The sequence below is a fragment of the Fonsecaea monophora genome (assembly GCF_001642475.1).
Source record: "Fonsecaea monophora strain CBS 269.37 chromosome Unknown Scaff26, whole genome shotgun sequence".
Classification (NCBI taxonomy): domain Eukaryota; kingdom Fungi; phylum Ascomycota; class Eurotiomycetes; order Chaetothyriales; family Herpotrichiellaceae; genus Fonsecaea; species Fonsecaea monophora.
In genome coordinates, this window is record NW_019173957.1 from 1 (window position 1) to 267,154 (window position 267,154).

The 267,154-nt window shown below is 52.7% G+C and overlaps 97 protein-coding genes across 97 annotated transcripts in view; 60 read left to right on the forward strand and 37 right to left on the reverse strand.

Annotated features, from left to right (window-relative positions):
• Positions 1–2,175: 2,175 nt before the first annotated feature.
• On the forward strand, positions 2,176–2,742 carry AYO21_04513 (hypothetical protein; the record flags this gene model as incomplete). The annotated part of the gene is made up of 1 exon (XM_022654485.1): positions 2,176–2,742. One exon carries the CDS (start codon positions 2,176–2,178, stop codon positions 2,740–2,742), a length of 567 nt encoding a protein of 188 aa, XP_022513085.1.
• A 3,196-nt stretch (positions 2,743–5,938) lies between these two features.
• Positions 5,939–8,015, reverse strand: AYO21_04514 (hypothetical protein; the record flags this gene model as incomplete). Its single annotated transcript, XM_022654486.1, has 4 exons — positions 5,939–6,133; positions 6,185–7,725; positions 7,788–7,943; positions 7,994–8,015. The coding sequence occupies 4 exons, from the start codon at positions 8,013–8,015 to the stop codon at positions 5,939–5,941; spliced, it is 1,914 nt and encodes a 637-aa protein (XP_022513086.1).
• A 671-nt stretch (positions 8,016–8,686) lies between these two features.
• On the forward strand, positions 8,687–10,666 carry AYO21_04515 (hypothetical protein; the record flags this gene model as incomplete). The annotated part of the gene is made up of 2 exons (XM_022654487.1): positions 8,687–10,546; positions 10,598–10,666. 2 exons carry the CDS (start codon positions 8,687–8,689, stop codon positions 10,664–10,666), a joined length of 1,929 nt encoding a protein of 642 aa, XP_022513087.1.
• Positions 10,667–11,818: 1,152 nt separating this feature from the next.
• On the forward strand, positions 11,819–12,395 carry AYO21_04516 (hypothetical protein; the record flags this gene model as incomplete). The annotated part of the gene is made up of 3 exons (XM_022654488.1): positions 11,819–12,192; positions 12,252–12,319; positions 12,379–12,395. The coding sequence occupies 3 exons, from the start codon at positions 11,819–11,821 to the stop codon at positions 12,393–12,395; spliced, it is 459 nt and encodes a 152-aa protein (XP_022513088.1).
• A 605-nt stretch (positions 12,396–13,000) lies between these two features.
• On the forward strand, positions 13,001–16,207 carry AYO21_04517 (glycine dehydrogenase; the record flags this gene model as incomplete). The annotated part of the gene is made up of 1 exon (XM_022654489.1): positions 13,001–16,207. The coding sequence occupies one exon, from the start codon at positions 13,001–13,003 to the stop codon at positions 16,205–16,207; it is 3,207 nt and encodes a 1,068-aa protein (XP_022513089.1).
• A 1,950-nt stretch (positions 16,208–18,157) lies between these two features.
• Positions 18,158–19,795, reverse strand: AYO21_04518 (hypothetical protein; the record flags this gene model as incomplete). The annotated part of the gene is made up of 1 exon (XM_022654490.1): positions 18,158–19,795. One exon carries the CDS (start codon positions 19,793–19,795, stop codon positions 18,158–18,160), a length of 1,638 nt encoding a protein of 545 aa, XP_022513090.1.
• A 1,250-nt stretch (positions 19,796–21,045) lies between these two features.
• AYO21_04519 (hypothetical protein) lies at positions 21,046–22,572 on the reverse strand (the record flags this gene model as incomplete). Its single annotated transcript, XM_022654491.1, has 1 exon — positions 21,046–22,572. One exon carries the CDS (start codon positions 22,570–22,572, stop codon positions 21,046–21,048), a length of 1,527 nt encoding a protein of 508 aa, XP_022513091.1.
• Positions 22,573–23,517: 945 nt separating this feature from the next.
• On the forward strand, positions 23,518–25,803 carry AYO21_04520 (hypothetical protein; the record flags this gene model as incomplete). Its single annotated transcript, XM_022654492.1, has 1 exon — positions 23,518–25,803. One exon carries the CDS (start codon positions 23,518–23,520, stop codon positions 25,801–25,803), a length of 2,286 nt encoding a protein of 761 aa, XP_022513092.1.
• A 911-nt stretch (positions 25,804–26,714) lies between these two features.
• Positions 26,715–28,523, forward strand: AYO21_04521 (hypothetical protein; the record flags this gene model as incomplete). Its single annotated transcript, XM_022654493.1, has 1 exon — positions 26,715–28,523. One exon carries the CDS (start codon positions 26,715–26,717, stop codon positions 28,521–28,523), a length of 1,809 nt encoding a protein of 602 aa, XP_022513093.1.
• A 163-nt stretch (positions 28,524–28,686) lies between these two features.
• On the reverse strand, positions 28,687–30,259 carry AYO21_04522 (hypothetical protein; the record flags this gene model as incomplete). The annotated part of the gene is made up of 3 exons (XM_022654494.1): positions 28,687–29,345; positions 29,470–29,855; positions 29,931–30,259. 3 exons carry the CDS (start codon positions 30,257–30,259, stop codon positions 28,687–28,689), a joined length of 1,374 nt encoding a protein of 457 aa, XP_022513094.1.
• A 649-nt stretch (positions 30,260–30,908) lies between these two features.
• AYO21_04523 (hypothetical protein) lies at positions 30,909–32,652 on the forward strand (the record flags this gene model as incomplete). The annotated part of the gene is made up of 2 exons (XM_022654495.1): positions 30,909–30,960; positions 31,076–32,652. 2 exons carry the CDS (start codon positions 30,909–30,911, stop codon positions 32,650–32,652), a joined length of 1,629 nt encoding a protein of 542 aa, XP_022513095.1.
• Positions 32,653–32,747: 95 nt separating this feature from the next.
• Positions 32,748–33,812, reverse strand: AYO21_04524 (hypothetical protein; the record flags this gene model as incomplete). The annotated part of the gene is made up of 3 exons (XM_022654496.1): positions 32,748–32,973; positions 33,032–33,259; positions 33,313–33,812. The coding sequence occupies 3 exons, from the start codon at positions 33,810–33,812 to the stop codon at positions 32,748–32,750; spliced, it is 954 nt and encodes a 317-aa protein (XP_022513096.1).
• A 1,615-nt stretch (positions 33,813–35,427) lies between these two features.
• Positions 35,428–37,833, forward strand: AYO21_04525 (hypothetical protein; the record flags this gene model as incomplete). Its single annotated transcript, XM_022654497.1, has 10 exons — positions 35,428–35,575; positions 35,630–35,732; positions 35,815–36,049; positions 36,112–36,179; positions 36,279–36,498; positions 36,559–36,594; positions 36,653–36,752; positions 36,811–37,077; positions 37,194–37,288; positions 37,480–37,833. 10 exons carry the CDS (start codon positions 35,428–35,430, stop codon positions 37,831–37,833), a joined length of 1,626 nt encoding a protein of 541 aa, XP_022513097.1.
• Positions 37,834–38,274: 441 nt separating this feature from the next.
• On the reverse strand, positions 38,275–38,769 carry AYO21_04526 (hypothetical protein; the record flags this gene model as incomplete). Its single annotated transcript, XM_022654498.1, has 1 exon — positions 38,275–38,769. The coding sequence occupies one exon, from the start codon at positions 38,767–38,769 to the stop codon at positions 38,275–38,277; it is 495 nt and encodes a 164-aa protein (XP_022513098.1).
• An 860-nt stretch (positions 38,770–39,629) lies between these two features.
• AYO21_04527 (hypothetical protein) lies at positions 39,630–41,720 on the forward strand (the record flags this gene model as incomplete). The annotated part of the gene is made up of 1 exon (XM_022654499.1): positions 39,630–41,720. One exon carries the CDS (start codon positions 39,630–39,632, stop codon positions 41,718–41,720), a length of 2,091 nt encoding a protein of 696 aa, XP_022513099.1.
• A 1,942-nt stretch (positions 41,721–43,662) lies between these two features.
• AYO21_04528 (hypothetical protein) lies at positions 43,663–45,443 on the forward strand (the record flags this gene model as incomplete). Its single annotated transcript, XM_022654500.1, has 5 exons — positions 43,663–43,868; positions 43,927–44,000; positions 44,056–44,262; positions 44,318–44,474; positions 44,540–45,443. The coding sequence occupies 5 exons, from the start codon at positions 43,663–43,665 to the stop codon at positions 45,441–45,443; spliced, it is 1,548 nt and encodes a 515-aa protein (XP_022513100.1).
• A 1,738-nt stretch (positions 45,444–47,181) lies between these two features.
• AYO21_04529 (hypothetical protein) lies at positions 47,182–51,300 on the reverse strand (the record flags this gene model as incomplete). Its single annotated transcript, XM_022654501.1, has 1 exon — positions 47,182–51,300. The coding sequence occupies one exon, from the start codon at positions 51,298–51,300 to the stop codon at positions 47,182–47,184; it is 4,119 nt and encodes a 1,372-aa protein (XP_022513101.1).
• A 4,649-nt stretch (positions 51,301–55,949) lies between these two features.
• Positions 55,950–57,927, forward strand: AYO21_04530 (hypothetical protein; the record flags this gene model as incomplete). Its single annotated transcript, XM_022654502.1, has 2 exons — positions 55,950–56,226; positions 56,279–57,927. The coding sequence occupies 2 exons, from the start codon at positions 55,950–55,952 to the stop codon at positions 57,925–57,927; spliced, it is 1,926 nt and encodes a 641-aa protein (XP_022513102.1).
• An 824-nt stretch (positions 57,928–58,751) lies between these two features.
• AYO21_04531 (hypothetical protein) lies at positions 58,752–59,706 on the reverse strand (the record flags this gene model as incomplete). The annotated part of the gene is made up of 2 exons (XM_022654503.1): positions 58,752–59,197; positions 59,325–59,706. The coding sequence occupies 2 exons, from the start codon at positions 59,704–59,706 to the stop codon at positions 58,752–58,754; spliced, it is 828 nt and encodes a 275-aa protein (XP_022513103.1).
• Positions 59,707–60,219: 513 nt separating this feature from the next.
• On the forward strand, positions 60,220–61,803 carry AYO21_04532 (hypothetical protein; the record flags this gene model as incomplete). The annotated part of the gene is made up of 1 exon (XM_022654504.1): positions 60,220–61,803. One exon carries the CDS (start codon positions 60,220–60,222, stop codon positions 61,801–61,803), a length of 1,584 nt encoding a protein of 527 aa, XP_022513104.1.
• A 1,446-nt stretch (positions 61,804–63,249) lies between these two features.
• On the forward strand, positions 63,250–65,031 carry AYO21_04533 (hypothetical protein; the record flags this gene model as incomplete). The annotated part of the gene is made up of 3 exons (XM_022654505.1): positions 63,250–63,325; positions 63,378–63,683; positions 63,737–65,031. 3 exons carry the CDS (start codon positions 63,250–63,252, stop codon positions 65,029–65,031), a joined length of 1,677 nt encoding a protein of 558 aa, XP_022513105.1.
• Positions 65,032–66,106: 1,075 nt separating this feature from the next.
• Positions 66,107–68,027, reverse strand: AYO21_04534 (hypothetical protein; the record flags this gene model as incomplete). Its single annotated transcript, XM_022654506.1, has 5 exons — positions 66,107–66,308; positions 66,385–66,764; positions 66,822–66,968; positions 67,027–67,841; positions 67,907–68,027. 5 exons carry the CDS (start codon positions 68,025–68,027, stop codon positions 66,107–66,109), a joined length of 1,665 nt encoding a protein of 554 aa, XP_022513106.1.
• Positions 68,028–69,685: 1,658 nt separating this feature from the next.
• AYO21_04535 (hypothetical protein) lies at positions 69,686–72,703 on the forward strand (the record flags this gene model as incomplete). Its single annotated transcript, XM_022654507.1, has 4 exons — positions 69,686–70,119; positions 70,170–70,410; positions 70,937–70,994; positions 71,046–72,703. 4 exons carry the CDS (start codon positions 69,686–69,688, stop codon positions 72,701–72,703), a joined length of 2,391 nt encoding a protein of 796 aa, XP_022513107.1.
• A 576-nt stretch (positions 72,704–73,279) lies between these two features.
• On the reverse strand, positions 73,280–75,382 carry AYO21_04536 (hypothetical protein; the record flags this gene model as incomplete). Its single annotated transcript, XM_022654508.1, has 1 exon — positions 73,280–75,382. One exon carries the CDS (start codon positions 75,380–75,382, stop codon positions 73,280–73,282), a length of 2,103 nt encoding a protein of 700 aa, XP_022513108.1.
• Positions 75,383–75,888: 506 nt separating this feature from the next.
• On the reverse strand, positions 75,889–77,788 carry AYO21_04537 (hypothetical protein; the record flags this gene model as incomplete). Its single annotated transcript, XM_022654509.1, has 5 exons — positions 75,889–76,617; positions 76,672–77,074; positions 77,138–77,502; positions 77,557–77,631; positions 77,690–77,788. 5 exons carry the CDS (start codon positions 77,786–77,788, stop codon positions 75,889–75,891), a joined length of 1,671 nt encoding a protein of 556 aa, XP_022513109.1.
• A 3,210-nt stretch (positions 77,789–80,998) lies between these two features.
• Positions 80,999–83,587, forward strand: AYO21_04538 (hypothetical protein; the record flags this gene model as incomplete). The annotated part of the gene is made up of 2 exons (XM_022654510.1): positions 80,999–81,410; positions 81,468–83,587. The coding sequence occupies 2 exons, from the start codon at positions 80,999–81,001 to the stop codon at positions 83,585–83,587; spliced, it is 2,532 nt and encodes an 843-aa protein (XP_022513110.1).
• Positions 83,588–85,276: 1,689 nt separating this feature from the next.
• On the forward strand, positions 85,277–87,246 carry AYO21_04539 (hypothetical protein; the record flags this gene model as incomplete). The annotated part of the gene is made up of 5 exons (XM_022654511.1): positions 85,277–85,652; positions 85,711–85,835; positions 85,889–85,985; positions 86,038–86,160; positions 86,210–87,246. The coding sequence occupies 5 exons, from the start codon at positions 85,277–85,279 to the stop codon at positions 87,244–87,246; spliced, it is 1,758 nt and encodes a 585-aa protein (XP_022513111.1).
• A 3,307-nt stretch (positions 87,247–90,553) lies between these two features.
• On the forward strand, positions 90,554–95,427 carry AYO21_04540 (hypothetical protein; the record flags this gene model as incomplete). The annotated part of the gene is made up of 2 exons (XM_022654512.1): positions 90,554–94,840; positions 94,894–95,427. The coding sequence occupies 2 exons, from the start codon at positions 90,554–90,556 to the stop codon at positions 95,425–95,427; spliced, it is 4,821 nt and encodes a 1,606-aa protein (XP_022513112.1).
• Positions 95,428–95,931: 504 nt separating this feature from the next.
• Positions 95,932–96,873, reverse strand: AYO21_04541 (hypothetical protein; the record flags this gene model as incomplete). Its single annotated transcript, XM_022654513.1, has 1 exon — positions 95,932–96,873. The coding sequence occupies one exon, from the start codon at positions 96,871–96,873 to the stop codon at positions 95,932–95,934; it is 942 nt and encodes a 313-aa protein (XP_022513113.1).
• Positions 96,874–97,675: 802 nt separating this feature from the next.
• On the forward strand, positions 97,676–99,114 carry AYO21_04542 (hypothetical protein; the record flags this gene model as incomplete). The annotated part of the gene is made up of 5 exons (XM_022654514.1): positions 97,676–97,787; positions 97,871–97,941; positions 98,082–98,162; positions 98,269–98,516; positions 98,625–99,114. 5 exons carry the CDS (start codon positions 97,676–97,678, stop codon positions 99,112–99,114), a joined length of 1,002 nt encoding a protein of 333 aa, XP_022513114.1.
• Positions 99,115–99,785: 671 nt separating this feature from the next.
• On the forward strand, positions 99,786–100,085 carry AYO21_04543 (hypothetical protein; the record flags this gene model as incomplete). The annotated part of the gene is made up of 1 exon (XM_022654515.1): positions 99,786–100,085. One exon carries the CDS (start codon positions 99,786–99,788, stop codon positions 100,083–100,085), a length of 300 nt encoding a protein of 99 aa, XP_022513115.1.
• Positions 100,086–100,239: 154 nt separating this feature from the next.
• Positions 100,240–101,025, forward strand: AYO21_04544 (hypothetical protein; the record flags this gene model as incomplete). The annotated part of the gene is made up of 1 exon (XM_022654516.1): positions 100,240–101,025. The coding sequence occupies one exon, from the start codon at positions 100,240–100,242 to the stop codon at positions 101,023–101,025; it is 786 nt and encodes a 261-aa protein (XP_022513116.1).
• A 186-nt stretch (positions 101,026–101,211) lies between these two features.
• On the reverse strand, positions 101,212–103,329 carry AYO21_04545 (hypothetical protein; the record flags this gene model as incomplete). Its single annotated transcript, XM_022654517.1, has 1 exon — positions 101,212–103,329. The coding sequence occupies one exon, from the start codon at positions 103,327–103,329 to the stop codon at positions 101,212–101,214; it is 2,118 nt and encodes a 705-aa protein (XP_022513117.1).
• Positions 103,330–103,625: 296 nt separating this feature from the next.
• AYO21_04546 (hypothetical protein) lies at positions 103,626–104,804 on the reverse strand (the record flags this gene model as incomplete). The annotated part of the gene is made up of 3 exons (XM_022654518.1): positions 103,626–103,766; positions 103,882–104,733; positions 104,787–104,804. 3 exons carry the CDS (start codon positions 104,802–104,804, stop codon positions 103,626–103,628), a joined length of 1,011 nt encoding a protein of 336 aa, XP_022513118.1.
• A 390-nt stretch (positions 104,805–105,194) lies between these two features.
• AYO21_04547 (hypothetical protein) lies at positions 105,195–106,427 on the forward strand (the record flags this gene model as incomplete). Its single annotated transcript, XM_022654519.1, has 1 exon — positions 105,195–106,427. The coding sequence occupies one exon, from the start codon at positions 105,195–105,197 to the stop codon at positions 106,425–106,427; it is 1,233 nt and encodes a 410-aa protein (XP_022513119.1).
• An 824-nt stretch (positions 106,428–107,251) lies between these two features.
• On the reverse strand, positions 107,252–109,038 carry AYO21_04548 (hypothetical protein; the record flags this gene model as incomplete). Its single annotated transcript, XM_022654520.1, has 5 exons — positions 107,252–108,323; positions 108,373–108,525; positions 108,577–108,684; positions 108,735–108,899; positions 108,950–109,038. The coding sequence occupies 5 exons, from the start codon at positions 109,036–109,038 to the stop codon at positions 107,252–107,254; spliced, it is 1,587 nt and encodes a 528-aa protein (XP_022513120.1).
• A 1,141-nt stretch (positions 109,039–110,179) lies between these two features.
• Positions 110,180–111,164, forward strand: AYO21_04549 (hypothetical protein; the record flags this gene model as incomplete). The annotated part of the gene is made up of 3 exons (XM_022654521.1): positions 110,180–110,564; positions 110,615–111,075; positions 111,123–111,164. The coding sequence occupies 3 exons, from the start codon at positions 110,180–110,182 to the stop codon at positions 111,162–111,164; spliced, it is 888 nt and encodes a 295-aa protein (XP_022513121.1).
• Positions 111,165–111,976: 812 nt separating this feature from the next.
• On the forward strand, positions 111,977–113,662 carry AYO21_04550 (hypothetical protein; the record flags this gene model as incomplete). The annotated part of the gene is made up of 2 exons (XM_022654522.1): positions 111,977–112,025; positions 112,128–113,662. 2 exons carry the CDS (start codon positions 111,977–111,979, stop codon positions 113,660–113,662), a joined length of 1,584 nt encoding a protein of 527 aa, XP_022513122.1.
• A 359-nt stretch (positions 113,663–114,021) lies between these two features.
• Positions 114,022–119,257, forward strand: AYO21_04551 (hypothetical protein; the record flags this gene model as incomplete). The annotated part of the gene is made up of 2 exons (XM_022654523.1): positions 114,022–114,732; positions 116,000–119,257. The coding sequence occupies 2 exons, from the start codon at positions 114,022–114,024 to the stop codon at positions 119,255–119,257; spliced, it is 3,969 nt and encodes a 1,322-aa protein (XP_022513123.1).
• A 975-nt stretch (positions 119,258–120,232) lies between these two features.
• AYO21_04552 (hypothetical protein) lies at positions 120,233–120,779 on the reverse strand (the record flags this gene model as incomplete). The annotated part of the gene is made up of 2 exons (XM_022654524.1): positions 120,233–120,696; positions 120,758–120,779. 2 exons carry the CDS (start codon positions 120,777–120,779, stop codon positions 120,233–120,235), a joined length of 486 nt encoding a protein of 161 aa, XP_022513124.1.
• Positions 120,780–122,132: 1,353 nt separating this feature from the next.
• AYO21_04553 (hypothetical protein) lies at positions 122,133–123,120 on the reverse strand (the record flags this gene model as incomplete). Its single annotated transcript, XM_022654525.1, has 3 exons — positions 122,133–122,507; positions 122,596–122,955; positions 123,064–123,120. The coding sequence occupies 3 exons, from the start codon at positions 123,118–123,120 to the stop codon at positions 122,133–122,135; spliced, it is 792 nt and encodes a 263-aa protein (XP_022513125.1).
• Positions 123,121–123,773: 653 nt separating this feature from the next.
• On the forward strand, positions 123,774–124,836 carry AYO21_04554 (hypothetical protein; the record flags this gene model as incomplete). The annotated part of the gene is made up of 5 exons (XM_022654526.1): positions 123,774–123,953; positions 124,002–124,079; positions 124,141–124,183; positions 124,235–124,670; positions 124,725–124,836. 5 exons carry the CDS (start codon positions 123,774–123,776, stop codon positions 124,834–124,836), a joined length of 849 nt encoding a protein of 282 aa, XP_022513126.1.
• A 1,529-nt stretch (positions 124,837–126,365) lies between these two features.
• On the forward strand, positions 126,366–127,913 carry AYO21_04555 (hypothetical protein; the record flags this gene model as incomplete). Its single annotated transcript, XM_022654527.1, has 2 exons — positions 126,366–127,273; positions 127,436–127,913. The coding sequence occupies 2 exons, from the start codon at positions 126,366–126,368 to the stop codon at positions 127,911–127,913; spliced, it is 1,386 nt and encodes a 461-aa protein (XP_022513127.1).
• Positions 127,914–128,955: 1,042 nt separating this feature from the next.
• Positions 128,956–129,795, reverse strand: AYO21_04556 (hypothetical protein; the record flags this gene model as incomplete). Its single annotated transcript, XM_022654528.1, has 1 exon — positions 128,956–129,795. One exon carries the CDS (start codon positions 129,793–129,795, stop codon positions 128,956–128,958), a length of 840 nt encoding a protein of 279 aa, XP_022513128.1.
• A 1,194-nt stretch (positions 129,796–130,989) lies between these two features.
• On the reverse strand, positions 130,990–134,269 carry AYO21_04557 (plasma membrane ATPase; the record flags this gene model as incomplete). Its single annotated transcript, XM_022654529.1, has 4 exons — positions 130,990–131,286; positions 131,338–131,375; positions 131,431–133,768; positions 133,841–134,269. The coding sequence occupies 4 exons, from the start codon at positions 134,267–134,269 to the stop codon at positions 130,990–130,992; spliced, it is 3,102 nt and encodes a 1,033-aa protein (XP_022513129.1).
• Positions 134,270–135,440: 1,171 nt separating this feature from the next.
• Positions 135,441–137,915, reverse strand: AYO21_04558 (hypothetical protein; the record flags this gene model as incomplete). The annotated part of the gene is made up of 6 exons (XM_022654530.1): positions 135,441–135,709; positions 135,760–135,964; positions 136,034–137,175; positions 137,236–137,332; positions 137,490–137,735; positions 137,796–137,915. The coding sequence occupies 6 exons, from the start codon at positions 137,913–137,915 to the stop codon at positions 135,441–135,443; spliced, it is 2,079 nt and encodes a 692-aa protein (XP_022513130.1).
• Positions 137,916–138,852: 937 nt separating this feature from the next.
• Positions 138,853–140,368, forward strand: AYO21_04559 (citrate synthase, mitochondrial; the record flags this gene model as incomplete). The annotated part of the gene is made up of 3 exons (XM_022654531.1): positions 138,853–138,954; positions 139,014–140,129; positions 140,180–140,368. 3 exons carry the CDS (start codon positions 138,853–138,855, stop codon positions 140,366–140,368), a joined length of 1,407 nt encoding a protein of 468 aa, XP_022513131.1.
• Positions 140,369–141,285: 917 nt separating this feature from the next.
• Positions 141,286–142,360, forward strand: AYO21_04560 (mitochondrial DNA replication protein YHM2; the record flags this gene model as incomplete). The annotated part of the gene is made up of 3 exons (XM_022654532.1): positions 141,286–141,508; positions 141,578–142,250; positions 142,306–142,360. 3 exons carry the CDS (start codon positions 141,286–141,288, stop codon positions 142,358–142,360), a joined length of 951 nt encoding a protein of 316 aa, XP_022513132.1.
• Positions 142,361–143,787: 1,427 nt separating this feature from the next.
• On the reverse strand, positions 143,788–145,544 carry AYO21_04561 (cysteine synthase; the record flags this gene model as incomplete). The annotated part of the gene is made up of 3 exons (XM_022654533.1): positions 143,788–144,087; positions 144,353–145,356; positions 145,412–145,544. 3 exons carry the CDS (start codon positions 145,542–145,544, stop codon positions 143,788–143,790), a joined length of 1,437 nt encoding a protein of 478 aa, XP_022513133.1.
• An 868-nt stretch (positions 145,545–146,412) lies between these two features.
• AYO21_04562 (hypothetical protein) lies at positions 146,413–148,338 on the forward strand (the record flags this gene model as incomplete). The annotated part of the gene is made up of 3 exons (XM_022654534.1): positions 146,413–146,448; positions 146,531–147,129; positions 147,270–148,338. 3 exons carry the CDS (start codon positions 146,413–146,415, stop codon positions 148,336–148,338), a joined length of 1,704 nt encoding a protein of 567 aa, XP_022513134.1.
• Positions 148,339–148,961: 623 nt separating this feature from the next.
• Positions 148,962–150,605, reverse strand: AYO21_04563 (glutamate-tRNA ligase; the record flags this gene model as incomplete). The annotated part of the gene is made up of 1 exon (XM_022654535.1): positions 148,962–150,605. The coding sequence occupies one exon, from the start codon at positions 150,603–150,605 to the stop codon at positions 148,962–148,964; it is 1,644 nt and encodes a 547-aa protein (XP_022513135.1).
• Positions 150,606–150,893: 288 nt separating this feature from the next.
• Positions 150,894–151,898, forward strand: AYO21_04564 (ribosomal protein L1; the record flags this gene model as incomplete). The annotated part of the gene is made up of 2 exons (XM_022654536.1): positions 150,894–151,180; positions 151,235–151,898. 2 exons carry the CDS (start codon positions 150,894–150,896, stop codon positions 151,896–151,898), a joined length of 951 nt encoding a protein of 316 aa, XP_022513136.1.
• A 116-nt stretch (positions 151,899–152,014) lies between these two features.
• Positions 152,015–152,902, reverse strand: AYO21_04565 (hypothetical protein; the record flags this gene model as incomplete). The annotated part of the gene is made up of 2 exons (XM_022654537.1): positions 152,015–152,833; positions 152,885–152,902. The coding sequence occupies 2 exons, from the start codon at positions 152,900–152,902 to the stop codon at positions 152,015–152,017; spliced, it is 837 nt and encodes a 278-aa protein (XP_022513137.1).
• A 394-nt stretch (positions 152,903–153,296) lies between these two features.
• AYO21_04566 (hypothetical protein) lies at positions 153,297–154,700 on the forward strand (the record flags this gene model as incomplete). Its single annotated transcript, XM_022654538.1, has 1 exon — positions 153,297–154,700. One exon carries the CDS (start codon positions 153,297–153,299, stop codon positions 154,698–154,700), a length of 1,404 nt encoding a protein of 467 aa, XP_022513138.1.
• Positions 154,701–155,869: 1,169 nt separating this feature from the next.
• On the reverse strand, positions 155,870–157,620 carry AYO21_04567 (hypothetical protein; the record flags this gene model as incomplete). Its single annotated transcript, XM_022654539.1, has 2 exons — positions 155,870–157,256; positions 157,331–157,620. 2 exons carry the CDS (start codon positions 157,618–157,620, stop codon positions 155,870–155,872), a joined length of 1,677 nt encoding a protein of 558 aa, XP_022513139.1.
• A 705-nt stretch (positions 157,621–158,325) lies between these two features.
• On the reverse strand, positions 158,326–162,534 carry AYO21_04568 (hypothetical protein; the record flags this gene model as incomplete). Its single annotated transcript, XM_022654540.1, has 2 exons — positions 158,326–159,575; positions 159,681–162,534. The coding sequence occupies 2 exons, from the start codon at positions 162,532–162,534 to the stop codon at positions 158,326–158,328; spliced, it is 4,104 nt and encodes a 1,367-aa protein (XP_022513140.1).
• Positions 162,535–163,733: 1,199 nt separating this feature from the next.
• AYO21_04569 (serine/threonine-protein phosphatase 2B catalytic subunit) lies at positions 163,734–165,501 on the reverse strand (the record flags this gene model as incomplete). Its single annotated transcript, XM_022654541.1, has 4 exons — positions 163,734–164,639; positions 164,692–164,949; positions 165,002–165,333; positions 165,384–165,501. 4 exons carry the CDS (start codon positions 165,499–165,501, stop codon positions 163,734–163,736), a joined length of 1,614 nt encoding a protein of 537 aa, XP_022513141.1.
• A 917-nt stretch (positions 165,502–166,418) lies between these two features.
• Positions 166,419–166,994, forward strand: AYO21_04570 (hypothetical protein; the record flags this gene model as incomplete). The annotated part of the gene is made up of 2 exons (XM_022654542.1): positions 166,419–166,434; positions 166,498–166,994. 2 exons carry the CDS (start codon positions 166,419–166,421, stop codon positions 166,992–166,994), a joined length of 513 nt encoding a protein of 170 aa, XP_022513142.1.
• A 178-nt stretch (positions 166,995–167,172) lies between these two features.
• AYO21_04571 (hypothetical protein) lies at positions 167,173–167,670 on the forward strand (the record flags this gene model as incomplete). The annotated part of the gene is made up of 1 exon (XM_022654543.1): positions 167,173–167,670. One exon carries the CDS (start codon positions 167,173–167,175, stop codon positions 167,668–167,670), a length of 498 nt encoding a protein of 165 aa, XP_022513143.1.
• A 1,194-nt stretch (positions 167,671–168,864) lies between these two features.
• AYO21_04572 (potassium/sodium efflux P-type ATPase, fungal-type) lies at positions 168,865–172,424 on the forward strand (the record flags this gene model as incomplete). The annotated part of the gene is made up of 5 exons (XM_022654544.1): positions 168,865–169,358; positions 169,412–169,604; positions 169,719–171,209; positions 171,263–172,030; positions 172,155–172,424. The coding sequence occupies 5 exons, from the start codon at positions 168,865–168,867 to the stop codon at positions 172,422–172,424; spliced, it is 3,216 nt and encodes a 1,071-aa protein (XP_022513144.1).
• A 594-nt stretch (positions 172,425–173,018) lies between these two features.
• On the reverse strand, positions 173,019–175,960 carry AYO21_04573 (hypothetical protein; the record flags this gene model as incomplete). Its single annotated transcript, XM_022654545.1, has 4 exons — positions 173,019–174,431; positions 175,202–175,510; positions 175,550–175,783; positions 175,841–175,960. 4 exons carry the CDS (start codon positions 175,958–175,960, stop codon positions 173,019–173,021), a joined length of 2,076 nt encoding a protein of 691 aa, XP_022513145.1.
• Positions 175,961–176,878: 918 nt separating this feature from the next.
• Positions 176,879–179,125, forward strand: AYO21_04574 (hypothetical protein; the record flags this gene model as incomplete). The annotated part of the gene is made up of 4 exons (XM_022654546.1): positions 176,879–176,958; positions 177,273–177,778; positions 177,833–178,752; positions 178,805–179,125. The coding sequence occupies 4 exons, from the start codon at positions 176,879–176,881 to the stop codon at positions 179,123–179,125; spliced, it is 1,827 nt and encodes a 608-aa protein (XP_022513146.1).
• A 157-nt stretch (positions 179,126–179,282) lies between these two features.
• On the reverse strand, positions 179,283–181,057 carry AYO21_04575 (hypothetical protein; the record flags this gene model as incomplete). Its single annotated transcript, XM_022654547.1, has 2 exons — positions 179,283–180,305; positions 180,401–181,057. 2 exons carry the CDS (start codon positions 181,055–181,057, stop codon positions 179,283–179,285), a joined length of 1,680 nt encoding a protein of 559 aa, XP_022513147.1.
• A 745-nt stretch (positions 181,058–181,802) lies between these two features.
• On the forward strand, positions 181,803–182,991 carry AYO21_04576 (hypothetical protein; the record flags this gene model as incomplete). The annotated part of the gene is made up of 2 exons (XM_022654548.1): positions 181,803–182,612; positions 182,695–182,991. 2 exons carry the CDS (start codon positions 181,803–181,805, stop codon positions 182,989–182,991), a joined length of 1,107 nt encoding a protein of 368 aa, XP_022513148.1.
• Positions 182,992–183,521: 530 nt separating this feature from the next.
• On the reverse strand, positions 183,522–185,481 carry AYO21_04577 (hypothetical protein; the record flags this gene model as incomplete). The annotated part of the gene is made up of 7 exons (XM_022654549.1): positions 183,522–183,888; positions 183,946–184,040; positions 184,096–184,212; positions 184,265–184,446; positions 184,507–184,589; positions 184,643–185,064; positions 185,203–185,481. 7 exons carry the CDS (start codon positions 185,479–185,481, stop codon positions 183,522–183,524), a joined length of 1,545 nt encoding a protein of 514 aa, XP_022513149.1.
• Positions 185,482–187,877: 2,396 nt separating this feature from the next.
• AYO21_04578 (hypothetical protein) lies at positions 187,878–188,875 on the forward strand (the record flags this gene model as incomplete). Its single annotated transcript, XM_022654550.1, has 2 exons — positions 187,878–188,305; positions 188,434–188,875. The coding sequence occupies 2 exons, from the start codon at positions 187,878–187,880 to the stop codon at positions 188,873–188,875; spliced, it is 870 nt and encodes a 289-aa protein (XP_022513150.1).
• A 771-nt stretch (positions 188,876–189,646) lies between these two features.
• On the forward strand, positions 189,647–191,299 carry AYO21_04579 (hypothetical protein; the record flags this gene model as incomplete). Its single annotated transcript, XM_022654551.1, has 3 exons — positions 189,647–189,796; positions 189,854–190,024; positions 190,097–191,299. 3 exons carry the CDS (start codon positions 189,647–189,649, stop codon positions 191,297–191,299), a joined length of 1,524 nt encoding a protein of 507 aa, XP_022513151.1.
• Positions 191,300–192,228: 929 nt separating this feature from the next.
• On the reverse strand, positions 192,229–193,140 carry AYO21_04580 (hypothetical protein; the record flags this gene model as incomplete). Its single annotated transcript, XM_022654552.1, has 1 exon — positions 192,229–193,140. The coding sequence occupies one exon, from the start codon at positions 193,138–193,140 to the stop codon at positions 192,229–192,231; it is 912 nt and encodes a 303-aa protein (XP_022513152.1).
• Positions 193,141–194,405: 1,265 nt separating this feature from the next.
• Positions 194,406–196,028, forward strand: AYO21_04581 (hypothetical protein; the record flags this gene model as incomplete). Its single annotated transcript, XM_022654553.1, has 5 exons — positions 194,406–194,633; positions 194,680–194,902; positions 194,958–195,097; positions 195,148–195,235; positions 195,289–196,028. The coding sequence occupies 5 exons, from the start codon at positions 194,406–194,408 to the stop codon at positions 196,026–196,028; spliced, it is 1,419 nt and encodes a 472-aa protein (XP_022513153.1).
• A 2,068-nt stretch (positions 196,029–198,096) lies between these two features.
• Positions 198,097–198,492, forward strand: AYO21_04582 (hypothetical protein; the record flags this gene model as incomplete). Its single annotated transcript, XM_022654554.1, has 1 exon — positions 198,097–198,492. One exon carries the CDS (start codon positions 198,097–198,099, stop codon positions 198,490–198,492), a length of 396 nt encoding a protein of 131 aa, XP_022513154.1.
• Positions 198,493–199,113: 621 nt separating this feature from the next.
• Positions 199,114–200,256, forward strand: AYO21_04583 (hypothetical protein; the record flags this gene model as incomplete). The annotated part of the gene is made up of 1 exon (XM_022654555.1): positions 199,114–200,256. The coding sequence occupies one exon, from the start codon at positions 199,114–199,116 to the stop codon at positions 200,254–200,256; it is 1,143 nt and encodes a 380-aa protein (XP_022513155.1).
• A 1,001-nt stretch (positions 200,257–201,257) lies between these two features.
• AYO21_04584 (hypothetical protein) lies at positions 201,258–202,423 on the forward strand (the record flags this gene model as incomplete). Its single annotated transcript, XM_022654556.1, has 2 exons — positions 201,258–201,389; positions 201,476–202,423. The coding sequence occupies 2 exons, from the start codon at positions 201,258–201,260 to the stop codon at positions 202,421–202,423; spliced, it is 1,080 nt and encodes a 359-aa protein (XP_022513156.1).
• Positions 202,424–202,600: 177 nt separating this feature from the next.
• Positions 202,601–203,998, reverse strand: AYO21_04585 (hypothetical protein; the record flags this gene model as incomplete). The annotated part of the gene is made up of 1 exon (XM_022654557.1): positions 202,601–203,998. One exon carries the CDS (start codon positions 203,996–203,998, stop codon positions 202,601–202,603), a length of 1,398 nt encoding a protein of 465 aa, XP_022513157.1.
• Positions 203,999–204,721: 723 nt separating this feature from the next.
• On the forward strand, positions 204,722–205,573 carry AYO21_04586 (hypothetical protein; the record flags this gene model as incomplete). Its single annotated transcript, XM_022654558.1, has 1 exon — positions 204,722–205,573. The coding sequence occupies one exon, from the start codon at positions 204,722–204,724 to the stop codon at positions 205,571–205,573; it is 852 nt and encodes a 283-aa protein (XP_022513158.1).
• Positions 205,574–206,176: 603 nt separating this feature from the next.
• On the reverse strand, positions 206,177–207,961 carry AYO21_04587 (hypothetical protein; the record flags this gene model as incomplete). The annotated part of the gene is made up of 1 exon (XM_022654559.1): positions 206,177–207,961. One exon carries the CDS (start codon positions 207,959–207,961, stop codon positions 206,177–206,179), a length of 1,785 nt encoding a protein of 594 aa, XP_022513159.1.
• Positions 207,962–211,117: 3,156 nt separating this feature from the next.
• On the forward strand, positions 211,118–212,378 carry AYO21_04588 (hypothetical protein; the record flags this gene model as incomplete). The annotated part of the gene is made up of 4 exons (XM_022654560.1): positions 211,118–211,233; positions 211,579–211,879; positions 211,915–212,109; positions 212,331–212,378. The coding sequence occupies 4 exons, from the start codon at positions 211,118–211,120 to the stop codon at positions 212,376–212,378; spliced, it is 660 nt and encodes a 219-aa protein (XP_022513160.1).
• A 795-nt stretch (positions 212,379–213,173) lies between these two features.
• On the forward strand, positions 213,174–214,772 carry AYO21_04589 (hypothetical protein; the record flags this gene model as incomplete). The annotated part of the gene is made up of 1 exon (XM_022654561.1): positions 213,174–214,772. The coding sequence occupies one exon, from the start codon at positions 213,174–213,176 to the stop codon at positions 214,770–214,772; it is 1,599 nt and encodes a 532-aa protein (XP_022513161.1).
• Positions 214,773–215,655: 883 nt separating this feature from the next.
• AYO21_04590 (hypothetical protein) lies at positions 215,656–217,461 on the reverse strand (the record flags this gene model as incomplete). Its single annotated transcript, XM_022654562.1, has 3 exons — positions 215,656–216,659; positions 216,706–217,203; positions 217,254–217,461. 3 exons carry the CDS (start codon positions 217,459–217,461, stop codon positions 215,656–215,658), a joined length of 1,710 nt encoding a protein of 569 aa, XP_022513162.1.
• Positions 217,462–217,900: 439 nt separating this feature from the next.
• Positions 217,901–220,156, forward strand: AYO21_04591 (hypothetical protein; the record flags this gene model as incomplete). Its single annotated transcript, XM_022654563.1, has 6 exons — positions 217,901–217,955; positions 218,050–218,134; positions 218,186–218,527; positions 218,585–219,022; positions 219,078–219,343; positions 219,393–220,156. 6 exons carry the CDS (start codon positions 217,901–217,903, stop codon positions 220,154–220,156), a joined length of 1,950 nt encoding a protein of 649 aa, XP_022513163.1.
• A 1,708-nt stretch (positions 220,157–221,864) lies between these two features.
• On the forward strand, positions 221,865–222,605 carry AYO21_04592 (haloacid dehalogenase, type II; the record flags this gene model as incomplete). The annotated part of the gene is made up of 1 exon (XM_022654564.1): positions 221,865–222,605. The coding sequence occupies one exon, from the start codon at positions 221,865–221,867 to the stop codon at positions 222,603–222,605; it is 741 nt and encodes a 246-aa protein (XP_022513164.1).
• Positions 222,606–224,612: 2,007 nt separating this feature from the next.
• AYO21_04593 (hypothetical protein) lies at positions 224,613–226,236 on the forward strand (the record flags this gene model as incomplete). Its single annotated transcript, XM_022654565.1, has 6 exons — positions 224,613–224,663; positions 224,723–224,885; positions 224,946–225,045; positions 225,110–225,655; positions 225,704–226,043; positions 226,102–226,236. 6 exons carry the CDS (start codon positions 224,613–224,615, stop codon positions 226,234–226,236), a joined length of 1,335 nt encoding a protein of 444 aa, XP_022513165.1.
• Positions 226,237–228,738: 2,502 nt separating this feature from the next.
• On the forward strand, positions 228,739–230,548 carry AYO21_04594 (hypothetical protein; the record flags this gene model as incomplete). The annotated part of the gene is made up of 3 exons (XM_022654566.1): positions 228,739–228,935; positions 228,986–229,326; positions 229,431–230,548. The coding sequence occupies 3 exons, from the start codon at positions 228,739–228,741 to the stop codon at positions 230,546–230,548; spliced, it is 1,656 nt and encodes a 551-aa protein (XP_022513166.1).
• Positions 230,549–231,537: 989 nt separating this feature from the next.
• Positions 231,538–232,494, forward strand: AYO21_04595 (hypothetical protein; the record flags this gene model as incomplete). Its single annotated transcript, XM_022654567.1, has 3 exons — positions 231,538–231,717; positions 232,003–232,154; positions 232,314–232,494. 3 exons carry the CDS (start codon positions 231,538–231,540, stop codon positions 232,492–232,494), a joined length of 513 nt encoding a protein of 170 aa, XP_022513167.1.
• A 1,243-nt stretch (positions 232,495–233,737) lies between these two features.
• AYO21_04596 (hypothetical protein) lies at positions 233,738–234,844 on the reverse strand (the record flags this gene model as incomplete). Its single annotated transcript, XM_022654568.1, has 1 exon — positions 233,738–234,844. The coding sequence occupies one exon, from the start codon at positions 234,842–234,844 to the stop codon at positions 233,738–233,740; it is 1,107 nt and encodes a 368-aa protein (XP_022513168.1).
• Positions 234,845–235,345: 501 nt separating this feature from the next.
• On the forward strand, positions 235,346–236,485 carry AYO21_04597 (hypothetical protein; the record flags this gene model as incomplete). The annotated part of the gene is made up of 1 exon (XM_022654569.1): positions 235,346–236,485. The coding sequence occupies one exon, from the start codon at positions 235,346–235,348 to the stop codon at positions 236,483–236,485; it is 1,140 nt and encodes a 379-aa protein (XP_022513169.1).
• Positions 236,486–236,691: 206 nt separating this feature from the next.
• AYO21_04598 (hypothetical protein) lies at positions 236,692–237,762 on the reverse strand (the record flags this gene model as incomplete). The annotated part of the gene is made up of 1 exon (XM_022654570.1): positions 236,692–237,762. The coding sequence occupies one exon, from the start codon at positions 237,760–237,762 to the stop codon at positions 236,692–236,694; it is 1,071 nt and encodes a 356-aa protein (XP_022513170.1).
• A 955-nt stretch (positions 237,763–238,717) lies between these two features.
• AYO21_04599 (hypothetical protein) lies at positions 238,718–240,678 on the forward strand (the record flags this gene model as incomplete). Its single annotated transcript, XM_022654571.1, has 4 exons — positions 238,718–239,190; positions 239,240–239,597; positions 239,651–240,272; positions 240,332–240,678. The coding sequence occupies 4 exons, from the start codon at positions 238,718–238,720 to the stop codon at positions 240,676–240,678; spliced, it is 1,800 nt and encodes a 599-aa protein (XP_022513171.1).
• A 1,704-nt stretch (positions 240,679–242,382) lies between these two features.
• Positions 242,383–245,901, forward strand: AYO21_04600 (hypothetical protein; the record flags this gene model as incomplete). Its single annotated transcript, XM_022654572.1, has 3 exons — positions 242,383–243,361; positions 243,457–244,041; positions 244,091–245,901. The coding sequence occupies 3 exons, from the start codon at positions 242,383–242,385 to the stop codon at positions 245,899–245,901; spliced, it is 3,375 nt and encodes a 1,124-aa protein (XP_022513172.1).
• Positions 245,902–247,633: 1,732 nt separating this feature from the next.
• Positions 247,634–249,064, forward strand: AYO21_04601 (hypothetical protein; the record flags this gene model as incomplete). The annotated part of the gene is made up of 4 exons (XM_022654573.1): positions 247,634–247,775; positions 247,829–247,902; positions 247,961–248,705; positions 248,778–249,064. 4 exons carry the CDS (start codon positions 247,634–247,636, stop codon positions 249,062–249,064), a joined length of 1,248 nt encoding a protein of 415 aa, XP_022513173.1.
• Positions 249,065–250,322: 1,258 nt separating this feature from the next.
• On the reverse strand, positions 250,323–251,445 carry AYO21_04602 (hypothetical protein; the record flags this gene model as incomplete). The annotated part of the gene is made up of 4 exons (XM_022654574.1): positions 250,323–250,526; positions 250,590–250,946; positions 251,021–251,081; positions 251,147–251,445. 4 exons carry the CDS (start codon positions 251,443–251,445, stop codon positions 250,323–250,325), a joined length of 921 nt encoding a protein of 306 aa, XP_022513174.1.
• A 767-nt stretch (positions 251,446–252,212) lies between these two features.
• On the forward strand, positions 252,213–253,356 carry AYO21_04603 (hypothetical protein; the record flags this gene model as incomplete). Its single annotated transcript, XM_022654575.1, has 3 exons — positions 252,213–252,384; positions 252,448–252,617; positions 252,670–253,356. 3 exons carry the CDS (start codon positions 252,213–252,215, stop codon positions 253,354–253,356), a joined length of 1,029 nt encoding a protein of 342 aa, XP_022513175.1.
• A 106-nt stretch (positions 253,357–253,462) lies between these two features.
• AYO21_04604 (hypothetical protein) lies at positions 253,463–254,820 on the reverse strand (the record flags this gene model as incomplete). The annotated part of the gene is made up of 2 exons (XM_022654576.1): positions 253,463–253,926; positions 253,986–254,820. 2 exons carry the CDS (start codon positions 254,818–254,820, stop codon positions 253,463–253,465), a joined length of 1,299 nt encoding a protein of 432 aa, XP_022513176.1.
• A 521-nt stretch (positions 254,821–255,341) lies between these two features.
• On the forward strand, positions 255,342–258,395 carry AYO21_04605 (hypothetical protein; the record flags this gene model as incomplete). Its single annotated transcript, XM_022654577.1, has 2 exons — positions 255,342–255,445; positions 255,494–258,395. The coding sequence occupies 2 exons, from the start codon at positions 255,342–255,344 to the stop codon at positions 258,393–258,395; spliced, it is 3,006 nt and encodes a 1,001-aa protein (XP_022513177.1).
• A 1,096-nt stretch (positions 258,396–259,491) lies between these two features.
• On the forward strand, positions 259,492–261,785 carry AYO21_04606 (hypothetical protein; the record flags this gene model as incomplete). Its single annotated transcript, XM_022654578.1, has 6 exons — positions 259,492–259,761; positions 259,868–260,099; positions 260,196–260,735; positions 260,815–260,912; positions 261,019–261,156; positions 261,375–261,785. 6 exons carry the CDS (start codon positions 259,492–259,494, stop codon positions 261,783–261,785), a joined length of 1,689 nt encoding a protein of 562 aa, XP_022513178.1.
• Positions 261,786–262,827: 1,042 nt separating this feature from the next.
• AYO21_04607 (hypothetical protein) lies at positions 262,828–264,694 on the forward strand (the record flags this gene model as incomplete). Its single annotated transcript, XM_022654579.1, has 2 exons — positions 262,828–263,896; positions 263,955–264,694. The coding sequence occupies 2 exons, from the start codon at positions 262,828–262,830 to the stop codon at positions 264,692–264,694; spliced, it is 1,809 nt and encodes a 602-aa protein (XP_022513179.1).
• A 781-nt stretch (positions 264,695–265,475) lies between these two features.
• AYO21_04608 (hypothetical protein) lies at positions 265,476–266,216 on the forward strand (the record flags this gene model as incomplete). Its single annotated transcript, XM_022654580.1, has 2 exons — positions 265,476–265,549; positions 265,670–266,216. The coding sequence occupies 2 exons, from the start codon at positions 265,476–265,478 to the stop codon at positions 266,214–266,216; spliced, it is 621 nt and encodes a 206-aa protein (XP_022513180.1).
• A 911-nt stretch (positions 266,217–267,127) lies between these two features.
• The window catches only part of AYO21_04609 (hypothetical protein), a gene marked incomplete at both ends in the record, with an annotated part of 981 nt that continues 954 nt past the window's right edge, over positions 267,128–267,154 (forward strand). Inside the window, one exon of the mRNA XM_022654581.1 lies at positions 267,128–267,154. This exon is cut by the window's right edge and continues 954 nt beyond it. Coding sequence (XP_022513181.1) covers positions 267,128–267,154 — 27 coding nt within the window.

Consider the following 267,154-nt stretch of genomic DNA (forward strand, 5'->3'; position numbering starts at 1 on the left):
CCCTACGTTATACTTTGGCCACTTCATCTCTTCCCCCCTTTTTTTTTGGTTGGGTCGAATACCGAATCTGCAGACTAATGGAGCCGGATAAGCCGAGCAAGTGGCACCATGCGGTTGTCGTCCTGGCCGTCCTTTCCATCGGCATGGTCTCTCTCCTGGGCACGGTTTCTTGGAGGAGAAGTGGAGGATGGAGCGGCGACTCGATAATTCCGTCTTGTGGGGACTCGGTGCTGGAGGCACAGAGTCGAGGATGCCACTACGATGTCATGATGGGGGCGTGGCTGCCAGAAGAATGCTTCGACCGCGAGTTCTCCGAGTCCCTGTCGCCACTCGAGGACGGACGCTGGTTCTGGGACCCGAATCTCACCAAGCCCATGAGCAAAGATGAGTTGGCCAGAGGAGAGTACGTCTCTGCCTTCTCGCATCCGGAATTCCACCTGAGACATTGCACCTACATGTTCATGAAACTCGTGCGGGCCTACGAGAAGGGTTGGAAGATGGTCGACGGGGACTCGATGGAACTGAAGCATCGGGAGCATTGTGCCAGGCTATTGAGAGATCCGTACGGCTTTGACACGGGGCACCCGGGGCTTGTGGCGTATAGTCGTGTTGACGTGTCATTTATGAGGTGTGCGAGAGTTGGTCGGTGAATGGTGAGAAGGAACTTGTCGCTAACGCGTCAGTTAAGACGGAGACACTGCATTCAGCTGGGTAGCTTCATTTTCGATTTCTTGCTGAGACTACATGGTGAGGAAGAGGTCTATACAGGGTATGGGTACCCAAACCGACCGGAAAGGGTTCAGAGTTTGACGTATATTGCTGATACTTGACTTTGTACACTGTGTAACGCAGTTCATCTACTTCCTCTTCTCGTCGCTCAACCAAATGTCTCAAACCATTCATGCGCTTTGTCATCCCTTTCCTTCACCCAAGTCCATTCAGTTCCGCCATGCCCTGGACCTTCGGGGCTCACAGAATACCGCGGCCACTTTCGTCAAGGGTCCCTTGACCACTTACATTAGTAGCTGAGCTAGGACTTTCGACAAGACTCTGGTAGCGTAGAGGATCCTCCTAAGTCGCCTTCTGGATTTCAGTTTGCCAACCAAACTTTTCCCCCCATGTCCTATATGAGAGATAGAGGAGGACACTGGTTCGTCAGCGAAGGGGTTACTACTAAGCTTTTGGGTGGAGATTGTTCACTCGTACGAGTACAAGTGCTAGACACGGTTGATATCGAATCTATTCTTGTTCGAGAGTGAACGTGTATCCAACGGTTTCAAAGTCTAGATCGTGACTGCAATACCTTCTTCAGTCCTGTCACTTCCATGGTCGGTTCAAAATGCATAAATAGTATGTCGATGTATCAGAACGGGCCTACCTGGCTCTGTAGAGATATCAATAAGCTATGGTCAAGCAAACTGAGCGTGGAGATTGGCTTGCTTGATTATGCGAATGTGGTTAAATCCTATAAGGGGACAAAGATACTCGATCAGATATTGTGGTGAGGATTTAGGACTAATTATTCGGAACGCGCCTCCAAGGCTCGAGCCAAGGCCGCAACAGTGACAAAATGGGGACCCACGTTCCGAAAGGAGATGGTGCAACTTTGAATGTGGAGTAGAAAATCCCCCTCGGTCCACAGTACGAGTACGAGTATCACGAGGTAAAAAGGACTGATTGACCTTGCCAGAGGTTCTCTATGCCCTAAATCGGATCTGCGACATGTGTGATCCCACACCTACGAGATTAGGAAGGGGGAGGGCGGTGAGTTGAAAGAAGCAAACAACAACTCAGGATCTTAAACAGGTGGTGTACAAGACGATGACAAGCATGACGAGTCGGTGCATGAGTGGGCATTCGGACACTTCCCGAGAAGGAATTGCGGGAATTGGTCACTATGATTACTTTACAGAAATCAAACTGTCGCTCATCTACTGTATACTACTTCGAGATATCACTACGGCGAGCAATACCATCTCTAGCCTAGGGATCTGCAAGCTGCCCGCGAGCCTCACATATGACCTTGGAAGAGAGAAAGATACAACAGTTGAGAGAGGGTGGCTAGGAGGATGCCCTGTCCCTATAAAGGCCGATAGCCTTCGCAACCAAGAACACTCCCAAGCAAAGCAGTCATCATATATTTGAATCAGCAGAACTCGGTGTTGCAAAGTCATCATGCAATTCATCCTTGGCCAATACGTCTTGGTCGCCTTGTTGCCGCACTTTTGGGGCGTGCGAGCAGTTCCCGGCACCGCCAACATTGTCCTGTTTCAACAAGCCAATCTGTGTGGAGGAGGCACATCGGCGACTGTTAACGACCTGGACCCAGGTCTGTGCGCGGACTTTGGCTTCTTTGGCGCCTGTATGGTCGCAATACCTCAGTCCCCGACCTCACCTTTCACAGCTGCCGCCTTTCGGACCGGCAGCTGCCAGAATGAGCTGGAGCAAGCACAAGCATTCGTATGCATATGCCCTACGGGTGATGCCTCGATAAGGGGAGCGAAATGGCTACAAGCGACCAACGTCCCGGGCAAACGAGACCTCGGGTCGTCGAACTGCACCACTGTCAAGCCCGACACCTTCACGCACACCGAGAACGGAGTGCAACATGTCGTTCGCAGCGCTGACAGCCCCGACATTGTGGCAAGCATCTTGCAGGGATTGGAAGACGGATCTCTCACCGACGAGGACCTCAAGAAAACAATCCTCAGCTTCGGTGTCAAGACACAACTCTCCGACTGACCAACTATCACCGGTTGACGCGAGCGCGAGGGTCATGACAGTAAGCCTTCAGACCGAATCAGACACCTCAAAAGGACCGACCATACCGACACATGGCCTGATTTCTGTTACGTCCTGCGCCGCGCAACCAACCATCAGACAGGGTCCAGGGTGGACGAAGGAATCGAGTGTAGAGGACAGTCTTAGATCCAGCACCTCAATTTACCATGTTATTCTCTCGTGAGGCAGAAAATAAAAGAACCATCTTGACAATATCCTCATCCTGTGAAGGCCCCGTGCTAGCTTTCCTCGTCTCGATTGGCGTGACAAGGTTGGAAGATCCGACACTAACGAACATCAGGATGCGCCAAATGGCATTTCGAGAACCGTATGCCTATATGTAATGAGAGTTTGGGGGAAACGGATCCACCCTGTTCGAAAAGGCATGTGAATCCAAGAGGTCGCGGAACCGATCAAATGAGCTGCCCTCCCTCACACTCTGTTCGTCGTTTGCCCAAGTATCTCGGAGCCATGCCTGTTACAAGAGAGCGTAGCTAGTTTTCACCCCCACTACTGTAGCCTGGTAGTTCCCCGTCTTCGGCCTCTCTACTCCTCCAACTGCTGGCTTTGACAGGAGCAAACAGAAAGCAGTTCGCTCCCCGGGTTCTTCGGCTTTCTCTGCTGTGCATGTGGCAGAAGCATTGGAGACGGTTGCCCGACTGGGAGGCGAACGGGCAGGGACTGTCAAAGCCCAAATCTTCCGAGGAGGTTCGCCTGAGGAAGAAAAATTCTGCATACCGGAAGGATGCAGTATGGGAGATACTAGACATCACGTTACGTCGGCGGAAAGCAGAGCGGTAGAAGCTCAGAAGTACATATGTCGCGGACAATGCAGATATGACCTTGCATCCAATCACCCTTCGGTCGGTGGGAATCAACTCCCTCTGAGTCCAAAGGCTGCCATGGCAATCGATGTGCCTGATGTTCTGATGAGCTTTTCAGTCCCGCAATGCCTGACCGCTACCCGATCTATGGAGCAATGGTGTTGAGATCCTCCATGATGTGGCAACTTCAGGGTTTCTAGCCCGTATCTCTGCCTCGGAAATTAGTCTCGGCATTAGCTGGTAGTATCTCATCTGACAATGATCCAGTCTCCCACACCATTCGAGGGATCTGGCATGGAATCAACCACAGTCTAGTGAGACACATGAGACGTGAAGCACGAAAGCATTGGAGGCCAAGTGGCGATGCTTGCTTCTCCTAGCATGTTCTATACTGGAGGGACATGGATAGCTAACTAGTGTGCGCCCCGTGATGGTGCTGAAGGAGCTCTACTGACGAGATCATCAACATCTTATAGGTATCTCCATGGCTGGTGTGGACAAGTGGTTTCAACCACCTTCTAAGCAGGGACAACAGGACCAAGAACAACAAATTTTCGAACCATGTCCCTCCCACCTGGTTCCTTCTGGCGGATTCTGGACTTCAAAGCCCACACGGACTCACTGATCCACCTCCTTGGATAGGCAAGGATTAACCTCACACCAGCAAGAATGCGACCGAGTCTTCGTTGATCCTGAACAACCTTGAGCCCTCGAGCGGAATTCGCGCAGTATTCTACTGGCCCCCTGAAGTTACAAAGGAAGAGAATCATCCCTCCGAGGATCCCGGGCAATGCTCCGTGGGAAATTACAATACAACCCTTGCTGTGTCCGCTAGGATATAACGGCACATGGATTTGCAGGAGGAGTAGGTATGTGTATATGGCATCAGCATGCCGCACTGATGTCGACCCGCTCATACTTCGAATACACCTCGACTATAGATTTCGCGATACTCTTTGGCAGTAACACCGAGAGAGATCTACTTCAACAGCGGGTTTGGCTCCACGCTCGACAAGGACACCTTTGGAAATGCCGGCCTGGAGATCTTGGATAGCTGTAAGTTTTTGTCATTCTGAAGAATTTGGGGACTTTGACATGCCTCCTCTCAACCTGTCCGTGTGCCGAGGAGGTTCAAGGAGTGGCTTGTCGAGACTAACTGTTGTCTTTTTGTACAGGTTGGACACAGAGCTAGCAGAAAAATAATCTAGCGAGTGCCGGGACCCATATCTTGACTATTGGCGATGAAGTAGCAGGTGGTGTGTGCATGCTGAACATCAATGGGAATACGGGTTGTCCTACCTAGGTTCATGTGGCGACCGCTTCCACAGAAGTCACCGAGACTAGCCAGAGAGGGGCTGAGAGCTGGGTCAAGAGGGAAAGCGCCGGACATGAAAAGGAATCAGGAAAGAGAGGCGGTCAAGTAGCAGAAAGAACCACACTTGCCGGCATGTAAACTGTCGTCAGACCCTTGGAATGCCTCGTTGATAGGTACTTGCCAGTACCACCTATCGTTTCCTCCTAAATGAGAACCACGGTCATTACAATCTCAGAGAACAGATTTGTTGTACACCCCTCTCTGCATTTTAAGAATCCAACCCATCAAAGTCGGACGCCCGACCTGGAAGCCCATACCGAATGACAATTTGCTTTTTACTGCCCGGTCTAGGGGATGCATATTGTGGTCGTGGCTGCTGAGGGCATAGACAGAGCGAGATGTGATTGGGATTCTAGGCGTTACAATCTTGTCACTTGTACAGAGTGAAAACGTTGAAGGACATTTCTGATGCTCCGGCCCGGCGCCAAGTCGGAGCGGTGCGAGCCTTTGCGGCGGGCCGCCAAAGCCAAGGTCAAGATGAGATATCTCGCCACGCTCGCCAAGGGCACACGTTCCCCGTACTCTTGTACTTGTAAGCGGGATATCACCGAGTACTCGTATTGTATTGGCAGCTCCTGCAGAAAAGGGCAACACAGCTATTGAAACCCGTCTCTCTATGTGCTCAAGATCAAATCGTGAGGGCCAGCTCTAGCGTTTGAGACTGGAGCCATCAGGGCCGTCCATGCCCAAACGCTCACAGGAAGAAATGAAGCATGTGCAGCAGTTCAGTGATCCAGCAGAATTGCTTTCCCAGCACTTTGAAAGTCCCATCCGATGTCAATCTCCAAACCGAAGCAACGAGATACTGATTGACTCGCCACATTGACAAAGGTGTTGTTATTCCTATCCCTGGAAGGAAAGTCCCTGGCCACGGCTGCCACCAGTCCGCGACATGCAGCTTTCATTCATAGACCGTTTCATTGCTCATTACATGAGAAACAAGAACACGCCGAGGTCTCTATTGAATGCGATCGAACGCGGGGTCCCGAACACTACCACCTGCGTCACCAAGTCCAGCGACTGGTCGGTTGTATGACCATCCTGCAAATTGTTGTTGCATAGTCTGCGACAGCACAGGCCCTTCGACGTAAGAATCTTTGGGCACTTCGGACGTGAATTCCTTGTCAAAGTTGGCGGTGTCTCGTGCATCAACCTGAGACACATGTTAGCGACAGCTTCTAGAGACATCAGTTCTCACACTTACCACATTCGGCTTGAAGCTGGGTTCATATTTTCTCTGCAGGAGTTTCCTCCAGTCAATGCCGGCAAAGAAGTGGTGGGCTTTGATCTCAGCCGCTCCGCCTGCTCCCAACCGACGCTCAGGATTGCGGTCAAGCAGCTTTTGAAGGAGATCCTTCGCCGCTGCGGGAACGATCTCAGGACCAGGGAAGTGCAACGGTTCTTGTAGAATCTTGCGGTACATTTCGTTGGTGTTCTCATCGTAGAAGGGTGGGAGTCCAGTAAGCATCTCGTATAAGAGGACGCCCAAAGTCCACCAATCGACCGTCTTCGTGTACCCGTGTCCAAGGAGAAGTTCTGGGGCCAGATACTCGGGGGTTCCGCAGAACGTGTTGGTTCGGTCTTCATCCTTCATATCCAGCTTGCACAGCCCGAAGTCGCACAAGGCAATATGACCGGTATAATCCAGCAGGATATTTTCTGGCTTCAAATCTCTGTAGATGACCTTGAAACCGTGAAGACACTCCAATGCACACAACAGCTCTGCGGTGTAAAACCTGGAGCGGTTGATATCGAATCGCTGTTCCTTTTGGAGGTGATGGAATAGCTCACCTCCGTTGACAAAGGCCAGGACGAAATAGAGCTTGTCAGGGGACTGGAACGAGAATTTAAGTGGAGTGATGAAGGGGTTGTTGATCTGCGCCAGCACTGATCTTTCTGCAAGAGTATGCGCAACTTCGGACCGAGAGATGATGTGAGCCTTTCGGATGGTCTTGAGAGCGTAGATCCGCCCGGTGTCTTTCTTCATCACTTGCATGACTTTGCCGAAACTGCCTCTTCCTACAACCTTCAAGAGCTCGAAGTCGTCAATCTTGAGGCTGCCTTGTCGGTTCTCGACATAGTTCACGCCAACCTTGATGGAGCCGGTTCCAAATTGAATGTCCAGCCACTCGGTCCCGAGCTGGCCGGCTTGCTTTTCCTGGGATAAAAACGCAGCCTCCGCCTTTTCATTCTCCTTCTTGCTCTTCTTTGGATCCGCCACGAATTGGCGGGCTTCCTCGAACCTCGGGGTGACCCTAGCGCCACCAAGGAATATATCTTCACTTCTACCAACCCCAGGTCTGGCGGCCGGATTACGTAGGTATAGCTGGACGCTGAGCTCGCACACTCGTGACACGTCGAACTTGAAAGAGGTGTTGTCACCTGCCCACAACGGGTTCTCTGGGGTACCAGAGACGGCATCGACAAACACTTGCAGCTTATCGAAGTCGAGAAGAGCATAAGGCAAGTACTTGCTGCTGTATCTTCCGTGAATCGTGGGTGCAGCATTGATTCCAGCGTGAGTTGAGACTGGCCGGTTCGGAGGTGCATATGATCCCGCAACAGACCCAGACGCATATGACGAACTTGGTCTGACTGAACCCGAGGTTCCCGAGCCATAATAATTGTTAAATACTGATTGGTATTGTTGTGGCAAGGAGAATCCTTTGCCCTCATGCAAAGTGACTATCAGGATTCCAGGTTTGGTCGTCTGGACAGGGGGGGAAGTGAGCTGTTCGGAAGCAGCTAGTTGGTGTCAGTAAGGAAGGCAGAGAACAAATAAGTGGGATTCAAAGCGATTTACTGACCGATGCCATTTGCTGAAGTGGTGCTAGTATTGCTCTGGGTTGTTGACAACTCTGGTGAGTCTGTAGCAGGGGAAGCATCTTCTGGCTTGACAGTAGAGGTGGACGTGGATCGACCAAAGCCACTTGTGAGAGGGGCCAGGTGAGTGTCCTTCAATTCTATCTCTTTGTCAATTTTATTCCATCGGAGCGCCGTTACATCAACCTACTCTTTGTCAATCTCCACGACATCTTCGAGCGTTATACCTCCGCTGAGACCTCGATAGCTGATGATGATGGACCGAGAGCCACCGCTCAATGAGGCAGATGAATAGCCTACTATAGAAAGGTGAAGTATCAATATGGTGCTGCAGGCACAGCCTTAGGGTGTGTTGTTGACCGACAATATTTCCAAGGAGCGCAGGTTTCCGTTGTAGACAATCGGTGAAAGGAGGGGTTGCGAGTGTGGCACAACGAGCACCTGAAGGTAACCGAGGCGAAGACGAGGTGAAGTCGTTAAGGAGCGTTGAGAAGTGGTGAGTGTTCTGCAGTCAAGGATGAAGGGAGGCAAAGATGGATGCTGATGAATAACAGAAGATCGCAGGACTGGACTTGTTTTGTTTGGTGAATCCGAGTTGCACAACAGCACACCAGGTCGATACGGCCGGGGCCTGAGTTTCACCTTTCGGGGCGAAGTGTGGGTGGTGATGCGACTACTGAAGCCCTCCACACTACCTGGAAACTAAGGTGTCACAGCGGGTGGGAGACTGGGAATCGAGGGCGGCGCAGGCTGCTGAGTGGGCTTTTAGTCCCTTATTCAGCCAAAGGCGGAACAAGACCCGGGCAGACATCGGCCTGAAACTGAGCCGTCACTGGCCGTGTGAAGGCGAATCCATGGTCACGTGAACTCGACCTAAGCGGAAATGGCTTCTTGGCGCGCTGCGGCTGGTGGTGTTGGTGGCGGATATGAGCCCCCAACTTTGAACGTCAGTCGTACAACAACCAACCTGATATCCCTGCCTGCAAAGCCATCCTCACGGCCATCAACACCTAAAGTACGCTCAAAGCCTGTCCGAAGTACTCGCAAACCCATCCGCCATACCGCTGACTACTTTGAGTCCGATTCCGAGCGCTCTGCGTCACCAACTGCGCCTCGACGACCTCGAGACCCACCGGCTGACTCTGCCTGCGAGGACGCGACAATCCCTACTGAGTACGCGCAATATCTTTCTTCTGATTCCGATCTCGAGGAAGATGCTCGTATTGAGAGAAGCATGGGTGTCATAAGGAAAAATGCAGCCTCGCGCGGCGGCGACGGTGGCACCAAATACCACTGCGATGTTTGCTCTATCGATATCACCTCCACCGTCCGCATATCCTGCGCAAATCCCGCTTGTCGCGAATACGATCTGTGTGTACCCTGTTTTGCTCGCGGAGAGCACTCTAAAAATCACGATCCCCGCACGCATGAATACCATGTCGTGGAACAGAACTCGATCCCCATTTATACAGAGGACTGGGGTGCCGATGAAGAACTGTTACTGCTCGAAGGCTCCGAGAGGTATGGACTCGGTTCGTGGGCCGACGTAGCAGAGCATATTGGAGGGTATCGAGAGAAGGACGAAGTTCGCGACCACTACATCAACACCTATATCAACAGTTCGCGGTTCCCTCTCCCTGAACTGGCCGATCCTGCAGACACCCGACTATTTGAACGTATACCCAAGGATGAATTCCAAGCGCGCAAAAAGCGGCGCATTGAAGAACGTAAGGAAGCGGCGAAGTCAGCTCCCCCTGCCACGCCTAAGCAGAAACCCACTGCCTCGGTACCAGCTTGTCACGAGGTGCAAGGTTTCATGCCTGGTCGTCTAGAATTTGAGACCGAGTTTGCCAATGACGCCGAAGAAGCAGTTCAGCATATGTCCTTCGAGCCTGGTGATGGTCTTGACCCTGTCACAGGACAGATGGATGAGGAGACCACGTTGAAAATGACAGTCTTCGACATCTACAACTCTAGACTAAAAGCGAGAACGGACCGAAAACGAATTATTTTCGAGCACAACTTACTAGAATACAAAAAGAACCAGCTTATTGATAAGAAGAGAACGAAGGAGGAGAAAGATTTGCTTCACAGAGCCAAGCCTTTTGCCCGAATGATGAACCACGAAGATTTCGAGGCATTGAATAGGGACCTCCTTCTTGAGCACAACTTGCGCATTGCCATTTCTCAGTTACAGGAATGGAAGCAGATGGGTATTAGCGACTTGAGAGGTGGCGAGAAATACGAAGCTGATAAACAAGCCCGTGCTCTACGGAATCAACCCCAGGGACAGTTTGACAGGATGCCTCAGATACCTAAGAAGGGCAGCCAAATCCAACAACCCGATCTGCCCACAGAAGCATCCAAGTTGACCACACCCGAATTGCCTCTCCGGTTTCAGCGCAAACAGAAAACGGTACCTCAGTTCGCTGACAGTCAGCCCGCCGTGCAGAACGACTTTGATAAACTCTTTGCGGAGGCCGGCGGTCCAGACAGTTCTGCAGGTCCGAAACCTAAAGTTCGCTATGTGGTGCAGCCTTTGAATGGGACGACCCCATGGAAGTTGGAAGAGGATAAAGCGTATGCTCCTGATCTGCAGCTCTTGAGCGAGGAAGAAATTCAATTGTGCAACACACTCCATATTCGACCGAAGCCATATCTTGCACTCAAAGAAGGCTTATTGAAGGAAGCCATGAAACAAGGCGGGCAGATGAAGAAAAAGGAGGCTCGGGGAGTCTGCAGGGTAAGTAGATCGCTTTCTTATCATGGGCGCTGTTACTGACCGATGGGTTAGATCGATGTCAATAAAGCTAATCGCATATTCGATTTCATGATACACTCTGGGTGGATTGCAAAGGCGTGATGAAGGGAAACATGTCAAACATTGCTCTCCCAACCATTCGGCAGCTCCACGAAACCAACTTGTTCTATCAGTATATATGGACTCGGCCGATCTGGAAGTTGAAGGGAAAAGCAATAGACTCTCCTGGAGAGGATTCTTCTACCACTGGCTTTAGTGCTACAACCAGGTATCCAATTATCCCGAGTACTGCTCCGAGTCGAGTCACGTGATTTCTCATCACAACAATTCTGGCACGTGACTTGTTAGGACCCTGAGCCAAAGACTCAAAACAGAACAAACAGCACAGACGCCACCAGACGCCACCTCGATGCTGACGTCACCACAATCGCGGTCACTCGCACCCAACTGGTCTCCAGGTCTCCAACTGTGCCCAACTGAAACATGCCAATTCTTTGGGAGTGTTGAAGGAGTGTTCAATTCTTGATAATTGCAAAACAGGCATGTTGTCTCGCGAGGCTACAGCCGTCGGAGCTTGGGATTCAGTTGTGGAGGATTGATGCGGGCTGAATCAACCTATCAGACGGTGTAGACTAGTGCTCCCGCTCAAAACCATCGAGATATCTCTCCCGATCTTTACAATTCCCTCTGAACTTTCTTAATGCAAAACCTGTTAATACAACTAGTGGATTGGATGAAGGAGTCGCCTCTTCAGCCACGGGATCACCAGATCGCCATAAGCTTGGACTTGTTCAGCGCGCTAGCCTTCCGCTAAATCTCCCAAGATGTAGGTGCCGTCGTCACTGCACGGTCTGGACGCGCCTGATACGACGAAGCAAGTTATCTGAAGCTATCAGGGTGTGCAGGGTCCAGGTCTGTCTTCCCCAGAATGTGAGACCAACACCTCGATCTATGACCCTGGTGGCTCTAGTTGCCGACGTTTGGCGTCATTTGGATTGCTCAGGGCTAAAAAGGCTGACGATCACTCCCTTTTCCTGAGCCTCGTCCACATTGCTACGTCACACGGGCATTCAAAACCTGATTCTGGGACAACACCATCATCTATAGAATGGCATAGGACACAAGCATTTAAAATGCGAGCCATAGCACATCCTCAAAACAGCAGCCATCGCCTTCAATCGAACCATTTTGGACATTACCTCGTAAAATCCTTAGGCAAATCTACATTACACAACCTCTCACTCACCAATCAAGATGCCTCTCTTTGGAAACAAGACCACACAGCCAACTCCCGCCCAAACAACTGCACCCAGACACTCAAACTCATCGGCCGACGGCAGCCCACGGCGAGGCTTTTTCAACCGCCGTCGTTCCTCCTCCGCCTCGTCCTCTGATTTCGACTCGCATAATCGTCGTGGTGGTTCCAAAGTCTCTCGTGGTTCGACCCGGGGCTCTGGCGGATTGTTCCACCGTAATCACGAAGACCCGTCCATCGTTTCCGCACGTGAGCGAGTCCTTCAGGCCGAGACTGCTGAGAGAGAGGCGGATCGCGCTCTTGTCCAGGCAAAAGCCGCTGTGAGGGAGGCAAGAGACCGTGTCAAGATGCTTGAGCGCGAGGCTGAGGAAGAGTAAGCATCTCCCATCAGTCGAGACAATTCTTCAACAGGAATATTGACATAGTTGACAGGGCTCGTCTGGCGAAAATCAAGCAGCACCAAGCCAAAGACATTTCGAAGAGAGCTAAGCCTCTTGGACGTAAGTTTGACCACGACCGACTGAACATGGAAAATTGGTCACGCTGACATATATTTCAGGTCACGACCGTTATTGAGTAACATTTTTTAAGGATAGAACAAATGCATCGGAATAGCAGCTGTGGTAGAAGGTGTTGGTTGCGGGCAAGCATGTCAGTCGCCGTTATGAAGCGTGTGTAACAATATTTTCCTAGATATCCCTTTGCATGTAACACCACAACGAATTTTAGCGTTCTACTGAGTAAACAAGACTTTGAAACAAACGCTATTAATATCATTTTCGTGATCTCGCCCATATTCGGAACCCTTCAAGCAGAATCATTCCATGCTCAAGGGTTTCTCCCGTTGTTCAGATCTCTATGATTGGCCTTTCATCGAACGCTATCATGTTATCGGGACGTGGCTTAGCAAATCAAGAGCTTTATCCACTTGCATCACCCACAGCCTTGAACCCCTGCAAGCTTTGGGTCCAGGTGCGGTCACTAGTCCGCGTGCTTTTCCTCCGATGCATTATTTTTCCACAGATAGGTGGTATGTTGGGGTCACCGCTGTCTACGTTCAATAACTGCGACTCTCCTGGTTCTTTGGTCTTTCTCTTCTTTTCTCAGTCGTCCTTCTGTTGCTTCGTCGACGGTTTCAATGCAGTTGTCGTAGCCCACTATCTTGCCTGAGGCCCACCACCATGGCCAACCAAACCATTGTCCTACCCCGCGCCACCCGTTCTGTCAACCGACTCCTACGTTCGCAGATCCTACGAGGTGATACTGCTCGGATATGCAAGAGATGTATTTCTACGGTGCAACACCGCAATGAGCAGGATGGACCTGATTCCTTGACCTTTTCCGAACGGGCGCCGTTCTTGGCCCAGAATGAGCTGTTCAGTCGACGCCATATCGGTCCGTCTCCTGAGGACGAGACGGAGATGCTCAAGACACTCGATCCTCCGGTCAAGGATCTCGAAGACTTCATCCAACAGTCTCTGCCTCAGGGGATCCGACAGAAGGGCGCTATTGGGCTCATGGATGCACAAGGGAGACATAACGTCAAAGGACGCAGTGAGAAACAAGTGCAAAGTGAGCTGAATAAACTGGCAAAACTGAACACACTCTCGCGCAATTTCATAGGCGCTGGATACTATGGGACAACTACTCCACCGGTTATCACGAGAAATATCCTGGAAAATCCGGCGTGGTACACTAGTTATACCCCGTATCAGGCGGAGATCAGCCAGGGTCGTTTGGAATCGCTGTTGAATTTCCAAACCCTTGTGACCGATCTCACGGGCCTTGCGATCGCCAACGCATCTGTCCTCGATGAAGGCACTGCTGCTGCTGAAGCTATGACCCTGTCCATGAATGCTCTCTCCACCTCCCGACTGCGGGCACCGGGTAAGACATTTGTTGTCTCAAGCCTTTGCCATCCTCAAACCATCGCAGTTCTGGAGGCGAGGGCAGCAGGATTCGGTATAAAGATCGTGGTGGGTGACATTTTGGAGAACGACTGTCAGCTTGTCAAAAGCCAGGGAAAGAACTTGGTTGGCGTTCTCGCACAATATCCTGACACCACTGGAGGCGTCTTCGACTTTCAGAATCTGGCAGACGTTGTACACTCCGCCGATTCCACCTTCTGTGTCGCGACTGACCTGCTCGCTCTCACTCTCTTGAAAGCACCGGGAGAATTTGGTGCCGATGTCGCCTTTGGAAGTGCACAGCGATTTGGTGTGCCAATGGGTTTTGGCGGTCCGCATGCTGCCTTCTTTGCTTGCAATGAGAAACACAAACGGAAAATTCCTGGTCGACTTGTCGGTGTGTCCAAAGATCGACTCGGCAACCGCGCTCTCCGTCTCGCCCTCCAAACTCGGGAGCAACACATCCGTCGAGAAAAGGCTACCAGCAATATTTGCACTGCTCAAGCACTCCTTGCTAACATGAGCGCGTTCTATGCTATTTATCACGGACCAGAGGGCTTGAAAAACATCGCTCATCGGATCTGGGCCATGGCTAAATTTGTCCAAATGTTGATAGAGAAGCACAGCAAGACCCTCAAAGTCGTCACCAAAGGTGTTGGCGACGATGGCGCGGTGCTCTTTGACACTGTTACCCTAGAAGCGCAGGACAACGATGCATATGAGAAGCTACTGGCTCGAGCTTCCAAACAGGGAGTGAGCCTACGAACAAATGTTCCCGGAAGTACTCCAGGTAAACCACGGCTCGCTTTCTCGATTGACGAAGCGACTGGCAGCAAGAATCTCGTCAAACTGGCCAATGTTCTTGGAATCAAGGACAGTGACGTCGCAGCTGCTTTACAAGACTCGCAAATCCTGTCGAGGGTTAATAAACGGAATGTTGCGCATACACTGCAGAGATCAAGTCCCTTTTTGACCCATCCTGTCTTTAATCAACATCACTCAGAAACTGAACTGCTTCGATATATGCACCATCTCCAGTCAAAAGACCTGTCCCTTGTTCACTCGATGATCCCACTAGGTTCCTGTACTATGAAACTCAACGGCACTACAGAGATGCTACCTGTGTCTAATGTTGGTTGGTCTGCACTTCACCCCTTCGCTACCGGTGCAGATGGCTACAAGGCTCTCATTGAGAGGCTCTCCAACAATCTGGCGACAATCACCGGTATGGATGCCGTCAGTCTACAGCCAAATTCGGGCGCACAGGGTGAGTTTACTGGTCTCCGGGTCATCGAGAAGTATCACGCCACCAGAGGCCAGAGTCAGCGGAAGGTATGCTTGATCCCCGTCTCCGCTCACGGAACGAACCCTGCATCTGCGGCCATGGCTGGAATGAAAGTTGTCCCATTGAAATGCGACACGAAGACCGGCAATCTGGATATCAAGGACCTCAAGGAGAAATGCGAAAAACACAAAGATGACCTGGCTGCAATTATGGTTACATACCCGAGTACTTTTGGTGTTTTCGAACCAGCAATCAAGGAAGTTTGTCAGATTGTGCACGAACACGGCGGTCAAGTTTACATGGACGGTGCCAACCTCAATGCTCAAATCGGCCTGTGCAACCCCGGCGAAATTGGAGCTGATGTGTGCCATCTGAACCTGCACAAGACTTTCTGTATTCCCCACGGAGGTGGTGGACCTGGCGTGGGACCGATCGCGGTCAAGGATCACCTTCAACCATTCTTACCTACTCATCCTCTTGTGGATCCCCACCCTGGTCCAGATCGAGCCAGGACAGCCATCTCTCCAGTAAGCTCTGCGCCCTGGGGCAGTGCTCTCATTCTACCTATCAGTTATGCCTATATCCAACTTATGGGTAGTGAAGGACTGAAGCATGGGACGGAAATGGCACTACTGAATGCAAATTACATCATGTCACGCCTCAGGCCACACTATCCCATTGTCTATACCAACGCCAACGGACGGTGTGCACACGAATTCATTCTGGACGCAAGAGGATTCAAGGCGACGTCGGGTATTGAGGCCATCGACATCGCCAAGCGGCTGCAAGACTACGGTTTCCACGCCCCTACCATGAGCTGGCCAGTGGCAAACACTCTCATGATTGAACCTACGGAGTCGGAATCGAAGGAGGAGCTTGACCGATTCTGCGATGCGTTGATCGAAATCAGACAGGAGATCAAAGCTATCGAAGACGGAGAAATGCCTCGAGAGGGTAACGTCCTCAAGATGTCGCCGCATCCACAACAAGATCTGATGCGAAATGACTGGGATCGGCCGTACAGCCGTGAGCAAGCGGCATACCCTCTGCCGTGGCTGCGGGAGAAGAAATTCTGGCCCACGGTCGCCCGAGTTGACGACGCCTATGGAGATACCAACCTTTTCTGCACTTGTACTCCTGTTGAAGGGTTTGAGCAGGAAGGTCTCACGGGACTCGAAGCACCGGTGCCTACATAATTGAAGCTGCGAATCCATTCAATTTACGGAGTTATGTGGTTGGAGAAAACAATCGGCAATATGGAAAAGCTTTGATCGGAGTTCAACATTCTGGTCTATCGTGGCTCAAACATGAAGGCATTTTCTTGATTATCATAGGTATGTTACAAGGATTCGGCGGAAGCAACGGTTCAACCTGCACCGAATAGTACTCACGACATCTTTCTTGGTGGTTTGTGTTGATTTCCGGAAAGTCTTGGATGTCGAAGGCAATAGCATGGTTTTGCGCAGGGACTGGTGTTTCTATTTACAGTTCTGCTCTATGGCTGAGGTGCTCAAATGCTCTGACAGGTCTCGACATATATATCAAGGGTTGATGTAATGCATGATGGGAAATGAAGTCAACAACAGTATTTGTTGTCGACTTGAAAACAACTGCACTGTTGACTGATGAGGTTGTCTCGTGAGACACTGCAAGGATCAGTACAGCCGGCGATATCATGGCGTATGACAATTCCTTTGCACCTTATCTGTTTCAGTCTTCCTGCCCACCTCCTTGCCTTGTGGTTCTTGTGCTAGCATCTTTGTGCTGTTGTTGTCAGGCGTGTAACTTGTCGACTTTCGACTTCCGAGTCTTTTTCTGACTGACCTGACTTTCCCCCATGCCTTGGACCTACATACTATAGTTCCATCCTCCGTCCTCCCGAGAGGTCACCCACCCCGCCTTGTCCCTTATCTCTGGTCCGTGGTCCCTTCTCCTTCATCTCCCGTGGACATATGTTCGAGGGGGGATTTAGAACCTCTTCGCCCCACCCTTCCACTGCCCGGCATCCTCGACGCCGCGGGCCACCTTGCGCGCGCCGTTCTCGACGCCCGTCAACGCGTTGGCGAGTCCGTCCCCGAGGGGTTTCCCCGCGCTGCCCGTCGCGCCCGTGATGGTGTCGCCGATCCCGCGGCCCGCGGCGCCGGTGATGCCCCCGACGGTGCGGGTGAGGCCGCCGATGGTGTTCTACGTTATCTAGTCAGTCGGGTAGTCAGGATGGAAAAGGTGGAGGGTGGGGAGGGAGTGTAGAAGAACACGGACAAGAGAGGGTCTCAGAAAGGGGAAAGGACAAGAGGAATAGAATAGAATAGAGTGGAGTAGAGTGGAAAACGTACCCCAACGGTAGAAGTGACAAACTTCGCGGCGCCCGTGGCGCCCTCGTCGGACGAGGAGGTGTTGATGGGCATGCTTTCCTTTCTTATTATCTTCTTAGCGTAGCCGTCCGTCCTAGAGGCAGAGTTGACGTCCGGTATGTACGAAGGTATATAAACTGGGTAGATAAGTCAGGTTTGTCGGCCACTAGCTGCGTTGCGTAGACACACCAAGTGAGTTGGCTCGATGGGCGGATTGGGTTGAAGTATTTCATGAACATGGACATGGGACACGCAGACTCGCGATGATGTCATATCATCTTTCCCACCAAACCACCCAACTTGTCTATGGGGGGGAGGGCCACGATCCTCGCTTGACTGGCAAACTGGCAAACTGGGTGCTTGATCTAATCCTGGTCCGGTGAAGCAATACCTAAACCCCTGTTCCATGTCACCTCCAACCCCAAGGCCCAACGTGAGAGAAAGATGTGTGGGTGTCGTCCGTGAGACTGTGGCTGTGCACCGAGTAAGGTCTACACACCTGTGCGCATGTGCGCCGTTCGTTGTATGCGTGTTTGCGAGACAGGATACAAGTATAGAGGGGGTTCAAGCAAGTACCCACAGATTCACATTCCTCGTCAGATCAGCCACGGTTCGAGTACCTCCCTAAGCATAGCCTTTAACGGGTCCATTATCTCTATACCTCTAGACTCCAAATAGACAAGATACAGACACAAAGGCAGTCAGTCCATGGCTCCATAAAGGAACCCTCCTCCACTTCCACATGGTCCTCAAAATCTTCTGGATTGAAGTGTGCGTGTGTCTCTCTCAATCAAATCATACCCTCTGCGCCATATTCAACTTCGAGTCGTCGCCGTGCTTGGCTTCATCCACGTCAACATCCCCGTCCTCGTCCCAGCCCGTCCGCAAAGGTGCCGCCTCCTTTTCAGGATCGACGCTTGTGACGAGGCTGGATTTCCTATGCCAGAATCGACCGAGTGGCTTCCACCGGTTTTTCTGTCCGCCACGCCCCGGGCTAAACCTCCGCCTCCACAGATACCAGCCTAGACACAATACAACAACAATGGCACAAGTCGAGATGACAAAGTGATAAGCAACGTCCGAGGGTGCATTTCCCACCCTTCGGTCAACCACCTCAGTGTAGCCCAAAACGTGGCCTTGTCGATCCACTGCCGCCACGCGGAGATACCGTGGCATATCGGCCTTGACGGGAAACGACGTCTCAAACTTCTCCTTCCTGACATACGTCAAGTCCTGGAACGTGTCGTCCCCAGTCGCGTTCACGCCCGCTTGTATCTCTGTCTCGACCTCGACACGGCCCTGGAGAACCCAGATATCCACCTCCGTCGCACCATTCCAACTCACATACACCCTCTTGTCTCGCGGTCGGAGGTACACGCTCGGCGGCGTTGAGGGCATCCCAACCCAAGACGAACTTCGAAAGGCGCGGTACGACTTCACCCATCCAAACCCCCAGAAAATTGACGGCGCAATGTGGACATCGCACAAGACTTTGCCGTGCACGTCAAATTCCGTAAAGGCGGGTACATAGCCCCAGCCAACAAGCGCTTGGTCCGAGCCAGACAGGAGTTGGACCGACCCCTGGCTTCCCACAAGCCGGTGATCGGGATGCACGTATTCTCGCACAATGCTGGCTGTCATCTTCTCGAGGTCCAGCAAGATCACCAATCCCCGACTGTACTCCGCATTCTTAGAGCGACTGTCATATTTCCCATTGTCGAATAACGTAAGAATGTTGTTCTCATGCATCCTCGCATGGTGCTGGAACGAAAAGTTTGTCGCCCTTCCCATGGAAAGGTCTGTAAATTGGTTCTTCTTCCCGCCCAGGATCCAGAGTATGTCACCATGGGGGTTGATGCATGTGACAGTGTGCATATAGCGTGAGGAGACATAGTAATTCCCCGACTCCTCATCCTTGTCGACACTGTTGATGTGGAAGAAGTCCCACGCCGTATGAGGGCTTTCACCGATATGTGCGATTTCGTGGCCCGAGGAGTCTGGACGCCGTGCTTCGGCCTCGATGGTGTGAAATGTGTCTTCGATGTCATAGTGCTGTGATGCCCGCCACTCAAAAACCACCTCGCCTGTCTCAATGTCTATCTCCTGGAAAATGCTGTCGTAGATCCAGCCCTGCCCAGAGATGCCAAACGTTGAAAGATTGGCGGAGGTAGGCTCATAGACCGTCATCAATGCTGTGCCATCGCGCGTGATTGAAAACTCATGCAAGTCGCCACCCAGACCGGCGGTGGGTTTCACCCTCTTATATACCTGATACGACGAATCCAGCATCAGGTAAAAGCCTGTCCCGAAAGTCCCTGTGTCCGACCCTGTCCAGAACGTCAAGTAGTTTTGTCCGCGATACTGTTGGACTTTAAAATCCATGGCCTGTCCGTACTTGTCCTCCACCCAAACCAATTCCCCATGCGAGTCCATGATCAAGGGCCCCGGTGAGGATATCATGTGCCCACGGGGCGACATGAATGTCGACCCGGAATGGCCGCAGCGTTCGTCCCATTGCACAAAATTCAACCGAGGAGCTGTTTGTGGACACGATTTGTATGATTGCTGCGGGTATCGCCCCAAAAGACCCCAGTCATATAACAGAGATTGGTAAATCCGGTGGTCAGATGACCGTGATTGCGCCTTGTCCAGAAAAGTGCAGAGTAGGACTAACAAGATGTGCTGATGGAGAAATAGAAACTCCCACATCCTGTTTGCTTTGCCAAAGGCAATACTGTCAACGAGCAAACCACGAGTACTCTGCAGAAATGGAGGCAGGATGGAAACGCCGGGGAACCCGTTTTGGATGCGTTCATGGAAACTTGTCTCGCACTGGCGAGAAATTCCAACTATAGAGGTCAATCGACTATGCACTGTACCTTGCACTCCACATATATACAAAACAGGTATGTCGTGGTGTCCCGCCCGCGCGCCAGATGAAAAGCTGCAAATGCGGGATCAATCTCCACCGGATGGTATTCGTTATGAATTCCATCATTCAACAATAGCCCAGCTTTATGAATTGCCGAGAGTTGACAAGATACGTCATGTTCTATAGTTGAGCTCAACTGCTCTGTGGCGACGGTGGACCCTGCTGTCGCTGAACGATGGAGGCGATGCACAATGTGACAGGGCAAAGATAGTGAAAAGACGTCTTCCAAGGACATCCAAGCATTTAGCGCTGGCTCTAGCATAGCAGAGGCGGGACGACGGTGGAGGCAAAGGATAGGCTCTCCTAATGTTGTTTGCAAAGTGTCGCGTGCCTGGGTACTCATTCCGGCTGTCGAGAGGCTGTGGACCTAGATGGAGACGAGGTGGAAGCATTTCCTTGAACGGAGGTCTTGGCTCGCAGCGAAAGGGCCCGTTCTTCGCTTATTAGTTCCGAGCGCATCGTCAAACCCTGGCCGATCAACGTCCCGGAGCATCCGTACCTCCCGAGCTCAAAAGAGAAGGCTCAAAGGACAAGGCACTGTCTTGTGTGTTTCTGAGTCGTTGGGTGAGGATAACAAAGAGAGATCGAGTTCGCGTATCCAGAACTACAAGTTCTCCGGACGAAGGAATAGGGATCCACAACGCCCATAGCGACAGCGGAACATGGTGCTTGCAACGCCCAAGCATTCGAGGCCAAGGCCGACTTGTCGATAACGACAATCTCTGCTCTGGGCCAATGTCACTGTCGTTGCTTAGTACCAGTTATGCCCAGCCTCTCCGCGCTTTTCCTTGTTTGGATTCATCGAAACGATCTTCTGACCGGGTATCTGATCCACTGTGAACTGTGATTCAAAGACTCCCGAGATCGCACGTTTTCCGAGTGCCGCAAATGAGTCGAATTCTACTTCCCCGTTGCAAGCTGCCCATTCCAGGCTTTTGGGAGAAGATCCATCCCCAAGATCGCTCCATCTAGTTACGACAATGGCATGTTTGAATAGTTTCATCGGATCACTTTTGTCCTCTTGCACCCTCAATTCGATGAGATATTCTGTGGGACATTCGGGACACCGTCGCATGGGACGACACTCAGAACACAGGGTGATAAGCGGACTGGGTCGGTGCATATGATATTGCACCTTTGCTGCAGCACCTGCTATGCCACCTCCATCCGGGGGTTTGGGTATGTGGCTCAAAGCACATTTGACAGCAGACATGAGATTGCCATCCCTCCAATGCGCGCATACCGAAAAGTATGGATGAAAATTGTCGCCGTGGGAGTAAAGAAGCCTCCGCAGCCCTGCCGGAGGGAGAGCAGGCGTGGCAAACGCCGAGCTGATCACCCTGACGAGCAGGTGGCCGTTGACTATGGTGTAACGAGTCTGGTGTGACCACTCTCCATCCCGATCCTTGTATCGTCGCGACATTGAGTCGATGTGAATACCGTGTTCCTTTGAGTATTTTTGTGCTCGCAGAAGGAGTTGGACGAATGGGAAGGGCAAGGAGCGACCAACGGTGATTCTTTGCCGCGACACCTTGTTCTCGGTATTGTAGGCGTTGGGACAGTTGAAGATAGGATTTGAGATGTTGGTCGGCCGCAGAACCTCTTGTCCTTTCTGAGTTCGGACGTGGTATATCACACATTGGAAGCACAGTAAGTGTTCCGGTAGCTGTTGATCCAGACATTCAAGAAATTTGGCTTTGGCGTCACGGTTTTCTGGCGCATTCAGGCTTGTCCATGCTTCGGTTCCAATCAAGTCTCGGAATGGCTTACAGGAAAGGGCAAGGCTTGCTCTATCCGCTGGATTCAAGAGCTCTACGACTCTCTTCCAGATGACGTCTGGGAGTTTGGCCAGGAAATCTGTCGCGGGTTGGGGTGGGATTCCAGCAAACAGGAGTTGTACCTTTTCAGCAAGAGATTCTTCTGAGTCACGATGCGCTAAGCTATGCAGCATTTCCGTATGGTCTTTCCGCTCGCCAGTCTGAGCATCTCTTTCCCACTCGTCGGCAACACTGATGGCCGGGAAAGAAGCTTGTCGCCGTGATCGAGACTGATCGAGACTGTTCTTCTTGGACCCCGCCCTGGAACTTCTGGCCGAATCTGCAGGACTTGCGGTCTTTCTAAGACGGGTAGTTGAGCTTGCCGATTTGTGGTCAAACTTGACATCGTTGAACCTCAGGTCGGAGATTGATGCATCCCTTGAGCTCGATCGACTACTAGATCTTGACTTGAAAGGGTTAAAGAAGCCGAGCGAGCCTTTTCTTGGGACTGCTTCGGTCATTTTGAGGGAACAAGGTCTTCAAGCCCTGGTGGCCGAAGTACGCAAAGTGGATGGTGACTTGGACGTGAAGGCTAGCCTATTCAGAAGTACCATGTGGTATATGGCGAGAAGACCTAGGAGAGCGGCAGCGACAAGGCTGGAATGTACGGAGGTCAGTAGAAAGCTGTACCAAGCACATATGGTCCATCAGGGGATGGTTATATGGGCTTCGAGTGTAGCGAAGAAAAAAGAACTGCATTCCCGTTTGCGGAAATCATTGAGGAAAAGAGGAGGGCAGCGGATGCTGACTACTTGTCCAGCAGCTGAGTGATCCAATGAAGAGAGAAGACGGCGAGAGTGAAGACGCAGTCTGTCGTCGACCTCCGCTGGAAGCCGCCGCAGTTTCAATCTTGTCCAGTCAGACACCAGCAAAATGTTACATAATCAGATTGATGTTCCACGTCAATGCGTGAATCTGGGTTGATGAGCAGGTACAAAGGAACCCGTCGAATAAGCGGATCCTGTATGCTTCAGTCAACAGGGCTGATGCAAGAGCTCCAAGCAAAGGGCTGAGGTGGCATGGACAAGGAGTAAGCAATCTGAGCAGATCGTTATGATAGGCAAACGCAAAGTCAGAAATCACATGCGGCGCCTGAGAAGACCGCAGGCAATTTTCCTGGAGTGACCGAATAATTCCATAGAGACGCAGGATATTTAGCTAGTCATACGATCTAGAGGGAGTCATATGGTGACAGCATAGCAAGTGGCGTTAGCAACAGTTGGAAGCGATACAATTTAATTGCCATCCAGCCGGTCAATTTGTAAACATCCATCGACGCTTCTCGAAGTCGAGTCACCGCGCGTCACTTTGTGCCTTGCGTTCTTTGAGCCCAACTTCATCATGGCTTCTTCCCGTGCCCGACTTCCTTCTACGAAGTCATTTTTACATGTCAACAGTTCGAAACTATGTCTTCACAAACAGAGTCCCTGAGATGGTCGGCTCAACTCGTTGTTGCCCCTCCGAATCGCCGTCTGGCGGGCGACAAGATCACCTTGCCACAATCTGCCCTCGAAGCCTTGCTGGCTGCCGCACCTGTCGTATCGATCCCGGATCCTGCCAACAGGAACCTGACCTCCTCCTTTGACCCCTTTAATCCTTATTCTTTCGCCGCTGAGCGCCGTGCTCGTGCAGCCTTCGGAAACCAACAGCAGCAACTCCCCCATCCTCTCACATTCCGCATTGTCAATCCTCGCAACGGTAGAGCGGTGTTTGCTGGTATCCGGGAATTCTCCGCTGCTGAAGGGACTGTTGGACTGAGCAGCGGTCTGCAAGAAGCTCTGGGCATACAAAGCGCAGCGTCGTCTGCCTCCACCACCCGCGAGAGTACTCCGAGCGAGGATGTGATCATGACCAATGGCACAAATACTCCTAGAGGACCGACCGTCACCATACAGGCGAAGCAATTGGAAAAAGGCACTTATGTGAAGCTGAGACCGCTAGAAGCAGGATATGACCCTGAAGATTGGAAATCGCTGCTCGAACGTTACCTACGGGACAACTTCACTACCTTGACTCGTGGCGAACTGCTTGTGGTCCCCGGCGCGCGTCATGAGAAATTCCGTTTCTTGGTGGATAAATTCGAACCAGACGAGGACGGAGTATGCATTGTTGACACAGATCTTGAGGTGGATATTGAACCTCTGAACGAAGAGCAGGCACGCGAGACATTGAATAAGAGGCTCGCAAAGAAAAAGCCAGTGCACGAGTCACAAGAAGGCAATTCCATCGGAGGACTGCTGAGTCTGGATTCCGAGGTAGCGGGGAAAGTGCTGCCTGGACACTACGTCGACTATGAACTGAAAGACTGGGATCGAAAACAAGATCTGGAGGTGACATTGCAGGCTGAGGATGACAATGCCACTCTCAATCTTCTCGTGAGTCCCTTTTCCTCACATCAACGGTCAAAGCCTCGAGAGGACGAATACGTGTTCGGCGATTTGGGCACACGACCGACAAAGCGGCTAAAACTCTCCCACACGAGTGTCGATCTCGAAGACGCAGAGTACTTGAGCATTGCTGTTCACGCTTGGAGGGACCAGAACGACGACCCTGAGGACTCGGAACCCCCAATCTCATACAGTCTCAAAATCAAGGCAGGTACTGGACAATTCGAAACCTTGGAGACTTCTCCTCCAGAGCTCTCTCCAGATGAGGTACTATGCAAAAACTGTCACCAAGTGGTTCCCAAACGGACACTTCCGCTGCACGAAGCATTCTGCTACAGAAATAACGTTCTTTGTCCGAAATGTTCAGGCGTGTTTCTGAAGAACTCGGATGCGTGGAAAAATCACTGGCACTGTCCTCATGACGAGGAACATGGCAACGATTTGGTCTCCCGTCAGAAACACGAATCTATCTCTCACCCACAGACCCCGTTACAATGTCCAAATTGCGAATTTCAAGCTTTTGATCTTCCGATCTTAGCTCATCATCGGACGACGACCTGTCCGGGAAAGGAGATTCTCTGCCAATTTTGCCATCTAGTCGTCCCTCAACAAGGCCCTGAGGATGCCTCGTTCACAGACCCCGAGGTGCTGATGTCGGGGCTTACTCCTCACGAGCTCGCCGACGGTGCACGCACAACCGAATGTCATCTCTGCAATAAGATCGTTCGGTTACGAGACATGAAGATGCACCTACTACTCCATGATCGGGAAAGGTTCTCCAGACCGAAGCCGAGACTTTGCTCTAACCAGATATGTGGTCGGACCATTAAACCCGAGGATGAGTCAAGGGTGCAAAAAGAGCAGCTTGGCCTGTGTAACGAGTGTTTTGGCCCGTTATACGTTACGAACTACGATCCCGAAGGGAAGATGCTGAGGCGAAGAATTGAACGACGACTGTTGCAGCAGCTAATGGGAGGCTGCGGCAAGCCTTGGTGTGGCAATGCGGACTGCAAGACAGGTCACAAGCATCTCAAAGGCGAGGACAGAGTTGTATCTGCCAAGGACGGTTTAGCTATGGTGAAACCTATCATCGACGATATCTCTCGTGGCGTTACGTCGTCCATGGTCTTCTGCGTCGATGAAGCTAGCCAGTCACGGCGGAACCTCGCAGCAATGTTGGCCAGCGAAGGCAACTATGAGTTGGCATGGTGCGTCAAAGCATTGGAAGAGGCGAAGGGAGACCTGGACCGAGCGAGAGACTGGCTTAAACACCGAGCTCCTCATATTGGCGAGGTTCTTTCGTGAAGCCAAGACGCTGACATGACATTTGGCTGCCACCCAGCTGCAGGCACGCCGAGGCATTACTCAGCAATCTAAAAATTCGCCATTTGAGGCACGACCAGAACTCTCTTTACCGTCTGGGAAGGTCATAAATGCATCTTACCGACTGGTCTACATGGAATTCGCCGAATCTTTGGCCAGGAGGGGTCATTGGTCTAGCAACCTCGGGCGCCGGAGCATGTTGCTTATCATTTCGAGTTTGTCAGAACGAGTGCATCGGACTCACCTAAGTTGTTGTTTGAACACAGCCTTCTTTGCTTAACGCATTTAAGTAGCCAAGAAGAGCGAGACTGCAACCCCAGAGGCCAGCTATAGGTGTCTTAGGGCTGGAAGCGTCGCCTTAACACCTCAGCTGCCAGTCGTCACCAAGCCTATCTCAAGATCGGTAGGCGCTATTTGCCATACCCAACGCCATGCAACGCTCTGCAGCCCCCACCAAACAGATACGTCCCGTGTCTTGGCTGTTACATCTAGTCACTTTTCAGGAGATGATACGCTTTCTCATTGCATTCGAGTCCCAAAATATGGGGAAATGGACAAAGTTTTTAGTCAGCTGGACTACCTAGTGGCACCAGTGGTATTAGGGCTGAACGCACTGCTCAGCGACATAGCCGCCTATACTCGACAAGCCTGTCAGTCGAGGCATCTTGTCCAATGTCTATACCTCGTTCTCGAGCGGTGAAGGGTAGAATCTCTGGAAAGAGATTGGTCGCATCTCTCAAGGTTCACGTTCCAGCATCACCCTCGGCAAGCAGGCGCGGTAGGCCGGAGTAGTCTGGGAGACATATAATGGCGATGGGAAGATACATTGGCTCGTGTTGCTGAAGACACGCCACCACAACGAACAAAGTCACTGTATAGCCTCGCCTTCGAAAATGCCTGTTGCAGCCTATCGAGGTACATTTCACTTCGTCAATAAAGACGCCTCTAACCTGAACAAAAGGAATGCAGAAGAAGCCTTTTCAATCAGTTCTCATGTCACAAACAAATACTATCGTTGGGCTAAAAGCAATTTACATGACGGCAGTCTCAGCAATGCCGTTTTTCCAGATGCGAGTCTACGAGACGCGGACAATGACCGCCACGTCGGCTCTTACAGCGAGGAGCCTTCGATACAAATGATATGTTGGCAACTCGGATCAGCCACCAGCACCTCCAGACATGACGCCGCTAATCGTCGCAGCTCCCCTGAACCTACCGACCACATGTGCTCAGAGAGTGACAGCGATGACGAGTATTTCAGACCAGAACTCTGGCCCGAGAGATTGGCCCGAGAGGAGACACCAACGCTGCCACGGCAAGCTGACTGGGATGCCCCTGACTGGGCAGCATGCCCTCATTTCCAGAAGGAGGCACTAGAAATCTATCGTAACTTCTTCCTCTCCTTCAGCGGCATGGGTCCGCCTGGCAATTTCTCGCGCCAGTCCATGCAGCTTGGTTGGCGGAAGAGGGCAAACAAGCTCGTCACCGATAAGAAATGTCTGCACGGCTGGTACGCCAGCGTGCTGACGCTCAAGGCCCATTTTATGCAACCCGAATGTTACCAATTTCTCTTTCCGATGGCTCTGAAGCATCAGAACAGGAGCCTGATGTTGCTTCGAGAACACATAGGCCAAGATACACAACCCTCGGAGAGCCTGATCATGTGTATTTGGTGTGTCGCGAACACAGCATTCTACTCCGGCAACCTGGAAGCAAACGCCGCCCACGCGTCGGCTATGTGGGAGATTGTCGACAGCCTGGGTGGAGTCGACAAGCTCAGTCCTGATACTCAGGCCCAGGTCATTTTGGCAGACAACGGTCATTCCAGGTTCACGCTTACGAGGCCACACCTCGATCGCACACGCTTCGATCCTGGATCCTTTCGAGCACAATCTGAATTTGCGGAATACGGCTCCTTGCTGTCCGAGGCTGAATTTCAGCGTTGGGATGAAACATTCCTGCTGCCCAACGACGAAATATCTGCTAACCTGGAAAGCTATGTTCATATGCACCGAGAATTCATCGCTGCACAGGGTCTGATAAGCAGGAGCCTCTTTGAAGGAAAGGGTGAGCAGGCAATCAACACCATGCTCAGCTGGATTTATCGTCGCCGTGCCGCGTTGAGCTCATGGACGATGAGCCTATACTGCGACATAGTCGAGACCATCACGCCACGCACGCGTATCTCCCGCGCCGTACGTCGACAGTTGCAGGCATGCATTTGTCTGGCCGTGTCCTATGCCATGTCCTTTGTCTATGGCTTCACGCTTCCGCTGCGGAAATGGTTGCTCTACATTCCCATGCAACATCTGCGGCCGCAGCTTGAAATATTACTGGGCTACATGGCAAAGCGAGGGACACTACCAGCGACAAGAGCAAACTCATCCTCTATGTCGTCTTTTTCGTCGGCTCCTCTCGCCATTTCTCACCACGAATCCCTACTCTTCCTTTTCTTTGTAGGCGCCTGCGCAGAACAGGTCTCGGACGAGGCGGGCAAGAGGCCGGAGCTACTCATCGACAGGAAATGGCACTCTACTCGATTCTGCGAGATGTCTCGGGTCTTGGGCTTAAGGACGTGGAAGGAAGCGCAGAGGATCCTCAAGAGGTTCGTCTATGGAGATGGACGTGTGATGGATCGGTTTGTGGAAGGGCTGTTTGAGCAGAGAGCTGAGCTGTGTCGGGGCGGGAGCGTTTTTGGGTAGGCAGTAGTGAGATTCGGTATAGGTCGATGAGATTGACGTGCATCAGTAACACACTTTATCATTCGGCAGTGTGGGATAATGAGCTAGCATGTCATGTTGTAATCATATCTGATTGATTAAGCCCAGTCCTCCCCAATCCCTCTACTCCGGGGCCTAAGAGGGGCTACCATTCCAGGCCTCTCAGCCTCGTCTGATCGCAATCCAGCATTCTCGCGCAGATGTTCTGGGCATCTGGTTCACCGCCACGGCTGTCCGTGTCTGCTGAACCACCATCAGCATAGACCGCCTTCGTCCCCAGACCCTGGGCTGGTGGCCTGGCGGCCCAGATCTCCCCACCGGCCGCCTCCTCCAATTTGATCTGCTCCTTGAGGACGTTGAGGACCATGCTCTGGAAAGCCAGCACGCCTTCTTCGTGGAAAGGGTGTAAGGGACCCGTCTGGAAGATGCCGCGTTCGAGGTTCCTCTGCACCTTTTCGCAGAGGCCAAAGTCCTCGTCAACAACCTTCTTGTAGAAGTTGGTCATCCGCTCGTGCGCTTCGGGCGTCGCATGTGGCGTCTTCAGCTTGTACACGTCGTATTCCTGCCGCGTCGTGGTTGGCGAGGTTGGGAGGCTGCGCATCAGGTGCATGAACCCCGTGCCTGGGTTGGGGCTGAAATGGCCACCCGGCCACACATGAGTGGCCGACCTGCCCGCAAACCGCGTCGTGTCAAAGGCCGAGGTGGCGAGGATGGACGCCTTGGGCTCGCTGAAGTGTGAGATGTAGTGGTGCGGCGTGGCAGGGGAGACGTAGTACGTGTCTAGGGCGGTGGTTCGAGCAACGTCTGGATGTGCCGTAAGGCAATGGTAGCACTTCGAATTTCCTCGTGGATCAGCCTTTTAAGGAACCACACTGGCGGGGCATCACATTTGATTCAGGGGGGCTAGGTGATGAATGGCAACAAGTACCCCGTACCTCGTTGTAATTGTCCTGCATGATCTTCCAGTTGAATTTCCCTTCTTTGGCCCAGGTGAAATCGTACTCGACTGCATCCCAGTCCACGCCCGAGTTCTCGAGGACTCCCTGACGGTCCAGGTCCCCAAACTGCTCTGCCCACGAGATCTCGGGCGTCGGTCGCGCATCCAGGTTGACGTAGACAAAGCCATTTCTGTCGACGTGGGTGTGGATGGGAAAGAGGCGGATGTCCGCAGCGTCGAAGTCAGGCACCGACTCGGGCGTGAAACGCGGGGCTTTGGTTAATTTGCCGTTCAGCGTGTACGTCCATCCGTGGTATTTGCAGGCGAAGATTTTGGCCGTGCCGCTGGTTTCGTGCACGATGGGAAAGGCACGGTGTCTGGATCCTGAGTTTTCTCATCGTCCCGGAAAAGATGGAAGGAGAGGAAGAGAGACTGTCGAGAACAAAACCCACCTGCACATATTATGGAATCCCACTATGTCTCCTTGCTTGTCCTTGACAACGACAAAGTTGAAGCCGGCCATTTCGTACTGCACGTAGTCGCCGACATGGCGGTATCGAGCCTTGTGCGAGACTAGAAACCATCGCTTGGAGAAGATGGCACGCCTCTCGAGCTGGTAGATGGCTGGCAAGTGATAGAACCCGTTGGGCAGTGACGAGCCAACATCGGTCGAGATGGTCTTTTGCGACAATCCTTTGATATGGAGTTGATGGACGACATGCACCGCAGCTCTTGTTTGGTCATGGCTACCATCGCCGTCATCGACCATAGGCGCCGGCATGTTGCGGGAGGCGCCTTATCTCTGATGCACTCGCCCACCTACAGTATAACATGCCCATCATTATAACGACTTGGGAAATTTACGAATAGCCCACGGTCAATGGTAGAAGGTGATGCCTTTGCCCGTCCAGGCAATTGAGCTGCCAGCAGCTTCTCCATCCAGCTGCCTCAACAGGAGTAAGTATCCCCTTATCAATCCTCCAACCCACGGAACAAGGGGAAAGTCACTGCGCCTCAGCCCTTTCAGCCCTGCCAGCCATCCGCGCTCACGGACTTGACGTCGCTATTGACGCCTCACTTTCTCCTGAACAGCAGAGGTGCCTCAGGCCCTCAGGCCCACGTCGAACAGAAGGAAAAAATCCCAAATGGACCACATGCAGCACCAGCCCTCCAATCCAAAAAAAGAAGAAAGCAAGAAAAACAAGAGAAAAACCCAAGCTGCGCCGCGCGCGACTGGCTCAGACAAACTGCGGTCGTTTCCGAGAGTCGCCAAGGGCATCGCAAAACCCGCGTTTGTCCTTCGCGGGGTTTTGACTGCCTCGTTCCATCCCAAAGGCTCAGTGTTCTCTCGCGCGCAGTCTACTGTGTACGTGTGTATTCTTGTTCTGGCGGGTCTCGTTCTCAGCCCTTTGTTTGATGGCACCTTCAAGATGAGTCTACGAATATCGACGCTCGATCCGAACGAGCCCCGAGCACTCAAAGGTCAGTCGACAACAGTATTAGAATGCCGAGGTTCCAAGTCCATGTGTACAAAGTACTTGGTCTGGTGGTGCGATACGATACGTGAGACTAACTCATGGACCATGTCCCTTTACAGATTGTCGAACCTGTAATAGGCGACGGATCCGATGCGACCGATCATTGCCCACGTGTAAGAAATGCGCCCTCAAGGACCTGACCTGTCCTGGGTACGGCCTGAGGATTCAGTTCGGGCAGGGAGTGGCAAGTCGAGGCAAACTGACGGGCAAAACGCTGCCTGTCCTGGAACCAGCTCCTCCTCATCAGCCGCCACCGCCTGCGTCCTACACCAAGGATAGTCCCAAAAGAGCTGCCCCTGGCGAGTTCTTCGATTCACGAGATGATGGCCTCGACTCTTTCTTGCTCGCAGGGAACGAGCCAATCACTGTGCCATCCACTCTCCGCGATGCATTCCTACCCAGCCTCGACGAGACCACTCTCCACAATCCCTTTGCGCTAAATCTCGATCCGTCATCGTATGCGCTGCCTCCGTATCTCCAAGGTAGGCCGGTTAGACAGCTGGTCCTCTACTACGACCATGTGGTGGCTACGGTCATGCCCTGGGTCGATGGACCGGAGAATCCGTGGCGGACGGTGATGATTCCTCTTGCCATGCGTTCGCCTTCGCTGCTTCTGGCCCTCCTAGCACTGTCCTCTAGGCATTATAGTACCAGATCACAATCACCTTGGCCGGGGGACTACGACTTTGGGTCGAGCAAATACCGCGACCAAAGCTTGCGGCTCCTTGCCGAAGACCTGCGCACAGAGCTTGCAGAAGAAGCGAGTGTGGATCGTCACGCTCGAGCCAGCGGCATATTGGCCACCATCCTGGTTCTCTGCAACCTAGAGATGATCCGAAGCGACTCGGAAACATGGAGTGTCCATTGGAAAGCTGCCAGGACAATCACTCAGCGCTGGACGGACACCAACCTTGCAGCCACGGATCTCGATGAGACATGTCGCTTCCTGGTCAAAGAAGCCTTTGTCTACGACGTCTTTGGCTCATCCACCACGTTCGACGCTGACGGCCAGATCCCCGGCACGGTTTTGACCGAAGCGGACGCGCACGTCTTTACGGATTGGCTGCAGCTGGTCCAAGAAGTAACGTGCGCTGAAAGACGGCGTCATCACAATGCGTCGCCCAGCCAGGTTCCGCCAGACCTGGCAAATATGCGCATCCTGCAAGACAGGTTCGATTACGCACGAAATCGAACTCTGGAGTTCAGCAAGAGTCTTGAATTTGGCACACTGGGGTTGTATAGTGACTTTGTAGTACTGGTTGATATTTTTCACTACGCTGGGCTTGCATATAGCGTCCAGGCTCTCCTGGATCCCCAGGACTTTGCTCCCGTCATAGAAACCTGCATCAGCGGAGTCATGACGAAAATCGCCGAAATCCAGAACAAGGAGGCGTACCAGCACGACCTGGTATGGCCGTTATTTGTCGTCGGAACACAAAGCAGGCTGAACAAGAACACACAAGCGTTTGCCGATGCAAAGCTCCTTGAGGTGATGCAGTCGACTGGCTTCTCCAACTGCTACCCAGCGCTCAAGTTTCTCCGGCGCTTTTGGAAGAGCGATCCCCACGTCGTGGTTGACTGGATGCAATTCGCCCGACAGGAAGCAAGCCAGGGTTTGAATTTCCTGGTCATATAAGCCTCGACGCGGAACTTTGATGAGGAGAGAAAGGTCATCAAACATGCTGTTGAGTGGAGTGCCTGCCAATCCTGCAAGAATCAAGTGTCTGTCGATCACATATCGACCGTCTCTTCGTCTTCGACACCAAAGAGAACCCGCATTGGGTCTTGGTACTCCATGAAGCCTAGAGCAGGACGGCTGATTCCATATCCCAACAGTCTTTGTGCCTGAGGAGATAACCGCTTCGCCTTCTCAGGAGGCACCATCAGGAACTGATTCTCCGCCGGGCGGTAATAGGGCTTGCATAAGAAGATACCCACGGTCTCGCGAGACTGATCCCTATTCCGCCCGTTAGCCACGGAATTTGTGACGAGCTGCAGAAGTACTATGGACTTACTTGGTGATATTGGCGCCTCCGGCATGGTAAAGATTACCGACGAAGATGAAAGCATCCCCGGGTTCCAATTCGGCGGGAATTGCCTCGTGGTCATAAGGACAGCGATCAGGACCCCAGAGATGTGAACCAGGGATGGCGATGGTTGCCCCGTTCTCCGCCGTGGTCTTCGTCAACGCCGTCACGCAACCCAGCATCATGGGCATGTCACAGTTGCGAGTGTGATAATCACTGCCTCAAGAGTCAGCTATGGTTTGAGTGATTCGAGAGCAGACGCGGCTCACCCGTCATCGCGGTGCAGGGCTTGCTGCCTTCCACCAGGGTTTACTCGGAACCCGACAGTTGAGGATATAATAGGTTTGGCATATACCGTCTCTTTCTGCTGTCCGTTCCAGTATGTATACGTCGACGAGATCATCCTGTTGGCCACGTCGATATATGTGGGATTCGTTGCCAATTCAACGCAGCCATCGGACCGCGCCAGGAGGCCGGTAGCTCTCTGTGTCGTATGGGGGAAGAAACCCGAAGGATCGACCTTGTCTGTGTCGAAGTAGGGCTTCAGCTCGGTCTTGATTCGTGTAGCCAGTTCCTTTGAGATGAGGTTCTCCACAATAACACCGCCATCACGTTCAATGATTGACACGAGGAGATCTGTCGTCGTGGCCGGATCGTTGGCATCACAGCGTGCAAGTGTCGGTTTAGCCAGCTGCGCATTCGATACTTCAGTGGGCTTCTTGGACACCACAGGCGTCTGAGCCACATCCTCAACAGCGATGGGCGCCATGGTCCCTGTATGGAGAGCCCTTGTAAGAGCGGTAGAGCTGATGAATGGACAGCAATAACCAGGCTTCGATACAGCAGTGACTGTGGACAGACTTCGCAACGTCTTTCCAGCAACAGGGCGCAGAATAGATAGCATCAACCAAACACAAGGGGTTTACTTCGCCCTCAACTTGCGGCGCCCTCTAGGATATTTATACATATACCGAGTATAGTCGCATGTCACGACGTTGGGAAAAGGTTCGACTTCTCCTGTCTCCTGCCCAGGTTGGAACAGCGACAAGGCTAGCCTCTGAGGCCGTGGACTTCCCGGCCAGACTCCACGCTCCACGTCGTCTCTGCAAAGATGGGACTATTCATACAGAGATGCCCCAAAATAGCAGGTGACTTGAGAACGGGAGTCCAACTCTCCTTCCGCTTCCCGAGTCCCGGGCTGGGGAATTTCCGCTGGGTAAGCAGAGGGACACAAGATAGGTTGTCAGGGAATGTAATACCTCAACAGGCTGGTAGATGGAGACCTCTGGGAGGATTTTAACGCCTATCTTGAGGACATTGGTTTGAGTTCTCTTGGGCTGAGGAGATCTACTGTTGTTCTTATCCAATTCGACCACCCTTCCATTCGATCAAATCACACACAGCTTCAGAGAAACTTCGGTAGGGGAGGGACTTCTCCATCGACCAGCCTCATCGGGCAAGGGACGTATAAACCGGGGCCGACCCTTGCCCACAACTCAAGCCTGGTCTTACTCGGTTATGTCCTTTATGTACCTACCACTCCGGTACCTCACGCAGCAAACGCCAGCCAACGACCGCACAGTGGTCGCTGTTCCCTTCCGTACGAAGGATGGGTCACCGTACCGACGAGGGGATCTCCAGGCTCTGCGTTGTCAGTCAAGGTTTAATGGTCAACTCGACTCTCGTGCAGATTGGACTTGAGGGTCCTTCAAGACGAGAGAGACTGTCAGCAATATTTGGGCCTCGTTTGGCTCAGAACCAAATCTCAGGCTATCGAACCCCAGACTGACCAATGCGGCTCGTCCCATATTCTTTACAGATTATGGAGAACCACAATCAAAGTTTCACCAGAAAAGAAGGTCCATGCCAGATCTAGTCCTGCGATAAGGAAGGCAGGTCATAGTGTGGGACACACTCCTTTTACCGAGTGTCTATCATCAGCTATACACACACTGAGAGACGTGTGTTTCGCCTCTTTCCTCAGCCGTGGGCTATCTCGCCAATCCAGCATGCACAGCGCCTGATATGTTCCCCTCGGTCTACGATAGTGTGCATGATAAGCGTGCTACATGCCCAATGGATGCCAGGATCGGGATAACGAATCCTCGAGCCACATGGCTGTCGCAAGGGTAACTGCTATTGTTCATCGACTAAGCTAGCGAAGAGGGGGAGAGAAAACCACCCTGTGTTTGGTGGCTTGCACTTCCTCCGCAAGAGAAGGCTTGTTTAACTTGATATCAACTCCTCTCGGATTTCAGATGGTTTCTATCTGGTCTTTTCCTTCGCCACGGTGAGTCCCGTTCGCAGCACTCGTCTCTGTCTTTGCCTGTGCTCAGAGATTGGTTGGTCTTCGCCCCTCTCACCTCCTCACTCACCCGCTCAACATGAAGGACGAGACGATCGAGTACGTGGCGGAGGATCTGGACGCGACAACCACGCTGGAGGAGGCCAAATCTATCAACAGCGATGATGCCCTGCTCATGTCCATGGGCAAGAAGCCCGAGTTGCGACGGGTTTACAATTTCTGGACGCGTGAGTGTCTTCCGGACGGCAGTGCGTATGTACTTTGCTCACAACCGATCATAGTATGCGCATACCAGATCATGATATCGTGCAGCTGGTCGTGTCTGGTGGTCCTTTACTCGACCATCTTCGACGTTGGAGGCCCGTTTGCTCTGATCTGGGGCACGTAAGTAGCATCGAGTCTTTCTCCGGGACTGTTACGACATTGCGTTTTTGACAATTGATCTTCAGGCTTTTCGTCGCCGTAGGCAGACTCTCCTTATGATGTCCTTGGCTGAATACTGCACCATCTGGCCGACAGCAGGGGGTCAGCAATATTACGTCCAAGCCGTGGCAACCGGCAAGCTTCGTCCCATCTTGTCGTACCTCGTGGGCTGGGCAGTCATTGTGGGCGAAATCAGCACGGGATCGAGCTGTGCGATCAACAGTGCTCAAATCATTGCGTCGTTTGTCGAGGTCACACATCCGGATTTTGCATGGAAGGTTGGTGCCATGCAATACAACGATTCCCGAGCGAGACTGGACACTGACAGACACCCGGGTAGCCCTGGATGACATGGATCATCTATACGGGATTTCTTATCGGTCCCATCGTCATGAACTTGAAGCAGTCGTACGTATATCTTTCTTGCTGAATTTCTATTGCTCTGCTCTTCCCACGTCGACACCCCTGGACGGAATGGTCCCTTTTGCTGATATCAATTACACACAGATGGCTTCCGGGAATGAACATGGTTGGCGCCATCTGGACCATCGCTGGCGGTGTCGCGTGGGCCATTGTCTTTGGCGTCATGGCACCCAAGCACGACGCCAAGTTCATCTTTACAAAGTTCATCAACAACTCGGGCTATACCAGTGCTGGTTGGGTCTTTATCATGTCCTTCTACTCACCCATGTACGGCTTATACGGCACCGATGGGATGATGCACCTTGTATGTGCCCCGTTTTGTGGTGGTGGTGAGGAGTGGTATGCTGATATGGACGACACACAGGTTGAAGAGATGAGAAATGCTTCGAGGGATGCTCCGGTGGGCTCTATCTTTCCTGAAGGATATCTCTGTTACCGCAATGCTAACACTGGCTCAGCGCGTGATGGTCTGGTCAATGATTTTCTGCAGCATCACCAGCTGGCTCGCCGCGCTCTTGATGCTTTGGACGGCTGGCAACTGGGAAGAGTACATGCTCGGTATGCCTGTTCTCTACGTACTGTCGTCGCTCCCACGTCGTCCTGCTCTAACACTTAGTTCTCCATCTAGCATCCCAGCCCTACATGAACTGGTGGATGGACATCTGCAACAGCGTGTACGGCGGCGGTGTCTTCTGCGCGCTGGTCATGATGGGCCTCAACTTCTTCATCATCGTCGGCACCAACAACGCGGGCTCCCGCCTCGCCTGGAGCATGGCTCGCGACAAGGCGTTCCCTTACTCCGACTACTTTGCCCATGTGAGCCAGAGGTTCCACATTCCTCTGAGGGCCATGATTGCCATCTTGGTCGTGGATCTGGTGATTGGTACGTTGGTCTTGTTTTTACCATCTCCGTGTCAATTCCTGCGGCACGTCGGTGGTACTGAGTTTGATGTCTTGGTGGAGGAAGTGATCGATTGCTGACGAGAGAGTTGGATATAGGTCTTATTGTGCTGGGTAGCGATCTGGCTTTTCAGTCGATCATTTCTGGCGGAGGCGTCACTTTGCAGATTGGCTATGTGACGCCTGTTATCGTGGTGCGTGTGATCCCTCTCCCTGGTTTCTTTTTAGTCGTCCTTCTCGTCTGCCGCACTCAACGCACTGTTTTTATGTCTCTACAAGACCTGTCCACCCTTACTGCCAGTCCATACTCTCACCAGCCAGACCGACGGATCTTCGTCTTTTTCTACCTCTCTAACTCTCTTGTCTGACCTGTCAATTGTCACAGGTCCTCGTGCGCGGGCGCAAAATCCTCCCTCCACGCCCACACTTCGACCTCGGCCGATGGGGGTACCCGATCAACATCGTGTCGGTGTGCTGGTCGCTGCTCATCATCGTCATGTACCTGTGCCCGCTGTACGTGCCCGTCACGATCCCGACCATCGACTACATGAACTGGTCTTGCCTGATCGTCGGCGCCACCATCCTTTTTCCCGGCATCTACTGGGTCTGGCGCGCCCGGTTCCGGTACATCCGCGACGGCAACTCCGTGCTCGAGGATAATCTCGTGTGGATCGACGGCGTGGCTGTCGCGGGCGCGGATGCGTTGAGTGGGCGTGGCCGTGGGGCCAAGGAGTCGTGATAATGTATGGGCTAAAGGGGTGGGAGGTATGGAGGTAATGGTCAATAACTGAATGACTGGGAAAAAGAGGGAGACCGTATAGGTTGCGGGTAGAAGATATAGAGAGTCGATAGATACAACATCTCTCTATATACCACCTACAGTAAAAGAACAAAACACGATCCGTGGATTCTATGCTGGAACATATACCCTCGGTACAAGGTATATACACGACTTCTATTGCTGCGTTCTAAATCCTAGGAGGGCGATACCGTGTGTCCTGTGATACCACAAAATAAACCGCTGGTCCTTTCAGATAGACCGTCTATCCATAGCCCTCCTGATCGATGATGAATGAATGGAACAGAAACGCCCGCCCACTCGTATACTCGAAGAACTCCCTTCGGACCGGAACAAAGACGGTATATCGATCCAAAGCCAAGAACCAGCTCGAATGGTTCATCATGACAACAAAACTCCGACGCTCAAAGTCAAGATCGAGAAAAAGGACAGCAAGTCGGTGCCCGTTCCAAATCTGATCGCTCCATTACTGCTGGTCGTGGCTGTAGCCGTGGCGTTTGCTGTGTCGATCGTGGCGCTGGCCGCTGTGTTTACCGCCGAGGGCTTGGGCTGGTCGGACAAGTCGAGGCCCAGGAACAAGGTCTGCGCGCAGAGTTTCGGCAGGCTCTCGGCAAACGCGAGCTGCTGGTCCCCAGGGCAGCCCAGGACGCAGCCGATCAACGGGTCGTCCGAGGGGGAGTAGCTTTCACATTTGCATTCGTCGAGGGCGGACCCCGTCTCGGTGCCGTTGCAGTGGTTGACGGTCGGGTAGGTGCTGACGCAGTTGTCGGCGCACTGGCCGAATTGGGTGCTTGACTGGGCACGGACGAGAGAAGGGAGGAGGAGAGAGGAGGAGAGGAGGAGCAAGGAAAGGAAGTCACTTAAGCTGGAGCACATCCTCGTCTCTCCTCTTCCGAGCCAAGAAAAGGGGGTTATGTCTGAATAGGCTTTTTTGTAATAGAGGAAACCACAGATTTCTTGAGATTGAAGATGGATCCCTGAACAAGAGGAGAATATGAGAGGAAAAGATAATACATATGAAAGGAGCCGCAGAGGGCGGAAAACAGAGACACGTCCGTGTTTCTTGGGTTCTGACCCGGGTTGGGCCTGATCCCAAATTAGGAGCCCACAAGGCTGGGAGGGTGGGCGGTGCGTGCTCAGCTCGCTCGCTAACTTAAGGCTGACTGGCCGGGATCGGTCCTCGGACTGCGACTGAGTGCGTGGCCTATAATACCCTACTTCGTGCGAGTTACACTTGGCAGAGAGCTCGAGTCATGAGAATTGGACCGTCCTGGTATTGTAGTGGCTCGAGTAGACATCAAATACGAGCACCAGTGGGTTGTGTGAGGAGTGTCGGTTTCTGCTTTATCCCCTGCGGTGCATGTGAAAGAGGCTTAAGAGCACGGCGAGACAGCTGGCTGCGAGATATTGTCTGGGTGTGTCTGTAATTGTGTCGGTTACCATTGATAGGGAGGATACCTTTGTTGCGCCTCAGAGGTTCAGGGGACAAGACATCGACGCAGCATACAGAAAAGACTCGAGGTTGATAATTAAGAGGCAGTTGTGCTTCTTTTTTGGTTGGCGGGCGCAGCGGAAACGCGGGTAAAGAAAACGCGACGTCATTGTTGCGACTGGGCGAGAATTGTTCGAGGCAGCTTTCCACTGTACACCCAGATTGACATCTTTGTCTTCGTGTTCTCCTTTCGTCAAGTTCTGTATGGGTCAGTGATTGCGAGGCACTCTGCTTTCCGTCTTTGATGCGCTCCTTTTACCTCTTTGGCCGCTTTTGTGGCCAAAGGGATTTCCTGGTCTTTCGATTCACGAGCCGCGTCCGCATCTTGCACCGTCAACAGCCCTTCAGCAAATGGACCAGAAAATACAGCCTCAAGGACCCTCGACAGCGGCGCACTCCCTCCCTGCTGGCCGCGACAGTCGCTCTTTCTCCGGCAGCCTTTATCCAACTCGGGGAAGAAAATGAAGGTGGCAAGACGCGAGAGATCAAAATGCTGGAGGTGTCCAGGGAGGAGATCAGTAAAAAGGTTCCCGACGACGCCTACGGTCTCCGCCGACTCTACAAGACCGTCATCTATGTCCTCGACCAGTGGATATACGAGCCTCTTGCCACGAGCCTACGCTTCTTTCATCTGCTCGTCATCTTTGTCCCCGTCATTGTCGCCATCCCCGCTGCGTTCTTGGGTCCAAGGAGAAAAGATCACGATAACGAAAGAGTCGGGACAATATGGTGGTATGGGTTTCTGGTGAACGCCATGGAAAGAGCAGGCCCTGCTTTCATCAAACTTGGTCAATGGGCTGCGTCGAGGAGCGACATCTTCCCCGCCGAGATGTGCAGGCAGATGTCCGAGCTGCATTCCAATGCGCCCGCTCATTCTCTCCGTCATACCATCAAGACCATATCTGAGGCATTTGGTGGGAGGTCATTCAATGAAATCTTCGAGGAATTCGACGAGAAGCCTCTCGGTGTCGGCGCCATTGCCCAAGTCTACAAGGCCAGGCTCAAGCCAGACCTCGCAAAGCCAGACGATAGCGACCTCGAGGCCATAGACAAACACAGATTGAGGGATCGAATCAGGAGGAATGTAGACGCCCTTGTCAAGTCAAGCCCACAAAGGGTCCCTTCAGCTTATGTCGCTATCAAGGTCCTGCATCCAAAAGTTGAACGCAATGTTCGGCGAGATCTCAAGATCATGGGTGTCTTTGCCGCAATCATCAATGCTATCCCAACTCTCGAGTGGCTTGATCTTCCGAACGAAGTCCACAACTTCGGCGAGATGATGAGGCTGCAGTTGGATCTCCGGATAGAGGCCGCCAACCTGACCATCCTTCGGAAACACTTCCAGCATCGAACTACGGCATGGTTCCCCTTTCCATATACTGATTTTACCACTCGGACTGTCCTCGTCGAGGAGTTTGCCCAGGGCCTTCCACTTGCGGCTTTTCTAGAATCCGGAGGTGGCGCGTTCCAGAAGGATATTGCAAATGAAGGACTCGATGCTTTCTTACACATGCTTCTGATAGACAATTTTGTTCACGCCGATCTTCATCCCGGCAACATCATGGTCAATTTCTACAAGCCAGTCCATCCTGACATGGGACTGGATGTCAAGTTACCCACCTATATGTCTCGACAAGACGCATCACAGCCCGCGACAGCTTCCGAGATCGACGAGTCCGAGGCAGTTCTGTCGCGGCTACGGCCGTATATCGGCAAAAAGAGGGAATGGCTGGCTGCTCTGGACCAGCTTGACAAGGAGGGGTACATACCACAACTGATCTTCATCGACACAGGCCTCGTGACGGAACTCAACGCGAAGAACAGAGCCAATTTCTTGGATCTTTTCCGTGCCGTGGCTGAATTCGACGGTTACAAGGCTGGGCATCTGATGATTGAGCGTTGCCGCCAGCCTGATGCCGTTATTGACGGTGAAGTGTTTGCCCTCAAGATGCAGCATCTCGTCCTGGCCGTCAAGGGCCAAACTTTTGCCCTGGGCAATATTAAAATTGGTGACGTTCTTTCTTCAGTCCTCGGAATGGTGCGGGCCCATCACGTCAGGATGGAAGGCGATTTTGTGAATGTGGTCATCTCAATTCTGCTTTTGGAGGGTATTGGAAGGGCGCTGGATCCCGACCTCGATCTTTTCCAGAGCGCCCTGCCCATCCTGCGACAACTCGGATCTTCCGACCCTGGAGCCGTGCTCAAGAGCTTCAAGGAGGGCGACTTCTCCTTACTGAAGATCTGGGTGGGCCTCGAAGCACGAAGATTTTTCCAGGCCAGCGCGGAAAGTGTCGAGATGTGTGTCAAGTACGACTTACTCAGCCCCAACGTGTGAGCAGAAAGCCGCAAAGCAAGCTTCGAGCGGCAACGTCTACCTTCGATCCAACATTTTGCCCAGTTCAAAACACCAAAACTCTACTCAAACCACGCTGTATAGCTCCTCTTACCCCCAAATCTCGGCGATACCAACTGGCATCTGGTGCCGACTGGGCACACGGATGCTCTCCTTTCAGGCATTCTAGGCGCAATAAAGACGACTCAGTGCCGGGAGGCGGCAAATCTCGCTCGGCAATTGTGTATCCGAGCTGCAACTCACGAGACGAAGATGACTCTCGCTGTAATCATCATAGTGGACTGATTGCGCCCTTTTCTCTGGCTCGGTCGTTGACTGAACATCCAGAGTCAAGTCAAGAGATTGCTCAGGTAAATGAGCAGTGGAAAGGCGACAAGGCGAGCCAAAGCAACGGCGTCTGCTTGTCCAAAGTCAACCCCCTCGTTGAGCTGAAGGATGTTCTATACATAACCACGAGCCCCCTGGTATATACTGACTCGCAGACCACGCCCCCACGGCTCCCGTCGCTCTGGCATGCACCGAGGTGGGCTGATATCCGGTCTAGACACTGCCGACCGAGGCTCGCCCAGCCATCCATATTTCGAGGCGCTGGATGGGAATTACCTCGTACGGAGCACAGGACGACAAGGGTACTGGCTGTCTAGGATTCGCACTAACAATTAGCCTAATGTATTCTCTGCGCAGGATCCGAATGAAGCAGGGCTGCTCAACAGCATCTATAGGCTTTGGCATGCAGCAAAGGAGAACTCTCGGTCCACGGGATCAGGGTGTTTGTCGACTGGGAATTGTCTCTTTCCATCAGCTGCAGGATTCTTCATTCAGGCATAACCATGGTCTTCACATGCCATGGCTATGCCAAAAGGTCGTTCGAACCGCTGTATCGAGGAGATTACTCACCTCAGCCCAACATTAGCCACCCAGGTGCAATGCGACGCGTCTCGGCATGAGGGTGACGAGTCTCCGGGACTTCATATCGGTAATTGTCCTTGTGGATTCTGTATCTGTATCTATATCTACAATCACGTTTAGGGGAGTCGCTCCAACAAGGTTTGACGCCGTCGCAAGACGCTCCGCCACGGGAATTACAATATGGCCGTTCTAAACGTCTCCCGCGATATTATAGTTTTGGGGGGGGAAATCTCTCCCCCATGGAGTCTTCTCAGCTTTGTGGGGGGGGGAAGAGAGTCAAGGCCACCAGGGCCACAGTCTACCCGGGGACGGACACGGATCGGTTACGGTGCTCAGACCGCGTTACCCAAGCTCAGCAATTACCAGAAAGGACGCTTGGTCCGGGGGATTTTCCTGCCATGTACGAAATGGAATGGCCCCACGGCTATTTCCCCCTCTTTGCTTCCTGGGGCTTTGGAGCTTTGGGGGAGGCGGGTGGCTTTTTTCCTTAGGCGGAGATCAAGCCCATGGCCACCCAACCATACCACAACAGTGACCTTCCAAGAAGATCGTTCCATGCAGAGACCCTGCTTCTGTTGCATCAGATGAATACGAGCCCATCAGAGACCGCTTGGCTCCCATCGGCATGCCACCGGTCCTTCTCCTGTCAAGCTCTGTTGCCCAGCAGTGGTCATATCTTGACAAAAGTCCACAACGTCAGCCCAGGCCTGGGCTACACCCGCCCTGACTTCAAACACCGAGAGCCACCAGTCCTAACAGGTATGTACAAGGATCACCAGTGGTCAAGACGCAGGCCCCTCATGGCATGATCATCCCCACGATTGCCCATCTCTGCGTGGCAACACGACGGGACTTCGCTTCCACGAGCCTGGGGAGGTTGACCGCGTGCCATGATGAAGTCAGTGCCGGTCCCTTAAAGGCATGACGATCCTGCACCCTCGCACCTCTGTTCTCCTCCTTCTTCTTCCAGCACCCCGGTGTATTCTAACTCGTCGCATTGATACCGTCGTCCAACATGGGTGATATCAAGTCAGGAGGTGCTGGTGTGATCCTTGACCACGATGTCCTTGGGGAGAAGGCAGGCCTTGCTCATGAGGAGGCTATGCATTTCGGTGCCCTCACCGACGAGGAGCGTGCCATTGAGAAGAAACTTGTTCGCAAGATTGATCTCCTGATCATGCCCTTGATTGTGCTGGTCTACTTGATGAACTACATTGATCGGTACGTCCACCACACGAACATCGATGTCGAACCAAGGTGGAGCTGACCGGAAGTTCAGGAACAACTATGCCGCCGCTCGGTTGCAAGGTCTGGAGGAGGACTTGGGATTGCACGGCGATCAGTATCAAACTGGTAAAGTGAACTCTTTGTCGACACTATGGAGACTCCCCTAACATTCTTGTGCCAGGTCTTTCCATTCTCTTCGTCAGCTACATCCTGGCTCAAGTGCCTTCCAACCTCCTGCTCAACCACTTTGGTCGTCCTTCTCTATACCTGGGCTTCTTTACAGTTGCCTGGGGTCTCGTGTCTGCATTGACCTGCCTCGTCAAGAGCTATGGCGGAATTATCGCCTGTCGATTCATGCTTGGCCTGGTCGAGGCCCCTTTCTTCCCTGGTACAAGGCCTTCCTCTCACAATGCTCGAGTAGAACGAATGCTAATCTGCTGCAGGTGTGCTCTTCTACCTCTCCAAGTGGTATACCAAGAAGGAGTTGAACCTACGAATGTCAATCTTCTATTCCGGATCCCTCATCAGCGGTGCATTCGGTAACCTTATCGCTGCTGGCATTCTCAGCGGGCTGGCGGGTGAAATGGGCTTGTCGGCATGGTGAGTTCAGCTTTGCGCGCCGTTCTCTCGTGGCTGTCTATTCGTTGTACTGACCACCCTCTTAGGCAATGGCTTTATATCATCGAAGGGTCCATCACATGTTTCATCGGCTTGGTCATTATGCTCGTCCTCCCCGACTTTCCGAGTACCTGGAAACGCCTTGCCCCGGAGATGAAAAATGTGGCCAACCGCCGCCTCGCCATTGAAGCCGCCGAGGCCGACGTTGACGACGAAGGCGGAATGTCGCAGTGGAAAGGCTTCAAACTCGCCATGACAGACTCCAAGACCTACATGCTCGCCATTGCCTACATGTCCATTACTGGAGCTGCTGGGTTCCAGAACTTCTTTCCCACGCTCACCGCCACTCTCGGCTATAATCATATCATCTCGCTGCTTCTCTGCGCGCCGCCCTATGTCTTCATGGTCTTCTACTCCTTCGCGCATTCGGTTGTGTCGGACCGCATGGGCAACCGCTTCTGGTTCTTCATGTATCCGATTCCCATCACCATCGTTGGCTGGATCATCTTCATGACCACCGACTCGTTTGGACCACGCTACTTCAGCTTGTTCCTGATGATCTTCATCTTTGCCATGAACGGCACCTGTTACGCATGGATTGCCTCGGCCATCCCTCGCCCGCCAGCTAAGCGTGCCGCAGCGTACGCCTTCATCAACTCGATCGGCAACTCGGCCTCGATCTGGACACCCTTCACGTACCGTGACCAGGACAAGCCGTACTACCGTCTCGCGCTCGGCATCAACATTGGCCTGCAAGCCGTGGCTGCAATCATGGGTATCAGCATGCGCATCAAGCTGACCCGACAGAACAAGCGTCTGGAGAGAATGGAGAACGAGGACACCCCCTTGACGGAGCGTGATCTGCAGAAACTGAGAAGAACGGCCGAGATCGAGGGCATCGATCTGGCTGCCGCGAGACGGCTGCAGAAGGGCTACCGATACATGATCTGAGAAGATTCCGAAGGACTTTTTGGGGCGGGCGGGTTGGGAATCTCTCTCTTCGTCTTTCCCCTTTCGCCCTCCCTTTTCTTTTCTTTTCCCTCTCCTCCTCAGACTTTCTATACTCGTGTCTCCCCCCACCCTTTTCTAGCCGGGCAAAATCTAGGACTGCATCTGCGTGTTATGGGTGACTAGATTGGGTCGATTGACACAGCCCAGCACAGCACAGCCGAGCCGGAAGGGATGAGCGGTGTGGATGTGAACGACGGAGGAGGAGGGAGGAGGAGGAGGAGAAGCAGAAAGGAAGGATGACAAATGACACCACGGACCCACGCACGTATCGTCGTGTGCATGTATGTATGTACAAGTAAAGCGTAATGGGGAACAAGATTGACATGTCCTACGAAATTCAATCCAAGTCGATCCAAACCAAACCGATCCAAACCAAACCGATCCAAACCAAACCGATCCAAACCAAACCGATCCAAACCAAACCGATCCAAACCAAACCGATCCAAACCAAACCGATCCAAACCAAACCGATCCAAGCCAAGCCAATGAACATATGTGATGGAAATGGGGATAAATGGATAGATAGAAAATGTGATGTCTCTCTACGCGCGTGTATGTATATGTCTCTCTTCTCCCTCTCCGTTCCCTTTTGCATCTCCCTACCTTGTATTCTCCTACCTTGGACTCTCCTACCTTGGACTCTCCTACCTTGGACTCTCCTACCTTGGACTCTCCTACCTGTTTCTTGCCCGTACACACAAAGCCACACTGTGATCGACCAGTAAAAACCCTCCGTTTTGCATTCTTCCATCTTCCATCTTATCATCTCATCATCTCATCATCTCATGTGCCATCACCCGCCTCCTTCCCCTGGTCAAAAGTGGAAGAGGATAGAATGAATGGCCGAATTCGCAAGAAGACCGTGTGTGTTGTGGGCCGCCATCTTTCTCAAGACGCAGGGTGTCTGACCGAGATGTGCAGAAATGTAGCATACACACACATGCAGGCGTACAACAAGTGTCCAGTACACCGCTGCTGCGGCAAAAGTCAAGGCTGCCTCGAGAAGAACTTCTAGCAGAATGTCTTTCAACAAATGTCTCATTTCCTGTTTGAAAGCCCCCCGCCATATATACTTATTTACCTACTCCTCCGCCGCACACAGAGTCGCGAGACTCACCCCAACTATATATGTATATATATGTGTGTATGTGCGCGTGGCTTTTTAGATTCCTTGCCGCATTTCTGCAGACACAGAGAGAAAAATCCTAGGTATCCTGCTGGTGCTTGGAATACCACCCCGTACATCTGGAACCTCAGCGATGGCCGAGAGGATACCAACATGGTTCTAGCACACACGCTTCCCACAAATCGAAATATTCTTTTCCTTGCAGAACAAACCCCAAATCAAGAGGATAGCCGACCCATAGTCATATTCCGTGAAATTCGGAAGGTAGTTGAACAAAGAAAACGTTCCAAGTCGTCGGGTAACACAGAAGAGAGAAAGACAACTAAATCCCCGTTTCAGCCATCGCAAGTTACATTTCGAAATCCCATCAAATAGTTCAATCGTGAAGAATACAGGTGGGTTGTGGCTTTTCGAGTACTGGAATTGCGCGTATGAAGAGCAGGTTCGCACACACATGTTGGTGTTCGACGGTAAAAGAGATGTATGACTGGAAGAAACACAAAGATTGGTGCAGAGTAAGTTATCACGAGGACCTGCGACTCATGTTCGACATCAGAACATGCCGCCATCTTGATGAATGCTTAGAGACGTAGCACTGCGGTTAGGAAACACTGGCATCGCGGGACTCCGAAGCCTCTCGTGGCCGAATTCAGACATCATGGCCTGGTTTCTGGCCCGAGCTGCCATGCTTCCGCCTTCGCTGCTGATCTTGCGAAGGCGATTCCGTGCGCGTGGAGGGGGCTTTTGGTGCACCTGCTGCTGTTGATCGAGATAAGCACGCTGCGCGGCAGACATTGGCGAAGCCCCGCCACGACCTGGAGAATCTGGCATTGGTGGCATCTGGGATGCAGGCATCCGCGGACTGGGGTATCCGTCAGGTCGCTCAGTCATGGTATTACCACGGCGCCGTGGGTTCATAGATGGAATGGGTGGGCTTGCAATTTGACTTGGCCTTGGTCCATTGGGCAAACCAACCAAGGGCACCGAAGACGTGCTGGAAATGAATGTTGGTTCCGAGATCATTCCCTTGGTTACGGATTTCTTGCGGCTTCCTACTGGGGTGGATCGCCCTTCAACCGGGGTGAAGCGTCCTGAAGTGGGTGGTTGCGGTAAAGGCCCTGCCGGAGATGGCAGAGCAGAGGCCACCCCAGAGGCTGGACCATTCGGGAGGCCGGGCGAAATTCCGGGAGGAGATGTAAAAGGACTCATGGGCGAGTGCGGGAAGGGGGGTCGAGGAGATGGTCTTGGGGCTCCCACTGGCATCGGTCCTGGCCCAAGTTGGGGAGTTCCACCCATTGTCGGCGTAGCTGAACGCCCTTCCAAAAAGCCAGCTGGCACGGGGCGAGGGGCGCTTGGTCGTCGATTTGACATGGCTGATGCAGATCTCTCATAGTTCCGTGGATCAACCGGAGGAGGACCTCGCAGCGGCATGCGGGGAGCATGGGGCCCAGGATATCCGTGTGGCCCATCAAATGGACCATGAGGACGTTGTTGCTGCTCTCGGTTGAATGGTAGGTGAGGCGGACCTGTTCTGCCATATTCCCCTGGCGGATAGGGCTGATCGTCTCGATACCGACCAGTCCGACTTCTCGACCTCTCGGCAGCCTCGGACTCGGCTCGGTCACGTCTCACTCTCCCGGTGGGTGTCGCAGAGCGTTGGTATCGTCGCTCGGGATCTTCCATCAAGTTCGGAGGGTAGGGCCCTTGCCCTGGCCCAGGTCCAGGCCGCGAGAATCCAGGAGTCCGTCTGCCACTCGGGGGCTCAAACTCGGCTGGTCTCTGTCTCGGGGTGGGTCGCTGCTCAGTCTCATCATATCCTTGTTCGAAATCAAAGTCACCTCTTGCTCCCATGTTTGGTGATCGTCCCATGGGCTCTGGTTTTTGGCCAACTCCAATCCCGAGCATCTTCATAGCTTTTGGTTGAGGTTCATTGACTCTGGGTCCAAGGGACGTTTTGCTGGTCTTATGTCGAAGAGCATGCAAGGCCTGCGCGGCGGGATTGTGGCGATCCTGACTTCGGGACCGTTTCTCGGCTTCTGCGACGCCTTTCAGACCTTCTTGAATTCTCCTTGCGCGTTCAGCTAGCTCATTCCCAAATTCTTTCTGCGTCTCCGTGCTTTCTCCCCGCTGATGAGAGGCCGCATCGTATGGTCGCCACGGTCTGTTTGCAGGGTGTTGATGTTCCTCCGACCCGGGGGCATCGTCACCTAGGATCTGTTGTGTTTTGCTCGAAGCTTGGTTCCTATGAGATATTGCCTGCCCCAGTATCTGTTGTGCTTTCTGAGACATGGCGGGAATAACATCATTCTGCACCGGCTCGAGTGGACTCCGTACAGTACGATGAGCATTATCAAATTCCCATGGATCACTGTGAGTACTCTCCGGAGGGTTGGTTGTACGAGCGGTGGAGGCAATTGATGGCTCTCTGTCGCGGAGAGACGAGGCATAATTGCCCGGTTGAGTAGACGCTGCAGATGGCCGCCTGAGACGTTCAGGGCTTCGATAATTGCCCGCTGGAACCGAGACAATTGAGGGCTCGCGATCACGAAGGGTGTTGAGTGAAAAGTTGGATCCATACGGATGCTGTCCTGGCGATGGTGGTAATATGGATGATCTGTCACTGTCTTGCCTTAAGTGAGTCCTGATCAAACCACTCAGGCCCAATCCCGTAGTTGGGCCAAAAGTTGGGGAATCCCTGCCCTTCGTGTGGGAGGAACGGTGAAGTGAATCCGATGTATCCGGAGTATCGTGCGTCATGGAGGGTGAAGAAGTATCCGCCGATATGTTCGAATCCGGCCGACCAGGCTGGATAATGGCCGAGATATGTTCGCCAAAGTCAAAAGCTTGTGACTCGTCCCTTAGGGCAGGGTGGACATCCATCGGAGCAAGCCTCGGTGCTGGCTCGTACCGGCCCAGCATAGGGCTGTCAGCATCATCGTCATCACTGCCGTCGAAAGTGTCGAAAAAGGTTCCCCTCGATGCCGCAGGCTGCTCTCTGAGCGACCTAGGAGGTTGTGACAATCCCTGGGGAATGCTTGGCTCAGCCGCTGTAGATTTCTGTGGTTTGAGTGTCGAGTATTCCTCATTCTGGCGCCTGATCAGTGCTTCCACTTGGGCCTGGATCTGTGCTGGATTGATAGAGGAAGCGGTTGATTGTGCTCTTGATCGACTAGTGACCGAAGTGCTGCCGGATTCTCGACCGCGGAAACTTTTCATTGGAGAAGTTGGAATGGTGGGGAGAACGACTCGTCCAGGCACGTTCTGCCGCTCTGTAATCCCGCCATATTCGGGAGCGTCAGAGTTGGGTGGTGATATTCTGCCTCCGTGCATTTGCAACTGTCGCTCTTGGAATTTGGCCTCGTCAAATTGTTGCTGCGGACGGTTGAACAATCCCATGGCAGTGGCCTTGCCACGATCGTTCGGCTGAAGACTTTGTTTGTAGATTGACCCATCATCTTCGTCGTTCGTTGGAGACGCAGTCTGATACCTACGTGGATGGTTAGGGGGGCTTTTGAGGCCAAAGTCGAGCGAAGCCAGTGCCTGTGACTGGACGGCTGGTGGTGGACTCGCATCGCGGAAGGCGCTTGTCGAGAATGGAGAAGCGCTCTGAGCATACTTGTCCGCAAGGTTGCTGACACTGCTTGATTGAAATAGTTGACGACTATTCGACGGGGACGTGGGTAATGGAGGCTGAGCCTGGTTGTCCAATCCTGAAAATCCTTTCCGAGAATCGGCAGAAAAGTTGCGCTTCAGCAGGTTCTCTTCGCTGTCATATTCAGAACCGTGCATGCGGTTGGAGCCAGCGCTCGTGTTGCTTTGCCTAGGATGTGGTGTGTCCGACACGACCGAGGTAGCGGCGGTAGAGGTGCGCCGGTTTGAAGGGCCTGAAGCGGTGGATGATGTTGTGCCCCTACTCTTGCTAAAACCTGTCGAAGGAGTGTTGATGACACTGGTCCGGTCAGACTCTTCAGCTCCTGCACTAGCGGATCTCTCGCGGGATTCCTCGCGCTCCTGCTCCTCCCGAGCCTTGAGGCGCATCTGTTGATATGGGGACAGAATAACATCATTCTGATAAACATGTCTTCCAGCTGTCAATGGTAGATGGGCTTCTGTCAAATCTTTGGACGAGCCTGATCCATTGGCCGTCGGGATCCGGTACATCTTCTGCCGACCGCCAAAAAGATTATTGCCGTCTGCCGGCCTCGACCTCGCGAGCACGGACCCAGCATCGTCACTCGCATATCCAGCTCCTTCAGAGGGTGAGTAGGAACGTTCCTCATCTGCAAATGGTGCCCTGAACGCAGTCTGTATTGATTCGGTCTCGGCAATATCCGTAAGAGGATTGTGAGAGAACAGATTCAGCCGAGATGCTCTCTTGGGGAACAAAACACTGTCGTCGCTCGCCTTGCCAACTTTGGTATTTGGGTCGTCCTGCTCCCGGAGCATACTGAAGCGAGCCGACAACCCAGGCATGAGTAGACTGGTCCGGAAGTCATTTTTATCTGGAAGCACAGTCGTAAGGTCAATCTCGGGCTTCGGCTCCACCACATTCTTTGGTTTGCGCTTCAAACTGCGGGACAATTTTGTCGGCAGCGCTGGGTCCGACGATGCAGCTGGAGGAATGATGTAGGTATCATCCTTGGCTTTTGGCTTCTTCTTGAAGACCGCCATGGCGAATGGCAAGGAAATGGTCAGATGTAAAGAGTGTACCGGGTGAGTTGACTAGTCAATCGATTAGTCAAGGACAACCTGGGCGAGGAGTACCGCTCAGTTCATACAGAATATAAAGGAATGATTTTCCAAAATGGCGGACTATGATCGTTCCATGTAGAAAGATGCTAGGTAAGGACACCAGGTGAGATGAAGGAATATCGAGGGAACACGTGGGAGTATCCCGGTGCTGGCGATTGAGCCCGTCAAGCGCCAGTCAGTAAGACCCGTCGAGGGCGTGGGAGTTTGATCTCAGGAAGAGTGGCCTGCGAAGACGACAGGAAAACGAACGACTCTGAGGGTATCTTGGGTGTCTTTTGGTAACCTCCTCTTGGAGCAATGTCCTCTCCAGGTGTCGCAGGAAGGAGTTGTCGGCCAGGGTAGGTGTATCTGAGACGGTTATGGCACAGGAGCTGTCCAAGACAATGTGCAGTACTGATGCTGGAAACGAGTGTGGTGTCTGATCTTCTTGGATCTGAAAAGAGCGGCAGAGATACGTCGAAGGCAAATGAACGTGTTCAACAGTCCATCAGTGCAGGAAGAAGTCAAGGCGAAGAGCGCGTCGCAATTCAAAAGTCGGAGTCAGCATGGACAAGACTTTTTGACGTCTAGGTCGACCGGGTTAAGGAACCAGGGTAGAGGGGGGAACGAAAGGCGCAGGCTGGGCTGCAGTCAGATAGAGGAGAAGCTTTTTCCCGCAACGAGGCCTGCAGGACAGCGATATCGAACCAGGAGGCTGATACGGGTAGCACTGTGCGTCGTGATCCGATGATTGATACTCCGGACAAGGAAGGGATTGCTGGACCAGCCGAGAAGAATAGCAAGCGTAGCTTCTGAAAAAGAGCGAAAACCCCCCTTGCCAGCAGTCGCAGTAGTTTGAACGCTCAGAAGGCTGAAAGAAGGCCAATCGTGGGAAAAGGATGGTTCCAAGTGTGCGTGCGTGCGTGTGTGATGCGCCTTTCGGTGGTGGAGCACGTCTAGGTCCAGGGTCGAAGCAGGGTCAACGCGTGCAACAGACAAGAAGCAGGGTTGACACGGTGAACAAGATTTGACGGAGATTTCAGAGGGCTGAACAAGACGTCCAAAGTCGAGTACAACGAAAGAGCAAACCCCCCTCAGGGATCTGCATACGAATATGAGACCAGGCTATGGGGTATGCTCGTTGAACCTAATAGTAGGTTCCCAGTCCTGCGGCGTTGGGTCCCACTGCATCGGCCGTTTTAAAGCAAACGGAAGATGGAAAAAAAGTGGGCAACCTGAAGCAGACTAACCAGGCGAGGCGGACAAGGCTAGAGCTAATCAAACAATGCGTGTCGAAACAGAGTTTTGGGGGAAGATACCTAGATCTCGACAGATGCCAAACTCAGACAGGAAAGCAGAGAAAGAGAAAAAATGTCGACATTAATATCAAGCCTCCAGAAGTGAATATCAAGGGAGGCGGGTAGTACGAGGGTAGCAGCGCTCGAGTCACGGAATACAGGAGAAGAACCAGTGATGATCACCCGGACAGGTTACACGGTTGGCAGAGCAATCAAGGACGAGAAGCGACGATCTCACGATTGCCTGGTGAGCATGGGATAGAAGGATGTCGCAGGTGAAATTGTGGCTGGACACCAAACCAGCGGATGCGGAAGCGGCAGAGGAAAAAGAACAGCGGTGGCCCCGGACCAAAAAGAGGCCATGACGAAGATGGGCAGATTCGAAAGGGGAAACGGAGAGAGAGCGTAAGAGCTGGTTTACGGAGTACTTGGCTTGGAGAGCAGCAAGACTTGTCTAGCGTGTCGCAGATTGATGTGATGGTTGCTTGATTGGGGAGACAAGGGGAGACTAAGGTTCCAAGTAGACGCAGTGCCATCACCCGTTGTCCCTCGTGCCATAACGAGTACTTTGTACCTGACCAGAGAGACTTTTGGGCGGTCCATTTCGGGAACATGCACCGCCAAACGGGAGTCTGGGAAGCTCCGGGCGGTTAGCCACATGGGACAAGAGAACAGCAAGCAAGACATCTACCCAATAGGTATGCAATGAGGGGAAGGGAAAGGGGGGCAAGGGGACTTGGGGGGAAGGAGCAGGTAGCAAACACTCTGTAGTTGTAGTCGTAGGTACCGGGTAAGCCCCCTCGAATCCTTCGGTTGCGTCCCGTCTCCTGAAATCCAGCTTGACCTGGTACCTGCGAGTATGAGCATGTACCCTCGTCTCTACAAGTACGAGTTATCTACTCGAATGAGTACATACTTACTCAGTATGTTTGCAAGGCTTCGGGTTCTTTCTTCGGATCACACTCAATCTCAAGGTTTGACTGGCTCATCAAGTTTTTGCTAGGCACCTTGTCTTCACGGCGGCTTTGGTGCCGGTGTAAGAATATCGCAATGGCTATTGGGCCAAACAACCCCGGAGCACCCAGAGGGACCCTTGGTCCCTGGCTAAAAGCCCCCTACTTGCCCTACTAGTGGGCGCCGTTGTTGCCCCCAACTGTAAGCCACATGGGGGGAACGCTCGGGAACAACCTTATGGCTGGCCTCCAGGCCTTGACGAGGCTTGCCCGGCTTGTTCTGAGGCCCAATGAAAACCAGATCCATGGGCCTTGCCCCTGAGTGCGAGATTGTCTATCCCCGCCTGGCTCACCCGCCCTTATGCCGTGCTTTTCCCCGATTCGGACCAATGATGCTGTGGTTCTTGTGATGCGAATTGACTTTGGATAAAACCAGTGGCCCGTTGTCTTCTATTTGTGTGGCATTTTCTGCTCCTCTCAACGCCTCAGCACCACCAATGGAATCGCTTGAAACGGGCAAAAATCCTCCCTTCTGCATCCTGGCAGTTGAAGGGGGGTTTCTCGGTTTTTGTGCTCTTGTATAGCAAACAATAGACCTTGCATTCATGCCCTCTTGCTCCTAAACCACTAGAGGAGCTCCATTCGTTATCAAATCTCGACTTTGACTTTGAAGCCGAGCTCGTCATGAACACGATGAGATGTAAACAATCATTTCCCATGGACGCGTTCTCGCGTCTCTAGCACAGGCCCGTCTCTCCACCGCCATGCTTGGTTGGGGTGTAGTTAGTGCGACTTGGGATTTTTTCGAGAGTCCCGCCTACAGCTTCTGGCCTGACGCCGCCAATCTGCCAGCAAATTACTGCACGACGTCATAAACCACGACGATTTCACGTTCAACGATTATTGACTTGCCGCTTCATCCTGACAAGCCCGAGTACGAGTACCAAGTATTCGCAATGCACCGCGCACGAATTATGGGCCTCAACTTCGGACCCGTACGCCCACTGTAGACCTGGATATCGATATCTCAATCATTCATTAAATCTCAAGGGGCCACTTGACAGCGATGACAGGCATCCCAGCAGCATCCACCACCGTCACATCCGGTTATTGTCCCACTTGTACACAGATCAATTTCGCTGCTTCTGCCACATGGTTCAAGCGATTCCACTCCCTCAGATAGCCGCTCGATTCCATTGACTCTCACCATGTACTCGGTACTTGTCCCAGGTATGTACCTTGTGCCTCATTCAAACCTATGTCTTCTTCTTCAGTCGGAACCGTCACCGTCCTGGTGGAGAAGGGTTGTCTCTGCACCTTGCGACATTGAACTTCGGCTGGTCACTCCGGACTCTTCAATCATTCCATATGAGTAAGCCTGCTCTTCATGAATCACAGCCGTATAAAGGTCCCATAAGCCCATGCAATTTCCCAACAGACGGTCTTCTCCACCTGCTGATGGTATCATCCTGTTGTGATGCCGCCTCTCAATGCAGCAATATCCCTAGATAGTCAACTGTCGATACTTGCTTTGTACATGGGTACCTGGTGCGCACACGAGGGGCTTTGCACCTTCTGTTTTTGTACTGTGTCGCGTGCTCATGATTCCTCAAGATCTTGGATCCTCTGGAACAAAGTGGCTTAGTCAGATATCAGAAGCCAAGTAGCAGTGTGGTGTTCTTGCTCAATGTCGAGGCTGTGGTTATCGATACTTCGTATCCTAATTCCCACCGAGAAAGGTAGTTGTGAGGACTGTGGCAGCCATATGGGATTGATCTCTTGAGAGGACTTCGGAAGAACAATTCCGGTAGAACTGAGCAAACGTCTGAAGTCTTGACCGATCCTCATGCCTTTATAGGAGGAAGCACAAGATAATGAACTCATTGAGACCACTGATGATCGAAGAGACAGACTTTTCGTGCTCAAAGTGGTTAAGCGTGGCCTACTCACCCTCACCAGCTTGTGACGATTTGTATCGTTTGCTGTTTGTTGGTGTTGGTTGTATCGGACCTCCGGCGATATAGATAATCCGATCCGATCGCCTTGGCTAGAAAGTGCGGAGTTGATTGCCTGCACCCCAACAATGGAAAGCAGTCGCCGAAAATCCAAAGGTGACATTTATTGCCCCTCCGAGGCTTTCGTTTTGGAAAGACAGCCGACATCATCACTCTTGTTCACTGTCGCTTTTGCAGCCGTGCAAATTCCTCGTCTCCTCCAGCGTTGATCGCTCTGGCCGATCAATCGTTTCCCTGTGCTCCTACTTCTCCCTGTTCACTCCGTCATATCTCCATGGTCGCAGCTTTGGGATCGTCGAACGGACCGTTGTTTCTCAGTCACGATGGCCTCTAATTCCGCAATCAGCAAATCGGTCAGGAAATCACACCTTCGCATAGTGCAGCCAGCGCTGCCTTTGATTCCTGGATCTAAATCTCAGAAGTCAAAGGCCATCACAGTGGAGCGCGAACCGGAGAAGGGAGACGCGGAACCAGCAGCACTTCAGTCTCTGACCGACAATGAAAAGTTTCCGAGGGACACAGAGTCTGGGACCGACATGGCTTATGCCGATGTATCTCGGGATGGACTCTCTGGAGAGAAAATGATGTCCCCATCCATAGGTCAGTCAACTTACAGAGATTTTATGCTCTCTCCACTGACTTGTCATTGTAGGTTCAGAATCTGTTACCCCTCAGCCTTCTCACTCTGCCGCGACCGAGGAACTCACTCCAGAAGCACATCCTGACAATGAAGACAATCAAGATAACGACAAGAAAGATGTTGCAGCTGCAAATGTGGACGAACAAAATGGAGATGATGTCAGCGCAGTGTCTGTCTCAGTGAATGTTGCGGGTGCTGTACCTAATGAGGAACTCTCTGCAACTGACACTGAAGATGGACATGAAGTCATCGCCCTTGCAAATGGCAAACTGCCTGATTCTCTGGGGCGCCCAGCTGAAGAAAGTGACAATAGCCAATTGGAGCTCGATGGCCCAGGTCCAGTGTACAGTGAAGAAGCTGAGCCCACCGCCGCGTGCATTCATGTGAACGGCACCGGGTCATCAGGACCAGCGGTGGCCGAGAGTGGTGTATTTACGGCGCAGCCAGAAGAGACCAACTCTGGACATCAAAACGCGCCGCCACCTCTGGCATTCAGAGACGGAATCCGTGATCCAGCTGTCAATGGTTACCATGGATCATCCATCACCTCTTATGCCCCGCCTGCGAATGTGCCAAGAACATTCAACGCTCTACCTTCACTTCAGGAGCATCTGCTCCTCCTCAATGCAACAAAAGAAGGAGTCGATATTCTGCTTCAAGTGAACCCAGTCAACGCGCAGCCATTTGTCAGCTACTGTCATTCTGTCCTCCTGTTCCGCAGCTTGCGCTTGAGGAGGCTGGTGACTCGCCAACAGCAGGCCAACAACAATTACCCCAGCAATGTTATCAGCCTCTATCCTGCTCGACCGATTATGGCTCACGCTTTTGAAGCTGCCTTACGCTTCTTCTACTCGGATACAGTTTTGGGAAAGGACTTCTTCGTCCAACCACATCTCGGTGCTGACTTTCAGGCGGTGAGAGTGCACAACCTTGAGTATCTCCTGTCTTACTGGGTTTCTGGTATCGAACTCGGCCTTGAACCAGTCTCCGTATGTGCAGAGAGACTTCTAGCCAACTATCTCGATTGGGACATCTTGGAAATTACCTACCGAGCTGCCGTGGAGCTCGCCAACTCACCAATGCCCTCACATGGAAAGAACATGACTGGATCAGACTATCTCATCGCCAGCAGCGCCATCATCAAGCTCATCTTACAATTTTTGGCCACTCACATCGATATCAAGAACTTCAAACTCGACACTAATTCTACTGCTGGTACCATCATCCCATCTCGCCTGCCTCAGCTGGATGATGGCCGCCCGAAACACAATCCAGCACTTGCTTCCATGGTATTTGGCTCTATGCCTTCATCGGCGGATATGTCACCCTCGTCACCACAATCGGAGATCCTACCACCCGCAACCAACTTTAGAGACACGGTGGCCTCCAACATCCTCTTGAATGTGGACTTTGAGAATCTCAACATCTTCAACAACCTCATCCAAGCTCCGACAATCCGAGATGCTGCCACCACGAAACTCATGGCGGACATCGTCAGTGAACGTGAAGCCCGTCGTCAAAAGATGTACGTGTCCCGCATTTCTAACAGAGAACGCATGGCGAACTCTGCCGCTTGGGAATCCGTGGGATTGAAAGAATCGATCACCGAGGGGAATGTTCTCACCCGCGAACGCGTCGGGTTCTTGATTTCTTCAAAATGAAGACGAGAGACCTTAGGAGACGGGCGCAAAATAATGAAAACTGCATGGACATGGCTATGACAGCGTTACAGCAGGCGGGATTTGTTTCATGTGTGTGTATGTGCGGTGTTCTTTTTACAGCATAGCACGGGGATTTTCAAAAAATGGCGGGCCTTGGATGGGCATAATGGGCTGGTTAGAAAATTATGTCTCGAGATTGAGTTGGAGCTGGGCGTGCCTTGGATGACATGACGGGAAAAGAAAACATGGAAAACAAAGGTAAACTTGTTGGCAAGTGTTAATATGCTCCATATGAGCCATTCGTGCTCCTTGTCGGCCTGCGAGAGTGCTTGCAAAAAGTGCTAGTGAGGACCGTCCACTGTTTGGGATGGACCAGTGAATAGCCACAGGTAAGGGGGCACGTACCGGGCGCCACAGAGCAGACAGGTCCTCCTCGAATACATAATGATTTTTGTAACCTGCTTCGTGTATTGCTCATGATCACTAGGAGGGAGACGCGAGACACTAAATGGACTTGGCTATGATTTTGATTCCCCAGACCTCTCCAATTTTGAGGGAGCAACCATATTCATTGCCAGACCCAGGACTGGGGAGGTCGTCATGTACCTAGGTACAGTGGAGGGGAACGTCGTCTGTGGGGACAGAGACAGAGACGAGACGGAGACAGCGAAAGGCGAGCGATATTTCCTGCCAGAGCCAGAACGGATGGATTGGCGGACAGACCAAAAGGCAAAACAGGACTCGTGCACTTTCGCGTATGGAAGAGAACCAAATGAATGCCTTGTGTGTTTTGTGCCTTTTTTATAAACGTCAAATGTCAGATGTCAAGGGCGAGAGCCGGAGCCTGATCCTGATGGCATGCTGGAGACTATGTCCATTGCATCTTGGTCGGCGTGCATGTCCTCATCATCGTAAGGGGTGTGGGCGTGGGCAGTGGAAGATTGTCCAACATCTCGGCCACCACCTCGTTGTGGTCCCTTGCCATTACTGTTACCGTGTCCACTCCCGCCGACAAGATCGTCGTCCTCTTCACCCGGTTCCCCTCCTCTTGTGCCGACCCCGAGGCCACCGGCGCGAGGAGTCCCTCTGGAATCTCTTTGCCCTCGTGGGCTAGTAGAAGTATAGTGTCGCGAGCCGCCTGTTCCTCGGTCGTGCTGCAGCAGCGGCACAAATGTGTTTCTTTCCCTCACTCGATCGATCCAGGGCTTCACCACGGCCCAGGCCAACAGTCCGGCTGTGGCGAAGACAAATATAACGACGACGGTTTCGTCTTTGAGAGAGTCTCGTTCTTTTGGTAGCGATGCAAAATTAGTTAGTCAGGGCGAGACATGTGTTCCGGTTCAAGTTATGAAAATGAGAGAGGGAGAAGAGAAGGGGTGAAGGCGGGGAAAACACACGGAAACAGGTCGTAAAGACATCTTCTTCCCGCGCGTCCTTGCAGATCGGTAGGTTGTAATCGAGACAAAACGCCCGCGTGCAGTCGGCGCAGGTAAGTTTACGGTGTGGGCGCGAGGGAGCCGCGGGCCCGTCCCCTCCCTCGGAGTCGTCGCTGGAATCTGCAGAGTTTTCCGCTGCCAGTGCGTGGGGAGATCGGATGGCCAGGTTATGCGCGGCGGAAGCGCTCGTCGACGAAGGCGGTGGGTTCAGCGCAATGATCGTGCTGTTGTTGAAGCAGATGCATTTGCAAAACGACGTCGCAGTCGATTTCGCGCCGAGGACTGGCTGGCCTAAGATGAGGCAGAGGCTGATGAGGGAGAGGAGGCAAGTCAAGGGATTCATGATCTAGAAAGCCCAGGAGGACACAGGCATTGTTCGTCGCGGTCACACCTGCGGAAAGGGAACGTCGAGGACGATTGAGGTTGGCAGTTCGAAGCGTTGCATTTGAACTTCGATATGGTTGAGCGTAGGGCTAGTGCGGAGTAAGAGACCGTGGCTGCCGAGCCGCGTCTTTGTTCACGTGTCAGCTCGTACTTTGTCGCCAATATCAGACCGAGGCATCTCGACTGAAACCAACATCAATCGCGTCATTGGCATCAACCTCTCACTCATCATGCGCAGTCGTCGCCATTTGTACCCATCGACAGCCAACTCTGATAAACCCCCCCCCCCCCCCCCCCCCAGGCAGTCCGCTGCATCACGATCTCGGATCAACAACGCAGGGGTGGAACGGGGCTGAAAGGCCAACGTTGAGAACATCGCGAAGCTCTGTTCCCCAGGAGCGGGACGCCTTCTTCGCGTCAGCCTCGGCCAACTCACGGAGGGACCATTGGGGGACTGATAGGAGGGTGCGACATGGCGATCGACCAGCTTCCCATCCGACTGGTGGTGAATGAGCGAGAGTATGAATTGCTACGCAGACTGCTATCGAGAACGTCAGCAAGAACACAGCGTGACCCGAAAGGTTACAAGCACGAAGACGAGTCGAAAACAGTTGCTTTCCACGATGACCATCGAGCGGCAGCTTTCCGATCCGCGTCGCGAGTGTTCATGGTCACCTTTGGCTCTCTCAAACTTCTCAGCGCCATCCTAGGCCGACTTGCAGCTCGCAAGTCCCCGACAGCCACCGGTTCGAGAAAACCCCTCGTGGCATCACAATCGAGGATGGCACTTTCTCTATCATCACTCCTGTTTTTCCACGCCACGCTTTATCGCATCTTCGCCAGGCTCAGACTCCAACTGCTGCATGAAAAGGTGCGAGACATCCGTGAGCGGTATCCACGGATCTACGCAACACTTACGTCCCGCATTGCACCGGCGCTCGGGGCCAGTCTGTCGGGTTTTGCGCTGGGTATCTGTCCTGCGGACCAGCTCCGGATCACGCTTGCAATATATGTGGGCTGTCGAGCTCTCGAACTGGGATACGCCGCCATTGAGCACACGGCGCTGATCAAGAACAAGCCGTCCTGGCTGGGGAGTTGGGTATTATTTGCTCTAGCACAGGGGCAGTTATTTCACGCGTTTGTGTTCGACCGCGACTGCGTTCCCGAAGCATATGGGTCATTCGTCCTTGGATATACCCCCGAATATATTCAGCGTCGGCCGACGAGCATCTCACCAAAGGTTATGTGGCCGACATCCGGCAATATTCTGGATGCCCTGGCACAAATGGCACAATCAAGATGGCCGAATTTTGTGTCGCCAATCCTCCACCCCAATGAAGCGCAGACGCTGCCGGTAGGGATTGATACCGTCATCTCACCCATCACATCACGGGCACACCCAGGCATCCAGCATCTGTCGTGTGCGCTTCTCCACCCTTCGGACCCGTCATGCTTCATGGCCTACATACGGCACATGCTGATTTCGTTCCCACAGCTCGCGAAGTTCTTTACCAAGTACTACGGAGCGCTGGCGCTACTGCGTTTAAGACAGATCATCAAAGCACCACTAGCATCGCTCAACGGGCTGTCCGAAGCCGTGTTGAGGTCCTCAATAGCCGTGTCTGGCTGGATTGGTGCCGCTTGGGGAAGTATATGCCTGTTGCAAGCTATCTTGCCACGCTCATTGCTGCCTAAATTCCGGTTCTTCCTCGGCGGGTTTTTAGGCGGCATGTTCCAAATATTCGACCGAACCACAGCTGGTCATGCGAATTCCTTGTATGCAGCACGCACAAGTGTTGATTCTCTGTGGAAAGTTGGTGTCAAACGTCGATGGTGGAGAGGCATTCGCGGAGGCGACGTGTGTGTATTTGTGGCTGCATTGGCTCTTGTCAATGTCGTATATGATTTGGGGAAGGAGACAGCGGCGGGACAAGATCGGGCGATGATATTGATCAAGGTGTTGCGAGGAGAGGCTGAGCTGGGGCTACAAAGGAGAAAGGAGAAGGCCATCGAGACGGAGGAGCACCAGGAGGGAGGAAGGGGTGAAGTGATATAGAGCGATGACAAGGCTGACAAAGATTGACGAGGCTCTCAGGAACCAATCGTGCTATACTGTATTAGGCAAAGTCTATCCGCCATCACCATTGACCGGCTGTGCTTCGGTGTTTTTTACTGTCTTTAACCCGAAGTTAGTCTCGGCTGTCGGCGTGGGTCTTTGCGACAACCTCTCGTGCCCCTCCATCACAGTCCGGGATGCAGCAAAATACTGCCGGCAGACAAGTCATGGGGATCTCTGATCATCCCCGCTATCCAGTCGAGGGACACTTCCCTAGTTGTACAAGTACGAGTTCTGGGAGTGAGAGGTCTGGGACATTCCACGACGACCCTTCACTCAGATAAACAGTGATCCATCCCAAGTCTGGACTTCCATGTCGGTTTCTGTTAGTCATAAACACAGGCTTAGATGAAACGTGCGCATATCGATAAAACCAGTTCCATCCTGCTGATCTCGATGTAACATACTTTTGCTCACCTGATATACTGTTACTCGTATGTCCAACAATCCCGCCGACTCCGAGTGTTCCATGGTGGGGAACTCTCTTGGATTTTGTACCTGCTTTAGGACGCTGGCGGTGGTGGTGTGTGGTGAATGATGGTAGTTGGAAGGGCCCGACCAAGACTGTGAATGAAATTGAATTGGTTTCCCTACATTAGCATCCGCCTCGAGCCCTGCATTTTGTCTCCGGCTAGCGGCTCAGCAGGCGCACAAAATGATCGATCTCCGGGCAAATCACGATATAGCATTCAGCGCCAGGATGCCGCTATCTCGCCCGATTGTTTTCCGCTCCACCAATTAAATACCCCTAAAGTACTCACCGCCCGCTCTCTTCCGGGCGGTGAGCAAATGGTGGCAATTCATTCGCACAATGGCAGCCACCAAAAATCCACTTCTGACTCGCCGTGCATCACAGTTCAAGTATTCATTTCCCCATCGCATGGTTGCTTGCAGCAGAAAACGCCAGGTCTCGCCACTGCTTGAATGTTGACCACGGATTCGAGCTGCTCTGTTGTGTAAGAGGTGCTCCTCGGTTGTATGACAGTCAGAAACCCGTTGTTGAATCTCGATTGATGTTCCACATGCGTGTTGTGTCTCTTTTTCTCACGGTTTCTTCAACACTCGGAAGGCATCTCCGCCCACGGACTGCAAAGCCAAAATCTGGTGGCTGCCAGTCTGTCACGCCTCCACCTCACCGTCTTTATTGATCTCTTCTCTTCTCTTCAATTTCTTCTTGACTTTCCTGCCCACTCTTCCTGCTCTTCTCTCACTTCTTTGTAGCCCATCATTCTGCCGTTGAAACCATTGTGTCGACTCCTATCGTTCTGTTTCGACGGTAGCATCTGTGTTCACTCGCCATCACACATCCTCCATTGACTGCCTGGTGCTGTGACTCCAACGTTGCAGAGAGGAGGATAGGTCGTAAGACATTGGGCATATTCAAGGATGTTGGGACTTACACGATCAAAGAACCAATCTCCCGCGGAAGATACCTTCCCGACCGGTCAATTCCTCGTTCTAGGTGAGTTTGCAGCCTCATTTGTAGGAACCAACTGGCTGACCACCGTTGCCAGCAATATGTCGTCTCGCAGAGCCCGTCGCCGTTACATCCATCTTCCCATATGCCTGGCTGATGGTCAAGCAATTCGGTATGGCTGACGCATCCTTTTGGGCCGGTGTTCTCATCGCCTCCTTTTCCCTCACCGAAGCTCTCTGCTCGTTGCTATGGGGAGGACTATCGGATCGCATCGGAAGAAGGCCAGTTCTCCTCTTTGGCTGCTTTGGGACAATGATTTCACTTATGATTGTGGGCTTTTCCACCAGCTTCACCATGGCTCTTGCCGGGAGAATCCTCGGCGGTGCGCTCAATGGAAACATCGGTACGCACCTCGCCATCTTATGGATCAAAATCTGGAAGCTGACGGATGAATAGGAGTAATACAAACCATGGTCGGAGAGCTCACGACCAAACCAGAATGGGAGCCCAAGGCATATGCCATCATGCCATTCGTATGGGCCATTGGTACAATTATTGGACCTGCAATCGGCGGCATTTTTGCCAACCCTGCAGCGTCCTATCCAGATGCCTTTTCCAAACAAGGGCTTTTTGGTCAATTTCCTTGGCTTCTCCCGAACCTCATCTGCGCTTCGCTCATGCTTGTTAGCATTCTCAATGGCTACCTGTATTTGAGAGAAACTCATCCCGATCTTGCTGGTGCGCGCGACTCCAGCGTCTACCAGAATATCGCCGAACAAACCCGTATCATCACTGCGGCAGGTGCTACTGCTGATAATGCCGTTGATCTGAGACAAGAATCGTACGGGACTTTCAACGAGATCGACGTCCAGAAGAATGATCAATGGCAGGTCAACGCCGACGGGACCTCGCGCGAGCCCTCTATAAGCGAGAAGACATCCCCCAAATGGCTTACTAAAAAGGTCGTGATGCTGACGCTTGCTCTCTCGATCTACACGTACCATTCGATGTGCTATGATCATCTCCTCCCCATATTCTACCAGGACAAGGCTGTCAGCCAAATATCCATTGCAACTAGTGGTCTGGTGGATATCCCAGGCGGCCTTGGGCTGTCCACAAGAGACGTCGGAGTGATCATGTCTGTCAACGGCGTTATCGCTTTGTTCATTCAAGCGGTCATTTTCCCCTTTACCGCCGAGCGTCTTGGTATTTGGCGCGTGTTTGTTCTTGTCACGATCTTGCACCCCGTGGCGTTTTTCATTGTTCCATACCTAGCACTGCTTCCGTCACACCTGCTCTACCCGGGCATCTATACCTGCCTAACAATCCGCAACTTCCTCTCGATCCTGGATTATCCAGTAATTTTGATCTTACTGAAGCAGGCGAGTCCATCTCCTGCCTACCTGGGACGTATAAATGGTCTGGCCGCTTCGGCCGGGGCGGCCTGCAGGACTGTGGCGCCGCCGATTGCGGGTCTCTTGTATGAATGGGGCTCCAATATTGGGTTTACGGGGCTGGCGTGGTGGTTCGCTGGGTTTGTTGCCATCGTTGGCGTTTTTCAGTTATGGTTTGTTCCGAGAGAGAAGAACAACGGGGCGACGACAGTGGTCAAGTCGATCGTACCTTGTTTGGACAATTCTGCTGGGGAAAGGGTTTCGGATGTGGTTGATGTTACTGTATTGGATGACGAAAATGGCGACCACGACCACGACCACGACCACGACCACGACCACGAATATGCCTATGCCTGATCTTGGGTTCTTACTGTGAACAAGAAGAAAAGGATACCACTGGATTTGAGACAGTCGGCACATTGGCGTTTTGACGGGGGGCTGGCATCTTCTAGAATCGGGTCGGGCCCTGGAGCGGACGGTCACCTCTGGTCAAAATTGACAGGACCAGGGAGTTAATGTATTTACAAGGAAGGGATATGATTCTTTGGTTTTTGTCATGTCAATGGCGCGAAGCGGGAGTGATGGTATGGCGTTCGTTTTACGGGCACGGAATTCTAGCGGGATGGATTTCTACAACCATTCATCCATCTACCCGCCCACTCTTTTCTAGGCGTTATGTATTTGAGCGGGCGAGGTCTTGAGAAACACGACACGAAGGAGTTTCCGGCCCGGCGCTGGAGCAGGAGCAGGAGCAGGAGCAGGAGCACTCCACGTTGATTGACACGGACTTGTCTGCGAGTATTACTACCTCAAGTAGAGCAGTTGTTTGTTTGTTTTTCTAACGAAACGGTGAACGGCGTCGGATAGGGAGGAAGGCATGAAGGGAACGGGAATGGATAAAGAGAATTAGAAACCGACGGTATAAAAAAAACGAAAAGAAAAAAAGAGTTCTACATACAAACAGGAAAAGTCCATTGTGTAGGTAGGTACAAGGTGACTGACTGAGTGAGCGCCTATTACTTTTCACTGACTTAGCAGCTTACTATGGAAGCAGTTGAATATGAATTCGTCAGCCGGAACGGCTCGTTGGCTTCGGGTCATTCTATCCCCTCGCGCGCGCAATACACTAAGCACACCATTTGGACGGTCGTGATGGTATACCTCATATGGAAATCAGATCAGTGCCGTTCAAGTTCAGTTCAAACTCCTTGATTTTCCTCATTATGATTGATTCAACATATACTATGTACCCTGGTATGCACTGCCGTCTCGGTCAACTTTTGCTTGTTGTGAACCTTTCGGATTCCATGAATATGTGTCCCATACATAGAACCCTGGGCCCCATCAACAACCATTACCCGAGCCAGCCGCCACCACATTACTTTTGTCTTGGTCACTTTCACACATTATCGAGGCTATTTAAATTTTCCTTCTATGACGTGGCACCATGGGGCGCACGGCCGTTGTAGTTGACACCTGCCGAGGCCGTGTAGTTGGCAAAGCAGTCGTAGTTGAAGTCGATCTCGTTGAGGCGCTGCTGGAGCACCTTGACCATGTTGTCAAAGGGGCATAGACCGTTGGGGTCGACAGGGCAACCCGGGTGCGAGTCGGAGACGGGAACGACGGCGTCGTTGCTGTTTATCACCCTCAAAGTCAGATGCCCATGTTTTCGCCCAGAACAAAATGGTGGCAAAGGAAAATAATACTTACACGATGAACCGAATCTGTTTGGTGGGGGTCATGGCGGGGCACTCGAGCACTTGGGCAGTAAAGTGAGTGGCAAAGGGGACGATCTTGCTAGCAACAAAGTTGTTCTGCCCCTGGTTGCCGCTACCGCTCAAAGGAGGTCCCTTGAACAGCGCCGTAAGGTTGAAGGCAGTGAGGGTGTCGAGAACAACCACCTCGTGGGTCGCGTCGGCGTAGATAGATTGGTTCAAAGGGAAATCCGTCGGGTTGTTGTCGAATGTCTCGTTGAGAGCAGAGAGCGCGCCGGGATAGGTGTGGGTGAATCGAGCGACAAACTCGGCGAGGTAGCCCTTACCCTGAGCAGCAGCAACCGGAGAGCCGGGGCCGTTGTTGTAGTAGAACATCTGAGTAAAGGTTAGGCAACCACTGCGTCTACATCGGGCAGGGTGGAGCGAGCTTACCAAGTCATAGTAGTATTCGTAATTCTCAAAGTCCTCCAAGGTGAAAAGGGGGCAGAAGGCCGAATAGCCCAAGGCGTCAGTCTCGTACGAGCAGAGCTGAAGCATGGCGATGGCATCGGTGGGTGTCAGGGTCAGATTGCCTGAGACCTACAGCCCCGACCATTAATACCATGTATGCTCGCAAAAGAGTGGGGAGCAACATTACCTGAGAGTTCAGACGGGCTAGAGTGGCATTGAAAGCGTTGTTGGCGAATTTGGTTGCGACGGTACTGCCGATGCTTCCTCGACTGGCAATGTTGGAGTTGTTGCAGATCTCATAGGGGGCTCCCGAGTTGTTGACCCCTGGGGTTTCGACTAGGATTTCAATGTTGACCTGGTCTACATACTCGGGCACTCCAAAGAAACCAGCGGCAAAGTTCTCGGCGGTCTTGACCATGCGGTCCTGAGACTCGGTGCGGAAGACAGGGAGAGCTCCTTGAGCGGTGAAGTTGTTGAGCAATTCACCATACAACTGTCGGTATGACACTCCGAGGAGAAAGTTTTGGCTTCGTCCAAAAGGAGTCAAGAGTTCAGCACCCAGCTTGTAGCTCCAGTCGGCCAGGAAAGCCAGCTCGCCGGAGACCTGGAACCCGGCTCCCTTGGTAGCATTGGCAAGTTTAGAAGCGAATGTCGCAGGGGCAGCACCGCCAGTAGGGTACCGAGCACCATGGCGATACAGGAGGTGGACTTGGTTGATGGAGCAGCCATCCGGGATGAGTGGGCTGGCTTTGGGCAAGCCGTAGTCGGCAGACGACAGTGAATACCAGGGCGACAGGTTACCCCAGAAGCGAGTGATGTCGACTTTGGAGCTCGAGTTGGATCCCTGAGGTTGAGCAGCAACCAGAGGAAAGGCGGCAGCCCCTTGAGTGTTGTACGGGTACAAAGGAGCGGTCTGGGCAGCAGCTGGCTCGAGACCTGTCACTGTTGGGCCGGGGAATTGCACCACTGACTCAGGCGGGAACTGAGAGGGGTCGACCGATGCTAGATAGGCGTCAGTTTCGACCTCCACTTACGACGCAATGATGAAGAGGGCTAGATGGACATACTGGATGCTGGAGGGTAGACGTCAGACGTGGTAGCACCAACACCTGACGAGGCAACGACAGGTTGAGGGGCTGCCTCAATGGCCTTTGCCAGTACCGCCAACACAAGCGGAGTGACCTTCATCTTCTGACTGGTCAAGTAGCCTTGTCACGCTCGAAACAGGCAACTCAAGTCAGCAAGTCCGAGTCTCTTTCTTCTCGTCGGAATCCAGGGAAGAAGATGGCCTTGGAGACACATATTTTCTGCATGTCCAAGTGGCTTCTTTATGTACTGCAAGACAAGCTCTGGCAAGCTCTGGCAAGCCCTGTCAAGCTCGACCTGGAAGGCAACACCAAGACGGCAAGCTTCCATCAAGCTCAGCAGTCAAATATAGCGCCATCCAACTACATTCAAGTATGTGAACATGTGCCTTTCTGCCCCGACATGCAAGTTGCCCAAAGTTCCCGCAAATCGTAACGCTCCAAGCGGTGATGCCGGTGGCTGGATCGATCCCAGTACGCGAGCCAGCACGTGGGTGGGGGGAGCCCATGTTCGCCGCCCTCGGCCATGTACAGACTCGGTATAGCCAGTAGGAGAAGGATTGCGAAGGTAACCTTGAGTCAGGAGCTGCACGGTTATGGCATCAATATTGTACCGAGCATGAGATTAGTCTGTTGTGAGATGTGATGCGTGCAGGGGATCGAGGACCTTGTTTGCGAGAAGATGCGTGATGGATGGGTGGACAAGCTCGATCTGGGAATAGCCGTCTGAGGATCCCGCAGTGCGGTCCAGGTGGTGCCAGGCACACGAAGCGCAGGTTCAGGTACGGAGGATGGGAGGGTCATAAGGTGATCCTCTTTTTTCATGCCCGAACCATTCAGGTTGCTTTGTTGAGGATCGTGGGATGAAGATGAGAGGCTGGTTCGATGCCGAGCAGATTTCGAGATAACAGGAGATCATATTCAATGCGTCCATCGCATGGCGTGGTGAATAACACTGGGCTCGTGCAGGTGGCTTTCCGTGGCGAAACGGCTGAGGCGCGATTAGACAGTTTCTGCCTGACCGCATAATCAGCGCCTAAACAAGCTCAAACGCTACAAAGAGCTTTTGTCAGACACAACAACTTTTACTATTCGTCTCCTCGCCTGCGATATCCAATTTTAGCCTCTTGGACGCGCCCTGCTGCGTGGCCATCTATCCAAGTTTCAAGTTTTTGTTTCCCACTCCAGCTTCAGTAACGCCCAACCAACCATCACGACTTGTCATGCTAGCGAACCGCTCGCTTCAAGGCTGTCGATCTGCTCAACAAGCGATGCGTGGTTCGCTGTCAATCGAGTCTCTCACTGGTATACATTCTGCGACAATGCGTCACCCTGCAGTTTTACCATGGTACCTCGCGCACCTCTGCTACTACCGGTCGACCTGTTTTCCTTGATATCGCATCGCCGAGTAACTTGATACAAGGACGTCTTATTAGACAAGTATCCGTCGCAATGGAGAATCTTGTTCCTAAATGCTGTTTCTCCCTGTTGCTTTTGATTTTGATTCCTTTTCCCTACCATTTGGTTTGTGAAGTTGCCTGTCTACTTAGCCCAGGATCATAGCTCTTTACTCAAGAAAGTCCTTTCGCCCTTGACTACCTGCAATACTCTCTACCTCGTACCCAATCAACCATGTTCGAGTCCAGAAGGAAAGATGGGGAGCATCCTGCTCGACCATCACTCTCGACTATTCAGTCTGAGGAGGAGGAAGGACATCACGATACAGCATCAATGGCGCGAACAGAAACTAACCCACTCAAAATGAGAGGATCGACTTCCCTTGGGCGCAAAAACTCAAGCAAGCCCAGTGTATTGGCCCGCGCCGAAACGCTGTCTTCCAAACCAACCCTGACCCGTGTACCTTCTATCCAGACACGATACATGGAGATGCTGTTACACCTAGATCAAATTCCTCGGCTATACAATATCCTGGCCAGCCTGTTCACCTGGATTTTGCTCGCGGGCTTTCTCGTCGTCCCCGGTACCTTTACAACTTTCAAGAATTCCAAGGCGTTCCAAGATGCCGACAACGATGATGACGCTAACGAGGTTGCTCACGCAATTGTGCACTCGATTGCGCATATTGGTCTGCTGTGGCTATCTGGCGCGTTCTGTGTCGTTGGGACTCTGGGATGCCTCTGGCTGTGGCTTCGTTGGCGCAAGAACTATGTCTGGCTGATAAACCGCATCTTTCTGTGAGATCTTCACTCGCGTTCACAGGGACATACTGACGGGTTGATGATAGACCAGTCACGCTGAACTCCGTCGCCGGCTTGATCACAACTCTCGTCAACGTCTATACTGCCCAGCATGGTGTATGGAGTGTGACGGCGAAAATCACTGCTATCGTGACAGGATCCTGCGTTGGGGTGGCAGGGATTCTTTTCGGGTGCTATAACTTTTGGGTATTGCGCAGGATACAAAAGGCACACGCAAGAGAAACGGGCCTCAATACTCAGCACGAGGATGAGACGCTGGTGGAGAAGGTGAAAAGGAAGGCCCATGAGCCTCCGTTGCAGTCAGGCAGTGTGGTTTGATATTGAAATGTTTCTCTGGGTTCAACGACGTCTTTCCACTTGTACCCTTCCACTAATGCCCTTTGCGACTGCCTCCAAATGTACACAAATTTCATGTTTTTGCACTTGCCATGAATGACAAGGGCTGAACAGTCCCTCTACCCTTTTGTTATTATTCTCACTTCGCATTTGACTGACTTACCATTCCTCATTTCCTCAATTACCTTTTCCCAGCTCATACGCCTTCCTAAGACCTATTACATAGAATATTCTTCTTATTATTGCGCACACCGTACCTATGGCTACTCAACTTTCCTCTTCGACGAGGTCAACATACCGAAGAACTGCACGTCGAGATCGTCGAATCAGACACCGGGCACGCTTTCCTAAGCCGAATCCGCCACAGTTGAAGACATCCCGTCGACGGGGTCCAAAAAGAAGAAAGCTGCGTGAACAGGACTCCTTGGATCTTGACAACTGCTACTATGCTTGTGAGGACCGAGGATACCACCTCGATCCTGATGTTCGTGTCGGCCTTGAAATTAACCATGATGGTATGATTGATATATTCGCGATCCTGACGCTGTGCTGATTCTTATTTCTAGAAACCCCATACTGGTTTTCCGACGACAGCATCACCGATCGAAGCATAGCCGCAGAAGAACCATGCCCATTACTCGACTACTCTGCCGTTGGCGCATTAGCAAGACCTTCACCTACGATATCTTCCGAGACAGGAGGCGGAAAAGTCATCTTCAAGAGAAAGGGAACGCGAAGCCTCTCTGAAGCAGACCTCAATGAAAATCCCTCGCCTCCACTACCTCCCATTCTCATGACCACAAAGGCACGCACAAGCATCCAGCTCCCCAGTTGCCATTTGGAGCCTTCAAGGAATCGATGTCCGCCAGAATACCACTCAGACTACCTCAATGATGTCAGGATTCCAAGTCCATTGCTATACCACAGCTCACAATTCGAATACACTACACCCTCTGACAATCCTTGGTTGACCTGGAACGTCTCGTCCTTCGAGTTCGCCCATGGCCAGCAAAAGCCAGAACCTGACTTTACCAGTTACCGGCCCGTCGTGTGTGGTGCTGCTCTGGACGAGCGGACACATATGCAACGTAATGAAAGCTTGGGGTATGCTGTTTGCACGGCTGCATCCTCCCGGCACAAAGCAGAAGCAAGTCACGTCTCGGACGGCAGCCATGATTCTTCGACTCATGGCGATGTTCTTTCGTCAGGCGATGACCTTGACTCCCAAGAATTGACGCGGACCAACCAAGGATATTCACTCATCGCGGACGTCGAGAGAAATGGTCCCGTTACTCCCATGGGCCTTGACTTTCCATGGTGTCATGATTTTTTCATGCCAAAGGTCTCGTATAGCCAAGAAATAGGTGTGCCACCCGATGCCGCACCATCTGAGGACAATTTAATCTTTCCCACACTGCCAACTCCGATCAACCTTGACCACGCGTTGATTGCTTGTTGCAGCGTCAACAACATTGTTCACCCAAGCGGAAATCAAGCTGCCAGAAGTTGGGAGCGAGCAGGCAGAGGGTTGCCATCATTTCGAGATCCAGTTGACACCACTCCGTCCCCGTCCATTTCGGACGCGGTAGAGGCAGCTGTCCATGGAGCTTGCAGTGCCAGCGAACCGCAGACCACTCGAGGATCCTTAGATAGTAGAGATGGTACGATCACCTCGGACGGGCCCTATCCTGGCGCTGCAATCAAGGTTGTCATTCCACCATGCATGGACCTGGTTCCGGCACGACTGTACCAGCACCAACTCATTGCGTGGCCACTGTCAACTGCAGCTGTTGAGGCGAGAAACAGACGCGACAGTGACGTATCGGCTGTTCTCAGAATGGCAGACTGGTTGGCAGGATTGAATACGCTAGGACCCTATGTGGGTGGCCAGTTGGGTCTACCTCTTCCCAAGCCACCAGGCAATGACGCCGGTCTCAATTCTAGGAGAAATATGTCGACTTCTAACGATACTCTGAGTTCAGTACTTTCTGCCCGGGCTCAGTGCCACGGAGGGTTTGCAGAGGATGAAGCTGATTCGGGCTCACCCGATGAAGGGTACTTCACCTGTAGTGAACGCTATTCGGAGACCGACTTGCTGGAAGACACACCCACCGATGAGGAATGGGTCGATTGGGAATGGGATTTTGAGTCGGATGATGTGGATGAGAGGATTGGACTATTTGCCACTGAATGGGAGGGAGCGAGTAAGGCAGATGCGGTGTAACCTGTCGGTTACGACTGAGCAATGTGATACCTGCGGATTGTGAAGTATTACGGATACGTATAGGCATGAAAGCTAAGGACAAGATGACGAGGTGACGATTAGATTGCATGTTCTGGAGCTGGTGGTGGTCGTAGACCTGTAGTATGTAGTCAGCAATTCTTGAAAGAGCAGACAACACGCCCTCATCGGAATGAAGACTTATGTCAACACCTAGTTGTTATCGGAGGAGATTCGTTCCTTTCGAATTGACATGCCTCGCGATTGTGCAAAGACAGAGGAGTGTACGGACTCGGTCTGTGCTAGGTTTCCAGGAGAGGAATGCAGGATTCTTCTCCCGCTAGGTGGACAGGGTCTGATTGATCTAAGTCGCCATCGCCACACTTGCAAGTAGGATGTACATTCTACATACCTTAGCTATCTACCTCCATACGATAGGCACGTACATAGGTAGTATTAAAGGCGACCCGACCCCACCCTTTTTATCTCCATCCTCGCCCTCGCCCTTCTTCCTACTTGTTCCTCGCCACTTCACGCCGCCCCCCCCCCCCCCCCCCCTTCCCAACGACATGTCTGTTTTTATTCGTTGCTGCGAAACAACAACCCCAGATAGATGGCGGCGTACATGGCCCACTCGGCCAGTATGCCCATGTCGGCTTTCATGCGCGAGGTGCGCTGGGCGCGGGCGTGGACGGCGTGCACGCGCGGCATGCGGCTGGTTTCGAAGGCGCGCAGGGCGGTGGTGAGAGATGGGCCGGTAGTATCAGTATCGGTATCAGTGCCAGGTTTAGGGTTGGGCCTTGTGTCAGTGTGACTGGATGGATTCGGATTAGAATTCGGATTTGGATTTGGAGCTGCTGTCGCTGTCATTGTTGCGGCCAGATAATGCTCCCGCAATGACAGCGCCAGCGCCTCGGCGTCCTCGAGCGCCTGGCTCGCCCCTTGCCCGCTCGACGGCTGCAGCGCGTGCGCGGCGTCGCCGACCAGCACGGCCCGGCCGCGCAGAGACCAGTACGGCAGCTCGGGCGTCGTCCATGTCGGATATGCTGCGTCCAGAGCCTTTCCGGTCAGGAACCCATTGTGATTGTGGTTGTGGTTGTTTTGGATTTGGTGCTTTGCATCCCGATCTTGAATGTGACCCTGATCTTGACCTGGTTGTTGTTGTTGAAGCTGCTGTTCCGTGTCGTGTTGCACAAACGACAAAATCGCCTGGATGGCCGGGTTGTGCCAGGTCCTGTGTCGGTCGAGGAGCGCGGTCAGCGCGAGTTGCTTGTTGAAGTCGGTGGCTTTGCGGGTCGTCCTTGGCTCGATATCCTTGTCGGTGTCTGCGCTCGTGCCCGTGCTTGTGCTCGTATATGTGTCCGGAACATTTCCTGCAGACGATGTTGGGATTCTGGACGAAGGAGTCGAGTAAGGAAATGGGTCTGGGCTGGAACATGTGGACCACCACCCTGCCAGTGGTCCTGGGGCAGGGATTGGCAAGTTGAGATCTATCGCTAGAGGAGGGGTCTCTGTATCTGTCCCTTCGTTTGACAACGAGGTCGGTGATGGCGACAATGATGCGGATGAGGAGGTCAAATAACCGTACCCAAAGAACCCATTCGGCCCAAACACGACGGTCATGCTGCCGGGCTTGTGGCCGGTGGCTTGCAGCACAGATGAGGGCACGAAGCCCCCAACGCCGACGAGACCCTCATAGTGCGGTGAAATGTAGTCGGTATCGGTGTCTTTTTGGTTTGCATGGCCTCCAAAGGTGAAGAACGGGACGCGGATGTAAGAGAGAATCGTTCGCAGCCAACCTGCTCTGGTCTGGCTGTTCGGCTCCCGCTCACGAGCATTCAACGCTCCATCTGTTGCCGTCGTGTGGACACCCTCACCCCTGCCCTCATCCTCGCCCTTGCGAAACATTGCCCGTCGCACAACACTTCTGAGCCCGTCAGCTCCAATGACCAGGTCGGCTTCTTCCTCGGAGCCGTCCTCGAACTTGACGATGTTGCGTGCTTGTTCATGGCCGATGATCACGTCGACGACTTTCTTGCGGATGATCACGTCGGAAGCTACCCTCAAGACGCGGTCGCGGAGGATTTCCCAGCACGATTGCCGTGCGATCATGATTCCGTGGTAGGGACACGAATTTCGACCTGCAGTGCCCGCAGCTCTTGACTGCTTGTGGTCATCGAGAGACGATCGCGCGGCGGTATTTCCTGGCCGTGCAAGCTCGACCACACCGAGTCTGAAGCCTCTTGCCGTGCTGAGTTCCCACTGCTCAATCGGATGCCCTTGTACGGCCATTTCCTCAATCAAGCTGCAGGAGGGCTGATCCTGAATGTTCGCCTGCTGGCCCTCTGTTTCGTCCAGGCGAGCAAGAACGTCTAGCCCGTTACGCGCGATGCCGATTGCGGCCCCGATCGCTTGCGGAGTGAAGATTGGATCTACCCCGTTTGCTGAGAGTGCATTCGTGGTGGACTCGTCGTCCGAGTTGTAGCTTGCGGCAGCATTCGCCAAAGAGACATTGAAGTGGGACTGGTGAATGTCGTGAGCTTCGTAGATCTTGATCTCATATTCTTGTCGTTCTTCTGCTCGGGCAGCAGGACTGGGATTGTAGAGCACCAGGTGTTTGCGCAGAAACAGGTATGTACTCAGGCCTGAGATGCCAGCGCCGATGATGATGATCTTAGCCATGGTGGGAGAAGAGACTCATGCGAGTAGAAAAGCCATAAAGAATGAAGGAAACCTGACAAGTCCATCAATGGCGAGGCAAGGTGATCAAGAGAACAAGGAGCCCATTATATAGACATCTTGATCCTGCTGCGGTATGCGTTGTGGGACAGGGATGTTGGTAGCGGCCGGTGCTCGCGTCACCAGGGAAGTCATAGTTCGTTTGCTATATCTCACCCTATATAGTGCATGGTGCCCAGATGTGGTAATTAAACCTCTAGCAGCCAGCCGTGGGCAGGTATTGCGGAGAAGAGCCCAATGGAAAATGTTGGTGCCTGCGCTTGATGTGAGGCGCACGCTGTGATTGGTGAGTGACTGAGGGACGACCGAAGCAATACGTCGGATTCGGAGAATTTATGACAACTAGAGAGAGAGCAAGGGAATAACCACCTTCTTTGGTCACCCACATTCAAACCTAACCTCAGGCAAGTGCTCGTTGTGATAGACGACACGTAGTCAGCATGTGTCCATCAGCGGTGGCCTTCTGGTGGAGGTATGCCGTCTTCCGGCCCTGTTCCTGGTATCCGTTTTGACAGTTGCTTATCCGCTGGACCATCATCGCTGCTGTCTTTGCGAAGTCCAAGTTTCCCCAAAGCGCTGGAGAATCTTCCCGTCAGGCTACGCTTGGCCTTGCGACGTTCGCGCGCTTCCCGTTCCTGAGCCTCGCGTTGCCGCTCCAGGTACAGCCTCTCCTTCTCCGCGCTCTGAGACTTGTCCCGCTTCGCCTCTTCTTCCATCTTGACTTTCTCTGGATTGAGCAACCTATCCTTCTCATGCACGACGCTCTCGTTGACTGCCTTGATGCGTTTGCGAGTTTTGGTGTAACTCTCCAGACCGACCAAGACTGCATAGCTGCGGGAGATGGATACATGCGACATGTCGACACCTTCATCTCGAAGGCTGTGCACAAAGGCTCGAAAATTCGCCGCCGGTGGCCGATAATGCCCGCTCAAGGGCGACAGCCGTCTCAATTGCCCATGTTTGACTTTGATCAATCCTGCCGCCAGGATACGTGCACCGTGTAAGAATGATGAATGCTGGAACGCCCCTGACTGCTTGTACCCAATGTACAGTCGAAACGAAGTATCGCAGACGAATATCCACTTATGTCCTTTCTTCAGGCTTGTTCTGACCATGTGGTTGAACAACACTGCCGCACTGACATGCTTGACCTTGGACAACCCTCTGGCTCGATGGAACTGGTCTCTGATCAGCAACGGTTAGGAGTCAAAATGATTGAAGGAGACACATACTTCCTCGTTGACGTATCTTTCCCCTTCATCACCCGCCGTATTTTCGTCTTCATCCTCTGATTCATCCGAAGAGCTGCTCTCGGAGTCACTCGTACCTGGCGGTGGCACGTTATACCTCCATTTCGGCGCCGAGTCATCTATGGGGACGATCCCATTGACGCTGTCTTTGAAAAGTTCATCCTTGGTCCAAACAAGTTCACCATTCTTGGCCCAGACAAGCAACCCTTTTTCATTGACCTTGACGAGATAATTCAGACGTTCTTCGCGTGACAGATATCGCACTTGCTCCTTGTCAAGCCGTGCCCGCCTACACTCTGGGAGGTCCACGTTCTTGCCATCGCCTTGGTCGAGCCAGTAAAAGAAGGTTTGATCGGTGTCCTGTGTCTTCCAATATGCATGATATCTGAGAACGCAGTGTGAGCTTGTGGTAAAGTCATCCAACAGTCCGAGTATAAGAGGCACTCACTTTCGCAGATTACTCCCATAACGATGTTTTTGGTCGACCATCTCAAGGAAATATTGCAAATCCATCATCTTGGCAGTCTTCTTCCTCATGGCATTGGCCTCGGCTCGTTTCCTTCTGGCCGCTTCCCTCTCTTCTTGGGTCATATCGGCGAGTGAGCCCACGGTGCTTTGAGTATCTACATCGGAGGAGAAGTCAGAGACGGAGGGGGAACGATCGTCGGCGCCAGCCCTGCGGGCAACCTCTGCGGCTCGACTCCATTTTAACCTCGCAGGAGATGTGGTGCCCTGGGCCGTGTCTGTGTCATGGAGAGAAGAGGACGGCGGTTGCGGGGACGTGTGTGCTTTGAATTGGGCGTCTCGCACCGCCTGTCAAGTTTGTCTCGGTCAGGGCTGCAGCACGACAAACGGGTCGTGACTAACCTCATACCACCGCGTAGAGGCATCCAAGCCAAACCCATTAAGTTGGCGACGCGCACGGTGACCTCTGTAGGTTTTCTGGGGCGCGGGTCAACCATTGGCAGTTCGAGAGGGGAGATGGCGAGAGAGTCCCGACCTGAATTAGGACTGCCGCCTTCTTACTCTCCTCCGCACTGAGATCTGTCTTGGACGGCTCAGAGGGTTCCTCGGAGGCTTTTACTGGCTCGGCCTCCATGGGATAGAATTCGCATGTCAAAGCATTGGGCTGTTCGTGAATTATCACAGTTCGGCACTGTTCGGAGAATCACCGTTTCGCAGACGATGGCAGTACGTCAGCGTAAGGCTGAAACTGGAGGTGGCGAGGCTGTCTATGAACAAGCCAACAACCCCCACACTGGGGTCGATGGCGGACATCTCGCAATCTTCGTCACTCTTTCGTGCAAGGGAAATATCAATCAATTGCTCTACCCTGTGCAGTTACCCTTTTCTTGGTTCATCATTAGAGCCACAGAGCCCTACCGTGCCCAAATCCACGGGTACACTCACAGATGTCGCGCGGCAAGGTGAGAGTAGTAAAACACTGCAGGGTACGAGACATTCAGGCCGCGGCTTCGCGTCTGTGGCAGCTGCTTCAAGCCTGGTCCCTTAGTCTATTTACTAGGTACAGCGGAGAGAGCCACCCTCGGACGGCCCACCCCCGGACTACCCGCATTCGGTCCACCGGAAGACAGCAGAGGGGTGGCGGCAATTGAAGGCCGATAAAGGGGGTGGGGAGCACGTTGGGGTAAAGAAGGCACTGTCCAATGTGCACGTTGGCGTTAGCAGGATAGCTGAGGGCAACGTCCATTGTCCAAATGCCATCCGTGAAAAGAATCCCTGTGTACGCCCACGTGCGTCTTTGGGGTTTTCCAACCCAGCCTGTTTTTAGGAAGCAGGGTTGGAGCGCAGTCCCTAACGTCTCGATCCTGGAATCCAACCGCACTGCGATACGAGTCCCTAAGACGTGACCTTTTTCCCAGCTTGACAAATCCAAAAGCCGACTTCTTGGAGGAGGGTCCATATCGCTGGCCCATTCACTTTTAGGGTACGCGATGGCGAGTAGTGTTTTGTCTTACCTGCTTTGGTTCGCAGAGATCCGGATCCGAGACTTTCGGACCCGAAAGCACCTCGAACACCTAGCTTTAGTCATCTGTTTTACGAGGTAGTCCCTTGCTGTACCATTCACATCATCGACTTCCACACCTCACGCATGCATGCCAGGCAGTATGAGGGCTACTCTCCGGTTTCAGGTTGGAGGTCAAGCACCAGTACATGTCGACGTTTGGTTGAGCGGAAAGGTGGACAACATCCGTTGTGGTAAGGCTTCGCGGGGGTTTTCAACTATCGGGGCACCGGTAGGATCGTCGCTGGAGCATGGTTATGCCGGTCTTAAACGTTACACAGGGGATCGACGAGAAGTGTGATTTGGAAGTAGTAAGGGCAGTCAGGCGGTTGGGCATTAAATACAGATATCGGCTCTTTCAACCATCTGTTATTGAAAGTGTCCCACAAGCAGGTAGGAGAAGGTGGGAAGTTCCTCAACAGTGGCAGGGATAACATCCAGTAGGAGGAAAATTCGTAAGGTCAGGGAAAGACACGGGTTCGTTATTGTTTAGAGTTGGAGATCAGCAATTGTTACTCGCAGAGGGACACAGGGACTACATGGAAGTACAAGTACTTGGTACATGGTCTATGATCCTTGCCGCCACTGCCGCCACTGCCACCCTCAATATGGCAAGAGAGTTCCCACTCGGTTATTGGAGATGAGGTGCAAGTGAAGTGTGCTCGTAGGTGAAGTGAAGGCAGTGAAGCAGTGAAGTGGAGTTGACTCGAATAGAGCGAGTCAAAATACAGGCAACAGGCTGCGGAGGTCGGAGAATGATGACCGACGTAATGCAGTCAGACTCAGGATTCTTTCTTTTTAGGGACGTGAGGGATCAAGGGCATCCACGAGTCAGACACACCTGACTCCTTCAAAGCTGCCCGCTCCTACCTACAAGTACATACCTACTCATACACACCCAGGTAAGAAGGCACCTTGCCCTTTCTTGGCGGAAGGTGCCACTGGTGCCACTGGTGCCACTCGCTCCCCGCCTCTTTCTCTCTCCTCATTGCTCAACTCTCGTCTACAAAACTTGTCTGACTATCTTTTACTCGCATAATCTCCTGCGCTCGCCACCCAGTCAACCAAATCCCACTCACCTGACTTGATTCTTCTTGGTATCTCCGTAATACCCCCATCCCCCATGGGATTCGTTTCCCACCCCGCCAGCTCAGTGGTACAATCGTGTCAGCCCAGCCCCATCTGTCAAACCTTCGAGAGAGCTAACTCCGTCGCAGTCTCGAGAACTGTTCTCGGGACTGATGCTGCACGCTAGTGTATCTCGGAGAGCCGCCCTCCTTCACGTCCTTGCCTTCTCTCTTCTTCTCTCCCTTGACCTCGTGCTCGGCCCCCCAGAGGACAACATAGCCTGTGTCTCCACAAACTCTCCAACCACCACAGAAAAAATTTTCTATCAGACGACCTGACTGGCTCTGGCAGTCCTTCCAAGGCCCTCCCCATGGGCCATTGCCGTCTTCACAGTAGCTCGAATAGCCCAGCATGCATATTCCACCGGCACAAGTCCACCCTAACTCTGTATAACTGTTTGAAACGGTTCCGGCCAGGATAAATCGGCACGGATGAAGATCGGACCTCTCTCATTTAACGGAACATTACCTAGCTTTGCTTTTGTTCACGCTACCTGGAAGCTTCCAACCCAGTTCGTCTGAGCTGGACGCCCTTGCCAGTGGGGAAGTTCCTCCTCTCCTCTCCACGTGTGGCTTAGTGAAAAGGTGTGCTCGACAGTCTGGAACTCCTAGCCCGCGGCATGAACTCCACGGGAATTCTTGTCACCAGTGGCAGTCTCCAGCCGCGGCTCGTCAAAGCCACCTCCAGAACACAAGTGCGAACGCGAAGAGGGCTTGGTACGTGGCCAAGTCTACCACTGACCTCCAGGCCTTCGACCGGGGGTGCTCGAGATCGCTTGCTGGTCCAATCGCTGATCGCCAACCAGCTTCCACCCAGCCGGGGTAGTCCGGGGTAGGGATGAGCAAAAATGGCTTTGAGAGTTCAATTGACTCAGTTTGTTTTGCCCCGTTATTGGAGCCCAGGCTGGTGGACCTAGGGTCATCTTGGTTCCGTTTAGGTTTTCCCCATATCAGTTTCCAGGGACCCTCGTTTGTACCAAGTACCTGGGGTGCCCCTCGCTATTTTTTCTCTCTCTACCATCTGTTCTCTTCCCTTCTCTGTTCTCACTTGCAAAAACCCCTCAAGTGCTCTTGAAAACACCCTCATCCCTTCCCCCATTCCACACGCCTCTGTGCTCACTTGTGAAACCTCACCTCGACCGCCAACAGACTCACCATGGCGACCACCACCCATACCCAACCCAAGAGGAAGTCTTCCACCGCTGGACTGGCAACTGGAGGGAGGACGGTCAAGCGAAGGGCTTCCAAAGCCTGCCACTGTTGTCGTGGGAGAAAAGTGCGTTGTGATGTGGTCGAGAGTGGAATTCCGTGCACGAACTGCCGACTCGACGAGGTTGAGTGTGTGGTCACTGAAGGAAAACGTCGGAGGAAATCCTATGCCGACGGAGAGCTCTTTCACCAATCTCCCTGCAATTCGATAGAGGAGGAGAAGGAAATTCCACAATTTCCCATTTTTGACGACATCGACGAGCTGAACAACTTTGTCCCGACTTTGCCCAAGTCCGAGCCAACCCATCCCCAGCTAGCCCTGGACGATGAGATGGTCCATCACAAACCCCATATGCTTTGTAAGTCTTCTCCTTCCTCTAAGCTTGGTTTCCGACGCTGATGGAGCATCTGTCTAGACCAGACACAGGGTCGCCGCTTGAGCCAGGATGATCGTTTCCGACGAATGTCGACAGTCGGCACCAACCACCTTTCTCCGCCCCTCCTCTCCCCAGCAATGTCCTATTTCCTCCAGCAAACGAACCGGGTGAATATTGTCCTACCCCCCTATTTGCAACCCATATCTCCCCGGATCATGAGCGAAGATTTGGAGTATCTGCAGAAGAAGGGAGCGTTTTTGATCCCCGAGACAGGCTTCCGCAACGAGCTGCTCCGCTGCTACGTCCAATACGTGCATCCCTTCCTCCCCATCGTCGACTTGCAGGACTTTTTGACCGCCATCGAAAGGAACCAGCCCACCAACACCGTGAGCCTCTTGCTCTTCCAGGCCATCATGTTCGCCGCAACCGCATACATTGACATGCGCTATCTCATAGCCCAGGGTTACATGACCCGGAAAGCTGCCAGGAAATCTTTCTTCCAGCGAGTCAAGCTCCTGTACGATTTTGATTACGAAGTCGATCGAGTCACGGTTGTGCAGGCTGTCTTGCTGATGACCTACTGGTACGAGAATCCTGATGACCCAAAGGATGTATGGCACTGGCTGGGTGTGGCCATATCGGTGGCTCGAACCATCGGCCTTAATTGTGATACCTCGAACGCTTCTCTCATGACCTTGCAACAACGCCGCCTCTGGAAGCGCATCTGGTGGTCCTGCTACATGCGGGATCGATTGATCGCCATCGGGATGCGGCGTCCGATGCGCATAGGCACCGGGGATTTTGACGTGCCAATGCTCGAGGTTTCGGATTTTGAGACCGAGCCCTTACCGGCCGATCTCAGTAGAATGCTCGGAGGCTGCCCTGCCGTGAGAGACACTGCGAAGCGCGTTACACTGGCCAAAATGTGTATCGGCCTTGCCGATCTCTGTATCCGCATCACCCAAGTTCTCGCGGTCCAATATTCTACTCTGGGGCACAAGATTGGGGCAACTCAAGAGACTACAATGAGACTGGTTCCGAAGAAGTCAGCAGCAGACCCATGCGATGTAATCCGGTGTGATCGCGCACTCGACCAGTGGCACAAAGACCTTCCGCATGAGCTCCATTACTTTGCTCCTGATTCGCGCGAGCGGACAAGCACTAATGACGGCGAGGTCATTAACCTCCATCGAGCTCTGCTAACTGGAATCTACCTCACCGCCATCAGTGCATTGCATCGGCCACAAATACTCCCTTCGGCTCCAAATGTTGTGGTTGCCCCGGAGCTCCGAGAATTGTCGAGGAGGAAGGTTCGCGAGGCCGCCAACGATATTACCGAGATGTACAAAGAACTCTTTGCGCATGATTTGATACGATACCTCCCCAACACTGGGGTAACATGCCTGCTTCCTGCCATTATCATCCACCTCCTGGATATCAAATCCAGCGACTCCAATACCCGGCAAGCGAGCATTCGGAGATTCCAATTTTGCATGCAGGCCTTACAAAGACTGCGTGAGATGTATGCTTCTGCGGATTTCGCCTTTTCCTTCCTCGATGCAGCAGTGCGTAAGACCAATGCTCAGGTCTATGCTGCTGCTGGGGCCACACCTGGGATGAAGTCGCCCTTCTCGACCAGCTCGACTGGAATGGACCAGAAGAAGTTTCTCCCAGGACCGCTGTTGCTCACGCCGCCTCCTGAGGCTATGCACACGGCGAGCTTGCTACTCATGAACTCGACGCTAGCCCCGGAAGAGCGAAATCTCATTGCTGCGTACACCCCACCAGAGTCGGATATGAGCTTGAACCCCCATCAGACCACCGACGAAGCACTGACCAAATCGGCGGACATGACAATCGAACAGAACCTAGGGTTTAACTGTACCATGGATGAGGATCCGACACACGCTGGTTTTGAGACCCTTGTCGACTTGGAAGGAGGCACCGATCTGTTTTCCACTGTCGAAGATGGCCTGGATTTGAATATGCAGTGGCTTCAGGGATTCGATGCAGATAATCACACTCCTAACTCTGGAGAGTTCGCCTTGGAGACGATTGAAGAGGTAGACGAGCAGCGGAACCAATGCGGTTATGCAGAACAGCCACTGGACGCCACCGATGAGCTTGTACTTGGTTTGGCCATTCAGGGTGAGGCTTGAGATTTTGCGATGCGTAGGGAATGGTATATATAAAACATGACATTTTTGTGTCTTTTTGAATCAGTACAACAGGATGATTTGAGGACAGAACGAGGCTGGATATTGCTTCACCGTTACCAGAGCTTAGGAAGATATTGAGGTGGTATGCAGATCATTGGTTTGTTTAGAAGCGAATCAAGTGACAAAGTCTGCCTGCGGCCAATTTCCCTTTTCATTCTCTTTATTTCTTCGTCGTGCCTCGCAATCTCCTCAACACAAATCGTCTTATTTCGTCTTTCATATCAATCGTCCATCTCATGTCCTCTTGTACTCTCTGCTTGGAGAAGTATTGAATAGCCATCAGGGCCTCCAATACCCCACCTCAAGCTCAGAAGATTTCGCCCCCGCCAGTTGATCGGCGGTGGCCCGTTCAACCTCTACCCTGCAATGTCACATTGAAAAAACATGACCAGTGGCAAACGAGATAAGGGAGCTCGCCTTGACAAAAAAACCCCTTCGAACTCGGCCTCCTCCGCAGTCAGCCGACCCGTTTGACGAGGACACGCTCCAATCACACCAAAACGACGTGAAAGCCTTCTACCTGAATGGGCAGTGTTTGCACGCAACTGGTCTAGGGACCTGGCATCCTGGCCCTCCTCCATTCTCCGTCACTATCCGCGGTGTCCAGCGCCAAGTCACAGAAGCTTCGAAGCTTTCGAAGCTCCGCCACGCAATGCTTGTTCATTGCTGTTTGCACTGTCACACAAGGTGTTTACCGTGCCCGCATCCTCGGGCAAGCGATGGTTAAAAGATGTTTTACAGGGTAACACGCCGTTTCGCAGCTCCGAAGGGTCTTCCAATGATTTCTGGAAGCTCGGTGCACAAGTAGCGAAAGCCCAGAGGGATCGTGTGATTGGAGGTCGGTTCTCTCGAAGCTTTGGCGAGGAATATTGTCTGCATAAACAGTACTGGCTGTTCCCTGTCGTGCCTGGCCACATTGGCCAAGTCACAGGCTGGGGATCTACCACCATCCTGATGCAGAATTCCCCGAGAGGTGCAATCTTATCTCAACCTAGCCCCATTGACTGGCAGAAGCTGTCATTCATGCATTTGCCGTAACATCCACTTGGGCACCTGCCTTATGTGGACCGGATCGCATATGGAAATGGACGCTCTCCCGTGGGATCAAGTCCTTTGACTGGACCGCTGCAGCTCGAGCTTCTCTACCCGGCGTCAGACTCCCTTTGTTCAGGGTCACTATAGCTAGGATCCCTGTCTCAATACTACTTCTTGTCATGCTTAACGTCATCGAATTATGGCCAATGCGTTCCTGGTGACTGAGCTGCAGCAAATCGCCTTCGACGAGATCACACCTCGGTCGATTAACCAGCCATCTCTCACAGTCAGGTTCGAGCTAGTGAAGTCACTAGAATGATTGCTACTCTTTTTGAGCGTGGAGTCCGTGCAGATAGCAGTCAGATCGTGATCAGAGGTAGGTAAAGTGGTAAATCATCTGCTACTTAATGTTGTCGCGCGACCCCATTCCTCTCTCCCTTCCTCACGCAGCTGTCCGTGTCTGCTAGGTGGTGGTTGCTAAGTCACACAACAGCTGCTCGGTTTGAGGCCAAACTAAAGGGCAGCCTTCAACTGATCTTCCTCCCTCACGTTCGTGTTATTCTTCTACCTCTAGCGATCTGAATAGCTATCGTGATGCACGGTGCAAAACTCTTCCTCGTCGGCGCTCTTGCCGCTGGTGTCTCGGCCGTCAAAGGACCTACCGTGCATAACAGAAGGGTTCCTGGGCCAAAGTTACAGGTCTTGCCTCGACAATTACCAGCGGAGCCCACTGGAGTTAAGACAATTGTCACCCCGAATGGCATCAACATCACCTATAAGGAACCTGGCAAAGAAGGCGTCTGTGAGACGACCCCGGGCGTCAATTCATACGCAGGTTTTGTCAACCTTGCTCCCGATGTTCACAGCTTCTTCTGGTTCTTTGAGTCGAGGAACGACCCTGCCAATGATCCAATTACACTATGGCTCAACGGAGGTCCTGGAAGTGACTCTTTGATCGGAATGTTCCAAGGTGAGGGTGTTTTGGAAATCCAATCAGCCCCGGGCCTATAGCTGACCACGTATTATAGAGCTCGGCCCGTGCAATGTCACTGAGAATCTGACCACGCACCTCAATCCCTACGCATGGAACGAGGCCTCGAACATGATCTTTCTCAGCCAGCCATTGGGTGTGGGTTTTTCATACGGCTCCAAGGTGAGGGCTCTGGGGGAATGTCACCACAAGAGATGGCACTGATGGCGATGTAGGGCCCCGGCTCGCTGGATCCTAATTTCGGACAATTCGTTCCTCCGTCAGAGGCAAACGTCACGGGCAGATACCCAATAATCAACGCGACTGAGATTGGTGAGTGGGACATGGCTTGTTACAAACCCATATACTCACGACTGTGGTGTAGATACCACTGATCTTGCCGCGATCGCTGCATGGGAGGTGCTCCAAGGATTTTACGCAGCACTACCGCAGCTTGATTCTAAAGTCCAGTCAACCAAATTCAACCTGTGGACCGAGTCCTATGGAGGTGAGATATAACGACGTCCATCTCAGTTACGAGACTGACCATACTGTAGGACACTATGGTCCTGCCTTTTTCAACTACTTTTATCATCAAAACGAAGCGATCCTTAACGGTACTCAAACCGGCAAATCCTTCGAGTTTGTGAACCTGGGAATCATGAATGGCATCATAGACGAATACATTCAAGCGCCCTATTACCCGATCTTTGCCAACAACAATACTTATGGCATCAAGGCCGTGAACGATACTGTCTATGACTATATGACGTTCGCCTGTTATATGAATGACGGATGCCTGGACCAGATCTCTTTCTGCGCCGAAGCCGACACGAGCACTCTCACAGGCCAAGCTGCCTGCAGCGAGGCCGAGGCCATGTGCCGGGATAGTGTCGAGTCACCTTACTACTACTACGGAGGCCGCGGAGTCTACGATATCCGTCACCCATACGACGACCCTACCCCACCCACCTACTTCATTGACTACCTCAACTTGGCCACGACACAACAAGCTCTAGGTGTCGACACAAACTACACGTCAGATGCCAACGATGAAGTGTACTACGCCTTCCAGCAGACGGGCGATTTCATCTACTTCAACTTCATTGACGATCTGGAAGAGATCCTTAATTCGTCCTCGGTGCGCGTGACGCTTGTGTATGGGGACGCGGACTACATTTGCAATTGGTTTGGCGGAGAAGCAGTGTCTCTAGCCGCCAAATGGCCTCACGCTGCTCAATTCAAGGCGGCGGGATATACGCCGTTCGTGGTGGATGGAGTAGAGTACGGCGAGACGCGCGAGTATGGCAATTTCTCTTTCACTCGCATTTATGAGTCGGGCCATGAGGTACCCTACTACCAGCCGATTGCTGCCTTGGGCTTCTTCACACGCGCGATTAATGGCTTGGACATGGCGACGGGTACGATGCACGTGAACGGAACACAAGGGGGAACTAAGGGCAGCGCACATGCCACTCATACCGAAAGCTTTGTGCCATTGCCAACCAGCTCGTCGAGCTCTGCAGCCTCAGCGGCGTCGTCGGTGCCCAAAGGTCCAGTGATCCCAGGGCGATTTGCGAGACGGGGATATTAATATGAGGAATGACGATGAATGTGTGTGACGGAGCTACGATGGGTCAATGGGAATTCGGTGTCATCGAACCGGATGAGCTTTGTTCGGCTTTTGGCCTGAGGGGATGTGTCCTCACAACCACCTATTCGATGAATAATGAAAAAAACTTCGACATCAAAAGTCTAGACGAACGTAGTCGTACCCTGGAGATTTGATACAACCCAGTACGGCCAACTCTCTATGTGTTATGTACATGACTCGTCATCTCCGCCTTTGTCTTTCGACATAACATCGTATGTTTATGAGGGGAAGGGAAAAGCAGAGTCAATTCCGCCAATGAGATGCGTTCAATCGCGGAGATGGAGGAGATGAGGGAGGGGAGACTGAGGAGATTCTTGAGGAGATTGGGGAAGTTCGCGGACAAACGAGCACCGAGCAGACCGAGGTAAACTAGTTCCGACGGCTGCTGGGTCGTGGTTTGTGGGTAAGGATGAGGTATTTCACACTTACTTACTACTAGGTAGGTACTAAGTACCTAAGTACCTAAGTATTTCGTACTCCATAGATACCTACCTGTGTGGGGAGCAAGAGCGGATAATCCTTTTTCACGAGCCAGCCACGTGTTTCTTGGGAATTACGACTCCGTCCCCGTCCCAAGATCAGACATGTGGTTGTGGCTGTTGCTGTGGGCTCCCTAAATCAAATTTGGGGCGGGAGGTGGAAAAAGTCAAGGGAAATGTAGAATGTGAAATGTACATTGTACGCCATATATATACCCCGTGGTACCTTCCTGGGTATACCACACCCTGTGAGGCACTATATTCTTTGGTACTCGTATGAGGTATGTACTATACAGAGGACGTGTAGAGGAGTCATCGGCAGGTATATAGGCATATCTATATGTACGTAGGTGCCTGGGTTGAGAGATATATCGCTGTAAGAGTAGACGCATACAGAGGCTGGGCTGCAAGTGACAAAAGTCCCCTGCATGTACCTCCCTAACAGTCCCGTGACTCTAGGGTATGGATAGATAGCTCTTGCGTTCCTACCTCCCCCCTAAAAACGTATGTGGCTGTCAATGAGGCTCCAGGATCGGATCGAATCAGATGATAAGTCGATACTGTGACATCGGTGGAAGGGGGGTTGGTTTCAATTGGGACCATTGGTGTGTCAGGAGGTGACGAGGCTTTTCTTTGGATCAGCAACCACCAAAAAGATAGGTCGGTCAGCCACAAAAAGATGCCGACCAGCTGCGAAGGCTGGTTAGGAAGTGAGAGGGAAAGGAAAGGAGAAAGAGAGAAGACAAGGGGGAACGAGGTGGTCCATTGGTGTTGGTGATGTCACTCAATGTCGGTGCCATGTCAAGCACGTCCAATCAAAGGCCACTTGTCACCAATCTCAACGTCTGCCGCCTGCCGCACCCCCGCCTCATCCGCCTCATCTGCGGGGCCAGCCACGCAAAAACTTGGCCATCATCCTTGGAAAAATTGGGTCAGAAAAAGCTGCAACCGCCGATCAACCACGCCAGAAGTTTGTTTGACCTCGCAAATCGGCAAAGCCCAAGAAATGTGGGCACACGCATGGCTGTGGCTGGTGAGCACACAAGTTGTTGCCACGGGCGCCCATCGGTCACATCGGTCGATGACCGAATGCATGTGGTCGACCACGGGTACGCCGTTCCGAACTCATTTTGTCATGGTGACACTGAGAAAGTATTGAGGCGGGCTGGTACAGGCACCCATAGTAGCGTAGGTAGCTACTGCCTGCATTGCTGCAATCTGTTCATTGTACAGTAATTAGAGCGGCCTCGGTCGACCACCGGGAACGGCGACGAACTCCTCAATAGTGAAAGCTGCTATCCGAAACATTCTTTGCAAATACTCGGATGAGTACCGCATCCAAATGGTCTCCCTCACAATAATCCACGTCTCTTGAACCGCACGCACCTCTCTATGACGACACAATGGACAATTTGGACTGAAACTGTGGCTGACCCTGACTTGTTCCATCCATTCAATTGCGTCAGAGCGGTCGATGACCTCTGGATGAGGTAGGAGTGTGGCACAGAAGCATGCAATTTCCATCGAATGGAAGGCAATGGGACAAGGAGATGGACACGGGCTTGCAGGGACATCCAAGCCAGCTTTGAATGGAGATCGAGGCTGGAGGGAGACAATCGCGAATGAGAAAGGAGGCAGAAGTGTGGTTCAAAGGCAGTCTGACAAGGGTCCATCCTAGCACATGCCGGGGTGGGAGCAGTTGGATGGAGAAACTGATGTCAGTTTGCCTGGTGCTGCGATCATTGTCCCAACTCCTCACACATTGGCATTGGGAATCGATAAGAGAGACACGCAGACAGCGATATCTGGTAACTCGTATCAACCTTGTACTGCTTCTTGTTCTCTCTTTCCAAAGGAAATACGCCACAACAGCTCTTTTTCCGTCCGACACGAGGGTAGCTGGCCCCCGTAGTGCGGTCATTGCGAACATGGGATTTGACGAAATGCCCTCGGCCACATGCAGGGATTTTAGAGTTTAGGGCCTCTAGGTGGAGGCTGAGTGGAGAAACGCGACGTCGTCTACCGAGTCCTCGTAAGATTTTCATACGGGGGAGGGTGTGGCGCTTTCATCTGCGGGAAGGCCTCGAGGATGATTGAGAAGTGGACGAAATCGATGTGCAACTCGCATGGCACCGCCGCAGTTGGAACAAGAAACCCGGTTTTTTTCTGAGAAAACTACCCAGGATGACTGGCCAACCCCACCTTCCTGCCTACGAGTATCTACCTAGCTACCTGGCTGGTTCGACAAGGGGGCTTCTCCTGTCAGGCACCGCAGAGCAACCAAGGACAGGGAAACCTAGCTCTGCTGGCTCGCTTTGCTCTCTGCTATAACGAAAATGATGGACCGGTGACGTAGGGGAGTTTTTGCCCGTGTACTTGATCAAAGCTGTTCCTCCTCCCTCGTTCCACGACGACTTTGTTTCTGATCTTCACAGAAACCTTGAATGTGTGTTTTTGATTGTATACCTACTCTAGCTCCGAGCTCTTCTTGTACTATTATCAGCCTATCATCGTAACAATATAATACTTCCTATCCAACTCAACCCAGGAAATAACACAACTGAAAAGCACCAGACGGGCGTGTGTGCGCGGCTGAACCTGACAGCGGCGCAGAAACAAATGCAGCAAATAGTTTGAGACAGCTGATGACAAGTAATCGACTATCATCCTCCTCATACGCCTACTACAGCTTCCCACCCACCCCGAACAGAGATTCTCCGCAGTCTAAACGCTCGACCCCAGAGACAGTCAGAAGCTACAAGAGCACAATGCCTTCTCCGGCGGCAGGCAGAACCTCAAATGTCCCAGAGACACCCACAAAGACCGGCAAGAACCCTGCTTCATCGTCCACTTCCAAGCTGACTGGTGAAGGCACTCCCGGTCGGAAACCACCCAAGCTCGGCACCTCCAAGGCGACGCCGAAGAAACTGTCAGAGTCAGAGTCGCCGAAACCAAAGCCCACAGAAGACATTACCAAGCCCGTAGAAGAAAAGGGCAAGGATGTCGAGGAGGAGAGCCAACAAGGTATCAGCATGAAAGATACGGAAGAGCCTGGCGGCAAGATCAGTCAACCAGGCGACGACACCGGCGCCGAAACCAGTGAGCTCTCCGAAGCTAACCCCGAGCCCATCCCTGAAGACGACGACGACGAGGAAGAAGGGGAAGAAGAAGGTGACACGGTCCGTGGTGGCAGAGATGCTGCTAAAGACGAGGGCACCGAGGGAGACGAAGAGGAAGAGGAAGTGGCAGAAGAGGGCGATGCTGCCGAAGAAGCCGAGGACGAGGCCGAAGGCAAAGGAAACGGTGCACTTAGCGGACTCGGCAAGGCCACCAGTGGTGTCGTTGGTACCGGCAAGAAAGTCGCTGGTCGCGTTGGCGGTGCCAAAGACTCGGCTACTGGCGCAGCAGGCAAGGCTTCCCAGGGTGATGTGCAAGGCGCCGCAGACGACACAGTCGGCGATGCCAAGGACACGGCAGAAGATACTGCCCAAGACGTCCAAGACACGGCGGAAGATACGGCGGAGGGCGCAAAGGAGACAGCTGAAGAAGCAGCTGATGCCGTACCCAAAGACACTGGGGACGTGCCCGATGTCAAAGAGACCGCGAATGGCGTCAAAGGTCACGCAGAGAAGGTGGCTGATGATGTCGAGGAGACTGCGGAAGAAGCGGCCGATGGTGCAACCGAAGGGCTGCCTGTTGACCTGTCCATCCTGAAGGGTCTCAAGGTCACCGAGACCGGAGATATTAAAGATAAGGCTGGCAACGTTGTCGGCAAACTCGACGAAGGTGACCCCGCCGATCTTGAGGGTTACGAGATTGGCGATGACGGCGAAATCCTCGACGAAGATGGTGACGTTGTCGGTCGTGCAAGCGTCATCCCAGAAAAGGCTCAAGAACTTGCTGGCAAGGCGACCGAAGACGCCGATGTTGATGGTGCGGTCAATGGCGTCCACGAAACTGCAGAGGGTACTCAGGACCAGGCCGAAGAGGCTGTTAACGGCGTCAAAGATACAGCAGAGGACGCTGTCGAGACATATCTTCCTGACCTAAACGTCCTCGACGGCTTGGAAGTTCAAGAGAACGGAGACATTCTGGACAAGGATGGTAACGTCTTGGGCAGAATCACTGAAGGTGACCCCGCAGACCTAGTCGGCATGACAGTAAATGCCGACGGCGAAATCCTGGATGAAGATGGCGATGCTGTGGGTCGTGCAGAGACCCTCCCTCAGCCTGTTAAACAAGCTGTCGAAGAAGCTGCCGGAGAACTTCCCGGTGTTGAAGCGCTGGAAGGTTTGGAGGTCCAAGAAGACGGAGCAATTAAGGACCAAGCCGGCAACACTTTGGGCAAGATTACCGAAGGTGATCCGGCTGATTTAGTCGGGAGAACACTCAATGCTGAAGGTGAGGTTTTGGACGAAGACGGCGACGTCATTGGCCGCGCAGAAATCGTACCCGAAGCCGCCGAAGCAGTGCAAGAAAAGGTTGATGGTGTCCAGGAGGGAGCCAAACCAGAGTTTGTCCAAGAGGCATTCGATAAGGTTGAAGGGTTGCAGGACCAACTGAAGCCGAATCTCACAATTGTCGAAGGTCGCAAACTCAACAAGAAGGGTACTATCCTCGATGACGAAGGAGAAGTCCTGGCGAAACTTGTGGAAGGCGACGTTAAGGCTTGCGCCGGTAAACTTCCCAATGAGAATGGTGAAATTCTCGACAAAGACGGCAAAGTTATTGGGCGTGTTGAGGTCGTCCAGGGAGAGGCTGCGGAAGAAGCTATGAAAGAACTCCACCCCGAACTGGTTGAACAACTTGAAGAAGCACAGCAGGCTGCGGAAGAAGCTGAAAAGCAAGCTGAGGAGGCTGGCGATCAGGCTGACGTTGCCGGTAAAGCTGCTGATGCTGCTGAGGGTGCCGCAGACACCGCCGAAGAGGCGGTGGACGAGGCTAAAGACGCAGCTGAAAAGATCATCAAGCCAGATTTCGCACAACTCGAGGGTTTGAAGGTCAACAAGAAAGGTCAAGTAGTCAACGAGGATGGTGATCCCATCGCCCAGTTGGCTGAAGGTTTCGACCTTGATGCTGTCCGTGGCAAGAAAATTAATGAGAATGGAGAAATTCTGGACAAGGATGGCAATGTTATTGGTCGAGTCGAGTTCATTCCCGAAGCTGTCGAAGAAGGTATTGTCGAAACCATTGAAGAAGCTGCTCCCGAAGTCCCCGAGACTTCAATCCTTGAAGGTCTTAAAGTCAACAAGAAAGGTCTAGTATTGAATGAGGACGGTGACGAGATCGCGAAACTCGTCGAAGGTGATCTTGCTGCCGTTGCAGGGAAGAAATTGAACGACAAGGGCGAGGTTTTGGACAAGGACGGTAATGTCATTGGCAAAGTCGAAATGATTCCCCAAGAAGTTGAGGAGGAAGTCGAAGAGGCTGCCGAAGAGATTGACGATGGCTTGCCGCCTCTATCCATCCTGGAGGGTCTCAAAGTTAACAAGTCCGGCAAGATTGTCGACAACAACGGTAACGTTGTCGGCGAACTGGTCGAAGGAGATGCCAAGAAGATTTGGAAGGCTGGTACAACCTGCGACGACCAGGGACAATTCTGGGACAACAAAGGCCATATAATTGGTCGCGCAAAGACGCTCCCTCAAGAGGATAAGGAAGAAGAAGCCGAGTTCGCTGGTCTTGAAGGTCTAACCGTTGTGGCTGACGGATGGGTTGAAGATGAGAACGGCAACAGAGTTGGCCGTATCGTTGAAGGAGACCCAAAGAAACTTGTCGGTCGTGCAGTCGATGAAGACGGTGACATTATTGACAAACGAGGCAATGTTGTTGGCCACGCTGAGAGATACGAAGAACCCGAACCAGAGCCAGAACCAGAGGAGCAGAAGATCGACCTTTCAGAACTGAAGGGTTTGACATGTAACAAACAAGGCAATGTCATCGGACCTGATGGCGTTCCAATTGGTCGTCTGGTCGAAGGCAATCCCAAGGAGCTTGCAGGCCGCAAGATCGATGAAAACGGCCAGATCTGGAACGATCAAGGTCATGTTGTTGGCCGCTGCGAACTCATTCCATTCAACGAGCGTGAAGCTAAGCCTGAAGGTCCGTTTGCTGGCCTCGAGGGTCTCATCGTTGTCAAGGATGGCTTCGTTGAGGATCACGAAGGTAATGTTGTCGGACAGGTGGTAGAGGGAGATTGGAAGAAACTCCTTGGCCGCGGGGTGGATGAAGATGGCGACATTATCGACAAGTACGGCAATGTCAAAGGCCATGTCGAACCATACGAAGTCCCCGAGGAAGAGGTTGTCGAGGAAGATCTATCCAGCCTCGCTGGTAAGACTGTCAACAAACAAGGCAAGGTCGTTGACGAGCATGGAACCATTTTTGGCGAAGTCGCCGAGGGTGAAGTTCAGCGTCTTGTCGGTTGTAAGGTGGATGGCAAAGGACAAATCTGGTCCAACGATGGCAGAGTTATCGGTCGTGCAAGACTCATCGCAGGTGGTGATGATGGTCGTGCCGAAGGGCCATTCTCCAACTTCGACTCTACAACCATTGACAAAGATGGTTTGGTCAAGGACGCCAGCGGAGAGATCATCGGTCGTGTTACCGAAGGTGACATCAAAAAGTTGGTCGGCCGCAAGGTTGATGACGACGGAGATATTGTCGACAAGAATGGTAATGTCATTGGTCATGCTGAACGCTGGGAACCAGAAAAGAAGGAACGAGAGGTTTCACCTATGTCTGGCCTCCGCGTGAATAAGGAGGGTGAAGTCCGCGACCGCAATGGAGATGTTATTGGCCGATTGACAGAGGGCAACTTGCTCGCCTGTATTGGCAAGGAGGTCAATGACAATGGTTATGTCGTGGATCAAGACGGCAACAAGATCGGAGAATGCACCCTGCTTGAAAACATTCCAGATGAAGAAGAAGTCGAGGAGGGTCCAACACCCGAGCAACTCAAAGAGGAAGAGGAGCGTGAGGTTGCAAAGAAGATCTCCAATATCATCAATCAGACGTTGGAGAAGATGGAGCCTATTTGCAAACAGATCACTGAGGTAAGTGCATTCATTGTCTGCTTGCCAATAGCCATACTAATTTATCATCACAGCTTGTTGAAAGAGCTGATCGCACACCCAAAGACGAGCTTGATGAGGAGAAACTCGTGCAAGACGTCAAGCCTCTTATCGAAGAGGGCTCTCGCATCCTAGGTGAATGCAATGGTGCCATCCGCGGACTTGACCCCGACGGTCACATCGCAGCCAACGCCAAAGCGAAGGCAGCCAGTGGTGAGGCTTCGCCAGAAGAATATCGTGTGGCAGAGGGATTGAAGGAACTTACCACTCAAGTGGTCAAGACCATCGACAACGCCAAGAAGAAGATTGCCGATATGCCTCATGCGAAGAAGAAGTTGAATCCACTGTGGGCGCTGTTGACAGAACCTCTGTTCCAGATCATCGCTGCTGTCGGTCTGCTGCTGAGCGGCGTGCTCGGGTTGGTGGGCAAATTGCTCAACGGTCTGGGTCTTGGTGGTTTGGTGAGTGGTCTATTGGGAGGTCTCGGTGTTGACAAGCTGCTGGGTGGATTGGGTTTGGGCAGCTTAGCGGAAGCTATGGGCCTGGGAAGTGGAAAGAAGAAGAAATAGGGGATTAGTTGATATATGTTGTTGTTGTCGCGGAGAGGGCAGCAAGATATGAGTCTTGGGGTGGAATTTGTAACACTACCTTTTCCTGGGTTTTGGGCATGAGGCATCTGACTGGATTTTGTTTGTTATCAATGTGGTGGGATGTACATGATCTTAATGACATTTGCTGTTCTAGCAAAGAATGATAAAAGTGTTGGTAAAAATCATTCAGCATTTATCGTGTCAAACAAATCTGGATGATAAGTTCTTGAGGGTGTGTAGCCGTTGCACCTATATCGCATGCTGATCTATAGCTTGTTGCAATCTATTAATTCATCACGCACTTACCTCGTGGGCATCAATCGGTGGTCAGAGGAAAGATCTTCCATTCGTTGCCATGCATGCTTTCGGCCATATTCTGGGGACGAAAAAGTCATTGAGGCAACGACCATGATGTTGCCAGTGCGGTATTTCATGATCCGTCGGATGGATGGATAACAGAGTCAGTTGTCAGCTGGAAAGCGTTTACGTTCCATCCACTCCTGCCGCGTGCTTGGGCCACCGTATCATCAGGACATGGCGATGGATTCCAATCCCTCCCCACTCGGCCATGTCGCACTCGATGAACGGCCGCGTACCTCTCGTGCCTTTTGTACTTGCCTCGTCGTCGCCCTCACCGCGGTGGTGGTCACCGACCTCTACAAACCCATGTCGAATGTAGAATGGATACCCCGCGGGAGTCGCGGCCAGGACGACAGGGACGTCCAATCTGTCCGCCCAGGGAAAGATCCACGCCAACAATCTGCTCGCGATGCCCTTGCGCAGGTGTGTTGGGGAGAGTGTGCCGATGCCGCGTACCTCGAAGCAGTGCATGCCTCCGAACGTGGCGGAGAGAGCGGCTTCGACGGTCTGGTCCCAGTGTTTGTGGAGGGCGCGGTGGGCGGATGATGGGAGCTTGACGACCTCCGTATCGACATTCGTCGGAGGTTGCGATGAGGAGGAGGTCAAGCTTGGTATTTCGACTCTGCTCTGGGTCTCTGTCGTACTTTTTGAGACAGATGGTTTTATTCTGTGTTCCTGTTCTTGTCCTGGCAATGGGTGATATTGGAACTCGGCAAACGCGACGACGACACCTCCAGCGTCAGACACTACGTCACCCTGTGCCGTTGGCTGCGGCAGGTCCAGGTCCAGATCCAGATCGCGAATGACCAGGTGCTCCATGCGCGGTACATGCCGACCCAACCCGTCGCACTCGAGACCGACGATACGGGGATATTTCAGCTCGCTGAGGAGCTCGACCCTGGTGCACGCCTCGAGCCATTCGCGAGCCTCCTCGGCGGGGACGTCGCCGTATCTCAACTGTCCCAGCGGAGTGGCGGTCAAGGACGAATGTTTGATGCGTGCGATATCCGGGACAACGTTATCTGCATCTTCCAAGGAGAGGTGGATGGGGTCGGTCAGGTGCATGTTTATGCTAGAAAAGGGAATCTTCTGGCGTTTATGGGTGGAGGGAGGTGAGTGGGCGGGCTAACTATGAGCAATACGAGACGCAAATATTATTAGGTGAGATCCCAGCCTAGTGGCCACCAGTGCCACTAACCAGTGTGCCAGCGCAGTTTAGCGAGGGGAGGGAATAGCGCAAGGCTGTAGTTCGGCCTCGTCAACCCCCTCATCCCACCGGGGGCAGAGGGCGATCAGGTGATTTGTTTACAATCACAACTGAATGAATTTCAACAGCATAGAGCATGGCACAAGGCAGGATATAGATACGAGGAAAAAGAGAGTGGTCCCATCCGCCCCCTCCTCTTCAAAAACCGCGGGGAAACGCTGGAGGAGCGACGCGTCGAGACCTCGGTATCCCGCATCGTCTAACTCGGCTCAGAGCTCGTCTGGCCGAGTCGTCCACAAGCAACACAGACATATCCCAGGTTCAACAAAATAGCATTGGACAACCGGTACCGAGTTCCAACTTGTTCTGTGAGGTTAAGGCTTTCCAACTGACACCACAAGCTTACTTATTACTTGGAGGTACTGACCGTTTCGCTTATCCAAGGTCAAGTAAAGTGGGTAGTCCACTGGCTAATTGCTGACACTGTGCCTCGGAAACGTGGTGTCGAAGGACTTAAAGGACATTATTACACGGTTTTTGTGTTTCTTTTTCATCCTTTTCCTGGTTGATCTTGACAATCTACACATCCAACCTGCGAGTTTTAGACGGGACTTTTTGTTTGCGTCTGCGCCCCATATCAGCATCGCATTAACGACCGCCATGTCGATAACAACCCCCCTCACCCAGCTGCTGGGTATCAAGCACCCCATCCTCCTGGCTGGTATGGGTTCGACGTCGGGCGCTCCTCTTGCGGCCGCGGTGACCAATGCCGGTATGTTGTCTTGATAGCAACAGTCTCCCTATCACCATACTTAGTTCTCGTTATTCCGAGATGTATGCTAAATTCCATGAGAGGCGGCCTCGGTGTGATCGGTGGAGTCGGATACACGCCCAAGATGCTCAAGGAGATGATAGAGGAGTTGAAAGTGAGTGGATGATTTGTTCGCAGTTATTTTGGCCGAGGCGGATGGGCACCGCAACCCGAAAAAAAGCTGGGGAAATAAGGGGAAAAAAAGGAATCGGATTGTATTACAGAGGCTGAATTTGTCAACTCTCGCTCGAACAGGCTGCTCTCAAGGACCCTTCAGCCCCCTTTGGCGTCGATCTCTTGCTCCCACAAGTCGGCGGCAATGCGCGAAAGACCAACGTGAGTAATGTCCTCTCCCATTCCTGCTCCCTCCGATCGAAATCTCTCCCCCGCTTCTGGTCCGTCGTTCCACTAATCGCCCTCTTTCTAATGTTACAATCTGCAGTCGGACTACACAAAAGGTGCCCTCGACGAACTCATCGACATCATCATCGCCGGTGGCGCCAAACTCTTCGTCTCGGCCGTGGGAGTCGCCCCCAAACACGTCGTTGACAAGCTGCACAAACACGGCGTGCTTTATATGAACATGGTTGGACACCCGAAGCATGTCCACAAGGCGTGCCAGGCTGGTGCCGACATCATCTGCGCCCAGGGAGGAGAAGCTGGAGGCCACACAGGTGAAACGGCCACGACGTGAGTGAGACTGGTCTACTTCGTACGACGGGGAAATGCTGGTGCATCGTGGACATCTCGTCGTAAGCCGCGTCAATGGAACGAAATCGCTGACACTTGCCTATGAAGTATCTTGATTCCCGCTTGCGCCGATATTGTCAAGAACTATACCTCCCCACTGACAGGCAAGCCCGTCGAACTCGTCGCCGCCGGCGGCATCTTCGACGGTCGCGGCATTGCGGCAGCCTTGTCGCTGGGCGCCTCGGCCGTCTGGGTCGGCACACGATTCGTCACGGCCAAAGAATCCGGCGCCGCCGAGGCCGCCAAGAGAGCCATCCTCGCTGCGGGCTTTGACGACACCATCAAGTCGACAATCTGGACCGGCCGTCCCCTCCGCGCCATTGCCAGCCCTTATGTCCGGAACTGGGAGACGAAGCGACGGGACGAGATCGAGGAGCTGCAAAGTAAAGGCATCCTTGTCCTGAACCACGAGTTGGAAAAGCTGGAGAAGACCGGAGGCCTTACCGAGGAGATTGAGGATCAATCGGTGTGCATGTACGTCTACTCTTACTCCTCCTACCACGGTATCGCGCCGCAAGAGGTGTTTGCTAACATGTGATTTTTTTCTTCTTGAATATAGGCCTGCCGGCCAGGTATCTGGTCTCGTCAACACGCCAAATCAGACTGCAGCAGAGATTGTGGAGGAGATGATGGATGGCGCTATCAAGGTGCTGAACCGTGTTGGGGGGTATTTGAGGCCGAGTGCCAGACTGTGATTGCGTATGGCTGCAAAGGAAGGAAAGACGAAAAGAGGGATGTGTGAGTCTTTTGAACGGAGTGCAGGATAGGTTTCCCTAATTTTCCAATCGCCTTGCCTTGCCGTCATGTACTGCGCTTCTGGATAGTAGGCGACAGCGCATTGCTGTGGTCCGTAGCTCACCAACGCCTTCGTCTTGGGGAGTTGCTCCCCCTCCTTGAACCAATCATAGATGTCTAGACATTCCATACCGCAGCAGGAGGCGACTCACTTGTTCTTTTGCCTCTGTGAGGGCGTCAGGCTTTATTGGGGGTACCGCTCTCCCCCTCAGCCTCTCCGGGTACTCCAAAGCATCGACTACCGCGCTACCAGCCTCGTGCCCCACCCACAGCCTCGCCGTAACCCGTGGTGCGCGAGGGTAAGCCGAAATTTCAAATTCCTACAAAACCACAGGGACATGGTCGATTCTTTCAGAAACAACCATCCAAAAAATCCCTCCCTGATCCAGGAAGCCCGAAAAAGGAAAAGTCTCCATGGCCGGGGAAACCCCGTTCTCGCCGTCTCCGGACAAACCAGTCGTCGCCGTGGCCGGCGGCACGGGCGACCTGGGCACGCGGCTGACCGAGACGTTTCTCTCCGCCGAGCTGCGCGACCGGCTGTCGGGGTTCGTGCTGCTCGCTCGTCGCTACACGGCCAGGATGGAACGATGGAGGGACTCTCTCGGTGCCGAGGTGCGCATTATCGACGACGACGAGGCGAACGGGGTAGCGGGGTGTGATGAGAACGATCTGATCATGGCGTTGGACGGGGTTGATGTCCTTATCAATGCGTGAGTGACCCTATACCTTGTCTCTATGTACAGCATCTGGAAACAATGCATACATGCACACACATACGTGTATACACACCTGCTCTCTATTTCTCCCTTTGAGGTGTATGGCTCATCTGCACGGTTACATTCAACCCACATCCCTATGAAAGGACACTATGGCTGAAATCCCCCCGTCCTTTCCCCCTCATAGCATATCATCATCAGGCGCGCGACTGCGCGACAAGATCGCCCGAGCGCTGCCCCAGACGCGGGTGAAGTTGTACTTCCCGTCCGAGTTCGGGGTGGACCACACACTGCACGACTTCAGCGTGCCGGAGTGGGACGGCAAGAAAGCGCACTACGCGCTGACCCGGCAGGTTTTGGCACCCACGAACATCAAGGTCTGCAGGATCTTCAACGGCCTGTTCCTCCACAGCGGCGTCGGGCCCTGGTACGGCTTCCACACGGCCAAGGACGTTTATCGGGCCGTAGGCTCCCTCGACCAACACGTCAGTTTCACGGACATCGGCGACATCGCCCGCGTCCTGTGTCTCCTCGCCGAGCGCACCATGCGTGGTGTCCCCGTGCCGTCGCAGCTGCGCATCGCAGGCACAAACGCAAGTTTTCGCGACATCGCTCGGCTCATGACCGCCGCAGGTGCGGGTGCGGGTGCCGGTGCGAGCCCGGGCGTTGGTATGGGCGAGAAGAAAGAGATCGAGCTCAAGAGCGTCGAGTTGGAGGCGTTCCGCAACCGCGTCCTGAACCGCCAGTACGAGGACCGCGGGCCCATCGTGTGTCTGCGCTTCATCATGGGCGACGGGCGCGCAGACTACAGAACCACGGAAGAAGGTGGGCTCGGCAACGACAACGACCTCGTCAACCCGGACCAGAGGCATTTTGTGTGGAAGACCATGAGGGATTTGGCTGTCGAGACGAAGGGGCGGCCAAATGTGAACGCTTGATACACCACGACTCCCTTTTTCTTTTGCTTGCTTGTCGCTGGAAAAGAAGGTGAAAAGGATAGAAGGCATCATCGATTCTGTGCAGGGGCGCAGGCTGTCTATCTATGGCTTTGCGTACTTCTACATATACGCCGTCCACCCGCTAATCGACTCACCCGCCCACTACCTATCTACTCAGGTGGCATGCTATCGCATCCGCGCGGCATTCCACATCTCAAACTCTAGCAACATCTCCCTCGTGATGCTCTTGGGCGTCTGCCCGATCGCCTTGCGAACGTCGTCGGACACGATGATGTCGCGGTCCGCGTCAAAGGCGTTTTCCCCGGCTGTCTGGCAAATAGCCACGATCTCAGCGCCCGAAAACCCTTCTGTGGCATTGGCGAATTCTCGGACGTCATCTCCGAGGCTGTCGGGACTGTCATACACGCCTTCGAGGCGCTTGTGGAAGATCTCCTTTCTCGCTTCCACGTCCGGCGGACCAATGTACACCACGTTGTCAAATCTGCCTGGACGCATCAGGGCCGGGTCGATGTTTTGTGGCTTGTTGGTCGCGGCGACGACAAACACGTTGCGCAGCTCCTCGAAGCCGTCCATCTCGTTGAGCAGCGTGGTCAGCACGTTCAGGTCACTGCCACCGCCGCTCCTCCCGCGCGAGGCGATGGCGTCGATCTCGTCAAAAAAGATGATGCTCGGGCTGGCCGCGCGCGCTTTGCGGAAAACCTCGCGCGTGGCCCGCTCGCTCTCGCCCACGTACATGGAAATCAGCTCGGCGCCCTTGACGGCCAGGAAATTCAGCCCGGCTTCCGTCGCCAGCGCCCGCACGAGCAGAGTCTTGGAGCAGCCCGGCGGGCCGTACAGCAGGACCCCCTTCTTGGGCTGTAGGCGCAACTTCTTCATGCGGTCGGCAAACCGCAATGGGCGCTCCACGGCGTTGTGCAGTTGTCGCTTGACTTCGTGCTGGCCGCCGATATCGGACCATCGCACGTTGGGCGTCTCGAGGAAAATTTCCTGCAGGGCAGACGGTCGGACCTGTTGTAGGGCAGTCTCGAGATCTGCGGACTCTATGACCATGGGAGATCCTCCATCGCCTTCTGCTGTCTCGGCAGCCGGTAGGTGCTTCGATGCTAGGTGGATCGCCACCCGAAGAAGAGCCCTCAGATCGACGCCCACGTATCCGTGAGTCCTCTCCGAAATTTCCTGCAAAAGCTCGTCCCCCGGGATACTGTCCTCGCCACGCAGGGCCAGCAGGATCTCTTTCCTCTGAAGCGCTGAGGGGATCGGCAACTCAATCTCGGCCGCAAATCTGCCTTCTGTCCGCAGCCTTTCGTCGACGTCATTCGGATGCCTGGCTTCAGCGACCACTAGGGTAGGGCTTCCCTTGATGCGCTCAAACATCAAGTCCAGTTCACTGGACACAGTAGAAGAGCTGCTAGTGCCGGAACCTTTGATGATATACTCTGGCCTCACGAGGACGAGACAGGGATCTGGTGAAGCGTAGATCTCTGTCCCTGGCGTCCAGGACCGGACCGCAGGCCACGCGCAATCAGCCAAAGCGGTAATCAGGGCAGATTTGCCCGTGCCTTTAGCCCCATATAAGAGAAGGCCCTGCACGGGCTCGTACGCTTGAAAATGATGTTTGGCAACCGGATTGCAGAGATCGCTCACGATGTCCTGCACTTGAGCAATCTGTGATTGTAACCCGCCGAGGTGCTTTGGTTCGAAAACGATAGTCACTGGCTGATCGGATGTCTCTGAGCTGACGACGCGAAATGTCGTGTCCCTTGTCACGCGTGCAAACAGGGAGTCAGGCACACCCACGTCCTTGACGACAAACTCGGCTGCTCCGGCCTTGTCCGACTTGTTGGGCGGCAGACAGTGTAGTCGCTGGGACACGACCATATATTCGCCCGTAGGGGAGATATTCGAGGCGATCTGTTTCGACCAGGCCTTCGAGTCAGTGGTGTCAGCGTCCGGCTGGCCTCCCGGCACCTTCTGGACCGTCACCGAGAGGGAACTCGGCAGAGGAAGTGGCCAGCGCGAGATGGTGACTTTATCGCCCAACTTGAACCCGTAGGCTTCCTGGAGCAATCTCGACGTCTGGACGATCGAGTCCTTCATCCCCGGGCCCAGACCCTGCCACGCAACGGCGAGTTTTCTCTTGCCATTGGTGTTATCCCCGTCCGCTCCTCGGAGTTCACAGATGTCCCCGGACTTGAGCTTCAACGAGAGCATCGACACGGCCGTCAGCCCGATTCTAAAAGGGTCTTTGTCCGCGCCGGCCGGACGCACAATGAAGTTAGACATCTTTCCGAGACCGTACCTATCGACATCGTTGTATTACCAGGTATGATGCGACAAAGAAAAAAATATTCTAGAAAATCCATGATGGAGCATTTTACTCTTTATGCCTTGGCGAGTCGCGTCACGTGAGATGAACAGAGAGGTCCCCAATTGGGTACCATTGAAGTCTACTCGGTACGGTTCAATGGAGTGATCGAAGGCATCTACAGATCGTTTGAGATGTTGTGGAGATGGAAATACAATTCATTGCAAGGACTCAAGGGAGTCTCTCTTGCCTGCACTACGAGTGATCCTCTTGGTTAGGCCAGCATCATCTCCTCCGTCTCGTCCTGTAGTTCCTTCGTAGCTGGTATCAGCCATTTCTTGAGGCTTTGAATCTTCAGGGCTTTCTTCTCGAATGTCCGCGGCTCGTGGAACGCTCTCCCAGCTCTCTCCGTCGTCTACATTCGAAGCAGAGGTCACCTCTTTTACAACTTTCGCCCCTTCACTTTCGGCTCCGTTCCAAGCACCACAGCCACTGCATCTCCAACGACCCAGTTCTTCAAGTGTTCTCACGCCAGGAGGTGCTTGACCATTGACCAAGCGACATCTGGCGCACAGCAGTACCAATCTGTTCTTGGCCGCGGTTTCATCCTCACCCAGAAGAACATCCAGTATGCGGTCGTACCAGTGAGGGGGTTGCTCATACGTGGTGCTAGAAGCAGGCGGCATGCTGGAGAAAGCATTTGGAGCGAAACCGGGAGAGTCTGGCGTAATCTCCATTGGGCTATGTGCCACCACAGGGCCCGCATGTGGTGATGGGCCATGAGTTGGCGACATAGGCGCAGAGCCAGTCTGTACGTTCGGTTGCTGAGGGAATGGCATGGAGCTATGTCTTCCTGGAATATTTGCGGTTGGCGGAGGTGCAATTCCAGTCCTCTGTACAGGACGCTGGTCTGTGGAAGGAGGCGCCTTTCTCTTCGGACCTGATTGCGGCTGTTTCGAGGGAGACTTTGTCGGTGGAGCGCCTCCATATTTCTGCAATAGCTCCTGAGTACTGTCGTACTTTGTAGCTTTTTTCAGGTCTGCAATCTTTTGCTCTCGCTGCTTCTGTAAATGCTCCAAATATGCTTGCTGACGGCTTATCCTCCAACCAAAGAAGGCGGCGATGGATGTGCGGACCACGTATATGAGGATCGGAGAACCGACGAGACCGGCATAGTGATAGATCGACCAGTTCTGTGGTCCAAGGACGAGAACAATGATCAAAGTGTAGAGAAGGTATGTGAGGGTGGTATAAAGAGTCCACAGGGCCTTGATCCGGCGGTCTCGACTGCGACTTGTGTCAAGGGCAAGGTTCGCGGCGGTGATTTGTGAGGATAGTTTGGAGAGGGCTTTCTCGAACGATGCAGGGGAGTTGGCATCTCCCTTGTAATAGCAACTTAGTCCTTGTCAAAGTGTTTGGGTGGGCGCGTGCTCACCTTCCAGAGCCACGACATGCTGGCGCGCCTCATTATCGAAGCTGAGAATCCCAGGTAACAGAAAAGGCTAGTTATGAGGAGCTGCGTGCCATTGAAGGGTCGTGACTTATTGACAACAGCATCATGCGCCGAGTTCGGGGCACACGTATGCGACGACCATGGATAATGAATTGATGTCCGCCTGCGTCACAGCGAGAATAACGGAAAACGTGTTGTCACCTCAGGTCAGCCTGGCGGGCCAGTGCCAGTTGCCCAGTTGCCAGTTGCAGGCTGCGCTTGGGCTTGGAGAGCATTTTCCGTCAATGCGGGGAACGCCACGACTATGATATAATTCCAGCTTCAATGCTCGCCTGCTTGCGCTTTAATCTTCTTGTCCACCTCCACGCTGAGTCCTCAGTAACAGTCACCATGGCATCTCCTTCCTATGCGCGAAAACTCCTCGGAGAGTCTTCACGGAGCCTGTTTTCAGCACGCCGTTCGATATGTTGGAACTGCCAACAACCCGTCAGATCTCTCGCTAACCGGAGACGAAAGATTAGCAGTTACGGCTACACCCAAGCTAAAGCCCTTGTATATTCCAAGTATGGAGAGCCCCAAGATGTCCTATCACTACATGGTCACTCCATTTCACCCGCATCTGGGACGAACGTCGTCCTCCGAATGCTCGTCGCTCCGATCAACCCCGCCGACGTCAATCAGATCCAGGGTGTGTATCCTGCGAAACCAGAGATGACAACAGCTCTCGGTACCTCAGAACCCTCGGCGGTGGGTGGGAATGAAGGTGCGGCGGAGGTCATCAGTGTCGGTTCTGGGGTGAAATCCCTCGAGAAAGGAGATTGGGTTATCATGAAGACTACCAGTATGGGCACCTGGCGGACACACATGGCAGTAGACGAGAGCAAATTGATCAAAATTGACAACAAGGAAGGACTGTCCCCACTCCAGGTCGGGACAGTCTCCGTCAACCCCTGCACAGCATACCGCATGCTCCTTGACTCGGCAAAATGGAGTTTCCGGGGAGACGAGTGGTTCATCCAAAACGGGGCCAACAGCGGCGTAGGAAGAGCCGCCATACAGCTGGGGCGGGAGTGGGGATTCAAGAGCATCAATGTGATCCGGGGTCGGGAGAATAAGGAGGAGGAACAAAAACTTCGCCAAGAGCTGCTTGATATTGGAGCCACCAAAGTCATCACCGAGGAAGAACTACAAGGTCGCGAGATCCGAGACCAGATCAAAGAGTGGACAAATGGAGGACGAGAGCAAATCAAAGTTGGCCTCAACTGCGTGGGTGGGAAGCCCGCCACGGCCCTTGCCAAATTCCTCAGCCCCGGAGCGACCATGGTGACATATGGAGCAATGAGCAAACAACCTCTCATGTTACCTGCATCGCTCCTGATCTTCAAGGAGATCTCCTTCAATGGGTTCTGGGTGAGCAAGTGGAGTGACCGGCACCCTGACCAGAAGAAACAGACGGTGGACGACGTCCTTCGCCTCACCAGAGAAGGGCGATTCAAAGATATACCGGTGCAGGAGTGCAAATGGGGATGGAACACTGAACTTGACCTTTTGAAGCAAGCGGTCCAAGGCACCCTCGGGGGCTTCCGGCCGGGTAAGGGCGTTTTTGTGTTTGAAGAGACGTGAGCGGGTTGATGTGCTCGCTTCTTGTACAGGACATTTCTTCGGGATACTTAGCGGGGCGAACATGCTCTGCCCTCTGCTTAGTGATATGGGGGTTTTCTGCTATGTAATCGTCCTTTGGTTGCACTCTCCAGCGACCTACGTCTCTGACGGTGAAGCTGAAGATGTATAATCCATGTCCATATACTCACCCACCAGGTGCACTGTAAGCTTATACACATCAGGTACATAGTGATTTAGTAACCGGGGCGAGTATTACAAGCGCTATATAGCTATGTAGGTAGTAACGCCAGGATGGGCATTAACAAAGGGGATAGGATTGACAAATTCATGGCGGAAATAAGACCCATCGCCCGTCGCCCATGACACGCACGCACGCACGCGCCTTTCCCTTGTCAAGAGATGATCGTACAAAAAAAAGGCGGAAGTATGAGTAAAGTCACCCCTAATCCTACTAGTAACCTTGTAGGTACCGTCCACATTTCCGCCCAATAAATCGACCTTGTGTGCGCAGGGATTCCGCCTACTAGCACCAGAGCCAGAAAGGGTAGTTCTGCCCGTTTCGGGTCTATTCAACGCTTGGCGAAGCCTTGCGCTGCTTTTGAGACTGCAACAGCTCCCGGTACAGCGAAGACACCCGATGATTCTTCAACAGTTGAGCCTTGCGAATCTGCACGTGTGTCAATCCCAATACTTGTTGTGTAGGTGTCTGTCGCAGCTATTCCTACACCACCATCTATATAACCTCGCGAAAGTGGATATAGCAACAAGTCTATATTGTCCCGATTCCCCCCCTTAATGCAATCCCGGCGACTGCCCTTTCTCCTTCAAGCCCACTTCCCCAGCAAACTCATCAAAATCATACCGGCGAACAGACTGGATCCACCGAGAAGGGTCTTTGCCGTCGTCGTGTGCAGCATCTCGCCACCATCCAGGATCCAATCTCGTGCCAACATATCGACCAGCGCGACCCAGGCCAGAATGCCGGCGCTCAGGGAGTCTAGCGTACCAATCGCCACAATGGTATTCTTCTCGTTCCCGTTGAAATTGTGGATAACTCCCAAGCCAATTGCCATGCCGATGGGTGTGATCAGGGTGTATGCGAACGCCATGAAGAATTTGGTGGGCCAAAAGCGGGTGAAATTCGAGGGTAGCAGAGCGATCCGTGCACCAAGTGCGAGTCCTTCAAAGAATTGGTGAAATACAATCACGACCAACAGTGTTTTGTAGAATGAATCACCCGCCACTACCAGCGTCAGGCCGATGAGAATGCTGTGAAACAGGATACCTGCTTCCATTACCATGACCGACAGCTTCGAGTTGGGATTGGCTGGGTCGAGAGGGTTGCCATGATTATGGCCAAGGTTTGCGAGGTTGTTGGAGTTATATGCTGACGCATGAGGATCAGTCAAGCTTTTCGAGACAGGCGTAGATTCTCCTTCCTTCGCGAATGCTGAAATGGTGGCCGTCTCTTCGGGGCCTGCGCCCCTCTGCTGTTGAGGAGAGGCTCCTCGCGCGAGAACGATGCGGTGGCCGATATACTCGACAAGGAAAGCAAGGATAATTCCAGCCATGACAATCGCAGATGTTGTAGCTTCGTACTCGAGTACACCAAGACATTCATTGTTAAACATCAATGATGCGTGAGTGTAGAGATGGACGAAAGCAGTCGATAGAATAACCCCGGTGCCGAATTGCTTGACAACGGTGAATCCGATAGCATTTACAGTTTTGAAGGGGAGCTTGGTGAGCAATAATGGTGCGTAGACGCCGATTGCACTGGTGACCAAGACAACGAAAAGTGTACCAATTCTGAGCGGGATGTCGTAGTCTCGCTGTGTCAAGCCGCAGTTCAGCTCTTCACTGACGCTTTCGCTCCCACCAACGGGAACACAATGCCTAGACATCATTAAGCACTTGACGCGTTTTATAGACAAGGGTATCTTACTCTACCCCAGCGTGAAAATGGCAATCAAGCTCCTCCTCATCCTCAGAATGCTCCTCATGATCTTCATGTTCCTCGTGTTCATCATGGTCTTCCGAGACAGTAGCTCCTTCGGCGAGGACCAATACTTCTGAGCCATCTGGGGCTAAGCAGTACCTTGTTTCATTAGCTCAGATATCTTTCTCCATGCAAGCGCTCAGTGCTCACTGTTCATCTCCATGAGAATGGCATCCGGTGTATTGTGCGGGCGGTTCTCCAGTTGCGGTTGCGGTCGTTGAGATCATGACTTCTTCTCCAGCACCATCGATGCAGAAGCTGATAGTCTGTCAGCTTCTGTATATCCATTCGCCTCTGTAAAATCTTACATATCAGCACCATGTGCATGACACCCTGTCACAGCGGTAGTTTGACCGGTAGTTGTGGCCGAAGCAGACACCGACGCTGGTAGAGTTGCCGTGGACAATGTCGTAGGAGCGATGGAAGAATAGGTGTACAGAGCAGTCTCTTCACCGTCCGGGCCATAGCAGTACCTGCAACTCCTTGTCAGCGAAGGTAGTGCGAGTATACCAGAATGTCGTACTCGACGGAGGAATGATTGTGGCAACCAGTGTATGTTTGAGCATAAACTGCACTTTTGAATGCCACCACTAATAAAATAGCTGCCAGCATGATGGAGAACCCTTGGAATATAAAATAGACACTATAGTAGTAATGTGACGGCCGATGAAAACGAAACACAATGTCCAATGCTTAAAAACGAGCACTCGAGATACAAAGACTGTCCAAGTCAACAAGATGCGAGGGAAGTATCTTGCCTGGGCACCTTGGTCTTGTACTGAAAGTGGAAGGAGCCATTTATGCTACCCTTCAACGTTGTCTCTGTTATTTCGTCGGCACGATTGACGAGAGCCGTGACGGCTTTGGAAAGGAAGAATTTTCAACGTTGACCCCATCCTTTGACAAACTAAAACTCGACATTCTCGCATATTGCTCTCCCAGTAGGCCCGTAGGACCACTTGGCAAGGCTAATATCGCATTGGGAGGAGGCGGGCCAAAGCTCGGAGTGGAAGGCTCAGTGGAAACATGGCAGATGCCAAGTCGTTGGCGGGAACGGACGACTGTCCAAGACATAAGGTCCTCAATTTTGGGAAGTTTAAATTCATGAGCATAGGCAAGTCCAAATAGTAGGAAGCTGAGTGGTAGGCGTAGTAGATGTAGTTGGCCAAGGCTCTGGGTTTAAGGTACTCATTTTTGTCTGGGCGTTTCCGCAGCGGAGCGGAAATGTCTTGGCACAAGGAAGCATACTGCCCTAGACTCGGACCTGAGCGCTGCAATGGGGAGCTTGTGTCGATGGTAACCACACACGTGCCACTCCACCAAGGCCTTCTCCTCGCCATGGAAGAGCTGTAATCGGTATTATGACCTCAAATGCCATGTCATGATTGGATCGCCGATGCCGCTAGGACCCTTCATACCGTCATCTCATGGTGGTCCTCGCTTGTGATAGCCTCGTGGTACGCTTTGGTACAAACGAATACTCCCACCTTTGCTTCCATCATACCAGCCGATCGAGGAACTGAGCAGAAAATTTTTCGTCGAAGTCATGCGGCCATCGATCATGGGTGGAGGTTGGGTGATAGCCGACAGTCGACGGATCAGGTTACGTACCTTGCATACGTCCCGAACATGAGAGAGTAAAAGCCGGGTATATAATAGAGCTGTAGATCCAGTCACTGAGTTGGGAGACATCGCCATCTGCAAACTCAGAACTCTTCCATCTTCCTGACTGGTCCGCTTCAAGTCCAGAAAAATGTCTCTCGTTTTCAAAGCTCTGTTCGTTTCCGCAATCTCGGGCGTCCTTGCGGCGCCTACGCAGCTGGTAGCACGTCAAGAGGCCCCCTCGTCCAATGTTGAGGCCTGGGATGCCGGTGCTGTCTCGCAGTTCCAGATTCACGAAAGCTGCAATGTCACTCAGGCACATCAGATTGCAGCCGGTTTGAACGAAACCATCTTGCTCGTCGAGCACGCCAAAGAGCATGTCCTCCGGTTCGGCAACACCTCTGACATCTATCGTCGTTATTTCGGGGACCGACCTCCCCATGAAGTCATCGGTGCCTATGAGATTATCGTCAACGGTGACAAGAAACGTGTCCTGTTCCGCTGTGATAACCCCGATGGCAACTGCGATATTCCCAGTGAGTTGACCATGTCGTCTCGAATGTGACATTGACTGAGACATCCTTAGCATATGCTGGCCACTGGCGTGGAGAGAATGCCACCGACGAGACCGTCATCTGCGACCTGAGTTATCAGACACGCCGGTGGTTGAGTCAGATGTGCGCACTTGGATACACTGTCGCTGACTCTCCCACCAACACATTCTGGGCTTCCGATTTGCTGCATCGCCTTTACCATTTGCCCGCCATTGGCTGGGGATATATCGAGCATTTCGCCGACGACTACGAGGAAGTCGTCGAGCTTGCTGCTGGTAACACCACCGAATCCACGCATGACAGCGATACCTTGCAGTACTTTGCACTTGAGGCGTACGCATATGATATTGCCATTCCAGGCGTTGGATGTCTTGGTGGGGAAGAGTCTGGCGCTGCTGAGGCCACCACAACTTCCGCAGCACCAGCGCCAGCAGCAACAAGTAGCTCGCCAACGGTGCCAGAAGCTCCGTCATCAACGGCCTCCGTTCCAGCTGTAAGTTGGACGATACTATCGAGATCGCAGGCACTGACTTGATACAGGAATGCCACACTCATGAGGGAGGTGAATTGCACTGCACTTAGGAGTGCGGGTGAAGTGGAGAGAGAAGATATCTCGAGTGTGAAATAACACATCGAAGACACGCAATGCGCAACAAAACCCATGGGTCAATTCCCAAAGTACATAGCATCGAGATAGAAAAATGATGAAGTAATAGCCAAATGCACCGTGGCCTCGATTATCGAATAACATACCTGCTAACCATCCTTACCAATCTAGTCATGTGGCTTGTAGGAGGAACCAAGTACATGGCCCGCCAAGTAGCTAATTGTAGAGCAATGATTTTTGTACCGAGTAGGGAGGGAAGAACTCTCAATGGCCCCAAAAGCGGCCGCATTGACCGCCAAACTCGGAACTCGGCGGGAAATCTCCCCGCAATAACCTGCCTAATCGGTACCTCAATACCTCCTAGGGACGTTGCCTGGAAGGCAGAATTCCGCGACCACTCAATGGTCTGAACGGCAAAGTTTCCCTATCAAAGTGAACGACGGAATTTCTGACGTGCCTTGGCACCTCTGGTAGCATCAACGAGTGCTACGAGTCTGACATGACTACAAAGTCTATCGACACATAGCGCGGACTTATGATAACGCTGTGCATCGGGTCTTGGGGGTGTTCTGTTATTTTCCAACGCCGTCCGTTTAAGCCACCTGAGTCATCCTTGTATAATTCGTTTCCGGATCTGTCGGTAATGAGGAAATAAGGCAAAAACATATATATGTACAGGATCTTCTCGAGGAAAGCCCCGAGATTGCAGACCAGCCCAGCATCAAGGACATTGAATCTTTCGAGGATACCACCATCAAGAGGGTTTTGTTTCTCCAAGAGTTTAGACATGGACGCTGATCAATTCTGGAAAGCTGCCCACGCAGCTATTGAAGAGAGTATGTTTCCAATCCAGAGGATTTCCCACGAGACTATTCTTCTGCCCTGAACGAAAAGAAAAGAAAAGAAATCCACGACTAACACCGTGCTCCCTCCTCTAGTCATTGCCTACAATCAAGAGCTTCCCAACTACCCTGTGCTGCCGACGATCAAGCCAGGATACCTCGCACCACAGCTGCCATCGTCAGCACCAGAAAAGCCAGAGTCATGGTCCGAAATCCAGTCAGATATTGCGTCGAAAATTGTGCCCGGTGTCACTCACTGGCAATCACCCAACTTCATGGCCTTCTTCCCGGCTGGTGTCACCTACCCGTCCATGCTCGGGGAGATGTACTCTGCCGCATTCACGGCGCCGGCGTTCAATTGGTTGTGCAGCCCTGCGTGCACGGAGCTGGAAACCGTGGTGATGGACTGGTTGGCTCGGGCTCTTCAACTGCCCGAGGAATTTCTCAGCACGGGTGCCAGCGGCGGCGGAGGCACTATTCAAGGCAGTGCTAGTGAGGCGATAGTGACCTGCATGGTCGCTGCGAGGGAGAGGTATTTGCATAACAAGTGTGACGCAGAAGGCCTGAAACCTGGGTCGCCAGAGAGAGAAGACCGCATTGCCTTCTTGAGAGGTCGGCTGGTGGCCTTGTCGAGTGATCAAGCCCATTCTTCGACGCAAAAGGGTGCTTTGATCGCCGGAACGCGGTACAAGTCTATCCCGACTAAGCTTGAGAATGAGTTGTCATTGCAGAGGGAAGAGCTGGAAGCTGTCCTGGAGCAATGCAAGGCTGAAGGTCTCGAACCCTACTACATCACCCTGACGCTGGGCACAACCTCGACATGTGCAGTTGACGACTTTGCGGGTCTCGCGCCAGTCCTGAAAGCCAACCCAGGCATCTGGGTTCACATTGATGCGGCCTACGCTGGAGCGGCCTTGATCCGACCCGAATTCTCCTCCAAGTACTCTCCACAAATGATCATCGCCGACTCGTTCAACATGAACATGCACAAATGGCTCCTAGTCAACTTTGACGCCTCCTGTCTGTTTGTTCAGAACAGGAACCATTTGACGCGTGCATTGTCCATATCTGCCGCCTATTATACGAACAAACACTCGGATAGTGGTCTGGTCACGGACTATCGAGACTGGCAAATCCCACTGGGGAGAAGATTTCGAGCTCTGAAGATCTGGTTTGTTATGCGGAGTTATGGCCTAGAAGGGATGAGGGAGCATATCAGAAAGTCGGTAGAGAGAGGTGAGGTCTTTGCTGACCTTGTCCGAGGGAGGAGTGACCTGTTCGAGCTGGTCGCTGAGCCGAGATTTGGTTTGGTCTGTTTTCGAGTCAAACCCTCTGCCCTGGCAGAGCAGGCGAATACGGCGGAGACGAATGCCGATTTTCTGCCACAGACGGCAGCGAACCAACAAAAAGAACAGGATGCGAATGAGGTGACGAGGCACATTGGAGATCTGATCAACGAGCGTGGCCAGATTTTTATCACCTGCAGCAGCACCGCGGGCAAATCCTTCATGCGCGTCGTCAGTGGCAATCCGCATGGAGAAGAGAAGTATGTGAGGGCGGCGTTTGGGATCATTACGAAGACTACGGAGGAGGTCATTGCCTCGAGGAAGCCGGGGAATGAGATGAATTGACCGAGGCGGGATATACTGTATATACACACTCCATTCTTCAGCGATTCCGCCCTTCTGAGGGTGGTTGGGCTTTGATAGATAATAGACCATGAGCATGCATATCTCGAATGATCATTAAAATACCCAGCATGCTTGTGCAGCACTCCGTGGTTATTGCGGAACGACGCCACTGTGGATGGGAATGAGAGCTGCGTAGTCGATGGTAGGAGTTCTAGAGGCAGTCGGTGATGGCTCGGCGCACGACGCGTCCGGTCAGAACACGCGTAAAGTGGTAAATTCCCCCACCTAAGACTCACGATTCGTATCCTCACCACAATCCGAACACCTTGTCACGATCCTTGGAGACTGCTGTCCCTCAAATGGAGAGCCTCGGAGGCAATGCTGGCTACAGCGATGCCAATAAAGCATTCCTACAGGCATTTCTTGCCCGCAGCGTCCTAACCCTTGAGACGGCCAAACCCATCATTGCAGCATGCTCGTCATTTCAAGAGAAACGCGAAGTCCTGCCTCAAGATGTCACGGTCGAAGACTTGAACGACTACATCGCAGAAGCAAATCGCAGACTATCCCCTCTTGACCTCGAGATCAGAAGTACCTTCCACCAGCAGACCCGCGAAAGAGTGTATGCGCTGGTGAACGCTACGAGCGATCCTCTCACTCAGCTCGCCACGACATACACAGCCGACGAAATTGTCTACGTGAAAAAGCTACTCGATGCAATGTTTGATGGACAGAACAACAGGGGCAAAAGAGAAGCCATGTGTATAAGTGGCATCGATGCGATTCAGGTTGGGCGCACCCCTCTCCGCCGCCAGGCGTCTGAAGAGAATGAAAACGGGGCACAGTCATCTGCTGGCATGCTCGGTGCTAAGGATGCTGAGAATATGCTGCACCGAATGCAGAGCGAAGGGTGGCTAGAAAAGAGCCGGGCTGGGTTTTACAGCTTGAGTCCTCGTGCCTTGATGGAACTCAAGGGCTGGCTGGTGGACACATACAACGACGAAGACGAGGACGGCAATAAGAAAGAGAAGATCAAGTTCTGCCATGCTTGCAAGGAGATCATCACGGTGGTAAGATATGATACCGCGCGTTCTTTTCAATTTCCGCCTATTCACGAGAGCTGACACATTTCTCAACTGCCCAGGGCCAACGGTGTCCTCAACGTGAATGCCCTTGCCGAATACATGATATATGTACCCAGAATTTCTTTCGAATACACCGATCCTCGAGATGTCCATTATGCAGGACCGAGTGGGACGGCGAACATTTTGTGGGAGAAAAGGCCATCACCACCTCGGAAAGCTATCAAACTGGAAAGAGAAGGAGTGGTGCATACAACAGACCCAGACGCAGCAACACTGAGGCTGAGGAAGTAGAAGGATGACAGGCTATACGTCGAAGTGTACTTCGTTTGCAACCTTGCGATTACGGGAAAATCCTTCAGATGCACAGAGTTGGCACTCGATCTCCACAGACATATCTCGGGCACCGTATCCGGGTAATGACCTCTGGCAGCAAATCCTTGACACTCCAAGCAGGTCCAAGCCCGGATCGACTCATCGCAGGCAAATTTGCATGCCGTTACTCCACCAGGCACGCGGCGACGACGTGCCCCAAGCTTGGAAGTGGGTGACACCTAGAGGCCATGACAACGGTGGCGCTCCATTGCAGAGGCCAGGAAAGGCGCCGAGCTCTCCAATGATGCTTCCCCAGGCACAAGATTCCGCCACTTGCCACTTCCCCACACAAAGAAAGCGACCTGCCACGAAACCCAATCTAGCAGGTCTAGGAGCTTTCCAAGTTAGACAATCCTTTACGGCGAGGTCGTAGTACCTCCGCATCCTTTTACGTTCATCCCACAAATGACGTCGTATTGGATCCATTGAACCGCTCGACAATCGTCCTATGATGGAGACAGTCACCGATGATCCTGGTCGATGTGACCACAAGGACGAGCAAATCAAGTATGGTATTGCTTGGTCAAATGTAACTGTCTGCAAGAAGGGCGTTCTGTCGGTCTTCCGCTCATTGCCTGGATTTGATGTAGACTTGGACAAGTCACTTATACAGCAGGAACTTCCCGTACCTACCAGTCAAGCTCCTCTCTCTGTCACATGGTCGGTACGCTTCTCCTTCATTCATGAGGTAAATAGTGGCCAGAGCTCAAAACCTGGATGGTTCCTGTCATCAATCTTCCCTTCGTTGTAGCTTCAATCAGCATCATAGCAAGCCCATTGTCGATTTTCTCTTGGACAAACACAACAAATAACTACCAGACCGCCTAGGGTAGGCGAGAAAACCGTCGAGAGAAAAGTCGGATCAAACTGACTCCATCAGATGGCTGGGTCAAGCCTCACAAGGCTCTTTGGCCTGCTTCTCACTATATGCTTGTCCTCCTTCGCATCTGCTCAATCTGGCAATGCATCAACCATATACAAGACTCGATTTGAGGGTGTTACCTGGGATGCTGCGAACTGGGTGCTCACGACGACCGAGCTTGATCAAGGACATTATCAATCTCGGATGGTTGTTGCAAACGGCTATCATGGGATCAACGTGGCAGCTCTAGGTCCATTCTTCGAAATTGACACTCCCGTTGACGGTGATAATATCAACGGCTGGCCCCTGTTTGGTCGACGACAAACCTTTGCCACAGTTGGGGGTTTCTGGGACTCCCAACCTACAACCAATGGCTCCAACTTCCCCTGGCTGTATCAGTATGGCTGGGATACGGCCATCAGTGGCATCCCCCACTGGAGCGGCATTGTGGCAGATTTGGGAGGCAACCATTACTTGGCTGCTTCGACTGATGATTCGACCATCAGCAATTTCAGATCTAGCCTCGACATGAAGCGTGGTCTGATGAACTGGGCTTTTACATGGTCTCCAAATGGTCATGGGTCGTTCAACGTCTCCTACCAAATGTTCGCACACAAGCTCAATCTCAATCAGGGCTTTGTTATAATGAACATTACTGCAACCAATGCCACCAACATAACAATAGCAAATGTGCTCAACGGGGACTGTGCTGTCCGTACAACCCCTGGACAGAACGGCATTGATTCTGGGCTCATTTTCACCTCTGTCCAGCCGAACGGTATTCATAACGTGACAGCATTTGTATATGCTGGTATGACCAGCACTGGCGCTACAATACGCTCGGTTCAGCAAGCCACATGGCAGCGGCCGTACGTCGGCAACAATGAATCCTCTGTGGCATCTGCGTTGAATGTCACCCTTCAAGCTGGACAGGTTGCCACGTTCACCAAATTTGTCGGAATCGCCTCGACTGATGGGTTTTTGACCCCTCGTCCTGTTGCAAGAAATGCCGCACTTGCCGCAAGAGAGGCTGGGTACGCTGCCTCATTGCAGACTCACGCTGCGGAATGGGCAGAACAGTTCCCTGTCTCGTCCGTCGACGATTTCTCCTTTCCAGAGAACGGCACACTGCCAGACGACGAGTTTATCCTCGAGGCAGCAATTACAGCAGTGACAAATCCCTACCATCTTCTTCAGAACACTATTTCACAAAATTCGATCACCGCGACGGCCAATGCGACTAGTTCGTTCAATAGCCACAGCATCGCAGTAGGTGGTTTGGGCTCAGATTCATATGCTGGGCAGATCTTCTGGGACGCTGAGATATGGATGCAACCTGGACTGGTAGCAGCCTTCCCATCGGCGGCAAAGGGTATCGCGAACTACCGCGTGGAGAGGTACCAGCAGGCGAAGCGAAATATTGGCACCGCATTCGCCTCGTCCAAGAACGACACCAAATTCAGCTCCAACTCAGCAATATTCCCCTGGACCAGTGGACGTTTTGGCAACTGTACAGCTACAGGACCTTGCTGGGACTACGAGTATCATCTGAACGGCGACATTGGCTTAGAATTCATCAATCTGTGGATCTCATCTGGTGACACGGCAATGTTTGAGGAGTCTCTCTGGCCGATCTACGACTCTGTTGCCACAATGTACTCGGAAATCCTTGAGCGCAACGGTTCTCACTGGTCTCTCCTGAATATGACTGACCCTGACGAGTACGCCAACCACGTCGACAATGGAGGTTTCACCATGGCTTTGATCTCTACACATCTCAACTATGCCAATCAATTTCGCTCCATGTTCAATTCCACACCCAACGAAACTTGGACCACGATGGCTCAAAACGTGCTGATAGGTCGTGATCAAGATGCGGATGTCACACTAGAATACACTGGCATGAACGGCACGACGGTGGTAAAACAGGCTGATGTCATTCTCAATACTTATCCGCTGTCCTTCACCGGGCAGAATTACACCTCTGAGGACTCGCTCAATGATCTCGACTATTATGCCGCGCTGCAGTCCGTGGACGGCCCCGCCATGACATATGCGATCTTCTCTATCATCGCAAACCAGATATCTCCTTCTGGGTGTTCTTCTTATACCTATCAGCAATACAGCTCGCATCCCTACCTGAGGGGCCCGTGGTTCCAGCTCTCCGAACAATTGGTCGACAACTGGAACGAGAATGGCGGAACGCACCCTGCATATCCGTTCCTCACAGGCCACGGAGGAGCACTGCAAGTCGTCTTGTTCGGATATCTAGGATTTCGCTTTGTTCCCGATTTCAACCTGCACATTGACCCCAGTCTACCGCCTCAGATCCCGCAGATCAGATACCGCACCTTCCACTGGTATGGCTGGCCGATCTCGGCATTTTCTAATCAGACCCATACCACCTTGACGCGAGACGGGAGCCTCGCCCCTGGTGAGGGCACTGTTCCGAACGCCACCTATGCGACCGCTGCCATTCCCGTCGTGGTTGGCCCTATCGGCTCAGCACCCCTTGCCACCTACTCCCTGGCACCAAATTCCAGCATCACAGTCCCCAACAGACAGATCGGCCTCATCCCCACGACCGAGAACAATGTCGCCCAGTGCCTCCCCGTCTCCTCCCCGGACGACTACCTGCCAGGCCAGTTCCCGCTTGCGGCAGTCGACGGCGCGACGAGTACAAAATGGCAGCCCGTGTTCGCCAACAAGACCAGCTCCATCACAGTGGCCATCCCGGAGGGATTCCAGGTGACAGGAATGGTGTTGAACTGGGGCCAGATCCCACCGTATAATTACTCGGTGTTGTTCCACAACCAGTCCCTTACGAACCCCTCAGCCGCGACCATCAACTCGAGCAACGTCCTCGAAGTCGCGACAAACGAGCGAGTGCGCATCTCCGACCCTTACAACGTGACGGCGCTGAACTCGATCGAGGCCGTGCAGGACAATATCACCACATTTGACATCCCCGCGACCGCTGCCCCCGTGTTCACCGCGCGCTTTGCCACCCTGCGCATCTGGGGCTCGCTGTACAACTCCAGCGTCAGCGCGACCAACATGACCGGCGACGGCGCGACGGTCGCCGAATGGAGCATCCTCGTCGAGGGTCTCCAGAGTCCCAACGCCAGCGCCGCGGGAGGACCAATTCGGAGAGATTTGGGCGGCAATCTCAAGGCCAGAGACGATTTCGGTCGTCTGGACGCAGACTTGTTGAGGAAGCTGGGCCACGTCGCGAGATATATGAATGTGGATGCGCGGAAGAGGCCCGCGAGGTGAAGAAGAGTGCGTGTATCATCCCTGATCGAGAGAAGTGAAACGGAGAGAGACACACTCGCAGTAGAAGGCGGGAGAGATGAAACAACTGTGCTTAATAAGAATGAAACCCCCGATAGGCAGGACAAAAGTCACTTTTGATCAAGTATTGCTTGCTCTCTTATTGTGGAAGTTTACGTGGTTCATTATCTTGCCATTCCACCAATAATGCCCTGTCGGCTAGTTTGTCAGTCCCATCATTGCTCACGTTTACTTCGTTCGTCCACCACGATGTCGTTCCATTTCCCGTAGAATGATTCAATTCCATATTCATCAGGCTCCAATACTCAGAAGTACATTCACGCGTCTGTATCTAGAGGTTCGTGACCAGGATTCCCCGATTGTCCGTCATACGAGAACTCGTGGTCGTGGATCCTGCTCTCATGTCCCCAAGCGGCCCCCTTCGGGTAGATCGCCGAGTCGTCCGGGCGCGGGAGAGGCTAGGACGCTGAGTGACAAAGACGTGCGTGCTCATCATTGATCGAAGAAACGAATAGCTGGTTGCTGCAATTCTGCCCTCAAGTAGGGGGGCTTGACCAGACGTTTTCTCGTTGTGTATCAAGATCTTTTGAGATGCGGGTGTAAAGGTCTGGTGTGATGACCTTTGCGTAGGTTTGCCTGGTACGCAATTTCTGTGTCGGGGTTCACCAGTGTCCAGAATAATTCGATGGTACAGATGTTCATACAAATGATGTAGTGTTTCTTGCTCGAGCGATGCAATGTCGGTATCTGATGAGTTGCGGAGATTGCTTATCCAGGCATGTTGTAGCTTTCTTCAGCCAGGTGTTGTGTCGGAGAAAATTGCTGGTTTCATGAAGGTAATGGCAAAATCAACCGTCCTGTCAGAATGGCCGTCTCTGTGAGCCTTCTGGCGAGATCATCGTACCGTTTCCCGCCTGCCATGTATGGCAATCTTCAGGGCGTTATTCTGTGCCCTTGTCACATGTCGTTCGGTCCGGCGCCACCACCCTCCATCCTGCCCCTAGCCTCTCCCAGTAGCGCTTCCTGCATCTTCCTTAGTTCCTCCTCTCCCATTTTATCGAACCCGCCGAAGTTGCGCATTTTCTCGCCTCTTCCGATTCTCTTCTTCTGCACCTCTTGCCATTCGCCCACAACCCCGCGGCAGCCTTCGATGTAACTTCCAAATCCGAGGTCGGTGAGCGCTTGTTCAACATGTTCGACGCTGATGGTTTTTTTGGACTCGCGCTCAGAGATTTCGTTTGATTCGGAGGAGAGCATGCGTAGGAACTCGAGTGAACAGGAAATGAGGAGGTCGCGGGCCGGGCGCGTGAAAGTCATCTCACCTTCCTTACCGCCGTTGGTATCGTCATGAGGGAGTTGTGGTAGGATTTCAGAGATGATCTTTTGAACGGTAGCCTTGGGAAGAGACAGGTCGTCGTTGTCTGTCAACAGGTCAGTAATTGCGCCAACAGGTTTCTTGGGTCTTTTGGGGTCGCAACATACTGCCAAATTCTTTGTCCGACATGATGACGGAGATTGTATCTACTTTTAGCGTAGGAGGTGTATGCGTCTAGGGTCTTTTGAAGTCTCACGGGCCCAGCCCAGGTGAGGACGAGGGGGAGGGATGAGGGTGTTAAATAGAAGTTGCGACATGATGCGCGACCAGGGCCCGGCCGGCCTTCCGAAACAGGAAACGCGTAAATAATGTCTTGGCACAGAGTCAATTTCTTTTCTCCGAAGTTGCGTTTTGTTTTCACTTTTGATTCTTCTTCATCACAGCGACAAACAACCATCTACATCAATGATGATGCTTATGGTGACGGTTCATCCGCATGTTTGCTATCAATATCGACGAATGAATCTGCCCTCCATGGAGCGACGAGACTTTGAACCTACTACAGCTCGTTGTAGATCGGTGTAGTGACTGATAGACGTGATGTACAGAGGAGGTCCCCCTGATACTGATTCAACATGCTGGTCCATGCCTGGTAAGTGGCTCTTGTCCTCGTCTTCCCTCACACATCTCCAATATGATGAACATTCGTGTCGCCCCTATCTTACCAAATGATGGTGATTACCCGTCCAAACCCAAACAGGACCTTCTGAACATTTCTCATCTCCCTTTAAACTGCTGACTACTGTTGACTGTACGTGGTTACTGACGTATTACAGACTAATAATAGACCTCTTGTCCTTGCCAGCGGGGAAGCTGATGTGGTGTATGTTGGCTCCGTCTCTATCAATTCCCTACCCAATTTTCAATGATGATCAACACTATGTACTATCAAATTCGGAAATACAATTGACGAATACACTGGTTCGATTACCTGAACGAGACTCACCCTACATCACATCATTTGACCTTGTTTGGTTCCGGGGACATTGCCTAACTGTGGACTTAGAAGCTTAAGCGCATTATTGTCACAAGACTGTTACTTCTTCGTGATTGTAAGTCCCACCAGTTATTCCAACCAAGTTCTTCGTGATGAACTCACCACTCTTCCATGCTAAGTATGAAGGTCCGCTGGATTCTAATGCTTAAGCTTGTGTATTCATTTTTCATCTTTCGCCTGATCCTCAAACTTTTCCCTCTATGTCTGCTCTATCTTCTTCTCGATATCTGCTAACAAGGGGAGAGCAGACGCTACGAGTACTACTCCAATTGTTCTATTGAATCTTCGTCAAGTATGAATTTCTGGATCATTTGTACAAATCACTTTCGATCGGGAGCAGCACGGTCGGCTCATGAGGCCCCGACACCTCGTCGATCTCGATCGAATCCGTGCACTACTCAACCTGGTACTCGCCGAGTTGGGGATCATCCCAACTTGAGATATGTCAATGAAGATTTCATATGCAATATTAGGTTCATAGAAACTTACCTTAGAAACAATCCAGATAACTCGGGTCTCGCCTTCACGGCTAATTCCGCAATCACATTTCCTGGTTTCTCCGGCGGCAAGAGTTTCCCGTCCCTTTTCGCGCTCAAGAACTTCTGTTGGTCCTTGTCGTCCATGTTGCGAATGAACTTCTCCCTGATGTCCGTCTGCATGGCCGTGTCAACGACCCCGGGTCGAATTGATATGGTGGTTACATCAGGCTCTTCAGCCTTCAACGTCATGGCCAGGTGGTTGATGGCTGCTTTCGTGGCGCCGTAGACTCCCCACGAGGGATACGCGTTCATGGCGGCGCCCGAGGATGTGAAGACTATGCGGCCCTTTGCGCTGCGGAGGAGCGGGAGTGTTTGTTGGATCTGATGGGATGTTGTGATCAAGAGTTAGACTCGTGAAAACAGTAGTCGATGGTGGGTGAAAGTAGGAAGCCTCTTAGACTGATCTTACCAAGACAACGCAACTCGTCACATTGATCCTGAACGTGCGTTCCCACTCGTCGCTATCCATCTGCCCTATCCGCAAGCACTTCCCCAAGGTACCGTGGTTCAGAATCAGCCCGTCGAGTCGGCCGTCAAACTGCACGTCTCGCAGCATCCCCTGGACGAATTCAGGGCCAGCCATGTCTCCCGCCCTGGTGATGACCCGGTCTGGGTTGTCAGACTGGAACTTGCTGAGCACATCAGCCTTGCGCCCAGACAGGATGAGGAGGTGCTGATCGCGGGAGGACAGGAGGTGCTTGGCGATGGCGAACCCGATCCCGGCCGTCGCTCCGGTCACGAAGATGGTGCGAGAGGAGGGATATTGAGACTATCGAGGGGAGATTGTTGTTAGAAGCACAAGGTTGTCCGAGAAACACGATGTTCAATGTTTGATGAGCGATATATGCTTGAGCAAGAACTTGTAGCAGAGACATACGCGGTGCTTCGATATGAAGTCCGGCGAACTTCCAAAATGATTCTTTTCGGCAGACATTGTTGATATGTGGATCTGCCTCGTGAACTTCCAGGCCCTGAAACTATAACGAGAAGACAAGATGTTGAAACTGGTCAAGCAACTCCGTGAATGTAGCAGCATCAAATCACACTTGGTTTCGTAGAGAGTTGCACGGTTTCACGACAACCAAGTCGAGGCAAAATTTTGAGTCGGACATGTCCATATCAATCCATTTCACGAATGACGTCAATGCCCTTGGGGGCTCTTGTCACTTTATTCAATCTGTTGTTGTCCTTCAATCCTCATCGTCGTTCATGCATACAGAACCAGCATCAACACAGAGAGGCACATGGCTTCCAATCATCCAATCGCCTCCGGAGATCCATTCCAAGGCTGGTTCCCTGCACCAGGTGAAGTCCCATGTCCCTCGATTGCGGGCGGAGTGAAGACTCCGAACTCCGAGAAGCGGGGACAAGCACGACAGATGGTGAGGTTTCTCTGGGGAATGACGGACGCCGCGAATACCATGGGATACTTATACAAGTCGCCTTTCGGCCCGAGGGACCATTTGTCAGCTTGAGTTGATGGATCATTTCTCTATATAACTGTGACAGGATAGTGCTGTATCCGGACTGGCTTCTTGAACAACAGACAGCATACGATACAACCCAGCGGAAAGATCTATCGCCACCATGGCCGCGAAATTCGAAAGGCTTGTCAGGTTCAAGGCCGCGGACGGTCAAATTTATTACGGCGAGGCCGGTTCAGACTGGGATTCCGATCTCAAGGGGAGGGAAGTCCAGATCTTTTCGGGCCTGGATCCCTTTGACAGCAATTTCAAACTCCTGGACAAGAAAGCCGTCATTTCTGAGGTGGGGAATGTGTGCCACGTTCTTGTATTTCTTGCTCACACATTCCAGGTCTTGAGCCCTCTGGAGAAAGTGCCGCTCACTATCGGCATAGGACTGAATTACAGGAAGCATGCTGAAGAAGCGAACGTAAGTGGGCAAGAGAACATTGAGCATTTCCCTGGTGGGCCAATTTGACGCATGAGCTCAGTTTCCAATCCCGACCTTCCCCGTTGTCTTCACCAAATATTCAGGTAAGCACGTTTGGCTCGTTGCGTTCGGGCTCTCTGCTAAATAGACCGCAGATACCTTGGCCGGGCCATTTGAGGACATCCCCATCAATCCGGAGGCAAAGGACCTTGATTACGAAGGCGAACTCTCAATTGTCATCGGCAAGGATGCGAAGAATATCTCTGAGGATGAAGATCCCCTGAGTTATGTCCTGGGCTATACCGTGGGCAACGACGTCTCGTCCCGTTACTGGCAAGCCCCTGCAAGGTCAGGAGGTCAGCACGGCCCAGCCAAATCCTTTGACAAGTTCGGTCCCATCGGTCCTGTCATCGCTTCACCCAACGCCGTCGTGAACCCCGAGGGTCTCAGACTACGCACCTGGGTCAATGGGGAATTGAGACAGGATGGCAACACGGACGATTTGATTTTTGGGATCGGTGCCATCATTCGACATTTGGCCAGAGGCACGACGGTCAGAAAGGGGACGGTCATCATGACAGGCACTCCGAGGTAAGTGCTGAGAGCAATGACACTTGATCTTTTCCATCACTAACAGATTGAAAGTGGTGTGGCCGCCTTCATGCAGCCCGCGGCATGGCTCCGACATGGCGACACTGTATCGATTGAGATTGAGCGCATTGGCAAGATCTCGAACAAGATGGTCTTTGAGAGCTGATCGAGAGGCCCGGGGGCAAAAGCTTGGGTAAAAGAGGTCCCATTTCTCACAGATTCGATATCTGATATCTATTCCACTGCCAAAATCAATATATACTTTTATACTTGTCGATACGCTGCTCCCTTCCCGCGGTCTGGCGCCTACCAACCCCCAACATCGGGACATGTTCTTGTGCGCCTCTCTCCGTTTTCTGATCGGCAGCCTCGCGTCGAATTGGGCTCTTCGGTCATCTCTAAGGAGAGGCCACCTCAGGTCGTGCTTATGAGTTTCTTGGTCCGATCAAAGACCTGTAAGAACGAAAAAGGAGTAACAGCAAGCAGAGCTCTTCAGTTCAGTACCAGATGCAGTACCTCCTCATTCCTCCCTTTTCCCAGTGCTCAGTGAAGCTCTTGTGCATTATAAACCAGACTTTATAGTCACCTGCCACCTCGAGATCAACCGAGGCTGGAAGCACGAATTGAGGCAAGAAGGAAATGCCAGTGGCAAGGGCTACGCAACCACCGAGAAAACTTGCTCGGAGTTAGATCCCATTGTCCAGCTTCTCCCGAGATACCGAATCAGGAAGTTCGGGGTTTGGGGGGAAGATGGCGGTCTTCATCGACCGCTCGTCATTACGAATCATGCTCAACTTGTTCTGGAAAGGCCATGTTACTTTCACCCACAGAAGAAGAGGTTCTAGTTTAGCTATGGATTGGTGGCACCACTTCTCACAGGCCTTCTTGAGCATGTTCCTGGAGAACCACAGACAGGGAAGAATCGGTCTCGACAGCCACTGAGAGTTGCAGATGATCAGCACCAGCCGTTTCAGCCTTGGAGAGCAGCCCGGAAATCTCTCCTCGTCCATTGATGACCCCGCAGACCGAAACTTGTGCCGTCGCACTGGATTGGAGCAAGGTTTTGCCGATCTCCCAGTTTTCTGCAGATAATGGCGAGCGATTCTGTCGCGATTGCATCTATCAAGGGGAAAACCCCGTCCAGAAAATGATTCGTCAGCGACACTGAATATGGCGTGGGAGCTTGTGACCATCTGATCGGAAACCACTGCTCTCGGCATCTGAGAGGGCAGGGAGGGGTATGATGGAAACATGCGCATCCTATCTCATGCCGTCATGCTATCTGTCGCAAGCTTCCTCGGACCTATCATGCTCTCAACCTCAATCGCCTCCAATTGGACATAGCGATTGGGGGTCGTTTGCGCCGGTTCCAACGACAGCGAATGGGATCAAGACTTTGCATCTCAGAAGGATTCCTCCCAGTATTCCCCTACCCCTCTGCCGCTAAGGTCTTGAGGGTGATGTGACCGCGAAAAGAACCTTTGGGACGGACATTCACGGCAAGAATGATACCTCGATCTACTAGAGGTTGTGAGGGTGTTCACGATAACCATAGTCGCAGCGAAGGATGGCACGCGCGGCCACGGTTTTTAGTTCCTCTACTACCAACGAGTCTATGCATTCCTGGTTTCCTCCCTCTTGTCACTCCAGGAAATCTGCTCTCTACTAACTGACTAACGAGTTCAGTATCCCATGATGCTTCGCCATTTGCTTCTAGCTGTCATCTCGGTCGGCGGTCTCGTCGCCGCGCAGGACGGAGACATCGTCGAGACGCTCAATGGCATCGCCGAGCTGTCAGACCTCGTGACGTATCTGTATAGTTTCCCGAACCTCACCCTGTGGCTGCAGGGACTGTCCGACATTACCTTCCTGGCTCCCAGCAACGATGCGTTTGCCGCGTTGGCCGACTCCTCGACCATTCCGAGCATCCCGCTCGACGAGACCGACGCACACGCCCTGATGAGCTACCATGTCCTGGACGGGACGTATTACGGATTCACCTCGGACGAATACAACCTGGTCACGACGGCATTGTCCACGTCCGGATACACAAATGTGACTGGAGGCCAGATCGTCGCTGCGAAAGGCTCACCCTGGTCCGACGCCATCACGTTTACGTCGGGAAAACGGCAGATGTCCGAAACGGACGGGGTCGCGTTCAACTTCACTGGCGGCGTCGTCTACGTGGTCGACGCGTTCCTGAGTCTCCCCCAGCCCTTCAAAGCGACCGTCGACGCGGAGAAGATGCTCGGGGGATCCGTGTTCGCCGAGGCGGCGGTGCTCACGGAGAGCGGCGAGCATCTGAGCGTCAACGACCTGTCCGACGTCACGGTCTTCCTGCCCATGAACTACTCCTTCCAGGAAATCGGCAGCGTGATCGAGAACATGTCCTGGACCGAGCTGGAGCGGCTGGTCTCGTACCACGTCGTCGACCGCGTCCTCGACATCAACCCGCAGTCCCCGCCCGTCGGGCAGTACTCGACGTACGAGGGCTCCGAGGTGTCCATCTTCAGCCAGAACGGCTTTGTGTTTATCAACAACGCCAGGATCGTCGGGTCGGCCGACTGGATTTTTGGCGGTGGCATGATCTACACCATTTACGGGTACGTAGAGAGTATGGGCGAAACAACCCACAGACACCCTTTCACTATCCCCCTGTCCCCCCATATCCGCATGATCCTCCCGGTTTTAATCCCATTTCCCCTTACTCTTGGCTTGGTCCACGTGTGATACTAGAGATACTGACCAAACGATGCCATAATAAGAGTCCTCAACCCGGACAACACAACGGTCGACCCGAGCATCAACGACGCCGAAATCGCCTTTGCCGACGCCACCTTCATCCTGGACCCGACATTCCCTTCTGCGCCGGGTGCCCCGACGAGCTCTACGGGATCCAGCTCTGGGGGCGGTCTCTCGCGCGGAGCCAAAGCTGCAATCGGCGTCTCCGTCGCGGTGGCCGCCATCCTCCTCGTCATCTTGGCCTTGTTCATCCGCGCGCGACGACGCCGCACCGCACGAGACCTCGGCGTGGGACTCGGCGCGAAGCCGTCGCGCAAGAGCTCCCAGTATCCGTATCCGACACAGTACCCATACGCGACGCAGTACCCGCTCAAGGACTTTGAGCTCAAGGAGGTGTCTGTCTCGCACAGCGAACTGGTCGCCAACGCGGCGGCGCCGGCGCGGGTGCCGCTCAAGGATTTGGATCTGACGCCGAATGTCAGCGTGTATTCGTTGCGGTAGCACGCACTGCACTGCACGCACTGCACGACGCTGTGGGACTACGGGACTAAGACGGATGGACTGGATGGGTAGGCTAAAGGTAGGTCCAAGGTAAGAAGTGAATGTTAGCCGGTCAACCAGTCTGCCTGCCAGGTAGCTACGTTGGAGTGTGAGCTTAGAAAGGGCCCGGGAGATGGGGTTTAGGGAATGGGAATGGGGGATGGCAGAGGAAGAGAGAGAGAGAGATAGAGGGCGTTTGTCAGAAAAGACTTTGAATGCCCGCTTTTGTGGCAGTGAATGAGGATGAGGAATGTCATTACGATTGGAATGTCTTCTGCATATCTACGCATCTACGTCTCTACCCAGCATCTATGATCTATCTGCATATATACCTACATAGCTAGCCAGCTGGCCAGCCTGGCCCATCTCTCTCTGCATATACATATCATATCTAAATTATCTACATATCAAGCTCCCTAGCAATCTAGCAATCTAGCGACTCTAGCCAACCAAGCCAGGCATCTATATGTCCAGCAACAAATATGTCTCTGAACAAAGTTCTCGCAATACCGTCACCATGGGAGGGCCTCGCTGAGTCACTATGGCTCGTTTTCAAGGGAAATACAACTTTGCATACAGTATTCACTTCATGGATGGCCATTAAGTTTGGGACGTACCATATCACTCCAGAACCTATGTCCCACCTGTCCAACCAACCACGCCTAACCAGTCAGTCCACATGCATGAGATGTTGCTTCCGCTCTGATATGTAGGTGCTTACAGGACAGGAAAGGAAACGTATATCAGACAGACTTTGGTAAGGTATATATGTACGGCGACGAGGAGGACGAGGAGGAGGAGGAGGACCAGTAGTACACAGTAGCGTCAGTAGTACCTAGTAGTACCTAGTACTCGTCCCTGCGGTCGAAGTAGGATATCCGACACCCAGACACTGTAGCCATCTTACAACCAGATCCAGTACATACCCATCTCCAACTAGCACAGTGTCCCATCTCTCCAGAGCTACAAAGGACCATGGGAGCAATAGGCGCACAGAAGCTAACTATCTCTCGGTATACCCGCCATCGACGAAGAGCGCCGTGCCCGTGACAAACGAGCTCCTCCCCCCGGAGAGGTAGACGACGCCGTCTGCGATCTCGCGCGGCAGGCCCGCGCGCTTCATGGGCACGGCGTGGGCGACCATGTCGGTCATGGTGTTGCGGATGAGCGGATCCGAGGTGTTGTTGGTCATGGGCGTGTCGATGTACCCCGGGCAGATGGCGTTGATGCGCAGCCCCTGCGACGCGTAGTCCTCGGACGCGGAGCGCGTGAGGCCCAGCACGCCGTGCTTCGAGGCCGTGTAGGCCGTCGACAGGGGCACGCCGACCGCGCCGAGGATCGAGCCTAGGTTGACGATGGAGCCGCGCTGGAGGGCCCGGCCGTCGATGCTCGAGGCCAGGGGCTCCTGCTTGAGCATGATCTGCGCCGCGGCCCGGAGCACGAAGAACGTCCCCGTCAGGTTGATGTCGAGCACGCGCTGCCAGTCCTCGGTCGTGGCAAACGCGGCGCCGCCGGCGTGCTTCTTGGCCACCCCCGCCGCGTTGACGACGTAGTCGAGCCGGCCGAACGTGCGCGCCACCGTCGCCACCGTCTGGTTGACTTGGTCCTCGTTGCGCACGTCCACGACGTACACCTCGACCCTGCACGGCGCTTTCGCCTTGGTTCCCCCCTCGCCGCTCTGTTGTTGTTGTGCCTCGATCTCGGCCTTCACCGCGAGCAGCCCGTCGTGGTTCAGATCCAGCAGCGCCACGCCCGCGGCCCCGTCGCGCGCAAACGTCTTTGCGCACTCCCTGCCGATGCCTGATCCTCCCCCCGTGATCAACGCGTACCCGGGCACATCCATTGCTTTGCCTTGCCTTTCCAAGAACACTTGACAGAACAGGAACACGATCAGAGAATAGCACACAAAAAAGAGAACCTTTTTTCGAATATGTATTACGGGCGTCTAACGATGCGGAGACGCCAGAGGGTGCGGCAGGGTGTTACATGCGTGTGATATATGGGAGACATCTCTCCGCAGATCCTATCCGACATACCTCGGGTCTCCGCTGGGATTGCAGAAGGGCGAGGGGGAAGTTTAGGACAATCACTCAGTGTACCTGTATATTCCACCTGACATGCAGTCTAGGAGGTGAATGAACTGAGTACCATTGGTCCCAAGTCGAGATTGGTACTTTGCAATCTTCCTCAGGTGGCTGAAGTACATACATAAGAACTAGTTTGGCCGAGATGAAGAGTCGAGTATGTACGCATGTTGCCTCCACGGTCCACATTTCAAAACAACCAGTGGGACCCAAGAGAGGGATTCCTCTCCAATACATATGGAATACCCAGCCCTCGATCTTGTTGACGACTAGCTAGTCTTGAACTTCGCCTCGTCTTCTATGTTCCCAATCGGAATATGCTTCCCAGATATGCTTGGACTTTACGATAATATTGCTCGTGCTTATGCCGGAGCCAAAAGCTTTGACAATTTCCTCGTCGGACTTGGGAGACTTGACCAGAATCAGGATGCGTAGGGAAGCGGGAACAGTAGCTGGGAGAGCCATGCCCACATAAATTGGCTGAACGCGGAGACTCGAGATAAAACAAGACAGCAAGGAATGCATAGCCACGGCTAAATCTCGAGAGGCACATCAGGACTGGGGACCTTGACGCCGCCCAGTCCTGAGGGCTTGTACAAAGACCGATTCTGTACCTCCATGATAGCAATATTTCTGACCTCGCGGTACAGTCATTATATTATCGGCTGTAACTCTAGGATTCAATACCTCACTCCCTCCGCTTCTTGTCCACCCTCATCCTCAGTCGCCATCCTCACTACGATGCCAATGATGGTGGCCATCCACAATAGTCCAATCACCGTGGAAAATCAGAAAAAAACATCCGTAATACAGCGCCATCGCTCAAGTCCAATACTTCGTGTCGGGTATCGCTGGTCCCTTTGAATCCAGATTATAACAAGTAACAGGGTATCAATTATCATCTCTTCCGTGGCAACAAGTGTCCTCCCATACCCTTAGTCTATCGTGTTGACTCATGTGCTGTGTTGCGGTACCAAGATCCCGCGTTCAGTGCCTTGGTGGGGGAAAATGTCGGGACTGATCATCCCTTCCGGAAAGCTCGATGCGACCTCTTGCTCTAATGTCGAGGCCTGGGGGAAGTCCAGCTTCGGGAGTAGCGGCCGTTTCGCTTCTTTCTGTTTCCCAGGAGCATTCAGGACTCGCTCCACTAATCGAGCTCCCGATCTGACTGAGTCGGTGCAGAAGTTATTCCTGAAGAGGAGATCATGGTTGAGGTCCGGCTGTGGCCAACTCTGCGGCGTTCCTGCTGACTGTGACCGCGCGTAGCCAGCCTGTAGCATACAGGTCGCGCATCATGCAACCTTCTCGTGCTGGGTGGACACTCGGTTCAACGACACAACTGCGAAGCATGCGTTAGTCGATTCACTCCATACTCTCTCAAGGGCCAAACTCACGGAAATCCTCCATGTCTCTCTTCTTGAGCACCTTATTGCTCCTCGTCTTCCGCCCATGCACAATGTCATCAAATGTGACGCTGTCTTGCAAAAGGTAATAGACGCCAGCCATGACGCAAAAGACCCCGAAAGAATACAACCAGATCCTCACCACACCAACAATGCTGGTCTGTTGCCCACCGACAAACCATCCGAAAAGACAGAAGAATGTTGCAAGAATGTCCACAAGTAAGATGGCACCCACGAGCTGCCAGGAAGGGATGCTGGACCAGAAGGGGCCATTAGCGCGGGTGATGAAAATCAGCCAATTTTCAGAGAGGCAGATCTGAAGAAACAAGACAGCGTCCGTGTGCCCAAAGTTCTGAACGATACCACCATCGTGCCCGCCCACAATCATCGTCGTTAGTGCGATCCAAGTCCCGGCAGCGAGCACAATTCCCAATAGAATGGACATGCCCCATAGTTTGGGCAGATTCCACTTGACCGGCGTTTTCGAATATGGCGCATTGTCGTAGGCAATTGCCAGTGTGGCGATGTCGGCAAAGATAGCAATAAAAACCACCAACTTAAGGTTGAGCGACTTGTTCAGAATGGCGATCCACAGGCCCAGGAAGATCTCCAGATGAAGTGACAGAGCAATGCGGTAAACGACGTATGCGTACATGCGGTGGAATATTTGGCGCGACGTCTTCAGGGCGTCGATGATAGCCGAGAGACCAGGCGCGAGGAAAACAATGTCTGCGGCTGATCGAGCTGCATCAGTTGCGCCTTGGACCGCGATACCGGTATCCGCCTTCTTCAACGAGGGCGCGTCGTTGACCCCATCGCCAGTCATTGCCACCAAATAACCTCTTTGCTGTAGGATTTCGACAACGTTGTACTTGTGTTGGGGGAACACTTCGGCAAACCCATCTGCAGCCTCAACAAAGTCGTAGACTTCGGAGCCCGGCATCGTCCCGCCACCAGCAAGTCCAAGGCGCTCTGCGTTGAAGACATTGGTTCCAAGTCCCAACTGTCGAGACATTTCTCGGGCGATACCGACGGCGTCACCAGTCAACATCTTGATGGACAACCCCAACGATTTGGCTTCGTTGATTGTTTTTGCGGTGTCATGTCGAGGCGGATCTGCACAAGGCATAATCCCCAGGATTTCCCACGAGTTGTCACCTCGCTTTCTGGCCACGCCCAGAGAGCGAAAGCCTCTAGCTGCGAACTCTGCAACCTTGTTTTTGTATGCGATATCAATTTCCTCGGGAATGGGATGGTCATCTTCCACTGTGCGGAGCACAAATAGCGGCGAGCCCTTGACGCAAATTATGCGCTCACCCTGAGGTGATTCGACAACGGTGCTGACTTTTTTCGAAACTGGGTCAAATGGATGGAATTGGATGACTTTGTACTTGGATAAGGCCTGCTTAGCTCGAGGGTAGTACCGCAAGGCTTTGAGAAATGCCTTATCGATAGCATCCATGCCCTTTTTCTTCCGGGACGCCGCCAAACACGCGGTGAGCATCATATCCTCGGGATCAACACCATGCACCGTGTATGGCTCGTGAAGGGAGAGTTTGTTCTTGGTCAAAGTCCCCGTCTTGTCCGAACAGAGTATCTCCACGCCAGCAAGCGATTCAATGGCGGATAACTTCTGGACGATAGCCTTCTTCTTGGCCAGGTAGGCAGCGCCAACGGCCATGGTGGTGGTGACCACGGCAGGGAGACCGACAGGAACGCCGATGATGGTGATCGCCAAGGTAAATCTGAGGATGGTGACAATGTCGTTAGATCGATAGAATGACGATATCCAAACCACGAGTAAGGTGAAAACCACGAGCGCAAGCAACACTGTACCGATACCATTGAGGACTTCGGTGAAATGTCCTGAGCCACCTGATGCGGCATTGACCAAAGCAGCCGCTCGGCCGACAAAGGAGTTGTCTCCCGTTGCCGTAACAATCATAAAGGCGGTGCCTCGTTTCACGGCAGAGGAGGCATAGCAGGTATCGCCCAGATGCTTGTCCGCGGCGAGTGACTCGCCCGTGATGGAGGATTGGTCGACTTGAAGGAACGCATCTTCAGTAACGAGCCGGCCGTCAGCGGGTATGATTGTGCCTTCTTCAAGTTGTAGAATATCTCCAGGAACCACCATAGGAGCCTCGATTTCGATCAGGTGGCCTTCTCTCAGGACGACAGCCTTCAGAGCCAAGGTCTTCTTCAACTCTTCGACGATAGAGCCAGCTTGAAACTCTTGGATAAACCCGACGCTGGCATTCAGCAGGAGCAGCGCACAAATGACGCCAAAGTCCACCCAGTCTTCAAGACCAGCGGCGAGGATCGCAGCAGCCTGTGGGACAAGACATCAGTATAAGCATCGCCGAGATGGGTATCGGCGTAATGTTGCAGTGGGTAGCCCTACCTCCATGACAAATTGAATGGGACCAACAAAGTATCCCAGGAACTTCAGCAGCAAATTCTCTTTCTCTTCTTTCATTTGGTTTAGCCCGAATTTCTTTCGCCTGGCTACTACTTCGGGCTCGATCAATCCCACCCGCGTATCGGTCTGGAGCATTTCCTCGGGCACATTTCGCGCACCCGCTGCTGTCTCGATGTCGGCTTCAATATCAGCATCTGGGTCGAGTGATTCCAACTCTTCAATAAGCGCATCCAGATCTTCCTCCTCATCGTCATCGTCCTTTTCCAATCTCGAAGCCTTTCGTGGGGTGAACATGACGTCGGGTTTCTCGTCTGGAACAACATCGTTCACGGTGACATGGAGAGGGTGAGGTTTATCGGGCGAGGAATGGGTCGAGCCCGAGGAACTAACGTCTGAAGAAGTGTCTACCATGTTGAGTAAATAGGAAGAGGTTAACGGTGTGGGCTATATCGACTCCATTGGGGGTGAGATGAATACGGCGTAAGGAGGTGGGCGCCAGAAGAAAGAGTCGCGGAAAGGCAGTCAAGTGAGGGTTCTTGAGGTGAGGAAAGCGTAGCACCGTGGTCGCAGCCCTCAATTTCAGGTTGCACGAGCTTCAAAGGAAGGACACAATGATGACTCTGTACAGGTTGTAAGAATATTGGGGAAAGTGCCATGAGCCCAAAGTCAAAGAAACAAAGTGGTAAGAGAAGAATGAGTGAATCTCAGAGGCGAAAGGATCAGGACTCCGACGTTCACCCCCGCAATCTTGGGCCAATCCCTTCCACAACGGGTGGTGACGCCTATCCCTCTATTCCTCTTATACGCTGATTGAGCGGAACCAAGCCCTATTTGAGCCCCAGAACCAATCGCTCACGCCATCCCAAGTCAGACTTGCCATTATCTAGACTTGGCAATGTTCCTTCCAAGACACAGAAACGTCGGGTGACTGAGGCGGTGTCGGGCGCGGAAGCCTTGTCTGTGGGGGGCTTGGTTGTCTGATGATAAGGACAAGAAAAAGGGGACCCATAGCCTAACAAGACAAGAAAAATCACAGAGAGGGGCGATTGGTGCGATGTCAGATGGATCTCTCTACTTTCTACAGAATATCATCTCAAAAGCCCATCCACGTGTCGAAGCACGTGGGAACGAGAAAACGTTGAGACTGGTAACCAAGTGGTAACCAATCCCACCAGGGTCAATAGGTGTCGGTGAGCAACACCAAGCCTGTCACCTTGTAAAAACGCATCCTTTGATTATCCATACATACGTCGTCGTTCCCGAATCTGCCCTTGTCAAATCTCAATCCTGTGTTCCCAATCGAACTGACAAGGCCTCAATGCTAGCAGACGAGAACGACCTTACGAGAGCCTGCACTTCCAATGCAGGGTAAAAGTTGAATAAAGAAATTTGCTTCCATCACAACCGCCTCCAATTTTGGGGTGTTCTGTGCTGGTGACCAACTCCTGAATATGCTTGATTCATACATATCGATTGGGTATCATGCCTGGCCATCAACACTTGGTACCGGTAACGACAATAACGCCATTTCTGCCTGTGTGCAGTTTCGATCTGCCGGTCAAATCGAGTGGCCGTGTGCCTTTTAGTCCTGCTTGCCTTGCGGCTGGAATGCGGACATCTGGAATCCAGGCGGGAAGCCGGGCATTCCGTTGGACATGTTGCCAAAATTCATAGGGAAAGGCATTGACGGCATAACACCAATGTTATTGGGGTTGCCTGCGCCTTGGCGATCATCCCGGTCCATGCGGCGATCATTGTCTCTGTATCTGTTGTCGTCACGTCCCGGATGCTGGCGAGAAGATTGAGGGCCGCGTCGTCCGCCCTGATCAGTAGCAATACGTCGACTCATGGCTACATTATAGTTAGAATATGTCCACCAGGTGAGCAGGGAGTAGTCATACCTTTGGAGGAAACCCCTGCACCAATTTCAATGTCAGGCTCTTCCACGACCATGCCTTCTTGGATCGGCGCACCGCCAGTGCCCCCGTATTCGGCGGTGAGCAGCCACTTGCGGTCTGCATCCGTGAGGCGTTCAATCGGAATGACACTAATTCCGGTTTGATAGTCACTGCAGTCACGTGGTCCAAATCCCACTCCCCATTTGGTCTGCAGGGCAAACGTCAGTTCGGTTCTTATCTTCCTTTTCAATTCGCTGCCAATACGTAGGTCACTTACGCGGAGTTGCATGTCGCCCACCTTGTACTCTTCCATTCCATCACGGGCACTTTCGGCATCGCGGCGATTAATCATTTTGATGAAAGCATGGCGTTTATCGATATTGACAATGCAGGTCTGAACCACCCCGAATTTACTGAACAGGCCCCTCAAGTGTGCTTCGGACGAGGTGACTCCGCCCACGAAGAGTGTCCGACTGAAGACTTTGATGTGGCCTTTGGGCAGAGTCGGATCCCATTGTACGTTCTTGGGGCCTGGTGGTGGAAGCTTGTAGTCACTGGGCGGTGTGGTGCTTCGGCGTCTTCTACCCATTGGGCTGCGCTGACGGTAATCAGCTCGCCTGCCATCGCGATCATTACGATATCCATCAGCCCCCGGACTATCTCGGCGACGTCTTGGAGACAGATCTCGGCGTCTATCATAGCCAGGAGAGCGTGAGCGACGTCGATATTGACCAGGAGGGGAACGGGTTTGAGCATCACGTGACGACCCAGTTGCTTGAACCTGGCCTGCCCAATTGTTTGCTGGTACAGGAGGCGGAAACGGAAGGCCACTGGCACTCGCAGCGCCACCACCACTACCAGCACCACCGCCTCCTGCGGCCTGCATGTTCAACAATTGTAGAGCGGTCGCCCATTGGTCTGGAGGAACACCTTGACTAGCCAACAGCTGCAAGAGTTGCAGTTGAACTTGTGCTTGAGCCTGAGTATCTTGACCTAGAGGAGCAGGGTTTTGTGGCACCGTGGGAGCAGGAGCTTGTTGCGGAAGAAACGCAGCAAGTGGATTTGCAGGTACATTTGCAGGACTTTGACTTTGCGCACCATTACTCAATCCAGCGAACAGAGCTCCAAGCTGGTTTACAGCCGACCCATTGGCGGCGACGGGAGCAAGACCGGGGTTTACGGTACTGTTCGTCAGAGGGATCCCATTCTGCGCGCCTAACAGATTATTCAAACTAGTTTGGGCGGGTGCCGGAATGGCTGGTGGCGCGGTAGTGTTCTGCTTTGCCATATTCTTGAGCGCTTCCAGGATAGCTGACGTGTCCTGCTGCTGGGGAGGTTTTGCTGCCATATTGTCAGTGATAATCGACTGACCAAGTGGCACGAAACCGGGTGCCGGTGATCCTTCAGGTGTGGTTGAGGCTGCGTTACAGTTAGGTTTGATCCGTTTCGGGTGAGGGAGAGACAGAATTTTGAATATACCTTTAGGCGCATCAAGCTTTTCTTTGAGTGAAGCAAGCAACGGAGTTGGAAACGTGTTCGACCGCTCCCAAATTTCTAAGAGCTTTCTGATTTTGACCTAAACAGAGGTGGTCACACGTGAGTCTCGATCAAAGCAGCCAGGCAAACAACAAATAAGACTTAGGTGGTGGTGTACGGGTAGTCTGGTCGCGTGGAGTGCGTGTCGAACTTCAAAATAGTTTTAAGAGGAATACGACAGATATAGAATGGCATACCTTCTGGTCTTCTGGAGCGGTAGCAATAATGTCGTTCATGAGTACGGGGAGCAATTCAGTCACTCGAGTCACACCAGCGGCAAAGGTTCCATCAGGAGCTCCGCTACCCAGCTGTTGACCTGATTTTCTGGCTTGATCTACCCATTGTCTCGTCACTGAATCTATCACGTAGAGAACCCCCAATTTGTGTGTTCCTGGTGTCTTCTTGAAATGGGTATAGATCTTTTGAATAAGGACTGATTCGGACTAGAAGAAGTCACGTCAGTTACAGGAGGCGCGACGCACAAAGCTGAAAAATCGACATACTTGGATGTTTGCTGTACAGAGTGTGGTGATGGCAGTGATCTTTGAGCCTGAAACTCCTGGTGGCTTGAGGTTGAGCATGGACTGCAGGATCGAGTCCAGCTCCGCTACTGCGGACGACATGATGGAGCGCCGAGCTCTCCTACAGCAGGTGATGACACAAGGTGTTGAAGGAGGAAACTGACCCTGGCAAGGTGGAAGACGGCGAAAGGGGCGATGTTGAGTCGATCAGCGCATACGGAGTCTTCGATCGACAAAGACGTCTTACAGACTCGAGGTACAGGTGAAGTGAAGGATGATGTGCGGTGCAAGAGTGTAGTCTTTTCCCCCCAAATTCTTCCTTTTCCCTGCTAAGTGTAGATTGCGCCCACAAGACTTCTACAGCGAGGTGGCAACTGCGGCCTGGCAGCGGCAGTATTGAGGAACTAGCGGCCGTGTGCAGAGAAGAATACTGGTAGAGAAGCACTTTACGAGCTGATGAGACTATGTGCGTGATGAAGGCGAAGAAAAGGAAGTCAAACGCGATGGATGGTGCGTCGGTTGGTGATGCCTAAGTGATGAGATGGTGATGAGATGAAGTGAAGATTTGAGCACGAGTTGAAAAGGCGTCGCAGATAGAAAAGCGGAGGCTTGAGAAACAGCCAAAGCAGCCAAACTAGCCGGCCGGAATAATATTGTTGCCAGCTTTTCACGTGATCAAAGATTGAAGGCGTACGGGGCATTGGGGCGTCCAATCTTCTTCGGACTGCGAAGTTGGCATCCCTAGTAGGGCTTGCTGAGGCCCGCCCGTGCCGCTGTTGGCTGGCTATTGAACCCCAATTGGCAAACCCTGGCCTTATTGAAGGAGAGGTCATCCGGCACGCCGAAGCCTTGCTCGTTAAGCGGCCCCCAAGTGGGCCATTTTCATCATTCAATAATTCAACAGGGACAGCTTTCTCCTCCCTAACTTTCCTATCTGCACCTGCACCTTTTTTTTTTCCCGCACTCCTTCATAAAGCTCCCTTGACGTAGCATTCTTCTTGACCTTCTTTTGCTTCGACTACCTCGTGTTGTTACTATCATGGCCTCCTCTCTTCGCCTAGGGAGCTCTTTGCTCCGTTCATCAACCAGACCTTTGGTCCAGAAAGCCGCCTTCAATGGCGTGCGCTGCGCAAGCACCCAAGTGAGCTATTCGAACTGACTTTGTTGAGAGCTCCCTGACTAACACCTCTCTCCCTTTAGTCCCTAAAAGAGGTCTTCGCTGCTAAACTCCCTGGCGAGATTGAGAAAGTCAAGAAACTGAGAAAGGACTATGGCTCAAAGGTCATTGGCGAAGTTACACTGGACCAAGTCTACGGTGGTGCTCGAGGCATCAAGTCTCTAGTCTGGGAGGGTTCCGTGCTTGACTCAGAAGAGGGTATCAGATTCCGTGGAAGGACTATCCCCGAATGCCAGGAAGTGCTCCCCAAGGCTCCTGGAGGCGAGGAGCCTCTGCCCGAAGGGCTGTTCTGGCTTCTTCTGACCGGCGAGGTTCCCAGCGAGCAGCAGGTCCGAGAGCTGTCTGCCGACTGGGCAGCTCGATCTGATCTTCCCAAGTTCGTCGAGGAACTCATCGATCGTTGTCCCAGCGACATGCACCCAATGGCTCAGTTTTCGATTGCCGTTGTTGCGCTCGAGCACACCTCGGAGTTCGCCAAAGCCTACGCCAAGGGCATCAATAAGAAGGACTACTGGTCATACACTTTCGAGGACTCGATGAACCTCATTGCCAAGCTGCCCACGATTGCTGCGAAGATCTACCGTAACGCATACAAGGATGGCAAGGTGGCCCCTATCCAGAAAGACAAGGACTATGGCTTCAACTTGGCCAACCAGCTTGGCTACGGCGACAACGCTGACTTCGTTGAGCTTATGCGTCTCTATCTCACCATTCACTCTGACCATGAGGGTGGCAACGTCAGCGCACACACCACTCATTTGGTCGGAAGCGCTTTGAGCTCTCCTATGCTCTCCCTTGCTGCTGGTCTCAACGGTTTGGCCGGTCCTCTCCACGGTCTGGCCAACCAAGAAGTCTTGAACTGGCTCACTAAGATGAAGGAGAGCATTGGCGATGATCTCAGCGACCAAAAGATCACCGACTACCTGTGGGAGACCCTGAACGGTGGTCGTGTCGTTCCTGGCTATGGCCATGCCGTCCTCCGCAAGACGGATCCCCGCTACGTGTCTCAACGCGAGTTCGCTCTTCGCAAGCTCCCCAATGACCCCATGTTCAAGCTGGTCAGCCAGGTCTACAAGATCGCCCCTGGTGTTTTGACAAAGCACGGAAAGACCAAGAACCCATACCCCAACGTTGATGCTGTAAGTTGATCATTGGAGCCAATTTTCGACTGCGCTAACATGTGAACTAGCACTCCGGCGTCCTCTTGCAATACTACGGATTGACCGAAGCCAACTATTACACTGTCCTCTTCGGTGTCTCGCGCGCCCTGGGTGTCCTGCCGCAACTTATCATCGATCGTGCTCTCGGTGCACCCATCGAGCGCCCCAAGTCCTTCAGCACCGAAGCCTATGCCAAACTCGTGGGTGCTTCATTGTGATCTGGACATGAAGAGCGGGGGTTGTACAATGCAAAACATACTTGTACGTCTAAACGGGACAAGGGGATAGGACAAAGCGAGGTCGGGGTCTGGTCTAGGGTGAATCTGTTCCGCCGTTCAATTACGCCATTATTTAATTGACGAGCGTTGTTGGATGCGAATACCATATTTTACTTTGTGCCCATCGCCTGCCAATCCGCCACAAGTATTCTGCGTGCCCAGATGCCGTACACTCTTTCGTAGAGCCCAGTGTTAAGGAGCCATGGGGGCCGCGGTGTCTTTGCGAGACATCGTTGCGTGGACCGTGCGACGTAAAATTTCCTGAAATTTTTATTTTCGGATGGTTGAGAAGCGCGTTGGCGGCGTTGGGTGGCCCTAGGAGGCTAAAGGAGGCCGGCAGACCCACATTTTAGGGAGGCGGCGTCCGAAGTCTAGGGGCGATGCCTGGAAGGATGGAGCTTGGGGGTGAAATGGAGGCTCCGGCCACCTCAGCTAAGAGACATGTGTCCGCTCAACACGCCGAACGCCTAAGCCACTAATCTGCTTTTGGCCCGAATGGGGGTTTGGTCGAGGCGCCTGCGCCGATATTCTACGGGATGGTCAACTCGTCCTTCTTCGCCGAGGGAGCTGAACAAAACCATCTCGGACTTGTGGTGACTGCGATCACTGTCAGACCAATTCCTACTCGTACTCTTGTGTCTTTCTTAAGCTCCGCTGCTTTTTTTGTTGTCTCTTATACTCCGGACAACGAGCATACGTACCGCAATAGCCATTTCGTGTCTGTATCTTTGCATCATTCACACCGAGGCAATCCCCCTGTCGCCCAGCAGTACCTCCCTCCCTCTCATTAACCCTCAAGGCGACGAAGCCGACCTCACCCCTTGGTCAGGGTAGACAATCTCGCACATCCGCCAACAATGTCCGCAGAAGCAGTTCTGGCACCTGCGCCTGCAGCGCCCAAGATTGAAAAGAAGCCCGTCAAGTTCAGCAACCTTCTACTTGGCGCTGGTCTCAATATGTTCGAGGTCACTACACTGGGACAGCCTCTGGAGGTTGTCAAGACCACCATGGCCGCCCACCGAACTGACACGTTCGCTGGAGCTATGTCGCGGATATGGGGACGTGGTGGTGTTTTTGGATGTAAGGCACAAAGCACCCAACTCTACCCTGGAGAAGACCTCGGCTGATTTGATCTCTCGAAATGCATAGTCTACCAAGGTCTCATCCCGTGGGCCTGGATCGAAGCCTCTACCAAGGGTGCTGTCTTGCTCTTCGTCGCCTCCGAGGCTGAATACTACGCAAAGACCTTTGGGGCCAACAACTTCCTCGCCGGGATCACGGGTGGTATGGTCGGTGGCATGGCCCAAGCCTATGCAACCATGGGTTTCTGCACATGTATGAAAACCGTGGAAATCACCCAGCACAAACTGGCCGCACAGGGTGTAAAGCCCCCCTCTACGTTCACGACTTTCGCAAACATCTACAAGAAAGAGGGCATCCGAGGGATCAACAAGGGTGTGAACGCAGTCGCCATTCGTCAAGTCACCAACTGGGGCTCCCGTTTCGGTCTTTCCAGACTCGCCGAGTCAGGTATCCGGAGATTCACGGGTAAGGAGAACGGAGAGAAGTTGAATGCGGGAGAGAAGATTTTGGCCAGTGGTCTTGGTGGTGGTCTGTCTGCCTGGAACCAGCCCATTGAAGTCATCCGAGTCGAGATGCAAAGCAAGTCCAATGATCCTAATCGACCAAAGAACTTGACCGTCGGGAAGACGTTGAACTACATCTACAGCACCAACGGTTTGAAAGGTCTCTACCGTGGTGTCACTCCCCGTATCGGACTGGGTATCTGGCAGACAATCTGCATGGTTGCCCTGGGTGATATGTACGCTGGTCCCCTACTGCTATCATTCTGGACTGATATGCTAACCTCTGGACAGTGCCAAAGAAGCCGTCGAGAAACTCACCGGCGAGGCGGTCACCGCGAAGCACTAGGCGACACGCCACTATTCTGGGTGAGGGATCCAGTTGCAGCAGCTTGAATGGATCCCTCAAGTTGAGCGGGGATGAGGACGGGCACGTAATGTCTTTGGGAGGCATCAACGCCCTTCTCTGGGACCTTCTGCACGCATTCGTTTGCCCTATGCAGATGAATGGTGACTGATTCTAGTTTGGCGTGTGCTGGCGTTTCTCTTCTACCCTGAACGACATAAAAATCTTAGCCGGTTTTGGGTTACCTCTTGCTCTTATTGTTTTGTTTGCTTTTGATTGCCTGGACATGTCACAGCATTAGCTAGTCTGTGAGATGTCAATCAAGGGGATTGAACATAGACGGTGGTTTTATCAAGTGGTCCTCGGGCAACAACGGGAGATGGGGACCTATGGACTATGGATGCGCTCGAGGTTCGCTTATTCTATAACGAGTACCCTCGTACTCGACGTTCCACAGAATGAACAGACCATCTTGCACAGGGGACACGACGAATACAAAAGCGTCTTTTTTTTGGCAGAAATCTCTACCCTTGTACATGTATGTCTTTAGTGCAGAGTGTAGACCGATATCGCCAAACAACAAAAACGACGACGACGAAACCTCGGGCCGGGAACGCATGTAAAATACCTGATAAAGTCATAAGGACTGATTTCTTGGGAATCCACTCCCTTTTCCCGCCCAGACATTTCTTTGTCCGTCGTTAACCGCCAACCTCAAAACCGCCGACCGGTGCTTTTTTGCTTTTGCTTTTGTGTTGGGTTTGTTTTTTTCTTTTTGCGTCCCGATCTTCGGCGAGGGGGTTTGGACTTGGGACTTGGGACTGGTATGGCTAGGTGGTACTTGGTACTTTGGTACCCGGCATGTGGGATTTTGGTTGGGTTGAGTACCTTGTACCTAATACCTAGGTACGAGGTATATTGAGTTTCGTGATGTGCGTTTGCATGTGGATTTCCTTCCTCCTCTTTTCTTTTTTTGGGCCGGATTTGGCTTGGGGGGTTTGTGTTGGGTTCCGTCGGTGCCTACATAGATAGAAGGGAGTTGAGGGAGATGGGAACTGCATACAGTAGGTACTTAAACCTCGTAAAATCGTAAATGTCGTAAATGTGATGGATACTAAGGGAGAACGGAATGATGATAGGAAGAGAGGGAGAGAGATGGTCAAAACTTCGTGGTTATGTTCGTCGGGCTTCATCCATAGTACGACTACAAACCACCAAGGAGCCCGTCATCCCCTCGCTGTCAGAAATATCCGTGGTCGACAGCCTTGTCGTGCTGGTCCCTGGGTGCTTCTCAACGGGAGCTTCGCTGTCACCATGCCGCCATCAACGGCAAGCCTGTCCATCGCAAACGCTGCTCGACTTCTGGCGCCGCACAATCTCACCCAACAAGCATCCTGCCCATCAACCCGGTTTGTCGATCAAAGTTGCTGCTAAGGCGCATACTCAACTCCCCACCACGACTTTTCTTGAGTCTGGAGGTAATTGGCTAACCTGACATTCTCAAACAGCTCCACCTGCAACGGGGGCTGTATCTCCGAGTTTAATGACGCCGGCTGTGGTGAATACTCCGTCGAAGAGTATGTATCAACGACTTCAACCGTCACCATCTCCCGATCGGCATGGATGATATCTGGATGATCGAGTGTACTGGCGTCTTTGCAGAGTGCATCCTTCGGAAGAATCGTCATCGCACCAGTAAAAGTAGGTCGAGCATCGAGAACTTCAAAGACCTGACGGTCAAAGGCTTATCGCGTTCGAACTCGGATCCTTGGGAGTGTCTCTCGAAATCGGAAGGAGTTCAGCAGTGGAAAGGCCACGACCGAATAGTCTGATACCAGGCTTCGTTTGTCGTTGGCTCGATAGACATGGCGACCATTCATAGAATATCATTGTGGTCCGTGACAGTCATTCTCGAGTAGATGATGACGAGGGGCGTTCGCCGCCAAATAGTTCGGACTTGCCTGAATGTTGTGTCCGACTATACTATGGCAATACCACGTATTTCTGCAAATGTTGGGGTATCGCTTCTCTCAGATTCTTGCTTTTGAGCCACTTGTCGCTAAAGAGCCGATCCGCATATCGATATGCCCCGTCGCACAAGACAGTCACAACCGTATGATTGGGTCCCAGCTTTTCCGCGACCTCTTTCGCAGCGACAACGTTAAGCGCGCTGCTGGCTCCAAGATATAGACCTTCTTCATCCAAGCAGCGGTATACCATGGCAATAGTCTTCTCGTCGGAGATATTTAGCGCTCCGTCAAGCTCATTGACTTCCTGCTTCAGGTTGTCCGTCACACGACCTTGGCCAATCCCCTCAGTGATGCTGCTGCCCGTTCTTTCTTTGAGCTGGCCACCAGAAGTGATGTACGAATAGAGGACGGAACCGGGAGGATCTGCCAGAAAGCATTTGACGGAATTATTGCTGACGTCCTTGAGGTATCGAGTCACACCAGCAAGCGTGCCACCAGTTCCAGTCGCACAGGTGAATGCGTCAATCTTGCCGTCGGTCTGGGCCCAAATTTCTGGCCCTGTCGTGACAATGTGTGCCAGACGATTAGCAGTATTGTCGAATTGATTGGTCCATACAGCACCGTGTTCGGGATCTTCCTTGAGCAGCCTCTCTGCATGTCGTTTTGCTTGCCAATTGTAGTTTTCTGGGTTCTCCCATGCGACAGCTGGAACAGGATATACTTCGGCGCCCAGCAGTCTCAGAAGGTCGATCTTGCCTTGTGACTGGGTGTTCGGCATGTAGATGACCAGTTTGTATCCCCTTGCTCGGCAGACGTGTGCCAGACCAATACCAGTGTTGCCGGCAGTCCCTTCGACAACGGTGCCCCCAGGCTTCAGCAGACCTCGCTCTTCTGCATCTTTGACAACATATAAAGCCGCGCGGTCCTTGACACTGCCGCCGGGGTTTTGGAACTCGGCTTTACCAAGGATGTTGCAGCCGGTTTCGGCGGAGAGCTTCTGTAATCTTATCAAAGGAGTGTTGCCGATGGCTAGATTCTGGTGAGTACTGGGATCCATGGCTTGAAAGGGGTCTGTGAGGAATACCTCCGGTGAGAGTGTCGACCACCCCTTGAGCTTTGGAGAGACGGATCCCATAAGCATTGACCGACTCGGCAGTTGCCGCACGAGCGGCTGTGGTAGCGAAGCGTCGCACTGACGTCCTCAGAGCGTTAGACATGGCTACAACAATGCACTGCTGGAGAGCGCGAGAATGGAGGAAAGGGCGACGGGTCTTCCAAGGGGAGCGGATGTGTCTAGATTGAACTGTGAAAATTCCCCAACCAAAGAGCAGCGAGACGGTTGTAAGTGTGAGGAGCTCCAAAGAAGAAGAAAAATCTCCAATTGCATCATCCAAGCATCCGAGGCTGCTGACATAAGGCGGGCGGACATGACAACAAATGGCACATCAACACTTTTTCTCAAAGTCAAACAAGGCTATACACTAGAGACTACAGTGAACTTTTTGATATGGCATATTTGGCTGCTTCAAACTGATGGACTTGGACCTTGTGGGAGCCAATATAATGTCTCTTATCCAATTCTCAACATCAAATGACGCGAGACAGAAAGATCCAGAGGGCCAATATCCCCAGCCATGAGCATAGTCTCCCGTTCTACCCTTCGTCCCCTTCCACTAACCTGAAGCTCCTCTACATGATGCGGGATACAGAAGTGTACCGCACACAAACCCCAACATCTCCGCCGGGAGATCTTTGTTCGACCGGAAAACACCACCACATATCGGACTTATCCGCTAGCTATCGATCGAGTTCATGTCCCTATTGCGATCTATGACCATACCAATGTTCAGAAGCCCAAACTTAACGGCAACCTGCACAGATATAGTCATTGTACTCTCAAGCACTGTTGGCATTGACTACTGAAGGATTACCAGGAGCCCTTTGAGCTTCTTTGTCCTCGCCCGAGACGCCAGAAACCCCGCCTCGTGGAAAATCAGATTGAGAGGAGATTTTGGCCTGGTCTGTAGCAAAGAAGGCCACGGCCAGACCTTACATACCTAACCAGCCTCGCTGAGGTTTAAAACCATGGATCTTGACCTCATCATCCAAAATGCCACCATCGTGAGTTTAATCCTTGTGACCTAGGTCTATTCCCATCCCAGCTCCATGCAAGGCTGAAGACCCCCTTTTTTCAATACCAAAGGTCACAGCCACCGAAATCCTCCAACCGGGTCTCAGCATCGGAATCAAATCCGGCCAGATCGTCGCCATTGCCTTTTCTCTTCCTGCGGATACAAACACTCAGATCATCGACGCAGAGGGCGCGTACGTGACCCCTGGGGGCGTTGACTCCCACGTGCATCTACACCAAGATAATGCCCCAACTGGCGACAAATGGCTCTCAGGATCTCGCTCGGCGCTGTGTGGTGGAAATACGACGATCCTCGCGTTTGCGACTCAACAGCGGACGGACGAGAGTTTGTTTCCCGTGCTGGAAGAGTACCATACTCGTGCAAGAGGCCAGAGTTATGTGGATTACGGGTTCCATTTGATCCTCACTAGGCCAAGTCCCGAAATCTTAGGCCGGGCGGTCAAAGCAAAAGTCGACGGCGAGCCCGATCCCGGGAATGAGGGAGAGTTGAAAAGACTGGTCGACGAAGAAGGCATCACGAGCGTCAAGTTGTACATGACCTATCCAGCGTTCAAATTGGGGGATAAAGACATGCTCGAGGTGATGATGCGGTGCAGAGAAGTGGGAATGACGGTCATGGTGCATGCTGAGAATGCCGATATGATTGATATGTATGTTCTATTCTCTTTTGGTTCTGCCCAGCACAACCTTGCCATCACCTCCATTCCAAAGCTCGTACCTTACCAGGCATGCCTTCCCGGCTCAGGACCGGCAACAGACCCTGAATATGAATCACTGACAGCTGCGATAGGATAACCACCCGTCTACTCCAAAACTCCCATACTCTGCCCAAATACCACGCCCTTGCGCGCCCCCAGATAGCGGAGTCGGAAGCCACTTATCGCGCCATCTCGCTTTCCACCCTCACATCCACGCCAATCCTCATCGTCCACATGTCTAGCCCTGCCGCACTGTCCCATGCACGGAAAGCACAATCAAAGTCAATGCTGCCGATCCACGCCGAGACGTGTCCGCATTATATGTATCTGCTGTCGGATAGGCTAGCGACGACCAAATTCCCCGTCATCGACGAAGCCAACGGTGTTCACAGTCATGACCATGGGGATGTCGAAGACGACGAATGGGCAGGCGCACGACACGTCTGCGCGCCTCCCCTGCGCCACGCCGACTCCGACCTGCAGAGCGTCTGGGACAGCGTGAACAACGGGACCATCACGGTGATATCCTCCGACCATGCTCCCAGCCAATACCACCATCCCGCGGGAAAGCGAAAGCCACTGGTCGAAGCGCAAAAGACGAACTCGACGCCCGCGTTCGCCCAGATCCCTAACGGCCTTCCTGGAATCGAGACCCGTCTCCCCATCCTCTTCTCCGCCGCGACGGACCCGGACCCATCCATCCCACCGACCAGGAGACTGACACTGCCCAAGTTTGTGGAACTCACCTCGACCAACCCAGCCAAGATGTACGGCCTCTCCGGCCGAAAGGGCAGTATCGCCCCAGGCTACGACGCCGACTTGGTCATCTGGTATCCCCCGCACCACTCTACCACCACCACCACAACAACTGCATCCGATGGAAAAATCAAAATCGCAAACGAAATGCTGCACCACAGCATCGACTACACTCCCTTTGAAGGATTTCGCGTGTCCAACTGGCCCAGGTACGTCCTCTTGAGAGGCCAGGTCAAGTGGAACCGCGACGTCGAGGTCGCTCAGGGGCCCGGCGCGGGCGTCTTGGGAAACCCGAGCGACGGGATGTTCTTGAAGAGGGGGAAAGGTGAGGTGCTCGTCGGAAGGAGTGGGATGGGCAGGGAGCCCGAAGGCATGAAAGTCGGGGAGAGGAGTGCGTGGTTGTAGAGTCCTCCCCCAGGTCGACAGAGGTTCGGTCTATATCACCTATCTCCTATTGAGTTCCGCACCCATCCTGCGCAGTCATGCATTGTAGCTTTACACCGAGCAGCCAGGAAGATCGACTAGGTTGTTAGGTTGGTGCGGCGTAAGCAACGCAGAAAGTCCGAGGAGCGTAGTCACACAAGCGAGGGAGAGAGGGAGAGGGAGAGGGAGAGAGAACATCTACAGAGACCACGGAGAACCGGGTGTGAATGAGAAGAGACGTTCCAGATGAGGAGCCGCTAGAAAGTCTATAGAGCTTCCAAAACAGATTCTTTTGTATTTTGTGGTTCGTCCTTCTTATCCTTCGTCACAACATGGCAAGCAAGCACAATCTCCGATGATGGATGAATTGCTCATTGCGCATTGCAAGAGGAGAAGATCGCCAGTCTATCTAGCATGACCAGGCTCGAGAAGACGCCACAGCATCCCAGGAAGCGACCACAGAATCGTTCTCTGCCGCAGGGCTCGAGCTGTTTGGCTAGGTTCATGACAAGACCCTCTCTATCATTGAAATCATCACTCGTGCTCGTTCATCTGGTTTCCACGGGTATCCAGCTTTTTTCTTCCTCTTGCCCTGTTATTCTATTCTATTCCTTCCCTGTTGGTATCTTGAAAAAGACCCCCTTCGACTCCTTGGTTGGAGCCTTGTCACATCTAAAGTAGCCCTTGCGGTCAAATTGAATGACGTCGTTCTCCTTGACATCCCAGACATTGCAGTCAGCCAACGCCGTAGAGGTGAAGACGCTCTTGGGTGTTAGAAAGTCTTCCCAATGAGCTTCCTCCTCCTCTGTCAGCTTGTCCTTGGACAGCAAATGGTCGAAATCTTGTAGTTGGACGGGACAGAGGTCTTGGTCCTTGGAAAGCCACGTGACCTTCTTCTTCGTGGCTTTGAAGTCGCCGTCGAGGTGGAGTTCGAGCTCGAGGGAAGCGACATTCCCCAGTGCGTTGACGCCGTCGGCAATGTCTGCTTTGTCGGTGGTTTTCTCATACTGGATGTCACGAACGTACACGTTTCCCCAGTTCATGAGCGTAATCTCTTCGTCTTTAGCGAATGTCCGGGCATCCTCTTGCTCGATGATGATGCTCGAGCTGTACCATACTTTCTTTTCTCCGAGATCGTACTTGGCGTGTTTGGGCTTGATCTCCGAGTATGGTGTATCTTGTGGGAGACCTTTGACCTTGCAAACAACATGTTTGTCGTCAATTGCGGTATATCGTGCACTCGTCTGATCAATAACTTTCTTGTTCATGGTCCAGATGGTATGCCAGTCCATATTGACCACATTCTTGCTGGGTCCCTGACTGACCATGAAATCCCGCAGACCCTCAACAGTCATGCCGCGACGTCGGATACCCCTTACAGTAGGGAGGCGTGGGTCGTCCCAGCCCGACACGATACCGGCGTCCACAAGCTTTGTCAGCTTTCGCTTCGACATGAGCGTGCGCACAAACTGAATCTTGGAAAAAGTCCAGATATAAGGAGACCGCAGATCGATAGCCTTGAGAATCCACTTGTACTGCGCATCTTGGTCGTTGTATTCAGTCGTCCTCAGAGCGTGAGTAACACCCTCGATAGAATCCACAATTGGGCAAGCAAATTGATAGGTAGGATAGGCTTTATATTTATCGCCCGTTCGGTGGTGGTGGGTCTGATTTTTTGGACACCGGAAAATCACAGGATCTCGGAGAGAGGCATTGTCGTTGGCATGGGATATCTTTGCTCGAATACACCATCGCTTTCCCTCTTCGGAACCCTTTTTCATCTCCTCGTACCTTGCCAGGTTATCCTCGACGCTGTCGTCTCTATGAACACTGGGCTCACGTGCCATTCTTTGTGCGCTCATCACGTCGGCAGGGGTGTCGTCTGCGTAGGCCTTACCAGCAGTAATGATCTTCACACAGTACTCATCGATTTGGTCAAAGTAGTCACTTGTGTAAGAGATCACGTCAGGCTTGATGCCCAAAAGAGCGACGTCCTCGCGGATCGCATCTTGATATTCAACGTTCTCTTTCTCAATGTTTGTATCGTCGAACCTCAGGATCAATTTGCCACCCGGATACTGGATGTGAGCAAAGTAGTCATTGAGTAGAGCAGCTTTCGAGTGCCCTATGTGAAGGTATCCTGAAGGCTCTGGAGGGAATCGAGTGACTACGCCTGCGGCGGCATTGGGTAGTTCCATTTGCTTGATTTTTGGGGCCTTCTTGGCCTTGGGCGCATTTTTGGTCGCCATATTAAGGAGTCGCTTGGTGAGAGTGAAGAATACTTAGCGGACGAGGTAGACAGGGGAGAAGCGACTATCTTATGGCAAAAGTTGAGTCATTTTGACTGCGGTGTCTGGATATTTCTGCACAGGCTTTGAGCGGGGACACGGAGTGAATCAGCCTTGCACAAACCTGACAAATCCGCCAAGCTAGTGTTCCATTCGCCAGCCTTCTTGTCCCAGACGGGAGCTGCAGAGACTTGTTAGACATTAATTCGTCCCAAGTAGCCATTGATTTGGCTTGCTCCTTGTTTAACCATGGACGTTTCTCGAGGCCTCTCGATGGCTACGAAAAGACTGTGTCGTCTTACGACGTCTTCCTTCCTTGCTCCATTCCTGACACGTGCATCGACGCCATGCATAGCAACAGCTGCTCGAGGCTTTTCCTCTGCCCCAGTCCTGTCCGCAGTGGGCGGTTCTCGCCCTTTATCAGACAAAGAAAAGGCTGCAAGGGAGAAGATTAAGAGAAGGAGGAAGAAGCATAGAGCGTACAAGCAATATAACCTCAAAGACATTGAGCAATTCACTCTGTGCGAAGCAATGAGGTAGGCGAAGACTTGCTATCCGACGTGATCAAGGGCATTGTTGACCCGTCACAGATATATCAAAGCATTCGAAATTGGCCGCGAGCCCGACTCGCCAAAATATGACATTCATATCAAACTCCGCACCAAAAAGGATGGCCCCGTGGTTCGCAATGCGATCCGTCTCCCATACCCTGTCAAAACAGACATAAAAATCGCGGTGATTTGTCCTCCCGACTCAACTGCAGCGCAACGAGCGCGAGAAGCCGGCGCCCATATCATTGGGGAAGAGGAAGTGTTTGAACGAATCAAAGCTGGCAAAATCGACTTTGATCGGTGCATCGCCGTGCCCGAGTCCTTACAGAAGATGAACAAAGAGGGGATACCGAGGATATTGGGACCAAGGGGTCTCATGCCCAATGTCAAGATGGGCTCTGTTGTGTCGAATCCGGGGCCTGCTGTGAGGAATATGATGGGTGGCAGCACGTATAGAGAAAGACAAGGCGTGGTAAGGATGGCAGTGGGAAGACTGAGCTTTACACCGGAACAGCTGCGGGACAACGTAAAGGCATACGTCAATGCAGTGAAGAAAGACGCGGCCGCCCTGAGTGACCAGATTGTCAAGGAGATCTACGAGGTGGTTTTGAGCTCCACGAATTCCCCTGGCTTTTCTCTGAATGGGGATTTCTACAGGCCAGCACCGGGAGCTGCTACTCCCCAACAGTTGGCAGTTGTTTGAAAGGGCCGTTCATTCTTCAGTGTCTTGGTACTGGGGGTATACATCAGGCTCGGCGTACAGGTATCAAAGGATGAAAAAGAGTTGCTCTTCTGCATGCAAGCACCCACTCGGGTACATCACTCTTCAACAGCACCGCGTATCTGTAATAATTTTTGTTTCTTCTTGACCTCGGTTTCCTGTTTGATGGTCATTTCCAGGTCGGAGAGTAAGATCTCTTGAATCTTGCGCATTCGACCTTCTTGGGCTAAGAGGAAAGGGTGCTGTGGACTGTGTTTGCTCGCCAGTTGTTTCAAGATGAGATATTCGTCAGTCGTGTGCTTCAATCTGGAAGGGATGCCATCAGCCTCATCCGAGTTGAATGCCTCGTCAATGTCGTTGGTGGCCGTTTCTCCAATCCACTCCTCACCCCACTGCTCGCCGTCACCATCTTTAACATTGGGTGCGGACAGCTTCGTAGTCGGTACCGTGATTTCGAGCCTGTCTTCGAGTAGATCTAAGCGTTCCGCAATCTCGAGCAATGCTTGTCCAATGCTCGCCTCTTGTCTCAGCGCCTTTTTCTGTGTCAGCAACTCCGCCACCTCACTCCTTCTTGCGTCAACCTTTTCTCTGACTGCTTTTATGTCTTTCTCGAACCCCAACAGTCCAAGTCGAATGTCCTCTATCTTCTCTTCGCCGCCATACAGCGTGCTTCCCAGCGCAAGGAAATCCTGATAATTGTCGTTGACTAGATCGACCAGTTCCTTGTTGAGCGTCTGGCTTAGTTCCCGCAGCTCTGTCTGCAGGTCTTCAAGAGTCTGGAATCGATTGGACAGACTCGACAAAAAGGTTGCGGCGTCAAAGTCTGGAGCGAGGAACGCAGAACGCTCCAATGGCTTGGGGAATGGAAGAGAGGCATCGTTGTCATCAGCATCTGAGCCCGAATCAGAGCCGCCAAACTGACGCAGTCGTTAGTTATTGTCCAAGATCAGGCATGCGAGTGAACACACATAAAAGCGATTGCTCATGATGGCTGTCTTCGGACAGTAGGTGGGACGCTCTTCAAAGTCGCATTTGCCATTCTTCAACCTGTTTCCCTCACGTTGTAAGATGTCTCGAGCATAGAGGATCGAGGAGGGGAGGCCTCTCACAAGCGAGGCTTCCGACACGACTGGCGTTCACAGGCCGAGTCCTGTCTTGTCGTGTGTGCTGCGTCCACACAAGGAAGTTCATTGTCAAGCCACATGTGCGTTTGGCGGGATTGTGAAGAGGTCCACCTGCATCGGATATAAGCAAAGTATGCGGAGTTAAGGCTTCGAAGAGGACGACATTCTCGGACATTCTGTTGTCCTCGTATTGTTCTTTTCAACCACAGTTCGATCCCGATGTATTCATTCTGTCCATAATAACAATACCAACAACATGGATCTAGCCTCTCGAGGTGCCGCTGCTGTCGAGGATAAGGACTTTCCCCTTGCTGTGTCGCTTTACACTCGCGCGCTCATCGACCACCCTTACTCCCCGGATTATTTCCACCAGCGGTCGCTCGTATTCACACGTCTCTCGCCACCCCGTTATGACCTCGCTCTGAAAGATGCAGAGTATGCCCTTCTTCTTGCCAAGAAACGTGAAAAGAGGGAGAAGATCCAGGCTGCACAACAGCGACGACTCGTGGCTCTCTACGGCCTCGGACGGTACGCAGATGCCAAAGCAGTTTTACAGATGATGGAGAAATGGAGAACGACCAAATCTGCACAGATGGAGGGGAAGATGTGGCTAAATAGGCTGGATGGGAAATTGAAAGATGCTCCCGAGTCTGAGAGGGTGTCGTCGGTGAAGGAATATCCAGCGACCGACCTACCTAGTGAGACACAAATGAAGGAGTGGCTTAAGACACAACTAAATCCGGATGGATCTTTCAAGTTCGACAAAGACAAAGACGTCGAGGTGACCGCTCCCGACGCCGCTGCCGATACCACTGGTACCACCAAGCCGGACAACGATGAGACAAAACCCACCGCTGCTCCATTCAAGATTCGACACGAATGGTATCAATCTACCCAAACAGTCACTCTGACACTGTACGCGAAAAATGTCCCCAAAGACGCCTGTGAGATAAATATTCAGGAAGACTCTGTGTCTGTCTCCTTCCCCCACCCGTCTAACCCGTCCTCCACTTTTCAATTCACACTCGACCCGCTCTTCGCTCTCATCGATCCATCTCAAAGCCGATACGCTGTTCTATCAACGAAGATCGAGTTGACGCTGAAGAAAGCGCAATCGGGGAAGTGGCATGAGCTGGAAGGCGTTGCGCCGCTAAAACCAATGTCTTCCGAAGCAGATAACGAAACAGGGTCAGTGGGAGGTGAGCGAAAGCCAACGTTAGTGTCAACAAACACTTCCTCGTCGGCCACGGCAGTTACACAACCAACTGTGGTGAAGGACAATCCCCCTTCGTACCCAACCTCCTCCCGCCATGGCCCAAAGAACTGGGATAAACTCGCCGACGAACTCCACGCACGAGCCAAGCAGGAAAGCAAGCCAAAGTCGAAAGAGACGGGCAAATCCAGTCCTGATGACCCTTCGAAAGACAAGCCTGCCAGCACTTCCGACACTCGTGCAGATCAAGATAGTGACTATGATTCGGAGTACGACGGGGGCGATGCGGTGGACGGATTCTTCAAGAAGCTTTATGCCATGTCGGACGACGACACACGTAGAGCGATGGCTAAAAGCTTCTACGAGAGTAACGGAACCTCGTTAAGCACCAACTGGAAGCAAGTCGGGTCAAAGAAAGTCGAGGAAGTCAAGAGTTCCCATGATTGAGAACGTTAAGGGTTTGCGTTGGCTCAATGTATGACTGGAGTTCGCGATGCGGTAGAGGCATGGCGTGAAGGAGAGTTGTGTGTCCATATGCCACGGCTCGTGACGACACATGGAGACTGGACGAAGGTGTTTCTGGCGCATGCAGGAGTTTCTGACATACGGATTTGCCAACCAACGAACGACTGAACGAGACATCCCTCCCTGTACCAACATCAGCAGCAACAAATCAGCAACGAAAAGGGCACGAGAATGAGACTGAGATGGTGAAACGAGGAACGAAGGATGAACCCGACGGATGAACGCAGCCGGTTGTATGTATCAGCAAGAGACAGATACACAGGACAGCGAGTCTACGGGGGTCGGTCGACCATGCTTCGTCTTAACGGAGCTGTCCCATCCATTCATCCATCCATACCTAGGTACCATGTAGGTATTGCACAGTGTAATCAATTGCCCATGGACTCGGAATGCGATTCCGTACATGTAGGGGTACAGTCCAACACAAGTGCGAAATGTATCCAACCATCCATCCACCAACCCATTCAATCATTTCATTCATCTCTCCCGCCTCAAGCATCTGTTATGTGTACGATGATTCTTCCTCTCTCTGTCTCTCCCGCTTCACCCTGACTCCTCGGGGCTGCCTCCTTTGCGCCTCCTTACCTTACAGTACTTTAACCCTTTTTTTTTTCTCTCCCCTTTCAGCCCCTGTCCATATCTCGACGGTCTACCTATCTCGTGGATAGTTGAATGGCTATCATGGAGAGAGTGGAGTGGAGAATTTTCATAGACTGGCAAGGAGAAAAGTGAAAGGGGAAAAAAAAGAGGAGAAATAGAGGCGTGAAATAAGAATGAAGAAAAAAAAAGTGTGCCTAGGATGTAGGTAGATATTAATGGGATGGGATGGGATAAAGATAGGATTAGAGTGGGATGGGTCGGTGACGATAAAGACCGCCAGGGTCTGACAAACATCATATCATTGAGCGTCCGTCTGGTGGTACACTGTCTTCTTTTCTGTCCCGAATGGCAGAAGCCTCTCCTGGCTAGCCCTCACTTTGCCCCTTGCTTTTAGTCCTTCCGCCACCCTCCCTCCCTCACTTGCGCCCTCGCGTCCCCCACACGTCTCTCCCTTTCCAATGATTCAAAGAATAGTACACGTGTTGACATTCCTACCTACACGCGGCGACCACGCCAGGTCTCTGGTGCGAACTCGGTGTGACCCCGTACCCTGTCCCGGCGGCGGCGGCAGTACTGGTGCTGGTACTTCCCCTCGTCACGACAGACACGGTCCGCTCAGTGCCGTAGCTGCTCGCCGAGTAGATGCTCGAGGGAGTCGTGCTGTTCTCGCGCCGCCAGACGCGTTGGTGCTGGTAGTGCTGCAGGGGCAGTTGGTTCTGGGTGGTCGACAACCCGTGGGTGGCGGGTTGTTGGTGGTAATGATGAGGGTGGGGATGGTGATAGTGCCGGTGACGGATGGGGCTCGGTCGGCGGAGGTTCGACCGCGAGGTAGTCGCCGATGTTGAGGCGGACCTTGAACGACTTGCCGTCTTGGTGCCTGCGCTGGACTGCGACCTCGCCCTCGGAGTTGTTGTTGAGTGACCCGGTGCGCGAGCAGGGATGGCAGGTGCTGTTATCGCCAGTGCTGGTCGGTGAATGGGAGGTGCTGGTGGTGGTACAGAGGGCATTGGTGTCGCCGGCTTTCTCGGTGAGATTGCTTCCGTGGTGGTCTTCATTGCACGCTTCATCGATGCACATGGTGTTGTTGACGAAGGGTGGGAAGCTTCACCTTTTGTTTTGGGGGCCATGGCCAATGTAGATGCAGTGTGGACATTTTCGGCCTGGACGCCTCGCAAGTCTGGAGATGACTTTGAATGCAACAGCGATGGTGCCAAACCAGAACCGGTGCTCAAAGCTCGAATAGTAGGATCCGCGCTCAACGGCGCATGCTGCAAGGCTGGAGACCAGGTCGGAGCTGGAGCGACTGGTAGAGGTGGGACCTCGGGTACACCACTATCGCTGGTCGCAGATATCGTCGCAGGATCCCGGCGCAGGTCACCCCTTTCTGGATTGCTATTTGCTCGGCTGCGTGGGCGCATCGGGGATGGATGAGTCGGACGCCTTGTACTGGCCGAGCGAGAAGACTGCGAGGAGCAGAGGGACGAATTGCGATCATGCAAGTCCAAGCTTTGTCCCTCGGAGACCGAGCGCAGGGTGCTCGAATAACGGCTGCCCTGTGACAAGGCATAAGGTTGATACTTGTGCCGGTGGTCGTAGTAGTAGTATTTGTGTGGATAGATGGCCTTTTGAGACGACAGGCTGTTGCGACGCTGTAGCCATTGTTCGTGCTCCAACCTGCTTGGGCGGCGTTCGGGGATGAGGAAGAGATGGTCATTCTTCTCAACCGAGAAAGCAGAACGGCTGCTTGAGATGGAAAGAGCTGGAGCATGTGCCTGGGGAGCATTGCGAGACAGACAAGCACAGTAACAGTTCCAGACACCCGCTTTACGGTGAGATAGGTGTTGCTGATCCAAGAAGGAGAGGCAGGCCATGAATATGCTAGTAGATTACAGGAGTGTCAGCGAATTTGTCCCACAAAGGAGATTCTGAGGATACACTGGGAGCTGACTTACGCCATCAGGACAGACAAAGCCACCAGAGCGCGGTGCAGCCGGCAGGAGAGACCAAATCTCCAGTTGTGCTCTTTCAAATCATTCTGCCATTCCTCCAAGGGCCCTCTTAGACAAGTGGGTGCTCGGAGTGCGACAAGAAGATTGAGACAGCCCAGGATCATCCAGAGAAACACCAGGACTTGGACACACGTAGTACAGAGCGCTTCCAGCCTTGGTGATGCCGTCGAGGGTGATATGGTCTGCAAAACCTTGCTTCTCTGTCGGAACATGAGGTAACATCGGATCGCCATGATGATAATCGTAAGTAAGGACTGGAATCACAGTTAGGAACTTTCCTCAACACAAGGTATGACTTGAATTGAGCTGTCTGCTCACGACTGACAAAAGCAATCGACAGATTTACACCTGAAGATGTGGTAGAGCAGACAGCTCCTTTCGCTCGTAGGAACACCGCCGTGCATAGTATGCTATAGGCGAGAGTCAAGTTGATACAGACGCTGATGATTCTGTATGCTGTCGTGCTCTTGTTGCCCTGGCTGGCCATGATAGTATGCTTCTGATAAGAGAACATGTTGCTTTGCCATCAGCTTGGAGAAGAAGATAGTGGCCATCTTCAAGTCCTTTGGCGCGACGCCCAAGGGAACCCGTGAAAAATTCATAGCTGCCATTTACAAGAATGCTCGCATAGAATGATAGGCAAGGGTGGGATGAATGTGGTCAAACTGGGGAGCAGGTGGCTGGATAAATTCCTGTAGGAGTTGAGGGGGTCGGAACAAAGAAATAGAAAAAGAAAAGGGAGGTTTTGGAGCGCAGGGACCCTTGATGACACCAGGTTTCGGTCGAGGAATTTGTCTGTCCTACCTTTCCCTGCCCTTCCCTTCATGTTTCTAACCCAAACGAGAACCAACAGGGGGTATCATAGAATAGAATGCAATCCAGGGATATCGCCGTTTCGCCAAATGTCCAACACTCGTAGCCATCGTGTCATCTGATCGTCATTCCATTTCCAATCCGACATCGTCATCCATCAAGTTCTCTTCATCAACGGCATTCTCCTCGTCACCTCGATCGTCAAGTGAGCCTTCCAACAAGGCTCTAGCATACTTTGTGTCCACCTTGTAAAAGTCATGAATCTCCGAAACAACGATTCTGATACCACCTGCGTGTCGCAGTGCCTTCAAGTAACAGAACTCTCGTCCGGCGACATACCACACCCATTCTGGGGAAATTCCTCTTGAGCAGACCGTCTTATGGAGGCACGATGCTTTGAGGAGAGCCCAGTCGGATAATGGTTGGTCCTGTTCTGCCTTCCAGCGACGACCAAGCTCATGATCCATTCGTTTCGGTTGGATGGCTCGGAACTTCTCATGCACCGTTTCAATCGCAAGGCGATACTTCTCCCAGTCTCTAGCTTCGTCGGGAGTCGGTTCAATCTGGAGGTTCAGCCTTGCCCATATTGCGTCCACCTCTTTGATTTGTTCAAGAAGACCTTGCTTACCCTCCAACAAGTCAGTAAGCATCTCCAAGTCTACAGCATCTGGCCCTTTGATCTGTCGGCCCGATAATCCTGTCGTAGCATCAGAAGTGTGCTGTCCAACCCGAAACCGAGCTGCTTGTCTCGTCTCTGTCCTATGCTTTTCTATCGGAGATGACCAGTAAAGCCAATGTTGGCTTAGATCCCTATCGTAGTTGAGTACCTTTCCAGCGTCTCTTAGCCTCGCGAACTTTCGTAGCGCCTTTTCTTTCAAGGTCTCGGCAACGTCGAACCTGAGGTAGTCAATTATGTTCAAGAGCTCGTCTCGCTTCCTCGAGCTTCCGGCTTTATAGGCAGGCTCTTGTAAGCTGCTGGAGCCACTCGATTTCATGCGGATTTTGTGCCACTCTTTCTCCGGAAGGTCCCAACCCTGCTTGGTGCTATCGACCAGGAAACCTGCCAGCGCTGCCAGTTTCACGGCACCAGGGTGGGATAGTTTGTTGGTTTCTCGTGTTTGACTGAGGGCATAAACTAACTTTTCATGTTCTGACGAGCACGAGCCTAGCAAGTTGGGCTGCGCGTTGAAAGCAATACATTTGCGGAAATAGGTCTCAAAATTTTCATCGAGTGGGCGTCCTTTTTTGAACATGACTGATAATAGTTCTGAGCGCTGAACCATACCACACTCAATCTCTTTCGGCATTTGTGGCATCTCGGCGTTGCGAAAATGTCGAACAATCTCTGGGTCCCAGATACATGTTACCACATCTCCTACATACCCACATGGAAACACGTCAGCCTTTTCTCACCAAAATGTACATGATGAACTGGGATGTCAAGATTAAGGGAAGATGTAGTCTACCCTACGAGACTTACCATCGTAATCGCCGCCAGATAGCAGTGAGGCGAGAGGGACAGCACCTTTCTGTGAGAACAGAATAACATTCTTGTAGTGACGCAGCTCATGTTTATAGACAGCTGTGCATTTTTGCATGTCGGATGCCAGATGTGCTGGATTTCGAGCAACAAGGAGTTCAAGACCTTCGAGCGTGGTTTCTCTGATCTCGGTGACGGGATGTATAATAGGGTTCGAAGAACCCAGATACACTTCCCCAGGTGCAAGCACGCCTAATGGATCCGGTGCACAGAAGACTGCCGTAGAATGGGGTATCTGAATCCGCATCTTGTCCGTATAATTGGTCATGTAATCGCTGAGTAGACGATAAGCATTGGTGATGAGCTTCTTGCACATTTGCGGATGAAAGCCAGACTCCAATAGGACTTTTATCTGCTCGTTGTTCTTGGACGGGAACGAGCCCAAGTAGCTCCGAGCCGTAACGCGGGATGTATGTGTATGCTCTTGCATCCAGAGACGAAGCTGTTTCGGATTTTTCATAGCGTCTGTGAGAGACGCCGAGAACGATTGAACATCCGACTGCAATTTGTCTCGCAGTATGGAGGGTGGAATCCCCCTGTCTTCGAGGATGGTGATGAGTTGGATATTCAAATGTGCTTGCTTGCATTCGCTGGCATATTTCAACACCTCAAACGTTCGCAAGGTTGGGTCCGAATCTGCATCATCGCGGTCGCGTGGATGTGGTTTGACCTTCAATTGAGACTCGGATACTTCTATCCAGTAGCCTCTGTCGCTGACATCGGCGTGCATGTTTTGGTAATCCACTAACCATAAACCCTTACCACCTGAGATGCGTCCTTGGACAGCAGAAGGTGGCTCGCCTTCGCCGCCGTACGCTGCCCAAATCGCTTTGGCGAGTGGGTAAGACATTAAAGCGCAGCCATCATTCATCACTTTGCTGTCTGAACCGTCAAGAGGCATGTCACCAAGCTCGTCATGTTTGTGTAAAAACTCATGCCGTTTCAGCTCTACCGTAGGAGTCGTCCTCGAGAATCCAATGCTCCATCTGGAGAACAGTTTAAGATCCTTCGAACCAGAGTTCGCATCGAGGGGCATATGCCACTGCATCACTTGTTGTCGCATAATAGTGCGGTGTTGACCGTCAGCCTTGAGGTCCGGCACATTGAGTTTCAAGAGAGGTCGTGGCACAATGTCGAACCCGGTCTCTGCGAAGAGGATGAATCTTGAATGCCGCGATGACGCCTTATTGCGCCGTGCTTTAGACTTCAACTCTTCGACAAAGCATACTCTCCAATAGCGTCCTGCAATGAAATGCGAATTTGACGCCAGAAGATCAATGATCTTGTCATACACTGGTGCAGTCTTCGAGCTGAGTGCTCGAAGTTTGTCCGGAATCCTAAAAGCGGGACCGTCAAGAGCAAGGAATCTGTCAGCACCAAATTTTCGATGGAAGCGGCTTGATTGCACCAGCTGAACGGCATTCAGTCGAAGCTGAAGTAGGCTCTGGGAACCGTCTTCATTCCATTGCAAGGTGCCGGTGAAATGGGCGACGCTGTTCGTTCTTATATCCGTGTAGTTGCTTTCTTGCGTAATCCACCGAGGTAGGTTTGATTTCTGAGGTAGTGGTTGCACAGCCTTTGCACGACAAAGCTCCTTAACTGTAGCCCAGAAATCTTCACCAGACATGGTAGATATCTTGTTGGTTTCTCCAATCTTCTGGTATAGGTCGATTGGTTTCAGGCCAAACAAGGGCGCAAGTCGGTGCAATTCCCAACAATACCAAAACGGGACATGTGGCGGTAGCATTGCTTGTATTTTAAAGGGGCCATTGACTTCGAGACTGGTTGGGTCGAACGGGCTGGCAGCCTTGCTCAATTCACTGAAGGAAGTGGAGAATTGGTCATCATTGAATATCTCATTGTAATCTTGAGTTGGAAATAAGTTTTGTGACTCTTCAGCCTGCGAGCTGACCATGGATGTGTCATTCGATATTTGCCCTCCGTTCCCTTCATCGGCACTCGAGAAAACGGATGACGCGTCAGGAGAAACCGCAGTCTCAAAGCTGATGGGATCAGGAGGTCGGTCTGTGCGGGTTTCTAGACGAGGCTCTGAGATATGTCTGAATTGTCGGAACTCTGAGAGAGTTTGCTGTCGCTTGTTTTGCTGTGGCGAAAAGTGAGCAGACGGAATCTGAAGTTCAGGGATAGGACTGACCCCATTAGGAGAGGCCAATGTGCGCTTTGAAGATATTGAGATAGGGTGTTTCAAGTGTGGCTCATCCAACTCAGTCTCCTGAGCCTCAGATTGCTGCTGGATCTCGCGTGGTGGGGTTGAGAAGTAGTCTTGCCCCCATGGCGGTGCTTCTTTAACTGGGGTTGTCGGAGCGGTCGCAAACCCCGCGGTCGATGTAGTAGCTGGCTCGGTTGAGAACGCATCCGAGAGTTTTGCCAACTCGTAGTCCTCTTTTGCTCCCTTCAATATGGCGTATAGAAGTTCTAGAAGTGCGCATCGCTGGGAATCGCTCAAACGGACCGGGCCAGCCTTGCGAGCAACGAGACTTTTGACCACGGGCAGCACAGGTAAGGTGCCTGGTTCTTGTAAGGGCTTGAAAACCCATTGAGAGTGAATTGTCCGTGCGCGCTCCTTGAACTTGTCCAGAGCTGTTTTCGTGGTAGTTGTCTTGAAACAGAGGAATCTGATTAGCTTCGAGCATTTGCCAGCCAGACGTTCCGACTCATCGGCGGGAGGATCTTCCCCACCACGGAGCTTGGGAAGTCTGAGATCCCATTGTGTATTCAGGCTGTCAATGGTCTGGTCAATGTTGTCGCTCATCTCTTTTGGTGTGGGTGGCATGGCGATTCTGGTCTTGTACAGACCATCAGCGGCTGAGTGGCTCGTGTACGAGCGAGCTGCAAGAACCTGTTCTGGTGTTGTAGCTCCGATTCAGCAGCTAGCTATATAAGCCCCAATTTTAATCCTATGAACACCCGAACTCCGCTGATAGAGCACTGTCAATGAAGCTCGATTGTGTGCAAGGCTGTGCGTATCGAGGAGCGAAGTGAACATCTTGATGCCTGAGGCATAATCAAGCATCGAGTGGGACAGATGGTAAGTTCGAAGGCGGGACGAGGGAAAGAGATTAGTGGTAAAGTGAGTGAAAGGGTGTCGTTAGTGACCCCAATGAGCCAAACAGGTGCTCAGGATTCAGGAGAAGGTGCGGGACGATCCTGGCGATGGTGGGCACCCGTTGACCAGGAGGGAAATCAACTGGCACCCACTGGGCGCATTTCGATCGCTGACCACTGCGTCCACGCGTAAAGTGGTTCAACCTCGTCAGGCTGACAGGGTCTGGCGCACGGTTCAGGCCATCCCGAGTATTCATCAACACCTGCAGGCGCTGGTGGCGCTGTCTTCGTTTCCAGCCCAAGAACCCATTTCTGAGCCTCAATCCGTTCGATTGAATCCCTACAATCATGTCCTCGCATTCGCAGCAGCGCTGATTTTTCACTGTCGCAGTAGCACCATAGTGAGAACTAAGTACGAATCCTACAAAGAAACAAGAGGAAGGGAAAGAAGATATCCGGGAAGAGCATGGGTCTTTTATTTCTGCTTCATGAGTAGGCTACAAGCACTACCCAAGGACGAGTAGAGAGTATTGGCACTTTATCCATACCGACAGCACAAATGATGCCTAATACGGGAAAGCGGAGGCGTCGGTCGTGCTCTGCCAGCCAACCATTGCTTGCGACACGCTTGCGACACCATCTGCTTCCTTTTATTACTTTCCACACGATGCACCGAGCACTCCCTGTAGCCCAACTGCTTCCTGCTCCTCGTAACTGCTCAAGAATATGCCTCGCCACTCGTCGACCTTGAGAGACTGGGCCAGAGTCGTGGACTCGTTCAATCATCATCAAAAGAGCATCGTGTACGATTCTCACTTTAAGTCATATTCAGACTCTCACTCCTTTCGACGATGGCCACGTGGGTTGGACGATCCACTGTATTGTGTGAGCCAAAAAACATTGATAGAATGGCAATGAGTGAATGACTTACAAGCTGATTCTCCTTGCCACGCCCTGCAGGTTAGCGTCGTTCTCTGCTTCAGTGGCCGCTCTCTCCAGTGCAGCTCGCCTATCCTCGGCGCTGCGCTTCTCGATTTCCTCTGGCGACGGTGGGAGGCGTTCGTTTTGGAGATCAACTTTACGAGCGTCCTCAAAGTTGTGGATCGCCTGCTTGATGCCCTCAGCACCCAACATCAAAGTCCCTGCCGGCAGGCGACCTCCGGATTGAGTCTTCAGCTCAGTGACGCGTTCAGATTCTTCACGCAAGACTTGGAAGACCCTGGAAAGTCGCCCAATGGCGAGGATCTTGTTCTTGATGGCTCGCCGCTTGGCTTCTGTGGATTCTGGATCGGCGCCAAATGGAGGTGTCTCGGGTTCCATGCTCGAGCTCTGTGTATCTTCCTCCAATTCTTCCTTAGAGCAGGTGTTAAGGATGGCAATCAGCATGTCTGTGATCTTCTCACCGACGAAAGGTAGAGACCATGTGAAGACATCCATGAAGTTCGGAAGCCAGTAAGGATGAGGGGTGCAGTTAAACTGTCTGATGTTCATAACATTGTTTTCGTATTTGAGCACTGCAGCTTTGTTGTTGTAGACATCAAGGTAGTTTGGCGCGCTGAAGATGGTCATGACACTGGGGAAACCAGTTGTTCGCGTCTTGCGGTACATCCGATAGCCGGCATCCTGAGCCTCGTGCGCACGAATGATGGAGAGGAGGTTGTTTTTCTCAAGGAAGTTGCAAGCGGCCGGATAGGAAAAGAAATAGGAGCAGCCCCTGACGTGGTTGTGCACATAGTATTCCCCGGTCTTCTCTTGACCGAATTCCTCCAGAGGATCGGCCCAGAGGATGTCACACATGAGGCCATGAGTGGGAGGCTCGCGGAATCGGTCAATCTGGGAGTATTAGCTCAAGCATGGGCCAAATCAGAGTCTCATCACGACTTACGCTCTTGATATCCTCCAGGGTGTGCAATTCTGGGCTTAGGCCACCGTGTATACACAGAAACTGCTTGTTCATGACAGCAGCCAGTGGCAAGGCACAGAAGGAGTCCATGCATGCGTCGTAGACCTTTTCCGAGTATTTGTGTTTGCATTCGAGTTTGAAGGTGAAGTAGTCGGTCAAATGCCTGCACTCGTGATTTCCGCGAAGAAGCCACAAGGTATTTGGGTACCAAATCTTGAGAGACCACAAGTAAAGCACGCACTGGATAGACCGTCAGTACACGAGGTTTCTGAGCAGAACGCGGGGGTCGTACCTCAATGCTGAAGTACCCACGGTCGACATAATCCCCCAGAAAGAGATATCTAGTTTCAGCAGGATCCCCGCCTACTTCAAACAGCTTCATGAGGTCAAAGTATTGTCCATGGACATCGCCGCACACAGTGATGGGAGCATCCATTTCCAGCAGATTTGGTTCCGCCTTCAGGAGTTTTGTACCCTCACTTATGATCCACAAGGCTTGCTCTTCAGTCAACCGACCTTCTCGGTAAAAGTGTTGCTTCAGGAAGGACAGGTTCGGCTTTGATCGGTCGCTGGAAGACCAAAACTGTTCGTTCGTGGGGGGTTGCATGGCCGGAGCCTGGACATCTGCCATTGCATCAGAAATGGCCTTCGCGCGAAACCTCTTGACAACCTACCCTTGCATACTCGTTCTTGAGTGCTCACCTGGGAGCCATCTTCCATGATATGCAATGTGAAATCAATCTCTGGCACGGGCTTCTTATCCACCACGGCTCTGTGTAACGGGCCATCCATCGTGATTGTGAGGTGCGCTCCGGGCGCGAACGGTCTTCGAGAGGGATGAAATATACCAGCGCTGAGTCTGCGGAGAGGAAACAAAGATATCGGCGACCTCTTCAACGGAAATGGTCAGCAAAGTTGATAGGGGCAATGTTAGCGCCGGAGGGAATAATTGTTGCTCGTCCTCGTGCTCAGGAGGTGGTTGAACCGGCGTTTTCGAAGTGACCTAAGAGGCAGGTGATCAAGTGACGAGGCGGACTTCTCAGAAGCTGTCGCAGAGAAGATTGGGATGCGGTGAGGAAAGATGTTGCCTGCAAACACGGTGCAAGAGCTGAAAAATAAAAGTGGGCAACAGTTGAAAATCGGGGGCGGCTGAAGCTGTACGAGTCCGATTTGCGACCTGTTTCAGGAGGATTGGGATTTTAGGGTCCAGATCCAGTTCAGGCCAGGGCTGAAATTCCCCAAGAAACTAGAACGCACCCAGTCCAACTGCACCAAGCGGTTGCGCCTGCAAATAGACAGATGCTTGGGTGATGGATTCGTTCAGTTGCGCAGGATTGATATTTGGGTGAACCTCTGAGAACTAAAAGCACATCGCTCTACGGAGGATCTGAATGGTGGACAGCGGGTTCTGTTGATGGAGGGGCAAGGTGGGAGAGATCAGACGCCTTTCATCACCTATGATGATATGGGGTCCGACGTGGTAGCGAGGCATGCGCTTCACCTCCATTCGCCATCGTATTACCTTCACGCCTCTGCGAACTTTAGTTTACTACTTGTCATCACCAAAGTCCCAACTCGCCAGATACCTCGATGGCCTTTAGGTACAAGTGAGACTCATTCTCCAATCACACTCGAGCTGGCCCGCAGTTGGGCTTGGAGGTCATTTTCCCACTGCCTAAATGTAACCACCGATCTCACAACTACCAGACATGTTTGACACGCACAGTAAGTGCCCAGGCATAGGCCTTCCAGAGCAAGCAACTTCGAGACCGCTAACCACTTGAACAGAGCCACATCCACTGCTTGCGCAGGTTCCCTTAACTGTCTCGCCCTTTCTGTCGCTGCCGACTGCTGTGACACTGCCCTACACATTTCGATCTGTACCCACGTCGCTTCCCCCGTCCATCATAGCTGAAAATGGCCCTGGAAAGCCCAAATATATCACATCCTCCTCTGGGCACTCTGCCCATCCAGATGATATCATAAACTCTTGTAATGCCCTCCAAGATCACCTCAAAAAGACCCTCGAAGGTGCAGACAGAGCCATCAAAGAATGGGAGCAAGAGATCAAGGATCGAGATCTGGCAGAGAAACGCAGAGTGGCGCCCGGTTGGTTGGATCGAGAGGAGAAGATACTAGAGCCTACAAAGGCGTCCTCGAAGGCAGGGGTAGATCAGAATCTGCTGGACGGGCAGCCTGGGCATGTCATATCAGCACCCGCAATGTCACCAAGCCGTGAAGGGGAAGAGCTGGATAGAGCTTTTGGAGGTCTCGGTCTCAAATAAAAAAAATTGAGTCATTGTGCCACACCCCGGAGACCTGTGGTTCTTCGCCTAAGTGCAGCTGTTACATGCTCATTTCAAATTGAGGGTTCTGCCAGCAATCGCAATTGTGCTGCTGGCAATCATCCGGCGCTATCCAGAACGCGTCATGATATTCCTCCTCGCTATCAGAAGAGACACCATGTTCAACTCTACTACTTCTGCAGAACAACAACTTCCGCCGGACGCGTTGACGTGGTTTCTCGACGACCCATTCAGGACATGGAACACAACTATACTCTTCATCATCCTATTCTTCGTCCTGTGCGGCTGTACCATCCTCCTCGGTGCTCGATATGCGGAGATATTCAGATTCGGTACAATTTTTGCCGACGAGCTTCCATTGACTCTGGAAGGGAGACAGGCTAGTTGCCCATGGCGTGATGGAGATGGAGGAGATGTAGGATGTTTACCCGGCGGAAACCTCCTATTCCAAGCGACAAACTCGCAAGATGACCACCAGTTTGACCTTAGACGACGTCCAGGAACCGCCAATCTTCAGCCTAATTACGTCGCGATCGGAAAAGTTCGAGAAGGGAAGATCGCGCAGCGACGGGCATCATTGTTGGAAGCCTCTAGTCGAACCAAACATGCACATGGCCACTTGACATTGAAAACCCTGCCCAGTTCCGGGAACTAGGCTATGGTGTTCCAGGCCAATTTATGGAACGGGCCAAGCCGGCATTGCACCCATCCAACCCACTTCGGAGAGGCTACAGCCAGTACGATTCGCATCAATTCGACCATCCTCTCAGCGCGGTGCACGACCTAATTATGAACACTGGAATCGAGGGACTTCGAGATTTGGCGTGGGGTTACCCTGCTGGTTTATGGCAACACCTGGGAGCGGTTTACAGAAGTCTCGGCGGGACAAAAGCAGGGGACATCTTCCACAGTAGGGCTCCTAGATGCCAATAAATGGTTATCTCTATTCATAACTGTTCACACATCCCTTCCTTACGCGCTACTTGGTTCTGATATGCTAATGTCTAATATCATTGATTGCGTGGACACAAGATGACTCAATGCGGGAAACACGGCACAAGTGAGCTCTTCTCTAGAACAGGTTGGTTGGCTTCGTCCAAGGGTGTTGGTTGACAACCTCGACAGTGCTGACATTTTCTCACGACATTTGACGTCAGTCGCGCTTAGTCTGGTGGGATCATCACCTCAGGGAGTCTCTCGCTCGCCGGCGAAATTCGTTAAAGCCCGGCAAGACGGAACAGCAGATATTGCTGGTCCACAAGGTTCCGCCTGGGACGGCATGGCGGAGTGGAAGTTCTTCAGCCAAGACGCTTGGCTCTTAATTCCGCTCCATTCAATCGGTACCGTGGTCCCGCTAGCTCGCTATTTTGCTTGGCAGGCTTTTGCTCCCCTAGAACGCCACTCAAGACATGCCTCCCTCAGCATTTCATCCCTCTTCATTCCTAGCCACCTTTAATGGCCATCTAGGTGGCTTTCTAACAGGCAACATCGCCTTACAGAGATGTCTGACTCTGAAATATCAATCGGACGTCTCATTCTGTTTCAGAACTCCGTTTCTGTCTCTGTTCCCAAACAGCAACCGCAAGTATCAAACACAGACAACTCTTTACAGGGTAAAGCGGTGCCAAGGGTGCAGAGAACTTTAAAAAAGACAAGACAGTTTTTGAGCTTACGATATGCGTACTACATTGCACCTGCGAGACCCACAGCTAGGGTCGAAATGTTGCCCCAGGGTGATACTGCAGTCACCCCATGTCCCCTCACGGCTCTTGGGACTATATCGAGGGCGCATGCTGCTGTTCAGCTGGAAATCTCTACTATCCCGACCTCGAAGAGAAGACAATAAATCATGGACAATCACACTTCTGGCCAGAGTAACAAGCCCCTAACCAAGCCAGCACACGCCCTTGGACGAGATGATCTTGTTCAGCAACTGGACACCTCAGTTGGTATTGGACTGACACCAACAGAGGCGTCTCAGAGATTGCAGACCTATGGCCGCAACGAGTTGGATGACGGTCCAGGCGTACAGCCACTCAAGATCCTCCTGCGCCAAATTGCTAATGCGATGATGCTGGTCTTGATAATGGCCATGGCAGTTTCGTTCGGAATCCAGTCTTGGATCGAGGGAGGCGTTGTCACTGCTGTGATACTTCTCAACATTGTGGTCGGCTTCTTCCAGGAATTTCAGGCTGAGAAGACCATGGACTCGCTACGCTCACTCTCTTCACCCACCGCTACTGTGGTCCGTGATGGGAGCAACTTGACCATTCCCACGGCAGAGCTCGTTATCGGCGACCTCGTCGAGCTTAAAGTCGGCGACACGGTCCCAGCAGACATCCGGTAAGATTTCAGTGGAAACTCCTTAGTCCCTTCAGGGTACTCACAGCGCACAGGCTAATTGAATCCATCAACTTCGAGACCGACGAAGCACTCCTCACTGGTGAATCTCTACCTGTTGCGAAGGATGAGGAAGCTATTTTTGATGAAGAGACGGGCCCTGGGGATCGACTGAATATAGCATTCAGTTCTTCCACAGTCACAAAAGGTCGAGCCCGAGGAATAGTCTTTGCGACTGGCATGTACACGGTGAGTGACTTCGCATCCTGAAAGGGTTCGGGAAAGTGCTTTCACCTCAGGTTGTCACTCTTACCTCTGCTCTTCTTGCCCACTTCAATACGGATCTCTGATATAGGGACGCAGGAGATTGGTTCAATCGCGACGGCACTCCGTCAAAAAGACTCCAAAATTCGCCACGTTAAGCATCGCGAGAACGGCACCGTGAATCCCCTACGCTACGTCGAGTCCTGGACGTTAACCTTTACCGATGCTGTCGGGCGTTTTCTCGGTGTCAATGTGGGAACACCACTGCAGAAGAAACTCTCCCGCCTAGCGATCCTGCTCTTCGGAATTGCGGTCGTCTGCGCCATTATTGTCCTTGCCGCCAATGAATTCTCTGACCGCTCTGAGGTCATCATCTACGCTGTCGCTACCGGTCTTTCCATGATCCCGGCGTCGCTGATTGTTGTCCTTACAATTACAATGGCTGTAGCCACGAAGAGAATGGTTCAACGCAATGTCATCGTTCGAAACCTTAAGTCATTGGAGGCCCTTGGTGCGGTCACCGATATCTGCTCGGATAAGACCGGAACTCTCACCCAGGGCAAAATGGTTGCCAAAAAGTGCTGGATCCCAGCTCGTGGCACCTACACAGTCAGCACCTCAAACGAGCCTTTCAATCCAACGACGGGAGAATTAACCTACTCTGAAGCAGCCCCCGCTGCGCGAAGTGAAGTACAACCTGAAGATGGCCCCATAACCAAACCCAACGAGCTATTGGAGAATAATGACGCGTTAAAGGACTTCTTGCTTGTGGCATCTCTTTGCAACATTGCTCGCGTTCAACTCAACAACGAGGGAGTCTGGGTTGCCATTGGTGATCCGACAGAAATCGCAATTCAGGTGTTTGCCTCTCGCTTTGGGTTCAACAGGCAAAGATTCCTCGACCCAAAGCAAGCTACAGTGAAACAAGTCAGCGAGTATCCATTTGACTCGGATGTGAAAAGAATGTCTACTGTGTTTGAAGACCTCGAGACAAAGGAACAAATGGTTTACACCAAGGGTGCAGTCGAGCGTGTTCTTGATGCTTGTACTGGCATTGACTGGCACGGGACAGGCGTCGTCGACCTGACGGATGAAATGAAGGCAGCAATTCTAGAGAACATGGAAGTCCTGGCCAGTCAAGGTCTGCGGGTCCTCGCCCTTGCAAGCCGTCCTTACAATCCCCGCTCCGGTCGGCGTGCCAGTCGAGAAGGGCCACCCCCCCGCGGGGACATTGAACGGGATCTCACTTTCCGCGGCTTGATTGGTCTCTACGACCCTCCTCGGCCAGAGTCTGCGGATGCCGTCAAGAGCTGCCACCGCGCCGGAGTGAAAGTCCACATGTTGACAGGCGATCATCCAGGCACTGCTCGCGCCATCGCTGCACAAGTTGGCATTCTTCCCACCGACCAATCTCTATTCTCTCATCGCACCTCGCAAACCATGGTTATGACAGCAAAAGAGTTCGACCGTCTCAGCGATGAAGAGCTGGACGAGCTACCAGCTTTACCCTTGGTTGTCGCTCGCTGTGCCCCCAACACAAAGGTACGGATGATCCAAGCCCTTCGTCGACGAGGCGCTTTTATGGCCATGGTGAGTTTTGTTCCCGTCCCTGCTTGTGGAAGAGTGCCGCTAACTTCCAAAAGACTGGTGACGGAGTCAATGACTCCCCTTCGCTGAAAATCGCCGATGTTGGAATTGCCATGGGGCAAGGGGGCTCGGACGTGGCCAAGGATGCTTCCGACATTGTTCTCACGGACGACAACTTTGCATCGATTCTCAACGCTGTGGAAGAGGGCCGCCGGATGTTTGACAATATCCAGAAATTCATCCTTCACCTTTTGGCGGAGAATATTGCACAAGCCTGCACGCTGCTCATTGGCCTAGCATTCAAAGACGACTCGGGTCTCTCTGTGTTTCCCCTAGCACCAGTCCAGATCATGTGGGTCATAATGATCACGTCTGGCATGCCCGACATGGGTCTTGGGTTGGAGATCGCCGCGCCGGATATCCTTCAGAGGCCACCGATTTCGCTGAAAGCGGGCGTCTTCACCTGGGAACTCTGCTTCGACATGCTCGTCTACGGCTTGTGGATGTCTGCGCTTTGTCTATCGTCCTTCGTTTTGGTCATGTACGGATTCGGAAACGGAGATCTCGGCGTCAACTGCAACACGTCCTACTCGGCGCAGTGTGATACAGTCTTCCGGGCCCGCGCCACGACTTTTGTCAGCCTCACCTGGTTCGCCCTCTTCCTCGCGTGGGAAATGGTCGACATGCGCCGAAGCTTCTTCCGCATGCAGCCCGGCAGCAAGAGGTACTTTACGCAGTGGATGTACGACGTGTGGCGCAACCAGTTTCTCTTCTGGGCCATCGTGGCCGGCTTCGTGACCATCTTTCCCACCATCTACATTCCGGTAAGTGAATCCCAATTGTGGAACCATATACCTACCCCCCGAATGGAATGGAATTATATGGAATCACCCCTCCCCCCCCCCCAAGGGACCAGAACGCAACCACTAACGTCCTTTTCCACTACAGGTCATCAACCACAAGGTCTTCAAGCACACCGGCATCTCCTGGGAATGGGGCATCGTCTTTGTCGAGGCCCTCCTCTTCTTCTTGGGGTGCGAGGCCTGGAAATGGGCCAAGCGCGTATACTTCTGCCGACGTGCGGGACTGCATCCGGGCTTGACGTCTGCCGACTTGGAAAAGTTGGTCTTTTCGGACTTTGCTTCCTCTGGAGAGGAGGAAGATGCAGAACGCGGCCTTGTCCGGAAGGGGGTAGCCACCGAGAAGACACAGTTCTAGCAGAAATACAGCACACAGCAGACGAAGCGGGTTTAATATGATGTAATGTTATAATGATATCACGCTCGTGCGGGGCCACAGACCGACGAGAAACAGCTACATAGATAGCTATATAGAATGGGGCAAGCGACTGATTTGAGAGTGGTGCTGGTATTCACCCCGTTGAGCACAGAGAATTGGGATTTTATCTTTGCCGCGCGGCTGCGGCACTCACCAGAATCTTGCCTTGTTACATACGGTGCCGTCCTAGAACGCGCTCTGTGGAGGAGGCGGGCAAGGGACGTCCAAGACTTTACTTGAACGACCAGGCATGATGCAGAGATATGATACAATCAGTGATACATAATAATTGATAATACATAACTGAAGCAACCTACATGGCAACCTCAATAACGCATCGCGCCGACTTTCCGGAACTGGTAGCGGTTATTGCGGCAATCTCGGTACTTATACCGACTGCATGTGGGTACCGTGTCGGGAAATCTGTATACAGATGAATACCAACCAATGATCGAGGTTCACGATATACTCGCTCGAACCAATTCGCTAGAGAGAGATAGGAAATGGCAAAGACCAGCATTTGAAATTATCATGTCAGGGAAGATCCAGGTTGAAAAACTGCTCCCACTCAAGCTCGCCCAGGCCCATCCGGTTGGTACCAAGGGACGCGGGCATCGCAGGATGATGATACCATTGGTCACCGTTGCCTGTGGCGTCGATATCGTTGTCATTCGAGTCTGGGATATTGTGCGATTGACATTCCTGGAGCACACCGTCGAGTCTGGCGATGTCGAGTTCCTTGCGTTTGCGGTGGACGCCGACCAGCACGCGCGCCGCGTCGTAGGCCTCCCGCGTCGCGCTCGTCTTGTAATGTGCGCTCACATCTTCCAGAGCCTTGAGGGGCTGGATGAGTTGGGCGAGAGACAGGCTCGTGTCGATGGCGAGGAGGGCGCAGGCCGCTTGGAAGGTCACGTTGGCGACGTGCCACCAAGGCCGTTCGGTTCTTAGCAGCACGCGAGCGGCGTCGACGGCCTTGGACAAAGCCGACAGCATCCGCTCTAGGGTCTCCGTGTTGGGACTTGACCCTTGCACCCGCAGTCGTCGGTATATGCAAAGCATCACGTTACACTGTACCAGCACCAGCATGGGCTGCGCGGACTTCACGTCGAGGGCCCTCCGCAACAGGTTCTCCAGCTCGGGCACAGTCTGGTATTTGTCGGGGGAGAGAATCTCCGAGACTAAGTAGAGTTCGAGTAGCTCGGGTTTGATGCCGCCAGGGTCGGGCGACGGGAGCTGACACGAGGCACCCCGAAGTTCGACCCTGGATCGGCCACAGTCAAACGAGATCCAGATATTGAACAGCTGGGCGACTAGGTAGATCCTCCGACGGCTCTCTCGGCCTTCTTCTGCGCCGTTGCTCGAGGGTAGCGGCTCGTCACCCTCGTCAAAGTGTAGGCGGGCAGCTTCCAGGACATGCATCATCGTACAGGTCGCCATCCAGGTGATATGGGGCGAGGCGGTCAGCCTCAGGTACATGACCCGAAGTAACCAGGCCACGACATCATCCGTGGATGGGGTAGGGAGTAGAACAGACTGTGCTAGAGCAGCCTGGGCGGATTTCGCAAGCTGCATTTCGAGGCTCAACGGCTGTTTGGAGAACACACAGCCTAGGGCGGCAATTCCGCAGAGGACCGAATCGACACAGTCGTATGATTGCATAGTGGCGTTGTCATACCAGCGCGTGGCTATCAGCCTCCGAACACTGTTCTCGTCCAGAAATCCGTAAACGGCATGGATTTCTTTAAAGTAGACGGTGGCCAAGGCTTCCATCTCGCTCAGGCTGATGGTTTCGACGATCGGTCTCGGAACAACATCAGCGGGTGTCCCTTCATCTCTCAATCCTAGATTCCACGCCGAAAGCTGTAGCCGCTTAAGGCGCGTCGAATCAGCTGTCAGACCAAGATTCCGAGCAAATACCGCGCCCGAATTCGCCTCCAATGAGCGGAGCTGTGTTTGCTCAGTCCGTACGGGCGCATTTCGTTGGTCGTGAATGTGCTGGGGTTGATCGGTTTCGGACGTTGGGGACGAAACGCTGGATCGAACCCCATGATCGAGCGTTCGCCTAGAAACACTGCTTGACCGCGGCCGTCGATCGACGACGCAATTGTACTCGAAGTGTCTGCAGGCTGAACAAGGAATCCCACCCTCGCACTTCCTTTTCCGCTCCCTGCAAGGTCGACAGGCCGTTTTGGCCCGTTTGCGCAAGGACTCACCCAGCATTGTCGACGCTAGGCTCTGCAAGGGGTGATCGAGAGATCGGTGGGGTGGGTATGGGGGACATCTATACATGTTCGATAGTAAGGCAAGCTCACTCAATTTCTGCCTGGGTGAGGAGGGGCATAGAGCCTAGGCACGCTCCACCACTGTTCAAAACCCCCGCCTCCAACCCTTGGAGCAGCTTCTTGCGGTAATTTAGCGACGAGGCCAGCTCTTGTGTGGCGGGGAGAAGGTTATGTTAGGGATGTTGTATGTCGCAAATGGGCCATATTACTGGATGGTGGATGGGTAGTAAGTCGGAGGTGGGAAATGGCTCTGGTGTCTCGATCAAGGGTGACCCACTCATCTTGGCGGCAAGTGCGGATATTGCGGGCCGGAGATTATTCGAAGCCGCTGCCGACTCGCCGATTACCCGTTACTGCCTGGTATATCAAGGACTCTGTACCGATTAGAACCCGCATAAACTGGTTTTACCTAAGCAAAGCGCCCCCATCAACAACGTTGACAGTACCCGTCACAAAATTATTCCTGATTATCGCCAGAAAGGTCTCTGCAACATCTCCAGGCTCCCCTATCCTATCGAGCACAGAGGCCTTCTTTGCGGCTTCGGCGACTGCCTCGCCCGCTGCTGCGACAGCCCGGTCAAACAACTCCGTCCGAATTGCTCCCAGAGAGACGAGGTTTGCGCGAACCGGCTTGAGCTCCAAGGTGAGGCTCCGCGTCAGCGCATCTTTTGCGCCGCCCACACCGGCCCACAACAGCCAGCAGGGTGGGGGTTTATACGTGCCCGCACCGCCGGTCAAGGTGATCTAGGACGTGTACGTCTGTTTGAGGTACTTGACCGCAACCTTGGCAAGGATCAAGTCGCCGATGAAGTGGTACTTGCTCGCTGCGACGAGGTCGTCGGATGTCACTTCGGCGAGAGTAATAGGGTTCGGCATTCCACCAGCGGTGCTGACAACATGGTCGACAAGGTTTATTCCATTATCAGTGGCGAAGTCAAAGACCTTGGTGAGATCTTTCTCTGCTTGCTCGCTGGATAAGTCACATGCGATACCTCGGACGTTGGTGGCTGTATGAGGCTAGGAAGCCTTGAGTCTCTGCACTGCCTCGTCCACACCTCCCTGCGTCCGACTGACAACGACGACTTTGGCGCCGAACTCGAGGCTTGCTACCGCAACTGCGAAACCTACGCCGGATGTTCCGCCAACAATGACAAGCGACTTGCCGCGGAGCTTGTCGATGTAGTTTGGTGACATGGCTTCAAGAGCTTGATACCAGTGAAGAAGGGGAAGAGGTCAGAGAGACGATCGTCAGGAGTGGGAATACATTGATTTGGCGTCACTTTGCATTGGCGGGAGGTTTTGCCATTTATACTATGCTCCTACTGTGTTTGGAAACTTGTCGGGTAGGCGGAACGTCCGAAGCGCGTAGAAACAAACACAAGGAATGCTATCACCAGTACACGCTCTGGATTTCTTCGACATCCTCGACGGTTGGAAGACGTCCGGCGATCTGGCAGGGCTTGAGGTGTCTGCCGGCTGAACCACGCCCCTTGGTGATATGCTTATAGACCCAATGTTTTCATTTGGGTGTCGTCACCATACATAGTATTCTAGTGCACGATGCTTCGTCTTGGTCTCAGACTGTACTAGATATTTTTGACACCAGGTCGACGTCTCATCTACACCATTTGATTCGCCGATCTCCAAGGAGGGAATAGTCGTAGTCGTCGACCCCCTATTCCCCACTTTCCCCAGAGTCCGCAGCAACCGCAGCAGCCGCAGCAGCCGGTAAGGCCGGGGTGGCTTGCGGGACCCCGAGATGCACCTTTATTGAATGCATCTCCAACTCCGAAAGAACTCTTAGTCGATGTTTTTCGCAGCCTCAGCCTCAGCCTCTGTCCTTCAATTTGTTGAATGAGCTGGTCGATATTAAACCACGAGATTCTTGCACCTCTCAAAGGCATGACCCGCCTCTCAGGTACTCTGCAAGTCACCATCACCAGAAGCCACACAGATCGACTCGCATCATGAACTCTTCTCCCCACGGTGGCGGTGAAAGACGGCAGGGGACAACACCCTACAAGCCCATCCAAAGAATCAGTCAAGCTTGCCAGTACTGCAGGTAACCAATGCCTCATATATCTTTGCCGATTATTGCATTCGGGGCTGAAAATGACTCGCTTCCAGACGAAGAAAGGCGAGATGTACAGGCGACCGTCCGCAATGTCAGAACTGTCGGAGAATGCGTCGAGGTACCACACATCGTGATCCCTTTACTAGCGCGTGCTAATGTGGCCCATAGAATGCGTCTATCCAGACACTGCGCGCTCCGAAAAAGCCCGGCCTGATAATGACGATTCACTCAAGCAATTGTCATCTCGCTTAGAGGTAAATCTAATATATTCTATTGTGAGAGAAGATGCTCATGTCTTATTACAGGAGGTTTGCAACCGCCTCAGCAACATCGAGGATTTTCTCCGCGAAACTAAATCTTCTCGGACCCGGTGCGACGTCTTCTTGCACGCTTCACTGCCGTTGTTGTAACTGTATGCTGACGGAGAGACAGAACTAGACCATCGGCCGACACAAGTCCTGCCAACCAGAGTACCTCCGACTCATGCCCTGGACTCCTTAGCATACCAGGATACACCAAAGACTTGGGACAGGATGGGACAGAACATTCAGAAGGAGATAGCTCGACGTATGTCAACAATGATGTGGCCTTGACCGACGAGCTCTCGCTGGCAGGGACGATCCCATCTACCGTCCTGTCAGAAACCGTCGACATCTATTTCGCTTATTGCCACAACCAGCCGTATTCTTTGTTCCACGAGGCCAATTTTCGACAACGGCTCAGCTGTGGGGAGATTCCACCCCATCTTCTGTTCGCCATCATGGCATCGGCGGTGCGCTTCTCGCACAATCCGTTCTTTGGGGATCGACACAGCATGGCAGTATTCTATGCCAACCAGTCCTGGAAATCCATCGTGTCAAGCTGCTTTTCAGCCACTCGAATCGAGGATCTACAAACGCTACAATCTTTGACATTGCTCTCCATTTTCGACTTTTCGGGTTTGTAGCCTTTTGTTAATCTCCAAAATCGACGTCGTTGCTGACTCGTTATAGCAGGGAAAGGCCGACACGCGTTAGCATGGGTCAAAATTGGACTGTCCGTACGTATTGCGCAGTCAATGAGACTCATGATGGAGAACCGCAACGCCCTGTCCCATGCCGATCAAGAAGAACGAAGAAGAGTCTTTTGGTCTCTCTACCTCCTCGACAAGCTTGTCACTTGTGGTCGTGCGCAGCCACCCGCCATTCTGGACGCATCTTGCCAGTTACAGTTGCCATGCAGCGAGGTCGCCTGGAGAGCTGGCTTGGAGCAGAAGACTCTGAATTTGCAACAGCTCTTTAGCCGAACGGGTTCAAACCCGGTCGCTTATGACGCAGGACCCTTCACCAATGTCATCGCAATGGCATACACCCTCAGCCGAGCAGCGCAATACATGCTGCAGCAGTTTAACATGCAGAATCAGGAGCCGCCGTGGGACGCCAACTCGGAGTTTGCCGGCATACAGTCCGATCTTCTATATCTAGAGAGCCGCTTGGAGATGCACAAATCACCAACTGAAGTTATGGCCGGACACACAGTTGATGGAGAAATCGATCAGCAATCTGCTGGACCAGCCATATTTTCGCGTGCTTTGTTTCACCTCTGTTACTGTCTACTTCACCATCCTCTTCTCCTGCGGCGTCGGCTCGAGTCCTGTCACATTCCTGGCCCGTCCAGCTTTCTTTCTCGGGCGTTCGACACCGCATGGGAACATTCGAAACGGCTCACTCTCCTCTTGCAAGAAGCCCGGTACTCTGGTGCCACGACGCGTGCTTCGTTCTTCGGCTACTGCACAGTCGTGGCAGGCACTATCGTGGCTTTGCATCGACATCACTGGTCTGAGTCCAAGAGACTTGAGTCTGCCGAGCTTTTAAAATGTAACATTAATTTTCTGGATGACCTGGGCCAATTCTACAGGAATGCTTGTTCGATTGTGAGTGGCCCTTAAGTCGATCTTGCCCTGACATAGCTGACCCGACCCAAAGGGACAATCTTTGAAACGTTTCACCGCTGATACATCCGCTTTTGCAACCCTGATATCCAACTCAGCACTGCCTGAAGGGCTGACCACGGAGAACTTCGAGTGTCTGTGGGATTTGGTAGACTACAGCACCATGTCCGATACCTCTCCGGTGTTTGAGAGTAGCCCGTCAAACTCCAACATCTGGCACTACAGTGACGCCTGTTGGGACGAACTCTTTGGATCGTTCGACCTGGCGGACTTTACCAATCAGTCAATCCAGTTCGACGTCGGATCCTTGATGGGGGACCTCACAGAGTCTTCCCAACTCCCGTACACTTTTTGATGGAGCAGTTGGCCCCTGAAAAAGGGGACTGTTTAAGCAAGGCAAAGTGACGGGCTTAACTTGTCACTTGTCGCACGGTCCAGTTGAATATATGCAAGTTCGTGATGCCGAAGCGAGATGAACCTCTGGAAGAACAACTGATCGTTCGGCACGGCGCCTACAGTCTTGCTCTTACCGTCTTCTCCAACTCTGTGGCATCTCGTTTGCTCCATTGTTTGACGACGTTCCTCTGGATCTTCCCACTTGGTAGCCTGGGGATGGCGTCCACGATGCTCACGCCACCTTTCAATGCCTTGTGCTTGGCCACCTTCTCCGCCACGAACTTTTGGATCTTCGGTACCAGATTCGCCGTTTTCGAAGCGTGCTGGTGTAGAGTCACGTACGCCCTGGGATATTCCTCTCCGTGTAGCACGACTCCCACCACAGCAGCGTCTGTTATGGCATCGTGCTCCAGCAGCACAGCCTCGAGCTCCGCAGGGGCGACTTGGAAGCCATTGACCTTGATCAACTCTTTGCTGCGATCGACGATCCACCATTTCCCGTCTGCGCACTTTGCGATGTCGCCTGTCTTTAGCCAGCCGTCCTCGGTCAGAGTCTGTGACGTGGCTTCCTCATTCCTCCAGTATCCCGTAGTCATCTGGGGCCCTCTGATCCAGAGCTCACCGCCGACGTCTCCACTTGTCTCCTCCCCTTGCTCGTCCACCAGCATGGCCTGCGTGTTGGGGAGGAGGGAGCCGACACTCCCGGTATCGTCGGGAATTATCCCTGGGACCATCAATCCCGTACACGTGGTCTCGGTCATACCCCAGCTCTGTGCGATGACGGCCCCTTTCAACTGCGTGGCGACGGCGTTCTGCAGCTCGCGGCTCAACGGCGCCGCCGCGCTCATCAGATATCGGACCGAACTGAGGTCGTACCGAGTGACCTCGGGTCTTTTGTGCAGCATGGATATCACCGGCGGGACAACCTGCAGAGTCGTGATCTTGTACGTCTGGATGTGTCGCAAGTAGTCGTTGAAGCGGAAGTGGGTCATCAAGAACACGGGCGTGCGCAGCTTGCAGACGATGACGATCGAGAAGAGCTGGGCGTATGCGTGGTTCAGGGGCAGGAACGCGAGCCAGCGTTCGGGGTAGACGGTGACGGATGATTGATCCGCGTTGTGTGTTTTGGCATATATGACCTGGTTCATTATCATCAGCATGTCATACCCAGCATTGTTTGTTGCTTCGCGCGATTGATACGGGACATGGGGGTTGCCAGAGGCTGAGGACATACCTGACAAGCATTTGCCACCACGTTTGCATGCGAGATGCGCACCCCCTTGGGCGTCCCCGTCGTGCCAGACGAGAAATTCACACAGCTCACCTTCCTCCTGCTCTGCTCGCCCCGCAGCGCATCCCACCGCCACGCCCGACTCTCTTCCTCACTGGCCAGCATGCTCTTCCAATCCCGCACACCGTGCTTGGAGACCTCGCAATCAACATCCGAGAACTGAAACACCCGACTGAGCGACAACCCGGCCGCTTCTGCCGCCTTGACACCACAGTCCAGCAGGGTCGGGTGAACCAGCATGAGCGCCGCGTCACTCATGCGCAGCTGCCGCGACACTTCGTCGACCGTGTACGTCGGGTTGGCGCCGCTGAAGAAGCATCCCGCGCCCGCGGCCGCGAGGTAGACCACCGGCACGTAGATGTGGTTCGGGGACAGGACCATCACGGCGCGCTGGCCGGGGATTTCGAGCCGGGAGAGACCGACCGCGAATCGTCGGATCAAGCGTAGGGTGTCGGCCACGGTGACCCTGATAGAGGGATTTGAGGCGTTGATCCAGAGAGGGAGGGACTGGTCCTCTTCCGCCCGTGTCGGGGGAAAGAGGTACGAGAGGATATTGCATTCTGGGATGTCGATGTTGGGGAAGGGCGATGACACGGGCATGTTGGCGTTGGCGTTGGCGTTGGCGTTGTGACTTTGGTATTGGCGACGACCCTGTCAAACCGCGGCGGTGATAGAGAACAATGACAGTGAAGAAGGTTCAGTTTCTTCCAAAGGAATACCTATCTTTGAGAGGTCCTCCATTGTGGATGTTCCGGGACTATCCAGTTCCTCGTGCTGCCGTAACGGCTCGAATCAATAGGCATTGACGGTTCCTACCTAGGGAAGCATCTCCTCTCCCTCTGCTACAGACGGTCCTTCTCCGACCCGTCCGTAACCTGTCCCAGACATGGATTCTCCACGGCATGCGGTCTTTTCTCCCGCAATAACCGTCCATTATTTTGCAGGGCTTGCGGATCGCGGACCGCTTCCAGAAGGGGAAATAAAATGAAAGTGGATCCCCCCCCCCCCCCCCAAATTCGACGTGGGTGACGGAGCCTTGCGCGACGAAGCTTGGCTGTGAGAGGACTGTTGACCGTGTCTGAGACGAGACGAGACGAGACGTTCACGTTTCCTGAGATCCCAAGGTGTTGAATGATAGCAACTGGTAGCGTTTAACATGCCTGACTATCACTAGTTGCCCTGCTTGACAACTACCCACCTCTGTGTTCAATATTTCTGTTACTGCAAATCCGTGTCCCCTTGGACTACATACCAGAGCCTCGCATATCTCAAAAAATCCTCTGGCTTCCGGGGGGTCCGCTGAGCCTCTTCAGTACCTAACTCGGTGCTAGAAATTCTAAGAAAAATGGCACAAGGAGGCGCGCAGACGCGAAACACGTCCAAGGTCATATCGATTGCGGCCGCCGCAGGGGATCCAGGCTCTGTCTATTACCCACTGCGCCTGGACGAGGTGCCGCGGCCTACACCTGAGGGAAAACAGGTGTTGTTGAAGATGCACGCCGCGGGGATCAACCACCGCGACCACTTCATCCGCCAGAATCTGTACCCGGACGTCGCGTTCGGCGTGCCCCTCTTCGCGGACGGGTGCGGCACGGTCGTCGCGCTGGGACCGGACGCCGAGAAGGGGTGGTTGCACAAGAGGGTCGTCGTCTGTCCGGCGTCCGGCTGGCACGCTGATTCGTGGGGGCCCGAGGATAAATTCAGCATTCTCGGCGGCACGTCGCGCAATCAGAACGGCACGCTGCAGGAGTACATGGTCATTGAGCAGGGTGCCCTCGAGCTGGCGCCGCCGCATCTGAGCAATGTCGAGTGCGCGGCGCTGCCCCTGACGAGTCTGACTGCGTGGAGGGCCGTCATGACGAAATGCGCGCAGCACGTCGGTCCGGGCAGGAAGGTACTGGTCACGGGGATCGGCGGCGGTGTCGCGCTGATGGCTCTAGAGTTTGCGCGCGCAGTGGGCACTGAGGTGTTTGTTAGCAGTGGAAGCCTCGAGAAGATTGAGGCTGCGAAGCAGAGAGGCGCTGTGGGTGGCGTCAGCTACAAACACGCCAGTTGGGAGAAGGAATTGTTGGAATTGACGGGGGGAGTGAGACTGGACGCCGTCATTGACGGTGCTGGAGGCAACATTGTCGACAGCGCGGTCAAGATCCTAAGGGTAAGTTTATTGTTTCTTCCGCAATCACTCCCTACTATCATCGACCGTTGGACAATCACTAAAACAAACCGAATGAATCCAGCCAGGAGGAGTACTCGTCGTCTATGGCATGACTCTGGGACCCAAGATATCTTTCCCCATGTCCGCCGTGCTGAGGAATATGGAGGTCAGAGGCACCACGGTCGGGTCGAGGAGGGAGTTTGAGGAGATGATGCGGATTGTCAGGGAGAAGCACCTCAGGCCGGTCATTTCCAAGGTGGTCAAGGGCCTTGAGTTGGAGCGTGTCGAAGAGTTGTTTGACGATATGAAGACGGGGGCGCACTTTGGCAAATTGGTCGTTTCGTTTGATAACAACGAGGAACCGAGATCCAGACTCTGAGTGACGAGGGGCTTTTTTTAAGAAAAAAAAAAAAAAGGTGTACTAGTTAACAGGAAATGGATCATCAACCACAAGGGGGGAGGCTCTGTATTGTGGGACCTATTAGTCGCGATATCGCCGCCTCGTGGCAGTCGGGACTCGGGACTTGGGCCAGATGTGAATGATGTGAATGTCGGTTGCACATTTGGACAAGAATCCAGAGTCTAAACCAAGAAAAGAAGGAGCAACACACACCATGTTCACTGGATCACTACGATCTCCTGGGTCCGATGTAGAGTAACCCCGGTCGCCATTCGCAAAGCCCCTCCCCCACAATACGGCTGTCTTGCGAACTGTAGCTTAAAGACACGAGACACGGGAGGAATGTTGCTTCGGCTATTGTGTGCCTGGTTTGGCTGCGGTACAGGAGGGAGCTTGCTTTTGACTTGATCGCTGCAACTGCAATCGCGACTACATTCCAGTCTCAAATTGATAGCTCCCGAGTAGCCGTCAACATGGCCTAAGTCCTCTAAAATAGCCATGTCATCATTCTAGAGCGTATACTTGAACCCTGGCTGGCCCATAATCACAATCTCGCCTCGGTCAACTCGCCTGTTTTGGCGTGAAAAATAGACAATGTTCTTCGCGACCAGCAAGAAATATACGATGTTGAAAACGATACTGACCCAGACCCCTGGTCGATAACCCGGCGAGTCTTGGGATCGGAAAACGTTTCCGGCGATGATGCCTGAAATCGCGCCTCCTATTGTCATCATGATCAGACAGAGCGCCTTTTTGACCTGTCCGACGAGGTTGTTGAGAGCGTAGGCCCACTGTTGGGGTACGTTGCCCACAATACCCATGACGCCGATGAAGACGCCCGCATAGCGAGCATTGGTGTTGGTTGACCAGGCGACGCTGTGTTGTAATATTAGAGTGGCCGGTTCGTAAAATCAAGAAGTAGTTTTTACTCACAGCGTGATGCCAATGATGTAAAGAACACAATTGAGACAAAGTAGAGGACCTCGTTGTCGAAGCATGTCCCCCGCGCGGGAACAGATAATCATCCACTATATCGTCCATCAGCAAGGGGTTCACGGAAAACATCCCAAGAGGTGACCGTACCACGCCTCCCACAAGATAAGGTGGGAACGTCATAACTTGTGCCTTTGCGGTCGAGTACCCAAATCCGGCTTTCAAGATGACAGGAAGAAAGTATGCAAAGGCGTATAATGCAGTGCTCTGTACATGGTTAGATAAGGCCAAGGCCACTGAAAAGTGTAGATTTTCCCACATTAAGTATCAGATAAGAGCTGAACTCCCACAATTTCCAGTCTTTGATATATTCGAGGAAGAGTTTAAACGTCAAAGTCTCGTGCACCGCGTCGCCACGGTCGTGTTCAATGCGAGCAAGGACAATGGCAGCCTCTTCAGGAGTCAAAAAGGCGGGGAGTCCGAGAGAATTCTTTTGAGCAGCTGTACAAGGGGGCCGGCTGTTAGTGTCGAGGCGTCTAGTTTGGTGATTGCGAGACTTACACCGTTCTGGAAAGTCCACAATCAAGAAGAAAGAACCGATGGCCACAGCGCAAGTGGCTACACCCTCGATGATAAAGATCCAGCTGTATCACGGTGTGAGCGTGTGTGGAAAAGCTGCACCAAGGAGCCAACGTACCACCATCCCCGAATCCCAGAGGTGCCTTCCATCTTCTCCAGGCCATACGCCAGCAGTCCCGACAGTCCACTGGACATGATGCCAATCACATAGAAGGCGGCAATCCGAACACCAGTCTCGTATCTGGTGTACCAGCATGACAACAGGTATAGCACTCCGGGAATGAGGCCACCCTCCATGATACCAAGGAGAATTCTGCAGAGAGCCAATTCACCCCAAGTCTTCACAAAGCCTTGTCCGATCGTGATTGCGCCCCATGCGAGCGTTATGGAGCCAATCCAAAGGGCGGGACCAAGCTTTCGTGTCAGGTAGGCCGCGGGCAAATCGGCGAGGATGTAACCAACGAAAAATATCATGGTCAAGACGGAATAGCGGTTGCTGACTTGAGTTTGGAGGTCCTCGCTCATTCCAGCAATATTGGCCTAGGTGCGGATTATAAATATCAGCCCCCCCGGTTTCCTCAAGGAATTTTTTTTTTTTTTTGAACGAGACGAAACGAGAAGAGTCCTTTTGTCTTTCGGCGCGTAGAATCCTTTCAGAGGTTGGCAAGAAACACTTACATTGCCGAGATTGCTTCGATCGATAAAAGCCCAGATGTATACCAAGGCAAGAATGGAGACCAGCCTGAAATCAACTTTCCTCATGATTCTCCTCACACGCTTCTTGTCCTCGTCCGCATGACTTTCCAGAACCTCCCGCAATGGAATATCCGGAGCTAATTCGTGGAACGTTTTTGCGTCTTCCACAGCCTTTGCTTCAGCGGCAATAGCCTGCCACTTGTTCTCCGAGTGCTCATGCTGCTCGGTAGATGGTGTCTCGACATCATCCGACTTGGTCATCGTCGGTACTCGTTACCGAATACAAGTCCAGAGGTCAGGGAGGATGAATTGGTCAAACGAGGGAATGGGGCTCTGGAATACAACGTGCAGCAGGATCTCCGAGCGAAAGTTGATACGCAATTGGACTGAAGCTGCAGTTGCGCGGTAAGCGATCTACTATGTGTATTTTATAAAAGGTAGCATATTGCTACGAACCTTGTGGCCCCGCCCGGGGCTCCGAGCGGGGGCGGGGGTGGGGAGGCGTCCGAGAACGAAGATGCCCGCAAAATGGGATCGACCTTGCGGCTCTCGGCGCCAAGGCTGCCATGTTGTGCATCGTGTGTACTCGGTACTTTTGCAACAACCAGGGAGACATCATTCCACTTCATTCCCTGCCGCTCCAGGCAATTAACTACTCGTTTAATTGAGAGCATGTGTCTACTGTACGTGCGTGTTGGACAATGAGCCTCACTGCTACCATTCTCCGGAGGCCAGCGTATAGCCTAATGACTGCTTGTTAACTCCTGGGACGACAATTGCTGCCCGGACTCCAGAACTACGAGGACATGGTTTTGTCTACAGGAGCACAACTTCCGTCAGACTGAAATTTCGTTCAACTATTGAAATGCGGACAACAACGATGCCCAGGAATCAGATGACGGTTCATTGTCTCTATACAGCATAGAGATACACTCTGCCAAGAATGCCAAGGACAGCACTTTTCCGAGGACGGGGGGGAAGGCTAACCCTCGGAGTCCCCCATCAAGCCCATGGTCCTTAAAGCTTCTGGCCGTTGTGTCGTCTCCGACTTTTAATTATGATTAGCGAGGCCGTTTGGTTTTTACCCCGGATTGTGTATACGGAGCAGTTCTCCGTTGATTACTGCAACCCATTGCAGAGCAGAAAACAATCGAGGCTGATAGTTTGTGGGGTTGATTGTCTTTCTTTGTCCTCCTCATTCTTGTTCAGTAACATGGATAGGCACTTCTCAGCGGCTCCGTTTCATTGTTCCTTGTGAAACGGAGTATTGATAGGCCGAGTCGAGACCTCGGGTCGAGCTCAAGAGAATATAGCAGGTCATGTTACCAATGCCGATGAGCGTGGATGGTGAGGTTCGGCTACTAAGCGACTTAAGGCCTCCACTGGCTTCCTGCTGTCCAAGACTCTCTACCAAGGAGACTTAATTTCCTTGCCTGACCAAAGGCCCGAGGTAAGGCTTGGGAACTCGGAGTGAGCGGATCAAGGCGAATGCAGACGGTCGAATTTTTTTTCCTTCTTCAAGCACTGATTTTTTTCTGCCTGCAGCCCCTGTTGTATGGCGTTCAAACTCGGCCAACGGCTCTTTGAAGATGAGATGATACACCTAGGAGGACCTTGGCCACAGGGGTTGGATCACCTCGAAGCATTCCGGTTCTTGAAATATGGCAACACTCTGACTGAAGAGACCCCAACACTTGGTACATGTATGGCCGACGACCACTCGGCCTATTCCAGCGACAGAGTCATGTTTCGTTTCAGAGAGACGATATCAAGGTCCACCGCCGGACATGGTTCGGGAGAAAGCAGTGCAAGACCACACAGAGGACGATCACTGTGATGGGTCCGAGCCAGAAAGATGGTGCGATCACCCCGAGATTGACCCCAATGACTCCGTAGCATGGAACCGGAGGCCGAGAGCAAAAATATTCTTGATAATACAGAGTTCAACCTGCCATAAGAAGTCAATGCTCCCGATCTGTAAGTGGTGTTCAATTTTTGCTTCTCGAGAGTTCCCGTCACTTACTTTACAATGGCACATATCTAGCCACCTATGGTTTGGATACTGGTTGTTTCCTCACCCGTTTTTACGGCTCTACCTGTGTCTGTCTGTTGTCGATTCGCACGTGTCTTGTAACGTTGTCTCCAAACTATCACCAAGCCCAGGCTCAGGCTCAACCCGTGACACAGGCTTGAATGCAGGCCGGACCGCTCTCCGCTCCTTGCTATCCGCCATCCGCCATCCGTCGTCCGCTATCCGCAACAACTGCCCCAATGGTGGAACTCCCCTGCATTGATCTTGGGATGACCCCAACCCCCAAATCTCAGTACCAGATAGCTAGTGGGGTTTCGTTTCAGGTATCTGCATTTGTGACCCCAGCTAAGCGGAGCTAAGCTCTGTAGGTAGTCTTGGTAGTGAAGATCGGAGTGATTCGCTCCTCGCCGCCGAGAACCGAGGCTTAGACGGTCAAGCCTGGGGGGTCAAACTTAGACTCAAGCTCAAGGGTATCGTGTTGGTGGTTGTTTTGGTAATTCGATATTTCACGAGTCCAAGGTTTGTCTTCAACACGAACCCTTACTTGAGGGAAAGCGACCACCTTGGCAAAGACGAGACAGAAGGAAGAAACCAGGGATAAAATCTACAGACAACTTCTTACACTATGACGACCAAGTCGGCATTTACAGGCCAATCAAGGCCTCATCCAACAAGCGACGGCTACATTGTCAGTTTCCCAGCTCAGCATGTCATGTTGGTGACGATCAACCGCCCGGCCCAAATGAACTCAATCACCTACCAGCTTCACTGGGACATGGACTCACTAATAAATTGGTTTGAAGATGAGCCGGAACTGCGCGTGGCGATCGTCACGGGGGCAGGGAAGAAGTCGTTCTGTGCGGGCTCGGATCTTATCGAGATGTTGAAGGTGGACGATGCAGCGGGATCAAAATCTGCGCACGAAGAACACGAAGGCCATAAGCACCCGCTGTCTGGGTTCGCGGGCATCAGTCGGCGCTCTGGTCGGAAACCGATCATTGCGGCGGTCAATGGGTACGCGTTGGGAGGCGGCTGGGAGATTGCTCTCAATTGGTATGTCTTATTTACTCTCGGGGTTACTCGCAGGAACTGCTTGCCTCTGCTCCATTTCTCGAGTATGCAGCTATGGATTGAGGCGGGGCTCTTCTTCCGGCCAAAGCATTGCTAACATAACCCATCAGCGACGTGGTGGTGGCTTCCCCGACAGCCACCTTCGGCCTGCCAGAACCCAAGGTCGGGCAATACGCCTACAGCGGCGGCCTGCCCCGACTTGTACGCAGCGCCGGGCTGCATATAGCCAGCTACATCGCGCTCAGCGGACGGTCGATCACCGCTCAGGCAGCCCTAGGATATGGATTGGTGAATAAGGTCTCCCAGAGTGGCGACTCCCTCATCACCGAAGCCGTGGAGGTGGCAGGGGAGATTGCTGCGCTCTCGCCGGATGCCATTGTCGTGACCAGGGCGGCGTTGAGGGAAGCGTGGAAGACTGCTGATGTCGAGGTGGCGTTCCAGGACATCCACAGGACGCTTTATCCTAAGCTCAAGCAAGGGGAGAATTTCAGGGAAGGGCTCGCGGCTTTCAGAGATAAGAGGGCACCTTCCTGGAAGCCGTCAAAGTTGTAGTCTTATGTTGAGTTGGTTCTATCGATGTGATCTCACTGTACTTTCTTCAAGCCGCTTGTGGAAGATGGACCAGACCATGAATCGAGCAGCGGTCCAATTGTGCTCACTTCAGCCTTTCCCTCAATCCAGCTTAGTCCATCGACTCCAGTGTCATGCCATATCCCATACGCATTACTTGAACCCTGTACCGTCCAACTATGAAGATTCTTTACATCAGTCCTATATCCTGGCGATGGCGATCATCGACTGGTCCCAAGCACCAGAAACCCCAATGCGGACCATCGGTATTGACTGCAACAGTGAATGGAAGAATGAGAACCGTTCTTTTACGGTCCGCCATGCGGTCCGCGGTAAGAAACAACAAGCCCGTTCTCGACTTCAAAATACAGAGCCCCATCTTCGTAAGACTCTGGCCAGACCGTAGCTAGACACCGTATATCCACGCGGTTCGCGGTCCGCATTGCCGCAGCCTTGCCCAATCACAACGGATCCGCTAACCTCTTCAAGGTCATTTCCTCGAGCAGGTTCTCCTCCAAAGACACCCTCCCCTACACTGAAAGTAGTGTCTTGCGGATAAACCGCATTCGTCCGTGGGGGGACGCGGGGATCTTCTCAACGTCTAGTTAAGGCTGGGGCCCCGGAGCAATTACAGTTGCACTATCTCCAGAAACCGACTTGACCAGGAGACAAGCTTGATATATCGCTTCCCCAGAACGAACAACCTGATCTTCTATTCTTCCCCCAAAAAGTCCCCCACTACAGCCCTCCAAGATGCAGGAAGCCCACAAAGTGGTCAGCCTTGACGTGGGCACCACCTCATTCGGCGAGAAAGAACAAGAAGTCCACATCGAGCGATACGACAATGTTGCCGATATGCCAGATCCTGATGAAGGCAAAAGCGACGCCGAGAGGGCTGAGATCGTATGTCCATATTACCTGTCCCCGATATCACGGAATCCTCATGATTGAATCTCGCAGGACCGAGCACTTATCCGCAAAGTCGATTTCTGGCTCATCCCGTGGCTTGGATTGCTCTACTTACTCTCCTTCTTGGATCGATCCAACGTCGGCAATGCTCGCTTGGCGGGTTTGGAAAAAGACCTCAACATGGACGGAGGAGACTACAATACCGCACTCACTGTCTTCTTTGTAAGAACTCTCCCTTGATAGCTCTTCGCTCAGGATGCTGTGGAAAGATGCGCTGATACAGTCCACACCTAGGTCACGTATGCTCTTGCTGAGCCAGCCACCAATGTCCTCTTGCGGCGACTGACACCTCGTGTCTTCTTCACCGGCATCATCGTATCCTGGGGCCTGGTCATGACGTGTATGGGCCTCGTGCACAACTATTCAGGCCTGCTCGCCTGTCGAATCTTCCTTGGGCTGGCCGAGGCGGGCTTGTTTCCTGGCGTCAACTACTATCTCTCTTGCTGGTATAAACGGAGCGAACTTGGCTTGCGTGCCGCGATATTCTTCTCCGCTGCAGCTCTGGCGGGCTCTTTCGGAGGTCTGCTGGCGGCGGCCATCGCCCAAATGGACGGCGTCGGCGGCAAGCCCGGCTGGGCGTGGATATTTATCCTGGAAGGTTTGATTACGATGGTTGTCGGTGGCTTCTGCTGGGTCATGGTGTTCGACTGGCCAGAGACAGCCCGGTTCCTGACGCCGGACGACCAGATCCGGATGCGTCGACGCCTCGCTGCGGATCGACAGGCCAGCAACGAGGAGCAATACGACAAGCGACATTTCTACGCCGCACTCCGAGACTGGAAGACCTGGTCATACGCCGTCATCTACACCGGCTGTGATTGTGCTCTTTATGCCTTTTCCCTCTTCCTCCCGACGATTCTCCGCGGTTTGGGCTACCAGGGAACCCATGCACAGCTGCTCTCGGTCCCTCCTTACGCGGGGGCCGCCATCGCCACAATTACCGTGGGCTACATCGCCGACCGCACCCAGCAGAGGGGTTATTGCAGCATCGTCGCGTCGTCCATCGGCATTGCCGGCTTCGTCATGCTCCTATCCACCGACAATCCACATATTCAATACGCCGGGACCTTCTTAGCGGCCATCGGGATCTACCCGAACATCCCCAACTCACTCTCCTGGGCGAGCAACAACACCGAGGGCGTCTACAAGCGGGGGATCGTCATCGGCATCGCCGTGGGAGTGGGCAACATCAGCGGCGTGGTCAGTTCCAACATCTATCTCACGCAGCAGGCGCCTCGCTTCTGGACCGGCCACGGTGTCGTGCTCGGGTCTCTGGTCGTCTGTCTGTTTGGGGGAACCGTCTTTACCCGCGTCATGCTCAGGATCGAAAATGCCAAGCGTCTGAGTGGCAAGCGAGACCGTATGCACGATGGGTTGTCCGCCGAGCAGATCTGGCTGATGGGAGATAAACGGCCAGACTTTATCTACACGCTTTGAACATGAACTGAAAGCGAGATATGATTCGGTTTAAGGGGTTTTTGGGAGAGAAGGGTGTGGAGGAACTAGGGGAATAACAATTCGAGAACTTGGTTGGTGTCGCTAGCTCTGCAATCGATGCGGTCGTTGTTCAGATCGACAAGTCGTCACAGACACAGGAGATACATGGCCCGAATGGCTGTGTTGGTGGCACGTACGTCGGTCTTGCATCAGATTTCATGGAGGAGAAAAGGTATGGTCTTACAGGGTAAATGGTCAAGCACAACGAAAAGGAAAGAAGCAAAAAGAAATCTCGAGAGATCGATCGGAGTATTTCCCGGTGAAGATCGCTGAGTACATTCAGGGGTGCAAGATAGATGATATCATACCGGCTCGGTCGTCACATCTACTTGACCAGAAAGGGAGGAATGGTGCCAAAAAGGAATACAGTGCGAAAGATATCATTTCCCGAGGCACGCCGTCAATAAATCAACTTGTCTCCCGGCCGCTTTTCTCACGCTTTCTCCTTGTCCTCGATTCATATTCTCCATGACGTAGACTATGCGGTGCATCTACCTCTGCAGCAATTTGGCTGAGGAGGGCTCCAGGTTCAACGTGAGCTATATATTGAATACGAATGTTTTTGACAGAGCGAGGACTACCATTCGCTCAGTCAATGCCTCGTCAACGCCTCAATTGAAAAACGACGCGATACAAGATATGGCTGGATGATGGCGCCGTCTTCTTCTGCCGGTATAATACAGAGGTAAATGATGGGTCCCAATAAAAAGAGAGTGGTGTCAAGGCTGGACTAGTTAGAATGCGCAAGACTAGTGGTATATTGCTGGGGAAAAGAGACTCGGAGATAGCCACTCTCTATAGCCAATTCCGGTTAGATCGAGGTACAGAAGAATGAACTCTGGCGAAACAACTCGATAATGGTGCCTGCATCAGGCATCGTAGTGTGGCGGCTCCCATCTTTTCGAAAAACTCTGAGATATGAGAGGCATCGCGACGTCTGCGTGTCCACCGTGTCCAAAGGCTTGATCGACCGGACGTATCGATTCATACTCCGTGTCCCGCCTCACATTTCTAGTCAGCCACGCACCGCAAAGTAAGCAGGCGACAGCTAAGAACTGGACACCGACGATGAAGATCAGCTTGACGACGAACTTGCCAGTGACTGGGCTGAGGTCCGGGTTCGTATCGAACGTGTAGATGACCGAGTATACCGCCCTAACCCCGACGAACAAGCCGCCGACAAACGTGAAACCCGCCAAAGAAAGGAGGTTCACCGGTCTGACCACCTTCGTTCGACGCACGGCCATCCAGACGTACAGCGCGTATATGACTTCCGCGACGGCGGCAAGGAGCATCAGGACAACCCCCAACTTGCGCAGGGCCGTCCAAGTCCCGGAATCGTGGTTGCTATCCTTGCTGGCTGACTTTTCTGCAGCGTAGACGATTAACCCCATGCCGCCGGCTGACAGGGCGTGGAAGCCTCCTTGGAGGCTCCGTAGTTGGCGGAGGACATTCTGTGCCTCGCGATGTGGCAGGGTTGCTTTGATTTGATAGTGGTGGGCTTCGTAAGCAAAGGCCCCCAAGATCAAGAGGAGGGGAGACAAGCCAGCCGAGTTGATGGCTTGAGTGGTGATGATGGTGTTTTCGTTTGTCGAGTTTCGGTTGGCTATCCCCAGCGCATCGGCGACAATGCGGAGGACGGAGAAGAGGCAAAGATAGATGAAGCCCAGAGAGTGTTTGGCGCCATGGCGTACTCCGAGGAATATGATAAGGGGCATGAGCAAGATATAGACGCCTATCTCGGCGGCGTCGAGAGCGACTGTGTCCGAGACTCGTGCCATGATGTACAGTTGTCAAGGAAGGTTCTGTCGTTAGACTTGATTTATTCAGGAGAAGTGTTTGGTACGGCAGAGTATGTTCCAAGAGAAAAGGAATTGTCAAACTTATAAGTCTTTGTGAATGCCTCGACGAGTGTCCCCAAAGCTGCATTCGGACAACCCGCCCCCAAATACCGACACGCCAATGTCACACCAAGAGACAGAAGGACACAAAGGCTCTGCGCTCAACGATCGACCACCCGGATCGACAAGGTCCTGGAGGAAATGGACAGAGACATATCGGTCAATTCTCCTTTTCGAGCCAAGCAGCGTTGATGAGGACCACGCGGCTCAGAAGGCTCAGAAGGCTCAGAATGCCGTTGGAGGAAGACATGGTGTTGGGCGGCGCTATGCCCTACCTCAGAAGAGACTCAGCGATATCCCAACGATTGCACTCGCTCTTTTGAAACTCGAAAGTTCAATTAAAGGGCTATTGTCTTCGTGAACTAAACCTCGCGAGGTTAACGGTGCTTAGAACGATGATCTCGATGTATTTCGGGCCAAAATGATGCGCAGAGTTGATGGTTGTAGTACTTTCAGCTTCGACCCTTTGATCTCGTCTGGTCATGGCTGTGGAAGCAACATAAAGATGAAGAGGCTGAAGATCTACACTAGGGGGACGGCCTGAAAGATCTGCTGGAGAAATATTGGTGGAGTCTCGCACACTATTCCCGATACGGTTAGTTTTGCGATTTATATTTCAGCTTTGCCAAGTTCAAGAAACGCAGCCTCGTAAAATACAGACTCTGTCCCCTTTTGTTTCAATGACTCGGAAACGCCATGCTCGTATCGCTGGGGGCTATGTCATCGTGTCTACCCTGGAGATGGGTCAGTAGACGGGACCAGTACCAATGATATCCCCATCGTTGCTTGTTCCCCAGATTGAGTCCGCACGTTTTCCCCTTTCCATGCCGTGCGCCGGTAACGTCCTTTACACACCTTCACAGATCTACTCAGCTAACCCAGCAATGCTCGATGTCTAAAATTAAAGGTAATAGTGATTTTCCCAAGGCCACTTCGAAACGACAGGGAATTGGCAGCTGTTGCATCAAGCTACGTCACAAGCCCAACATTGCTCGGTGGTTTTCTTGGGACTTTTGCTCAACGGCAATGAGGATGCAATCTCACGAAATAGTATATAAAGGTCGTCTAGATCACTCATAAATCTGGTATCTGTACATTGATCAGAGACAAAAAGCATCTACGACACTCATTGGAGCTATTTCATCATGTTTGTTTCCTTCGCTCTCCTGGCATTGACAGCGGCACAGACTGCCTTTGGGCAAACCGGCGTCAACTGCACTCATCCAACTGCGTTCTACGATCAGAAGATCGACCATAATTCCACAAAGAGCGGGACCTTTAGACAACAATATCAACTTATCATGGACCACTACAAACCAGGAGGTCCGATCCTGTTCCTCCAAGGAGCCGAGACCGCCAATCTCTCGTGCTTGGTAGGTTTTTGTCGATGTTGCCTGACCTGTGTCTGACTATGCATAGGAAGAGATGGTCTTTGAAGACTGGGCGCCAACCTTGGGTGCTGCCGTGGTGCAACTCGAACACCGTTTCTTCGGCGTCAGCAATCCCAGCACCGTCGTCAACGTTACCCAGCGCTTTGCCACACTCACCTTGGAGAACGTTCTGGGAGACTCTGTCGCTTTTGTCCAATACTTGAAGAAAAGCAACACCAAATTGAGAGATGCCAAGGTCATTGCACATGGCGGTACGTTGGTCATTCGGAACAAATGCAGGAGACGGGGAATTGATTCACGTTGCAGGCTCCTATGGGGGTTGGCTATCTGCCATGCTCCGACTTAACCATCCAGAGACTTTCTATGGCTCAATTGCCTGGGCAGGACCAACGGAGAGCCTTGGGCCGAATTCTTCAAATCCTGCGCGTGGGAATTGGTACACCTTTGTAAGCATACCTGATCTCTAGCATGACAAGACCATTGACGGGAGCTGCAGCTGTCGAACATCTACTCGAGCTATTCGGCCGAAGTTGCTGCTAAGATAAAAGCTGCGCTGGCAACTTATCATGGCTACATCAAGACCGGTCAGTACGGTTAGACACCTCAACCACGGAGAAGATACTGATTACCCTTTCAGGGACAAACTATGAGGACCTCGCCCACGGGCTCAACCTCTGCGAGGTCCCGAAGAACACCAGCGATCTGGACCTGATCTACCAGTCACAGATCCTCAACGCGTACACGGCCAACGCGCAGTTCAGCTATGGGGTCCTACCGGGTCTCCCGGGCCTCATAGCCAACCCTCTCAACAAAGTCCTCAATCTGACGCTCGAGGCTCACGGTGCGCTCGAAGTTATCAATGCCAGTCTCTCGGTCCTTTTCAACGGCGCCTGCGTCGACTGGGCTGGACAAAACGCATTCAGCCTGGCCGGCGCCGAGCAACTCCCCTTCCAATACCTGGAGTGCCGCTACTTCCCCATCGCGGCGGACCTGATCCCCTCCGGCACAATCTTCCCCGTCGGCTCTCTCGGGTATAGCAGCGACCGCGGCAAATTCTGCTCCGAGACCTTCAACATGACCACCCCTACCCACCAGGAACTGTCGACGAAATATCACTTTACAACCAAGGATCTGCTCGCGGCGACACACCTGCTGTTCACCTTCGGCACCATTGATCCTGTCTCCGGCTGGGCCCCGTGGCAGCTGTACGGACGAATGACGGCCGACCGCAACGCGTCGAGTCTGATGGTCGTCCCGGAGGGAGGGCACACAGAGGATTCGTTCAATCCAGCGTTCCTGACCAAGCCGGGAGTTCTGCAGGCGCAGAAGTTCCAGCTTGAGTATATCAAGGAATGGTTGGGAGTCACCACTTACTAGAACGATTCTATCGGTCTTCGTCTTATTCGGACGGTCTTGACAACAGGTAAATGTTACTGTTGGAGGTAGAGATGGGATGGGTTTCCTTTTCGTCGTTGATCAAGTTCTTGTTGAATGTTACCACATAGCCAATTGAGCTGCATTTCTTATATGCTAGTTGAAAAGAACCATGTCTTTACACCTTTGGTGGAAATCAAGTCTCTTGTGGAACAGACGATTCGCGGTGTAGCTGATGACGATGAAGCTACCGTCCTACATTTTCGCCGTTGTGCAATTTTCATGAGACGTGTCGCTTGTTGAGAAGTCACACTTGACCTTCTCGTTGCTACCGCTAGCCGCTTACAAGCCACCAGGATCGCCTTCCTAGTCTGGCATAACGGCCCGTTAAAGCTTGATAGAGCGAAGCTTTCCCTCGTCTGAACGCCACGCGACTTTGCTAGCGCTGGGAATTCATGGATGTTAACCACAAAAAGAAATTGGAAGAGCGCCTCTTCAAAAAGTCCCTCCTCAACGCTTTCCGAATCGGTACTTTCTGGCGCCCACGGGGTGTTAGACCTAACCTGTTCATCAAGCGAAAGCGAATCCTTCAGCCATACCCACCCCTATTTCCCCACCTGTCGAAGCTTTTCTCCATCACTATTTCCTTGCCTCTTCTACTCAACCATGTGAATACTCCTTCTAGTCTTACATTGCTGCTCGACCTGCTCAAGGCTGTTCTTTCATTCTGGTGACGCTTGTCGCCGTCCATTCTTTTATTGATTTCTATCTCAGTTACGGGATGAGGTCAACGTTATGGGCCCTCGCTACCGCAGCTGCTGTCACCGTCTGCCATGGCCAGAAACACGACAAGTGGGACAGCTCAGACGTTGTAGTCACCACTATCGTTACAAACACACATATCGTGTGCCCTTGCAGCTCTGAACATTTGGTTGCATCGTCAGTCTCGTCCCCGGCTCAGTATTCCTGGACCCACAATGGCCACACACGGCATACTTCTCGCGGTGACACGTCGACGGCACAAGATTCAGACATCCCTCATCGGCAAAGCTGGGGCAAGACAGAAGGACAGAGCATTACTGCATCTCCGTGGACTCTCTCCCAGTTGAAGAGTTCCCAGACAAGCACATCTGCACATACCACAACAACACGCACAGAACATGAACCAGGAAGGCCGCCCACGTCTAAAAGCTCTCCGGTTGCAGTCCTCTCGACCACCTCTATTTACCTATCGCACACTTCTTCAGCCACTAGAAGTCACGGAACAACATACTCAAAATCTACTGACACAAGTATATCTATATCTACTAGTTCTTGGAGAGCATTGACGAGCATCCTCGGATCTTCAACGACACTGACAGGCTCCACAAACTCGCCGACGACCACCAGTACTAGAGCATCCACTTCCACCAGTTCGACTTCGTCCCTGGCTACAGCTAGCACCACTACATCAGCCGTGACAACAACGACAGCGACTATTAATACATCTACTACCTCTACCTCTACGACAACTCCTACTACTACGATCACGGAGACCACAGCGGTAGGCCACAATGTGTCAACTGTCCTTTGATGTCTCTATAACTGCAAGCTAAGACTCGTGCTAGATAACGTCCACCACCACAACTACAACAGTATGTATTGTACCTATTCGCTCCTTTTCGAAGTCGAGAAGCTAATTCAACACCACCAGACCACTACCACAACCACAAGCAGTTCTTCCGCATGTCCTACAAGTGCCTGTCCATCCTCGAGAACGGCGGTACGTCCTCAGCGGTTTTCGAGCGCTTGTCCTGCACCGTACAATCTCTGGGTTACTGACCATTCATCCTCACAGGACGTCATAACTGACGGTAGCTTTGAAGACGTCTCCTCCGACTCGATTGGAGTACTGGGAACTACCAGCGGCGACTGGACAGTATCTGGGAACGCATTTTTCGACCAGAACAGCGGAACGGCTTCTGACACGCCTTTCGGGACGAAATTTGTGTATGTATCCCTTCTTCGACACCCTTCCCTTCCCTCTCCACGATAGGACAGATTGTATTCTCGAGATGCGCAACTACTAACCATGCCACTGCGTAGCTACTTCCGCGGCACTTCGACCGTGCCCATCTCCAGCGTCTCTCAGAACCTGACGGACCTCATCCCCAACACCTTCTACACCCTCACCTACGACTACGCCGTTCCCTTCGTGGACAACCCCAACAGCGGCCCCACCTTTTCCACCTGCAGCCTCACCCTCCAGGTCGGCGACAGCGTCAATCGGGATCTTGTCGATGTCTTTGGCAACGCGGCGCAGACGGCCTGGGCGGAGGCGGTACCCCTGGACTTTGTGGCCGACTGTTCGGAGCTGGTGTTTTCGCTGATCTGGGATTGTTCGCAGGTGTTGCCGGGGAACGAAATTGATTTTGTCATTGATAACGTGGCCTTCACAGGCGGTCAGTGTGTGGCGGAGCCGGCTTGATTTGAGTGAGCGAGGTCCCGACGATCTGTGTATACGTGGGGTGTGGATGTCGGGTAGTTAGCTAGCATATGCTCATGGGAGGAGTGAGGGCGAGGAGTCGGTGTGTATTCCCAACCCCAGCAGAACTAGCCTGTAGCGCTTACTGGGAAAGAGTCACTTGTTCAAATGTGGGGATCAGATGCAGGAACAGGCAACTTGGCAGTTCGCATCACAAACAACACTTTGAATCGCTATTCCTCGTTGATTCTTGACCTTACCTGCTTCTTTGCCTCTGTGTCTCTGTGAGTTTGACCAATCGGAGAAGAGTTGATTCGCACACATATTCTGAGGGTTCTGTCGGACAACAGCGACTCCCTTCCCCCCAAGGACGCGATGGAGCTCGGTCGGCACCGAGCGTTCAAAAGTGGGTCAAACCATCAATTAAAGTATTTTCTTGTTTCCGTCGCTCGCTGACTTTAAATGATAATAATAATGATAACTACAACTTGTTCTCGATGCAGTGATCCACTCAGACCTGATAAAGCACAGAATCCATTACTCGAGCGGATACTACATACGAGAGAGTCCATCCTCGCTGCCATACCATTGACGTAGAGAACGAGCAAGCGTGGAGCGACAGCCATGCCTGCGGTGTCGGTAGCAAACGGCGCGGCTCCCGCTGCGGCGTCGTCAATCGATTTGCCGCTGTTCGACATCTCCCAAGAATCACCGGAGCTGGGGCGAGAGATTGTCCAGGCCGCTGCAAAGCACGGATTTCTGTGGATCGCAGGATCGCCACCGCCGACGTCACAGACCAACGACGGCGGTGAATACGACCTCGACGCCGCGACGGTGCAGAACGCCTTCGAGATCAGCAGCCGCTTCTTCAAGGGCGCCAGCGCGGCGGACAAGGCGGCCTGCAAGATCACAAAGAACCGCGGCTTCGTCGACATGCAGGTCGAGAATCTCGATCCGCAGAGCCACGCGCGCGGCGACTTCAAGCAGTGCTTCAACCTGGCGGAGCCGGACCCGGCGAACGGCGCGTGGCGACAACCCCTTCCCTCGCAATTCTCAGAGGTCCGTGCGGAGGCTGCGCTGCGCGATTTCCACGCCCGCTGTCGCGCCATGGCGACCCGGATCCTGCGCCTGATCGCGCTGGGGCTGGGTATCGATGACGACCCGGACTGGTTCGTCCGGTCACACGAAAACTCACCATACACGGTGCGCATGCTCTATTACCCACAGCTGCCGCCCAACAGCGACTACCGCGCTGAAGCCGACATCCGCGCCGGCGCGCACAGCGACTACGGCAGCATCACCCTGCTATTCACGCGGCCGGGCCAACCTGGGCTGGAAATCCTGCGGGACGACGGCACCTGGGCCCGTGTCCCTGTCTCCCCGCCGGGTTACCACGACCGGGACTTCCCCCCCGTGGTCGTCAATATCGGCGACCTGCTCCAGTTCTGGACCAATGGACTCCTCAAGTCGACCGTGCACCGCGTCGTGCTCGTCGAACCCGAGCAAGAAGACGAGCACGTCGCCGCGACATCCTCCGCCCTCGGAACAGACAGGTACTCCATCGCCGTGTTTGTTCAGCCGGCCGACGACACCGTGCTGGTCCCCGTGCCGTCACTGGCGGTCTCGGAGCGCACAGCCGCGTTCCGAGATGCCCAGATCGGTCGTGGGGGCGGCTCGGCGACGGTGGCAACGTTGGGCCAGACGACGGCGGGGGAGCACTTGCTTGGGCGGCTGAGGGCGACGTATGGTGTTGCTGTGACGGGATAGGTATTCAAGGTTTGAGGAGACGGGAGTGGATCGATCGACCGATTGATGAGGAGTGAATTGGTTATTGGTGTTCTCTGGCTGAGATGGCTCTTGTTAGGTTTTGCAATATGTCCTGTGAATATGTCGACATCATTCATGGTCGTGGTATTCTCTAAACTTACACCAGAATATCTGTCAACAAGAGTGGTGACTGCTTCATACCCCTTGTGTCTGTCCTTGTGTCTGGTGGCAGAGATTCATTTCGAAAGCCTTTTATACACCATTGCACACATGGCCTAGGCACGAGGTACAGTGTGAGTTGACTCGCGTGAGAACCATAACCAAATGATGGTGGGTAATTCAAGATGTGATTAAACAGGGCATATCTTGTTCGGATCCTCGTCGCTCCTTCCGTCCCAGAGTATATCGACTTTTCATTAGAGACAGTGGCCACCATTCATTTGTCCACAGTGTCGGCAAGCATCGAGCTCCCTTGCTTCCTCGCCCCGGGCAATAGTGTCTACAATCTAGACCTAACGTGGTCGAAATTTGAAGTAGTTTGTCTCGAGATCTCAGCTAACGCTTTGTCATAATAGGTAGTTCCAGATTGACGAGGCACGAGGTTCTCCAACTCGTCAAAGCTGCCACAACAAGACCAGAAGGAGCGCAACACGTTCAAAAGACCTAATTTGGATTGGAAAGACCAACTTCAGGCACGCCTGTTGAAGCAGTAATATGATTGGCTCACTGGAGACCTACATTACTTCCCATCCTGCTCCTTGCATTTCAACCACGCCAACGTTGAGGTAGCATTGGCTAATGCACCGGATACCTTGGTGATCATGACATCCAATGAGAGTCTTGAGAGTGACTCCTACGGCCAGGCACCACGGGAACATGACTGTGAGGACAGCCATATAAAGGGACGAGCGGTAAGCTCATCATCACTCAGATGTCGGAGCTAAAAGGACAGCATTTTTGTACCCCTTCATCCTTTAGACTGATCTCTAGGTATTTCCGCCATGGTTTGTCTTGCGACATCCTTGCTGCTCAGCAGCGCCTTCACTGCTGTCTCGGCTTACATCCAGTATTCAACTGTCCCAGGCTACTTCCTGCAGGACGATAATTCGACCAACGCTACTACATTTGACTATGTAAGTGGTGAAAGGCAGACCCGATCCGATGGAAGCGGGGGGTTAAGAGAAAAGTTCTTCGTCTTCTGATGATACTTCCTGTCTAGACTGCGACCAACTTCGGCCTCATCAACCAGAGCTATCCCACCGATCCCTCTGATGCCGCTTCCTTGACCCAGTGGCAACGATTTGCCCTGGTCATTGCCAATCTGACCAAATCGGCTCCCGCCAACGTGCAATACAAGCTATTGTTCATGGGCCGCCACGGAGAAGGCTGGCACAATGCCGCCGAGTCCTTCTACGGCACTCCCGCGTGGAACTGCTACTGGTCTCTCCTCGACGGCAATGCGACAGCGACGTGGTCCGACGCTCACTTGACTGACAATGGAGTTTCTCAAGCCCTGGTCGCCAACAGGTTCTGGCGGTCTCGTATCCAGGAGCAGAAGATCCCAACTCCGCAAAAGTACTATGTATCTCCTTTGTACCGATGTCTCTCGACGGCAAATCTGACCTTCTCGGGCCTCCCACTACCACAAAACGAACCCTTCATCCCGACGATCAAAGCTCTGCTCCGGGAGTCCATCTCCGAACACACCTGCGACCGCCGCTCCAACAAGACATATATCCACTCCCAGTTCCCCACGTACAAGTTCGAACCTGGCTTCCCCGAGACCGACCAACTCTGGTCGGGCGTCACCGCCGAGACCAATTCGGCCCAAGACGCACGGTCAAAGACGTTGCTCGACAGCATCTTCTCGACGGACAAGTCGACTTACCTGTCGTTCACTTCCCACTCCGGAGAACTCGGCTCTATTCTGCGAGTTCTCGGACATCGGACCTTTTCTCTCAACACGGGCGCTGTGATCCCAGTGCTGGTCAAGGCCGAGACCATCGCTGGAGTCAGCACGATTTCTACCCAGGCTTGGACGCCCAGTCCACATTGCACGGTGCCACCTCTCACCAGCGTCAGCAGCGGCGCGAACGGAGGCTGTGTCTGTCCAAACAGTGCCGTGCCAGTAACTACGACGTTGCCTCCATTCGCGGTCAGCACTTGACTTGGCAGCCGAAGAAGGTGGGGGATTTGGCGCTAGACAGAGAGAACTGCTCAATTGAATCCAGAGAGTTAATATTGACCGTCGACTAAAAGTTAGACTGGGAATGGAACCTGCGCACAGCACACGGACGCCTGAGACAGAGAACTGAGTGTGGGTATAATCTTGTATAGTCTGTAATTAAGCGACCAGCAGTGATTTTATATCTGCACTCGGCGTCTCCCCTGAAATCAATTCACTCATGACCAACCCGGTCCCCAGACTCAGACTGATTCCCCACGGGCCGTGTCCAGACGCTATCCAGACACCGCCACTTCCAGAGGGCGGAAGACCGAGGTAGTGTTCAGGGATCTTGCCCAGGAGAGGGGTCCCCCTCTGACTGACGGGGCGGAAACACAGGCTTTGCCTGACCGTCTCGAGATCGTCGTCGTTGCCTTCCTCGGCCCCCTTCGCCACACGCCCCGTCAACTGCACGGTTGTCTTGCGCAGCGACCTGATGCTCTCCGGGTCGACGAGGGCTTTGACGTCGCTGGCCAGCTCCGGCAGCGGGAGGGCGCTGTCGTTCAGGCCGCCGACCCAGATCTCCGTGTCGCCGTTGCGGGCAAGCCGCGCGAACGCTTCGGGCGCGAACGACCAGTGCACGCCGGCGGTGCTGTAGATCGAGTAGCAGAGCCAGTTGTCGGTGCCGCCGCCGACCTTGCGCTTCGCGATGTCGACAAACGGCCTCTTATACCGCGGCGACTTGACCACCAGACTGTGTCCCGCGAGCGGCTCGATCGGGATTTGCAGCGTACTTTGGGGGAACAGCGTCTCGAAGACCCTGGGCGTCCACGCGCCCGCCGAGATGAGGACGTCTCGACACTCGAGGTCTCTGGTCTCGGTGTTTCCATCGGGGTTGGTGGACGCTAATACTAGGCCCCTGAGAGCGCCGTCGTCGTCGTCGGTGAGGATCCCCGTCGCGCACGTCGAGAGGTGGACCTGGACGCCGCGCTTCTGGCACTCGTCGAGCAGGAACTCGCACAGCTCGCGCGGCTCGATCTGCGCGCAGCTTTCCGGGCCCGAAATCGTCTCGAGCGTCCCGCTGGGCTGGGGGGTCCATACGGCAGGCGAGCCGTCCGGGTTGAGTGTCTCGTCCTCTCCCCTTCCCCCTCCCCCTGCATCATCGCCACCGCCTTTCTCCTGAGACCCTGCCACCACCGACGTCGATGCCTCCTCGACCCGACTTGTCCCGTCGCGCAACCAATCGCCCCTCCTGCCCTTCCTCGTCGCCGCCGCGCTGTCATCCACGCTCAAATTATACGTGTGGCTCCTCGCGTACCCCCACCTGCGCGGCCCATCATGCGTCTCGGCCAGCTCGCGGTGCAGACGGAACGAGAGCGCGCCCAGCGCCGCCACGGACGGACTGAACCAGTCGGCCGCGAGGAATCCGCCGGCAAAGCCACTCGCCGAGGCGAGCAGCGCGGGCGACGAGTCGACGATGTGGATTGTTCTCGTCGGCGACGAGGCCCGCGCCGCCAGCGAGAGGTAGTACGCGGTTGAGAGGCCGATGATGCCTCCGCCGAGAATTACCGTCGACATTCTTCTGGCTCTGGTCCTGCTCTTCCCAGTCTTATCACCCTAGGGGAGAATATCTCAAGGGAGGGAGAGAGAAAGGAGAAGTTGAGCCGGCGGGATTGACTTGATGTTATCACTCCTTGGCTTCCCTTGCGCCGCCGCTCGCCGTCGCTATGTGAAAGAAATCGACAGCGCTATCTACATGTCCACATGCGCCTTGGTAATCGCAGTTCTCCGCCTTCGACCTTTTGAGGTTGTTCGGGAATTTTCTCCCCCGCCTCTGGAATGGCAACTCCCTACGTAATTATTCAGCCCGAAACAAGTTATGTACATAATACTCGACTTCGTATACGAGAATAGGATCCAGCCTAATAGCAGATCGGATGTCTTTCTTCAGGAACAATCCTGATTTCAACAGACACTTCAAGCCGGCGTGTCTACAGGGGCCTTCGGGCTCTCCAGCGTTGACAGACCCATGTCATTCTGTTTCCTCGGCATCCCTTTCAGCAACTGCACCACAAATCCTTGCAGAGACTTACATTTCGGATCGGGACATCATGGCCATTGGTTACAAAACGCAGGCAATACTGGCTGGCTGGCTGGCTGGACTGGTGGGGGGTTAATCTAATTGGATTTGGTTCTAGTCCACCCCGCAAAGTCTCGGCTAACATTCCTTGATCCTTTACGAAGTCAAATAAATTCATTTGAGCAGTTCATCCGCACACCTACTCCGTCCTCGAGGCTGCGATGCCTCAAATGGCTCCGTCGACGGGCGCAGGTTCACCAGCGTCAAGAGCGAAACCAACGACTGCCGCGGCCGCATCCGATGCCGACATCGCCACCAACAAGGCCCTCCTCTTCCACGCCGAAGCCGCGCGACTGGCGAAATCATGGCTCCGCGGTACCGCCGTCGGTGACGGGCCAGACAAAGATGAAGATGAAGACAAAGCCGAGGAGGATCTCGAACAAGAGTTCTTGCGGAACAAAGACGTCTACTCCGAGACAGGGGGTGTAGGGTATCACCCTCCCACGGAATCTTCTCTGTCAAATGGGATCTCCTCCGACCAAAATACGACAACGGCGTTCTTGAGAAAGCAATTACTCCGCGGCCACCAGCGGGGACGAGCCACGAATGGAAGCGCACAGACACATAATGCCTCGACGGCGCGACCGAACACACAAATACGGGCACCAAGATGGGTAAAGGGCGAGGATGATTCGGACGAGGAAGAATCGCGCTCGGGCGTGGTGGGCAAGAGGAAGCGAAAAACCAATGCTGGGCGCGCAGCAGCAGTGACGGCAGCAGCGGTCGAGAGCGGAGCCTCTGGCTCTACTCCGTCGCAGATCCACCCCTCCTCAGCCTCCGAGACGGGACATTCACTCGAACCTTCTGGCGCTGCTGAATCCGCGCCGAACGAGTCGCATGACCAGTTTGACAGCACTCCTCAAGCGACCTCATCCAGCAATCCCCAGGCAACGCTGCCCAGGGCAGGCAAGAAACGCGGAGCCGGCAGTTACCTGGACGAGCTGCTCGCCTCTCGAGCTGCGAAGAAGAAAAAGAAGAAAAAGAAGGGCGTCACGGAATCCGAGCCAGGGTAATCCGCGACTGGCACAAAATGTATCATGCGACTCAAGAGCTCCTTCGTGATGATGTCTGCTTTGTACAGCCTTGGACACTTTCTTCTCATCTATATCGTTTCGACAACAACTTTCACCCCACACATGTGATCAGGCAGATATTTGGCTTGGTCCCATCGTATTGCACAGGGTCGGCGCTGGAAGGCCTCTAGAGATCTGCCCAAAGTATCCCCGTGAACTGATCGGAATTCCCAGGCAAGTCAGTCCTGGGGTGATAACCGACTCTATATCCACACCATTTTTATCACGCTCCATTCTCGGTGATCTCGATACTATCCAAGCTCCATGTCTCTACCCTGTTGGAATGTGCAGTGCTGATGAAAAAGCCTCCCCGGAAAATATACACCACAAGTGTCTCGCTAGAGCCGGACTACTTGCCAAAGTCACGGTCGAATGTCGATTTCGATCAATTACCATCCAATTTCCCTGTCGGTATGTACAACGTGAGAAGCGTCATGTAAACACATCGTTTTTTCGCCAATTGTGCGGGACCAGTGGTCCGTCCCAAGCTCCGATAAAGATTGACCCCCGTCCAGTAAAAGCAAAGGGCAAGATTTTCTTGTGTCATGTCAGTCGTTTCCGTTTCCGGTCGTCATCTCGGCCGTGACCAGGTCCTTCATCCTCATTTTCTTGCTCCGCTGTCTCAGCGGGGTTTAGCAACGAATGCAAAGTCGCCATACTTCCTCTCCGCGTGGCGGGGGCGGAATGAAGCTCAAAGTTCGGCCGTGGGAATTTGCTGCCTCCCAACGGCCAAGGTACGTTCTCGACTCCGAGACCTGCGGGTGGTGCCTCGGAGTTCGAGTGAAGTGGTGGTGTGGACTGGCTCGGCTGGTTCACCGCAGCGTTCCTCCTAGGACCATTAATCTCATATTGAGCCAATTGATCACGAATTTGTTGGTCGCCGGCAGCCAGAGGTGGCTGCTGCGGTGAAGACGGCTGCCATTGCACGGACGATTGTCCAGAAGCATAGGGGGATCCGTTCCCGCCGTTCCCGTTAGGAGGCGGCCAACCGTGTTCTCGAATATCGGCTGACGTGTGTCTCCTCGCCAAGTTCATCGGTGGAGGCGTCACCACCGAGGCCAAAGGATGTACACTGGCGGGCGGCTGTGGCGGGAGGGCAGGACGACTGAACCCGGGAGAGACATGGGGAATGCTGATGGACCCAAAGCGACGTGGCGAGGAAGAAGAAAACTGAGGTGGTATCGGCGGGACGGGAGGACGTAATCCTACATGCTGGGACTCGATCTGGACGGAGGATCTTCGGCTGTCTGGATAATTGAGTCCCCGAGGTGAGAGAGGTGGTTCTAGGGTGGAACCGCCCGGGTAGAACGACTGTCTGCCGTTTTGCAACGACTCCTGGGGCATTTCCAAAGCGCGTACATATTCAAGCTGTCGCGCAATTTCTTTTTGGATACTGGCGATATCCGTGTATAATCCTGATTCGGGGGAGGACATTGTCTGGACAGCGCCCGTCAGATTATGGAGATATTGATGGCATCGGACCAGTCCCTCGGTCAATGCTTGACACCTCGAGTTCACCAGTGCATAACTTTCTTCGGCCCGCTGTAGTCTTGATTGAACTTCGTAGAAGGCTTGTTCGAGGCTTGCAAGACGCTGGTCTGTGTCAGGCATAACATCAGCAGGCGTGCCTGGTTGAGAGACACCGGGTTTCGCATTTGAGAACGAGTCGCGGTGTATCAAAGTATGTCGGGAAGCGCGCCTTTTGATTTCTCGCAAGCCCATCAAATCGCCCTTTTTAAAGTTGCCGTTCCCGTGCTTGAACTCCCACAGAGCCGACTCGGGAGATCCGGTATGGAAGACATCGCTGACCTTGTGGAATCCGTACATGTTCAATTGTCGAACAAAGGAGGAGATGTTTGTGTGTTTAAAGTATTGGGCCAAAACTTTTGAAAATTCGTTCGAAGGGGACATGACAAAACTCTCATTGGTATTGGACCAGGAGATGAGATGTTGTATGGACTTGTCCTCCAACATACTGTATAGCTTGTGAATAAAAGCTGTCTGCACCACCTTGGGCCCCTGAGAGGCTCCGACAGCCCCTGCGACGGTACTGCTGTTGGTACTAAGAGAGACCTGCTCCCGGGCGCCATTTGAGATATTGTTGCCCTGTCCTTGGTCCACCTCGGGACTTCCACCTGCTCCCGGCCCTGGGGGTCCCATGTTCGGAGGAGCCGGAGAGGTCATGATCGAGTCCTCCTGAATCGACTTCGGCGAGGGGTGATTATTAGTGGCGCTTTGGGGCAGGATGGCCATTGATCGAGGTCTCTGTGAGGGTTCGATAGGAGAGCCGAAAGGATTTCTCAGAGCGGGTTGAAAAAGGGTACTCATGATGCTTCTTTAAGCACCAGTCTGCCGTGGCGTCGAGAGACCGAGTAGAAAAAGGCCGTGCGCGTCGACGTTGACGGAGGTCCTATTTTCAAGTCATGCAAGGCATCAATATCTTGCACCGAGGGTGGAGTGGTCCACACATTGGAGGGAGGTAGAGATGGCAGAAGGAGGTGGGAAGGCGCTGGGTCTCGTAGTGGTCGATTCTCTCCAGGTTGGCAGTCAAGTAGCCGGGCGCAGGTGGGTTTCGGGAGAACAGGGATGTCTCACAAAGAGTTGCCCAGTCGATAAACAGTTGTTGGCGTCACCTGGTTGGGATGTCGGATCGGAAATGTCTAGCTGTCAAAGGGTGGTGTCGAGGGTGAAGGAGGTGGACAACGTGTTGGAGGGGGAAAGTTTTTGAAAGTTGGAGATGGGTGGAAAGATGATCGCGGCTCTCGGGGACTGGACGATGCGGTTTTCTAGAAGGGATGCCCTGAAAAAGGGAGGAGGTTTAAAACCGCTCTTTAGGGGGTATCGCGGACTGCCGGCAGAAGAAAATGCGATCGCGGGGGGCGTGCAAGGGTTTTTTTGAGTTAAACGTCGCTAATGCGCATTTAGCTGTGAGGTGGGTGGACTCGGGTGAGGCGTGTGAGTGGGCGTTTGTGTGATTATATACGTAGAGTTCAGGGGGTCTTTATTGAACAGTTGATTTCCAAATGCTGAAATGGTTTCGCAGAGAGGGAGACAAGTCCCAAGGAGAGTGGAAACGTGGGAAGAAAAGAAGCGAGTTTGGAAATTAGTGAGATATGCTTTGGGGGATAATTGCGAATTCGCTTCTTAAGGGACCGGACGATCACGGCGAGGCGGGAGCGCCGGTTAACTGACAGCGCCCACAGGTTCAAGAGGATTTACCAAGAGATCGGAAATGGGTTGGCGAGCAATGGTGGAGGGTGATGGAGGAGGAGAAAAGGATTGCATGCAGAGCACGGGACAGTATCTGACGAGGGATGAATAATGTGGATTTGATGAGGGTTTCCATTTCCTTGATGGATACGGAGGGGCCGGATTTGTGTCAACTAATGCTTGCAGGTGACAAGGGGGTGAGATGGACGGGGATGTGAGAAGGACAATAACCGTAGCCACAATGGCGGCGACGGTAACGTCGGGGAGGAGGCGATAGGCGACTGAAGGATGGCAATGGGAAGGATGGCGCTTAAAGAGGGCAAAGGAAAAGGAGATGAAGAAGACGAGATGGAACCAGGTAAGTGTATGAAATGCCGCCATCAGATGATGTATATCCCGAGCATGTCTCTACTGTAGGTGTGTACCTCGTATGTAGGTAATGATCCTTGTTCCTCCTCCTCTTCCCCAGCCACATAAACCCAGTTGTCTAACGAATACGAGTTCGACTCGAATGTGGAGGATCGGGAGGACCGAGGCGGCTTGCAGAGGGAGGATCAGTTTGTCGAGCAGAGAAAAAAGAAGGGGGAAGCTCAGTGGGAACAGCTGTGAACCGGCAATTTCGTCAATCATCAATCATCAATCATCGACCAGGGTGACAAGCGCAGGCGCGAAAAATGCAAATGTAAAAAGAGCAAAGAATGAAAGATGAGCAGATGGCAGGGGGTGGTGGAACGTGCAGGGAACCGCAAATGGTGGCAGCTGGTTGGAGGGAAAGAAATGCACGTCTTGATAACTAACAAATTATTAAGGCCCATGTCCATGTCCATGCTCATTCCCGGATGAGAATCGGTATACCGACTTGTAGGTACAAGGGACAAGGAGCCCAGACAATGCCCAGGGTGACCCGGAGTTTACCGGATTAGTTAAAAGCAACGAGGGGGTGGCACCTCTAACGACCCTGGCATGCCTGGCCGTCCTCCAATAGCTAAATCAGCTCCAAGCCTCCAAGCCTCGTCCAGGGTTAGTGATGGCTAGTTAAGCCGCCTGGCTGCCGCTGTTGCAGACCATGATAAAAATGTTCTTAGGGGCAACAACCAGACAGACTTTCTTCACAACTCCTTCTCTCCAGGTCTTGGATATCACCAATCATCTCTGAATCCTTCACAACGGGTAAGAATCTGAAACCATACAAGGCACGGCAGCCTGCTTCTCGGCGGTCATGAATCTAGGACAAAGCAAAAGCCTGCATAAAGCGAGATCCACGAGCTTGGTCCCCTCCAGGTCTGGCATTGTTTGATTGACAGTCGCCGAACTTCTGACAGCGGACGCCGGCATCATTTGGCCCATTCTTTCTCCATTCACCGTCTGGGATTTGCAGTTTGGCCGGGGCCACCCATTGCCTCGCTTTGCCTCTGATCTCCAGCTATCTGCACGTCAACCACGAACTGGTATGAACTGGTGCGCGAATCCACTTCTCTTCCACCTTTGCCATCGTCAATATCACCTCCCACTCACCGTCTGACATGTGCCCGTTCCAACTGGTCTGTGGCTATATTCTCGGCTTGGTCCTATTGCCAATCCAACCATATCTTGTCGAATCTTGTACAACCATGACTCCTGAATCTCTCGCCTACGGTATGCATCAAATGTTTTTGAGAATTGGCTGGCGGTGAGCGAGCACCCTTTGATCCCCGGGTCTCTTCAAATTGCTGCTACCTGCTGTCGAGCCCATCTAGGACTGTTAGTCCAAACACCCTCAGCCCTTTTGATGGTTGTCATTCCCTATAAGTCAATGCTCATTTACACATATCGGTGGGATCTTGTTGTTATTGGAGATTCGGACATGGTTCCCTTAAGAGGATGGTGCTTGATGTACCTCTGGCCCGACCCGTCAGGCCAGAACTCTCACCGCCGTTTCGAGCATCAAGTCACGTAGGGGCTAGGGTGACTACGACGATCTGGCTGGGCTGGTGTATGGTGGCCTCTTCGCTGTTAGCCAGGTCTGAAGATCCCAGATGCCTTGCGAAGATGAGCTGGCCTGACGCAGTCCTAGTATGCTTACAGCAAGGTTCACGTAAGATGGACAGACAACATTGAGCTGTTGGGGCAACTCAATCGTGCTGTTCCACGCTTGGCTGCGGACATTCCTCGATTTCCCGATGATTCAAATGTCCAGCAGCCGTTACAAGACAATTTCAGCGTGTATATGGATTGACTGTTATCCTTAACGAGATGTCTACGCAAACACATGCTGCCCTCCGTCGGATGCTCACCATGTCTCTTATTTCAGCTGCTGATTTTGATCTTCGAACGTTGCAGACTGTTCTCAACTATGAAGAACTGGTGAAGACCTTCGTTGGAAAACGTGCCACCTTTGAGGCTGCATTGCAGTGAGCCGAACAAGAACTATACCTAAGACCATCCTTTCCAATCCACAAATACTATACTAAATTCAAAACATTACTGCGGCTAAGCCGGGGCTCCTTTAGGTAAGTTAACGAAGTGGAAGAGATATCTACTGGAAATATACTTTCCCGAAACAACGTTCTGGTCGGCGGCGTAACTATGCGGCAGCGCAAGGAGGAAATCAAAAACGAGCTCCGTATTATGGAGAAGTTAACCCACGTTCACATAACCACCGCGATGTTCTGGCTGCGAAGCGACAAAGCCCACAGTATCTTCATGAAGCCGGCCTGCGATATGGATCTCCGTTATTGACTGGAACACTGTATAAGTCAGGGTTATCCTCAAGTCGTCTTGATGCAAATGCTGCCGTGGCCTGGCTGCTTGATGCACGCGCGAGCCTTTGCACACCGGTTAAACAACAAACACAAAGACATCAAGCCTTCAAACATCTTGGTCAAGGATAGCCATATCTATTTGGCTGATTCCGGCATCCCAAAAGACGACGTTCCAGACGATCTGGAGGGAAACGCAAGCTTTTCTGTCTGGGGGTATCGGTTTACCGCGCTCCCGAAATTCGGCCAGACCATCCCCAGGCTCGCGGCACCAAATCTGACGTGTTCTCACTGGGGTGTGCGTTCGCGGAGATGCTGACTGTTCGCTGCCAGCGGTCACTGCAAGATTTCCAAGAATCACGAAAGGTCACAACTGAAGACGGCGAGACGATCGCCTTTCGGGCCAATTGGCCCCAGGTCCACGACTGGCTCGGCGACTTGCGTGGTCAAGGTGTGCACCCTGTGGTCGACATCCTGATTTACAACACCGCGAGCATGCTCTGTGACGACCCGGAATGGAGGGATTCGGTAGATCAAGGTATAACGCTTCACCACCATTTGTCTCAAGGACCAAGGGTCTCGAAGCTCACGGTTACGCTTTTGAATGTACAGGATATTGTAACAGATTCTGAACCCATCAGAACATGGTACAGGTTAAAAGAATGGAGAACTCAGCAGAATAGAGGCTTACTGTGTGGTCGATTTACACAACCTTCCCTCAACGCATCAGATCGAAACCCGTGAATCAGACGCTCGTCATCGCTACTCTTGACACCGAAGGCGCACACGATGTCTAAGAACGGGTGGAAGATCTCCAGCGAGCACATAAGCTTCTGAAAAGCTGCATAGGTGAAGCGAAGACGACCCCAAGAGTATTCTTGTGGTATGATGCTGTCAAATGTGAGTACGAGAACGTGTAGCGGACCTAGCAAAGTACAGATAGAAACGTGCGTTGCTGCTTGACTGCATTAGCATCCTGTATATATTCAGAAAGGTCTGAGATATTCTGAATCCGCTTCTTCAAGAGGCGTGAGGGTTTCGTCGGTTGATCTAGACTGACGGAGAGTGCCAGGGCATCGACAACGTTTGGCAAAAACAGTTTTCTCTTTGCGGTCTAGAGATATCCATGATCGTCCCATGAAATATCGCATAGCAAGCTGGAAACCATCATACCGATGCGAAATGGTTGCAAATGAATTCCCGCGAGCTTGTGGTGAGCTTTCGCGGGCATAGAGTGAGTTAAGGTTCTGTACCGAGTACAGACAACTTTTCCAACGGCTGGAGTGCTATGGCCACCTTCTGTAACCTAACAATCCAGCATTCTGGCCCAAAAGGCAGCTGGTGGGTTCTGCCACCAAGCGTAGAGAAGGTGCTTGCTCGCCTGGATATCTGGGAGTTCTCGGAAATGCAGGTCTTAGCGAATATGACTAAGCAGTGCCCCGCGTAAAATTCCCTCTCCGCACGATCGGCGGCATCATCAAAATAATTTTTGAAATCCCAGGTTTATGCCCAACTACTTTTGTCTGCGATCACATTCCAACCTCACCAATACACACCCTTCTCCCGGGCCTTCCGTGACACAGTACTACACAATGTCCAAAGCAGCGACTGCCCGCCGACATGCACCTCTCGAAGACGACATCACTGCCTCTGGGGGCAGACTGCGGACCAAATCAATCACTGGAAAGAGAAAATCGAGATCGGATGAAAACGCACAAGGAGATGGCTATATCGACTCTCGATCCTCACGGAAAATCTTGGCTATAGCTCAAGATCTTGTCGAGGAAGATGCAGCAGAAGGACGGGCAACCAGAGCAAGATTCACATCCCCGACAAATGGAGCATTCGGCTTCGATTCGAGGTTTGCGGTAGACGACCAAGACGAGAATGAAGGTGTGGAAGGAGACTCGCGGCTCGATGATGAAGAGGAATGGATACCAGAGGATGACGATGCGGCGGCCCCCGAGGATGACATGGACCCAGAAGAGATGGCTGTTTACAAAAGGTTTCTTCAAGATGGTGAAGAATTGGCCGACTTTGCCCCGTCAATTGCAAACCTCACCACCAGCGACGCACTTTCGACCGACGGCAGACATAGGGGCCAGCAACAGAGAGTCAGTGGGGGTGCGGAGGAAGAAGACGAAGAAGGCACAGGTCAAACGACAAATCTTGCAGACTTGATCCTGCAACGTATCGCGGAGAAGGAGGCATTCGAAGCATCCCGCTCCGCCGATCAACCACAGCTGCTCGTGGGCGGTGGCCCTATGGAAGATGCCGTGGAAATTCCCATGAAAGTCGTCGAGACATTTACCAAGGTCGGGCAGCTCCTGACCCGCTATAAGTCCGGACCTCTTCCCAAGCCGTTCAAAGTCCTCCCGACGCTGCCTCAGTGGCCAGAGCTCTTGTCCATCACAAGACCTGAGAATTGGACACCACACGCTGTCTACCGCGCGACCAAGATCTTCATCTCTGCCCCAGCGGCCACAGGCCAGCACTTTTGCGAAACTGTCCTGCTGGACCGCGTGAGGGAGGATATCCAAGAGACCAAGAAACTCAATGTCCATCTCTACAACGCCCTCAAAGCCGCCTTTTACCGGCCCTCGGCCTTCTTTAAGGGGTTTTTGTTCCCGCTGGTCCAATCGAGCTGCACGCTCCGCGAGGCGCACATCATCTCGTCGGTGCTGGCCAAGATCAAGATCCCCGTGCTCCATTCCGCCGCGGCCCTCCTGCGGCTCTGCGAGATCTCGGCGGAACAGACGGCAAACGTGAACAGCGAGGCCGCCGGCGCTGCCAACATCTTCATCCGCGTCTTGCTGGCGAAGAAATACGCGCTGCCGTACAAAGTCGTGGACGGCCTCGTGTTCCATTTCCTCCGCTTCCGCGCCTCCAAGGAGCAGGATCCGGACCACGAGGTCCTGGGTTCCAAAGAAGCCAAACTGCCCGTCCTGTGGCACCAGAGCCTCTTGATCTTTGCGCAGACATACCGGAACGAAATCACCGAGGATCAACGAGAAGCGCTCCTGGACCTGCTGTTGGTTCGAGGCCACAAAGATATTGGGCCTGAGGTCAGACGCGAGTTGTTGGCCGGGAGGAACCGATCGTCTGCGGATGGGCAAGGTGGTGGAGAGATGCAGGTCGACGCGCGAGAGAAGAGGGACGACGGCGACGACACTATGGACATGACGGGTTGATTGATGTGATGATCGTGAGCTCCTTCCAAACGCACGATGGATAAGCACAGTGCAGGCTTTTTTTTTTACACGAGATACGATACGAGCCATAGAACGAAAGAATGGATCTCGCCTCACCATCCAGGGGCGAGTTCTCGATCCGTATGCCCCTCTACTCGTTGGGCTGACCATGCCCGTTGAGATCGATGCGCACGATCATGCGATGGATCGCATTGGTCTCTGGAGATCTGGAGACCCATGTATCGTGGTTACAAGCGTTGTACTCGAGCGTGACGGCGTAGATAAATATGATGCATTGGTACTCACTACTCCGAGGAGCTCTATTCATAACATGCATAGCTATGTGTACATGGTATCGTCTCTAAGAGAGCATCGCCTGGGCGTAACACCCTATCTTACATCTACACCAATACTTTGGTTCCTTCCAATCCTGCCAGAATAATGCACATATACTGACGTAGCTACCAAGGGGCATTGAGTAGCCCTGAGTGCGTCGCTTGCCATGGATTGTATCTTCTGGAGCGATGGGTTCGAGTCAGAGCGGGCCCCTCATGTGGCTCGTTAGCTCGTAATAAACTGGGATTGGCCCAGCGAGAATGATCGGGATGTCATGATGACACGCCCAGTCTGCCTCGATATGCCGATTGCCCTGGAAGACACCTTTATGCCGAGGTGCGGGTCCATCACTGGAGGCAGTAGGTTTGACCTTACCATGATAGACGTGAACCCTTGCGGATCTTTCTGGCAACACGCTCAAAGACGGATCGGAATCGGCTCGTGCTGGGCAAGGCTGAGATGTGCTCCATACACTCAAATGAAGATGCATCGGCTTGGTACATGGTTATACCATCATTTGAAGACCATACCAACCACGACACGTGTGCTAGCTCAAGATCTTGGTTTCAACCGTGCGTCTCATGTCTTTTGGATGAAAATTCGACAGAAAGTTCTGTGCAAAGTAGATGACAGAAAAGTCGTCACCATATTGCCCAATGACCTGCATGCCGACAGCCACTTCTGGATCCCAAGGATGATCAGGGTGTGCTGGCGCCGGGACTGATATCGCAGGAAGACCCGCTAGACTTGCTGGCACCGTGAAAATGTCGTTCATGTATCGTTCCACCGGTCTCGAAGACTTCAAGCTTTCGATGTAAGGTGGGGGACTCGGCGCAGTAGGCACAATAATCATGTCCACGCCGTGAGGATTTGCTTCGGTGCCGTTCCGGAGGGGATTTGGCATTCTGAAAACTGCGTCAAAATCCTGTTGCACCAAGCGGCGGATCTTCTGGGCCTGGATGAAATAGTTGTCCATTGCTCCAGCGCTCAAGGAATAAGTTCCCAACAGAATTCGTCTTCGAACCTCGGGCCCGAAATTATCATATCTGTAAGTAGAATAAAGCGGGTTGTCATCTCCACCTCCATCTGCGGGCGCAGTGCGCTTTCGACCATATCGGACACCGTCATATTTCGCGAGGTTGGAAGACGCTTCAGCTGGAGCCAGAATGTAGTAAGCTGAAAGTGCATGCTTTGTAGATGGGAGGGAAATGGGTACAATCTCAAACTTGTACACGTGTTGTAGATGGCTCAATGTTGCCATCCATGCCCAACGGACAAGGGGATGCATCTCCTCGATGTTGTACTCAAGTGGAACTCCTATTCTTCGAGTGTGGTGTTTTTGAGACGCCGTGACGGCAAGGTTTCTTCGTCTGGAAGCCAGAGGCGCCAGACCTTGTGCTTCTAGCAAGCGCTTTGAAAAGGGAACTCTGGTGACGAACAGCTTGGACGTAAGAATAACCCGTCTTCGCTTGTGCTTGGAAGCTCTGACTCGCTCTCGAGATGACTGATCGAGGCACGTGGGATCCGAGACGTCTGGCCTCTGCAGCATATCTGTACCTGTAAGTATGAGGAAGCCAATTTGCAGAGATCAACTAACCGAATGTCAATCGTATGTCAACGACGGATTTGGCGAGAATGCCCACAGTATCCAAGGAGTTTGCATAGGGGATTACCCCTGTGCGGGATATCATCCCGTAGGACGGTTTGAATCCGACAAGGCTCATATAGGCTGCAGGGAGTCTGACGGAACCTCCAGTATCGGTCCCAATTGCAATATGAGCCAGATTCTTGGCCACAGCAAGTGCACTTCCACCAGAGCTTCCACCAACCGACAGATGGTCGGATTTTACCGAGCCGCCATTTACCACGGGGCCGTATGCCGAATGCGTAGAGTGCGAACCCATCCCAAACTCGTCCATATTAGTCTTTGCAACCAGAACCATTCCCGCCTTTTCAAGTAACTTTGTGACGGTAGCATCTTCCGGGCCACAGAACCCTTTGAGAACTCTGGAGGCACATGTTGTAGGTAGAGTTGCGGTGACAATGTTATCTTTGATCGCTACCGTGAAGCCATGGTTCGCAGATTTCAGCCTGTCTACCCGCTCATTAGTTCTCTGCTTGTCCCCCTCGTCGGATCTATCTCACAGTAGTTCCGCCAAGACTTTGTACTCTTGTGCAGACTATCCAGTCGCGACGCTTGCTTGAAGATGGCATCCTGCAGCTGGATTTGATCGTGGAGTGAAATATAAGGATTTCCGTAATGCGTCGAGTTTTGTGTACGTCGCAGGATACCCCGAACTTGTACTTTGAGGGTGATGTCCCTGTAGTCACGGTGGCCCCGACCAATACGCATCAGAGGTAGGTTTGAGGGGGGGAGAGGCCGGTCAACTTGGGTGCGGCCACCTGCAACGAGATGGTCAATTGAAACAAGGATCAAGCAAGACGGCGAGGTTCAAATCGGGAGAATTGTTCAATGAGCCGCAATCACGTGTAATTTCACGTGACTGGAGCTCTTTTACCTTGGTTCGGAGCAATTTATCTCCGACGCTGTCTCTGCCTTCACGATGTTATAGCCGAGACCTTTGATGTACTGCGGTGGCGCGCCATTGAACGAGTTTCCAAGCAATAATGCTTTGGCCCATGTCCCATATTCATGTCTCTGATGGTCTGTGCTATTCACCTATCGCCGAAGCTTAGGCTTTGCTTGGCTTCATTGTAGGTGGAGCAGCAGATGTCCTGACCGTCATCAGCCCTCTTCAGCTACCATCTTACATGAGATTGACCTTCACACCATGAGCAGTGCTTCGCCGAAGGTAACGGGCACAAGAGTCACAGCCTGTACGGAATGTAGGCAGCAAAAGGTTCGCGCACTCGACAACCCTATGTCCCATGTGCCATCTCCGAGTAACCTGCAGTTAGCTTCGATGCGATGCGTCCAAAGACTATTCTCAGCCATGCTCACGGTGCAATCGGTTTAAATTGAATTGTGTCGTCTCCAAGACGTTTAAACGGGTGAAACGGCGCACGTGTGTCTGCCGACCCATGGCTAAATGATTGGTGTTGATTTCCTTGAACAGGAAGACCGAACTGCAAGCCGAGCTCGATCGGCTGAAGAAACAAGTTGGAACTGCCACGTCTGACCTTGGGAATCAGTCTCAATCTGTCGACAATCCAAGCGCTGTCGGAAATGTTCGAGGTCTGCAAGCGGTACCAACGTTGGCGGAAGCCTATACAACTCCGCAGCTAGTGGGCTTCAGCCCTCATTCAGTGGATGCTTCAACCAACATTTCCGCCCCTTCAGCGCCAGATTTAAGTAATGGCGACATCCCACATTCCAACACCCAAACCTCGAGCACCCGGCCACAGATCATTCAAGACGTCAGCGTTGATGCGCAAGACATCGACGAATGCTTTGCATTGTGAGTAATGTGCTCAAATTCGCCATCAGTACGTCCGCCCACTTACTAGACACCTAGGTTTTTCGAGAAGAACTTACCCCATCTCCCAATCTTCGACCAGAAACTCCAGCCTAATGACTGCTACGGAGCTTCTCCATTTCTGTTCTGGACCATCGTCGCGATTGGGTCACGAAGGTATTCGAAGGATCCGACCTTGATCCTTCTTCTTGCTCCCAAGGTTTTGGACTTGGCAAAGACCGCAATTTTCTCGTGTGAGAGAGTACTGCCGACTATCCAAGCTCTTGTACTTCTCTGCACCTGGCAGATGCCGATCGACACTCTGCAGAAAGACATAACCCCACAATTAGCAGGTGCAATGATACAGCTTGCAACAAACGTTGGCCTTCATGTATATGGTTCTGTCCAGGATTTTACGCGGGTGCCGCTCAAATACGATGGTCAACAGAGAAGTTTCAGGACCAGGTTGTGGTCGATGTGTCTGTATACCTGTCAGAGGTGAGAAAAAAAGAAAGAAAGCAGGTTTTCAGGCGAGACTAATGAGGTGTCTAAGAATCAACAACTCACGAGGTCTTCCGCCCCTGGTATTTACAGACACTTATAGTCACGAAGGTTACAAGGAAGATCCATTGGCTTCATTGACTCCCACGGTACGGTTCCAAAGGAAACTGAATCATATGTTAAGCGAGGCTATTGTGCAAATCGATCGGGATGCCCTGTCAAGAAAGCCAGATGAGCGTAACATGACGCTCGGACCGACCATTAATGCTTGTCTGGCAAAGCTGGGTACTTTGAGCGCAGAATGTCCCACTAAACATGGTATATGACATCTTCACTGTATTTCTGACCCCTGGCTAAGATGGTCTAGATCAACTCATGCTACTGATCGCCGAGCTACAGGTGTCAGCCTGCCACTTGATTGCTCCATCATCAGCCATCGGGCAAAGCCACCTCATTAACCTATACAGCACTTCGTGTGCCGTTATTGAGCTCGCTACAGAACTGGATCAGGAGCAAGCAATGGCAGAGTATGGCTCGACGAATGTCAACATGAACTGGAATCTCGCGGCTTTTATAATCCTTCGCATTGGAAAATCATACGTCCGCGAAGCGCTAGACTTGAGGCGTGGACAAAGGTGTTACTTCTCAGCCATCAATCTGAACAAGAAACAAAGTGTTAGGTCGGATGACATATCGGCACGGGCCACGATGATCCTATCACAGTTGTGGACGAGTAAGATGGTGATCAAACAGCCTGATGGCACTCCTGACAGCCTCTGGCTCCGTTGTCGAAACAGGCTCGGAGTGAGCGTGACGTTTGATTGTTTCTGGTTGTGGAGACAGGAGTTTGGAGGACAGCCAAACCCGTGGGAGGGCGTAGAAGGTATGTTGGGCATCGGTTACTGCGCTGTGGTACCTGTGAAACTGACCAACGTGGAAGATGAAAAAACAACAACAGCTGCCAGAACAGTCTTCTGGAGCTCTCCCAATGCGGACTCGGTCAACATGATGATGGGGATCGGGTGGTCTCCCGATACGGTGTTCCAAGATTTTCAATGGCCAATCTTTGACGAGTTCCTGTATGATGGTTGGATGGGAGGAGTCAGCGACGAAACGACCCTGCCGCAATGAGGTATATCCACGGTCGTTGCTTTGACAGGAACGGCGAAGTCCCTGAGAGATGCTTCGCGACGCTGAAGCTACAGTGACATGTGGCCATACCTGAAGAAGGGGTTGTCTCGATACTTTCTTAACGCTTTCTTCGTCAAGCATGTCATATGGCCAGCCAACTTGACGCGCTGTGGGGGACACGATCTCTCTGCGCCCTCAGGACTGTTCTGGGCGCGTCCAGGACAGTCGGCTCCTGTGACCTAGCCACGACACCTAGCGAGTCTCAGAGCTCGGGTGACGGGGTTACCTGACCTTCACCGTGTGTTTTTACGTTCTGGCACGGAGCAACGGTCGGAGCCTTCTCGCCTTCGAGTGTTGACCCAGAATTTTATCTGAGGCCGGATCCGAGAAATCTACAGCCATACGACGACGCCAGACATCATTGCCAAGCACTCGTCGCCGCGTGAGTTTGGTGTATCTTCAAATTGCTCTATATGGGTCACAATAATGTGGAGTGACCTGTCGCGGAGTGATACCAGGGTCTCACCTTATCGTCCACATTGACCTAAAACATTTTCGGCCCGTGTATAGTGATTATATCTCTGTCTTTATGGATTATACGACATGAATTCAGAAGGTCAAGCAAAGAGCTATCCTCAGGAGACTCCAGATTACACCTTTTACAGATGTAAGCAAGAACCTCAGCTCATGAAACGCGACTGATTAGTCTCAAAGAGACATTATAGACACCGACCTACCTACCTGCACGGCATAAGAATGTCCATGCATATACGGAGGCAGAGGCAGCACGGCAGCCCCTTGAATTTCGACGTCTTCTCCCGAAACCTTTGCAAAAGGGGAGGGAGCATGATGTCACTATTCTTAGGCAAAGGGAAAAAGGTGCTAGCCCTGATGGAGTTGGGATTAGGCCCAATATTATCGGATCAGAGGCAAAGAAGTGAGTTCCAGCACTGGAGGAGCTCAGCTTGCGATTGATTGTTGTTGGAGCCATTTTTCTGGACGGACTATAACCAAAGACAGATTCTCCTGAAAAGACACCTGGTGGAAGCGCATTAGAGGATCTGAGCGATGCTCCGCCTCTTTCAATCGAAATCGAACGCCGAGTAAGATTGTCGAGGGCGATAGCATACAAGGGGACTGCGGATGGGCATAGAAGAAGATTTATCAATATACTCGCCGCGACGCAGGGCGTATAAAAGAGCTGGTTGATAACTCAACAGATGATCAGATACCTCGCTGATGTAGTATTGCAAAGCCCAAATGGGTGGTTCTCTTGCTTTAGCCATCATACACACGCAATAAAGTATAGCATATGATCTCACGTATATTACACGGGAAGACGTATTCCTAGCCAGTCCGCCGATAACCGCACAATCAGCATGTCAATGAAAGGCGTTGGCCTGCGTGGCTAGATTCGAGGCTCGAGACTTCAGGGGCAGCGGAGAAATCAGCATTGGCTGTTGGTTGTTGGGTGTTCTCCGCCTCGTCGGGGAAATCGCAGATCATCGCAAGGGCGCGACGGAGCCCGATGATGAAAGGTGCATGACAGCACAACATAATGACAGTCTACGAACCCTCGGACTCTTACCACCTTTTTCCATAACCTCGTTCTCAACCCGCTTTGAACCACCGACCACGCACGCATAGTCCCCCTCGCTACAGAGGGTTCTCTTACTACCGACGCCGCCACTCACCACCAACACCCACAATGGCCAAACTGACCGATTTCCGCCTCCTGTGCTTCGACGTCTACGGGACCCTGATCGACTGGGAAACGGGCATCGTCGAGGGCCTGAAACCGCTGAGCGAGCCTCACAAACTCACGCGCGACCAGACGCTGGCGCTGTACCACGAGCTGGAGAAGGAGCAGCAGCTCAAGACGCCCGAGATGCCGTACGCGCAGCTCGTGGCGGCCGTGTACCCGCAATTCGCGGCGCGAGTCTCTTCGGGAGAAGACACTGCCGCAACGGCGCCATCGGCCCAAGAATGCGAAGCGTTCGGACAGAGCGTGGGCGCGTGGCCCGCCTTTCCGGATACGGTCGACGCGCTCCGCCGCCTGTCGCGGCACTACAAGCTGGTGGTGCTGTCGAACGTGGACCGGGCGAGCTTCGCGGCGACCAACGCGGGGCCGTTGGGCGGCGTGCGCTTCGACAAGATCATCACGGCCCAGGACGTCGGCTCCTATAAGCCCGACCTCCGCAACTTCGAGTACATGCTCGAGGCCGTCAAGGCCGAGTTTGGCGTCGAGAAGCACCAAGTCCTACAAACGGCGCAGAGCCAGTTTCACGACCACCACCCGGCAAGGGAGGTGGGGATCAAGTCAGTCTGGATCGAGAGGCGGGGGACCATGGGGAACCGCGACCGCGAGGTCTATGATTGGAAGTTTGTTACGTTGGGGGACATGGCGGATGCGGTGGAGAGGGAGGTCGAGCTTGCTAGTAAGTCGTAGAGGGGGGATTGAGTACGCAAAGATGGGAAATGGGAAGAGGAAGAAGAGATATTATGTGATGCAATGTATATAGATAGCAAGGAGGCAAGGTACTAGCTAAATAACATTCAAGCTACTCCTGGGGGAGGTTATTGATCTGTCATGTTACATGGAGCAGGAGAGACGGTCGTGGTACCATGCCCCCTTGATACTGACGCGATGCTGTTTGGCTCGAAAGGATAAAGCAAGAACAGCAAATTGAAGCACATGTCGAGAGAGCAGCCGAGCTGATTACCCTCTCCGTAGGACAAATACAGACAGCAAAGACGGCGTGCACCCAAAGACCCTTAGACCTTTCCGCAGGATCTGTTAACTTTGCTCAGAAAAGGATCCATGTGGTCCCTGATGGGAAAACTCCCGGTCGAGTCTTGGAGTTCGGAATCTTCCGAATGGTGACCATCAAACCAACTCGGAATGGGTCCGAATCTTCGTAGCAAGCATGGCCACTCGAGGTCGTTCTGCCGTATGGCCTTTTCAAGAAGTGACGCCTCTTGAGGTGAGAAGGTCATTCCCAAGATATCCTAACTGTATCAGCTCCGGTGTGTAAACACAAAGACGTATAATTCCTCCTTCCAATGCGACCAAGTGATTGCCTACCGGCTGGATCTCGACAAAAGATCAACTATATCTTGATCCTGCCCTGGCTTCGCTTCACTCAGCGCACTGGGTCCGTTGAGCCTTGTCTTGTCCGGGTCTGCCCCGTTTTGGAGAAGTAACTTGATGGCGGGAATGTCCCTCTTCGCACACGCATTCATCAGTGACATTGTTCTAAATATCGAAGCCCAACCAGGATCCGGATCATCTTCGTAAAGACGTTTCTCCACGGAAGCACCTTGGTCGACAAGTACTTTTAGGATGTCAATGTCTTGGTCGTCCCGAAGACAGGCAAAATTCACGGGGTGGCCTTCCTTGGCTAAGGCGCCATGTTCGAAGGGAAGCTGAACGATTTTAAGCGACGCATGCTGAGCGGCGCGCGAGAGAGGCGTATCAGGGAGCACACAGGCCCTGTTGGGATCTGCGCCGTGATCCAGAATCCATCGAACGATGTGCTCGTTGTTAGCTCGAGCAGCCTTTCTAAATCCCACAAAATTAGAAAGGGACAGCCTCGCGCCATCGCCACTCACTCAAGATGGGGTGGTTCTCTTGAGCTCTCTGGCTCATTTATATCCCGGCCACAGCTCAGGAGAGTTTCCAAGATATCTGTAGACCCAGATGAAAGCGCATAAGAGACGGCAGAGTAGGCCAGGAGGGTTGTTATAGGAACTTTGCTCTGCCGCAAAAGTTGTTTAAGTTCCACAGCTTGCCCTCTTGGAGCAGTATAATTAGCAGGGACTAGTGCGCTTCACTGATCATTGGTCATGGATTGCGGTTCAGAGGCCATATCGAAAGCGTCGTTTTGACTCTAGACAAAGCGTTGTCTGTAGGGTGAAAGATTAAGAGGCTGAAGGGGTCTACTCGTATGAGGACTGTGGCTGGGTGCCTAGATGTGTCAGTCTGCCCCGCATGCTGCAGGCTTTTGGCTGGGTCGAGTAAGTAAAGGCATCTGCACGGGTTGACCAGCATCATGACGGTTTATTGGTTCCTTGCGTTTCATCACGCGCAGAACTTCATCCAACGTGCCCTGCGATAGGGAAGTGAAAGAGTAACGTTGTAAGCTCGGTCGATGTTGGAAAACCAGTCGACATTAAACTGCGGTCTTTTATAGCCAGTGGCCTTATAGAAGGATCATATATCGAGGCCAGAAATTCATGGAGGGAGTCGCAGCGCCAAGACCTTGTCGGGTAGACTTGCTCTGTGGCGATCTGCGGCGCTCCTGTGGCGGTGCTCGGCAAGAAATGCTCCCAAGCCACCAATCAGCTCCGAAACCCTGATTGCGAAGCTGCCGAGCATCTGTCAACGCTGTATCTGATCCATTTCTTGCTGCGTCCCCCAATACCCAAGTCACTCTTTCCTAGTCTTGTGGGCAACATGTATAGACTGGGTCGCCGTAACTTGGGCCTAGCCTTGAAGGCCGTCAGAGTAAGTGTTGCAATGCTTCAATTGGCTTTTCCACCTTTTCTTCTAACGCGGCGTGGCAGGATACCCCGGTGCGGAGCTCAATCCAACAACAACAACAGCTGAGACATCTAAGCATCCACGAATACCGAGCTGCCGACCTTCTCAGATCCTATGGCGTCGGAGTTCCCAAAGGAGAAGTTGCTCGAACAGCGGATGAAGCTGAAGCGATTGCAAAGAAGATCGGTATGCGCAGACAATCGGCGTTTGGGAAAGCATGAACATACTCTGACGTAGTTATCATAGAGGGAGATGATATGGTGATCAAGGCCCAAGTCCTCGCTGGAGGTCGAGGCAAAGGCACCTTTGACAATGGCCTCAAAGGTGGCGTGCGGGTGATTTATTCGTATGTTCACCTCTAGCAGTCACCGCTGGGAAAAAGTCTGGAGAGCTGGCTGACAGAGAAGCAGACCTACGGAAGCAAAGATGTTCGCCAGTCAAATGATTGGGCACAAGCTCATCACGAAGCAGACAGGTGCCCGCGGTCGCATCTGCAACTCGGTCTACATTTGTGAACGGAAGTTTGCCCGCCGGGAATTCTACCTCGCTATCCTCATGGACAGGTCCACTCAATCGCCCGTCATTGTTGCGTCGTCCCAAGGTGGCATGGACATTGAAACTGTGGCCAAAGAGACTCCCGATGCCATCATCACAACACCTATCGATATCAACAAGGGCGTGACAGACGAAATCGCACGAAATATTGCGACCGAGCTCGGGTTCAGTGAACAGTGCATTGAAGATGCAAAGAACACAATCCAAAGACTGTACAAGGTGTTTATGGAGAAGGATGCCACCCAGATTGAAATCAACCCGCTCAGCGAGACCAGTGACCATCAAGTGTTGGCCATGGACGCCAAATTGGGCTTTGATGACAACGCCGAGTTCAGACAGAAGGAGGTCTTCAGCTGGAGAGATACTTCGCAAGAGGACCCCGATGAGGTGAAGGCTGCAGAGTACGTCATCCGCCCCCCAACATAACGCATTTGCTTACAGAGTCGCAGGCACGGTCTGAACTTTATCAAATTGGATGGCGACATTGGGTGTCTTGTCAATGGCGCTGGGCTGGCGATGGCGACCATGGACATCATCAAGATCAACGGCGGTTCGCCTGCCAACTTCTTGGATGTCGGCGGTGGTGCCACACCAGAAGCCATCCGATCGGCCTTTGAACTGATTACAAACGACCCGAAGGTGACAGCCATTTTTGTCAACATCTTTGGTGGTATTGTCCGGTGTGATGCTATCGCGTCAGGCTTGATTCATGTTGTACAACAAATGAACTTGAGGTTACCCATTGTTTGTCGTTTGCAGGGTACCAACATGAAGGAAGCGGCTGAATTGGTAAGTTCTCTCGAGGATGTTCCTTATGTGGCACCACAACTAATCCACTGTCTCACAGGTCAACAACTCGGGCCTCAAGATCTTCTCCATCATCGACCTGCAAGGAGCAGCAGAGAAGGTGGTAGACCTCTCCAAGATTGTTAAGATGGCACGGGACATTGACGTGGGCGTGGAGTTTACCCTTGGTATCTGAGCCCCCCAGCAGTTGGCTTCACGGTTGAAATGGTTGATAATCACTCAGGGTCCCCCACATAGGAGGAGGCACATGGTCATAACTCCTTTTGAAGCGCCAAACAACGATCTATCCACAGTGCAACAGTCGACCTTACCTACCTGTACAAGTATTATCATCCGTTTCGCCCAAGCTGGATTTCTATTTGACCATCTGTCCCTTTGTTATGGCCTCCTGGGATACACACACACCCGGTGAGATAGATGGTGCTGTTTCAATATGACATGAGTTGATTTGGGCCATTGGCCTTGTTTCTGCTCACTCTGCCCCCTTCCTGCTCAGTGAATCATTTGGGATCTTCGCTTCCATATGCCACATACCGTAGGGGATTGAAAAGATTCCGAGTTGATGACAATATGCGACCAGTGACCGGTTTATCTATCTGAAGCGATATCGAACCATTTCTCAAATTGATTTGCCCACAAAAGTAGACATACGCTGTGGCGACCTGTGTAGCTCGACTACATTCATTCGACCCACTCTGTAAAAATGATATTTCACAACCGAGATCAAGCCCTCTTATTCTTCGCCCGCCTCTATCGACTACGTCTCCCCACCTCGAAAATCAACTGTTTCCTCGTCTACACCCCCAACCCACGTGCCCTCGCGCCGCTTTTGCTGCGGCTTGCCAGATCACTCAGCTGACTATGTCGTCGGGGCGGTGGCCCAAGGGAAGGTCGTCCCTCTGAATCATCAAGTTTTTGCGAGAGCCCTAACATGAGGCTTTTGGGGGGAGGGGGCACTTTCGGTTATGTTCTCCTCCGCCGGCACTGCCGTATGATTGCCTCGCTAACTCCCGTAGTAAGTCCTCACAACCTTACCTGCATGGGCCATTCATGAGATTTGCTCGTTTCTCAAACTCTGGGACATTGTATCTATCTCGTGATGCGGGGGGTTGTGCTTCATGTGAGCAATGAGATATGTCGCGTGGTGCATTTACTGTATTCTATTGCAAAGCGCGGTCCTGAGTTGCAGAGAGGTTTCGCGCCCTCCCAGTTGATAAGTCAGCAATATGACTGTTGGAGTGGGCGATGGTGCTTGTATGACCAGTTATTCTGACTCAACTAGCCGGTCGTGCTCTCTGGCATCTGCCCAACCCTGGTGTACGTTAATGGTACGCGAGCTTGAAACGTCCGACATTGGTCCAATCTCACGTTTGTTGGAGACTGAGGTATTGTCTGTTGATAAGTGACCGCCCTCTTGGTCACACAACAACCACTTTTGCTATTGCCGCCATTGGCAGATAGATCTTGACCTATAGCTCCGATCTGGTGAAAGCGGCATCTGGATAGCTCTATGAAAACCGGAGCCATGCGTGTGCCGCCGTCCACCAAGGAAATGATCATATGTGGTTCCAGGTCGCAACCCTCAACAGCCAGGAGCTTCAGGACTGGTATTGGCGTGCACTGAGAAATCTATGTCATCATCAGACACTCATCCGTCGTCTTCTCGTAGCGAGACGCGCTCTTGCATAATATGGGAAAGCGAATGAAGCTGTAAAGCCCGTTTAAGCGAACGTAGCAGTTGAAGGACTCCATAGCGAGGAGTTTGAATTTCAATGTCTCGAACCCATATTTCCTGCAAAGCTTCTGGATCAGAGAGGGCAAGCTATCTTCCTTACCTATTTAAAAATCAATAAAGATATAGAATATGGGTTGCTATCTAACCATTAGATAATAGCTGCTAGAGATATAGAATAACTAACTGTATTTCTATAATAAAAATTAACTATAGATAGAGATAGAAATCCCTTAATTTAGTACTAGCAAAAGGTAGCAATACTAGCCAGTCACGTGATACAGCGCTAAGCCTGATCAGGCCACATACCAAGAACTCAATGGAAAAAAACTCGCCCCCCAGGAGGAGGCTCAAAGCCTGTACCCTGGAGGGCCTGTTAAGATGGACACACGGGGATTTGAACCCCGGACCTTTCACATACACGTCGTTTGAAGCCCGTAGAGAGCTCACTGATGCGAAGCGAAAATCATACCCCTAGACCATGTGCCCAGATTGCGACATTTTGAGTTGAGTTGAAACTTCAACACACGAATTCTAGAGCATTTTTTGCGCGTGTGGTATATAATGTTAGAATTTTGAGGCACGATAGAGCCCCACCTCATGATGACCTATCACCCCTATGCAGCCCCCACGATCGCATCCGCGGTCAACTTCCGTCCCGTTCTGTCCGAGATTTGACACTGATCAGGCAGATCGACATTGCGGAATCATGCTGACGGGCCACACCCGCCTCCCCAAAAGACACAAAGATGCTCGCCAACGACGGAAACACGGCAAATGGGTTCAATCCTTTACCCTTTAGCTGAGAACATTACAAAGTACAAGAACAGAGTGGTGTAGCCTCGGAATGCATACATCCATGTCGGATACCATATCAAATACTCCTGAACTTCTCTGGTCAGTGCTGCGGCTTCGGTGCTGCTGCCTCTGTCGTCTTGGTCATGGATGTCGACAGTCGCTACCGATGACGCAGGCTTTCTTCGGAAACTCATGAACTACTTGATACCCGACAACTTGGTGCTTGTCGTCTTCAATGCCAAGTTGCAGGCTCGACCGGATAACCAGGCCGCAGCCGAGACTAACAAGAATACGCCGAAATGTCAATTGCGCCAGGTCGATCTTCACGTCCTTCCTCTGTCGTGGTACCGCCCCAGCGTCATGAATCCATGAAACAACGAGCCCGGCCCCTCAGTCAACGCTACCACAATGACTATGATCGAGACCCAGGTCCAGAGACGAGCTCGCCTTACCTCCAGGATGGCTGGCGGACGCCGGTCGTGGAAGACCTAGAACACCATGCCAATCGACCAAGACACCTCAATAATGTATCGCTACTTCAAAGCACCACGGGGCCACGGGAGGATTCACAAACGACGATACCAGGCGATGAGGCTCGAGAGGCAAACAAGGGCGAGAGGGTTCCTGATGAACAACCAAGGGTCCTCTCCTGGTCACAACGCATGAAACACGTTACGTGGGCGTGGTTCACGCTCACCATGGCCACAGGAGGCATTGCCAATGTTTTGCAGACTGGTGCAGTCTCTCTTTCTCACTCCTACCCCCTCTCTTCCGAGCGTGCAGCTTTGAGGTGCATCATCTGAAAAAGAGTGTCTCTGACTGCAGATCTTGTGCAATAGTGCCGTATCGCTTCCGCGGTCTCTACACTATCGGTGTCGTCGTCTTTCTGTTGAATATTGTCCTGTACATTATCATTTGGGCCATGATTATAACCCGATTCACACTGTACCCGTGGACCTTTCGGGCGAGCTTTACTCATCCTACCGAGTCACTCTTTGCGCCAGCCTTTGCCGTCTCCTTTGGCACCATCTTAAACAACATCGTGCAATATGGATCAGGTTATGTTGGACCCTGGCTCAATCGGACCATCTTGATCCTCTACTGGTTCGATTGTGGCCTGGCCATCTCTTTGAGCATCATCATCTACCTCGTTCTCTGGTCCACCCAGACATTCACCATTGCCCGGATGACGCCCATCTGGATCTTCCCGGCGTATCCTTTGCTGATCATCGGTCCACATGCGGCCAGCATCGCCGACAAGGCACTGAGCTCGAAGGCCGCGATCCGTATCTTGGTTGGCGGCTTCACGATCCAAGGCATCGGTTTCCTTGTCTCCCTCACCATCTATTCGGCCTTTGTATATCGACTCATGACGCAGAAACTGCCCGCCGAACCACTTCGACCGGGTATGTTTGTCTCGGTCGGTCCTTCGGCCTTTACGGCCAGTGGAACCATCAACATGGCCGATAATCTACGTCGTGTCCTCGCTACGTCTCCATCATCCACTTTCATGGACGTGCCAGCGGTGCTTGCATCGCAGATCTTGAGGCTGGTCGCGTCCTGGATGAGTCTCTGGCTTTGGGGTCTGGCGTGGTGGTTCTTCATCGTCAGCTTGCTCTCGAACGTGGATTGTCTGCGCAGCAAGAATCGTATCCCGTTTGCCATGACCTGGTTCAGTTTCATTTTCCCTCAGACGGCCCTCACCATGGCCACCTTTGCCATCGCCGAGGCGTTCGACGTCGGTGCCCTTCGAGTCATTGGCTGCGTCATGACAGTCTTGTTGATTGTGGCGTGGTTCGTTGTCGTCGGTTTTATGGTCCGGGCCATCGTGAACAAACAGATATTATGGCCAGAGAGCGGAGAGGATAAGTCGGAAGGTGGGTTTAAGGCCCGACAAGACGAGGGAGGTCATGGTGCAGACCACGCGGGCAGACGACAGGGGGAGTCGCACTGCTGAAGGGATTGGGGTTGGGGCTGGACATGTCGGTCCCAGAATGCCACGCACGATGGAGGTTGTATCCTAATAGCTAAGAGTCTTTCCAGCGAAGAGTCCACTAGGGCATCAGTTGTTTCCCATGTGTACATACCCTCACAGGTTACCCAAGTAAAGATATTTCATATCTCGATAGAAGTATATAATCACTCCTACTTTGATATATCACAATCTCAACGAAACACACGAGGAGATAATAGCAATAAGACAACATGTTCCTTTTCAAAATCCAACTACAAGTACTGGTACTGGTACTGGCAATGCTTCTGTTCCCAAGAAAGCAACCAATCTTGGCCTCCTCGGTCCCACGGTCCACACCTCGGGATTCGAATTCAGTCGAAACGGCGAATTTTCTTGGTAATTACTTGCCTCCATCTCCGTTTCCATCTCCAATTACCCAGGCAGCTCGTGCGCTCGTGCGCACGAGCGAGCGAGCACGCCATCGCCCGCCACGGTCCGCCATGCCTTTGTGGGCTTCGGTCACGGCTATATTGGGGAACTGGGAATTGCATCAATGGAGACGATGGACGATGGGACGACGGGAAGATTGTGGTTTGTTACCCCTCTCTCGATTACTAGCAGCAGGGCAAGCTACTGTAGTAGCTAAAGCAGCTACCATCTTGAGCGCTTCAGCTGGGTTCCTAGCAATTTTGTCTAGTGTCTGTCAAAACCGTCAGGTTTGAGGCTCTTTGCGTATATCTATCTATCTATCTACTCGTCTTTCTCGTCTTCGTCTTCTACTTCCTCTTCCTCTTCGTTCAAAGTACACACGAACAAGTACACACGAACAAGCACACGGACGCGAACAAGGTTACAGCTTACAGCCCAACAAGCCACCTGCGAGGGATATTCGATTCTACAAGTGGACTTGCTAGCCAGCAGTAACTACCACAGTCACCACCACCATCGTCATAGTTATTGTCATAAGAAAGCGAAGCAGAGAAACAAAAACAATGTCTGCGATCCAAAAGAACGTCGAGGCAGCCTCCGAGGCATACTCGTCCTCGTTCACGCAGGGCCACCTCGCCCTGCCCCCGGCCAAGCGATACCTCGTCTTGACCTGCATGGACGCCCGTATCGACCCGGCGCGCGCGTTTGGGATCGAGCTCGGCGACGCCCATGTTATCCGGAATGTGAGTAGACTTGCCCACCCTTGTCGATCATTGGTTGTGTGTATACGAGGCAAGTACGTGTGTACGTGCATAGGGTTACAGGTGGAGGTGGAGGTAGAGGTACAGGTAGGTGCAGGTGCAGAGATAAGTATAGGTATATTTCGGTAGGTAGATATGAGTCGACTTGACCTGGCAAAAGAGCTGGCAAAGCAAAGGAACTGAGATGAGATGGAGGATTAGATTTGCATTGCGCTGAGCTGCGCCGTGCTACCAAGGAAGAAGACGAGAAGACTGATTGAAAGACAGGCTGGAGCCTCCGCCCCCGACGCCATCCGGAGCATCGTCATCTCAGAGCAGCTCCTGGGCACGCAGGAGATTGTCCTCGTCAAGCACACGGGTTGTGGCATGATGATATTCACCAATGACGATGCCTATGGCTTGGTCGAGAAGAATTTGGGGTATGTATTGACACGAACCCACCCACGTCCACACATAGAGGAGACGGAGAGAGGGGGAGAGAGGATTCTCTACTCCTTTTCCTCTTTCTTTATGTGACATATGATACCCCCATCCCCAGGATGAAAAGGTTCTTTCCCACTCACAAAGATCCTGTGTAGGCCAGACGCCCACGCCGAGCTGAATGCCCGCAAACTCGACTTCCTCACCTTCTCGGACCTGGAGGCCCAGGTGAAAAAGGACGTGCAGTATCTCAAAGACAGCAAGCTGGTGCCGGACAACATCGTCATCAGCGGGTGGATTTATCACGTCGAGACGGGCAAGACTGTTCGGGTTGTTTGAGGTCGTGCCGTCTTCAAAGAAAGATTTGCCGTGAGCGAAGTGAGGGAGGTATGGGAAAAGGACCGGGTTCATTGGTACTGTAGTTTAGTCACTTCAGAGCGACGATGGGGTTCGTGGGTTGGACAAGGTCGGGTTGAGATTGGGATTGCGCATGTATACCATGGCCGCGGGGAACAAATTGCCTGTTTCGGGGGAGAGGGATAGGGGGGATTGAGTTGTTGATGTGAAGATATCACGTTCCTTGCCTCTTGCGAGAATAGTATGTGAGATTGGCACGTTTGGCAGGGGTTGCCGTAAGTGTCCAAGAGTGAACAAGGAGGTGTAATCGTCGATCTAATGACTTGTCATTCGGGGCAGTCTTGACTCTGTTGTGGCGTGCCTTGGGAAAAACTGGCTATGATCCTAGCACAAGGCTCTTTTCCAGGAGTTGAATAGTTTGCCCACAGGTCCCGGATGAGCTACTCTTGCAGGATCCTTGTACTGCAGGTGGCTATGTGGATCCTGTTGAACAACGAACATCTCAAGTGACCTGCATGGACAGGGACCACCTTTGACATCATCGCAATTTTGTTTGTCTCCGTTGTTGGCTATGAACCATCGATATGACCGGTCCTTCAGCATCACACACGTTGGGAGACGTGACACTGCTCAATATTTCTGCCAATGCGCTTTACCGCGCAGAAAGCATTCTGATCCCGCCCGATATCCTCTGATATCCTTTGATCGAGACTTTATCACTCTCTATGTCGAGAGGACTGAGAATAACGGGCCCTTATCGCTGCCAACGGCTGTAATACCAGGGGAGGATGTCACGTTCAATCCACATGGGAATTCATCCGCCTTCCTTCGGGTTCTCTGTTCGAGGACGCGTGCTGCGGGAGGGAAGACGGGACGGAGGTTTTCACGACCGCTTTAATCAGGTGCTATGCTCCTTCCTGTGGGCTCTGTTGGTGCACTTGATCCGGTCCTCTTTCAGTCAAGCAATTGTCATTGCGTGACGCCTACTTTAGGATGTGCCTCATTGCTGGTGACAATGTCTATGATGTTAGGTGCGTGTGCTCGCGGTTTTCACGTTCGTCTGGACATCGGTCAAAGTCGCCAGGCTCGAAATGCCTCAAGCATTGAGCATAAGCCATGGATTTTAGACAAGTCACGCTTGGTCTTGAAGTCAACACGGACGATGTAACGCAGTATGCGATAGCATGGGATGGTAGATAGTGCTTGCACCTCCGGCGAGTAGATGTCATGTTGGTGCCCCTGAAGCACTAGGGTCAACCTTTTGAATCCATTCAAGTGCTCGTTGGACGTATTTGTCTTCCTTGGTCTCGGCTGCCGTTGTCTTCGCATCCGGCTCTGCGATCGGTTGTAGCACAGATTCCACTACCTCAATGGTGAGGGCTCGAGCTTCGCCTGCCTTCTTCAGACATAATTCAGGATTCCCAAGATACATGCCTTCGGCTGATTCGTCAATAAGTTCAGACACATGGCGGATTCGTTTGAGGAGGGTATCCATCTGAGACATTTGATTGGCAGAGTTGGTCTTATCCCTCGGAACTTTCTCGAGTCTCTGCTTGATGACGACGTGGATGCTTTGTGGGATGCGGTTCAAGACTTTGAGTGCTTGTTCCTTGACCCCGGTGGATATGGCCGCTCGATCGTTGTGGCGCTCGTTATCATCAAGGTCGTCAGATTCGTCGTGGTCGCTATGGCCGAGACCAAACGGGTCATGCTCGTCAATGTCATCCTCGGGATCCCATTCTTCCAACTCCTTGACCGCATCTTTCATGAGATCTAGCCACTGGTTTGACTTTCGCACCACATAGCCGGGTACACCCTCAGCAGCCAGGGGAATCAGTTTGTCGCAGTCGTCCCACACCTTGCCGGTAGCCTCCGTAAATCCCGCCTTTTCCCTGTCATCAAGCTCTGCCGTGGGTTTATCGGTTCGACTTCGTGCCTCTAGAAGCCGCAGGAGAATTTGTATATCGCGCAATGCTGCTGCGGCCAGATTGCGGCACTCGGCAGAGAAAGACGGCGTCGTTTTGTCTGGCGTCGTGAGCAGGGCGGCCGTGACCAATGAGGTCAGAATTGATTCGTTCAATGGGAGTAGACATGTCGACACGGCGGAAGGGGTGAATGGGGCCGTGATTGCCAACAGCGATAACTTCGTGACTTGCGCTCTGAGGGTTGTTACCGCAGCATGTAGAAGCACCAGGGGAGAAGGTTCGCTGGGATCGCTTTGAGGCACTTCAAACGAGGAATTTGGAGCCAGAGACGCAACAAATCGCTGGCACAGAACGATTGACGTCTGCAGCGTGGCTGGCAACGACGACACGGATCTCGTAGAAGCCATCCTCCTCGTGATCCAATAAGCCCGACCAGATGGGCATAGAGGAGGAGACTGTAGAGATCACTGTGTGTGCGCAACTCTCACCTTACAAAATTTCGCAGTCTCTGATGCGGAGAAACCAGTCGACCATATTTTGGGGAATTCTGTTGTGGAAATTTTGATGCACGTGATTGCGGGGCCGTCGTGGATTCAGCCTTGTGGTCTGGCCCCAAGCCACGTGCAAGGCTCCTTTCTCGGCAGCCTTGTGCCCCGCTGCCCCTATTTTGAAGCCCATGAACCACGCCAACTAGTGTGCCACAGATGCTCATTTATTCAAATAACAATATATGTCCTTGGAGCCTCATGTAGGCAGGACCATTCGAAAACTTTGCCCACCGTAAGGTAGCAGAGTAGGTCCATAAACACCAGTACAAGTTGCCACCGCACTTCTGGACAGGTCGGCTCTGCTCGAAATCACCACAATACTCGCCCACTCTTCACTCAACGACGTTTACCGGTGGCAACATGTCATCTTCCCCATCACTTACATCCAGGATTCGGGGCTCCTTTCTTGGCCTTGCTGTCTGTGACGCTCTGGGAGCCCCAGCCGAGTTCTGTGTACGCGGTAGCTTCCCCACCATCACAGGCATGCAGGCCAACCCCAACTTCGGTCTGGGTCCTGGCTACTTCACCGACGACACCTCCATGGCTCTCTGCCTGGCTCGCTCTTTTCTCGAGCATGGACCGGTGACAAACAGCGTCGATCAAGCGCGCAAGTATCTGGCGTGGTACCGGGGAGGCTACCAATCCTCGACCGGAAATTGCTTTGACATCGGAAACCTGACACGAGAGGCTCTGGGTGTGTGGAGGCATGCCGTCATCGTCGACGATACATACGGTGAGAGTGCGAAATCGCCGCATCCATCAAGATCCCAAGCAGCGATACAGAGTGCCTTGGCCACCATCGACTCCCGCTTCAACCAAGACCGATACTGTGGTAACGGGAGTTTAATGCGAGTGTTGCCAACCGCGCTGCTCTTCGGCCAAGACGACCCTACAGCTACCAAAGCTGCAGCGGACAGCTCTAGAGTCACACATCCACACCCGCGCTGTGTCCTGTGCTGTGCACTCTATACGTTACTAGTCGCGCGGGCCCTGCAAGAACCAAACCTGACAAAAGACAGTCTCGTGGGCTATATATCAGACTACGTCTCTGCGGTAAGAGGAAAGATGGAGGTCTCGACATCCTCCAAATCCAAATCCGCCAGCGCTCCCTTTGTGGACCGTTTCCAACCGTACGCCACCCTGTCCTCCTTCCACGACAAACCCGCCGCGGAAATTCGCAGCTCGGGCTACGTTGTGGACAGCCTGGAAGCCGCGCTCTGGGCGTTCTTCACGACCTCGAGCTTCCGCGAGGGCGCTGTCAAGGTCGTGAACTTGGGAGACGACGCGGACACTGTGGGTGCCATATACGGTGGGCTGGCGGGCGCTTTCTATGGCGACGAGGAGATACCTGAGGAGTGGCTGCGGGATATGAAAAGGCTCGACTTGGTGGAGGATGTTGTCACAGAGATTGTGACAGTGAGGTTGAAAGGCGACAAGGAACATGTGCGAGGAGACGTGAAGGAGAGGATACAGGCGAGTGTGCACATATTAGGGCTCTAATTAGGAGTTCTGGGTTTAGCGGGAGAGGGCGCGCCATAGCATGCTTATTTACGCAACTCATGATCGTGACACTCTTAGTTCAAGAAGCACGTTGTATTAACGAGTCGCATTTTGGCCTAGTCTCCCCCTTTCCCGGTCCGCTTATTATTCCACTACAGTGACGACATTACGGCAACGGTCGACTAAGCGCAGAGAGACTGCCCTGATCACAACTTGCTAGAGAGATAGTCCTCCTTGAAAACCTTTTCCTCAAGCCACTGCTCAATAACGCGATTGACTTCCGCCGGCATCTGCCAGAGCACCCAATGACCCGCCTCAATCTCACGGTGCGTCAGCTTATCGACTTTCGGGAGCATACGAGAGACCATGCCGTCAGTGATGGCCGGGTCGCGCGTGGCTCGGACATAGAGGACCTCGTGTTCCGGACCGAATCGCAGATTCGACGGACGGGGGATATTGCCATTGTGGAAAAAGTGAGCGTACTCGTCGGCCCAGTTGACTTCGCGGGTGCGGTACCAGTTCATGGGGCCGGTGAGGCCATTGCGATGGAACTCCGCGGCGTAGAAGTCGAGTTCGTCGCTGCTGAGGAGGTCGTTGGGAGGGACCGAGCCGGAGAGGACCATGTCGAGGTCGATGCCGGAGTAGACGTCGAAGCCGGTGGGACGGTCGGCGCGGGCGGTGTTGAGGGTCCCAAAAACAGCGTTCAGAAACATCCGGATCTCGGCGCGAGACTGTACCCTATCTTCAACTACGCCGGACGCCATCTGTCTTTGGTACATCATGTGCGGCATATGGTTGCGGATGATGTTTGCCAGAGGCTCGAAGCGGGGTGACGGCGGGAAATAGGGTGTACTGAAGATGAAGAGTGCCGTGACAAGCTTGGGATAGTACTGGGCCATGCGGCAGGCGACGGCGGAACCCCAGTCATGGCCTCCCAGGATGATCTGCGCCAGGCCAAGCTGTTCGCACAACGCGGCCAGGTCGTCCACCGCGCGCTTGTATCCATAGTCTGATAATGTATGTGGAGGGGAGTCGGTCCGTCCATATCCCACGCAGTCTGGAGCAATGACCGTGAGACCGAGCGACGTCAAGAACGGAATCTGATACCTCCATCCGAATGAAAGGTCCGGGAATCCATGGACGAGGAGGACGGTTCCCCGTCGAGCCACGGATGGAGGAGGTTCAGAGTATAAATAGCCGTAGGTCAGGCCATTGAGAACCGCCGAACGCTGCTGCACCCGGGGATCGTTGAAAGGTTTGATCTTGTCCACCGCCATAGACGTCTTCTGGCATATATAACCTTCTCGGAATCCTCGAAGGGGAGGAGGACGAAGTCGACATTGATTGTCAACGTAGACATCGTTGTTTATCAACGCGCGCGACTGAGGTTGTGAATACCATTTCGGTCTCGCCTCGGGTGTTGACTATTCAAAGCCAACCCCGTATTTCCTATTCCATACTTTTGCCGTTCATGGTTTTGCTTGGATAAAACCCACTCTATTTTCACACGTGGGACTATATTCTGTGGTGATTTGGTGTCTCCTTGCCGAATAAGAGGGGATGGCATCGCTCAAACAGTAATCTGACCAGCATCCCAGCAAAAAGGCATGTGCTCCAATTGACCAAGCAATAGAAGCCCTGGGTTGGTGTGTATCGCATCGACCAGCACCCGCTTACCACGTGTAGCTGTAGCGAGGCGAAATCCGAGTCAGCCTTGACACTTCCCGCGAATAGTTTAGCGAGATTTCCTCTCTGACCAGAGTTGAGAGGAGAAGCTTCTCTTCCCCGCGTCTGAGATTGGCGCTTTGCACTTTTAGGCTCATTCTGCGAAAGTCTGGGAGAACTTGTTCCTCTATCCGTTCTCAGAGTGGTCGAGGAAGCCAAGGCAGACAACACAGGGTGAAAGATTCGAACATTTGCAGACATCATGACCTAGTCGATGTTGGTTTGTCCAACACTCGAGCACCTGAATTTCCTACAACTCCCACGGCGAATGTCCTTGCAAGGCAGAATCGAGCGTCGTATTCGGATTTCTGGAAGAGGAATGGCCGTCGTCGTCATGTAGTTGTCACACGCGTCGAGGATCTATGTTTCCGCTCGAATGCGACGAGCTGGTGGTGGCTATATAAGTGCCAGCGCAGAGAAGTTTCCTGATTCCATGGCAAACAAGAATGTGAGTGTGAATACCGGCCTGATCCGATGCTGCCCTCGCTTGGTACCCACTTCTTCAGCATGAACCATCTAAAGCCTCGCGGCCCTTTGACGGCTTTCTTGTTCTTTCTCGTCTATCTACATCAGACCCTTGCCGACCCTGCTATATATTGCAAGCCCGTTCCGTCCTCGCAAAACTGGCCTGCTCAATCGGCATGGCAAAAGTTGAATGAGACTATATCTGGAAGACTCTTTGTGGACGTACCTCCTGGGGCTGTCTGTCACCCAGGAACTTCACTGTTCAACAATGTCACCTGTGCTTTTGTTCTTTCGCAATGGACAAACTCGAGCTTCCATGCCAACAACCCCATTTCGGCGGACTACAATGATGACGGATGTCTGCCATCGCCTTTGGCGCCTTGTTCTGTCGCTGCTTATCCATCCTACGTTGTCCACGCTACCAAGGCATCTGATGTACAAGCGGCAGTGGAGTTTGCTGCAAACACAGGGGTGAGATTGATTGTCAAAGGAACTGGTCATGATCTCCTGTCCAGGTAAGAGTCATAAACCTCTTTTTTATTGAAACGCAATTGACCGCATCAGGTCGTCTGGAGGCCAGTCTCTGTCGATATGGACACACAATATTGTGGGTGTCTCGGTGAATACTAGTGATCCACGGGCTCTTCCATATGGCGGAGTTGGCTCGGTCAAGATCGCCGCTGGATCGAGGATGGCGGAGGTCTACCGAGAGGTTGCAAAGCATAATCTCACGGTGATTGCAGGTGGTGACATGTCGGTCGGTATTGGTGGATGGGTCCTCGGGGGTGGTCATTCTCCCATCAGCTCTACGTATGGACTTGGAGCAGACCAGATCCTCGAGATGGAAGTGGTTACTCCAGACGGCGAGTTTGTCACCATCAACGAGAAATCGTACCCAGATCTATTCTGGGCCATGCGAGGGGTGAGCTACTATGTCAACCGTCCTACCAAGGAATCGACTGACCGAAGCTATAGGGTGGAGGCTCAACCTTTGGCGTCCTCATCAGCGTCACCATGAAGGTCTATCCCACTCTTCCTGGCAGCCTTGCCATATTTTCCATCAACACCACTTCCAACAGCGACACTTTCTGGTCAATCTCTACATATTTCACCTCGCAGGTTCCCAGCCTGTCGGACAAAGGTGCCAATGGATACCACTACTTTGTCCCATATGCTCCGCCAAACCCTCCGGACCAGGCAGGGGTTATAGTCGGTGGCTACTTCTTCCCGAATAAAACTGCCACCCAGGTCAATACAATCCTGGGTCCCGTCATCACCAAGATCAACACAACAGACTGGGGTGACGGGGTCTTTGTCGCCACCGAAACCATCCCGATCCCAGATTTCACCAAGTTTTGGATGACGAACCAGCCTGAGACTGTAGGACCGTCTGAGCGTCTAGGTTCACGCCTCTTGACCCGCGGTGCTCTTACGGGGAACCAAACAGCGCTGGAAAATGCACTGCGCACTGCATCAAATGGCACCTGGACACTCCTCAACCACCTGGTCGCGGGGAAAGGGGTGCGCGATGCTAAAATACCCGGTGGGAACAACTCGGTGTGTCCCGCGTGGCGAAACAACACCTATATTCATTTCGGTGAGTATATCGTACTGCTGTCTTCACTTATCCACGCGGTAGCGCCGTGCTGACTCCAGCCTCCCTCTTCTGTCAAGTCACCTACCGCCAATGGACACCTTTAAACCAGACTGAAAAGACGGCTGTAACAGACGCGCTCCGCAATAGAGCCATTGAAGCCCTGCGAATCCTCGATCCTTACACGGGAGCGTACGTGAACGAAGCTGATCCAACAGAGCCGAATTGGCAAACCACCTTCTGGGGTTCAAACTACCCGCGGCTGTTGGCTCTCAAGAAGAAGTACGACCCGAAAGGGATATTCTGGTGCAAGCCCTGTGTGGGCAATGAACTGTGGAATGTCACGGGCAGTTCCGCAACGCAGGATGGAATCGGGCAGGATGGCGGGATGATCTGTAGAAGTCAGTGAGGTATGAAAGGGGTCAAACATCTGGAGTTACAACTACGTATGTTTTTGCAAAGTCTCCTCTGAAGCTTCTCAATATGGCGACACCGTGGTGACGCCTCGTTTCCCACTCTGAGGCACCTGGGCTTCCCTAGCTGTTTGAAGTTGAATACAACGACCCTCCGGAAAGTTCTTGCCGACCCTGGAGAGGCGGAGGAAGGACGAATGAGGTATTATGAGGTCACAAGGCGTCCAGAAGAAGATGGTTACCCAGGCCAGGTTGAGGGAATTTACTCATAGAAAAGTCCCACGCAGATCGACAATCTCCGTTTGTTCCGGTCTCTAGGGCGAGCCTCCAGAAGAAGAAGAAAATTGGCACAGTCTGACAGAGAGAAGACGCCCTCTCAGAATTCGGCTAGTAGTCACTAAATAGCCATGAGCCAGCGGCCAATCAAACATGATACCCTTGATCTGATAGTGAGTCCCTCCTCATTACTACTGAAACAGCCCTCCCCTTTGAGGACACATTGCGACTTTGTCTCGGCGGGAGCAAAGGAATCGGTGGACCTGGTCTAGCTAAATATGTAATTGCTCCCCGGAAGCTCTACCCAATCACCACGTACGATTAAAACCACCCAGTTTTCGAGCTTGGTTACAGTTCGGTGACAGTAGTTGTAAAGACATGTTTATGTAATATGAGCCATACAGCTAGTATATTCTTTACCGTTCCGCGAGTCTCCGTTGGCGCTTTCATTCGAAGCAAAAAGGCGATTGAGAGTCAGGCACGTCGATAGACCTTTCTTATTGGGAATAGATTACCGGCGGAGTTATTCCAGTCGCGAATATCTCGTCGCGAACAACACAGCTATGTACAGTAACACCTTGACATGCCTCACCCCTTCGCCCATTCGCCCCTTCACTAGCACTCAAATTCGCTGGAAGGCATGTTCGATCTATGTACGCAACATCTAAGGCTAGGTTTCGGGGCAACTCGTGCTTCCGTCGCTATCAGCTAACCTCTCCAAAATAACAAGCCGAACAAATATGCCACCCTCATTGCGACTCATCTGCAAATATGCGCGCTCGGAAACGTCAAGAGACAATTCCTTACGTTTCTTCTTACAGTACACACTGATTCAATTGCGCCTTCATCTCGCATGTACACAAAATACATTCGGGTTCACAAGTGTCGAGTCTAGCCCCATACAGTATCGCATCCAAGCGCAGATCCTCGCATTCACCAATCGACAGCGAGCACAGACTTGGCACGACCGCATCTTCCTGTATCTGAGGCAGCGAACATTAATAGCAGCAACGATTTTACTCAAAATCGACTTCGACCGTTGCCAACCGCTCTCAGAGGGCTAAATGCCCCGTACTCGAGGGATGCAAGGAGAGCCAACATGAAAAGAGGTGGTTGCGTCGAAGTACAGTACAGTACCATCGATATTCCCACCTGTGTTCAAATCTCCTTCTGCGGTTGCAGCAAGCAATCGAGGTTAGTATGCAACGATCACGTGCCAGCACAATGAGAGTGCCAACACATCGCTCTCTTGTTCAGCCGTATCCAGACCTGGTCGGCGTACCAGCTCTTTCCATGACACCAGGTCCTCTGGATCCTGAGATTCCCGTTATTCCCAACCCCTACCGATGCGAGATCCTGCCTCTCCTGCCATCACCGATTGCCCTTACGATCTCGTCTTGCTTGTCCCCTGAGCCTTCTCGACGATGCCTTCTCTACCGATCGAAGAGTACCAGGTGGGCTGGGTGTGCGCCCTCCCCAAGGAGCTGACGGCCGCGCGGGTGATGCTGGACGAAGAGCATGAACCATACTCGAATCAAGTGCCGCACGACAATAACAATTACGTGCTGGGACGCATTCATGGTCACAACGTGGTGATGGCGTGCCTGCCTGCCGGAGTGTATGGCACCGTCTCCGCGGCGACCGTGGCGACCAACATGTTGAGGACTTTTACTGGCATCCGCTTCGGCCTAATGGTTGGCATCGGGGGAGGAATCCCAGGCTCCCACAAAGGCGGGGACATTAGGCTCGGTGACGTGGTGGTCAGTCAGCCTGATGGGACGCACGGGGGCGTGGTGCAGTACGACCTCCGGACGAATCTGGGAGATGGAGTATTCGAGCAGAAGGGCATGCTCCGGCCACCTCCAACTCTCCTGTTGACCGCGCTGGCCAACCTCCAATCAAAACACCAAATGTATGGTTCACAGATCCCCGAAATTCTTTCCGCAATGGTCCAGCGATTTCCACGATTGGCCAAGGGAGGGTACGTGCATCCTGGTGTGGAGAACGATACACTGTTTTGCAGCAACATCGAAGGCCACCAAGACGGGGGTCATTGCACCGAATGTCAGAACGGCATTGTCGACCGACAGCCTCGTGAAGACCACAGTCCCGAGGTTCATTACGGGGTCATTGCTTCAGGAAACGAATTGATGAAGAATGTGGTCGAACGGGCTCGGCTGGGCCGCGAATTCGGCGCCAAGTGTGTGGAAATGGAGGCCGCTGGATTGATGCCTGATTTTCCCTGTGTTGTGGTGCGAGGGATCTGTGACTATGCCGATTCCCATACGAATGACGTGTGGCAGGAATATGCGGCGGCTACCGCTGCCGGGTTTGCCAAAGAACTGTTAGCCATTGTCAAGCCAGCAGAAGTGATGTCGGTCAAACAGGCCGCAGAGGTTATGAGTAAGTCTTGCAAATCATCTCCCCGAGGTAGTTAGAGCTAAATATATCGTGGATTGACTTCTATGTATAGGATAGAAGTGCTGATGTCTCGGTAGAATATAATCTCGGTCTCAATCTCTACGATGCTCCGGACATGAATGAGGATTTCTTTATTGGTCGACAGAGCGAGATTCACCGGATGGAGTCGATCTTGCAGCCTCAGTCCGACACAGTCGACTCCCGCAGAAAGGTGCTTGTTCTCGGCGGCATGGGTGGAATTGGCAAGACTCAGCTGGCGATTTCCTATGCCAAACGACATCGGAGCGACTATTCGTCCGTCTTCTGGCTGAATGCCACCTCTGAGGTCAGCCTTCAGACGAGCTTACGGAATGTGGCCCATCGAGTGCTACCTCCGGAGACAGTCGGTAAGCTTGACGGCGAGCAGATTCGTGTGTCCATCTCGAATTGGCTCTCGGAACACGACAACACTCGGTGGCTACTTATCTTCGACAATTACGACGATCCGGACGAGTACTCGCTTCATACATATTTCTCATATGTCGCGCAAGGCTCGGTCATCGTCACCACGCGACAGCCGGGTCGAGTGAACGGAGTCGAGGTGCGGGTGCAATCGATGAGCAAGGAAGACGACAGCCTTCGAATTCTAGCTACTCGGTCCGGACGCGACAACGCAGAATCAGGTAAGGGAGGTTAATTCACTACTCGCTGTTTATTGCTAACCGTTTGAAGACCAAGATGCCCGACTCCTGGCCCAGCGACTCGAGGGGCATCCCTTAGCTCTGGCAACAGCGGGAGCCTTTTTGAGTCAGTCTTCGATCAGCTTTGGCCAGTATCTTCGACAGTATCACGCGCGATGGAAAGTGATTGATTCGATGGAGGCATTGCCCGAGTATCCTTCGCGCACACTCTACATGACATGGACTCTATCATTCACGCGGATTGAGCAACAATGCCCACGTGCAGCACACCTCTTGCGATTTCTAGCGTATTTGGATCACCAGGATGTCTGGTTCCAACTCTTCACAAGAGTGCAAGGTGACAACCGACCGGCGTGGTTTACGGAATTAGCGGGCGACGAGTGTGTGTTTGAGGATACGATGCATATTCTCACACGATACTGTCTCGTGGAAGCGCATTATCAGACTGGGTCATACAGTCTTCACGTGTGTGTCCATGACTGGACGTTAGAGGGGTTGAACCAACCGATCGACGCGAGGCAATACTGGTTAGCGTTTGACTGTGTGGCTAGCCACGTCGATAAGGACGAAAACTGGGATCATCTGTCGACGATTCGATATCGGCCGATCACGAGGCATGCCGAGCGGTTGGTGCACGGTCGCTTTCGGACAGCAGCAAACCGGAACGACTCAGTACGGATCAGATTAGATGCGATGGTGTTACTGGCGCAGCTTCTTAGATATCAAGTACGGTTTAATGCCGCCGAGCAGATGTACATTCAAGCGCTACAAGGCTACGAGGAGGCACTTGGACCAGACCACATATCGACACTCGATACGGTCAATGACCTAGGCGGCCTCTACAACGTCCAAGGCAAGCTAGTCGAGGCGGAGAAGATGTTCGTTCGAGCGCTACAAGGCTTTGAGAAGGTACTTGGACCGGACTACATATTAACACTCGATACGGTCAATAACCTAGGCCTCTTCTACAACGCCCACGGTAAGCTAGTCGAGGCGGAGAAGATGTTCGTTCGAGCGCTACAAGGCTTTAAGAAGGCACTTGGACCGGACCACATATTAACACTCAATACGGTCAATAACCTAGGCCGCCTCTACATCGCCCAAGGCAAGCTAGTCGAGGCGGAGAAGATGTTCGTTCGAGCGCTACAAGGCTTTAAGAAGGCACTTGGACCGGACTACATATCGACACTCGATACGGTCAATAACCTAGGCCTCCTCTACATCGCCCAAGACAAGCTAGTCGAGGCGGAGAAGATGTTCGTTCGAGCGCTACAAGGCTGCGAGGAGATACTTGGACCAGACCACATATCGACACTCCATACGGTCAATAACCTAGGCCTCCTCTATACCGCCCAAGACAAGCTAGTCGAGGCGGAGAAGATGTTCGTTCGAGCGCTACAAGGCTGCGAGGAGGTACTTGGACCAGACCATCTATCGACACTCTATGCAGTCGGAAGCCTAGGCCTCCTCTACAACGCTCAAGGCAAGCTAGTCGAGGCGGAGAAGATGTTCGTTCGAGCGCTACAAGGTTACGAGGAGGCATTCGGGGTCGAGCGTGTCTCGTCATATCTGCCGGCGTTAAGTACTATATTCTCATTTGGTAACCTCTACGCGCAAACAGATCGAACAGATACAGCGAAAGAAATGTACACTCGAGCACTGTCGGGTTATGCAGCCGTCCAAGGACCTTCCTCGAAACGGTGTATTGAGATTCAAGATCGGCTTCAGGCTTTGCAGCTCACGCCGAGTGAGAGTGACACCCAACATACGCCTACCGAGTCTGGAAATACGGAACAAAATCTCGTCTACAGAAACTTTTCCACAGATCAAGAAGATGACTGATGAATGGGACTTCCGATGTCGGATCCTCTCTTGTCATCCTTCCTCGCAGCAGCCCTGGCCATCGAACGGGTCGCCTCCATATAATTGAATGAAAGGTTCAACCGGAGTCTCTTATCCTTCCGGAAGGATTGACGCCAATTACGCAGTTATTTTCCACAATCCCTCAATCAATGTTGGTTTGATCGAATCTTTTGGTTGGATCTCGCTGCAAACGTTCCGTGACTCAGACGACCGCAGTCGTATCCTCGGACCGTACACCTCGACTTCTAGGGAGCTTTTTCTGTAAGAGCTCCTCGAGCTGGGCTTTCAAGACAAGTCGCCATTAACAGCCAGGGGCTAATAGCACTTCGGGCTCGGTATCCTTTGAGATCGCTTTGCCGTTGAGCGTCACTTTCCACTCGGTCGAGTAGCGCAGGCAATCTGGAAAATCGCTACCATATGTCTGGGTTCCACTCCCGCTCTTGCAAAAATCTCGAGGTCAATGGGGTTGGGTTATGGCACTGGCTTACTGCCGATCGGATGTTATTCGCTGTCACACAGGGTGTGATGTGGTCAGGAAGAGGAGTTGCACGCGGTTCCGACACTCGTTACGCTTTCTGAAAACTGGGTAGAATTCTGCGGGCGCCCATTCCTGGAACTTGAACAAGTTATCTAAATTGACCGCTTCATCCATAGCGTCGGGTCGTGGCTTTAAAAGTGATGGGAGTGATACGTTTCGATTTGACAAAGTTGTGGTGGCGGAGGACCCAAGGCTGGTCTCGCGTCAGGAAACGTATGATTTTGAGCAATGAGAGCGATCGCTAAGTCAGGTCTGCGCATCAGGAGAAAACAGCGATTCAGATATGTTGACGAGGCTGTCGAAAATAGCCAGAGAGACCATTGCGATGTTCCAGCTCAATGCGGCGGGGGCCTGTCGCACTTTGCGGGTGTGCTCAAGGAGAAGAAGGTGCTGCTTCTCGCAAGAGCTACGCACGCCGATGAGAGGAGGGAGGTTGCATTTCCTACTGTACAGTATCATGGTCAAAATTTAGGGAATCGTCAGAACGATCAGAACTTTTATCGCTCCAACAGAAAACTCTCCCTTGACCTGGTCGCAGATCTGCGGCTGATATAAGCTGTGGTGGGAATGGCGGCCTAGGCGAATACGAGTTGTTGCGCCTTCGAACTCGCAGCAGTAGTAGCTTCGAACTGAATCTTAAACTGGGGAGGGAGCGAAAGGTCGTTGGGATGGGACAGCATTGGAGCGCCGGCAATTCACTTGGCTACATACTCCACACTCCGATGGCTTTTTCCAATACATTCAATGTATTACCGAATAATCTTTCGGTGTGCGCGTGGTATTGGAAATACCATAGAGAGATCCACACCTTCGTGTGGTGCAAATTAGCAAGAAGGCTACCACGGATCAATTTTAGCTCTTTTACCCAAAGCATTACTCTTGCACATTCTGGGAGAGGATCCCCCGCCGCCAGGTCTCGTGCCGCTCTGCTGGATTTAGTGCTTGTCTGTGATTGCTCCAAGCAATGTGGCTTGTCGAATCATGTCTTGGGTAACCTACACCTAAATAACTCCCTGTTACTCATTGCTATATTACCAGTCGATCCTCCGAGGCTGCATGGGAGTTGGACGATCAAGCGGAAGGGCACGTGTCTGTGCTTGCCATTTGAACTCTTTACATTATCCATGCAGATCATCTGAGAGCATACATTGTTGTCTGTCGGCCCATTGAACAATGGAGTTGACTTTTACCAACGGCCTTGCCCTTTCTCCAAGCAAAGACCCCTACTTTTTGGGCGACGCTGGTATTGATGGCTACATCTCCATAGCAGCCTCAAAAGGCATTGACTTCGACAGACTCAAGGTCACCTTGGAGGGTCAGTTAGCTGTTTGCTTTTCCTCCGCAGTGCTTTGAACCCTGTGCTGATAGAACCAGGTGTTCTGTTAAACACCATCCGGAGCGCGGATTGGTATGTGGATACCCTCGTCCACGGAATCCAAAGGGTATGAGGCATTCACACTTGGAACCTGTCTAAGAGCTCTATGTTGACTCCGCCTGCAGCTCCTGCAGCTCGACGACATCAAGACAACGAGGGATTTCGTCGGCCTCGAAGACCAAGCAAAGAGCACACCCAAGTGCTTCTTTCACTTCGACATACCGAAGACTCTACAGTCCGAACTCCTGGGACAGAATCGCGGGTTCCTACGAGACCTCCCCCCATCCCTACCTAGTTTCGAGAGCGTGAAGAAACACCCTGTTCTCCAGCCACGGTATCAGGGAGAAAGCAATGTCGGCTACAATCTCCGTGTGCAGGCTCTTGTCCGAGACAAAGTGGTCGCCAGCATCACCCGCACCGTCAACATCATCCCGACCCTGGACGTCCCTCCGCCATTTTGTGTCGCAGATTTCCCCGGCGAGTACGTCCTAACAGAGTCGAGATGCCAGAGGATATGGCGTCCCGGCGGATCTCGCACGAGAGAGCTGCGGATCGAAGCCAGCCAGCCTTTGCCGGTGATTTTGTGCAAACCTACAGACGACACGGTCTTTTCTACCACGTTAAGCCTGATGCAAATCAACAATTTAACCAGGAACTGCCGAGAACTGCCACGAGCTCCAGTCATCGGCCAGTGCGTGGCATCCCTGGTGTTCTCGACCTATATCTCCAGCGACCCGCGCGAAAGTGCTCCGACGCTGGAAGACGTCTCGTCTTCCCGTGGCACGCTATGTCGCAACGAGGGAGTCTACGCCAAAGTCGAAGTTCCCGTACAGTTCTCAGGCTGGAAGGAAATCCCCCACACTTTACCACGTAAGTATTTGTGGTGGCAGCACCGTTGCGATTTGGCTCTGCCCTGACCCTGACCCTGACTAATTTCTACAGAAGATGACGGCACGCCAGACACAAACACAGACACGGCACAGCGGTCGATCGCGGAAGCCCAAGCCCATTTGACACTTAACTTTGGCCAGCTAAAGTACCCGGTCCCCAGTTTCGAATCCTCGCTGGTGTCACGCCGGTATAAACTCGACCTCTGCGTCCGAGTCACGGCATCAAATCGCCGCCGCACGTTCCGCCTCATTCTGCCCGCTCAGATTTCTTACTCGGCGGACAAAGCTCAGAGTCCCAGGACGAATCTCGAGTGTGACTGTCCTCCATATTTCGCATAGGTTGTTGTTACGTAACAGTGATACTTTCCGACTGGGATAGGGAGGGAGGTGGGAATGTGGTGCTTGGGATTGTGACTTCTCTCTCTCACACACACGCATTGCATTGCATGGGATTCAGCCCTTCTGGGTCTATGTGATCGAGCTCGGCGTTTGCTCCATTTTGCTGCCTTGGGCTAAGAGAGAGGTGATTTGCGGGGTCAACTCTTCGATTATGGTTTCTCCGTGCCTTCGACTCTGGTACGCGCTGGCGGGGAACCAGTGGAGATATGTACCGCGGAGATGGTCCAGATTCTGGGAAGTAAGTAGGTAATCAGGGCAAGCGAATCGAGCGTATATTTGTATGCATGTCTGCACGCATGCATGCATGCATGGATGTAAGCCCGTCTTCCCATTAACTCCCTCCAACAACACCCCCGTCCCATCCCATCCATCTGCCTCTGCCCCTGCGCGAATATTTAATATGACGTCCATCCACTTGTAGGAGCAGGAAAAATGTGGAGAACAAACTATTTCGTAAAACAAAGACCGGGAAAAATATGGGTCCAATCGACAGACTTGGCTAGCCACCCGATGTGTCACCGTTTCGTGGAAAGGCACAAAGTGTAGCTATACCTCCGCGGGGACCCCTCTCTCACTACCGTATCTGCGAAGGAATCTGGGTTCGTAGTGGGGAGAGGTATGGAGAGGTCCTCGGAGATCCGGAGATGCTGGGACAGACAGGAGCAACAGCAAGAGTACCGGCGGCAATAGTAGTGTTTGTCTTGGTGAATATGTAGGTAACTAGGTAGGGAGTCTCCGCGGATGGCCATTTACAGTAACACTCGCAGGAACGGGCTGGACCGCTGTCGATCTAATTCATGAGCTTGACGCGGACTTAATACCTCTCAGTCTCGTACGAACTAACATATCAACGATGTCAACTACAACTACAATGTCAAAAATGAACCTTGAAAATGATTGAAAGGCTTCAATTTGCTGATCGGGGGTATCACTACAAGCAAAGTCATGATTCATGAGCCATTTCACCACTGGCCGCCTTCCAACAGCCCGGACCAAGAGCCATTAATAAAAGTCTCGTTGACTATCTGCCTCGTGGCTCATTTGTTGTGCAGTCGTGCCACCGATCACCAGCCCCCAGGGAAGTTGCAGACATCAGAGCGCCGTGAGACCGAGGTACTGTGAAAGTCGTATGAAAGCCCAGCTTGATTCGTCGCTCCTACCAGGCTGTTCTGACCTCGTATTTTGATGCATCCTTCCATCATGGTTCTTCTAGTTCAATCCGTGGTGGTCTCGAACTTTTCTGATTTCTTGAGACACGCACAAAGCTCAGCGGCAGTGATGGGGATAGTGTGGTTGACGAAAGGTCGGAACGCTTGATAACGGCTGGAGCCGCGAAGTCGCTCAGGGAGAACCTCAACTCGGCGTCTAGATTGGGAACACCTTCCTCATTCCGAAACATCACCTAGACATCGAGTCAGTAAAGACAGTTGCCAAGTCGAGAGAGGCTAAGTTGACTCAGACTCACCTCACTGGCAGTGCAGACTGCATGAATCGATTGCGTCCCATCTTGAGTAGTCGACAGCGGCTTCCAGACAGAAAATCTCGCCTTCTTACTCTTGTTTCCCTTCTCGTCAGAAAATTCCGTCTTGATGCCAACCATGAGGCGAATCTGTCCACCAGAGTGACACAGGTATTCGTTTGCGAGTTGTTCCAACGCATTCCCCTTTTCAGATCCTGCAACTTCGATAATTACACCCGGATATCTAGCGGAGGGATGTCCAAGTGCAATGTCTGGATCATGTCGGTTGGAGAAAATATCACTGATAGATTTTAACCGCGACGTAACCGCAATAGCAGATCTCTTGGGCAAATCTTCCAGCAGCTGTATCGGGCCAGTGACCGTGCAGGGAGCGGCGGTGAGCGTGGAGACTGGAACCGCAACTCCGTCCGGAGTACCTCATGAGGTTTGGAATTCCATCGCAGGACAAACTGTTGGCTCGATTCAAAATAGTCGCATCTGTAATATATCAGCAGGCCCACACCAAAATGTATTCTAACTTGAGTAACGACTGGATGATATACCTCACTTCGTCTGTCCAATGATCGGCTTGTAAATGTATGTCGAGTGATCTGAAATAAATGTGTCCCAAGTGAAATACCAGCCAGGGTGGGAGGGGAGAGGCGACTTGACCGTGTTTCCGAGCGTCGATCTCTAGACTGACGAGTCTCGACGCCGCGAATTCTGGATCGAGGCCATCTGGCGTGGTTTTGGGCATTTTAGAGAGGTGAATCATGGCGGCCGCGAGTTGTCGATGAGCCTCATCGAAGTTGCGACGATAGCCGTCATTCGTATCAGCAGGCTCTGAGTGTTGAGACTCCATTTTGAACAAATCAGGCGAAGTAATGCCATGTCCTGGGTTATGTTCTTGACATCAACACTTTATAAGGAGTAACTTTTTTTTATACATAGTCAATGCCGGGTGGAGGTAAATAGAGGTACGGTCGATCAATGTGACATGTGGGACGCGTAAAGTATTTCTACGGTCGGTCATGGCTGCCGCAGTTGCATCATTTCTTCACTCGGATTCACATTCACCTTTCATTCCATGCCAAGTGTCGGCGACTTCACTCACAAGCATCTTATTCATGCACTCTAGGCTCTCAATCGCCCAGCCGGTCAGCCCTGCAGCCGGATGGAGAAAAACGGTTTCCCCTCCGGAGTTTGACTGCTTCTAATGGCTCGGCTCGGCTCTGTATGGCAGGATCCGTCCGTCATATCGAACTGCATTGCACGATGATGATACTCACTTGGACTGCTCGTACGACTGAGGGCGGTTCTTTGTTCATGATGGCTCAGTTCCAAATTGATCACAAAGGCATGCAGCCTAATCCCTGCCTTCGCTTCACCTCATTGCTCTAGCCGCTGCCTTTTTCACGGACGCTAGTAACCGTATCGTCCAATCATTGGGACCTACGATGCCTCGGCCCTGCAAGTTAGAGATTGAGGCTTGGACTGGGGCAGCTGGAAGCGACAAGGTGGTGGGAAAATGAGGCTGAGTGAAAGACTTTCTCATGAGAGAAAAATCCTTACGAAACTGCGTCTCTGCTAGTTTTATGGTCTCCGGTACCAAACAAAGCTTGTCCCGTCATGAGACACAGATTCGCCGATGAATTTGGGGCAGAGATAGGCGACGCTATCCAGCGCGAGGCCGAGGAGACATCCATGATCCTCCTGGTAGGCGCCACAGGCGCAGGCAAAAGTCACTTCATCAATTCGATCGTGCCTGGGGCATGTGCTACTTCAGCGAGATTGGGTTCATGTAAAAAGAGACTCCCAGTGATGGGTCTTAGGAAGACATAGCCTTGCTGACACCTCGCCACAGGCACACAGCAGCCCGCCGCAATCTATACGAGCTTTGATGGAAAGCCTCTTATACTGATCGACACGCCAGGTTTCAATGACACCAGAAGCCGGCATGGGCGCTCCGACGCAATCATCCTCAGCGAGATTGCCCGGTTGATTGCGCTCCAGTCGGCGATGGGAGTGCAGATGGTGATGCGATCCATCTTGATATGATTTGTAATATCGCTGATGGAACGAACAGAGAGGGATACTTTATCTGCACGACATTCTCTCCGCCAGAATGACGGGCGAAGCTGTCCGGCAACTCGAGCTGCTTCAACAGATTTGCGGCGAGAACTGCTGGGACCACGTCACATTCGTTACAACTAAGTGGCCCGATGAAGCGAGTCAAGGGGTTTTGGAACTTGGGACCAAGGAAAGTGACCTTCGCCGGATATTCTGGCGCCCAATGCTCCGTAAGAAAGCGAAAATGTTCCGATTCGAGAACAGCCGCGCGTCTGCCGAAACTATACTTCGCTCTTTGATGTCCCAGGCTCCGGTCAAGTTTGCCTTGCAGGAGGAGATGGACAGTGGGAAGACGCTGGCGGAGACGACTGCAGGCAAGTTTATCATTTGCGCAAGGGAGCAGGACGAGAAGCGGATTCAAGCGCTCAAGGAAGGGCATCAATCTAGTGCCGCAGCATCCGGTCCTTCAGCAACGGTGGCAGACACAGACGACGACGTGGAGGAGCTGTACGAGCATATCGAGACCCGGAGAAAGACCGAGAATGTGCTGGAAGAGGATGTGAATGAGGAGCTCGAAAAAGACTTGAAGACTAAAATGAAGGACTTTTTGAAAGGCGGCAAAAAGCCCACGGTGACGACAATCCTTAGTCTCCTCATCGGCTTGAGCTCCTTTGCATTCAACTTGATAACAGCCTTGGCATAAGCGTAGGCATGTCATCTGCTGAGATTGAGGACAAGAGTTAGGATGAATGAATGGATGCGAGATGTCAAGGTAAATTTCCTAGTTTAGCAGCCTTTATATATTTGAGTCAATTTTTCAAAGTCTTTCCAGCTCCATTACTGTCATTCGCAGTAATCCCTTCGATCCTAAACATGCTGTGCGGTACGAGAACGTTCTCCTCTGCGCCTGCTGTCGAGCCTCCAGCCGAGACTGTCACCAACTCTGGGGATGTGAGCACTTCACAAACTAGTGTTCCATCCTCAATTGCTCGACATGACGTGCTCTTGAGCTTGACTGGCCACCGGACTTGGACAGAGCTTTGGCACTTGCGCATCAACCTCGATATCTCGACGGCCTTGACGACAATTTCAACTTCCAGCCTCGTAAACAGCTGTGACTCCAGAGCGCTTGTGTCACCTTTCACCATGGATATGACATGCCTCCATAGTGACCTGGCGAAATGTCTTGATCTTTTACTGGTTTCGAAGCTGTGCGGAGCAATAGCAGTGGTGGTCAAGCACTTCCAGCGGCGCACCTCGTCAGGGGGGATTCCTATTCACGGGTTATTTACAGTCCTGACAGTAGAAGACTTCGGCAGAAGTCCAGCTTACCTTGTGCAACCAGGTCTCTCAAGACTACACGAAGCCATTCGGCATCCTGTTGGCTGGCCCAAAGATCGTTGGGGTCTTTCCCTCCTGAATCGTCAGGAATTGGGAACACTCTGAGCATGATCTCGTGGTGTATCCTGCTCATCAGCACTGCAGCAAGCCCTTTCCGCGACAATGGGACGCTGAAAGCCCGAGAGAGGGCAAGCAGCTCGGCTAGGTTTTCTCCTTGGTTGTTACCAACTTGCATCTTTACCGCTTGGTAAGCTGCATCGTCGCACCAGGCAGAGACATGGTGGCAGAGGTCTGTGAATGCACTCTTCAACTTCGCCTGAGTCACCCAGAGGCCAGGGAGTTGTGCGTTGAAGCGCTCCGACAGAAGCTCACTGTATTTGGCCGCGAAGAAGTCACGCTCCGAAGCCAAGGCAGCACAACGTTCCTCGAGCGCAACATTTTCTTTGACCATCCCATCGTAGAGGTATCGGAATTGTTCATCTTCTTCCTGGTACTGCTGCACGCTCGCCTCCAAAGATTTGACTCGATTTTGCAACCACTCGACGTCGTGCTGATGTGAAAGAGCCCCTTTCGAACGATCGTCTGGACACGGTGCGCGAGTTGCGCTGACCTCGTGTGATGGTTGAGTCCGTGCTGGTCGCCCAGGGCTTGCGACAAAACCCGTCAACTCTCGAACATGTTCTTCCAGTTGTGATCTCTCATGCGTGTCATTGTCAAGAGGGAATTCTTCGGTGAAGGCGGACGAGGTTTCGGCAGTGGCGCTATGGGCCTGGTGTTTGTCCCCGGAAATCAAAATGAGCTTAGTCCGGTGTGGGATCCGCGACATGATCGATCCTTGAGAACGGGACATATCTCTACCTCTGTCATGTTCTTGCTACAGGAGCTGCTTTTCGTCGTCTTTTGCAGGAATGTCCAAATGAGAGACAAATCTCAAGATGAAGCCAGAGAGGCCAAGGGGAGCTGTGCCCTGCGCCTCGTGTTACCGCAGCCTAAGTCGCCGGGAGCCTAGATCTCTCGCATGGCGGCTCGAGGTGATAGCCTCACCACTACTGCAAGTTTGACCAGCCCGATGATGCAGCCACACCAGGCAGTGCAAAGTCCCCAAGGACTTTGTGTGCATGGCTGCCGCTTGGGTCCTATCGTCTATCGGCGAAGGCTTGGGATGGTTCTTTGCAATTATTTCCAAGCCCATGGAAAGCCAAACTTCCTCAACTTGTTCGTCTTCCTTCTGATGCAGCGATGATGATCTGGTAGCGCAATTGCGTTGGTTGCGTTGCCCGCGAGGTCCCTGGATAGCTGCTATACCTCAGCCTGATCACAACTTCAAAGGGCGCAGCGAGGGTCAAGATGGACCCAGGGCTCACGTCTCTCATGAGTCGCGGTTTCAGCCCAGAAAATCGAGCAAATCCGGCGCAGGTGAAACTCATCATTGGCATTGACTATGGCACCAGGTTGGTACAAACACACAATTGAAGGAAGAGCACCTCTGACAGTGGCAGTTTCTCTGGCGCCGCCTATACTCTTTTCCTCCAACGACCAATCGACCCGCGCATTGACACCATTTCTGACTGGCCGAGTGCTCACCACCACCACCGCTACACGCAGAAGGTCCCCTCGGACATCGCATACGGCCCAAATGGTCAAGTTCACTGTGGTTTTGAATGCCCTGAAGATGCTACGAGGTTACGATGGGTGAAGCTTCTCCTCGAGACAGACCCTGATTCACGCAAGTCATATCTCCTCGACTCCGAGGAGGTACAGGCGACCCGTCGAGCCATCCAAGAGCTGGGAAAATCCCCTACAACGGTGGTTGGCGATTATCTGAAGTGGTTGTGGGCGAGAATTGTCGATTGCATCTGCGACGAGCAGAACGATCCTGACCTGGTCAAGAACAGCGATGTCACAATTGTGATGACTGTCCCTGCCATATGGTCTGATGCTGCCAAAGAGAATACCCTGCATGCTGCCGAACTTGCTGGTCTAGCAGATAACGGCCGTGAAATTAAGTTCATCACAGAACCGGAAGCGGCTGCTATTTCCGAGCTTCAACAGCGCCTGAGCACGGGCCAGGTGAGGGCAGGAGACTGCGTGATAGTTTGCGACGCCGGAGGTGGCACAGTCGATGTTGTGAGCTACCAGGTCGCCAGAGTGCATCCGATGGAGTTGAACCAGGTCGCCGTTGCAGACGGAGGTCTCTGCGGTTCCGTGTACATCGACCAAGCCTTCACGAACCAGGTCAAAGGAGTGTTGCGAGACGACTGGGACCGATTGCCTGCAGCTGCGAAGAGTGAGATCATCGACCGTTTTACTTTCATCATCAAGCCGTCCTATGAGGGGGGAACCTCAACCGGTCCCAAGGCGGTGCATCTAGGTGGTGTTGCCCACCTCAAGCTTGAGCATGCCAAAGAAGGCACTGTTCTTATCGAGCCAGAACTTGTCCGCATCTCGTTTGAAAGCGTCCTCCCTGAGATCCTGAGCCTCATCGATGAGCAGGACATGGCCTTGGAGGAGAAAGGGTTGAAAGAACATCTCAAAGGGATCCTGCTTGTTGGTGGGCTCGGAAGCAGTCGTTTTGTCCAGTCGCGCATCGAGCAGAGCTATCCTCGCAGCGAGGGAGTCAAGGTCTGGCGTGGAAGGTCCAGCTGGACATCGGTGGTCGAGGGTGCCGTCCGCTGCCTGTTTATGTCCCTCGGAAATATACAGACCATCAACACACGGCTCTCTCGTTGGAACTACGGCATACCCTACAATGTGCGCTTTGACCCAGCCCTACACAGGCAGGAAGACATGTTCTACTGCGAGGACGAACGATGTGCAAAAGCAAAACAGATCGAATGGCTGGTGCGCAAGGGACAGGAAATCCAGTCTTCGATGCCTCCACAATCTCACAATTTCACCCAGATCGTTCCGCATAGTCCTCCGGTTGGAGGCTTCATGGAGGTCGATTTTACAATTGTTCAGAGCGATGAGAAAGACGCCCCTTCGCACTTCACGCCTGCCGTCAAGGAATGTGCCGACATAGCTTGTCGTGTCACTTCTAGACTCATCATTGCCGCCCGACATCGATCGCTGGCTGGAAAAGGAACGAAAGCCGCGCCCGCATGGAAAGTCATCATATCGCTGGAAATTCATATGCTGGCAGCGAGAGTAAGGTTCGCTATGAAAATGGCAGGCGAGGAAATTGGCGCTACGCAAGTTTCCTTCCGCCAGCTTGTGCCCGGGCCTGTGCAGGCCGTACCAGAACCCGCCATCGGGGTTGCTGTCGGAAATGGGACGCAGAGTCCACGTGCTCAGCTTGATGAAGTCGCCGAACAGGTCATCAAATCAGGACACATGTCCTACAACACGAAGACTGGTGGTGATGTTCAATCATCTCGTGAATTCGACGATGTCCTGGCGAAGGTACTACGCAACCGAGGTGAAGGCTCGAAACCCGAATCTGATGCGGATGACGCAAAGAAAATGAAGAGAATGAAGAAACGCGCTGCTCTCAACGCCTTGTCACCATCCGATTCTAACAGCCATGCTGTAGACGGATCTGCGTTACCGAATCCTGCAAGACTTCAACCTCTGCCATCTCTGCCAGCTCGAGTTCCAGAGCTGCGCCAGACTGCTCCTAGGAACTATGATATCGACACATTGGCTGAGCGAAAGGAAATAGAACGACAAAAAATCATCGACCGACTCGCTGCGAGTCAAAGAGCGTCGAAGTTACAAAGCGAGCAACGTCCTCGGGATGACAGTGAGGTAAACGGGTTCAGTCAATACATTGATCACACGTTTGGAGGAACGTCTCCGCCTGCTGCTAAAGAGGCCAACAAACCGGTGCGCGCGGCACCACTCAGGCCCACCACGAAACCGGCTCTTTGGGGCGATAACTCGGGCTCCAGCCCCCAAGACCATGCGGTAGACTCAAAGATATCTCGTGGATCAGCTCTGTTACCTTCACCTGACGAAGAAGAGCGAGTCTCACGCCGCAACAGTCTGCGCAGTATCCTCAGTGTGGAATCTAGGTTATCACTTCGTCGTGAGCTTGACCCTAACGTCACAGTGCCGTCTCCTCCGGGAGTAGGCGGCATGAGCTCACCTCGGAAGACCGCGAGCCACTTACGGTTCAGCTCTTATGGCTCGTTGTCCGAGCCGACTTTGGAGGAAGAATCCTCAGATTCAGTGCCCAGTCTAGAACGAAGCTCTTCCGGCAGTTCGACTAATACCGATACGACAATCACTCCTAGCGATTACGACCGCCAGGCTTGGGATGCATTAAGAACGCAGACGGACTGGGAGAATGTCAACTTACCGAGAACATCACCCCTCGGTGAGATTGAAAAACTTTCGCCGCCAGGTCACCAAAGACTGCGATCGTTGTTACGAAGCAGGTCGGTCAGAAATATTTTGTGATTATAGCCTGGAGAGCAAGTTTGATGTGAAACATGAACATTATCCAGAAGTCTTTGATGATATGCACTTGTAGGCGAACATATTCTGATCACGAAGGACCATACAGAGCGCTTGAGAGCAGGATATTGACTTGTTATAACGGGGATACCAGCTCCTAGCCTGTCTAAAAGGAAAAAAAACCTTGTTGAACTATTCCAAGGCCTGCGTCGCCTAATCCGACAGCAGAGCTCATCTTCGCTGTAAGATATGTTCAAGATTTGCTCCCTCTTATGGCTCATGGGCTGACAGAGAACGATGCGATGACTCTGATTATGATCCTCGTCGCCTACTGGCGGCATGTTCTCAGTTCCCCTCAATTGATCACTCTAGCTCCACCACCGCTCGCGAGAGTATCGTCATTTCGCCATCAAGAGATGTGAAAGCCTTGGGAACGGAAACGTCTCCACGATGCTCATGCTGGCTCAGTCTGCTTTGGACAGCGACGCAGTTCCAGCCGTGTGCTGCACCCTTGGCTCGCTACAACGCCACCAAGTGGCCAAGGACTCTGATTCTGGTGTCTATATCTAGAACCAATGCGAGCTTGGGTTAGACAAACGTATTCAACAGAAGCTGTTTATTGGCAATCAATACATCAAAATCAGAGGCTTTGACTGTGGCATCTTAAGCCATGACGGACAAATATTGATCCGGATACGAGGCAAATGCTCCCAACAACGACTCCTTGTTTATCGTCCCCAATGCCTTTCCCTCATCTGCCCCTTATGATCTTGGGACTTGCCGCGTTTTGAGGAGATGACCTACACTTTGGAAAGCCCATTCGCGCATGAAGATCACTCCTGCGTTCACGCGTGCGAAGACGGACATCCACGATCGTCCACATCCGGTGGCTGATTAGAGGAAATCCTCCCCCCGCATCGCATCCAAGTCCTGCAGATTAGTTGTTATCTTGCTACTCGTTTGCACAGGCAGGCCCTTAACAGGGGTGGGCCAGCCTACGAGGTTACAATATCTTGACGATTCTCCTCAGAGAGCCTGAACTCGAGTTCTTACCAAAAGCTTAGACTCTATCCTTTACCCTCTCTTTTGAGTCCCGAAAATGGCTGAAAACTGGCAGGATATTGCCTCAAAGGCCCAAGCAGGCCTTTTAAACTCAATACCTCCCAAATGGCGTCTGCCCGAGCCGGTCGACCCGTCTGTGATGGACGTGCGTGGCATTCCGAGGGCCTGCGGACTGCTTACGGAGAAACAACTCTTGATCACCGAGCAGACGGCCAGTGAGCTCGTTCCCCAGCTGAGAGACGGCAAGCTGTCCTCTGTCGAAGTGACCGAGGCCTTTTGCGCAAGGGCCGCAATTGCACATCAGTGTGTGAGTGCCTCTGAAGCCTCCTTTCATAGTCTGTCGGCCACGGATCCGGTCTACCTGATGTCGAGGTGGGGATTGAGAGCCGTTGTTGTTGACGGCTTCTTTTCAGGTGAACTGCCTGACAGCATTCTTCCCCGATGAGGCTCTTGCACGAGCAAAAGAACTCGACGACATCCTCGCAAAGACGGGCGTCCCGGTTGGGCCCTTGCACGGGTTACCCGTGGGTATCAAGGACATCTTCCACATGAAGGACAAGAACCTGACCATGGGCTACCTGGCATGGCATAACAACCGGTGCACGTACGATGCGTCAATCATACAGATGCTGAGAAATGCGGGAGGTGAGCAGTTCCGAGCGCCTTTTTTTTTCTGTCTCTACAAACCCTACTTGCCTTGACATACTAATCGCCTCCGCCGCGCGTGTGTCTGGGCCACAGCTGTCTTCTTCGTGCGCACCACCATGCCGCAGACAGGCATGTTCCTCGAAACCTGGAGCAACCTCTGGGGCCGTACCATGAACCCTTTCAACAGGCACTTCTCTGCGGGCGGCTCTTCTGGGGGTGATGGAAGTCTCGTGGCCATGCGAGGCGCGCCGTTCTGCCCATCGACCGATATTGGCGGCAGCATCCGCGCCCCGGGCACCTTCAACGGATTGTACGCCATGCGACCGACGGCCGACAGAACGGCCAAGAGGGGCATGGGCACACCCGCTCCTGGTCAGATCTCTATCAAGGTCTCCTCGGGCCCCAATTGCTACAGCATGGCCGACGTCAAACTCGTGGCCGAGATCCTCCTCACCCACCACGGCCTGCCCTTTGAACCTACCGCCGTGCGCATGCCCTGGCAACAGCTCCCCGCGAAGACGGAGAAGCTCTGTATCGGGTTGCTGGCCACGGATGGATGTGTGACTCCGCAGCCGCCGATTGCGAGGGCGCTAGAGGAGACCGCGGCAAACCTGCGCGCGGCCGGTCACGAAGGTATGCATTATTGATTCATTATTGATCCATACCCAGCACCACCAGTCTGCGCCACGCGCCCTTCTGGTCACGAAAACAGAAAAAGCGAATCATGCTCGTTCTGACGCAAAAGGGGGGGTGTACATAGTGATCGAATTCCAACCACCGTTTGACTGTTGGGAAGTCGCACAGGCCACGGTTCGTATTTCTCGCCCCGTATCTCGTTTCAGTCCCTTGCTCCTGGGAGCCTCACACTATTCCCCAGCAACGGACTTGTTTAACTAACTATCCGGGAAACGAATAGTGGCGGCTGTGGTTCCAGACGGGGGCGAAAGAGACGTTGGACCTGGTCGCGTCGTCGGGCGAACCGCTCTATCCGACCTTCAAGTGGTATCTCGAGACGTTTAACATCCAGCCGTTGACCGTGCCGGAACTGTTCAAGGTAATACCCAAGACGTCCCTAGCTCGTGTGCTCACACATGCTCGCTCCCATTTTATCACCCTCCACACAACCCCCCAGCCCTAACCCCAACCCCAACCCTATCCTGCCCCATTTGAGCCGAGTTGAGTTGAGTTGGTTTGAGTTGAATTGAGGAGAAACGAAGCACATCACTAACTCCTTTCCCCACCCATGGGTTGGGATTGACCTTTTTTTTCCAGCTCAACACCAAACAAGCAGAATGGAAATACCAATTCGCCGCGGCGTGGCACGCCACCGCGTCGCGCACCCGCTCCGGCCGCCCGATCGACTGCCTGCTCTGCCCGTGCGCCCCGTCGGCGAGCTTCCCCCACGGCTTCCCCGTCTGGTGGGGATACTTCAGCCTGTGGAACCTGCTCGACTACCCGAGCATCGTGCTGCCGCTGAAGAAGATGCGGGTCGACCGCGACAAGGACCGCAAAGATGTCGGGTACACGCCCCGCGACAACGTCTTTGACCGCATGAATTGGGAGGTCTACGATCCCGAGAGGTGGGCGAATCTGCCCGTCACGGTGCAGCTGGTCAGACCGCAGTTTGGGGACGAGGAACTCATCGCGGTCGCTGAGGTGGTTGATCAGGTTTGTAATTCGTGATCCTCCCTCTTAATCACCAGAGATGACTCTTCTGGGACGGGCGGTGTATTGCCTTGCACTGCGTTGCATTGCGTTGCTGGTCCTGAACCCCTTTCCTGTGGCGAAAACGAAAAGGGTATGTCGATATATCCATCCATACATCTATATATCTATAGAGTCTTCTGCGGTTTATCATTGTTAGTGTACTGGTGTGGCTTTAGCATTGGAGATCCCCTCCTTGCGTTTACCACCGGCACCAGGAAAGTAGAGGAGGGCGAATAGAACAGAACATGATGATGATAATAAACGCGAACGCTGAATCTATACTCTTGTCACATCAAATCAGATCATATCGCATCACATCATACCCCATACAAACATACATACATACTCTATGACACAGATAGCCCTCCTTCCTCACTTCTTACACAACGTCCAGAAACGGCAAGCATTCTCATGCATAATTATCACCTAGTTACCTAGGTAGCTTGCAGGGTAGGTCTGGTGGATCTCCACAGCATCGCCATTCATCACCGCGCTTCAACTTCCCCATGATACAACCAAATCAGGAAGGTCGGGGAAAAATCCCCCTCTCCCTCTCTCCCAATCAACGATGCCAAACTCTCTTGCCCGATCAGGGCCCCGACCACCGTTGGGTAAGAAAGTCGCTCGTATTTTCCACCGGAGAGTAGTTGAGAGGTATGTCAGAACTACGAAGGAGATGCACATCTCCGCACGCGGCCGTACACCGTACCTCGTATGGTGGGTACGAGGCGCAGGTCTGCGGTGTTGGCAGGGCGTGGTGCTCAGCTTTTGATTTGATTCTCGACACTTAATACATACCTATATGTATGTGTAGTGGGCTGACCTTGGTGGGTGAGCCAGGAAGGAATCAAGCAAGCAAGCAAGACTGACTCTCTCCGCGGTCGTCGAAATCCGAGGATCGACAATACATATATTCCAGAGTCCGTCGTAAGTGGAGAGCTGCGATATCTTGAATCAACAGGCCAAGGACGAGTCGATAACGGCGTGAAGGGAAAAAAAATTCCTTCAACCAAGAACAATGTCGCCTGATCCAAAGACGTCGCCGAGCGTGCAAACACTCGACCCTCACAAGACTTTCGACTCTCGTCCGATATTCTCCCACGTCGCCACGTCCAGCGGACCATGCCGTATCGTCGCCACGGCCGGGCAAGTCGGCGCCGACCACAACCGCGTCGTGCCCCAGGATATTGACGAGCAGATAGCCCTAGCCATGAAGAATCTGGGCCGCTGTCTCGAGGCTGCTGGTGCCAAAGTGACCGACGTGTTCAAGTTGGTGTACTACATCGTCGACTACGACCCCGCGCACCGTCGGCATACTAAGCACCTCAAGGCGTTCCTGAATGGCCATCGGCCTGCTACGACGCTGGTGCCCGTCCCCGCCCTGGCGGACCCCGAGTTCAAGTTCGAGATCGAGGCGTATGCTGCTGTCCGACAGGAACGATTGACGAGCGTGGAGGTGGTGGTAGTGGGAGCTGGTCTCAGCGGTCTGCAGGCAGCCTATGATCTGCAAAAGGCCGGAGTGTCGTGCGCTGTTGTTGAGGCCCGCGATCGCGTGGGTGGCAAGACTTGGTCCGTTGACCCGTTGGGCCAGGAAAAATTCATCGACGTCGGGGCCGCTTGGATCAACGACACGAATCAAGCAAAGGCGTATGCTCTGGCAAAGTCCCTCGGTCTGGGACTTGTGGTTCAAAACACCGTGGGCCACATCATCCAGGAGGATCTCAGCGGTGGTACAGGATTGTTTCCCTATGGCGGAACACCTACCAACGCGCCCGAATTGAACGGGATCGAAAACATGGTTTACATCCGCGAACTCTTTGAGAAACTGTGCCAACAGGTCGATATTCGGGACCCTGTCGGCTCAAGCGGACGCTTTGACTCCATGACCTTGGAAGAATGGTGCAAGTCGGAGACTCAATCGGAGACGGCGCTTGCCAGTGTCAAGTTGTGGACTCGAGCAATGCTCGGCCTAGAGCCGTCTGAGATCAGTGCACTGTATTTCTTGGATTACTGCAAGAGCGGCGGCGGACTGCTCCAGATGAGATCCGATTTTAAGGATGGCGGGCAGTATCTCAGGTTTCACAGAGGTAAGCTATGCAGATGTGAGCAATCGACTGAGGAATGCACTTACACTCAGGCCAATAGGGACCCAATCATTGTCACTCGGTCTGGCGGGTCTGATGAAGCCAGGTTCAATCATCCTAAACTCACCTGTCCGGCACATATCACAAAGCCCTGACGGAATCTATGTGTCGGCAGGTAGGGGAGACTTCAAGTGTCAACGGGTCATTGTCTCTGTGCCGACAGTTCTTTACAAGGAGATCGCCTTTGACCCACCTTTGCCCGCGGCCAAGGTCGAACTCGGGAAGCACAATGTACACGGGTATACATTGAAGGTCTTGGTCATGTACTCGGAGCCTTGGTGGCGCAAGAAAGGCTTGTCCGGTGCCATCATGTCCTTCATAGGGCCTATCACCACGTGCCGGGACTCCAGTACCGATGAAAAGGGACAGTTCTCGCTGACTTGCTTTACCAATGGCGATTTCGGCCGCAAGGGATCCCTCCTCTCGCAGCAAGATAGATTCAGCGCCATACTGGCTCACATCAAGCGCGTCTTCGGCCCGTATGTTGACGTGCCGGAGCCGCTGGCCGTGACAGAACATGAATGGGCAAGTGATCAATGGGCGCAAGGCTGTCCGTGTCCTGCTGCACCACCGGGAATCATGACCAAGTACAACCACGCGCTGAGGACGACTCATGGAAAAGTGCATTTCGTGGGCACCGAGACTGCTTATGAATGGAAAGGATATATGGATGGTGCGCTGCGGTCTGGCGAACGAGGAGCAAAGGAGGTAATTGAGGCTCTGAGGAGGGCGAAGCTGTGAGTTAGGCTGGACATTGACTGTGGCGCATGGTGGGCATCCATGAATTGTCACCATCTCGCATCAGCTGCCTTCGAATTCTCTCTCTGTTGCCTCGCTGTATCCTCTGTCAATGCAGTCCTCTTCTTGATCTCGTCAATTGTTTGTTCCCTTTCCTCGTCTTCTGGGGCGGTGAGTAGCATTTGCTCAGAATGAGAACGAGTACGAGTATGTCGGCGCTGCCAACCTCGCCTGGCTCTTGCTTCACAGTACGGAGAATCGAGTGGTAATAATACATGTTGTGAACCCAGTTCAGGATCGGCCCCCATGTGCTGCCAGTGATGATGCCAGGTGTTCATTGCTTACCTCTTGGCGACCTCCTATTGGTGGCGGCTGCTTCAGGGGCTCGAGGGCTGCCCTGGCTTGCTGCCTTGGCCTTAAATGACTGGAACTATTAGGGGGCCTCGGTGCCTAGAGATCGATCCATTGGGCGCCCGTTGGGCAAGGGCGCCTTAACCGGACTCCGCCATTAGCGCAGTAGAGTTGAAGGTTGGAACCCTGCCCGCAATGTCCTGCGCGTGCTTGTGTTGCTCCTTTGCCCAATACGGTCTCTTGTATTTTCTGACGCCCACTCCCACTCCCTATTTTTGTCCGATGCTCATACTCTTCTTCTAAAGACACTCGTTTTTGTTCTTTGCCCTTTTAATCTGCTACTTTTCTGTGGTTCTGCGGCCGTTCTTCTCCCCGGAATATACCAGGAACCTGTGACCTCTATCTTTCTCTCACCGCGAGTGCCAGCGACAAGATGAGCTACTATACTCAGCTCCAGGGCAAATTCGCCCACAAGGTCGGCGAGCCTGTTCCTGAATTCAACACTGAGTATGTACTTTAATCTGCCATTCTCTTCAACTTTGGGGTGTAGAGGTGGTCGACAGCTGCCGCTGGCTTGGACCACCTCCGCCATTGGCATGTCTTCAGCACTGACCGCTTTGTTCACAGATTCCCCGCCCACCCAGGCCTCGTCCACTTTCCCATCGCCTTCAACGTCCTCTCCTGGGGCCTTGACATTTTGTATGCTCTGACTACCATCTATGTCAAGCCGGCCTTCCTCACCACACGCTTCGGGTCCCCCGCGACCCTTTTGGACATCACTCGCGTATCCTACTTCCTCTTGTGCGCGGGCCTGATCACCACTGTGCCTGCAATCATGTCTGGCAACATCCAGCTGGTCGGCATGATCAAGAAGAACGGCGGGCCATGGGAAAAAGATGCGCAGGGAAAGCAGAAGAGCACAATGGTGCCACGGATCAAGGCAACAATCACACACGCCGTCATGAACGATTTGGTGTTTGTGGTCAACCTCTACAGCTGGTACTTGAGAAAGGACAAGGAGGGGGCCATCAACTTGGGCAAGACACCTACCCAGACCAACCTTCTCATCAGCGTGGTGTTACTGCCAGCCTTGATCGCCTCGGCAAAGATCGGCGGCACTCTCGTGTTCAACCACGGTGTTGGCTTGAACCTTGGCCGGAAGAAATTCGACTAAGTGCTCAATAGGAAGAGCGGCTTCTGCGTGAAGTGGGGAGCCAGAGGGCCATTGCAGGAACACTGAAAGATGGGGGCCAAAGCTCCGTGGGTTACGGTGATGGAAAAGAGTTCTAGGCGATGCAGGATGTAGCTTATGGATGGCGAACAAAAACTAAGCGGGTGATGGCAATGTTTTATGAATCTGAGGGTACATCTTGTCGTGGGAAGGGGGACCATTTTACTTGTGGCTGGCAGGGGCAAAGGTAGAATGATAGAGGTATTTGGACAACTTTGCTGTGTTTTAATAATGCAAACGGGTCACACAATGACACGATCCTACGACCTAGTGTTTGAATATCTCCTCGTATGCTGAGCTGTGAACGACTCTTGGCCCACGACCTGTTCGACAATACGTGTTTCAATGGACATTTTTGACCACCACAGACCCATGAGGAACCCTCAAAGGGATACGCGGATCAATTACTAGATCGACTGCATGGTTGACTATTGATAGCCACTCGATAAAAGCTTCGCCCGTTTTAAATCTGCTTGGCGTTTGAACCACCTTGAAGCGAACTTGATCGTTCCTGGAGGGAAAACGGGCTTCTAACGCTCCCTTTGTGGGGGAAGAATACCTAGACAAGAGACCAGTACAGCACATGTACACGTTCTTTACTCTTTTTTCTCCGGTCCGGAGACGCCCAGCAAAGAGGGTTGTCTGCAATCTCGGGATCCATCGCAGGTCCGCGTCATGCCTTCATCATCAGCAACCAATCAACTCATCAGCGAGCACCTGATTCCGCGATCCTCGTTAGAAGTTCCTCTCATCGCAAAGTCACCACCGGCACCCATTCAGATCAAATCCACACCGTAGCGAGAAACAAGGAGGAGATATAGATCTTTCCTGTTTCTCCCTGACCTGCAAAGGCCATGGGCGAACAGGGAGACGATTCCCCA